This window comes from Gouania willdenowi, chromosome 9 (genome assembly GCF_900634775.1).
Source record: "Gouania willdenowi chromosome 9, fGouWil2.1, whole genome shotgun sequence".
Classification (NCBI taxonomy): Eukaryota; Metazoa; Chordata; class Actinopteri; order Blenniiformes; family Gobiesocidae; genus Gouania; species Gouania willdenowi.
Window position 1 is genome coordinate 2,152,255 of NC_041052.1, and position 265,443 is coordinate 2,417,697.

A 265,443-nucleotide genomic window follows, 5' to 3' on the forward strand; every position below is an offset into this window, starting at 1 on the left:
TGGGTTTTGGAGTAAATTTTTGTATTTTTGTGTTTTTTTCTGTATTGTTCCATAATTTTCTATGATTTTGGAGAATGTTTGTGTATTTTTGTTGTACTTTTGTGTATTTTCTATCATTTTATTTGTTTTTGGAGTCATTTTTGTCTACTTCTGTTGACCTCTTGGGGTTTTGGAGTCAATTTGTGAACTTTTGTTAATTTTTTGTATATTTTGGAATCATTTTCCACATTTACTTTGTCGGCTACACAAACATAGACTGAGGACTACACCAGTTCTTCATGTGTGCAATAGTTTGTGAATTAAATGGTGAAAGGAGAGCACTGCAATGATTCAGGTCTATCAATGATGTAACTCTGCCCTCCAGGAAGTGAAACCACGGATACGACTGTCAGTGCAATAGTAGAAGTATTGATCTTTGTGGTCCTGGAGGGCTACAGTGCTGCGTCTCACAGATGTGTACATGCTCATCAGATGGAGGTAACTTTATGCAGCTCGCTCCTAACCAATGAATGGGCCATTCATATTAAAATACACACATTCTGCTTAGCAAGCAGCTAGCTTTAGCTCTTTCTGTATTTAATCCTGTTCACACTGCAGATGTTCTCATTACCTGCTATTTATTACAACATCTGGATTGGCCTCACTCAGATAGTCAGGTGGATGTGGCCTTTTCTGCCATTTTGATTGTTTATGGAGTTATTTTTGTCTACTTTTGTTGTCCTTTAAGAGTTTTGGAGTCATTTTGTGGATATATGTTTTTCTTTTTTGGATTTTTCTGTCATTTTGTTTGCTTTTTCTGTTATTTTGCTCGTTTTTGTTGTCCTATTGAGTTTTTAGAGTAATTTTTGTGTAATTTTGTTGTACTTTTGTGCGTTTTCTGTCATTTTCTTTGTTTTTGGACTCATTTTTGTCTACTTTTAATGTCCTTTAGGGGTTTTGGAGTCAATTTGTGTAGTTTTGTTGTTCTTTCGTGTATATTTCTCTCATTTAGTGAAACTGTGGATACGACTGTCACTGCAATAGTAGTCCTGGGTGCTACAGTGCACAGATGTGTCCGTGCTCTGAGCCATGTGAATCAGACGTAGGTCTGTCGTAACCATTGTATTATATATATGTTCCATAATAAAATACACACATTCTGACTTAGCTAGCAGCTAGCTTGAGCTCTTTCCGTATTTAATCCTGTTCACACCGCAGACGTCCTCATTACCTGCTATTTATTACAACATCTGGATCGGCCTCACTCAGAAACAAATACTCGGGTTGATGTTGAAAGTGAATACCCTGTCAGTCTCCTCACATTGGAATTCAGTTAGCAAACAGTGGTAATGGATGGCCAGAGAAAGGATGCCACCCACAGCACCATCTGGCTAATGCCCCGTCCTCTGCTTATGAATTACACTAAATTGAGCCCAGGAGAGAGAAGCCACATGTTCATTATAAAAGCTGCAGGGGTGTTAGAGATCCCCTGAGTCGCACCAAACGAGCCGCATGTCACAGGACGATGTGACACACCACGCTGGGCCGTGAAGGGGAAACAAAAAAGAAAAGAAAAGACAACCTCTGGGTTTAATAGGATGCATTCATTAGGAAACCTTCAGTGGGCGTGGCCTCAACCACAATCAGACGTCATGTTAGAGTTGAAACCCTCCCGCTCTATCTGTGCAGCTCAGGGGTTCTCAACCTTGGGGTCTTGAGACACTGCAAGGGGGTCGCCAGATGCCTTAAAAAACTAATTAAAATTTTTTTTAACAATTTGAGCCCATTTTTAAAACATTTTCATCACCTTTTCTTGTCATATTTTTGTTCCTTTTAATGTATTTTTGCTACATTACTCCCATTTTTGACACTTCTACATCACATTTCAATGCCTTTTCTGCACATTTTTTCCACTTATAAACCCTTTCCACCACTTTTCCACCTAATGTCACAAATGTTGACCAATTATTGTCACTTTTAACCTCTTTTCACCGTATTTCATATTTACTTTTGTTCATTTAACCACATTCATGATTTGTCATTCCCATTATTTGCCAGTTTAAACTAATTGTTCCAATATTGACAATTTTAACCATTTTTACCACTTTTTCTCTCCATTTTTGCCCTCTCTAATTTGCAATTTTTAGGCAAGGAAAGGCAAGGCAAATGTATTTGTATAGCGCATTTCATATACATGGCAACTCAATGTGCTTTACATGATCAAAAGGTGCAACAGGAAACATTCAACAGCTTAAAAATCGCTAAAAACGTTAAAGTCAGCAGTGAAAACATTTAAAATCAACAACAAACACATTCACCAATTTCTGTGGTTTTCAAAATCTAATTTCGCCACCTTTTTCAAAGTCGTTCCCTGCAGCACGAAAAATATGAGGAAATTGTGGAATATTTTTAAATTACATAAAGTTTTTAAAAAATGTAATTTTACAACCTTCGTGAGACTGGGCTTAACAGGAAGTCTTTCTTTCAACACAAAGCCCTCAATAATTTTATTTTTGTTAAATAGTCTTTGACCTTCATGCATATTCCCAGCTGATATTTTCCTCAAACTGGACTAAATGGCTTTACTGGGTTTATTTGTATTTCTGAGGCCAAATGTTGCCACTGTCAGCATTAAACGTTGTGGATACACATGCACAAATGACTTTTTCTTTTATTCATCCGTGTTTTGAAAAACAACCTTGATAAGAAACAATGTAACCATTTAGAAAAAAAAAACAACATTTGGCGTGTTAAGCTTTGTCCACGAGAGCAGCCCAGCAACATCTGTCAGTTGCCGCTAGAACTCCCCTGGTAGCAGAAAAGAGCCGAGCTGGTGGCTAACGGAACTGAGGCTTGAGAACCCAGTGGGACCCATTGGAGGGATACGGGGAAATGAAAAGGATCTGCTGTGTTTTTCTTATTCCTCCACTGTAGTAATGGTAGCATGTGCTGTACGTGCATGGCCATGCGGGCAGATGGGGGAGGTGGAGGTGGAAATAAAACATGCATGAGTCGCCTGAAGCTCAAGAAAATAATTACTGTCATTTAGCAGACAAGTGTGGCCCAGTCTGCCCACAGTGTATCACCAGTGTATCAGTGCTCTACCTGCACACGGAGCAACTGGGACTCTCTGGGGTGAGGGCAGCATGCAGAGGGGCAGAACATCCCTTTGTTTGATAGAAAACACCATAGTGCAGCAGATTAGTAAAAAAATAATTAACTTTGGAATAAAAGCATGACATTTGGCACAGACACTCTCTAAGGGCCACTATTTTGGCCACTATATGTGCATCACACCCGGGTAGAGTTAGAACTGCACCTGCTAGAGGCGAAACACTTAAGCGCCTCCCAGTGACCGAGGTTACCCCTGGTGCAGGAAAACACCAAACTTCCGTGGCCTCCTGTGGGCGCAATTTGGCCTCTAGCCAAAAAGATATTCGGACCTGGGAGGACCAGACCTTTCCGCTGACACCTCGTTTGACCAGATCCAAGCATTATTTGGTTGGATAATAACCACTGAATAGCAATGGCGGCCATCTTGAAAAATGGTCGCCATATTGAATTTTTGAGTGGCCAATGCGTTTTTATAAAATGGTGACCCTAAGAGAGTATCTGTGCCAAATTCAATGCTTTTATACCAAAGTGATCGATTCTCTTGAAATACAGTATGCTATTAAAGCTAGGGTAGGCGATTTTCTCCAGATACATTTTTTAAGTTTTTGGTTGAAATTGTCTTTATGTCCAGTTTTGGCGATGTCTCTCGCCTTCCTCAGCCTTTTCACTTTCCTTCTGATGTTCTTTTTTCCTTGTGTGAAATGAGCAACATCTACTCATACATTTAATGTCTGTAAAAAAGAACTAAAAAACGTCTACAGTAGTAAGAAGACATGATGAAGCTGGTTTACAAGCGTTAAACCTAAGACCCTCTGCCCTTTAGGAGAATGGGTTCTCAACCTTGTAGTCTTGAGACACTGGGAGGTGGTCGCCAGTAACCTGGCAAGAGCCAGATTGATGTTTAGCTCCTCCCTCTAACTCGAGTTCACCACATTGATCTGTGTCTGTGTTTGGTGAATCCTTTGGGAATCAGGGAGGGACATGAACAGAATGCTTGAAGCTGATTGGGCGAAGCGCCTGTCCACCATGATTCGTTTTAGCCAATCACACGATAACAAATGATGATGTCGTAATTGGCATGCGCCGCAGAGACGCTGCTACAACAACAACAAGGCTCCGCTTTGCTGTCTTTACCGTCCAAAAATGTACTCGCTGTTGCTCGTTCTTGAAATGCTGGATTCTCGTAAAACTGAGTTAATCGCAGCTTCCACACGTTCATCCTCCTACGTCGACATCTTTCTATTTTGATTCGGTGTTGTGCTAATAGCGATAGCTTAGCTAGTTATTCTCCCCGCAACTGCGCATGTGCCAGTTTTGCTTTGGCGCTTCTGCCTTTGTCACACCCAGATATCCCGCCCTAAACCACAACACTGTCTCATGATTGGTTTGAACCGTTTCGGTTTGGTTTCAAAAGGCAAAGGCGGGAACAGCACAAGATGGATTCTGGTGTTCACAAACACCAGAATCCATCTTGCAGGCAAGGTTTGATTTGCCAGATACCTTCAAGAAACTCAGAATATTTTTTTTTAACAATTTGAGCCCATTTTTTCTTTTTTTTTTTTTTACACCAGTTTTCGGAAACTACACCAAACGTGCTATATTTTAATCTATTTTCATCACTTTTTTCATCAATCTATTTTCATCAAATATTCACACTTTGAACCCATTTCACCACTTTTTCCACCATTTTTAGTCACTTTTAACACAATTTATTTCTGATTAAAACAAGGATTTACTGTACATATTTAAGATGACTATAAGTATATACTATGGCAGTGATGGCACACATGTTGAAGACAAACAAACCCTGAGAATAGAAGTTCTTTTTGGGTGGGAGTCCTTCAACAGTCCGTGACTAACTTCAGCCACGAGAGCGTGTCAGCGCACTGCAAAGTTAGGTCACAACAGTTTTTATCCTCTTTCTTCAAACAAAAGAGGCGTACAATGACATTTTTAACTTTTCCTGATTATTTAGAGACACCAAAAGCAGCATAAGTTATTATTTTGACTGAAAAATCTACTAAATGATCTAAAAACCAGGCTGAATGTTTCACTCCAATAGAAAACAGTGGGATGTTTACAGGCAGTGGGGCCGTGTGACATCATCAATCACGTGATTTCAAGATGGAGGAACACAGGCTCTAGAACTGTAGACTGTAAAAGGCCATTAAATGAATATGGTGAATAATAATGTGTGTAGTTAGACATAGATCTACTAAAAAGGACATTTTAACTTGTAAAAACAGTGCAGGGTCCCTTTAAACATTGTCGCTACCTTACATTTACATATCATTTCTACCTGAAAGTGCAAACTAGGGCATATAAATGTTGAAATTACTTGATTTCTCGACTAAAATCTGTGGCCCACTTAAGCTCTGATTATTCTGTATTATATTTAGTTTGATGGCCCTGCAGTAAAAGTTTAAACAGTTACATCAGAAACACAGAAATCTGTGAATTCCTCCACAGAGAAGAGACAATGATTTGACCTCTGTGTTGACCTCTGTGTCGAGTTTAAATCACATCATCTTTACGTTTTCCACTGGTGCTGCTCTCCTTCCTCCTCTACACATCTGTCCGTCTCCTTCCTTCCTTCCTTTTTCTGTCCCTCCTTCTCTTCTCGTTCCTTTTTTGTGCCTGGAGTCAAACCACAGCACAGATTTATAGGCAGTGGAAGGATGCCAGTGGAGGTCAAATGCGTGAGCGGCTTCCCGTCTGCCGCCCCCATCATTCTTTATGGCCGATCTAGTGGCGGAGCCTTCATTACCCTGAATTATACGTTGCCATTATTACTTTTCCCCCCAGTCTATGCAGGACGGCCGTGGCCTTATCATCCCATCATCTCACCCAGGAGGGAAGTCATGTGGGGAACTGTGCATATATAAAAGTCCACGTGCCTCCACTGCAGCTCTTTGAACTTTACATCACCAGTGTGTGATGGATGGAGTGTCTGGGAGTGTTGGTTTGTTTGTGAAAAGCTATATTGGGTTGTGGAGAGCGTACGGTTGGTGTGGCTGTGGGATTCCACAGTGTGTGTACACACTGATCCTCATGAATGAAAAGATGGAGTCATTCTCTCCTTCTGCCACATCGTTAATCCTTTTGGTGTATCTTGTCACTCTGGGATCTTTATTTGGTCTCAATTGCTTCCATCTTCATTAAAACTATGTTTTTTTCTTTCTTTTTGAAAGTTTTCCTACATTTATCCCATGATGACAGCCTGCACAGGTCAACTTGTAGCTTTTTGTGTGTTTTTTACTGCACTTCTTTAGAACTTTCACTCTAAAGTTCAACATTTTTAAAATTCACAACAAATCAACCAAATGTGTTACAGATTTACACCTTTCACCAAAATGTCACTCCAACACTTTGTTACATTTAAACCTATTGTAAATTATGAAGTCCATCACTGTTTTTGTAAAATACTGTAAAATGTATTTAACTTAACTCCTCCCACAATTGATTCCAAACTTGTTCCAGCTCATCTTCAGACTGTCCGACACAAACCATTCACACAACTTTATGATTCAATAAAAACTGATCCTACAGAGTCAACATTTTTGACTGTGATGTAAATATACACTTGCAAATTCTTCCTAAATATATTTTCAGTCTATTTTTAACAAAGACAACATTTTGGTGTCATTGTTGATGATGTTTGGAAAATATCAGAATTTTATCTCAAAGCTGAATTAATTTTTTTAACAGCATTTTGAATTTCCTTCTCATGCTAACAATTGGAGTCAATGCAAAAATGGCATTTTAAAACATCAGTTTTCCACATATGGAGCCAATAAATCTTTTTTTTTTTTTGATTTGCAGTGCTCTCTTGATGGATTATTGGATTTTTTTTTATTGAATTAATTTTTTAATAACTGAATTTCTGATTTATTTCTTATATTTCTAATTTCTGGCTTTTTTTGTTTTTTTAACCATTTTTTTGTGATTAATTTCACTGTTTGAGAATTCAAAAGGTAAAGTATAGCTGCTGCGCTGCAATAGTTGGGGCCAGGCAATTTCAGGCAAAACAAGACAGCAGTTAGCGTTTAAAGGCAGATTTCAAGATGGTTTATCTTTGATCGTGTTGTTATTGTTTTTTTGTTTCGTTTTGGGGTTTTTTTATAATTATTGTACCAAATATCAAAATCTTTAATTATTGAGTGCCAAAAACGTGTAATAAAAACAGTTTTGATTTTTTTTTTTTTTTTTAAAGAAATCCAAAAATAATACAAAATGCATTAAGAAAGCATGCAGAAATGTATTTTTAACACTGATTTATTGGCTCCAAAAGTGAAAAAGTGAGGTTTTAAAATTTAATTTTTGCGTAGACTTTAATTGTTAGCATGAGAGGAAAATTTCAGTTTTGGAGATACATTTCTGATATTATCCAAACATCATCGACAATGACTCCAATTTTTTTTCCCCTTTTTTATAAATAGACATTACAGAAAGGAATTTAGCAAGAATTTACAAGTATATGTTGACGTCAGCGTTTACAGTCAAACATTTTGATACACTGTAGAATACATTTTTGATACATTTTTGGTGTCAATTGGGTGGGAGGTGCTCACACTAACCAATAGCAGTTAACAGGGGGTCTTAACAAGGCTATTAGGACTCCCCTGGACCCGATCGATCACCTCATTGATCCCCTCCTGCCTTCGCTAGTCCAGACAAATAGGAGGGTTTACTCATGCAGCCCAACAGGGACCACTCAGAGGAGAGGGTTTAAAACAGGGGTTCTCAACCCATTTTGGGTCGTGAGATAGTGGGAGGGGGTCACCAGATGCCTTCAAGAAACTAAGAATATTTTCAGAACCAATTGAGACCATTTGCTTATTTTTTTTCTGAAACTACATCAAACTTGCCATATTTTAACCTATTCTCATCACTTTTTCTTGCCATATTTTTGCTCCTTTTAATGCATTTTTGCTACATTACTCCCAATTCTGACACTTCTACATCAAATTTCAATGCTTTTTCTGCCCATTTCTTCCACTTTCAAGACATTATATGTATATATTGTATTACATTCAGCACTTATAAACCCTTTTCACCACTATTCCACCTAATGTAACATATTAAGACCCATTATTGTCACTTTTCACCCTATTTCATGCTGATTTTTTCCAATTTAACCACCATTTATAACAATTTTTGGTCACTTTGAACCCATTTTATTTAATATTAAAACAAGGACTTCCACCTTTAAGATGACTATCATAATTATTCCCCCTTATAGATGGTCCTGTCACCACATGACTGTTCTTCAATGTTCATGTCTGTGTTCAACCACCTCCCCGCTCTCTGGGACCTTTATTTTGGGGGTCGTGGGCCTAAAAAGGTTGAGAACCACTGCTTTAAAGTGTTCCCTCCTCACATACTGTACCTACAGCCTTCCTACATTTGAAAAAGCTCTGCTGAATCTCTTCCGGCCTCTCCAGTAGGATGGGAATATTAAAACCACAGGCCTTTAAGCCTTTAGCCCAAATATGGCCACATGCAGCCCTCGGTCTAATTTTATAAGACCCCCATTCCTAAGTAAATGTACAAAATGACAAAAAAAATACACAAAACAAAAGCATTAAAAATACAAAGAATTACAACATTGCATGAAAATACAGTAAAAGATGAGAAACATAAATTACTCCAAAAACACACAAAACTAACACAAAAATCAACAAAAAATGACAGTAATACATACAAGTACAAATTACAGAAAATTACAACAAAAGTGCCAAAAAAAAACAATGAAAAACAAAAATTACTTCGCAAACTCACTGTACCGTACTAACAAACAAGCAAAACAACAACAGAAATACACAAAAATGTCTCCAAAAAAAATGCTAAATGACAACATAAATACACATTATGACTCCAAAAAAAACATACATTTTACAGGAAAAATACACAAAAAGACTACAGAAATGCACAAAATGCAACCATGACAAGCAAGACAACAACAAACATACACTGAATGACAAACACACATTACTGTAAAAACTCTGTTCTTTCCTGTGTTAACGCTCAGATTGGTCACTATTATAAATGATGACGTGAATGTACATTATGTGGCCCTTAGATCAAAGATAGCACATTATTGTGGCCCCTGCTGTGATGGAAGTTGCCCACCTCTGCTTTAGTCCTCCATCCACAGGCACTGGAACCTGAGAGAAAGCAAACATCGCCCCCAGTGGAGCTCAGATATTACTACAACAACATCCTGCTTATCTCACACACTAACTGCTCTTATAGCACAGCCTTATCAATATTATGTTCATTAGCTTCCTAAAAGTTAGTGAGTGACGCAGCCCTGCTGAGCCAGCATTCTGACCCTGATTGATGGGGGGGGGTCTGATTAATAACTGGCCCTTCGCTCATCTCACTGCTAATGGCTCCTTGTCTCAGCCCACCTATTATTATCACTCAGTAATGAGATGTAAAAGAAGCTCTCTGTGTGTGTGTGTGTGTGTGTGTGTGTGTGTGTGTGTGTGTGTGTGTGTGTGTGTGTGTGTGTGTGTGTGTGTGTGTGTGTGTGTGTGTGTGTGTGTGTGTGTGTGTGTGTGTGTGTGTGTGTGTATGATGATGATGAACACTGGCTGCAGAGAACTGAACCACCATCAGCGTCTAAATACTAGGTTAAATAGAGCTGAGTTTGTATTTATCTCTAACTTATGCTCCCAAAATAAATTCCTAAAATGTTCATGTTCTTTAATACTCTATATCAGACATCAGGAACTGGCGGCCCCCGGGGGCCACAAGTAAAAGTAAATTGACCCCAAAAAGACACAAACCAACAACAATAATACACAGATTGAGAGAAAAATGACTGAAACAACAACAAAGACACTCATTAAACAACAACGGAAATGGTTCAAATAAAGGAAAACTAACAAAAATACACAGATTGACAGAAAAAATTATAAAACGACAACAAAAATACACAAAAAAACAACCAAAAATACACAACTCCCTTTGTTCCATCCTGTGCTAAAGTTCAAATTGCTCATTAATCGAAATGCTCACATTAATATTGATCATGTGACCCTCAGTAAAGATATAATCACAGTTTTGTGGCCCTGCTGTGATAAAAGTTGCCCACCTCTGCTTCAGATGCACAAGACAAGTGATGGATGTACGGTACATTCCAGAAATATTATCTTGGTCAGAATAGCAAAAGAAAATAAGGTTTTATTCATTTTTTATCCAATCAAAGCTTTTCTAAGCTCAACAAACAAAGCTACAATAGTAGAAAAAGTCACTGCATTTGTAGGTAAATATCGTGCAGTTTTTGTGACTCTTGTGCTTTTATTTTTCAAACTATATGCAGTTGTACATTACAGAGACCTTTGTCTTTATGTTGAAAGAAATATCATTTCCACAGTCTTTTAATCAAGTCACACTAAAAGTGTTTTCTTTTCCTCAAAGCTATTATTCATTTTTCAATGTTTTCAAATGCTCATAGAGTTTTTCATGTGAAGTACATTAATACATTGTGGGTAATGGAGTCCAAATAATAATGACATGTTTGCTCTTAGGGTCAGTTTCAGGTCTTCAATGACCTGTTATAGGTGTGTTTTAAATAAAGCAGGTTCTCCTGTGTTGAATGCAGACTGTAATCTATGTGCTACTGTATGGAGCTGCAGTAAAGCACTAATAATACTGTAGATAATGTGCTGCTAATCTACTAATGATGGGGCCTCTAATGATGAGACGCTGATGGTGGTTCAGTTCTCTGCAGCCAGTGTTCACACACACACACACACACACACACACACACACAGGTCTGTGTAAAGTCAACATCACACACACTCACGTTCACTAATTTAATACAAATAAAAGAAGTCACGGGGGGAAAGCAGAGGAATACTTTCTCCCTCACACTGACTCTGTTGTAATGACACTGAAACTCCCAAAGGCATGAATTTATTCCCTGATGATGATATTAACACCTTCATCTGCTGAATTTAGTTCGGCCTCCAAAACAAAAATTGCAATTCATGAACTTGACACAAAAAGAGAAAATACACAGATTGATGACATTTTTTTTTAAAACAACAACAAAAATGAACAAAAAAAGAACAAAAAAAATGGGGGGAAATTAAACATAAATACACAAAAAACAACTAAACTACACAAAACAACAACAGAAACAGACCAAATGAGAGAAAAATTCACATAATGACAGAAAAAAATAATAAAATGACTCCAAAAAAACCACAAAAACAGACCAAATGAGAGAAAACTACACAAAACAACAGCAAATACAGACAGGTTGACAGAAAAATGTAATAAACGGCATTGAAAACGCAAAAAAACCAACAACAAAAACACACCAAATTAGGGAAACTCACACAAAACAACAAAAACTGACCAAATGAGACAAATGCACAAAACAACAAAAATACACAGATTGACAGAAACATGTATATAACGACAACGAAAACACCCCAAATGAGGGAAAACCACACATATTGACAGAAAAATGTAAATGACCACAAAAAGGCACAAAAACCAACTAAAACACACCAAATGAGGGAAAACCACACAAAACAGCAACAAAAACTGACCAAATGAGAGAAATATACACAAAACAACAGCAAATCTAGACATCGTATTAAACAGCAACAAAAACGCACAAAAAACAAACAAAATGAGGAGAAACTACACAAAACAACAGCAAAAATGGACCAAATAAGAGACAAATACACAAAACAGCAAAAAAAAATGCACAAACCCTTTGTTGAAAGTTGTATGAAGCCCAACATTACACACAAAGTGTCAGCAAAAGTACACAACGCAAAAACAAAAAGATGAAAAACAATTCAAAAAAATCATTCATAAAACACAGAAAATGACAAAATACACTAAAAAACCTATTTAAACACAAAATGACTACATAAATAACAAGACACATGGATTTATACCTCACACTGGCTCTGTTGTAATGACTCTAGAACTCCCAGAAGTATAAATTTATTCCCTGATGATGATAATTACACACAGCCTTGGTCTGTTAAAGCTACATCCTCTGTTTGTTACTGTATGAAAGGGTTAACGTGTCCCTGCTATCAGTCTGTGTGCTTTACAATAACAGCACTAAAGATTTACTGTCAGAAAAGGATCATTTTCATTTTTGAGACGGACTAAAGTTCTCGTTCTGTTGAAAGAAGCACAATCTCAGCTCCAGTGACATCATAGATCAGCCAATGGCGAGCGTTTCTACCTTCAGAGATGTTCTGGGACAAGTGTGTGATCACCTGTGGTCATGACGTGACATAACGGCACAAACATACTGTAACTCCAGCAGAGCAACGTTACACTGATAATACAGTAGATAAGATTCATAAAGTCACCACTGAGAGCCACGAGATGATCTCATTTCATTCATAATGTCTGTGCAGAATAACCAACGGGTCATTCATTAAATGGAAAAACAAGTCACATGGTGGAGAGATTTTAATGAGTGACACGATGAAGGACATTATCATTCAGCTTCATGTGTTCATTTAAAAACATTTCCTGTTTGAAACTTTACAGAAAAGCTTTGGTTTTGATTTGATTTGAAGCTGTTGGAGACGATATTTTTTAATCAGATAACGTAGATATCATAAATCAGGGGGTTTCAAACACATTTTAGTTCATTGGCCAAATATAAAATACTTTAATCTTATGTGGGCCGCACATTTATTTATTCATCTGAATAATATCCACTGTTATCCAGGAACGTTTATTATTATTATAATAGTCATCTTAAAGATGGAAATCCTTGTTTCAATCACAAATAAAATGGGTTCAAAGTGACCAAAAAAGATGGTGAAATGGGATTTTAAAAAACCACAGAAATTGGTTAAAAGACGCAAATAAGAGTGGACAAAAACGCTCAAAAAAAGTGGTAAAAAGGGTTCAAAGCGTCAGTATTGGCGTAAAAGTGGTAGAAAAACATAAGAACAATTAGTTTAAACTGGCAAATTATGGGCACGACAAATTGTGAATGTGGTTAAACTGACAAAAATAAGCATGAATGAAATACGATGAAAAGAGGTGAAAAGTGACAATAATGGGTCAACATACTGTATGTGACATTAGGTGGAAAAAAAATGTGCAGAAAAGACATTGAAATGTGACGTAGAAGTGTCAGGAATGGGAGTAATGTAGCAAAAATGCATGAAAAGGAGCAAAAATATGAAGTGATGAAAATTGGTTCAAATATAGAAAGTTTGGTATAGTTGCAGAAAAAAGGTAAAAATAAGCAAAAATGAGCTAAAATTTTTCCATTAATATTCTTCTTGCGACCCCCTCCAGTGACCCCAAGGTTGAAAACTCCTGGTCTACAGGACTCCACATCCCACAATGCAATGCACCAAACTTTACCAACGATGCCAAGAAGAGAGTGTTTACAGTGGAGATCAAAACAAACATTTAAGCACAAAATTTCAACCTTTTACATAGTTTTTTTTTTTGAACAAATGATCCTTTATTTATTGATCTGAGGTCATACATCTTTATATCATAAAAAATGATCATCTCCAGCAGCTTTTGCACAACCTCTGACATGTGAATGCATGTTCTGGGAATGTGTTCAAGGTTAAATGAAGCCCCAGACGAACAAACATTTATGATAATAATGAACTTTCTTAAAGAATATATTGTTGTGATGGGTGTGGCTATTTCTACTTCTTATGTAATAAGCTGTCATTGCTGTTTGAAAGCAACAAGGCTTAAGTACAAACTAGATGGAATAGGACATGGAAACATAAGATCCACAATATTTCCTTGTATATTTGATGTGTGCGCCTTAGGCTGATCTTTTATTTAGCAATGCAGGACAATAAGGACAATGCGTGGATCACACATCTGTAAATTATTCCTACATTGCTTGTTACATTGTGTAAATCTAATATTCTTAATTTATGAAAAAAAAAATTGCATTTCTGGAGCAAATTAATGAGATTCTTTTTATTTAACTTTTTTCTTTTTTTTTTTTTACCGTGTGCACAAAAGTTCAGTTAAAGCTAATAAAACATCTTTATGAGGAAACACTTCCCTCGTAATATTTGACCTGTGCTGAGTTAAAGCTGGAAATGTTTTGACCACAAAAAAAAAATGTTGTGTAACACGTTTTATAAGCACAGACTGTCTCACACGGCAGATTCACTGCCAAAGGAGTAGTGATGTGAAACTAACACGCATTCAAGCAATCACACAACACAAAGGTGTGTGTGTGTGTGTGTGTGTGTGTGTGTGTGTGTGTTAAGTAACATGTAATATAAGCTGAGAACACCAGAACAGATAAACAGATGTGAAGGTGTGATATGAGCATATTTTTCAATAATTCAATCATTAGTAGTCACTGATGTTTCACAAAAACAAAGAGTTTAACAAATATTAAACTAAGACGTGCTTCAGTTTATGGAGTTAATCTGTGGAATGGATTAGAAATGGAAAAGAATGATTGTCAAACATACGCTAGGATTGAACAAAAGATGATTGAAAAGTACAAAACTAGGCCGTGAACCAATAATGTATATACAATATTCTATTGTTTAAATAAATATTAAGGAAGTTTGTTTTGGTTTTTTACCTTTTGTTGATTGTTGTGGATCAAACTAAATCAAAACGCTGTATTCCAAGCTACGTCAAACTCTGCATTTTCCGACCTCCTACTTGTCAGAGTTCCTACTTGATAAAGTTGAGACAGAATCAGCAATTTTTGCGATAGTTCAACGTGTTTTAGCTGAACTCATGTGTCCCACTCTATCACACAGAGATTAAAATTGCTAAGGTTTTTTTTAAGAGTTTCGAGTTTCCTTGAATGCAGCATTGCGTGTTTCTCAGCTCCTGTTTACACGACAACGTTTTGCTTCCGTTTTCATATTTGTTTCCAAAAAGTTCCACATTTACACCAACGTTTTCAGAACTATCTCTGTTCACATGCGACTGTGGGAAACATGAACAACTATTTAGTTTGTACGTTCCAGGCCAATAGATGGAGATATAATTTAGCAATAAACCAAAATAAGGGCAGAGACACAAGTAAGAATAGAGCGACAAAGTTAGACTGGACCCGACCCGTAGCTGTCAGAATACAACCTGAACCCAAATAAAGCTGATGTCTCTTTAATCCTGAACTCATTGCTCTCAACACTATTTAAATCTGTGCATGCTGCACACATGCAGAATAATCTGAGGTGAGTTTCTTTATTTATTAGTCACTCGTTTTGCATTCCACTGTAAACATGACAAGCAGCTTCATGCGATGCTACAGAGACTACGTCGAGGTTTACTGTTGCACACACAGCTCAGCTACCTGCTTCTACATACAGTATATGACACACAGCTACAAAATGAGTCAAGAACGAGTCATTTATGCATTTTATAACATCATTTATTCATGTACCAGAGAACAGCCTCCATTCACCTCCTCAGCAAACATTTGTGAGTCTTTCTCGTGCTAATCCAAACACATCACCTGAGCGTTTATTCACCGTGCAGCGTCTGAGTCCAATGTTAAAAAGATAGAAATTAAGCTTGACAGCAGACACTGCAGCCCACACTGTTTACACGGACACGAAGAGGGAAGCATATTCAAAAACTTCCACTCTGATGCACCAAAACGTGCATAAATGCACTGCCAAAACATTTGTATTTTCACTTGAAAACGTTCTTGTGTAAACAGGGCCTTAGTCAGCTTCTTTCTGATTGGCTACATTCCATTCCACGTCACAAATCACGGGGTCATAAATCGGGAGTCGTCGTCTTTCCTCACACACACAAGGAGTTTAGCTCATAAATATATCACAAATTTAATATTCACAGTTGTCAACATCTCCACTTTTCAGAGCAGATTATCAGGACAAATTTACAACATTTTTGAGGATAATCTGATAAAACAGAAGAAAATCTGGAGTTTGGCGTGTTTGGTTGGAAAGGAGGAAAATCAGGACATAAACAGACTCATTGTCTTTCTGTGTAAAGTCCAATCTACTCCCACAGATTGTAGAGTCCACAAGTGATAGTTTTTAATAAAGGGGCGGGGCCAGTTGTGACGCAAGGAGCCTCCAAAACGTCACAAACCTCCATTCTCAGCAAATAGGAAAATAAGATTGTAATAGCCTGGTTTCCACCCAAAGAGGGCAGCGACACTGACATAGTTACCATACAATACAACACATTTAAAAAGAGTTTCTGGGGTTTAGTTACTGTTTGAGGGAAAATGAAAATGCTAACGAAGCTGCTCTGCTAATTTATTTCAAACTAAATAATGAACATGTGATTGAATGCTGTCAGTCTGACCTGAATCTAACCTTTTCACTCCATTTCACACATGCTTTTCCATCCAAAGCTTCCCTTTTTCACTAATATTTGAACATTAACCATAAACCTTTAACCTTTCTTATTTATGCTTTCCTGTTGTGATCTTGTGATTTTCGTCAGCGGCAGTTTTTGCTCATCCCTCTGACCCCACATTAATAACCCACCGGGTTAATGAACAACCCTAGAGGAAGAGCCTACCTGACACACCTCCTCATGTGTTCAAAAGCAAAAAGATCGCACGGGGACAGACAGAATAGTTTCCCTTCAGCCTGAAAGTAGCTTTAGTTGATAGTGTGACTTCCATTGAGGAAGAGGAGAAGAACAAGAAGAAGGGTGACCAACACGTGGTTTTTGTGCGATGATGGTTGTGAGCAGCCAGTTGTGCTCCCTGACCCGTTTGGTTCTGCCCGTTCTGGGCTTCGTGGTGATCTGCCTGGGGGCGTATCTGGTGACCCTGCAGAACGACTTCACTTTTCTCGTTATTCCCGTTTATGTTTTTGTCATCGGCGGCTTCCTGTCCATGTTAATCGGTGTTTTCTGGAACCTCTGCCACAATATGAAGAGCAAGATGTACCAGAGAGGAAGACAGGAGCACAACCTGCAGGTTTTCACTGTTGAAAGGTAAAAATTACAAACACACAATTAATACATAAAATGACAACAAAACATGCAAAACTGCAGGAAAAAGTTACACAAAATGACGCTAAATAGAAAAACACAAAAATACAGAAAGATATAAAAATGGACAAAACAAAACAGTAAAAAAAAAACAAGAGCATAAATACACAAAATGATTCCAGAAGCCAAGTAAAATTCCAGAAAAAATAAAAAAATTAAATGCACAAAACAGCAGGAAAACAGATCCACAAAATGACCCTAAAAACACTTAAATGTACAGAAAAATGTGAAAATTCACAAGAAAACTGTTCAAAAAATGCATAAAACAAACAACAGAAATACACACAATGGCTCCAAAAAACACATAAAAATATATGACATTACAAAATTATTCAATGCACCAAACAGCAGGAAAATAGATTCACTAAATGACCCTAAAAACACATAAAATTCCAAAAAAAAAACATAAAAAATTTACCAAAAAAAAAAACAACACACAAAAAAAAAAACAAAAAAAAAACAACAACAACAGTAGAAAAACAATTGACTCAAGAAACATAAAATCACTGGAAAATATATAAAATGTAAACAAATTTAAAAAAAAATTAAATGTAGAAAAATAGATTTAAAAAAAAAACTGACAACAAAACACATAAAGCAACAAAAAAAATTGCTAAAAACCAACAGCAGAAACACATGAAATGACTCCAGAAGACACACATAATTACAGAAAATAATATATAAATAACAAAAACTAAAATCACAAAATTAGTTCAAAATGTGTTTGCATGACACGTTTACTCAGAGCAAAGGAGGAAAATTCCTCCTCATGTTCTTGTCTTGTTTTATTGTTCTCGCTACAGACCGAGCAGCTTTCCTCCATCCTACGAGGAGTCTCAGGAACGCTGGCTCAGCAGTCCTGATGATCCTGCTGAGGTAGTGGTGTCAGTGGATGGGGTGGACGTCATGGTAACTGTGGCTCCTCCCCTCTACAGCCAGGACAGCTCAGAGGCTCCAGACTGCAGGTGGAGCTGGGAAAGACCTCCACGCTACAGCCAGGTCCAACGTCCACAACATCTGGATGTAGAGGTCACATCTGGACTCTGAGGAGGACAACCCTGACCTAGGGTCAGAAAGATGAGGACATGTTGTTCCTCCTGTCAGGTCAAACTGAGGTCATAAAATGCACTTTGAGTTGAAACAAAAAAGGACAATTACCCAGAATTCTCTGAGGAGACAGAAGTTGGACTGTTACAAGGGACAATGAAGCATGAAATATGGTGAAAAGAGGTTAAAAGTGACAATAATGGGTCAACATATGACATTAGGTGGAAAAGTGGTGGAAAGGGTTTAAAAGTGCCAAAAATGTGTTAAAAGTAGAAGAAAAAAAAGTGCAGAAAAGGCATTGAAATTTGATGGTGAAGTGTAGGGAGTAATGTAGAAAAAAGGCATTAAAAGAAACAAAATATGGCAAGAAAGTGATCAAAATAGGTTAAAATATTTGTTTGGTGTAGTTACAGAAAAAGGATTAAAATGAGGGGAAAATTGTTCAACAAAAATTCTCTGTTTCTTCAAGGCATTTGGCGACCCCCTCCTAGTGTCTCGTGACCCCAAATGGGATCCTGACCCCAAGGTTGAGAACCCCTGGTGTAGTGTAAATTTCTCTCTTGTTTCCACACAGGTGACAAACACACAGGACATTGTGGCTGTTCAATCTATTGCGTATGCATAAGATAGATGTATTTGCTGTATTTGTTTTACAAAATTATATTACAAACATTGAACCTAAAAGTGTTTTTTTTTCCCTCATTTTGTAATTATTTCTTGTTCCATAATATAAATTGTCTTGTATAAGAAGATTTAAAAGTATTTCTAGTTTTATTTCCAGCATAATATTCATACAAACCCAGCCTGATGATGAACATTTTATGTTATATCATGCAGTGAAAATTCTTATCATGGACCCAAATCATGTTAAATGTAATATTTAGCTTGTTTATGTTCTGGTGTTTTATTGTGATTTAAATGTCCATATCATGCTATTGTTCAACCATCATCTCCATTTGTTCTAAGAACCCTAAAAACATAGTATTTGATGGTTTATTTTACCAAACTCGCCTGTTTTCCAGAGTTTTAGCCTCTGAAAAGTCACTTTCTGATCAACTTTGCACGAACAGGCTGATTTGCGGCCTACTTATGCATATTCATGAGTGGGCGTGTCTATAGACGGGTCAATGACTTCCTCCTCCCCGCACGGCGACTAGGGCCAGAGGATGGCCCGCCCTCCTCCCACCCACTCCGTAGCTGAGCTCATGCTGCTTTATAAACATGACACAGAGCGTGGGGGCGGGGCATTCACAGGTACATACATAGACTGTAGAAAATACATACATAGCACTGCGCGAAGGACGCTGAAATGCTCACCTTTGTGGGCGTGTCTGTTTACATGTCAATGCAGGGAGCTTCCTGGAGGCGTAGCTTCTCCAGCTCAGTGTTGCGTCAAATTTATCATCAAAGTTGGAACGCATCATCAAATAGTAGCGAGGTGTTTGTGCTCCCCCTGCAGTAAGAAAGGAGCAAATCACCTTCTAACTAACGATTGATGGAATCAATGAAAAAAGCATGTTGGGCATGTGTATGAAGCCATAATAGACCTTTATCATGTTTAAAGTACAGAGAAGTCCATTTACCTTTAGACATCAACCAACATCCACCAACATTAAACCAACATCATGGGAACAAAACAAGTTTAGGAAAATAATCAACATCCAAAGCAGAGCAAAACACATCAGTGAAGATAAAGAGATGAAAAGTTCTTCAATGGTTGATTCAGTCGTTCCAAGTGAATCAAAATAAGAACGTGTTGAACGTGCAGAAGAAAGAGAGAACAGTAGTTTAAGTTTAAGGAATGATCATGTTATTGGCTGTAAAATGTCTGATAAATCTCAATTTATCTGCACCGTATCCCTCTTTAAAAAAAAAAAAACTACTTACCTTAAGTACTTGCTCCTGTTTATTTTGTTTTTATCCTGCTATACGAACCAATGCAACAAAGGTCTGTTTATATCTATACTGTAAAGTTTAAATGACAATAAAGGAAGTCTGTCTCATTCATACAACACACTATGTACCCATGTTTGTCTTTTCTAATGATATTGTTTTTTTGTTCTATTTGTATATTTTCTTGTTATTCTCTGCATTTTTGTTAGTTTTTTTTTTTTTTTGAGTCATGAGTACAATTATGTTGTCCTTTAATGTCGTTGTCATTTTGTGATTATTATTGTAGTAATTTTGTAGTTGTTGGTGTCTTGTATAATTTTAAGTAATTTTGATGTTGTTTTTGGTGTCATTAATAATTAGTTTCTTTTGTTGTGTGTCTTTGGTTAGGCTAATATGAAAAACACCCACATTTTTGAAGTGAGGCGAGTAGCGAGTATAGTAGCGAGTCTGAAAATGGATGATGACAACAAAAAACAGAGGTAAGGTGATAGTAAGGCATGAAAACGGGCGAAAAAATGTAAAACGCCCTACAACGGCGGTAAGGTTATAGGAAGGGATAAAAAAACGAAAAAATTTAAATTGCCTCAAAACAGAAGTAAGGCATAAAAATTAGGGAAAATTTTTCAAACGCCCCAAAAAGGAGGTAGGGCATAACATAATTTTGAAAAAATTAAATTCGCTTATATTAAGGCATAAAAATGGGCAAAAAAAATTGCAAACACCTCGAAATGGAGGAAAGGCTATAGAAAGGCATGAAAATGGTGAAAATATTTCAAACTCCAAAAAACGGAGGTAAGGCTATTTTTAGCCATGAAAATTGGTGGAAATATTTCAAACAACCCAAAATGGAGGGAAGGTCATAGTAAGGCAGAAAAATGTTGAAAACATTTAAAATACCACAGAACAAAAGTAAGGCAGGAAATAAAAAAAAATAGAAATTTAAGTGAAGTCCATCATTAGACCCTACACTACTGTAAATATAATGCACATACTTAAAACGGGCTAAAAATGCAGTAAGGCACAAAAAATGGCAAAAATCAAAAATTCACCCAACTTTGCAGGTAAGGCTATAGGAAGGCAAAAAATCAAAAAATTTTGAAAAAAAAATACATTACTTAAGACCATCAACAGACCCTAAAAACTACTGTAAATATAATGCACATACTTAGAGCGGGCAAAAAATGCGTTAAGGCACAAAAAATGGCATTTCAACAACAGAAGTAAAGTTATAGTAAGGCATAAAATAAAATAAAACATTTTTAGTTAGGACCATCAATAGACCCTAAAAACTACTGCAAATATAATGCACAAACTTAAAGAGGGCTAAAAAAGCAGTAAGGCACAAAAAATGACAGAAATCAAAAATCACCCGAAATCAAAAGTAAGGCTATAGCATGACATAATTTTTCAAAAATTGAAAAAAAAAAAAAATTGAGTTAGGACCATCATTACATTTAAAAAACTACTGCAAATATAATGCACATACTTAAACAGTGCTAAAAAAGCAGTAAGGCACAAAAAATGACAGAAATAAAAAATCACCCGAAATCAAAAGTAACACTATAGCAAGAAATATTTTTTCAAAAATTTCAAAAAAAAATAAATTGAGTTAGGACCATCATTAGACCCTAAAAACTACTGCAAATATAATGCTCATACTTAAACAGCACTAAAAAAGCAGTAAGGCACAAAAAATGACAGAAATCAAAAATCACCCGAAATCAAAAATAAGGCTATAGCAAGGCATTTTTTCTCAAAAAAATTTCCAAAAAAAAAAATTGAGTTAGGACCATCATTACATCCTAAAAACTACAGCAAATATAATGCACATACTTAAACAGGGGGGAAAAAGCAGTAAGGCACAAAAAATGACAGAAATCAAAAATCACCCGAAATCAAAAATAAATAAATATGCATGGCATATTTTTTCAAAAATTTCAAAAAAAAAAAAAAAAAATTGAGTTACGACTGTCATTACATCTTAAAAACTACTGCAAATATAATGCACATACTTAAACATGGCTAAAAAAGCAGTGAGGCACAAAAAATGACAGAAATCAAAAATCACTCGAAATCAGAAGTAAGGCTATAGCAAGGTATTTTTTTTCAAAAAAATTCCAAAAAAAAAAAATTTGAGTTAGGGCCATCAATAGACCCTAAAAACTACTGCAAACACAATGCACATACTTAAACAGATGGGAAAAAGAAGTAAGGCACAAAAAATGACAGATATCAAAAATCACCCGAAATCAAAAGTAAGGCTATAGCATGGCATTTTTTTTCAAAAAAATTTCCGAAAAAAAAAATTGAGTTCGGACCATCATTAGACCCTAAAAACTACTGCAAATATAATGCACATACTTAAACAGCGCTAAAAAAGCAGTAAGGCACAAAAAATGACAGAAATAAAAAATCACTCGAAATCAAAAATAAGGCTATAGCATGGCATTTTTTTTCAAAATATTTCCAAAAAAAAAAAATTTGAGTTAGGACCATCAATAGACCCTAAAAACTACTGCAAATATAATGCACATACTTAAACAGCGCTAAAAAAGCAGTAAGGCACAAAAAATGACAGAAATCAAAAATCACCTGAAATCAAAAGTAAGGCTATAGCATGAAATTTTTTTTCTAAAAAAATTTCCGAAAAAAAAAATTGAGTTCGGACCATCATTAAACCCTAAAAACTACTGCAAATATAATGCACATAGCTAGACAGGGCTAAAAAAGCAGTAAGGCAAAAAAAATGACAGAAATCAAAAATCACCCGAAATCAAAAATAAGGCTATAGCATGGCATTTTTTTTCAAAAATTTCAAAAAAAAAAAAATTGAGTTAGGACTGTCATTACATCTTAAAAACTACTGCAAATATAATGCACATACTTAAACATGGCTAAAAAAGCAGTGAGGCACAAAAAATGACAGAAATCAAAAATCACCCGAAATCAAAAGCAAGGCTATAGCATGGCATTTTTTTTCCAAAAAATTTCCGAAAAAAAAAATTGAGTTCGGACCATCATTAGACCCTAAAAACTACTGCAAATATAATGCACATAGCTAGACAGGGCTAAAAAAGCAGTAAGGCAAAAAAAAATGACAGAAATCAAAAATCACCCGAAATCAAAAATAAGGCTATAGCATGGCATTTTTTTTCAAAAATTTCAAAAAAAAAAAATTGAGTTAGGACTGTCATTACATCTTAAAAACTACTGCAAATATAATGCACATACTTAAACATGGCTAAAAAAGCAGTGAGGCACAAAAAATGACAGAAATCAAAAATCACCCGAAATCAAAAGCAAGGCTATAGCATGGCATTTTTTTTCCAAAAAATTTCCGAAAAAAAAAATTGAGTTCGGACCATCATTAGACCCTAAAAACTACTGCAAATATAATGCACATAGCTAGACAGGGCTAAAAAAGCAGTAAGGCAAAAAAAAATGACAGAAATCAAAAATCACCCGAAATCAAAAATAAGGCTATAGCATGGCATATTTTTTCAAAAATTTCAAAAAAAAAAAAAAAAAATTGAGTTAGGACTGTCATTACATCTTAAAAACTACTGCAAATATAATGCACATACTTAAACATGGCTAAAAAAGCAGTGAGGCACAAAAAATGACAGAAATCAAAAATCACTCGAAATCAAAAATAAGGCTATAGCATGGCATTTTTTTTCAAAAAAATTTCCGAAAAAAAAAATTGAGTTCGGACCATCATTAGACCCTAAAAACTACTGCAAATATAATGCACATACTTAAACAGCGCTAAAAAAGCAGTAAGGCACAAAAAATGACAGAAATAAAAAATCACTCGAAATCAAAAATAAGGCTAGAGCATGGCATTTTTTTTCAAAACATTTCCAAAAAAAAAAAATTTGAGTTAGGACCATCAATAGACCCTAAAAACTACTGCAAATATAATGCACATACTTAAACAGCGCTAAAAAAGCAGTAAGGCACAAAAAATGACAGAAATCAAAAATCACCCGAAATCAAAAGTAAGGCTATAGCATGGCATTTTTTTTCAAAAAAATTAACGAAAAAAAAAATTGAGTTTGGACCATCATTAAACCCTAAAAACTACTGCAAATATAATGCACATACTTAAACAGCGCTAAAAAAGCAGTAAGGCACAAAAAATGACAGAAATCAAAAATCACCCAAAATCAAAAGCAAGGCTATAGCAAGGCATTTTTTTTCAAAAAACATTCCAAAAAAAAAATTGAGTTCGGACCATCATTAGACCCTAAAAACTACTGCAAATATAATGCACACAGCTAGACAGGGCTAAAAAAGCAGTAAGGCAAAAAAAATGACAGAAATCAAAAATCACCAGAAATCAAAAATAAGGCTATAGCATGGCATATTTTTTAAAAAATTTCAAAAAAAAAAAAAAAAAATTGAGTTAGGACTGTCATTACATTTTAAAAACTACTGCAAATATAATGCACATACTTAAACATGGCTAAAAAAGCAGTGAGGCACAAAAAATGACAGAAATCAAAAATCACTCGAAATCAAAAATAAGGCTATAGCAAGGTATTTTTTTACAAAAAATTTCCAAAAAAAAAATAATTTGAGTTAGGGCCATCAATAGACCCTAAAAACTACTGCAAACACAATGCACATACTTAAACATGGCTAAAAAAGCAGTAAGGCACAAAAAATGACAGAAATCAAAAATCACTCGAAATCAAAAATAAGGCTATAGCAAGGTATTTTTTCTCAAAAAAATTTCCAAAAAAAAAAATTGAGTTAGGACCATCATTACATCCTAAAAACTCCTGCAAATATAATGCACACACTTAAACAGGGGGGAAAAAGCAGTAAGGCACAAAAAATGACAGAAATCAAAAATCACCCGAAATCAAAAGTAAGGCTATAGCATGACATAATTTTTCAAAAATTGAAAAAAAAAAAAAATTGAGTTAGGACCATCATTACATTTAAAAAACTACTGCAAATATAATGCACATAGTTAAACAGTGCTAAAAAAGCAGTAAGGCACAAAAAATGACAGAAATAAAAAATCACCCGAAATCAAAAGTAACACTATAGCAAGAAATATTTTTTCAAAAATTGAAAAAAAAAAAAATTGAGTTAGGACCATCATTACATTTAAAAAAACTACTGCAAATATAATGCACATACTTAAACATGGCTAAAAAAGCAGTAAGGCACAAAAAATGACAGAAATCAAAAATCACTCGAAATCAAAAATAAGGCTATAGCAAGGCATTTTTTCTCAAAAAAATTTCCAAAAAAAAAAATTGAGTTAGGACCATCATTACATCCTAAAAACTACTGCAAATATAATGCACATACTTAAACATGGGGGAAAAAGCAGTAAGGCACAAAAAATGACAGAAATCAAAAATCACCTGAAATCAAAAGTAAGGCTATAGCATGAAATTTTTTTTCAAAAAAATTTCCGGAAAAAAAAATTGAGTTCGGACCATCATTAAACCCTAAAAACTACTGCAAATATAATGCACATACTTAAACATGGCTAAAAAAGCAGTGAGGCACAAAAAATGACAGAAATCAAAAATCACCCGAAATCAAAAGCAAGGCTATAGCATGGCATTTTTTTTCCAAAAAATTTCCGAAAAAAAAAATTGAGTTCGGACCATCAATAGACCCTAAAAACTACTGCAAATATAATGCACATACTTAAACAGGGGGGGAAAAGCAGTAAGGCTCAAAAAATGACAGAAATCAAAAATCACCTGAAATCAAAAATAAGGCTATCGCATGGCATATTTTTTCAAAAATTTCAAAAAAAAAAAAAAAAAATTGAGTTAGGACTGTCATTACATCTTAAAAACTACTGCAAATATAATGCACATACTTAAACATGGCTAAAAAAGCAGTGAGGCACAAAAAATGACAGAAATCAAAAATCACCCGAAATCAAAAGTAAGGCTATAGCAAGGCATTTTTTCTCAAAAATTTCAAAAAAAAAAAAATTGAGTTAGGACCATCATTAGACCCTAAAAACTACTGCAAATATAATGCACATACTTAAACAGCGCTAAAAAAGCAGTAAGGCACAAAAAATGACAGAAATCAAAAATCACCCGAAATCAAAAGCAAGGCTATAGCATGGCATTTTTTTTCCAAAAAATTTCCGAAAAAAAAAATTGAGTTCGGACCATCAATAGACCCTAAAAACTACTGCAAATATAATGCACATACTTAAACAGGGGGGGAAAAGCAGTAAGGCTCAAAAAATGACAGAAATCAAAAATCACCTGAAATCAAAAATAAGGCTATCGCATGGCATATTTTTTCAAAAATTTAAAAAAAAAAAAAAAAAAATTGAGTTAGGACTGTCATTACATCTTAAAAACTACTGCAAATATAATGCACATACTTAAACATGGCTAAAAAAGCAGTGAGGCACAAAAAATGACAGAAATCAAAAATCACCCGAAATCAAAAGTAAGGCTATATCATGGCATTTTTTTTCAAAAAAATTTCCGAAAAAAAAAATTGAGTTTGGACCATCATTAAACCCTTAAAAATACTGCAAATATAATGCACATACTTAAACAGCGCTAAAAAAAAAGCAGTAAGGCACAAAAAATGACAGAAGTCAAAAATCACCCGAAATCAAAAGCAAGGCTATATATAGCAAGGCATTTTTTTTCAAAAAAAATTTCAAAAAAAAAATTGAGTTCGGACCATCATTAGACCCTAAAAACTACTGCAAATATAATGCACATACTTAAACAGGGCTAAAAAAGCAGTAAGGCTCAAAAAATGACAGAAATCAAAAATCACCCCAAATCAAAAGCAAGGCTATAGCAAGGCATTTTTTTTCAAAAAAATTTCCGGAAAAAAAAATTGAGTTCGGACCATCATTAGACCCTAAAAACTACTGCAAATATAATGCACATACTTAAACAGCGCTAAAAAAGCAGTAAGACACAAAAAATGACAGAAATAAAAAATCACTCGAAATCAAAAATAAGGCTATAGCATGGCATTTTTTTTCAAAATATTTCCAAAAAAAAAAAATTTGAGTTAGGACCATTAATAGACCCTAAAAACTACTGCAAATATAATGCACATACTTAAACAGCGCTAAAAAAGTAGTAAGGCACAAAAAATGACAGAAATCAAAAATCACCTGAAATCAAAAGTAAGGCTAATGCATGAAATTTTTTTTCAAAAAAATTTCCTGAAAAAAAAATTGAGTTCGGACCATCATTAAAACCTAAAAACTACTGCAAATATAATGCACATAGTTAGACAGGGCTAAAAAAGCAGTAAGGCAAAAAAATGACAGAAATCAAAAATCACCCGAAATCAAAAATAAGGCTATAGCATGGCATTTTTTTTCAAAAATTTAAAAAAAAAAAAAAAAAAATTGAGTTAGGACTGTCATTACATCTTAAAAACTACTGCAAATATAATGCACATACTTAAACATGGCTAAAAAAGCAGTGAGGCACAAAAAATGACAGAAATCAAAAATCACCCGAAATCAAAAGCAAGGCTATAGCAAGGTATTTTTTTACAAAAAATTTCCGAAAAAAAAAAATTGAGTTCGGACCATCATTAGACCCTAAAAACTACTGCAAATATAATGCACATACTTAAACAGGGGGGGAAAAGCAGTAAGGCTCAAAAAATGACAGAAATCAAAAATCACCTGAAATCAAAAGTAAGGCTATAGCATGGCATTTTTTTTCAAAAAAATTTCCGAAAAAAAAAATTGAGTTCGGACCATCATTAGACCCTAAAAACTACTGCAAATATAATGCACATACTTAAACAGGGCTAAAAAAGCAGTAAGGCACAAAAAATGACAGAAATCAAAAATCACTCGAAATCAAAAATAAGGCTATAGCATGGCATTTTTTTTCAAAATATTTCCAAAAAAAAAAAATTTGAGTTAGGACCATCAATAAACCCTAAAAACTACTGCAAATATAATGCACATACTTAAACAGCGCTAAAAAAGCAGTAAGGCACAAAAAATGACAGAAATCAAAAATCACCTGAAATCAAAAGTAAGGCTATAGCATGAAATTTTTTTTCAAAAAAATTTCCGAAAAAAAAAATTGAGTTCGGACCATCATTAAACCCTAAAAACTACTGCAAATATAATGCACATAGCTAGACAGGGCTAAAAAAGCAGTAAGGCAAAAAAAATGACAGAAATCAAAAATCACCCGAAATCAAAAATAAGGCTATAGCATGGCATATTTTTTCAAAAATTTCTAAAAAAAAAAAAAAAAAAAAAAAAAAATTGAGTTAGGACTGTCATTACATCTTAAAAACTACTGCAAATATAATGCACATACTTAAACATGGCTAAAAAAGCAGTGAGGCACAAAAAATGACAGAAATCAAAAATCACCCGAAATCAAAAGTAAGGCTATAGCATGGCATTTTTTTTCAAAAAAATTTCCGAAAAAAAAAATTGAGTTTGGACCATCATTAAACCCTAAAAACTACTGCAAATATAATGCACATACTTAAACAGCGCTAAAAAAAAAAGCAGTAAGGCACAAAAAATGACAGAAGTCAAAAATCACCCGAAATCAAAAGCAAGGCTATATATAGCAAGGCATTTTTTTTCAAAAAAAATTTCAAAAAAAAAATTGAGTTCGGACCATCATTAGACCCTAAAAACTACTGCAAATATAATGCACATACTTAAACAGGGGGGGAAAAGCAGTAAGGCTCAAAAAATGACAGAAATCAAAAATCACCCGAAATCAAAAGCAAGGCTATAGCAAGGCATTTTTTTTCAAAAAAAATTGAGTTAGGACCATCAATAAACCCTAAAAACTACTGCAAATATAATGCACATACTTAAACAGTGCTAAAAAAGCAGTAAGGCACAAAAAATGACAGAAATCAAAAATCACCCGAAATCAAAAGTAAGGCTATACTATAGCATGGCATTTTTTTTTCAAAAAAATTTCCGAAAAAAAAAATTGAGTTCGGACCATCATTAGACCCTAAAAACGACTGCAAATATAATGCACATACTTAAACAGCGCTAAAAAAGCAGTAAGGCACAAAAAATGACAGAAATCAAAAATCACCCGAAATCAAAAGTAAGGCTATACTATAGCATGGCATTTTTTTTCCAAAAAATTTCCGAAAAAAAAAATTGAGTTCGGACCATCATTAGACCCTAAAAACTACTGCAAATATAATGCACATACTTAAACAGGGCTAAAAAAGCAGTAAGGCACAAAAAATGACAGAAATCAAAAATCACTCGAAATCAAAAATAAGGCTATAGCATGGCATTTTTTTTCAAAATATTTCCAAAAAAAAAAAATTTGAGTTAGGACCATCAATAAACCCTAAAAACTACTGCAAATATAATGCACATACTTAAACAGCGCTAAAAAAGCAGTAAGGCACAAAAAATGACAGAAATCAAAAATCACCTGAAATCAAAAGTAAGGCTATAGCATGAAATTTTTTTTCAAAAAAATTTCCGAAAAAAAAAATTGAGTTCGGACCATCATTAAACCCTAAAAACTACTGCAAATATAATGCACATAGCTAGACAGGGCTAAAAAAGCAGTAAGGCAAAAAAAATGACAGAAATCAAAAATCACCCGAAATCAAAAATAAGGCTATAGCATGGCATATTTTTTCAAAAATTTCAAAAAAAAAAAAAAAAAATTGAGTTAGGACTGTCATTACATCTTAAAAACTACTGCAAATATAATGCACATACTTAAACAGCGCTAAAAAAGCAGTAAGGCACAAAAAATGACAGAAATCAAAAATCACCTGAAATCAAAAGTAAGGCTATAGCATGGCATTTTTTTTCCAAAAAATTTCCGAAAAAAAAAATTGAGTTCGGACCATCATTAGACCCTAAAAACTACTGCAAATATAATGCACATACTTAAACAGGGCTAAAAAAGCAGTAAGGCACAAAAAATGACAGAAATCAAAAATCACTTGAAATCAAAAATAAGGCTATAGCATGGCATTTTTTTTCAAAATATTTCCAAAAAAAAAAAAATTGAGTTCGGACCATCATTAGACCTTAAAAACTACTGCAAATATAATGCACATACTTAAACAGGGCTAAAAAAGCAGTAAGGCACAAAAAATGACAGAAATCAAAAATCACCCGAAATCAAAAATAAGGCTATAGCATGGCATATTTTTTCAAAAATTTCAAAAAAAAAAAAAAAAAAATTGAGTTAGGACTGTCATTACATCTTAAAAACTACTGCAAATATAATGCACATACTTAAACATGGCTAAAAAAGCAGTGAGGCACAAAAAATGACAGAAATCAAAAATCACCCGAAATCAAAAGTAAGGCTATAGCATGGCATTTTTTTTCAAAAAAATTTCCGAAAAAAAAAATTGAGTTTGGAACATCATTAGACCCTAAAAACTACTGCAAATATAATGCACATACTTAAACAGCGCTAAAAAAAAAGCAGTAAGGCACAAAAAATGACAGAAGTCAAAAATCACCCGAAATCAAAAGCAAGGCTATATAAAGCAAGGCATTTTATTTGCAAAAAAAATTTCAAAAAAAAAATTGAGATCGGACCATCATTAGACCCTAAAAACTACTGCAAATATAATGCACATACTTAAACAGGGGGGGAAAAGCAGTAAGGCTCAAAAAATGACAGAAATCAAAAATCACCCGAAATCAAAAGCAAGGCTATAGCAAGGCATTTTTTTTCAAAAAAAATTGGGTTCGGACCATCATTAGACCCTAAAAACTACTGCAAATATAATGCACATACTTAAACAGTGCTAAAAAAGCAGTAAGGCACAAAAAATGACAGAAATCAAAAATCACCCGAAATCAAAAGTAAGGCTATAGCATGGCATTTTTTTTTCAAAAAAATTTCCGAAAAAAAAAATTGAGTTCGGACCATCATTAGACCCTAAAAACTACTGCAAATATAATGCACATACTTAAACAGCGCTAAAAAAGCAGTAAGGCACAAAAAATGACAGAAATCAAAAATCACCTGAAATCAAAAGTAAGGCTATAGCATGGCATTTTTTTTCCAAAAAATTTCCGAAAAAAAAAATTGAGTTCGGACCATCATTAGACCCTAAAAACTACTGCAAATATAATGCACATACTTAAACAGGGGGGAAAAAGCAGTAAGGCACAAAAAATGACAGAAATCAGAAATCACCCGAAATCAAAAGCAAGGCTATAGCAAGGCATTTTTTCTCAAAAATTTCAAAAAAAAAAAAATTGAGTTAGGACCATCATTAGACCCTAAAAACTACTGCAAATATAATGCACATACTTAAACAGCGCTAAAAAAGCAGTAAGGCACAAAAAATGACAGAAATCAAAAATCACCTGAAATCAAAAGTAAGGCTATAGCATGGCATTTTTTTTCCAAAAAATTTCCGAAAAAAAAAATTGAGTTCGGACCATCATTAGACCCTAAAAACTACTGCAAATATAATGCACATACTTAAACAGGGGGGAAAAAGCAGTAAGGCACAAAAAATGACAGAAATCAAAAATCACCCGAAATCAAAAGCAAGGCTATAGCAAGGCATTTTTTTTCAAAAAAAATTCCAAAAAAAAAATTGAGTTCGGACCATCATTAGACCCTAAAAACTACTGCAAATATAATGCACATAGCTAGACAGGGCTAAAAAAGCAGTAAGGCAAAAAAAATGACAGAAATCAAAAATCACCAGAAATCAAAAATAAGGCTATAACATGGCATATTTTTTCAAAAATTTCAAAAAAAAAAAAAAAAAAAATTGAGTTAGGACTGTCATTACATCGTAAAAACTACTGCAAATATAATGCACATACTTAAACATGGCTAAAAAAGCAGTGAGGCACAAAAAATGACAGAAATCAAAAATCACTCGAAATCAAAAATAAGGCTATAGCAAGGTATTTTTTTACAAAAAATTTCCAAAAAAAAACAAATTTGAGTTAGGGCCATCAATAGACCCTAAAAACTACTGCAAACACAATGCACATACTTAAACAGTGCTAAAAAAGCAGTAAGGCACAAAAAATGACAGAAATCAAAAATCACTCGAAATCAAAAATAAGGCTATAGCAAGGCATTTTTTCTCAAAAATTTCAAAAAAAAAAAAATTGAGTTAGGACCATCATTACATCCTAAAAACTACTGCAAATATAATCCATCCATCCATTTTCATACCCGCTTATTCCCGTTTATCAGGGTCGCGGGGGTCTGCCGGTGCCAATGTCCGGCTCTCATAGGGCGCTGGGCGGGGGTACACCCTGGACAGGGCGCCAGTCCATCACAGGGCAACACAGACAGACAGACAACCACTCATTCACTCCTATGGGCAATTTAGAGACTCCAATCAACCTTACAGTCATGTTTTTGGATTGTGGGAGGAAGCCAGAGTACCCGGAGGAAACCCACGCAGCACGGGGAGAACATGCAAACTCCACACAGAAAGGACCCAAGTGTCCACCCCAGGGCTTGAACCCAGGACTTTCTTGCTGTGAGGCGGACGTGCTAACCACTAAACCACCACTCACAAAAATGAAAAATAACCCAAACTAAAAAGTATGGCTATCACAAGGCATATTTAAAAAAAAAAAAAAAAAATGAGTTATGACCATCATTAGACCCTAAAAATTACTGCAAATATAATGCAGGACTAAGAAAGCAGTAAGGCACAAAAAAGGCAAAAATTGAAAATTCACCAAACTTCGGAGCTAAGGCTATAGTAAGGCAAAAAATCAAACATTTTTTAAATAAAAAATTTAGTGAAGACAATCATTAGACCCTAAAAACTACTTTAAATATAATGCACATACTTAAAATGGGCTAAGATTGCGGTAAGGAAAAAAAAATTCTTGAATTAAAAAAAATTGAGTTAACACCATCAATAGACCCTAAATACTACTGTAAATGTAATTTCATACTTAAATGGGCTAACAAAGCAGTAAGGCACAAAAAATGGCAAGAAAAACAATAATTCACCAACTTTCGGACGTAAAGCTATAGTAAAGCAAAAAATAAATAAAAAAATAACAATAAATTGAGTTAGAACCATCATTAGACCCTAAAAACCACTGTAAATATAATACACATACTTAAAACGGGCTAAGAATTTGGTAAGGCACAAGAAATGTACCCAACTTCGGAGGTAAGGTTATAGTATGACAAAAAATTCAAAAAATTTTGAAAAAAAAAAAAAAAAATAGTTAGGACCATCATTAGACCCTAAAAACTAATGTAAATATAATGCACATACCTAAAACGGGCTAAGAATGCAATAAGGCACAAAAAATGGCAAAAATCGAAAATTCACCCAATTTCGGAGGTATGGTTATAGTAAGGCATAAAATAAAAAAATTTTGAAAAAAAAAAAAAAATAGTTAGGACCATCATTAGACCCTAAAAACTAATGTAAATACAATGCACATACCTAAAAAATGGCTAAAAATGCTGAAAGGCACAAAAAATGGCAAAAATTCACCCAACTTTGGAGGTAAGGTTATAGTAAGGCATACAATCCAAAATAAAAAATAAAAAAAATTGAGTTAAGACCAATAATAGATCCTAAAAACTACTTTAAATATAATAAACATATTTAAACAGGCTCAGAATGCGGTAAGGCACAAAAAAACATAAAAATATAAAATTCACTAAACTTCAGAGGTAAGACTTTAGTAAGGCATAAAATGAAAAAAAAAATTTAGAAAAATAAAAATTTGAGTTAAGACCATTAATAGTTCCTAGAAACTACTGTAAATGTAATAAACATACCTAAAATGGGCTAAGAATGCGGTAAGGCACAAAAAATGGCAAAAATCAAAAATTCACCCAACTTCGGAGGTAAGGCTAGTTAGCCATGAAAATTGGTGAAAACTTTTCTAACACTTCAAAACTCCATTCTGAGGCGTTTGAAATTTTTTCACCCTTTTTTATACCTTACAATAGCCTTACCTTCGTTTTGGGGCGTTTCATATTTTTTCGTCCGTTTTTATGCCTTCCTATAGCCTTACCATTTTTTGAGGCGTTTGACAATTTTTCGCCTTCTTTTATGCCTTACTACAGCCTTAACTCCATTTTTGGGCGTTTGATAGTTTTTCTTCTGTTTTTATGACTTACAATTGCTTTGTTTTGAGGTGTTTCAATTGTTCTTTTTAACCATTTTTATGCCTTACTATAGCCTTACCTCCCCTTTGAGGCGTTTGATATTTTTTTGTCTGTTTTTATGCCTTGCAATTGCCTTAACTTCGTTATGAGGTGTTTGAAATTTTTACGTCCGTTTTTATGCCTTACTATCGCATTACCTTAGTTTCGGGGCATTTGACATTTTTCTGCCTTACTATAGCCTTACCTTTGTTTTGGGGTGTTTTACATTTTTTTGCCCCTTTTTATTCCTTACTATAGCCTTACTTCCATTTTGAGGAGTTTAAAAAAAAATTGCCCCTTTTTATGCCTTACAGCCTTACCTCCATTTGAGGCGTTTCAATTGTTTTTAAACCATTTTTATGCTTTATTATAGCCTTAACTCCATTTTGGGGCGTTTGATATTTTTTTCACGCGTTTTTATTCCTTGCAATTGTCTAAACTTTGTTTTGAGGCGTTTTAAAAAACATTTGCCCGTTTTTATGCCTTACTATACCATACTATATAATTTTTTTCAAACTATTTTTTTTTGCCGTTTTGTGCATTTTTCTACTGACTCACTGCATTGAGTGTTTTTAAAGTTACTGCTGATCTTCATCCAATCACAGTCCGCGTTATAAAAGAAGCCAATAACCTGTAATAAGGCCGTCTGGCTCGCTGAGTGAACACATCCTGACAGATATCCACTGGCATATCCTCAACACCCAATGACAGCAATCAGCGCCTTTATGAGTTCCTGTTCTGTGTCTCGTATAAACATCGCCCTCCTTCGTTTCTTATCTCTACACAACAGCTTCACAAGCACGTGCTGCCCTCTATAAACAAAGGCCTTGTTCTTTTTTTTCTCCTCAAGGATGTTCGTTCAATCACCAAATGATGAATTAGCTTTGGCCTGACGTGCTGCTCTTCATTATGAGGAGTCTGTCTAATTAAAAGCACCCAGAGGCCTGAGGGCAGCTTGTCTTACTCACTCATGGAGTATTTTTGGTTGTTCCCATTAGACAACGTGTCGGATTCAATTAAATTATATTAAAAAAAAACTGCAGCAGCCACAACAACACACAAATATTTATTTTTTCTTTCCAGGCATTTGAAAATATGACCAAAAGCAACAAAACTGGCAAATAGAAACTGCTTCAAAAACACATAATGAATGCATCCTCTTCAGTGTAATTTAAAGCTGTGTGTGAGTGTGTTCATAAACTCTATACTCGCAGTGATACAACAAACAGTTTCAGACAATAAAATATGTAACGATTACAGAAAAGCTTCTGTGTAACACACACCAGAGTAGGAAGAAACAACTTTGTTTTAATCAGAAATAAAATAGGTTCAAAGTGACCAAAAATGAGGCAAAATGTGCTGAAATTGGATTTTTAAAAAACACAGAAAGTATTGAAAAGTTGCAAATTAGAGTGGACAAAAAGTGGTAAAGAGGGTTCAAAGTATCAATATTGGAACATAGTTTAAACTGGTAAATAATGGGCATGACACATCATAAACGTGGTTGAATTGGCAAAAATCAGCATGAAATATGGTGAAAAGAGGTTAAAAAGTGACAATAATGGGTCAACATAAAACAAGAGAAGGAAGTAGGAAGAAACATCAACTCTGCACGGTTAGCATGATGCTAATATGTAATATTTCAGTTTACTTTTTCTTTTTTTAATCAAATTTCTGCTTTAAGGACAGTGTAGGCCTCATAGATCAATAAATGAAAGACCATTTGCTCAAAAAAAAAAAAAAGGTTACATTTTCTGCTTGAAAGTTTGTGTTGATGTCCACTGTGCATTGCATTGTGGGATGTGGAGTCCTGTAGACTGATTACTTGTGTTTGCACCAAACACTCTGCAACTTTTCTTTATTTCTCAACACATTTCTGGTGTTTTCACTGAAAGTTGTGGCAAAACAATGGTTTATTTATCCGGACAAAATTGTGTTTTGTAAATTATGTGTTTTGTATAGAAATATGAATGCAAATTTACTCAAACAACTAAACAAAACTTAACTAAATGTGTGATGGAGTGAGGTGATATCACTGGGAATACTGGGAACAAACTAGAACAAAAATACAGTCAAACCAATCTCTGACCTCCTTGTTTTGTCATGAAACAAGAAATCACAATAAAAAAAAACACTTCTACGTGTCTATCTACAGGACTCCACATCCCACAATGCAATGCACCAAAGTTTTCCAACAATGTCAATAAGAGACTGTTTTCAGTGGAGTTAAAAACAAACTTTTGAGCGGCAGTTTGATCTTTTTTTAATGGAAAATCTTTGATTCATACGTCTTTATCTGATGAAAAATTCTAATTTATTTGGATTTTGCAGACAGAATTTGCTAAATTTGTTGTATTGAGGTGTGTTTTTTTCTTTTCTTTTCTAGCCAACCATCATAATTAATATTTCAAAGTTTCCTGCTTATTAAATTAAAGTTGCTTTGAGTCTGATTCCTTAAGAAATAAAACAGTGAGGTTCCTGAACCTGGATAATCTACATTATGGTGAGAGAGCTTCTGGTGTTTTCATTGATCGTGAGTCCATAAACCAGACGAGTTGAATGAATTGGGCCCTACATAGTGAATCATTTCATGTTTAACAACAGACATAATATAGTCTTTATTCACCTTTAAAAAAATAAAACCACTTTTATGCAGAAAAGAAGGCATTTTAAAGCAGTTTCTGTGAGTGTAGTGTGCATGTTCTCCTGCTCATGTGATGACGTTTGGACCGCGGCGTCCCGTTCGCTCGTGGATGTTGGAGATCTTCAGGGCGATGGCGATGAGAGGACCGAGAACCACCTGCACCAGGAACAGAGAAGAAAAGCTCCATCACTTGAATCTGCTGAGAATCATCACAACTCGCTGCAGAAACCACTTAAAAAAAAAAAACTTTCACATTAAAAGCAAAATACAATTAGATTCTATTGAAATGAAAATGATTGTATCAGAGCTGAGGGTCACATGATAAACATCCATGTCTGCATTTAATATAATGACTAAACTGAACATTAATACAGAAAAAAAAACTAAGGGTTTGTGTTTTTTGAGTTATTTTGTGTTTTTTTCAGTTCTTTTGTCAATTGTTTTGCTATTTTCTTTTTTTTTTTTTCATTTTGGGTATTTTCCTTTCATTTCTGTATTTTTGTTGTCATTTTGTGTTTTTCTGTAATATTGTGTGATTTTTAAAGTCATTTTGTGTTTTGTTTTTTGCTGTTGTTTTGTCCAGTTTTCTGCTATTTTTTTATTTTCATTTTCATTTATTTTTTTTGTCATTTTGTGTATTTTCCTTTCATTATGTTGCGGTTCCATTCATTTGTGTTGCTGTTTTTGTTTACCATGAGTAATTTTTAGTATACTTGTTGTAGTCCTGTTATCATTTTGTGTATATTTATTTAACAATTTCATGTGTTATTTGCAGTCATTTTGTGTAATTTTGTTGTCATTTTTTTTTTGTATTTTCCTTTCATTTCTGTATATTTTTGTTGCTGTTTTTGTGGATTTGTGTTGTATTGTTGTCATGTATCTTTTTCTGTGATATTGTGTGATTTTTAAAGTCATTTTGTGTTTTGTTTTTTTGCTGCTGTTTTGTCCAGTTTTCAATTTTTTATTTTGTGTATTCTTATTCATTCTGTTGCTGTTCCATTCAATGTTCTTGCTGTTTTTTGTTCACCATGAGTAATTGTATGTATTTTGTTGTATTCCTGTTCTCATTTTCTATATCTTTGTTAATAGTTTGGTGTGTTTTTTGCAGTCATTTTGCCTATTTTTTCTGCATGTTTGTTCTGTACATTTGTTGTAATTTTGTATCATTTTTCTCTGTGTATTGATGTTAATACTTCAGAAAACGCTCAAAGATCCACAGAGAGCCGCTCGTCTTTTCATTTTTCCACATTTACTGTAGTCAATATTCATTCGTTTCCTTTAGTTGTTGAATAACTCCTGATCAGGTTTGACTTCTCCCTATATTTCCCTCTGACCTCCATCTACTCAGTGTGCGTGTTCGAGCACTCTGTGTAGCTGTTGATAAAGTTAAAATAGGTTATCTAATCTGGAATCTGTTTAACTACCTGTTTATCTTCATTTGTTTTCAAGCTGTTCTGCACAGAATGGGTCAATGTCTGCTATAGAGAGTGCGTCACAGCTCCAGTAACATGGTTACAAATAATACGTGTAATGATGGTGTGAAACTGGGAATGGAACTCGCTACTGATTTAAACTTTTTCAGCTCAGTTTGACCAAGAATAACTGTTGTTGTTTGTGATAAAAGTGACCCGTCTCTGATTTACGTCAAGAACAGTGAACACTGGTAATGAAGAGGATAATACCCACAGCGTAGCAACATGTGCTAGCACACAGGAGGCCCAAACATCTCAAAGTCCAAACACAAACACAAAAACAAACAATCTGTGCATTTTTATTGTTGTTTTGTGCATTTTCGTTTGGTTTTTGAAGTCGTTCTGTATGTTCTAATAATCATTTTCTCCTCATTTCTGCGTTCTAGTTGTCGCTTTGTGTGTTTTTTAACGTTATTCCATATGTTCTGCTCAAATTTTTGTCATTTAGTTATTGTTTTGTGTGTTTTTAATGTGATTTTGTTGTTGCATGTTTGTTTTTCCTCTAATTTGTGTATTTTTGTTGTCACTTTGTAAGTTTTACTGGTTTTTTTTGTGTATTTCTGGTCTCATTTTGTCTTATTTTGTGGTTGGATGTTTATTTTTCTCTTATTTTGTGTGTTTTTGATATTGTCTTATGCATTTTGTGTTGTTTTTTTGTTTTGTGCATTTTCGTTTGGTTTTTGAAGTCGTTCTGTATGTTCTAATAATCATTTTCTCCTCATTTCTGCGTTCTAGTTGTCGCTTTGTGTGTTTTTTAATGTTATTCCATATGTTCTGCTCAAATTTTTGTCATTTAGTTATTGTTTTGTGTGTTTTTAATGTGATTTTGTTGTTGCATGTTTGTTTTTCCTCTAATTTGTGTATTTTTGTTGTCACTTTGTAAGTTTTACTGGTTTTTTTGTGTATTTCTGGTCTCATTTTGTCTTATTTTGTGGTTGGATGTTTATTTTTCTCTAATTTTGTGCATTTTTAATGTTATTTTGTGTATTTTGTTGAGTTAGTTGGATTTTTTGTATTCTTCTTTCCATTTTGTGTGTTTTGGGAATAATCTTGTGCATTTACTTTGGGGGCCACACAAAATTAGAGCGAGGGCCCCCAGGATGTCAGTTTCCCATGCCTGGTTTAGACCCAATGATGTTCAGATAAAAGTTTTCTCTCTGGACATTATGATTAACCCTCCAACTCAGCCATTAAATACACAATGTTTACCATGTTCACAGGTGCTAAAATAGAATATAATGGAGATTATTGTACTGGTTTCAATAATAGCAGTATTTTAATAATTCTGACCTGAGTCTCTCTGCTGTGTCTCTCTGGGTCTCTCTCAAAGCTCTCAGCGTAGATACGGATGGTTGCTCCGTTTCCTCCTCCACAGCCGCTCATTCTAAACACCAGGCGGGATGAGTCTGTGAAAACAATCCTCAGACCCTGGAGCAGACACACACACACACACACACACACACACACACACACACACACACACACACACACACAGACACACGCACACACACACACACACACACACACACACACACACACACACACACACACACACACACACACACACACACACAGACACACGCACACACACACACACACACACACACACACACACACACACACACACAGACACACGCACACACACACACACACACACACACACACACACACACACACACACACACACAGACACACACACACACAGACACACACACACGCAGACACACACACACGCAGACACACGCACACACACGCACACACACGCACACACACGCACACAGACACAAACACACACGCACACACACACACACACACACAGACACACACACACGCAGACACACGCACACACACACGCACACACACGCACACAGACACACACACACACACACACACACGCAGACACACGCAGACACACGCACACACACGCACACACACACGCAGACACACACGCGCACACACGCACACACACGCACGCACGCACACGCACACACGCACGCACACACGCACAATTATATTAATTATAGCAGGTAATAGAAGATTGTCTTTTCAATTATAATCTATAAAAGTATTAGACTATGAAAAAAAAACAATTTATTGTTAAATATTTTCACCCAAATGAACATAAACAAGTGAAAGTGTTTCTAGAATAACCAATCGGTAATAGAATTTGCAGTAATGTCAAACCAACACTAGAGGTCACTATCATTCCGTGTTATTTTATGAGTGCACTGATTTTAATCCATTCTTCTAGAATATTCTGCCTTTACACAAAATCATGACAATGTTGAACAATTAAATATAAGAGTCTGCAACTCTTTCAAAGCACAACATGCAAATATTTCAAAGTTTGACAAATTTAATTGGTTAAAATATTTTTTTTTAGTTTAAAAAAATTATTTTAAACAAATGATAATCAGATGTTTATTAATCATGGGACTCAGACCTAAAGTAAGCGTTCAGAGAGATTTGTCTTATTTTAAATATTAATTCATAAACAATGTCTGTTAGTCTGACTTGTCTGTTGTTGTTGAGTTTGTAACAGTCTTGTTGTAATGTCTGTCATGTTTGGTAAATATATACATATATATGCATATATATATATATATATATATATATATATATATATATATATATATATATACATACATATATATATATATATATATATATGTATTACTGTGTTGTATTGAATCACTTTGTGTTATGTTTGAAATTTTATTCTCTTCAGGATGGAATGACACGTATAACAACTGCTCAGGGACTACGGATGAAAAGTAGCTCTTGGACTAATTCTGGCGTAGTTACAGAAATGTACATTAATATGCACTGTCCCCTATAATAAATAAATGTATAAATTAATTCAAATTGAAATCAAAATTAATACATTTTGAAGCAAAAAAAAAAAGCTCCAGGCTTGCATGCAAAATTATACTAATAATTATTATTACTATTATTATTAAATATAAAACTTTGTTTTGAAGAAATCCTACTTTATTTTTCCAATTAAATGCATTGATGAAACTTACACCACTGCTCTAAAGCAGGGGGGTCAAACTCATTTTAGTTCAGGGGCCAAATATGGATCAAATTATCACAAGTGGGCCACAGAATTTAGGCAAGAAAACAAACAATTTCAACTTTATTTGGTCCTTGTTTGCACTTCCACATATAAATGATATGTAACGTTTGTAAGGCATTGAAAATATCCAAGAAATAAGGGGAAGATTTCCAATTTGAGGATTAATTTCTTTAATCCAGACTCACTAAAATAAATATATGCTCTGTATCATGTGTCGTCTTCTTTAAACTGTGACTAAGCTTTGTCGTTAACACAGCAGCTAAAATAAAACAAGAGGCTCTAGAGTGTTAAAAATAAAATAAAAACTTCCAGAATCATCTCTAAGAACAGAGGAGCGTTCACACACACACACACAGAGTTCAGCAGCCCTGAGGTTAGCTCACAGGTTAGCTGTGTGTTACTTAGCTTATTATCAGTGACTTTTTCTCTTGTTAAATCAATTGTTTCATCATTTTCTAAAATAAGGCAGTGATTTTAAAGGTGGCGCCAATTTAAAGCAGTTTGACCTTCAAAATCTAAATTTAGCAGGAGTGCAACAGTTGGGACGTCCTATTAGTGACTGAGCTACTGAGTTACACCAGAAAACACACACAATATACCAGAGGTGCATAACTGGTATTATAACTTTAATGATCTGATCCATGGGCCACAATATTATTAACATTCATGTCAGGATTTAGAAAAATGACCAATTTGAGGATTAACGTGGGAAAGAACAAAGGGTTTGTGTGTATTTTTGCACGTTTTTTGTTGTCATTTTGTGTGTTTTATTCTAATTAATTGCAGTTTTGTTTTTATTTTTTAATGTTTTTGTTTACATTTTGTGTTTTTTAGTCTCACTGTTGTCGTCTTGTGCATTTACGTTGTCCTGTTACGCGTCTTTCAAGTCATTTTTTATGTTCTACTCAAATGTTTTGTATTTTTGTTTTGTGTGTTTTTGGTCTCATTGTATGTTTTTGTGTGTTTGTAATTAAATTTGTTTTACTCAATATTTTTGGTCATTTTGTTATTGTTTTGTGTGTTTTTGTTGAGATTTGATATGTTTTACTTTGATTTTTTTCTAGTTTTGTTTGTTTTTGGTCTCATTAGATTAGATTAGATTAGATTACATTACATTACATTATCCCACATTGGGGGTATTCACACGTTACAGGAGCCAAAGACACAAACAGCAAACAAACAAGAAAGTTAAACACAAATACAGAACATACAATAAAAATAAAATAAATAATCAAATGTTTTACACTGATTTTGAATGTGTTTGGTCTCATTTTGTGTGTGCATTTTTTTTTTTCGCTTTGTGTATTTTTGTTGCAATTTTGTGTGTTTTACTCAGATTTTTTTTAATTCTTCTTTTCATTTTGTGTGTTTTTGGAGTCATTTTGTGCATTGATTTTGGGGGACGCACAAAATTAGAGCGAGGGCCACATTTGGCCCCTGGGCCGCCAGTTTTCTATGCCTGGTTTAAAAGCAATCGTGTTCAGATAAAAGTTTTATCTCTGGACATTCAGATTAACAACTCAGCCATTAAATACACAATTTTACACAACTGGCATGCCACATTTGTGTAAATCCCTCCGCCCCCCCCCCCCCACCCCACTTCTCCTCCTCCTGTAACACTTGCAGCAGAGACAACAGCTGACATAATTCTGCTTGGGGAGGAATGTGTGCTGTAATAACACACACTGGGCCAACTGGGATGCTGGGGGTTTACCAGTATTTTAAGGATGACTGACAGAGTGGCTGTAGAGCTGCTGTTTTCGTGGTAACGCTACAGCATATTAACACTGGGATACGAGTAGACGTCCTCCGCCTGAGTGATGTTAGGAGGCAACAAAGTGGCGCGAGTGGCGTCCATCCATAAAGTCAGCAAAATCATGGTCTATTGTTCTATGAATCTGTGATAACCACATTTATTTATTCATCTGAATAATATCCACTGTTATCCAGGAAGTGTGTTCTTATTATAGTCATCTTGAAGATGTAAATTATGGTTTTAATAAAAAATAAAATGGGTTAAAAGTGACAAAAAGGTGGTGAAATGGGATTTAAAAACCACAGTAATTGGTTAAAAGTTGCCGAGTGACCAAAAACGAACAGAAAAAGTGGTAAAAAGGGTTCAAAGTGTCAATATTGAAGCAATAAGTTTAAACTGGCAAATAATGGGCATGACAAATGGTGAATGTAGTTAAATTGTCCAAAAATAAGCATCAAATTTGGTGAAAAGAGGTTAAAAGTGTCAATATTGGGTCACTTAGTGGGAAAAGTGGTGGAAAAGGTTTATAAGTGCTGAAAATGTCTTGAAAGTAGAAAAAATGATCAGAAAAAGCAGAAATGGTGGTAATGTAGCAAAAATTCATTAAAAGGAGCAAACATATGGCAAAAAAAGTGATGAAAAAAGGTTAGGATATGGCAAGTTTGGTGTAGTTGCAGAAAAAGGGTAAAAATAAGCAAAAATGGGTTAAAATTGTTCAAAAAATATTCTTTGTTTCTCGTAGGCATCTGGTGACCCCAAAGATTGAGAACCCCTGCCATAGAGGGCAGTCACTGACATTTTACAACAAAAAACGACAAATTTACATAGTTTGACTCAAATGTTGAGAGTTGTTTTCATTAAGAAAAAAAAGTAGTTTTTGGCTTTAGTTACACTTTGAATCACATGTGTCAAACTAAAGGCCCAGGGGCCAAATCTGGCCCTTTAGAGCAGCGATTCTCAACTGGTGGGTCGGGATCCATATGTGGGTCGTGGACCTGTACTATGTGGGTCACGGACCTGTACTATGTGGGTCACGGACAGCTGGTCAAAAAAAAAAAAAACTTAATATCTCTCATGTTGGACTTGTCTTTTATTTTGACAGGCATGCTGTGAAATGCATCTTGCACAGGAAAATATATGGATTATAGGCTATATGTGTGTTTTCAACAGCTATATTTGAAAAACTTAATTTGTTTGGTAGAGTTCTAAAAAAAAAAAGTGGGTTGCGATTTATTTGACCGTGGCAAAATGTGGGTCCCAGAATGAAACCAGTTAAGAACCTCTGCTTTAGAGCATCTAATTCAGCCCACAGGAAAAAGAAAAAATGACAGAAAAACATGTATCATTGTGTAAATTAGAAAATAATTTGGTTGTAGATATCTCAGCCCCTCCAGATACACACAGATACAAATGTACAAATTCCCATGCTTATTTCACGAGTCATTTTTAAATCTCAGGTTGTTGAAAAAACTAAATTTTTAAAAAAAATCTGGCAAATTTCCTCAAATTACTACACAAAATTTCTACAAATTGAATAAACATTGTTAAAAATGAAGGAAATGTGAGTGATTTTAGGTTTAACATCACTTATTGCCTGGATGTTGTCGGTGTCATGTACTTTATATGTAATTTACATCTGGGAGTACAAACTAGGGCACATTAATGTTGAAATAAAATGTTTTCCCTGCCCATAATCTGTGGCCCACTTGAGATCAAACTGCTCCATTATTGGCCCCTGAACTAAAATGAGTTTAACACCCCTGCTTTAAATTGTGTGAGTAAATGTTTAGGGTTTAGAAGGAGGGTGTAAAACCAAAACATGTTCTGTTAACACTATAATGCCCTCCCTTTCACTCACCTGGTTTCTAGCTACGGTTCCGTCCACAGGGTCGACGTACTCAAAGTTGTCGGCTCTCTCCACGCCGTACGTGTGGTCGCCCACAGCAAACTTCTGACTGGTGAAAGCTTTGTCTGAGATCACTGCCTCCAGGTCTCTCATCAGGTAGAAAGCAGCGCGAGGGTCCAGGCCTTCATAGTCGAACCTGTCGAACACAAAAACAACACAATCATTAGAATGTAATTCATCAGAATGTGAAAACACAGCAGTGTGTCACACACAGACAGTAAAACCAGGTGGTGAGTGTAATGTAAGTGCAATAAAATAATATAAAAACCAAGGAGGACTGGTTATTTGAATTGAAAAATTAATTTGAAAAAAAAAACCTCAGTCAGATTTTATTTTTCTTTCATCTCTGAATATGTGACGTTTCCATATCTTAAGATGTAGCTACCAGATTTATTTTTTTTTAACTTGTTCTCCAACTTTAAACTACTTGTATTTTTACTTTTTCTAACAGTTCTTAGACATATTTATTACCAAACAAATTAATATGGCGTATTCTTAGTTTAAATGTCTAAACACAAAGTTAAAGGCTTACATTGGAGTTTTTACTACAATGATAAACTCTATTACAGCAAAACAAAACCGTCAATTTACTAAAAAAATAAAGTTAACTAAAAGACAAAATCGTCTTTTTACGTTCTTCTCTTATTTATGCCTATTATTATGTCTCTTTTTTTACGTCTGATGTTTCATCGTTGTAAAGTGTCTTAAATAAATAAATAAAAAATATTATAATCATTATTAACAATGTCTATGAATTTATTATTATTATTATTATTATTATTATCATTATTATTATTATTATTATTATTATTATTAATTAACACATTATTATTAAAAAATATTATTACTAAATCCAGTTTTCGGTAAAGACTAAAATTTAATCTAAAGTTCTTGTTTTTATTATGTCTCTGATGTTTCATTTCTGCAAAGCCTCTTAAATAAATAAATAAATAAATAAATAAAATATGTTATTATAAGTATAATTATAATATTTATTTATTTTTTATTGATAATAAAAATAATACAATTATTGTTATTGTTATTTTTATTATTTAGTGTATTATTATTTAACAAATTATTATTCAAATGTGACTCACTAAATCCAGTTTTTGGTAAAAACTAAAATTGAATTTAAAATTATTATTTTTTATGTCTGATGTTTCATCTCTGTAAAGCATCTTAAATAAATAAATAAAATCTATAATTGTAATAATAATTAAAATATTCATTATAATTATAATTGTTAATACAGTAATTTGCATGGATATATTATTATTATTATTTAATTCATTATTATTAAAATGTGACTAACTAAATTAAAGGTTAAATTCTTGTTAAAATCAACACTGTAGCTTGTTTTTTTTTTTTAATGATTGTTCATTTTTCTTCTCATCCTGCTTCACTCTGTTTATTTTCTGCTGCTTATCACATCAGCTGTGGATCAATGATGATTCCTCAGTGTCGTTCTGAGTGATGGATTCTCTCCTTTTTTTAACGCCGTGTAATGGCAGCGAGGTCAGTGTGGGAACGTGAAACAGTGCAGCGACCCTCGATGTGAACTATCTGTGCCTCTCACAGGGGACGGACCAGTTAAAATAGGAACATGTGATGAGCTGTGAGATGGATGAGCAGAGGAAAGCTGGAGGAGAGACACTCACTGATTCCACACTTTGTTTGTTTGTTTACTGCAGGAGGATTTTTAGGGAAACAAATTATGACAAATAAACAAAAAGCATGGCCTAAAACCTTTGAAATGTACTTTGTAGTAGATCTATGTTTAACAAAATGCATTATTAAGCATCATATTAATTCTATTACCTTTTAAAAATGTTACTACTTTACACTTTTAGAGCCTGTGTTCCTCCATCTTGAAATCACATAATTGATGATGTCACACGGCCCCACTGCCTGTAAACACCCCATTGTTTTCTATTGGAGTGAAACATTTAGCCTGATTTTTTAGATCATTTAGCAGCTTTTTAGATCATTTAGTAGCTTTTTAGATCATTTAGTAGCTTTTTCAGTCAAAATGACAACTTGTGCTGCTATCGGCTGCTCTAAAAAACCAGGAAAAGTTAAAGATGTTGATGTAAACCTCTTTTGTTTACCGAAAGATGATAAAAACAGTTGTGACCACAGGGGGAAACAGTTCCAACTCTGAGGTTTGGTAGTAGACAATGAAGCAGAGAAAAAGAGCTCTCCTAAGGGACCTTTACTCTCCCTTAAACAGTGTGCTGACACGCTCTGGTGGCTGAAGTTAGAGCGTAAGACACAGACTGTTACAGATGCACAAACCCTGATAATAGAAGTCCTTTTAGGTGGGTGTCCTTCAACTGTCTGTGATTTACTCATTAACTTCAGCCACCAGAGCGTGTCAGCACACTGTTTAAGGTAGAGTAAAGGTCCCTTAGGAAAGCACCACTTCTCTGCTTGCGGTCACACATTTTTTGCAGATCACAACTGTTTTTATCCTCTTTTGGTAAACAAAAGAGGTTTGCATCGATAGCTTTAACATTGACTAATTTTTTAGAGCAACTAAAAGCAGCACAAGTTGTTATTTTGACTAAAAAAGCTGCTAAATGATCTAAAAACCAGGCTGAATGTGTGTGACATCATCAATCACATGATTGTAAGATGGAGGAACACAGGCTCTAAAACTGTAAATTAGTCCCATTTTTAATAAGCTATTAAATGAATATGGTGCAAAATAATGTGTTTTGTTAGACATAGATCTACTAATAAGTACATTTAGAAGGTTTTTGGCCAATTTTGTGAACACAGTGGAGGGGCTTTTTAAAAGAAATACCAAAGGTTGTAACTTAAAATGCAAAGTTCATTAAAATGATATTGAATAAATCATATAATAAGGAACAGTGTTGCTCCCATTGCTCCTCTATCACCTGCAGTAGTAGTTGCGTCCAAACTTGGCCCAGTGTTCTCTGACGATCTGCTCCACGCCTTGTTTACGTGACGCCATGATGGACAGCCACATCAGCACCGCCCACAACCCGTCTTTTTCACGAATGTGGTCTGAACCTACATGGGTTTAAAAAAAAAAGGTTATTAAATTCACAACAAACCAATAACATGAGCTACAGATTTATAACTTTCACCGAAATGAAGCTCCAACACTGAAGCAACTTTTGTACATTAAAATCTACTGCAAATGATGAAGTCCATCACTGTTTTTTTTTTTTTAAACTGTGAAACTTATTAAACCTATTGGGTCATTCCATGTCAAATCACCCAAGAATTTTTCTTCTTCTTTCAGAATATGTATTTTCCACAGAATCTAACAGAAAAAAAGTTGTATCAAATCATAAACTTTAAAAGTTAATTCCAAAAAATGATATTCTTTATTTTTTTTTTTTAATTTTCAGGTAGCTGATGATGCCAGAAAGCTTCCCTGTGAGTTTTGTGATGGGCACTTTTACACTTGTTTAAAAAGAGTGATGTATCATATACTTGCAAACTCTTGCTAAATATATTTTAAATATTAATTTTTAAGACAACATTTTGGAGTTATTGTTGGACATGTTTGAAAATCAGAATTTGATCTGAAAATCTGATTTATTTTTTAAACACCATTTTAAATTTCTTTCTCATGCTAACATTTGGAGTCAATGTAAAAATGTCATTTTTGAACATCAGTTTTTCACTTATGGAGCCAATAAGTTATTGTTAAAAACAAATTACCAACATTATCTCCATGTTGTCTCTATTTAATTTGTGTATTTTTATGATTTTTGTCTAAATACCTCAGCTGCAGTCTTGCACACAGGTGACTGTATTAGTGAATCAATGAAGCTACAGATGACATTTCCATGTGCTAATGCTAATATTAGCACAGTGACATAGAGGATTCTCTCCTGTGTTAGAAAATGTGAATTCAAACCTCTCAATGATATAAAAACAACTTTTCTTCATCCTCCTACTTTCTGCTTGTTGCTCAGAATTGCCTAACTTTGCCGAAAATTGCTTCTCAGCGGCTCTGACATTCTGCACAGTTTCATTTCTGTTGTGCTTTCCTGTGAGTGTGAGGCATTCTGCTTTATCTAAACAATGGAGCAGAGCACTCACCGCGAGATAAGACAGCTGCACACTAGTATCTGCTTATGTTGGGAGAGTCTGAGCAACGTTGGGATGTTAAGACACGACTAAGCTGTCAGCGTTACACATTACAAGAATCATCGTTTTCACTTTTTGTTGCAAAAATTGCATGTGAGAATATGCAAACTTGGAGTGTTTAGTTTTCCTCACCGAGCAACGACGTGTAACAGTTGTCGACTTCCTGAGCCACGAAAAGACGTTTTAAACGTCACATACTGTACTTATAATGACAACATAATTAAAGAGATTTTAGTAAAAAGCTACAGATAGAAGCGACATTACACACACAGGTGGATTTCTGATAACGCTTAACAACGACCGAATATTTGTAAATAATGAAAACTTACATTAAAACTGCATTAAAAAAACAAAGATTGAGAGAAAAATCTTTTTTAAAATGACAGATCTTTAGAAGATGACAAGAAAAGCACACAAAATACACAAAATGACATAAAATACACAGAAGGACTCATAACACACAACAAAACAAACAAACAGAATGATAGGAAAAATCACAAATTGAGAAAAAAAAATTACAAAATGACAGAGAAATTACAAAATAAACAATTATACACAAAAATTACTCAAAATAACCACAGAAATACACAAAAAGACTCAAAATGTCAAAAGAAAACAAGCTAACCCGAACTCCTCGCTTCAAAAACAGAGAAAACCAGATCAAAAATACATGAAATGACATTAAAAACACATGAAATGACAAAAAATAACACAAAACAACAACAAAAGGACACAAAATGTCTCCAAAAACACAAAAAAAACACAAATTGAGAGGAAAAAAATATATATAATGATAGAGAAATTTACTAAACACAACAAAGTTATTATATATCTATATATATACTGTATATATATATATATATATATACTCATGTATCTATTTGTTAAATTCTATGAATATCTGATATGCTGTTGACACTGATATATTCATTTATAAAACCAGGTATAGTTATCATTATATTAGCGTACATTGATGTGTAAATGTGTTAATATATCATCATAATGACAATCATATAGAGTTGTACATAGAAAATTAAGTGTGTGTATGCATGTGTGTATACATATATAATAGAGATTAGGAGGTAGGATTAAATAAGTTTTTATACTTCTTCCTACTCCTTTTCGAGCATGTTAATGATAATGATTGATATATATATTTATTTATTATAGATTTATTTATTATGGATTATTACTTTTTTTTTGTTTTGTTGTGTTGATTTCACTGTCTCAAAAAACAAATAAAGAAAGTAAAAAAACAAATGTGCACAAAAATGACAACAAAAATACATAAAGGACGTCAACAAAAACAAAAAAGCACGTTGTGCCTGTAAAACAAAACTGGATCAGTATGTACAGTACACCTATGTTTTTTTTAAAGATTTAAAATCGTGAAACAGTGAAAAAAGTTTGACTCCTGATGAATAAAATCCTTTAGTTGAATAGATTTTATGGGACCAGGAATAAGAAATACGAGCAATGCCAAAGTGTGTGTGTGTGTGTGTGTGTGTGTGTGTGTGCGTGTGTGTGTGTGTGTGTGTGTGTGTGTGTGTGTGTGTGTGTGTGTGTGTGTGTGAAGCAGAAGTGATGATTTACTCTGCATGAATCTCTCTCTCTCTCAGATATTTTTCCTTACATGGAAAGAGGAGCGGTGCTCGACCAAAGCTCTGCGTCTCCTCTACACTCTCACTCCTTGTTTATACTTTTCATATCTGTTGGAATATCTTTTTTTTTTTTTTTTTTTAACGCCTAAAATTCTTCTGTTTTCCTTAAATGTGAACGTTATTCCCCCAACACTGGACTGGAACAACATAATATTTAATACAGATATCCTTAAAAGCCCTGTGTTGTTTAGGCTTTCCTACCATCTAACTATGTGTGCGTGTGTGTGTGTGTGTGTGTGTGTGTGTGTGTGTGTGTGTGTGTGTGTGTGTGTGCACGTTTCAGTGATTCTCTCTCCCCCCCCCTCTCCCGTTTCCTTTTATAGCAGAAGAATGGTGATTATTTACACATGCAGCTATGGTCCCAGTCTTCTCTTCTGTTACAACTGGGAGTGAAGCCACAGGCAGAGACGCTCAACCTTTAAACTGACTCAGAGAAAACACATTGTTTACTGCTCTGATGTGGTCAAAATGATTGTTTTAGTGAGATTCATTATTCTTCATTTCTAAGATTCACAAGAAAACATCAGAAATCATACCTGTACATCTCTGAATTAGTTTAAAACAGAGATGAGCAACTTTTGTCACAGCACTGCCACAAAAATGTGATCCGAGAGTCACAATATAATCAACCTTCATGTGTAATGATTATTATGGTCATTAATGCAAGAAACAACAAAGAGTTTGTGTGTTTTTAGAATCACTTTGTGTATTTTTCTGTTGTTTTGTTTGTTTTTGTGTCATTTTGTCTGTTTAGGAGTCATTCTGTGTTTTTGGTTTTTTTTTGTGTGTGTGTTTTTGGAGTCATTTTGTGCATTTCTGTTGTTGTTTTGGATGCAATTTCTCATTTTGTGTGTGTTTGTGTTTTTTTTTTATGTGTTTTTCAAGTGTATGTGTTGTTTTTAATTGAGTTTGTGTATTTTTGTTGCTGTTTTGCATCATTTATTGTCATTTCTGTTCTCATTTTGTGAATTCTTGTTGTTGTTTTGAATTTTTTTCTCTGATGTTCTTTTGTTTTTTGGTCACTTTGTATATTTTTGGAGTGATTTTTAGCATTTACTTTGTCAGCTGCACAAAATTAGTCTGAGGCCCCCACGCTGCCAGTTGTCAACACTGGTTTAGATAATATGAAATATTAAAAAAAAAAAAAGAAACAAAAGAAGAGTTTGAACTACAATGGAGAGGACGGAAGTATATATATCTGGACGATAAAGTAAAAGAGAAGCTTTTTAAGGGAAAGTAAAGATTCTATCTGTAGTGTTTCAGAACTCTTTTTTCCTTCTCAGCTACTTCAGCAGCAGCTGGTTCAGACAGTCCTGCACTGATGACCTCATTTACAAGAACCTCAGCAACTGTTGCTACAGAGTACACACACACACACACACACACACACACACACACACACACACACACACACACAAGCTTTAATCCCCCTTCAATTCAGAACAAAAATGAAATCCTCTTTAAAAATATTTTAAAAAACAGCTTGTAAACACCTAATTCCAAATGAAATCTGCCATTCCGAATTAAATCCAAATTAAGTGGCTGGTTTATTCTGATTTTAATTCCAAATTGTAAACATTTAATTACGCTTTAAATTATTTCCGGTTGTTCTGCTCATGCTTATCCTGTCGATGATGCGCTGGTGATGACATAATACAGGATGGACGCCCGAAGCACGCTTTGGATTGGAACTGGAGCTATTGAAGCCTTAACATTAACAGACATATTACACACACACATAGACATATTACACACACACAAGGACCTCAGCAAACCAAACAGGCTTCATCAGTCGACATGTCAAGTTGCTGGTTCAAAACTACAATCAAAATAAAAGTGAATATAGTTCTTATTACCGTATGTGGTCTTTTTTTTTATGTTGGAACCAAAACAAAAAGGTTTGTTGTGTGTGTTTTTTTTCCCCTGATAGACGTAAATACATCACGTTTGCCCCCTGTCCAATCAGAACCCTTTCCAACCCCCAGACCTAAAACAGAATTGAATAAAGGCAAATGAACGTGTTTTCCATGTAAACCTCAATTCAGAATCACTATTTCCATGTAAACACGAAACAGAATACTATGAACTAATAAACATAATGTAACCGTGGCCAATATGAAATAACTTCCAAGTTGAAAAGTTGAGTCTAGCAGCACGAGAAAAAAAAAAAAACATAGGTATCGTGTTGTCGCGCACAAAAATAGCAACAAACAGAAACACTCATTCTGTTTATCATACCTGTCCCAAAGCTCTCTTCTCCACACAGTGAACAGCGTCCAGAATCCATCAGGTTTCCAAAGTATCTCCATCCTGTAGGAGTCTCATACAGAGCTAGCTTCATGGCTTTAGCAACTCTGCACACACACAAAAGAAACACAATGAATAAAAACTCATTATCTCTGGCTAATATCTAGAATTATACATAAACTCAGACTTTCTCAATGAAGTAAAGCAAATACTTCAATGAAGCAGCAGCTCATTTATAACTTAGAAAGGCAAAAAAAAGGCTGCTAACCTTTTAGCTTAGTTTAGCATTTGAAGATGAGCCGTGTGTGTGTGTGTGTGTGTGTGTGTGTGTGTGTGTGTGTGTGTGTGTGTGTGTGTGTGCGTGTGTGTGTGTCTGTCATGAGGCCAAAGAGAACCAGATAAACTGCTCAGTGATAAATACAAGGACTGGCTGTAAAACCAGTAAAAATGTGTTTTTTTAAATGATCCCAAAACTTTAATTTATTCCTCATTTTAATGACTTTTCTGTGTTTGGAAAATTTAAAAAATTGAAATCTAAAAAGATTAAAAGCTGTTGTCTTACATCAGGGGTTCTCAACCTTGGGGTCGTGAGACACTGAGGGGATCACCAGATGCCTTCAAGAAACTAAGAATAATTTTACCCCATTTTTCTGCAACTACACCAAACTTGCCATGCTTTAACCTATTTTGATCACTTTTTCTTGCCATAGTTTTGCTCCTTTTAAAGCATTTTTGCTACATTACTCATATTTCCGCCACTTATCCACTTATTTGTTCCACTTTTTCAGCACTTATAAACCCTTTCCACCACTTTTCTACCTAATATAACATATGTTGACACATTATTGTCACGTTTAACTTCTTTTCACCATATTTCATGCTTATTTGTCTGTTTTTGCCTACTCTAATTTGTAACTTTTAACCAATTTCTGTAGTTTTTTAAAATCCCATTTCACCACTTTTCCCACTATTTTTGGTCACTTTTAACCCATTTATTTCTTACATACAGGGGTTGTCCTTGCATCTCTAAAGCATTTCCCCTCAGTTTGTTTACAAAAATATAATCTCTAAATATGTAGATTTCAAATAATGAAATGAGAAAAAATTCCAATTCCATGAGTCGACCGTCGACACGCACACAGGAAACAGGAAACAGGAAACATGGAACATGAAACTGATGGTGCAGAAATGTTTCAACAGTGGAAAACCATTTCTTTGCACGATCAAAGGAACTTTATGACATCAGATTTCCTCCGTTTTTCATAAACTATGTAGAAACCTATTTAAAGTCTAATATTAACTCAGTGTGTAATGTGTAATTTGGCCTCCCTCTGCGTCTTGATTCCAATCAAAATATCGTGTCCTAGTAAAGAATGTGAGGCTGGAGTTTATTTCACTCCTATTTAGTCACTAAAATTTGAAGCTTGGCTAAAAAATAAGGTGGAAAAGTCTGAAAAGCTGGTGTGACGTGATCGTTTAGGGATGAGATTCTCACAAAGTATCAACCATTAACATACAGAAGAGCACAAGTTTTAGCATTGGCAAGACTAAATATTTCTATTTCCATCTAGAGCAGATATGGGCAACTGGGGGTTCGGGGGACATTTGGGGCCCTCAAGCTAACTTTGTGTGGCCCCTAAGGTAAACACAAAAAAAGACTCCAAAACACACAAAATTAAATAAAATATCCAAAACCAAAGCTAAATAACATCAAACACACAAAATTACTCAAGAAACATGCATTATGACAATAAAAATAAAAAAATGATGAGGAAAAATTGTATAAAACAACAATGGAAATACAGTGCAATGACGACAAAAGCAAAATGTTAACAAAAATGCACTAAATACCACAAAATGAAAAAATATAAACAAAATATATAAACAAAATGACAACATAACTACACAAAATGAATACAAAATGCACAAAATAATACAAAATGACAAAAGAAATCTATTATGACAACATAAATGCAAAAAATGTTTTAAAAAACACATGGCAACAATAAAAATGCACAAAATGACAAAAAAAAAACTGTAGTAAAAATGACAGCACATATACACTAACTGACACCAAAAACTCAATGACAATAAAAATGCACAAAATTGCGCAAAACACACAAAACGACTACAAAAATGTACAAAATGACAGAAAAATCTATAAAACAAATAGTAAAAATGATTGCAAAAACACAAAAAAAAAAAAAAAAATATGAAAATTACACAACAACAGGCACGCACACAATGAGAGAAAAAATTACAAAATTATAACAAAAACACACACAAATAGTTTGTAGTTTGCTGTGTTAATGCTCAGATTGGTCATTATTGTAAATGAATGTTGATCATGTGACCCTCAGATCAAATCATCTCTGCTCTATGTAATGTTCCGGTCGAGGCCCGTGTGTCCATTGAATGCTTTTTTCTATGAGATTATTCTATTTTTGCTCCTCTTTCAGTTTGGATATGTTTTATAGATACAAATGTGTCTAATAATGAAGAACTAGGTTGATTTATCTTGTTTTTAATAAACAATAGTTCTTCTTCTGTGGTGCTCTAATGGTCCATGATGAGGTGTGTCTCTCGGACAGAGTTCTGTTGAAGAATGGGTCAACGTTCAGCTCTGATTGGATCGTCTCATCTCACTCATTGCTCTGTGTTTAGCTCCAGTCATACATCACACAACACCTTTATGAGTGAAATCAGTGTGTAACGTGTGTTTGTGTGTGTGTGTGGTACCTATCCAGTGCCGTGCTGGTGGCCATGCTCCTAGCGAAGCCTTTAACCCCGTGCTGTCTGAAGTAAGGGATGGAGGAGAGGTTGGCGGCCATGATGGCCACTGAGTCGGCAGGGTTCACAAAAAAGCCGTTCTGTCCCAGGATCATGTAGCGGTCCTTGAACGTCACACAACATACCATGAGTCGACAGATTTTACATTTAAGCCAAGAGTTGCAAGATGAATTCCTCTGGATTTTACTTTATTGAACTTTTACACTGAAAAATAATCAATGTTGATTTTTAATGACAATTATGTACACGCAAATGTCTAAAATGTATGTTTTAGGACAATATTTCACACTATTTATCACAAAAAAAGAGGCGATTGAATGTCAAACAAATATCCAAATCCGCCCATAATCACCTTCAAAATATATGTGTTAAGGTTTAAGTGGTTATCGTGTTATCCTGTGACTGAACATGAATGCAGAGCTTCATCTGAAATGTGTTTTTAATGTGTTGATTCACATTAGTTTGTATTTTCTCTCTTATTTTGTGTTTTTATTGTTGTTTTATGAGTTTCCAGAGATATTTTGTATATTTTTCTCACATTTTGAGTGTTTTTATTGTTGTTTTGTGAGTTTATTTTGTTGTTTGTGTTTGTATGGCATAACTTTTTGTTCAATTTTTACATCATTCTAATTAAAAAAGTAACATTCCAAATGTAATCTTTCACTATCTCTCCTCTTTCAATCAAACTATAGCATCTTTCTTATAAATTAACTTGTAGATCAAAGTGATTCACAGGAATTTGCTAATGTAATTGACAAAAGTTAAAAATGATTTGAAAAAAAAGGTTTCGAGACTAATACAGTAATGGAGTAATTTAATAAAAAAAATAATTAAAAAGATGACGAACTAAGAAAAAGTCAGAGATAAAAACAAAGCAGAGACAGGAACAATTTTTAAAATAGAAAACATTCAAATTAGCATAAAAACATGTTTTTTAAACTGCTAATTACTCAAATGTTCAGTGTAAATCATAACTCACTCCATCAGCATCGAGTGCAGCTCCAAAACCAAAGTCTCCTCCTTTCATGGCGTCCACCAGCGAGGCGGCGTAAATCAGGTTGGGCTCTGGGGGTCGGCCCCCGAAATCCTCCAGAGGAACGCAGTTAACGGCAGAGTTAGCGGGGGCTCCAAGTTCATCACATAAGATCCTACGCACGTACGGCCCCATCACTGACACACACACATAGTAAATAATTATTAAAATATATTTCATATCAGCTTTTCCCACTATCTGTCAGTTCGCTTGAGCAGGGATTCTCAACCTTGGAAGCAGGGCCCCATTTGGGGTCGCAAGACACATGGGAGGGAGTCGTCAGATGCCTTTAATAAATTTAGAATATTTTCTGAACAATTTGAGCCCATTTTTGCTTATTTTTACCCTTTTTCTGCAACTACACCAAACTGCCCATTTTTTCTTGCCATATTTTTGCTCCTTTTAATGTATTTTTGCTACATTTCTCCCATTTCTGACACTTTATCACATTTCAATGCCTTTTCTGCACATTTTTCCCCACTTTCAACACATTTTCAGCACTTATAAACCCTTTCCACCACTTTTCCACCTAATGTTATATATATTGACTCATTAATGTCACTTTTAACCTCTTTTCACCATATTTCATGATTATTTTTTGCCATTTTAACCACATTCACAACTTGTCATGCCCATTATTTGCCAGTAAAAATCTTGTCTTATCGCAGATATTTTTATACTGCATTTTATTTTAACTAGATTTATATTTGAGAAAGTGAAAGTACAGAATAAAGTACTTTGAGATTCTTTGTGAGTGAGTAATGTTTTCATTTGAAAATAATAATTATTATTAATGTTGTTTAAGCTCTTTGAACTTTGTGCCTCTTATCTATTTTTGTGATATTGAAGGGGTTTTTTTTTTTAATTTTTATTTAATTTTGAAAAATAAATACATAAAAATGAATAAAATAAATATTTAATTAAAAAAATGAAAAAAAGAATTTAAAAATAAAATGTGATTCTAAAGAATTATTTTAATCAGTATTTCATTTTATTTTATATTTATTACTATTTACTAGACATTTCAGGCAAACCCATTTTATTTCCAGCGATTCCACATGGGGTCACATCCCCAAAGTTGAAATATCCTGTTTTATGGAGTTGTTCATTTCAGGTTCAGTAATTGTAATTAATTGTAATAACATTTTATAAATTGAGAACATAATTGAAAATAAAAAATAATTGTAATTTTAGTTGTAATTGGAAAAAAATGTTGGTCATTATAACCATAATTTAGCTGTAATTGACATGTAATTGAACATGTAATTGACCCCAACCCTGGAAGCTACACACGCTGATGACATCCTCACCTCCACTCATAGCGTCCACGTGTATCTTTAGCTGCTCTGAACCAGCGAGGAGGTTTTTAATGGACGTGAAGTCAAAGATGTTCCTGAGCAGCTGCAGATAAACTTCCACTGAATCTATGATTTCCACTGAAACATGAGGAGAAATGAAATGAAGAGGTTAATCAATACCATCATCAGCGACTGACAGAAGAGGCGGTCGTACCTCTGAATGGTTTGAACTTGTTCTCCAGATCAAACTCCTGTCGTCCCAGTCTGGATAGATCTATTCTGAGGTCAGGACAGATAGCGTACTCCTCCAGAGTTCTGCTCACCTGGTGGATTCTCTCCATCACTGTGTCTGGAGACGGACCTGAAGACATAAAGACAGGAAGTGACCTCACACCACTTTAAAACACTCTACTTTTATCTCTCACCTCCATTGGACACGTTGAATTTAATCCCAAAGTCTCCTCCAGGGCCTCCAGGGCTGTGACTGGCAGTGAGGATGATCCCACCGATGGCTTTGATCTTCCTGATGATGCAGGAAACACCAGGAGTGGACAGGAGGCCATTGTGACCGATGACCAGACGACCGATCTGAGAAACAAAATAAACTTCGACCTTTTTGGAGCCAAAATCTCAAGGTCAGGGTCAAGGTCGCGTCATGCGTCAAAAACAAAAATGTTCATATCGCTATGAATATTAATCGTAGAGATACTCCACTTGAGAAATACTTATCTCAAGTGGAATATTTTATTTCATTGGACCAAAGCTGTAAAAAGATCAGTAGGTTCATGACCTCACAAAAAATAATAAGAATAAATTTCCCCTGTAACTTGGCCACAAATTGACATACAGTGCTCAGGCTGGTACCATTGAACAACATTTCCTTTCAAGGTCATTATTAAGGTTAAGGTCAGTCTTCTGTTTTTCCTGCATTATTACTTTCAATTTAATTAGTAAAAAGAACACATTTGTCAACAAATCTAAATACAGGAAGTCATTCTTGCCAATTCTTTTTTAAATTGCCAAATACATATTCACCTTGTGAATACAGGTCTTGCATAGTTTAGTTTTTGTGTTTTTGTTGTTTTATCTGTCACTTTGTGTGTTATTCTCTCCATTTTGTGTAATTCTGTTGTTGTTTGTGTGCATTTTAAGTATCATTTAGTATAATATTTTCTAAATTAGAATGTTTTAATTGATTCAGGTATTAATTTGTATATTTTTCTCTCATTTTGTGTGGTTTTGTGTGCATTTGTTGTCATTTTGTGTGTTTCTGGTACTAGTTTGTACATTTCTCTGTTATTTGGTGTGTTTTTATTGTCGTTTTGTTGGTTTTTGTGTGTCCTTGGTATGTTATTTAATATATTTGTTGCACATTTTGTGTGCTTTTGTTGTCATTCGTGTGTTTCTGGTACTGGTTTGTATATTTTTCTTGCATTTTCATTTGTTTTTATTGTCGTTTTGCGTGTCTATTTTGTTGATTGTGAATTTTTGGTGTCATTTATTAAATATTTCTTTAGTTTTGTGTGTTTTTTATACTAATTTGTATATTTTTGTCTTACTTTGTGATTTTGTTGTGGTTTTTCTGTGTTTTTATTGTCATTTAGCTTGTTTCTGGTACTAGTTTGCATATTTTCCTCTTATTTTGTTGTTATTTTGTTTGTTTTTGAGTGTTCTTTGTATATCATTTAGGATACTTTTCTCAAATCGTGTGTAGTTTTGTTGTAGTTGTTTTAAATATCATTATTTTGAATTTACTTTAAGGGCCCACAAACTGGTAAGCTAAAACAAAATACACGTTTGTGACTGTGGGTGAAAACCCCTGCGGACACAGGATAGAACATGCAAACCACACACATTTTATTGCCAGGTGTTCTGTCGTGGAATCAAACCCAGTGTACAATGTTACCCCAAAACGAATCATTTCAATGAACCCAAACAAACCAAAAAATAAAGCAAACACTGTTCACTCGTAGGAAAGTCATGAACTTCCTGTTTTGGAACCCAAACGTTCTCCCCTAATATAAGAGGGTGTCCTGTAGTGTCCAACTGTCTAAATGACTGCGCTGCACTCCCTATTTATACTTATAGAGTGGTGGTAATCCATAGAGAGGCCCATAATCCTCCTGCATATCAGCTCCTCTAAATACAGAGTCCTCACTGCATAGGAATCTGTGTCTTCCACACGTAGAGGATCCAACGTGTGAAAAGACAAAGACAGTGAGAGAAACCTCCCTAATGTTTGTACAACGGGGTCTACGGTTGGACCATGAGACGATGGGAGGAGGAGGAGGAGGAGGAGGAGGAGGAGCTCAGGATGAAACGTAGGCAGAGAAATGTGAGCAGGATGGATGGAGGCTCTGATAAGGATGACATCAGGAGAAATGAGCCGATCTCAAAAACAAATCCAATTCCCCTGAACGTTTTCTTTGGATGTCGACCAAAGCAGCTCTGTCCAAACGTTCCTTTATCCGTCTAATGAATGTGCTCAGTTTTTAATTCCTTATTTGGATAAATCAACAATAAACACTGAGTTTTCCCAAATGCAAACATGACTTCTGAAGTAAACTTTAAGAGATTTCAGCCTCTCATTTACAGAAGAGGTTTAAGGCCACTGGAAAAAAAACAAAAAAAACAAGGTCCAATTTTTTTTTAATTATTATTATTATTATTATTATTATTATTATTATTATTATTATTAATTTTCTGAGAAAAAAGTCAGAATTCTGAGTTTACAGTAAAAAATTCTAACACTAAAGTCAGAATTTTGGGTTAGGGTTAGTTTATCTTGCAATTATGAAACACTTTTTTTTCATACTGTATGTTTTCAAAAATCTAAGTTTTATATTTTACAACTTGCTTCATTGTAATATTTGTTATGAATCTAGCCGCTACATGCTTCAGGGCAGAGGTAGGCAATGTTTGTTTGATCAGAGGGTCACATGATCAACATTCACGTGAGCATTAGAATAATGAGAGATCTGAGCATTAATACAGGAAAGAACAAAGAGTAATTATAGTAATTTTGAGTGTTTTTCTGTCATTCTGTGTATGTTTGTTGTCGTCTAGCTCTTTATGAGGTATTTTGTGCATTTCTGTAGTTTGATTTTTCCTGTAAAATATTTTGTATTGTTGTTTTGCTTGTTTGTTAGTACTGTGGGTTTGCGGAGTCATTTTTTGTCTTTTTCTTCTCTTTTTTTGTAATTTAGTATATTTTTCTGAGTAATTTTGTGCATTACTGTTGTTTTTTGTTCATTTTTGGAGTAGTTGTGCGTGTTTTTGGAGTATTTTGTGTGTTTTTATCTTGTCTTTTGCTGTATTTTCCTGCAATGTTGTAATTCTTTGTATTTTTAATGTATCCTTGTTCTTGTTTGGTGTATTTTTCTGTCATTTTGTACAAATACGTTGGGCACCGCATAAAATTAGACCAAGGCGGTCTAATTTTGCGGCCCCCGGGTCGCCAGTTGCCTATGTCTGCTTTAGTGGGTCTCATTGGCATGGGCGGGGCCAAATGGGTGGCCCAGGGTGGCACGTGCCACCCCTAAAATTTGATTGGCCACCCCAAGTCTTGTCACTATACTGGCTGAATTACACAACATAATAAGCACAATATATTCTACAAGTTCACATCTCACCTCACTGTAAAACAATCTATTTTCCCCACCCTTTCTATTTCCTACCTTGACTCTCTCCTCCCTGCTCCCTTTCCCCTCCCGCTCCCCCTCCACTTAGGTGTAACACTGCTCTCCCTTTTTATATCCTCCCTCTAATAAAATATTTCTTACCCTTCCTTAGGGAGGGCTGGTGATGGTCACACAATAAATCAATTTATTTTATTGCAATAACAAAACGTGCATTGCTGTCTCGAAATGATTGCACTTCTTGTAGTGTTGACCTTTGACAGCATGTGTAGGATCAGCTCTCAGGCCTGGGTCGGTCGGGCTCGAATGCAAAGCGGGGCTGGGCTACAGTCTATAGGCTGGAGTATGGGCTGGAGGAGCAGCCGCCATCACCACACTCTTTTCTCCGCCGCCGGAGACCGGTGCTCCCCCCCACCTCCCTGGCCTTGCTGCCTCGCCGGGGGCCAACAACAGCGGCAAGGCCAGGGAGTAGGGGGGAGCGCCGAGCCTCCGGCTGCGGGGATAGGAGGACGACAAGAGCTACTCCTCCAGAGGAGCAGCCGTACTGGAGGAACAGTGCAGCTGCTAGCGCCCCAAGTGGCCAAACGTTACATAGTCATGCATTCATCACTCTAATCACATATAGATTTAAATCTTTATACTGGGTAGGACCTTTCAGAGCTGGCATTTGATCCACATACAGATATGATCAACTATTTCATAGCATTAACTACATATCACATGCATTTTTTTTCTTTAGATGTTTAACATTTAGGATAAACAGTATTATTAGTGGTAGTTTTATTATTTGAAATTTAGTATGCCACCATAAACTGAGTCTGTGCCCCTGCAGTGGCCCCCTAACTAAGATTTCCTAGACCCACCCCTGCTCATTGGGTGCTACATTTTGTAATTATCTCATTTTATTTGTATATATTTGGATTGTAGCAGCACTTTTTAAATAAAAGGCTAATGATGAGTCATTTTTACCAAAGGGAAAATTAACTTTAAAAGACAAAAAGGAGGATGTAAAGTTTACTAATTATTATTATCAGTAAAGTATTTAATGTGACATGTCAGTGTAGTCTCACCCCATTGGCTGCTGCCATCTGCACTATGACTTCTATGGCGGTTCTGCTGAAGTAGCGACCGTCGCTGCCCACCACCATGGTGCAGCCCTGTCGGTCCCTCAGGTCCATGGAGGACAGCAGGCTCTGGATGTAGTTCTGGAGGTAGTTCTTCCTCCCCTCGAACACAGAGGTCTTCCTCCTCAGACCGTTGGTCCCGGGCCGCTGGTCCTCGAACGGGGCCGTTTGGACCGTCAGCACCGGGATAGGACTGGTCTCCATCCTCCTGGTCCCAGTGCCAGTTAGGGTCAGATTAGATGGGTCTGTAGGTGGGTCTGTAGGAGAACCACTGACTCATCTCTGCATCCAAAACTCAGGACAACTCCCACTACACAATGAACACACACACACACACACACACACAAAAATAGACCCCTGACTGACTCACAGGGGGATTGTGTCTGCAACAGGACACTAGGAGTTGAAAATAGACCAGGTTTTGATCTTCAAACTGCAGCCCGCGGACCATAAAATAAATACAAATCACATCAAAGTTTAACTTCATAAAGGTTTCTGAACTGGGGTTGTGGAAGATTTTTGTTAGTGTGTGACTATTTACACTGAGCTTTGTGTTATTTATTTATATATTTATGTTGTTGTTATTCAGAGGACTGCATCACTCTGCTTTATTAGATAAACACTACCACCTGCAGGATAAAAAGAGGAACTACATGCGCATGTGCAAGGCTGTCAAATATTAATAAAATGATCAAATATGTTAAATTGCATCAGAAACGTTTAGCAACAAAAAAAAAATGCAATTAAAATTGCATTAGAAAAGAATAGTTTGTATCGAAATGTTTTCTAAACAACGATTTTGGTCATATTAATTATTGGCAACTATCTTTGATAAGGGATACATGATAAATAAAGATAGTATGAAATAAAGAATTAAATGCAGGATAATATCAATAAATGAATAAATAAAGCTGAAAGAAAATAAGGCAAAGGAGAAATTGATGTTGCATTTGCAACGCTGTCAAATAATTCAAAAAATAAAGTTAATGATAAAATATTTTCAATTGTAACAGAATTATTCTAACAAAAAACCAAAAAAAAATAACTGAGAAAATAATAGTTTCTATCGAAATATTTGATAAACAACAACTTTTGTAACATTAACGACTGGCAAATAATTTTGAGAATAATATAAAATAAATAAAGGATGATGTTTTTATATTTTGGACACATTTAATCATTAAAATATTGTGTGGAAATACGTAACTATTCACACCGACTTAATTCATTTATTCAGCGGACTGCATCGCTGATTTATTGGTTATACACTGCCACCTGTAGATTAAAAGAGGAACTGAAGGCGCATGTGCAACGCTGTCAAATATAAATTAATGAATTAAACTAAATGATTAAAAAAAATGTTCATTTGCATTATAAATTAAAAACACACCAGAAATAATAGTTTCTATCGAAGTATTTGACAAACACATTTTTAACACAAATTATTTGCTTTTTTTTAATTTTTTTTTTTTTTTTTTTTTTTTTTTTGACATTTTGGACACATTTAATCATTAAAATATTGATAATATATTTGATGGCAGCAAGACTCTGTGTAGGCAGACCCCAAGGTCTGCAATTTAAATGGGGTCACCTGAAATGTCTATTAATTGATAAAGAAAAAAATATATATTGATGAATGTTTAACGGAATTTTTTAATTATTCTTTTTCAAATTAAAACAACTCAACCTTTAAACAACTATTCTATTCTTTCACTTTCTGACACAACTTGTTTCTAATCCTGGCTATTTTGCAATTTTAACACAGGATAATAAACATTATCAAAAACTAATTCAAGAAAAAAAGAAAAAGTTTTTGGTATCAAAATTGGGTCACGATCCAAAGGTTGGGAACCATTGGTATAAGAAGTTACATTTCTGATCAATGTTGACTGAACTAAACAATTGTTGTTCTTTGTAATTTAGACACTGAGTCTCTCCATTATCACAGTTCAATCCTTTATTTTGACATATATATAAAAAAACACATTAATCAACAAGATTATTCCCGAAGTGACAGTTTTAAATATATTAACAATTAACTTTGTACATTTTTACAGGGTTTTGAATGTCAACGCTCATAAATATCACGAACATTTCTATTGAATAGAACAGAGTCAAATGTATTCTAAGGTTTCAGCATTGCTGATAGGAGAGTCTGAGCCGCTGATTTATTAATGGAGCAGAGTTTAAACCTGGAGGACAGAACGTGTTTGTGGGCTGAAGGAGACCCGGGGCCAAACAGGCACTGGGGCCCGGAACCAGGGGCCCGTATCCGAAGTGTGGGTTCCTCACACGGGTTGGTCTGCTCATGATGCTGTCGATGCTGAACGAGCACTTCTCCTGTGCCTGGGGGCCAGGTTTGATGGGCTCAGCGCGCTCTGTTACGCACAGCTGTGCCATGAGCTCCGCGCTCCCGCTGCGCGCTCCGGTAATACTCAGAGGTCGGAACGAGGCTACGGGCACAAGCACGCCGTCCTGGAGCTGCATGTACGGCACGTGACTCTGCACGCTGTACGGTTGGGCGCACCTCATGTTGGAAAACAACACCAGTCCATCTTTTCCATACTCGGAGTGGCTTCGTTTGAATCGTTTCCTCCTGCGCAGGAAGCTTCCGTTATCAAACATGTCCTCCGAGGCCGGGTCCAGGGACCAGTAGTTCCCTTTGCCCGGGTTCCCAGGCTCCCTCGGGATCTTGATGAAGCAGTCATTGAGGGAAAGGTTGTGTCTGATGGAGTTCTGCCACGCGGGGAACTTGTCTCTGTAGTAGGAGAACTTCTTGATGATGAAGTCACAGATGCCGCTGAGGGTCAGCTTCTTCTGGGGGCTCTGCAGGATTGCCATGGTGATGAGGGCGATGTAAGAGTACGGAGGCTTGATGGTGGAGGTGGAGCTGGAGCTGCTCGGGGCTTTCCTCTTAGACGCGCGTTCACTGTTCTCACTTTCTCCAGAAGAGTCCGCCTCAGAGGAGTCACAATCCGCTCCGGATTCAGTGGAGCATCCGTCCTGGAACAACCTCTGATGGACCATCCCGAGCTCATCCTGGACCAACTCACGCTGAGAAGCTTCACACTCACCGGGGAGGATCATTTTTACACGGAAAAACAGGACAGAACACTCATAAACCAATAGATGGGCTGTGCGTAAAAAGCGCGATCATGCGTAAAAGCGCAGCCAGGAAGTCAGGAAAACGTGATACAGCCAGGGCAGGAGTGAGTGAGGAGCTTTTATACCTGCTGTGAGCTTTCTGCTCCGGACGGAGGGCAGTCCCAGTAACCCCCGTGGACCTATCAGTGTCGCCCTCACAGCGGGGAACCTCAGCACGGGGAAGGGAAACGGGCGGGTGGAGCTGGAGTGCACGGGCCTCTTTACGCACTGTAACTGTAGCTGAGGGTTAAACATGCATTTTAATCTCATTAAATAGAAAATAAGTAAATCACGTGACTTCCTTAAAGAAAACGTTTGAATAGTGACATTTTTGTTGTTTTTTGATTGTCGTTTTGTTAATTTTGGTATAATTTAGTACATGTTTCTCTCGTTTGTGTAGTTTTGTTTTTGTGTTATTTCTCCATCATTTTGTATACTTGGTGTTGTATATTTTCCTTTCATTTTATGCTTTTATTGTCGTTTTGTGTGTTCATTTTGTTGTTTTATGTTTTTGGTGTCATTTCGTATATTTTCCTCTTATTTTGTATTGTTTCGTTGCCATTTTGTGTTTCTGGTACTAGTTTATGTAGTTGTTTTTGTGGTTGTTGTACTTTAGTATATTTTTCTCTCATCGGGGGCCAACAGTGGCCTTAACGAGGCCATAAGCATCAGAATCAAAGAAGGAAATGAGCTGCGTAAAGTGCGCGCGCTTTGTGGACGTGCACAGCGTGTTTTTACGACCCGTGCTAAACAATGTGAATTGCAAATGAGCAATGGTGGGAAAACTCCACCTGATTCCTCACCTGACCGGGACTACTGTGTGTGTTTGGGGGGGGGGCTTCCACATGACAAAAGGTAAAATAAAAATAATAAAATAAATAAAAACAATAATAGGTATAATACAAATAAGGCACGTGACGTCCTGCATTAGTTAAAATAATATTAAAGGGTGATGTTTAAATTAAAAACTCTTCCCCTGTTTCTCGCGCTCTTTTGTTTTGTGTTTCCTAACAACAACAAAAGGTAATTGTCCTGAGGCCTTACTCTGAATATCACAGTGAATTTAACACTTTAACACAAAAGCACTTTGTCATGGAACAGCTCGGAGCGTTGAGCAGAAAAAAAATAATAAAATCAAAGTTTATAAATGATTAAACACATTTTAAACAAATGTTACAGAAGCAGATTTTATTTTTAAATAAAGTATAGGTTTTCTTTCAACTTTAAACTGAAATAGTGGAAATGTTTGAGGAGGAGTCACTCATTCAGGGAAGTTGAGCGTTCCCAGTGTAGCTTTTGACTTCTTTATAAAACAATTTAACTGTTCACTTCTCTGATGATGAATCCTCACACAGGAACTGAATCCATCTGAGACCATTGGAGGATCAGTCCTTCATAAACGTGTTGAGCTTTTATTGTGAAGGAGATGTTAAGTCTGAGCGTTCGTCATCACGGAGGAAATAAATTTTTCCATTAAAATGTCCTTGTCCAGGTTTCTTCCTATAAATTAGAGGAAAGAAAACTTAGATAATAATATATAACCTAATAATAATGACAATAATGACCCAAACAATATTGATGTAAAATTTGTTTTTATAAAACTACGACAAAAAAAACAAAATTACTCAAAAAAAATACAAAAGTAGACAAAAGGAAAATAAAATTACACAAAACGACAACAACAACAAAACCCCACAAAAATGACAAATTGATAACAAAATATACTAAATTACTCAAAGATGACTACAAAAATTCAAACAAATATGTAAAACAACAATAAAAATACACAGAAATGAATAAAAAAATCACAGAGGCAACACATTTACACAAAATTACTCTAAAACTGCATAAAAGTACAGGAAAATATACAAAACGACAACAAAAACCCCACAGGAATGACAACAAAAATACACAAAATGACTCATACCACAGAGAATTAGGCAAATATTCTTCAAGATGATAACAAAAATACACACAAATACATAAAACAACAACAATAACACATTGAAATTATTTCAAAAACAAAAAAGCAACAAAAATACACAAAATGACTCCAAAAACATAGAAGACGACAAAACTTTACAAAAATACTGAAAAATACACAAAATGACATATAAAATAAGTTTGAATCAAAATAATGCAGATGTGCATCCTCACCGATGAAGACGAGTCTGTTGAGTCGTGGGTTTCCATCCCACATCTGTGGCGTCTCGTTCAGCTCGTACAGCTCATGGACGCCCTGCAGCATCACCTGGTTAGCTTTACCTGCTAAAGCTACGATGCCCTGCAGAAAAACACAAGTCACCGCTAACACGTTAGCCTACGTTAGCTCACCTGTGACTGCTAACAGTGACACGTGTCTACACCTTTAAACGGATGACGGTCATGGGTCGGCCTTCTTTATTACACATGAGTTTTTCCCACAGTAGATCCTGAAACAGAAATATGTGGTGGATGAGCTGGAAATGAAGCAAAAAGAAGCTGGAGAACATCTGGATTACCTGGATGAAGACGTTCAAGGCATCTTCTGACACATCTCCAGTCACATTGAACGTCACAGTTAAAATACTCTGTTGATCACACATTAAACATTATGATTAAATATATTTAAATCAATATAGAAAAACCTTCATTACGTCAGAATTTCAATCATTAGCACATTGTTTTTATTTTGTCTTTAGAGCAGATGTTGGAAACTAGCTGCGGACCCCAAAAATAAACACACAGCATTAGAAACACAAAAAAGAAAACTGCAAAAAATACACAAAATGTCTCCAAAAAACAGAAGATAACTCCAAAAATACACAAAACAATAACAACAAAAAACACAGAAATGACACCAAAAACACAAATGACAACAAAAACACACAAAATTACTCCTGCCACACAAAGAACAAAAGTACAGGGGGGGAAGGACAAGAAACATACAGAAACTACTCCGAGATGACTACAAAAATACAGATAAATATGTGAAATAAAAACAAAAATAAATAGAAATTACTCCAAAAAAAACTAAACTGCTAAAAAATACAAGAAAATATACTAAACAACAACCAAAATATACAAAATGACTTAAAAGGGAAAACAAAATATACCAAATTACTACAAGATGACTACTGAGAGACAGAAATGTGTGTAAAATGACAAGAAAAACACACAGAAATGACTGTAAAAATATAGAAAACTACAAAACTGCACAAAAATACACAAAATCACTCATAGCACCAAAATATATGGGAAAGTTTTTTTTTTTACAAAAGCTAATCAACCAAATTAAAGTGATTACATACATTAACAGTGTGTCACTGCAACTTTTAACACGTGACCAATTTAGCATACATTTATATTCTGTTTTATTAAGACTAAATAAGCTGTAAACCACAAACTGGATGCTGGCTGATTACTGAGTCACTAGAAGTGTGAACAGTGACGACATCGACTGCTTCCCTCTTCATCTACACACAAATCCATGACAAAAGCACTAATCCTGATTAGAAAAGTGGATAAAATCTTTCATTTGTTTTATTTATGACACACACACACACACACAGTTGCCTGTCTTCTGTGGAGGGGGTGGTTGTGTTTGAGTGTGAGGGTCACACACTTCCTTGTCATTTGGTATAACAACAGAAAAACACTACATTCATTTACATGAAAAGAGCAACAAAGATGTGGGCAGTGTGTTTGTGGGGGTGTTAGAATGAGAGAAGGGGGGTGGGGGGGTCCTGAGCTGCATGTGGGAAGCTGAACCCGAGAGAAAACAGAAAACAATGCCATTATTTACCCACAAATAAAATCCCACCTCTCCTCATCCTGTGGTAAAAGTTTAAACTTTACGGGAATAATGAGGAAAAAACTGAAAAGTTCAGCAGGACTCAGACTCATCACTGCAAACAGTTCAGTGGAAGTTAAACTATTATATATTATAATAATATTTACCACATTTAAATGTTTTTTTCTCCGTCAATGCAGCGTAACAATCCCCCCACAGTGGATTCTCAACCTTGGGGTCAGGACCCTATTTTCTAAACAATTTGAGCCCATGTTTGCTTATTTTTACCACTACACTTCACTTTCTGCCACTACACTAAACTTTCTATATTTTAACCTATTTTCATCACTTTTTCTTGCCATATTTTTGCTCCTTTTAATGCATTTTTGTTACATTACTCCCATTTCTGACACTTCTACATCACATTTCAATGCCTTTTCTGCACATTTCTTCCACTTTCAAGACATGTTCAGCACTTATAAACCCTTTCCACTACTTTTATCACCTAATGAATGTCACATATGTTGACACATTATTGTCACTTTTAATCTCTTTTCACCATATTTCATGCCTTTTTTTTTTGCTAATTTAACCACATTCACCATATCATGTCCACTATTTGCCAGTTTAAACTAATTGTTCCAATATTGACACTTTGAACCCTTTTTACTACTTTTCCTATCTGTTTTTGTCCACTAATTTGTAACTTTGAACCAATTTCTGTGTTTTTTCAAATCAAATTTCATCACCTTTTCCATCATTTTTGGTCACTTTTAACCCATTATATTTCTGATTAAAACCAGGATTTCCAACTTTAAGATGACTATAATAATAATAATAATAATAATAATAATAATAATAATAATAATAATAATAGTAATATTACTAAACGTTCCTGGATAACAGTGGATATTATTCAGATGAATAAATAAATGTGGTTATCACAGATTCATAGAACAATGGACCATCATTTTACTGACTTTATGGATGGACCCCAAAAATCTCTCCCTTTTATTCCCCCTTATAGATGGTCCTGTCTCTGGAACCTTTATTTTGGGGGTCGTGGGGCTGAAAAGGTTGAGAACCACTGCTCTAAACAAAGCTTACATCCACCTGCTAATGGAGGTCAAATCTCTTCCCATCGTCGTCCTTTATGGCTCCTGGATTCAGGACAAACAGCTCTAACACCGTTACAAACAGTTAACACTGCTCCTCCGTCTAGTCGACACCCGTCAGCCCGAGTCGGGAAGGTTACGCGCCTGTTTGTAACGTAGCAGGAAAACATCAAACACCGCCACTGGATCTCGACACTAAAAGCAGAAGCTGTAGGAGGGAGTTTTCACCATCGTGTCACAGCCCCGGGGGGTCAACAGGGGCTCAGTTTGATTGAAAAACTGTAGGAAACGATGGCCACAGTAACATGATGTTTTTTTAGATCGGAATCAATTATTCTGAATTTAAAAAATTGTAATGAAAGTCTTCTGTTTTGTGTTTACATGGAAATAGTCATTCCAAATTGAGGTTTAAATAGAAAAACACATTTATTCGCCTTTATTTAATTGCGCTTTAGGTCAAAATCGAGGAATTATTCCATTCGGAATTAAATCACAATAAACCAGCCACTTACTTTGGATTTAAATTTATTTCGGAATGGCCGTTTTTATTCAGAATTTGAAAATCATAGAAAAATCATTTTTAATCTTTTGTAAAGAGGATTTTATTTGTATTCTGAGTTAAAAGGGGAATTAGCTCTCATGTAAACTGATGTAGCAGAATAAGACTCTGATAAACAATAACGAGTGACATTATGTTTACGGTGTAGAGAACACAAACGATACCTTGTCAAGGTGTGGCCTCGCTGGTTGGTCAAGTTGGAGTTTCTCAGCAAGACTTTAAAAAAGAAAAAAGAGAGAGAGAGAGAAACACATGAAATGATTGATTAGTTTTAATCTCTTTACAAATATCTGCACAAAACTATTTCAACACAACTTTTCTTTGGGATGGAACTCAGATTTTACGTTTCAAAATTTCCCAAGTTCTGTTCCAAGGTTTATCATTTGCATGTATGTTTTTGTTTCATGATCTTTGCCTGTTTGAATGACTTTATTGGCTATTAAACTTTATGAAATTGTACAAAATTATCAGTGGAATTAAACATCAGTCCATTTGTTACGTTTTCTTTTTTTAATAATAACAATTTTTTTGTATTTCAACATTCAAACCAACAAACAATAACAAGTACAAGTATGGATCAAATTAAAATAAGTTTTAAATAAAATTATAGTTCACAGTTTGTCATTTGTGTAGTTTTTATGTGCATAAGTCCATGCTACAGTAATGTCAGCGTTCCATTTGTTACATTTTCTAGACGTTCAGTCACTGTTTTTCTGGTGATAAATTGTGTGTAAATGTGTCATAATGGGGTCTGATTGATTTTGATTTTAAATATTTTAAATAAAGAGGAGAGAGAGAGAAATAAAAGAAATGGGTCAGATTTTTTGTTTTTGTTTCAGAATGTCTGTCTTCACATACATAAATAATATTAAATTGTACATTTATAATCTGTATAATTAATTTATGATGGTGGGAAACGACACTAATTTTAAGAAATATTTTGTATTTTCCAATCAAATTTCTTGTTAAATTCCTGTCCTTAAAATGCAATAAAAAACATGGATTTTAATTGTTTTCAGAGGAAAAAAAGTGGATTTTTCTCTTAGTAAATAACCCCGTATGTCGTCTCTGTTCCTAATGACACGACTTTAAATGGACTTGTAAAGACTTTAGAAAAAGGCAATTAAATCTCACAGGACACCCACCACCAACAGCCCCCACCCTTCCCTCCCCACCAAACAAACTCCGGCCCTTTCTACTTCTACCCTGACCTCACACGGGGGTAAATGTTGTGTCCAGCTGCTTGAGCCGCATGCACTGTTAGTACCACACAGGCAGCTCGGCCACTGGGGGGGGGGACTTCAAACAGCCAGCGTAGGACCAGGAGGAGGACGAGGAGTGAAGGGACAAGGCGGTGGACACACACACAGCCCTAATCCTCTGCAGCTGGGCCACGGACACCGACTGAGGGCGTTTAAGCTCCAACAGTTCATTCACATGAAGGAGTGAAAACAGACAGAAAGAATCCAATGCTAGAGACAATATGACGGCCATGCTGTGGTGTAACACAGGGATCACTCAATAATAGAGTCTGCTAATTAAACAGCAGCAACAACGCTATCAAAGAGCAACGGATACAACAAAAGCTCCATGAAAGGGTTAAAAGAAACTTTTAACTAGCACTTAATAAAGCCGGTAATCTAAAGCAGTGGTTCCCAAACGGTGTGCCATGAGGCAAGTCTAGGTATGCCGTTGGAATTTTGTGCCAACCATACATTATTATTTAAGGCCAGATAAAATCCACGTAAACGGAATCGCAGACGGAATCACGGAATCAACCAATGAAAACAGAATCCACTGCTGAACGCAGAATGAAACGCTGTCACCGTGTGGCAAGGAACGTTTTTTTATGGGGAAATGTTTTCGGCGACCACTCATAAGGTGCACCGCCCGCCCCCCTCCCGTCCTGGCTGCATTAAACACCGCCTAAACCACACGAAACACCGTCTAAACTGCTAAAAAACTACGCAAATCATCACTGACTCCTAAATCAGAGCCGACCAGTGCCCGCTTAACTTTGCTGTGTCTGTGAAACTCCGTCCGTTTCTCGTCAAGCGCTGCGGCGCTCCGTGAAAACATGAGTCAGCTTTAATCAGTTTCACCTGCTCAGAGCTTTTAAACAACAGAAGATCTGTGGATAAAGCTGTTCTGTTGTTGTGGACGAGACCAAATAATTATGCACATTTACAGATATTGTACATGATATGAGTGATAACATGTTAAAAAGGCTATTTTGCACAATAGTTGTGCCTTCAGATTTTTACTTTACCTTTGTAAAGTAAAACATTTCTGATCGATGGGCAATATTATCGGCCATTAATGGTCACGTTTAAATGAGAGCTTTAATTCCCTTTTAATTCAGAATAAAAGTGAAATCCTCTTTAAAATGACCTACTCAGCACTTAATTCCAAATTAAACTTAATTTCAAATTAGGTGGCTGGATTATTTCGATTTGAATTCTGGATGAAATAATTCCACGATCTTGTAAACACTTAATTGCGCTTTAAATTAATTCCAGTCGTTCTGCGCATGCTCGTCCTGTCGAGATGACGCGTTAGTGGCAAAATAATCCAAGATGGCCGCCCGGACTCGAGCTGAGGCTATTTATTTAATAAAGCCTTAGAAGAGTTTTAGTTTAATAATTTAACTCAGGATAATTCATTTCGAATGAAAAAAAACATCATGTAACCATGGCCAATATCAATGAAATGTAATATCAACTTCGGTGTCAATTTTTCCACAGATATGGAAAAACAAATATGTGCTGATGTTTGAGACAAAATAATTAAAACAAATATGGCACTTCTTACATTAAATAAGTTAAATAAATATTCATATTTTGCACATATGATGTTGATTTTAAAGACGCTGCTACGGAAGTGTTTTAATGGTAGTAAATGTTAATGTTTCCTATCACTATTTTGCACAGATTACATATTTATAATCCTGTTATTTAGACTGCATCATTATTCATACAAATTCTGTTTTATTGCACTTATAACTTCATCATAACTCCTGTTAAGCTATTTGCTTATTTTGGTACAATTGTCTATTGCACAATGTCCCTGTTAAATAAACAGTAAAATTAAATGTAATTAATACATCCAGTCAGGCATCACAAAAAAAAACAACCTTAACTAGATGTTTCCATGGAGATACATATTAAAATAATAAAATTAGTTTAGAAGGAAAGGGACTGTGTATGTATCGGTTAATATTGGAAATTATAGTGTTTGACAATATCAAACATCTCGACTAAAATGTTCCTGACAGTTCATATCATGGGTGTAGTGAGTGGTAAAGTGTATTTTCAACAAAGATTATAATTCAAGATGTTTACTAAAAATGGGAAAAAAATCGATTTACAAAATATTGAAATTTGTGCCAATATTAAATAAAGATATTTTGCTTCAGAATCAATTTGTTTAAATGTATTTATTTGTTTATTTATACCATATCTGCATACGTGCTCATAGGTTAATACTATATATTATGTAATGTACATAAATGTCAGAGCAGCATTTTTTTCCACCTATTTATGACATTTATTTGTTGTATTTCTGCAAAGAAAAGGTAAAACTCACTTCACTCCGTTCTTACTGTCGAAGGAATGCAGGTCCAGCACTTCAGCGAGATCCACCCTTTGAAAACAAGACCACAACGTGTCACTTTTTGCCCACTTTAAACCGAAACAAACAAACGACAGGGAGAAAATTGAGCATAAACGTAAACAAACATGAGAGAAAGTGCCACGTAATGACTGAGAGCAGAAGTTTAACTAATGTTGTTTCCATTAAACCTTCACAGTCATAAGTCTTTCATCTGCTAACCCCAGTCTGAACTCTGCGGGGGGGGGGGCACAGCACAAGCCAAACACACTGCTCGTGTTAGCCACATGCTAGCTGCCTAAATAACAGCAGACGGACATTCACACGTGCGGTAAAATGGCGGAGGTCAAAGGGTAAAGACTTGGAGGTAACTGAGCTCCACTGAAGCTCTGATGTTTACTCAGGGCGCAGCAGTTTGGCTTTGCTAACGTGCGCTTCACCCTTGATGTGCTTCATCTTTGATACAAAGATCTGAGGCGTTACGTGCACACAGCAGGAAACGTGCCACAGAGAAGCGCCATAACCTCACAGGACGATTTTTTGTTTGGGGAATATTACCTTGATCTTTGCGTCTCCACAATCTTCACGAGACCGTTGATTGACCTGAAGAGGAAAAAAACAAAGTTTGCTGAAAACACAAATCAAATAACAGAAAAATACGCAAAAACACAGAAAATGACTCAAAGAATAAACAAAACAAGAGAGAAAAAAAAGAAAATTACATTTAAAACAAACTAAATTACTAAAAAACAAAAAATGACTCCAAAAACAGACAAAATGAGAACACACAAAAGGAAACACACAAAATGTCAAGAAAAACAGACTTTATGACAACAAAATCACAAAAAAATTACTCCAAAAATAAACAAAATGAGAAAAAAAAAACACAAAATGACTCCATAAACAGACAAAATAGAAAAAACAACACAAAACGAGGAAAGAAAAGACACAAAACAAACAAAAAACCAACACAAAGTGGCAACAAAAACCTACTAAATAACTCCAAAAATAGACAAAATGAGAAAAAACACAAAATGACTCCAAAAACAAAAAAAAATGAGGCCAAAAACAGAAAGCGGGAAAAAGGAAACACACAAAATGACAAAAGTAGACAAAATGAGAAAAAAACACAAAAAAGGACAATTAAAACCAACAAAATGACAGAAAAATACTCAAAACGACAAAACAAAAACAATAGCAATATTTCATATTTCATTTCAACAGACAAAATGAGACAATACAAAAATAAAAAATAAAAAACCCAAAATTAAAACGTACTACATGTCACAAAAATACACAAAATAGCAACAAATCACATAAAATTACTCTAAAAAATAAAAAAAATTGAGAAAAAACACAAAACTAAATAAAAACACACAAAATGACTAAAGAAAAAACTAAAACTGAGACAAAATGAGTAAAAAAAAGCACTTAACGACAAAAAATACACAAAAAAAACCTCCAAAAACGGACAAAATGAGAAAAACAACACAAAACAAGAAAAGAAAACATACAAAGCGACAACAAAAACATACGAAATAACTCCAAAAATGTCAAAATGTGAAATAAAGCACACAAGAGGACAACAAAACAAGAATATTTATATATAATAATTGTGTTGCGACTGGTCATTATTCTTTAATAATAAACATGGCCCATGTCTTTATACTGTGGAGTTCTGACCTGACCGTGTCTCTGACGTGGCTGAGCTCCTCAACGCTCACCAGGTCCGTCTTGTTGATGATGGTCAGGTCAGCCACAGCGATCTGTCTGAGGAGACATTTAAACTCAACCCTGAAACATGTGTGTTTAATAAAAAAAAAAGCCACTTCAAACACTGCTGCTGCTGCTGTTTCCTGCATTAACCCCCAGCAAAGAAAACACAATCTCTCATTTCCAAATCAATGGACTGGTCTTAATGGGAGGCAGTGGGAGATCAGGCCATTCTTCTCCAGCAGCACCGGGTTGCACCTTAGTTCAGTTTGAAGGTGAAACAAAAGGTCGTACGACTGTCCTTTGGTCATAAACGTATTTGTTCAACAACGTCACCAAACGGCTGCAGCAGGAGAACAAACTGAGGTCAACAACACGTGCACGTTTTACAACGACTTTGTTTTTAGGTCTTTACGTGACAGGAACACGTGTTGGTAGTTTGGAGTCTCTAAATGTGTATATTTTTAATTATCCTCCATGTTATCCATCCTGAGTTAACTAAATAAACTGTTGTGTCCCGTAATCTGTTTTAGTACAAATCTTGCAATTATGAAACCAAAAATGCACTGTCAGGCTAGCCAATGGTGACAAGACAAAATCCCAACCCCGTATTATGAAAAATGAATCAAACCCAGACTCTAAAACTAAAACTACATCTCCTGTTCAGGATTAGACTGGAGCTAATCCCAGATTTTCCGGGAAAATGGATGAAAAATATGAAATTCACTTCCTGAAACGAAAATGGCAAAATTGCTGTTTTTGAAATTATTTCTATCATTTTTATTTTTTTAAACATGATTAAGCGGTAATTACAGAATATAGCCTCACGTGTAAGTTTTGGGAAAATATTACAAATTCACACACAGTTACACATGTCCATTCTCGCGCAAAATCTGAAATATTTTGCCGCGATGCGACAGAGTTCATCTTCTGAAACGGAAATATCTATATGACACAAACTAAAACCATAAATATGAAAATTAAAAACACACATTTATAACAAACATTTTATTACAATGAAGAGGGTTAGGGCTAGCCATTTAATACATAAATAATAAATTGATTCATTAACAAATAATAAATAAATAAATAAATACTGGGATTTTTTCCCCACTTTTCCTTTAATAACAGTGGGATTTAATAATTAATACCTTAATAAACAAATAAGTACATTATAAATAATTAATAAATGAATAAAGAGTGGGAATTTCCCTCCCCCCCAATTTTCCTCTAATAAAGGATGAGATTTCAATCATTAATAAACAAACACATATAAAAATACATTCTGGGACATTGTTCCAACTTTAATTATATTAATTAATAAACAAATTCATACTGTATATAAATAAACAAAATTATAAATAAATAAATACTGGGATTTCCCCCCACTTTTCCTCTAATAAAGGGTGGGATTTTGTCATGGATTCACATCAAATATAACCTCCCCTACCTTTGAAATTCAATCTATTTATGTATAAAAATGTAACTCAATGGTTTAGAATACCTGGCTGCTTCATTGACGAGGCCGTCTGCTTTTTCCTCAGCGAGTTGCTGTGAAAAAACAAAAGAATAATTTAAACACATCATCCCCAACGTAGCTTTAAAAGACCTTTAAAACATCCCAGATGTTCCCATTCCATGTTAAAACTAAAAAGATGCTCATAGGATGTTTCAGGAGTGGCATTCATGAGACGTGACACTTCAGGAGATTATATTTTTTATCAAATTAAATCAAATCTAACTAAACTCTATGACATGAATCATAACCACTGACATCTTTCTGCTTTTATTCCCCATTCTGTCAAAGTGAAAGGATTTTTTCAGCGTGTGTGGCAGATAATTTCGCCACGACTGAGATTTGACGTTAGTCTGAAGAGAGGCGGGGCCACATAAGTGGCACTCCCATTACTACGGCCACTTGTTATCAATCACTCCATCAGAGTGAGTGAGAATGTGTCACATCACCGAGTGCAGCACCTTCAGATTACAGCCTATTATCAAGGTGTCACTACAGAAAAACCCTCACTTTGGCTTCTACAAAATAACAAAACTAAAACTATTCACAAGAAAAATAGAATTGTTCATGTGAAAGACATCTTACTGTTTAACTAGGCAAGACCTGGAAAATAGGTACTTGCCAATTTGAAAAAATTGGCAAGAATAACAACCTGTATCTGGATTTGTTGACAAGTTTGTTCTTTTACTGATGAAATTGAAAGTGATAATGCAGGAAAAACATAAGCCTGACCTTGACCTTCAATATGACCTTGAGCAAAGGTCAAGGTCACACATTAAAAGGAAATGTTGTTCAATGGTACCAGTCCGAGCACTGTATCTCAATTTGGGGCCAAGGTATAGGGGAAAAAGTTATTTTTTTTCTAGTGACATCATGAACTTTGAACCCTACAGATCATTTTACTGGTTGTACAGCTTTGGTCCAAGAAAATAAAATACTCCACTTGAGATGAGCTTTCAATAAATGTAAGCATCAAACTTGTACAATAAATATTTGCAGAGATATGGAAAATTTTGTTTTTTGACATTTGACGCGACCTTGATCTTAACATTTTGGCCTTGACATTGACCCTATGAGATGACATACGTGTCATTAGTGCTGCATTAATAGTCTTGGAGAACAAAGGATTTGGCAATTTTCAATTGCCAAATACAATTATATAATAAAATACAATGTTTAGTGATCTGGAAATTAATATTGTTAATATATTTCATCAAAATGTGAATGTTTATGGGTAAATATTTAAGCATCCCATATCATCCTTGAGTTAATAAAATCATTTTTATTATTTTAAAATAAATAATCTATTAATTTATATTATTTACAAGCCGATTTTCTTCCACATAAACATATTAGCATTGCTAAAGTACAAGAACTTAAAGAACTCCTACCTGTAGTCCATATTTGGCATCAATCACAGTGACAATACCTAGGTAGGAAACATTGAAGAGGATTATAGGCCCCGCCACAATAAGAGCATTTTCAGCCACGGCACACAATGAAAGACATACAAACAACATTGATTTCAAGCACAAACAAACTACTAGAGAGGATACATGAGCTGTGAACATTCAGCATGTTTAAATGTTTTTTACTGACAACAGAAAATTTAATTAAATGAATTTATTATTCATGAGAACCATAAAACCACATTTCTAACAAGTTTGATATTTGAATAACACTAATAAATATTGTATAAATGTTTTTAAATTAAAATAAATTAAACAACAGAACCACAAGACAGCTTTTCCATATAAAGCTGTCTTCTAGAGTATGTTTGAATACAAAACCTTCTGATGTAGGGGAAAAAAGTTTGATTAAAGTCACCCAGACTAGAAAAAGACATAACAGATGGTGCATTTACTAATGTCTTACCGTCCAAATAAATATCACTGCCGAGCTCAGCATCAACCCAGAACATGGAGGCCACAGCGCCTGAAAACAGAGTTTTAAAAGATGTTGTGTAGCTTTTTTTTTAAATTTCTGAATAGATAAAAAGCAAAAGCACTGGTAAGCGAGAATACAAAGTTTTTTTTTTTTTATTTGCAAAGAGCACAAAAAACCCCAAACTGTCATGATTTTTCTGTATTCATTGAAGTGTTTTTGTGTATTATTATATATATTGCTGAGCTTTATTGATCAAATAAAACCAATATCAGTTGCTTTCAATTGTTTATGTCCTGCAGGAACATTTGCTTTGGTTCCATTTTCCTGTGAACACGTTGAGCACAAACCCTCTGTTGCACACACGCAGCCAGAATTCCATTTCATAGTACGCACAGATCCCACACTGTCATATACTAACAAACTCAAACACGGAATTCACAGGTCTCTTAAACAAGTATATCTTCACATAGCACTTCCTGTTATATAAATCCCTTAACTGCCAAAACCAGCAGGATGCTTTTATTGTGAAACATATAGACATGCTGCTACATCCTGTGGCTGAATTAGCATAGCTGAATAGCAGCCCGGATAGCAGCACTGAACTAACACTAACTGCTTTGAATTCCTGCTCAATCATAAACCGTCTTAACACTACATTATAAGTGTATAAAGGAACATGCTTTATCAAAACATGACGCATCTCAAACTAACATGCTGAGTCAGGTGTGCCGAGGGTCGTAAACTAGCATACATGTATCATTAACGAACGGATGATACCGCGAGCACGCAGGCTCTGACATTCATTCATACTAGTACAGTGCCCGTTGGAAGTACAGTATGTATTCATATAGTGGGAGGAGCTTAAGTAGAGTTGTCAATTATGGCCAAATGAGTATGTGTTTGAAGGTTGGATGTACAAAGAGGTGTTCATACTCTGTAGTGTTATAAAGGGGTTTATTTGCGGGTGCGAAAGAAAATAGTGTGTGTGATTTCTCTGGTTTAATTCTATGGGACATGTGCATGATACATTAGTAAATAAAGTTTGCATCAATGTGATAAAAGACATAAATCCGTAGAAATAAAACTATTTATTTAGCATTTAATATTTCTTAGTGCAGGAGTGACGCACACGCACACGCACACGCACACACACACAAACACACAAACAAGAGACGCTGTCCAAGCCGGTAGACTCGGGAAGAAGTTGGCGCTCAGCCACTTTGCTCGAATCGATCGACATTTTTGCCGTTCTGAACCAAGCTGCAGCTATGTAGCATGTATGAGCTATGTCTGTCCCTGAACACTAGAGATGTTTGAGGCTCAAACAGGCACACAGACAGACAGACAGACAGACATTCCTTGCTTTTATAGATAGATTAACTAACCAAACTACATCAACATAAGTAAATATTAACAATATGACAAACTATGCAAGCGAATATGAATACTCACATCTTCATTTACGCACAGATATCTTCTGATTCAGTCATCACTGCACAACTGAGACCCACTGATCAGCTCATCGACCACTTTCTGCATCACACCCATTCAGAATATCAGAATGATCACATACGCAGGCTCATCTCTCGCATTATCAGACATACAGTAGATAACAGAGACCTCCATAAACAACACTACTTCATTAACTCTAACTTTGGGCCCTTTTCTACAACCTCTGTCACCAGGTTCAACACCCTCACCCTGGACAGCTGCCAGAGCATGAATCAGCCGTGTCCACAGCAGATCAAAAAAAATAAATAAAATAAAATATCAACAAGAAACGATTCTAATCAATTCCATAATTCAAAGTACATTTTTACTCAATGAAAAAATAGAGATCAGTTAGGGTTTACAGCAGAGGATGGTAACAGCCCCCTCCCCTCCCCAAAAACTATTTAAAAAAACAACCCTTTCATTTTTTTTTTCCTTACACCTTCAAAAAAATTGAACGCACAGTGCGTACAGGATTACGGCTGGTACGCACACACACACGGTCTTCACATATTCATGCCGTCCAGCAGGAATAAGAAAGCAATATAAATATTTGAAAGCTGTGTAATGAAAACAGGTTTTTTTGACACCACTCGTCGGACCCTCTCCCTAAACGGAAGGAGCTGACCCCACCCCCCGCCCCATTCCACCCGAGGGAAATCATTGTGATTGGCACCACTGCCTCAACCAATGACAGAGCTGTCCATGCCTATAACGGACCAATGACGTGGAAGAGCAGAGAGGAGTTAGAGTGAGTGGTTTCTGTTTGTGAATCAGAGTGTGTCCCATGTGATGACAGCTGTCACTTAGTGACACACACACACACACACACACACACACACACACACACACACACACACACACACACACACACACACACACACACACACACACACACACACACACACACACACACACGCACACACACGCACACGCACGCACACGCACACACACGCACACACACGCACACACACACACACGACTCACATAGTTTCCACTGATTCTAAATGTTCCCGTCACAGCAGCATGAGAGCAGCTTTCCTATGTTTCAAAACTTTAGTTTTTGATTTAAACATTCAGGTTAAAGACAAACCTGGAGAAAAATCTCAAATATGTACAGTACATTAAAAACTGAATTAAATTAACAAATGAGACACTGGGAGGGGGTCGCCACATGCTTTCAAGAATGAAAAAAACTTTTTTTTAAACAATTTGAGCCAATTTTTGCTTATTTTTACCCTTTTTCTGCGACTAAACCAAACTTACCATATTTTAACTTATTTTAACTTATTATTTTACTTTTTCTTGCCATATTTTTGCTCCTTTTAATGAATTTATGCTACATTAGTCCCATTTCTGACACTTCTACATCACATTTCAATGTCTTTTCTGCACATTTCTTTCCATTTTCTAGACATGTTCAGCACTTATAAACCCTTTTCACCACTTTTCCACCTAATATCACATATGTTGACCCATTGTTGTCACTTTTAACCTCATTTCATGCTTTTTTTGGCCAATTTAATCACATTCACAATTTTCATGCCCATTATTTGTCAATTTAAACTAATTGTTACGACTAATTGCTCCAATACTGCCTCACTGAACACTTTTTACCACTTTTTTCTGTCAATTTTTGCTTATTTTCCCCTTTTTCTGCAACTACACCAAACTTGCCATATTTTAATACATTTTCATCACCTTTTGCTGCCATATTTTTGCTCCTTTTAATGCATTTTTGCTACATTACTCCCATTTCTGCTACTTCTTTATCAAATTTCAATGACTTTTCTGCACATTTTTTTCACTTTCAAGACATGTTCAACACTTATAAACCATTTCCACCACTTTTTCCATCTAATGTCACATATGTTGACCCATTATTGTCACTTTTAACCTCTTTTAACCATATTTCATGCTTATTTTTTGCCAGTTTTAAACTAAAATGCAGTTCGACACAATATCTAGGTGTCACCTTACATACAACTGGGTTTTAAAAAATTATCAATCGATATAAATGGATTTTTCTTTCAATGGTAAAATATTCATCTTAAAATCGATCATTTAATAAGTGTCTTCTAACACGTATCATGCAGCGCTGTGGCTCAATTCTTAAAGTAAATAGTAATACTTTTAATATTACACTACGTTAAAGTGACTTTCTAATATTTAAAGCATTAGTTCTCTAGAATTTCTAGAAGTTAAACTGGATTTGGGACTGAAATTAATGAATCAAATATTTTATTAATCTGCAAATCTGAGTCGATTCGAAGCTGTAATTGGTATTAAACAGTCATATATATCTATATCTATAATATAGATATAGATATACACATTATCCAGTCAGACATTGGTTCTAAGTCCTTACCTGGGTCAGCGAGGCCGGTCGTTTCCAGGAGAATATAGTCAAACTTTCCTTTCTTCTCCATCAGGTTTTCAATGGCTTTGAGGCCATTATCTCTAAAAACAACCCAGAAAAATAGATTAAATGTGAGCGTTTTATTCTGTTTATAAGCCATATTTTTGTTTTAGCTGGTCTTGTCCAGTTATTAAAAGCCTGATCATTTTAGTCTGAACTCCAGGATCAGTCAGTGCAGACTCTGATATAAAATCAAATAATGAAAAAAGTTTTGTTTCCGTAACAGTGGTTGAGATTTTAATCTTTCCTTCTTGGTTTTGTTCTAAAAAAACACACAAACTTAGCAACATTTCTAGATTTTGTTTTGTCCATTTTATATATTTAAGGTACATTCTTTTCCAATCTTTTATGTTTTTCTTTTTGTTCAGAATGAATTAATGAAAACAACTGGAATCTACAAACTCAATATTAGATCTGTGAAATAAACAATATTTTAATTGCCTTCTTTGTTGATACTGTATTTACGGCACACATCAAAGAAGGGAAACATTAAGTTGCTGCACATACTTGACAGAGCAGCAGAGGCAGCCGTTCCTCAGCTCCAGCCACTCCTCGTACAGTTCCCCAGCCTGACTCACAGCCAGGGATTTCTCCAACGCGCTGCCTGAGTGAAAAGGATGAAGATCTGGTTATGTGGAAAATTTTAAATACATTTCTTTAAGAAAATATATTCAATATTTCATAATGAATAACTTCTGAAATTTGCACAAAAGTGTAAATAACTATAACCTTCTGGTGTTTTTGTGTCCCTCTACTTCCCTCTAGTGTAAAGTTGTGGAATTACAGATGAACACTTATTTTATCTGTTGCATTCCGTGAAGGAAATTATTTGCTCACCTTCTCCAAACTCGTTTAGAATCACTGCGATCCGTTTGTTGTGTTGTTCAGTTAAAATGTAGTTCAGCAGTGTCGTTTTCCCAGCACCTAAAACACAAAAACAAACCTTGTACCTGCGTCTTCTTTATTGTGCTGGTCAAAATTATCCAGTTCAAACAAGAAAACTGTAAAAGCCATTGTTCTCGTCAGGTTTTTATTACATTGTAAATCAAATGTAAATTCTTACTCAACTCCTAATGACTAAGTACAACGGTGTATTAGGGCCACATTAAAATAAAAGAAATCTGGGCACTACGAGATTAAAATCGTAATATTTTGAGAATAAAATTGTAATTTTATGATATTAAAGTCGTAATATTTCGAGAATTAAGTCGTAATATTTCGATATTAAAGTAGTAATTTTTTTAGATTTAAGTCGCAATTTTATGAGATTAAAGTCGTAATATTTTGAGAATAAAGTTGTTTTATTTTCATAAAATTACGACTTTATTCTCTAAATATTGCAACTTTAATCTTGAAATATTACAACTTTAATATCGAAATATTATGACTTTATTCTCAAAATATTACATCTTTAATTTTGAAATTATAGGACTTGAATCTCGAAATATTATAACTTTAATCTCATAAAATTACGACGTCATTCTCGAAATATTACAACTTTAATCTCGTAGTGCCCAGAATTTTATTTCATTTTAATGTGAAGTAAGTAAGAGGGAGATTTCAATCATTTTATTGTGGATTTCAAATGCTGTTAAATGTCTTTAATGTTTTTATAGTTGGTGTTTAAACACCAACAATACGTTTGTGTGTGTGTGTGTGTGTGTGTGTGTGTGTGTGTGTGTGTGTGTGTGTGTGTGTGTGTGTGTGTGTGTAGTGGACATTTCATTACCTAGGTATCCTGTGATTATTGTAACTGGTATTTGTTTCTCATCAGAATCAGGCTGAGGTTCAATGGGAACCAACTCTGGGCAGTCATCGTCTTCCATAACAAAGCAGTTTCACAAGTTTCACAGAATCTGTTGGAAAAAGCAGAAAAAAACAAAAACCCACTTTACGTTTCTTTGGATTATTACATTTTTAATAGGATTACAGAAATGTTAATACATAGGAAAGCATGATGAACACCGACGTTCAGCATTTGAACAGCCAAATAAATACTAGAAAATTTAATGAAATACTCTATTCCCACGTTTTATCTAAATGCCAACAACGAAAACAAAATGCTGAGCAAAACATTTACGATTCAACAAGATACACTTTTACCAATATTGACTTGTTTCTTCTAATAGTTTACTCACCTTATTGAAAGCACCACGGCTGTTTGTTAATAAATTAATGTTTAATAGAGAATAAAATGGTTTAGTTTGTTTAAAGAGCGTATTTCACATGTCAATAATCCACCTCTTTCCGGTTCTGCCGCTTAGTGTCACACCATTAAAACTCCGGCTTCACAACAAAGTGTTCCGCTTTGTTCAACTTCGCCCGTCAACATTAAAAAATACAATATAAACATATAGATTAAATAATACATTAATTATACATAATTTCTATTGAAAATATTGTTAAAATAGAGTTGTTAGTTTATCTTTCAATGCCTGTTTTTAAGGAACTCCAGAAAATGTAGTAACTACCTTCAAACAGAAGGTGGCGATAAACAACAACGACAGACTGCAGAGGACACTAAAGGCTGGCTGCCAACCACCATTAAATCAAACGTAGAAGAAGAGGAGAAATAGCTAGCTAGCTAATGCTATGGTTTGTCAAAAGCTCAGTCTAAAGAGAGGAAACGAATGAGCCTAAATATTTCAATAAGTAAGCTTAATTTCTTATTTTTCTTTCCAATACATTATGGTAATACAACTTTATCTCCGCTGCATTTTAATAGTTATAATAATGAACAAGTATTCTGCTAGCTGCTGTTAGCTTTAAACTAGCTAAATGTAATACTGCAACATACAGTTTGATCTTATTTGTCGATCATATAATTTATTTATTTATTCAGTTTATTTCCGACATGGTTACATTCACTTTTTTTTTTTGTACATGCCGAAAAAGGAGACGAGAGAAGCAGTTTGCTTATCTGGGTCCCGTCCCTTGTTTTACCATCGCAAATTTACATGGGTTTACATGTCAAATAATGTTTAATTTGAAAAGTATTAAGGAAATCACTTTAATGATACCAATAGACTTTAATTTTTTTTTTTAGTAAAATGTACTTTGTACAGATTTATGGGAGATGAATAACAGAGGTGGCAAAAATACTAGTCTTCAGTACTCATGTAAAAGTAAAGATACTTGAATAAAAAAACTACTCCGGTAAAAGTATTGAAGTTGCTCCATTACTTGAGTAAAAGGAAAAAAGTACATACTATTAAATGTACTTAGGTGAAAAAGTAAAACAAATGTATTTTCAATAATAAAGCAGCAAATTCTATATAATTTATTTTTTGGAAACAAGTTAAATCTGTTACCTTTGAACACCTGGAGAATTTAATAAAAAAAAAAAGTGTAAATGCTCAATAAAACTAAGAGTTTAACTTTTTTTTAAATTTGTAGAAAACTGGTACAGTACATGGAAACAAGTTAAATTTGTTACCCTTTAAGTTGTAAAAGTAAGACTAAGAAAAACCAAAACATAGTTCTCAGTTTAATTAGGCTGAATCTTAACTATGCATTCAAAATTGTGCATAATTCTAATTTATTTGTTCTTTAATAGTATTTTTCATAACCAAATATGACCAATGCAGTTTAATAACAAGCTGGTTTTGTCTGATAATTCCACCTTTTTGTCCTCAATGTTGAACATTTTGTACAAAGCTTGAAGTGGTTTGTAGAAGGTTTTATAAAGAGGTTGAAGGTCTAATTAAAAAGTACAAATACAAGTAATAAAAATGCCTCAGTGCCTTGACCTGCTGAGTTATTAGAAACTACTTCAGATGATGTTTTTATTTGTCTTTTACAGGTTGGAGACGATGGTGGTGAATCTGTGTCTGCCACACTTTAACACAACTGCTCATTGCAGCAAGGTGCGACACATTGAACACACAACCTCACTTTTTACACATCATTGGAAGGCTGTTCAACAACTGTTAAAGAACATTGGATGATGTAACGACAGAAGCAGAGGACGAGGTGGTGTGTGGGAGAATGAATCAAACTTGTCCTTGCTGTGTCCTTTTTTAAAAAAAAAAAAAAAAAAAAGATACTTTTTAAATCTGATCTTTTTTTATCATGTTCAGTCCTTCAAGCCTGTTCTGTGCTGTAGATATAATGATAAGAAATAGCATTTTTTCTGCTGCATAGAGAACATTTAATGAATCATCGTTCTTTTTTCTTCTAATGCTTACATTGTTTTATCTACTTTTGTAAAGTTATAAATCCCATGAATTCCAAGCAAAAATGCTACATCAATCGGTTTCTATTTTAATCATAATATTTATAATAATACATCAAATTTTTATGGACACTCAAAGATGCTTTACATGTGGAATAAAACAAAAAACAGGGTTTATGGAAAAGCAAGTTTGAACAGGTGGGTTTTGAGTAATGTTTTTTTTTTTTTTTGAAATATGTAAAATTGTATATTTTGTGTTTTTATTGGTTATTACCCGCAGGTATGTGCCGATGGTTATGATGTCACTAACCTCGTTTCATCTGACCCGGCACTTCGGAGGCGGGGCTTTAAGCTGGAGTACTTTCTCCGCCCACCTGTGCAGGTAAAAATGTCAAAATTACATAAAAAAAACAAAGAGAATATATCCAAAATTACGACAAAAATAGATTGAGTGTAAAATGTACTAATGACAAGAATACACAAAATGACAAGTAAAACACAAAAAACATATACAAAAACATAAAATGACAACCAAAATACACAAAATGTAAAACAAAAACACACAAAATGACATAGAAAACATAAAAAATTGGAGAAAAATTTACAAAATGGCATTAAAACACATGAAATTACTCCAAAAACGCACAGAAACCCAATGTTCCTCTGATTGGTCATTATTCTAAATACTGACATGAATGTTGATCACGTGACCCTCTGATGAGACACAATCACATGTTTGTGGCCCTGCTGTGATAAAAGTTGTCCATATTTAAGGCTAGTTGTGATTTTAAATGTTTTATGGAAGCTTTAAAATAAATTACATGAGATAAAATAACTGTATTCACAAAGTCTTTCTCGCTTCATGTTTTCTGTTTGTCTATTTAAGTGTTTGTCACTGAGTCAATGTCGGCTCTTTACTGTATTCATATTTTCTGACGTGAACAACATAGTTTTTAGTAACTTTTTCATCCACCTCTCCTTCCAGGTGACGTTGACCTTTGGTTTCCAGGTGGAGGTGTGCAGGGTGGATGTGGAGCTGTGGCCGTGGGGAATGGATCGAGGACAGGCCTGTAAGAGGCTGGAGATCAGCACCAGCTCTGATCCAGTTCCCTCATCAGAACAGGGGTCACTAGCTCAGAACAGTGAGCCAATAAACGTGCACGTGAAACAAAAGAAGCAGGAGAATGATTCCCGCGGTGGTCGGCAGAGTCTGGTTGATTCTCGTTGGTCGAGAACTGACTCCAGCACCTCAGAGTCAGACTTTAAACTCGTGGCTCGATGTGAGCTGAGGGAAGCGACTAAAATCAGTTTTACACGTTCCAGTTTCCGCCCCCGCGCCCCGTTCCTGTCCCCGCCCCCTCCTGTGGCCCCGGACTCCCGGCAGGGGGAGCTGTGGAGCAGAGGTGAGCTCTCTCTGGGATCAGTGAGTCGCCTCAGCGTGACGATGCCTTTTGGAGGCTCGGCCTCGTCTCTGGGACTAAAGGCTCTGATCGTGTGGGGCCAACCGGCCCCGTCCTGTCCCACGGACCAGGTGGAGAGGGTCAAAAGACTCCATGAAGCCAACGAGAGGCAACAAAGACGACCTGCGTTCTTTTCCCCGTCCGTCAAACAAAGCTCACACACTCCTCACACAGAAGCAAGGTGATGACTTTATTTTTGCACTTTAAACTAGGAGTGTACGCTGACCGATCACCGATTTTTATATATCCTGACCTGCTGATTCTGTTTTAGTTTTTTATAACTGATCATACATCTTCAATGTTCCAAACTTAATTTATTGTGAAACATTGAACAATACCTGTGAAACCGTACAAACTTGTTGTTTTAACTGCACATAAAGTAGTTATCTCAAATATAAATGAAAAGTTTAGAGCACATGTGTTAAGCTCATGGCCCGGGGGCCAAATCCGGCCCTTTGGAGCATCCAATTCAGCCCACAGGAGACAGTAAAAATGACAGAGAAAACATGAACCATTGTGTAAATGAAACTTAACAATAATTGCAGGTGCTCATAGTTTTTCCTGGTGGTTACATCACATGATTGCAGTCATTTTTCATGTTGAACTGTTGAAAAAAAAATCTGAATTCTTACAAAATCTTTAAATTTTCCTCAAATTATTACATAACAATGATTAAATAGAAACTCATTGCTTGGATATTAATCTCAAGTGGGCCACAGATTTTATGCAGGAAAACAAGTAATTTCAACATTATTGTGCCATAGTTTACACTTCAACAACAAAAACACACACAATATCTCTTAAACAGACAAAATGACAAAAAATACACAAAATAATTGTATAAACACACAAAATGACTTCTAAGTCACACATCACTATATTAAAACACACCAAATGGCTTCAAAATCACACAAAACAACAAAAACACACATGACAGAACAATACATTAAGTCATTCCAGAACCACACAGTATCTGCAAAATTACACGCAAACAAAAATGAACACAAATACTGGGGACAGTGGTTGACTTACAGACTTTTGCCGAGGTAAATGAGATAGGCAGAAAAGATCGTTTTCATATGCAAGTATTGGCCGATCCTCGGAAATCGGGGAATTCAGCATTGATCAATCGGTGCATCCGTAGTTTAAACTTTGACTTCCTTTCCTGTCTTTCTTTTCACTCATTTATTATCTATCATCTCTTATTTTGTGCTCACTCATGTTTATTTTCCTTCAGTCCTTCCGTCCCTGAGGAGTTTCTCGACCCGCTAACGCAAGAAGTGATGACGCTGCCAATGCTGCTCCCCAGCGGCGTCTCCGTAGACAACGACACTCTGGAGGAATACCAGAGAAGAGAAGCCACGTGGGGTCGAGCCCCGAACGACCCGTTCACCAGCGTTCCTTTCACCCCTTCCTCCCAGCCCCTCCCTAACCCGCTCCTCAAGAGCCGCATCGACCACTTCCTCCTGGAGACGGGGATGAGGAAGAGAAACGGAACGTTGGGGAGGAAAGAGTCGGAAGGAGATCTGCAGACGTCCAGATTATTATTAGAGTCACAGGACGTTGCTTTTCTACGTCACTGCACAGAAAACAATAGAACTGATCCACGAGTTTCAAGAGATTCTGAATGTTCCTCTAATATTCAAACTATTGACAAGTCGGTGTTGGACAGGAGGAAAAAAAGGAATCTAGGTGATATATCCAAAGAGGAAACGGAAGAGTCGACAGCTCAGAGTCATTTTACAGTTGGAGCCAAAAAACCAAAATATGATGATGTGTTTGGTAAGTAGAACATGAATAGATAAATAGTTCCATCATATTTTCTGACTCTCATTAACCTTGTGTCCCGCCCCTGCCTCCACAGCTAATGGCGGCCCCTCCCATGAGCAGCGTTTGTCCGCTAGTTTGGACGAAGCCCTTTTTTCTGCCCTGCAGGGTCGACCTTCCTTCACCTCTAACCTGACCCAGAACAGAAAGGTCTCTGCTGAGTCTGAGCCACTGAACACCAAGCAGCAGTCCCACACTCCAGAATGGACCAGTGTTTCTGCAGGTAGAAGATTGAACTAACAAACGCACAAACCCAGTCTAACCCAGACATGGGCAACAAGCGGCACACAAAATGACGATTATTATACAGGAAAATATGACAAAATTACATAAAATGACTCAAAAACACAAAATAAAGAAATACATGATATAATTCCTTAGTCACACAAATTGTCTCCAAAATTACACAACAGGACAACAAAAACCCACTCCTAAACAAACAAAATGCCAGAAAAATACACAACTTCATGCTACAAACCCAACGTGACAGCAACAACGCACAAAAGGCCAACAAAAATAAACAATTTGATGACAAAATTACATGAAATGATTCCAAAGCACACTAAACTACAACATGAACACACAGAATGTCTGTTAAATAAACAAAAGACAGAAAAACACACAAAATCATTCTACAAACATAAATTAATGCTACAAACACACAAAATTAGAGAAAAATTCACAAAATGACACTGAAAACACACAAAATCCCTCTAAAAACTCACATTGTTTCCAAAGTCACACAAAGTGACAACAAACACACACTCTTTGTTGTTTCTGTATTAATGCTCAGATTTGTTGTTGTTTCAAATGTTAACATGAATATTGATCACGTGACCCTCAGATCAATCACATTTCTGTGGCTCTGCTGTGATAAAAGTTGCTCATATCTGGTGTAGGCGCTACTGTATGAGATAAATATCAGCTAATAATACAAATGGACCAGGACTTAATTTTAATCTGATCTCTGTCCCATGTCTAGGTGAGAAGACGTGCTCAGCGTGTTCCTGTCCACTGTCTCTCTACTCCTCAGCGTCGTCCGTTTACCGTCTAACCTGTGGCCACCTGCTTTGTCGAACCTGCGTCCAAACGGAATTCAAACAACAAACGTCACCGTCAGTATCGACATCCAAACACATCTTGTGTCCTCGCTGCCAAAGACTGACCCCAGGCTCTCGTGTTGTACGAGTCCATCACTGACCAATCGTTTCCATGTTTTTTATGAATAAAAATGGACAAACAGATCTTAAATCGCTTCCCTTTTGTTAATTCTCATTGTTTCTGTGATATTTCAAAGTTCCATCACTTGTTTAAATGGTTCACATGTTTACAACAAAAGGAAGGACATGCCTGAAGGCAAAGGTCAGGGCTTACAAGCACACACATTGTCCAATAGTCTTTTCCACTCCGTCACCCTGTGTCAGTCTTTTTATTATGAGATACACGACCTTGCGTCTGCTGTCCATGTACGACCTTGGTTGGACGTAACGGAGAGATGATCCATTCCATCCAAGGTCGTTTTAGATAAAGAACACAGAGACGTGTTCTTTCATCAGCTGAGAAAATATGTTGGTTCTTACGTTTCTTCATCCTGTAGACCACATGGTTCAAGCCTCAGGCCTGGGGGCCAAATCCGGCTCTTTGGAGCATCCAATTCAGCCCACGGGAGAAATCTATGTTGATAACACAGCCCCTCTAAACGCACAAAATCAATGAAATTCCACAATAGTTATCGCATGATGGCAGTGAAATAACATGGGGGGGGTCTCAAAAATATTAAAAACATATCCACATTTTTTTTTTAAGATGTTCACATGTTTTTCAGATCCACAAATACCTCCACGATTTTTAGATTTTTAGTGGGAGTCCGATACATGAAGGTAAATTTGGAAAGATACTCCCAGATTCTGACTTCTAGTATCAATAACTCTTTAACGAAACGTCAACGACACAAATTATGCCTCTATACCATCGGTGTGAGGTAGACTATATTCTACAAGATCATTTTAATCAAAAGCAGCAGAAGTAAAACCGCTGCAACAACAAAAACACTGATATTGACTGCTGTGTCACCAAAGTCACTGCAGCCTTCACTTGTCTTCTGCTGATCATACTACGGCTGTTAATTCGACCAAAGAAATGGCTTTTTCATCATTTTAAGTATTTAGTTTTAGTAATAAAATTAAATAACTTTATTAATATACTGTAGAGCAGTGGTTCTCAAACTTTTGGCTCTAGTACCCCCTTTCTCTGATTTCTGAATCCAAGTCACCCCTTTGTTCAACTACAACATTTTACTTAGAAAACTATTTAAAAAACAACTATAGATCATAATGATGGAATGAACGAGTGTTAACACACATTTTAAAGAATCTCATTGTGTAAATAAGTGAAAAGAAACAGTATTTAGTGCAATGATTCCCAACCTTTTTAGGATCGTGACCCCATTTTGATATAAATTTCTGCCCCAAAGACGTTTTTTTGTCTGCATTTTAGTTGAACTATATTCACTAAGTGAAAGTATAGCAATACAGTTATTTAAGATTCTTGTTTTAATTGAAAAAAAAAATAATTACAAAATTTCAAAAATCTATGTAATTTTTTTTTTTTAAATTTCAGGTGACTCCACATGGGGTCCCGACCTCAAGATTGAAAAACACTGATTTAGTAGCTCCTGAATAGATTTATTTCTATAGTTTGTATCATTTCCAGTCATTTTCCTTTAGTTGTTTTGCAAAAATTCCTCAAATCAAATAAAAAATTCGGTCAGAAAAAAAAATGAAGGGAAGACCCTGGAAGTCTGTGTATGAATACATAAAACATGAAGCCTCCAAAAATAAAAGGTCGGGATTCGAGCCTAGTGTGTGCTTGCTGATCAAAAGGCAAAAGCTTATATGGAGTTAATTCAAACCTTCCACCTGCTCCAATATAAAAAACAACAAAAACATCCAGCATTGTTTCTTTGGTCTTACGATCATAAGCTATATCATATGTTGGTTGGTTTCCATGACAACAATAAGACAAACTGAGGTCGTGATCCCACATCCGCTGAGAAAGAGAGGAACAATAATACGACATAGTGATGTATCAACAGACTGAGCTTCAAACTTTCTGTTGCATGTGTAACAAGTAATACACAATACCTAGTAGCAATAAAGCTATTTTAGACATAATATACAGTAAGTACTTGGGAATATGTAAAAACTTCCTAAATATTTCAGGAGCCATGATTTTATTACAACTTATTAAAGGATCACCTTAACGTTCGGTTTCATTTGATCAGATCACGTCACGAATGCTGCCGTAATAATTAAACGTATTAACCCTCTGTCGCCTTCGTTGCTCAGTTTGTACCGATCATAACCAATGATAATTATTCTGTTAACCAGCATCACAACAGCTAATGGGAAATAAACAACCCCCGTCATGTAAGAAGCTGCAGATCAGAATAATTTCATGGAAATGAGTTGATTTCTAATGCTAATCGTGTTTTGTTCATGACTGTGAGATAATTTGGGTGAATCAGATGTTGTCATGACACGTGAACAGTGAAATGGTTTTAATTTATTACTTGTTCTGTTGCATATGATGAGGTGTTTAATGTAGATTACAGGCTGGATTTTGTATTCATTTTTTTATCGCACACTGATGTTCAGAAACATAAAAAGTTGCAAATTATAGTGGCTAAAAACGGACCGCAAAAGTGGTAAAAAAGGGTTCAAAGTTTCAATATTGGCTTAAAAAGGGCTGAAATGGGGGGAGGGGAAGTAATGTAATTTAAAAAGTAGGAACAATTAGTTTAAACTGGCAAATACTGGGCATGACAAATTGTGAATCACAAAAATGAGCATGAAATCTGGTGAAAAGGGTTCATAAGTGCTGAAAATGTCATGAAAGTGGAAAAAATGTGCAGAAAAGGCATTGAAATGTGATAGCGAAGTGTCAGAAATGGGAGTAATGTTGCAAAAATGTATTAAAAGGAGCAAAAATATGGTGTTGCAGAAAAAGGGGGAAAAAAAGAAAAAATGGCCTCAAATTGTTTAAAAAAATAATTCTTAGTTCCTTGAACGCATGGCGACCTCCTTCCAGTTTCTTGCGACCCCTAATAGGGTCCTGGCTCCAAGGTTGAGAACCCATGATTTACACAACTATCTTTTCTGTCATTTTTATTTCTCCTGCAGGATAAAGTGGATGCTCTAAAGTTGGGCTTTTAATCATTTTAGCCAAATAAGAAATAAAGGGCAGTTTGATGTAAAGTGGATTTAAGGAATATCAGGGATGGATATCAGTCCCATAGGAGCTCACACTTACTATTTTTTATTGGACATTTTGTTGAATAATTTGAGGAAAAATTGTGAGTTTCTTTCCACAAATTCAGAATAAAAGTCACTGCCATCATGTGAAATAAGCAAGAGGAAAACTGTGAGTCCTGCAAGTATTGGAAAGTTTGAAGGGACTGAGATATTAGTTGGTCATTTACTCAATGATTCATGTTTTCTTTCTCATGCGGGCCACATTGGATCCTTTAAAGGGCTGAATTTGGGCCCCGGGCCTTGAGTTTGACACATGTGGCACCGGAAAGTGTTTTTTTTAAATAATTATTTGTATTTGATTTATTTACTATATTTTACTTCCCCCCACTATGTTTATTTTTAAAAATCCCCATGAGAAGTCATAATTATGACTTAGTAAAGTCATACTTATGAGAAAGAAAGTCAAAATTATGACCAACACTCATTCACCCACATAAACACTCTTGCGTGCACGCCAAGACTTGCGCACACGCATTCAACACATATAGTGTAGAAAATAGTAGAAGTACATGTAAATAAGTCTTTATTCCAAAATGATTCCATCACATATTTGTATTTTTCTTTGAAAAATGTACATTAAAAATGATTTTCTCATAATTATAACTTTCTATCTCATAATTATGACTTTACTAATTCATAATTATGACTTGCCATAGTGATTTTAAATTGTTTTAGTGGTGTTAACGGGCTTTTATAATATACTGCACAGAAAGTTGCTTCCGTGATGAAGTAGCACTTTATTTTTGACATTTTACTTTTCCTATTTCCTATTTTGACTCTGCATCTCATAATTATGAGATGGTAGGTATGTCCATGTAAGATAATATGACTTAGATTTTTTTTTTATTATTATTATTTTACTTTGACTTTTTATACATGGAATGAACTTCTATAGGTTTCCATAATTTCCCCCCTAAACAGTTGATAAATAAAATAAGTAATGCATGAATGTAACTATAGAAGTAATGTCTTGTCTGTGCTAATAAAGCACAGCCTGCTCTGATGCTCTGTGATGTGCTTATTATGGGATGGAGGATGTGGAGGTTGAAAGGTCTGATGTGATTAGAGAACCTCCTGCTGCTGTCGGTACATTTGTTACATTTGTTGATGACAAAGCCTCGATGCACCGACACATCTCCACCGCCGCTGATGACGTCACAGGTGGGTTATAAAAGGCTCAGAGTCGGTGTGGGTCAGATATACCTGTGTATGTACAGTAGTAGCTGTAGCAGACATGCATCACTCCTCATTGGCTCTCAGCGTCCTGGGGATGCTCGCGCTCTCCTCCGCGTGCTACATCCAGAACTGTCCGCGAGGAGGGAAGCGCGCGCTGTCCGACACCGGAATCAGACAGGTGAGAATTAACCATCATCATCCTCCTCCTTTATCTCTTATTTTCATGTTTAATGAGTCAACATTGTCACTTTTTAGTACGATGTTTGAGATGAGTCCAAAGAATTTGTGTTTTTTTTCAATTGGTCTTTTTTCAAAGATTAATCTAAAGATATTTAAAATCTAGCTGTGATATCGATTTAATTACGTTAATTACATAATTTAATGATTTAAAAAAAAAAAAAAAGCTTTACATTATAACTTTTAATACGATGTTTGAGATTCATTTAAAAACAAAAATAATTTTTCAGAATTTAAATTAGATTTAAAGCTTATTAAAATCTATCTGTGATATCGATCTCATCACGTTTACATAATTAAGTCATAATGATTTTTTTTTTTTTTTTCAAATAAGTCTATATAATAATTTTTTAGCACCATTTACCAGTGGTTCCCAATCAGGGGTACGTGTACCCTCCTTGAGCATCTTGCAGTAGGTATTTAGAACTATTTATAAATCTATTTACGACAAGAATAATTTTATCAGCCTATTTCAGACACTGAATGGAGCCTATGTCTAGCAGCTTTTAATTTCTATACCTACAAAATCTTTATTTAACTTATCAACAAAAGTGAAAAAAATATATTCTCTGATATTCAGTATTTCTCAGTGCAAATGGACATCTTTCATTATTAGTTTTAATATAAAGACAACCATACAGGCTGTTGTTCAAGCTGTAGACACAACATAAAAAAACACAATAAAACAAGGGGTTCGAAATTGGACTAACGAAAGGTTAGCCTACTTTTAATTTGAAAAGACGCTTAGGGGTACAAGACATAGAAAAGGTTGGGAAACAATGCCATCATATACAGTCATCTAATGGCACTTGTCATATTGAATTATAAGAAAATTAAATTATAAATCCCAACATTTCCACATGAGACAGCAAAAATAAAGTATAGACTGTAGAGGGAAAACTCCCTTTGATCAGAAGGAAACCTCCAGCAGAACCAGAATCTGAATGGGATTAGTGGGACAGAAAGGAGAACTGGTTGAGATACTACTGTACTGTACTGTACTGTACTGTACTGTACTGGGAACCAGTTATAAGCACCAACGACTAGAACATGTAAAAGACAAGAGAGCGGAGGAAACACATAAAGCAGATTAAAGCTTTAAAATAAAAGGGAAGTAGAAATAGAAAATATTCTCCAACAATATAGAGTCTATGATCAGCACTTGAGTTATTATTAAAACTTTAACATTATCAGCAACGTTCACCGCATTTCTTCTCCTGGGAATAAATAAAGTACATCTATTAGGGGTGAGCCGTTAGACTAGCTCTCAATACGGTATGATACAGTAGACGATAATGATATGATACAATGTATTTTGGAAAGAATAAAAAAGAGCAAAAATAAGTTGCAGTTAAAAAAAACAAACAATATCATTTTATTTGACTTTAACTCTATAGTTACGTACATACTGAGTATGAACTTTTCAACTCGATAGGATTTTTTTATCTGATCTTGTGAAATTTTGATATCGCAATATATCTTGTCTGGTGATGTATTGTCCTACCTTTATTATATATTTGCAAGGTAATAGACCACCAAAAAAAGACTATAGTTGTGTTGCATTTGTTATTTTAACGTACTACTCATACTCATTTTGATGTTTAAATGAGTATGCAGTGTGTTCACATTAGATAGTATGAAAAGATTGAGTATGTTAGAAATACCCGGGTGTATACTATATGGGAAATTTTTTAAGTGCACAGTGAGCACACTAGTTATAGACTGTGTTGTAAATGTCACACTGTACTACACACTACAAGCTCAATGAGTATATACTGTCTACTATATACTATATGTATGATTAGGATGATGAGCGTTCCCACTGAAGTATACTTCCAAGTTTCCCAAGATGCATTTGGAACCTACAGCGTTAAAAACCTTGTTCACACTGAGGCTAAATATCTCTGTTGATTCTCCACCTTTACTTTGAAAGTTCTGAAAACATTTGAAGTGAGAAAGTGACCAAGTAGAATATCAACATGTGCTCATTTGATCCATAAAACTCATGGATACATATTTCATTCACACATTTCGGAGATTTTTTAGAGACCCTCCATTGTGCTACAGACTAAACTTCCTGTTACCTTCAAAACAAGAGCCCTATTTACAAAAGAGTTTAAAAAAAAAACTAATGGAAGACAAGAAGTGATGCTTTTATTTTGAAAAGAGGATGTTTGATTTTTAGTTTGAAGCCGGTTCCAGGACCATTTTACATTCCGCTCGCAATGCATCATGGGCGAGTTGAGTATGACTAGTGTGCCCACTTAAAAAATGTCCCCATATAGTATACATCCTGGTATTTCTCACATACTCAATCTATTCATACTATGTAATGTGAACGCACTACGTACTCATTTAGATGTCATACTTAGTATGAGTAGTACGTTAGCAAGAGTAGTACGTTAGCATGAGTAGTACGTTAGCATGAGTAATACGTTAGCATGAATAGTACGTTAGTATGAGTAGTACGTTAGTATGAGTAGTACGTTAGCATGAGTAGTACGTTAGTATGAGTAGTACGTTAGTATGAGTAATACGTTAGTATGAGTAGTACGTTAGTATGAGTAGTACGTTAGCATGAGTAGTATGTTAGCATGAGTAGTACGTTAGCATGAGTAATACGTTAGCATGAGTAGTACGTTAGTATGAGTAGTACGTTAGTATGAGTAGTACGTTATTATGAGTAGTACGTTAGTATGAGTAATACGTTAGCATGAGTAGTACGTTAGCATGAGTAGTACGTTAGCATGAGTAATACGTTAGCATGAGTAGTACGTTAGTATGAGTAGTACGTTAGTATGAGTAGTACGTTATTATGAGTAGTACGTTAGTATGAGTAATACGTTAGCATGAGTAGTACGTTAGTATGAGTAGTACGTTAGTATGAGTAATACGTTAGCATGAGTAGTACGTTAGCACGAGTAGTACGTTAGCACGAGTAGTACGTTAATATGAGTAGTACGTTAATATGAGTAGTACGTTAGTATGACATTTACAACACAGACATACTCAACCGTCCCATGATGCATTGTGAGCAGAATGTAAAATGGTCCTGGGACCAGCTTCAAGCTAAAAATCAAACATCTCCCTTTCAAAATAAAAGCATCTATTCTTGTCATCCATTAGTTTTTAAACACTGCTGTAAATAGGGCTCTTGTTTTGAAGATAAAGTGATGTTTCATCAGTAGTTACTGGCGACAATATGGAAATTTTTGAATGAAATGTGTCTACGTCAGTTTTATGGATTCATGTTAATATACTTGGTATTTGATATTTCGATGATGTTGATGTTATTCCTCCCACAGCATTTTAAACTGGTTAAATTGGGGGGGTTTATGTTTCCAGTCAGAGCTTGATTTGTTCTGCTTGTCTCCCAGTGCATGTCTTGTGGTCCCGGTGATCGCGGCCACTGTTTCGGGCCTAGCATCTGCTGTGGGGAGGGTCTGGGCTGCTTGCTGGGCTCCCCAGAATCAGCCAACTGTGTTGAGGAGAACTTCCTGCTGACCCCCTGCCAGGCTGGGGGGAGGGCCTGTGGATCGGAGGGGGGACACTGTGCTGCATCAGGACTGTGCTGCACCTCAGGTATACAGCCTTAAGGGAGGAGACATTACAATAGATCATTGGTCCTCAACCTTTTCAGCCCACGACCCCCCAAAAAAAGGTCCCAGAGAGCGGGGACCCCCACTGTAGCTGAAGGAGGTTGAACACAGACATGAACATTGAAGAACAGTCATGTGGAGACAGGACCATCTATAAGGGGGAATAAAGGGGAGAGATTTTTGGGGTCCATCCATAAAGTCAGTAAAATGATGGTCTATTGTTCTATGAATCTGTGATAACCACATTTATTTATTCATCTGAATAATATCCACTGTTATCCAGGAACGTTTATTATTATTATAGTCATCTTAAAGATGGAAATCCTTGTTTTAATAAAATTGGTTAAAAGTGATCAGAAAAGGGGGTTAATTGGGATTTTTAAAACCACAGAAATTGGTTAAAAGTTGCAAACTAGAGTAACCAAAAACAGACAGAAAAAGTGGTAAAAAAAAGGTTCAAAGGGTCAATATTGGCTTAAAAGTTGGAACAATTAGTTTAAACTGGCAAATAATGGGCATGACAAATTGTCAATTGTGGTTAAAATGGCAAAACTAAGCATGAAATATGATTAAAAGAAGTTAAAAGTGACAATAATGGGTCAACATATGACATTAGGTGCATGGAAAAGTGGTGGAAAGGGTTTATAAGTGCTGAAAATGTGCAGCAAAGGCATTGAAATTTGATGAACAAGTGTCAGAAATAGGAGTAATGTAGCAAAAATGCACTAAAAGGAACAAAAATATGACAAGAAAAAGTGATGAAAATAGGTTAAAATATGGCAAGTTTGGTGTAGGTGCAGAAAAACGGCAAAAATAAGCAAAAATGGGAACAAATAGTTTCTTGCAGGCATCTGGCAGGCATCTGGCAACCCGCTTCCAGTGTCTCGCGGCCCCAAGGTTGGGAACTTTCCTCTAATCTGGTGTGGTTTTTCTCCTCAGAGAGCTGCGTGGTGGACAACGAGTGTGTGGGTGACACCGTGGGCATGACAGGTCAGGACCGCGGCTCCTCCAGGAGCTCCCCCACAGAGCTGCTGATACGTCTGCTGCACGTGGCCACCAGAGGACAGAACCAGTACTAATGGACGTGGGTTTGCAGGTTCTCCGTTAGAGCAGCAGCAGAAGTGAAGACCACCATCTTTAATTTAAGATTCTGAACTCTAAAAAACACTTTCACAATGTGCAAATTTACTGACATTAATATTTTCTCCTATTTAAAACAAAAATATTTGTTAATTGACTATAATCTGAGCCAATCAGAAACCACTGTTCCATGGCGTTGATTACATTTATGGACGTTAGGTTGTAAAATGGTTAAATCTTTCCTCTGTTGATCCAAACTTGCCTTTTGTTGCCATCATTTCAGTATTTTTGTATAGATTTGCTTCAGTGCCTTGACTATTTGTTGGCAGGATGGTACTTTTTGTGTGCCGTAGCTGCATAAAGTTTGGCCATGGTTGACAAAAGGCTGGAGAGCAGTTATGGAAATTCAATTTATTCTAGGCTAACACTTCTGCTGAGGTTTGAGTAGAAACATTAACTGGCCATGTTTAAGCTCTTGTGTGAAAGGAAATCTAGTTGCATATTAAAACAATGCAAAATGTGTTACTTCTTGTCCTAATTTTTGGCTTTGTGTTAATTTTCTCACTCGCTGATTGTGTTTATATAGTTTGCATGTGCAAAAAGCCAAGCTATAAAAGTAAAACAAACACACAACTAATAAATCTGCACATGAGAAACAAACCAAACTGAAGTGAGTTCTAACATTGTTTGAAAAAACGACTGCTGTGTAACAACATGTCTGGATTGTAGAAGTCAAAAAGCAGCAGATTTTAATTATAATAGCCGACTTCTTCATGTGTTGACTGAAGGGAGACGTTGATGCCAAAGCAGGGCGTGGGGAGGGTTTATTTTTCTTTCTTTTGTAGTAGCTTCCAAATCGGATGCAGGTGCTTTCATCACCTCATGGTTTGATAACGACAATCTTTTAGCGATTCAATTCCTGCAGTGCACATCAGAAGCTCATTTTCTTATTTCTTATTTCATTTTTGATCGTTGCATTGCATTCTGTACCGACTTTGTCCTGTACATGGTCAGCAGGGGTCAGCCCTTCAAATAAATACACAAAATGAGGAAAAAAAACACACAAAACAACTGAAAAAAAAGCACAAAACGAAAACAAAAATATTCATAACGAGGAAAAAAACATGAAAACATATACATATACATAAAAATATAACACTAAAACATACACAAAAGTAAAATAAAAAATAAACAAAATACATTAAAAAAAATGTAAAAAAAATGTGCAGTATGAGTAATAGTATCTAAAATATAAAAATGTAATACACAAAACAATAGAAAATCTACATAACAATAACATTAAAACAATTAAAACAGAAATATGCCAAATGACAACAAAAACACACAACTACAGGAATACACACACACACACACACACAAATAGTATAAAATGTAAAAATGTAATACACAAAATAAAAGAAAATATACAAAACGAATATATAAATGCACAAAGATGACTTTACAAATACAAAATTTAATTCAATTCAATTCAACTTTATTTATAAAAGTCACAGCAAAGTCATCTCAAAGCGCTATCAAAATATAAAATTCATAATAAGAAGGAAAAAGCTGTACTGTAGTTCTATGTGAGCACCCCTCAAATTTCGCTGTACCACCAAGTACAGTGACAATAAAAACTATTCTATTCTATTCTAGATCCACATGAACAAGAACAGGATAGAGAGATAGAACATCAGAGTGTTCCATTGCAGCCCATTAGAGCTATGTGTAGATGGTGGATTGTGTTTGAATGTAATGTTGGGGTTCAACTATATAATCATAGTTCTTAATTCCTATTTATAGGTTTAGGGCTTTGTTCCTATAGTGGTTAGATTATTGCTATTATACGGTTTAGCAAATAAGTAGGTTTTTAGTTTACTTTTAAAGGTGTAGCAGCCTCTCATACTGAGACTGGGAGCTGGTTCCAGAAGTGAGGAGCGTGGTAGCTGTAGTGCTGGGTGACAGAGTAATGCCATCTAGAGACACTATTCGCTCTGATAATTTATCTCTCTTTTCATATTCAAGCTCTTTTCCTTTGGTACAGAAAACGAAAAATGGAAAACAAACACCTTTATTCATTTTCTCCATGAAATGAAGCGTTACACATCTGATCTTTAGCTTTGCAACACTTAGGAGTCTCTAAATCCTCCTAAATGTCCATGAGGAGGTTCTGTGCCCAACACCAGCTAAAGCCAAAAGGACACGTTTCTGATGCACAGTTGGAAGCAGCGATCTTGTAATGCCGAACTGCCGTTAGCGTAGCCGTTAGCGTCGGATGAGAGTACACTTCCGGATCACTTACTTTGGCAAATCAATAATAGAGAAAATGAATAAAGGTGTTTGTTTTCTGTTTTTCGTTTTCTGTACCAAAGGAAAAGAGCTTGAATATGAAAAACAAGGCATTTTCTGTTTTTTCATTTTGGTTTTGGAAACAAATATCAAATAATGAGTGTTTTTTTTTGTTTTTTTTTCATGTTTTTGTTACATATTGAAAAACCAATGATACACAGATTGTTTTGGACCAAATAAAATCACTTTGGTTAAGAAGGAGAAAGTTACGGCTGATCCAGGATGTGATGTCTTTACGTTATCACAACAAAAACACCGAGTGGGTGAAATATATACAAAACAACAACAAAAACACACACAAACTAATCGTTCTGTGCTGTATTAAATGCTCAGATACAATTACATTTATATAATAGACTAACCCCTTCAAATAAAAGTAAAAGAACATGTTATTCACATTAACAATTTTCTCAAGTGAAGACAAAAAAAAGTCCCAGTCTATTTCCAGTCATTGCACATTATTGATGAGCCACTGTCTGGTTTGGACAGACTTATGATCTCACCGACACTGCTTTTGATTTGTGACTTTCCAGCATTAACATCATCATAACACCCACATCCAGTAAGTCCAGCTGTCAGCTAAACTGACAGCTAAACCGCCGTCAGCTACACCTGCGTTTTTATAAAACTGTGCTTCCATTTATGCCAACCTGCTCTTTTTAAAATGTGACAGGTGTTTGGAAACTACAACTGTTGCTGCAAAATATTAAAAAAATAATTAGCAATTGTGTTGCCAAATGAAATAATTATGTCAGCACGTCAAGAAAATAAAAAAAATTAAAAAACATCACATGACTCACTCGAGCGCCAAAAAATAACTTGATGATTTCATATATATTTTATACGGTCACAGTTTTATTGCACTTAAAATATTTCCATATTATGTACATTATATTGTACATTATATATAGATATATATAAAAGTTTTGACCCCCGACCCCACAAACTCTGTAGATACATTTAACCCTGCAGACGTTTTCTTTTCTTTTTGACCCCAATAACGTAACCTGGATCTTTTCTTTTAGGACGTTCTGTCATTTGTACTTATCCAGTAACCATCAGCCAAATGGGAACTTTAAACATGTTGGAGCCTGTGTCTGTGGTGCATCAGTCTGTCAAACCAACAGGTTGAACACACAGGAAAAAGCTGAGAGTATCGACTAACTGACATCACTGAGTCTGCAGAAAACAACCAATCCCAAACATCCATGTTTTCCCTGACGATATAAAAGCCGCAGCAGGTTTGGTTTTCCTTAGAGTCAGATGTTCTGCAGACATGGACGTGAAACTTGTGTTTGTGATGGTTGGTGTGTGGGCTTTGTGCTTCACCTCCACTGATGGTAAGGTACATCTTACAATGTTATCATTTGTTTACAATGTCATGAAATTGAATTCAATTGAAGGATTTATTGAACATTATTTTATTTAACATTTATTTATTTTTATATATTGTAGCTGGAATCCCAAAATGCTGCCTGACGGCGAGGACGGACATCCCACTTCCTGTTCTGCTGAGGGTCCAGAGATGGACCATACAACCAAACACTGGAGCCTGTGACATTGCTGCACTGATGTGAGTGTCAGAACATTTACATCCAGAAGATCACTATTTTTTTGTAGAACAAACTGATAAAAAAAATGGAAAATAAATAGATGAAAACTAAAACGAATAAACAAATCTCAGCAGAAATCTCTAGTCAATTTCAATATGATACACATTTGATTCGTTCGACATGGGATATAAAGAAGCCTAGGCTTGTCAAGTCCTCCCCTCATTCTTCACCATTAATAACTGCAAAATGCAATAATACAAATAAATACATCAGTTGAGCTATTTAAGAAAAACAAATCAACATCTGTGAGATTTACATTCTCCATCTTCATTTTTGCACTTTTCAAACATATGTCTTTTGTACATTTTTTTTTAAACTGCATCATATTCATACTTACTTTAATCATTTCTTCAAGATCGTTCTACAATAGCAGCCCACAAATGGAAATACACATACTTCTTAAACTCGTCCGAGCATACTGTTGTTTCAAGTTTAACCTCCCCTGTTTGTCTGTCATATATTTATCTTCACAATATTAATTATCCTGTACTTTTCTCCAAATTATTCTAATTTTAAATCATATATTTATTGTATGTTTTTTTTTTTTTACTTGTTTTAATCTTACTTGTACGATGACCCTGAAAAGCACCTTTAAATTAAATGTGTTTTTATTATATTTAGGATCAGGAGGTCACTTGATATATTTATCTCCACAACATCATACGTTAAGTTTTCATTTATTCCGACAACTGTTCTTCAGGAAATTTACTTTGATCTCCCGACACGTTTCGACTGTCAACTGCCAGTCTTCTTCCGAGGTGTCTGCTGATCGCTTTGATGTGTCCTTGACTTCTGCGTAATAATTCCAGCACATTCATTTTGTCTTCTTTTTGAATAAGATGTTATGGTTTAATTTATTCAGACAACTGTCATGTCATGAAACGTGTCAGGAGATCAAAATAAATATCCTCAAAAACATTTGAAACCTTAACATATTATTCAAAAACAAGACAAAAAGAAGTTGCTGGAATCTTCACAACATTCATTATCCTGTATTTTTGTCCACATTCCTTGCATTTTAAATGTTATGTATGTTTTTTTAACTTGCTTTAACCTTACTTTGTATAAAGACCCTGAAAAGCGCATCTTAGTTAAATGTATTATTATTATATTTACTCTACTTTTAGTGCATTTAGTGTTGCTGTTGCTAATGCTGCAAGCTTTGCTGTACATTCCTCTGTGAATAGACTAAAGTGAAGCCTTTTTGTCGTTCTTTATCCACAGACTGCATGTGAGGAATCTGAAGAAGCCCATTTGTGCTCATCCAAAGATAAAGGCAATGCTGACAAAAATCCAAAGGAAAATGAAAAGGAACGCACAGAGAATGAATCACTGAACTTCGTCGTTTTCCAGCTCAAAGTTTTTATGCACACGAGCTCCTTTTGTTTCAGTGAAGCTGAATATGGAAACAAAATAAATGTATTTACTACAGATTCTAAAACATGGATGTTGGTACATCTATGACTTTGGCTCCTAAAGCTATTCAAATGTTACATGTATTACTTCCTGGGACTCTTGGGGTTGTTTCAATGATTGGTTTATTCATGTTCTATAGTAAACAGACAACAGAAGTACACAAACACATGCAAACATACATTTTCACATGCACATTCACTACTGTAAATGATTGGGATGCAAACTCTGTAGAGAAATCTCCTCTTTCTGGAACATTACGTCACATGCATTGAATTCCATAATTCAGGTTCTTAAAGGGTGTTGCATGCAGTTAAACATGTGGTATTTGTATTTTTTTGTGTACTTTTTGTTGCTTGATCACTTTCTGTATGCAGATATGCTGAGTGTGTTTGATTTTCACTTTTTGTAATAAACTTTTTTAAGCCAAATTTGTTTCTTATTTATTTTTACAGATAGATAGATAGATAGATAGATAGATAGATAGATAGATAGATAGATAGATAGATAGATGGATGGAAAAACAGTATAAATAATAAATAAAAACCAAATTGGGTGATGAAAATAAAACTGATTAATGATTATGAATCAATTCCTAAATCGATAATCAGCAATGATTGAAAACAAAACAAATCTGGAAATCATCTGTTGAGTTAGTATTAGACATTAAATAACTGTGCAAACAGAGTAAATGAAATAAATTACAGAAAAATGTGAGAAATAAATGAAAAATCAGTCATTTTTAGTAGTTTTCTAAACTCCACAGATTATATATTTTTCTTCGAGACGTGCTTATTTCTTTTAGTGACGAGCAGCAATAATCAGCAAAGAGCTTTTAAAAACATCCTCCACTGTTTTTACAAATGTGCATTAAAATCTTTTAAATATCATTATTAGTAGATCTATTTCTAACATAACACATTATTTTTGCACCATATTCATTTAATTGCCTTTTAAAAATGAAACTACTTTACAGTTTTACAGCCTGTGTTCCTCCATCCTGAAATCACATGATTGATTATGTCACACGGCCCCACCGCCTGTAAACATCCCATTGTTTTCTATTGGAGGGAAATATATTATTACTATATTATTAAATATTTACCAAAAGAGAATAAAAACAGTTGTGACCCAAAAAGAATCTGTGATCACAGGGGGTAACAGTTCCAAATTAACGGTTTTGCAGTAAAATAATCACGGACTGTTGAAGGACCCTCACCCAAAAAGGTCTTCTATCCTCAGGGTTTGTGTTACTTTAACAGTCTGTGATTTACTGGCTATCTTCAGCCACCAGAGCATGTCAGCGCACTGCTTAAGGGAGAGTTAAGGTCCCTTTGGAGAGCTCTTCTTCTCTTCTCCATTGTCTACTACCAAACCTCAGAGGTGGAACTGTCACAACTGTTTTTATCATCTTCCGGCATCTTTAACATTTCTTGGTTTTTTAGATCAACCAAAAGCAGCACAAGTTGTCATTTTGACTGGAAAAGCTGCTAAATTTTCTAAAAATCTGCGAAATGATCTAAAAATCAGGCTGAATGTTTCACTCCAATAGAAAACAATGGGATGTTTACAGGCAGTGGGGCCGTGTGACATCATCAATCATGTGATTTCAGGATGGAAGAACACAGGCACAGCTAAGGTAATTAAATGAATATAAATGAGAATGAATAAAGTGTTTTATTGGACATAGATCTACTAATAACGACATTTCAAAGAATTTAGGCCAAACTCGAGGATCAACAAACCAACATGTTCATGCAATTCTCTGATAATCGTGCAGTATTACCTGCAGCAATGATCTTTTACCTTTCTGTAAACCAGTCCTTCTTGTAATATGTTGTTTTTCTTTTTTTTATAAGTGTTTCATTTCCAGCTCCTGACATGAAAAACCAAGTCAAAGAGCTTTTAAGCTTTTAAGACAGCGTTCACCTCTGTTTACACAGAGAGAAAATCCCCCCGGCAATTACTGTATCTCTGTGTGTGTGTGTGTGTGTGTGTGTGTGTGTGTGTGTGTGTGTGTGTGTGTGTGTGTGTGTGTGTGTGTGTGTGTGTGTGTGTGTGTGTGTGTGTGTGTGTGTGTGTGTGTGTGTGTGTGTGTGTGTGTGTGTGTGTGTGTCACCTGAATCACTGCTGCTCTCAGACATCCATAAATTTCTCACAGGAATGAACTCAAGTCAGAGCACGCCTCATCAGAAGTAAACCTGAAACTGTTATCAGCGTTTATCGTAAATGCTCTTTTTGTGATCGATTGAACTCAAACTACATCGTCTCTTCATTCAGGGGGTCGAAGTCACTTTAAGGAGTTTGATCTGAAGTGGGATGCAGATTTCTGGCTGATTTTAAAGCGCTTGTTTGCACTGATTTGTTGCTCCAGAATGTTAACTTTTGTGACCAATTTCTGTGTAAACTCGTGGGATTGTTGTGAGAAATTGCAGGATTTTAGAAATATTTAGAGTTCTTCCACAAATTAATGAAAATCAACTGCAGTCATGAAATAATAGGACAGGAATATTGCAAACAAAGGCATGTATTGTGCAGCGTTTCATTGAATTTGTGTATTTGGACGAACTGAGAGAGTTCGTAATGGGTCAGTTTTTTTCTTTAATTTTCTCATGTGGGCCAAACTAGATGCTTTAAAGGGCCGGATTTGGCCCCCAGACCTTGAGTTTGAAAGGTGATCTGTGTCATAATTATTCATTAAATTAAAGCTTGCATTGCTTCAATATATATATATATATATATATATATATATATATATATATATATATATATATATATATATATATATATATATATAACGTTTTAAATCATAGAAAAAGTGTTTAAATGCAATTACATATTTGACAGCTAAAGAACTTGCATTTGAAGACTTGAAAAGTAGTTTTTTTAAGTGAATTTCTTCATAGAAAATATTTTTTGATTGAAGCAACTTGTTATTTGAATGAAGTGATTTTTTATTGATGTATTTTTTTATTAAATTTTTTTTATTTAAGTTAATTTTTATTGTAATAATTTTTTTGATTGAAGCAACATTTTATTTATTTATTTATTAATGTCAATGAAGTGATTTTTTTATTGACATTTTTTGATTGGAGACATTTTTATTTTATTTTTTGTTGAATCATAAAGTCAATCTAAATATGAGCTTTTTTGTATTTATTTCATTTTATTACTATTATTATTATTTTATTTTATTTTTTCATTATTATTATTATTTTAGGAGCTTTTAAAGTTGCTTGAAGTTTCCTGTGAAACTTACGGTGGCAGAGAAGTGCAATTTAAATGTAAATTATTCTGGTAAATTTCCACGGGAACTTAAACTCTGGAATTTTTTTACAATATTTTTCAAACATAAACTTTCACGGGAATTATTCTTTGGAAATAACCAAAAATACTGTAAAATGTTTGTTTATATTATGTATTCCTTTGCATTATAAAATTCAAGAAACGTCCACTTCCTCAACAGGATGGAAAAACTGTTTCCCAGAGAATATTTTTGGTTTGATGTGTGATTTTAAAGTAGATGTGAACAAAAATTGTGAACAATGTGGAGGTGTAGAGAGAAATTAGTAAAACCTTATTTGTGATTCTCAACAAAAACTAAATGTGAAACACCGCCATCTGCTGGCAATTTAGAGAAGCACGTGCACTTTTTATTACTATTGACTGTAGTTGTTACTTATTTATTTGTTTATTTGTTTTGGGGTTTTTGCCGTATTTTAACCCTGATTAAAAACATTTCTGAACACATCACCCTACAGGTGAGAAACTTACTATAGCAATCATTTTTATCATATTAAGTATGGCTTGAAAATAAAAAATAAAAAGTAAAGATTTTTGTGATAAATTAGTTTTAATTTTGACCAAAAAAAAAAAAGATTCATTCACAAAAAAGATGATAAGTATGATGAGCTTATATTAGCTTTGTGGATTTAGTTTCAGACTGGCTTAAAATGTCTGTCTGGTTGTGTCACTTGGTAAGTTTTTGCACTTTTTAAAAAAAGGAAAAGTACCATTTATTCTTTTTCTAATTCAGGTTGAAACTTTAAAGTGAATGAATATTTTTTATTTTTTTTTAAGTTAAAAAAATTTAATTTATTAATTTGATGAAGATAAATAAATAAATGAATAAATAATATTAAAATGTTCTCTTTCAAAGTAAAAAAATAATAATTTATTTGATTTGAAAGAATACATATAAACATACATTTCATTTGTTTTTCAAAGTCAAATACATTTTGATTTATTAATTTGATAGTATTAGTAATTTAGTCATTTGAAAGTAATGGTTTTTCAAAGACAAATAAATTATAATTTATTAAATTGATAGTAATGATAAATAAATAAATAAATAAATAAATAAATAAATAAATATTTTGGCCTTTTTCCCTTTTTCAAAATATTGTACCGTATTGATCTTGTGAACCAAACATCGAATTGTGAGCTCAGTGTATCGTCCCCACCTCTATTGTTTTATAGATATGGGTGTGTGTTTGTGTTGGCCCAGGAACAGACACATATATTATATTGTTTATTTCTTTTAAAAAAATATGTATCTATAAAGCAAGGAACCACTGTCTGTTTGCGTGTGCGTGTGTGTGTGTGTGTGTGTTCCTCAAATATCTCTGCAAATCAGGCTCAGACAGAGCTGAGATTTTCAACATGGCTGCTGCTTGGTTCAAAGGTGTGCAAAGTTGGATTTGTTTGGTCTGCAATGATACCGTTAATTAATTACTGCATAAAATTGTCTTAAATATATCTTTGCGGAACAGCTCAACGTTGACAGGTAGTCATGGTAACTCGGGCTATAAGTTTAAAGCTGCGTAGAATCAACAGGAGTGACTGCACAAAGGGCTTTTAAAGGATATTTTAGGATATTTAAAAAAAAAAAAAAAAAACACCCTGAAAATATTGACTGGCATGTGTCCTCAGTGAGCAACGTTTGTAACTCAGGTGATAATAATAATAATAATAATAATAATAATAATAATAATAATAATAATAATAATAAATTGTGTGTGTGTTTGTGTGGAATTCAGAATTAAATTTGCATTCGGCATTGAGTGTTTACAGGGTCAGTTTAAAGAGGATTTAACTTGTATTCTGAATTAATGCTCCCATGTAAACCATCCATAAAAAAGCTACTTAAACTCCCACTTTTCTCTAAACACATGCTTCCTACGGACACTGCATTAGTTTATGAAAAGTTACAGAAAGGACAAAACTGAACAGAACCAAAAGAAAAGGAATACACGTTTAAAATAAACTTTCCTCAAATAGAACTGTCACACTTTTATTGTTTGTAATGAATAAAACTCTTTAACAGTTTATAATATTGTTCCAGGCACGTTTAGTGACGTTTTTAGCGCCACACTGAGGAACGCCCCTCTTGCAGCGGAACAACAGTGAGCCCCGCCCCTTTTAACTTGGTTTCCTGACTGGTGGATTAACTGGTGTTTACCAGGAACCAGTGGAACCAGCGGAACCAGTGAAGTTGACTAGATCTATGAGGCCCACAGCACTGTGGACATGTTGCCTGTGGAACCCGCCGCTCCTCCTGGTCCCGACCAAGGTCCGGAACACCCCGGCCTCTCCCGCCTTCTGTCCGCCCTGTTTTACGGCTCGTGCTCGTTCCTGATCACCGTGATCAATAAAACGGTTCTGACCAGCTTCAGGTACGTACTCATCTGCGCACACTGTTAATGACGTCATTTCCGTTACACTTAACGCAGAGTTCTGGTTTCTTTTTCACTTCACAGATTTCCTTCCTATCTGTGTTTGGGAATTGGACAGGTAAGGTAGTCAAACGGCGGTTCGGGGGCCATACGTGGCCCCTCGGGCTAGTATTGTGTGACACACTATTTGACAGAGAAATACACAAAACCCACAGGAAAAACACTTGAACAAAATAACTTAATAATAAAACAAACATACAAAATGACACCAAATAACAAAAAAAAATATACAGGGATTTACTTCTTTAGCACATACAATGACTGGAAATATACACAAAAATAACAGAAAATGACAACAAAAGTATAACTAGTGTTGCAAATGGGTGGAAGATCTAAGCTCAGGAAGTTTTGGAATATTCAAACATTTAAACTTTTCAATTCACTAAAGGACTAAAAATAATATTCACAAAATTTACTTAAAAACCCCCAAAACGAAAACAAAAATTCACAAAGTGATTGCAAAAACATACAAAATTAGAGAAAAATACACAAAGGGACCAGCAAAGATACACAAAAATGATTTCAAAAACCCAAAAAGGCAACAAAAATACACACAAATATTATATAAAAGACCTTACGACAAAAAACACATAAAATGACTACAAATAGTTTGGGAATATTCAAAAATCGAAGCTATTCATGTAAAAATGGTTTCTAAAACCCCAAAAAAAACACGTTTGTGGCCTATATTCAAACCGAGGTCGTATTAATCTTTCTTTTTCCCAGATGGTCACCACTGTTATTGTCCTTTATGTGGCGAAAATGAGCAAAACCGTCCAGTTTCAAGATTTTGACCGCGGCGTTCTGCTCAAAGTAAGTTATCACATCTTTTTTTATCTGTCATTACTGCTGATTTCTTCACATTCTGCTCTTAATTTCATTTTCCCCTCAGATCTTCCCTCTTCCTTTGTTGTACGTTGGAAACCACATAACAGGACTGGCCAGCACCAAGAAGCTCAGGTTAGCTGTGAAATAAATAGAATTCAACACTTTTCAGAGCTAACGTGTAACATCTGCTTTAAAACTTTAATATTCTCCTGCCAGCGTAGAGTCCACATGCAGCCCTCACTCTAATCTAATTATGGGCAGCCTCCAAAGTAAAAGCACAAAATGACAAAAAAAATACATAAAAGGGCAGCAAAAATACACAAATTTCACCCCAAAAACCCAACGTGAAAAAAATTATTTCTCAAAATAATCCCAAAATTACTCAAAATGATATCAAAGACACAAAAATGGTTTAAAAAAACCCAAAACGACAACATAAATGCACAAAATATCTCCAAAAATGCACTAAAAGTCAAAAGAAATTTACAAATTTGACTTCAAAAACCCAAAATAAAAAAACAAAATGCACAAAATGATTTCAAAAACACACAAAATAATATAAAAATACACAAAAGGGCAGCAAAAATACACAAAATTGACTCCAAAAATGACAACAAAAATGCACAGAATCTCTCCAAAAACACACACAATGACATAAAATATACAAAACCACAAAATAAATTCACAAAATGGGCTTGGAAAAACTCAAAACAACAATACAAATACACTAAATGACTGCAAAAACATACAAAATGACAGAAAAGTATACAAAAAAACAAAAAAATTACAAAATTGACTTAAAAAACTCAAAACAATAATAAAAATGCACAAAAAGACTGCAAAAACATACAAAATGACAGAAAAATGCACAAAAGGGCAACAAAAATGCACAAAATCTCTCCAAAAACACACACATTGACAGAAAAATATACAAAAGAACAAAAACATTCACAAAATTGACTTAAAAAAACTCAAAACGACAATAAAAATGCACAGATTGACTTTGAATAAAATGTCAAGAAAACACAAAGCCTTTGTTAATTATAATGAATATTCAAAATACTGACATAAATATGTTAATAATGTGTCACTAATAAAATGTGTGCTCTACATTTCCACAGTTTACCCATGTTTACTGTGCTGCGCAAATTCACCATAGTGATGACGATGGTGTTAGAAATACATATTCTGAGGTAAAAAACACCTGAAATGGATGTAAACTTTGTTCATGCTTTTTAATGTAATTTTAATTTGTTTAGATGAACTGATTTTATTTTTAAACCTGAGATCTTTACTGCAGAAACACCTTTAAATGATTTATTTATTGATTTATTTTCAGGAAAACCTTCCCAAAGCGTGCGGTTTGCAGCGTAGCAGCGATAGTTTTTGGGGCCGTTGTTGCTGCAAGGTTGGTTTTAACTCATTGAGTCATTTTTAACTTGTTTAACTCGGTTTAACAAAGTAAAGGATTGAATGTGAATGTTGTAGTTCTGACCTGGCCTTTGATATGGAAGCGTACACATTCATCCTGTTCAACGACGCCTTCACTGCAGCCTACGGCGTTTACACCAAGAAGAAACTAGGAGATCAGGTAACACAATGTTCTTATTATGAAGAAAAATTAGATCCGAGGGTCACATGATCAACATTCATGTAAGATTTTGTTTATCGGAGTCATTTTTTACATTTTTGTTACCGTTTTGTATGTTTTTCAGTTATTTTTTGTGTATATTTCCGTCGTCTTGTGTGTTTTTGGAATAAATTCTTGTATTTTTCTTGTCCTTTGGTGCAAGTTTTTGTAATTTTGTATATTTGTGTGTTTTTTTATTTTTTAATCCTGTCTTTTTATTGTGTTTTTGTTTTGTGTTTTTTTAAATCACATTTGTGTCTTTTTGTTCTCATTTTGTGTATTTTTTGTCCTTATGTTTTGTGTTTTTGGAGTCATTTTGTATATTTCATTTTTATTTTTGTGTTTTATATTTTATATTTTGTACATTATATTTTTATGTATATGTTTTAATTTTTCTTGTTTTTTAAGTCAGTTTTCGTATTTGTTTTCATTTTGTATATTTCTATTTAATTATTCTATATTTTAGTTTCATATTATATTTCTATGTATATTAGGTTTTGTTGTGTGTTTTTGTAGTTATTTTGCATATTTCTGTTTTATTTTTTGTTTATTAAATGTTACATAATTGTAAATTTTAAAAATATAATGTACAAATATATAAAATATAATACACAAAATGAAAACAAAAATACATGAAATGATTCCCAAAACATACTATAAAAAATGATAAAGATATACATAAAAATATCATATGAAACTATAAAATATAATACACAAAAAAGACAAAACTAAAAATTTAAAAAAAACTGCAAACATATCAATTTAAAAAAAAATAATAATAATATATATATATATATATGTTTTGTAGTTGTGTGTTTTGGGGAATAATTGTGTGTGTTTTTGTTTTCATTATTTGTATTTATATTCTATTTTTGTGAATATTTTATATTTTTCTACATTATGTATGTATATTTATTGATTTTTTTTTTGTAGTTGTGTGTTTTTGGAGTGGTTTTGTGTATTTGTCTTTTATTTTTGTGTATTATATTTTGTACATTATATTTTTATGTAAATATATATATATATATTATGTTTTTATTTTTGAAGTCATTTTGCGTATTTTTGTTTTCATTTTGTGTAATTTGAATTGAAGAATATTTTCCTGTCAATTTTTTTGTGTGCTTTTGAGTCTCATTTTGTATGTTTGTATTTTCTTTTTGTGTATTATATTTTATAGTTTCATATTCAATGTTTATGTATATATATTTTAAATGTTTGCATTTGTGTGTTTTTGAAATCATTTTGCGTATTTGTGTTTTTCGTTTTCTGTGGTATCATACTGTATTTGTGTGTATATTTTTGTAGTGTGTTTTTTGTTTTCATTTAGAGTATTTTTATTTTATTTATGTCTCAATTTTATATTTCAGTACATTATATTTGTCATGTTGTGTGTTTTAGGAGTCATTTAGTGTATTTTTGTTTTCATTTTTGTGTATTACAGAGTTTATGGTTTCATATTATATATATATAATTCACTTATATGCTAAATTACTTCCAAATCGCACATAAAACAACAACAGAAAGCTCAAAATGAGAAAAAAATGACACAAAACGAGCACAAAAAACTAAACTAAACAAAAAATGACACCAATCATCTGTTGATCATGTGGCCTTTGGATCACTTTTTTGTGGCCCTGCTGTCTAAAGCAACTTTAACATGATGTTTTATTTTGTAATTTTTTAACTCAGAGTCTTGGGAAATACGGTGTTTTATTTTACAACGCCATCATCATCGTCATCCCCACGCTGATGCTGAGCGCCTACACTGGAGATCTACACAAGGTGGGGTCCACTGGGATGTTATTTAACACCAGCATCAGTCAAAGCTGTGTGTTAACGTTCAACTGTTTCTCTTTGAACAGGCGTTCATGTTTGAGGACTGGGTGGAAACTACCTTTGTTCTTTGTTTTCTGATGTCCTGCGTCATGGGGTCCGTCGCTGAGTCACTCATTCTGTTCTTTAACACGTCTGCGTTAAACATTGACACCATTATGTTTCCATTACCCAGGTTTGTTCTGATGTATTCCATAGTCCTCTGCAGTTATTACAACTCAGCACTCACCACCACCGTGGTTGGAGCGTTAAAGGTAAGAACACGTTGATAAGAACATTCTTTAGGTTCCATAAACCAAAAACAGGCAATATTAATCACAGCCAGGGCCACAAAACTGTCCCTTTATCAACTTCATGTCAGTTTTTAGAATAAAGATCAATCTGAGCTTTAACACAACAAACAACTGAGTGTTTATGTGCTTTTGTGTATTTTTGTTGTCATTTTGTATATTCTTGCATCATTTTGTGTGTTTTGGGAGTTATTTTGTGCTTTAGAATCATTTTTTTGTATTTTGTATTGATTTTGTTTTCTTTTTGTCTCATTTTGCAGATTTTTGTTACCGTTTTGTTTTTGGAGTCATTTTGTATATTTTTCTCTTTTTGTTGTGTTAGATTAATTTTGTGTGTTTTTGTTGAAATTTTGTATGTTTGCCATGCACTTGGCATTTTTAGGAATAATTTTGTGGTTTTGTGTTTGTGGATTAATTTTCTGTTGTCATTTTGTATATTTTTTGTGTATTTCTTTCTCACATTTAGTGTATTTATGTTGTCATTTTTTATATTAGTCTTTCAACATTTTGTGTGTTTTTGGAGTTATTTTGTGTTTTGGATGAATTTTTAGTATTTATTGAATTTTTTGCATCTTTTCTTTTTGGAGTAATTTTGTATATTTTTGTTGTAATTTTGGATATTTTTCTCTTTTTGTGTATTTTTGTTGTGTTTTTAAGATTTATTTTGTGTTTTTGTTGTAATTTTGTATATTTGTCTTGCACTTGGCATGTTAATGGAATCATTTTGTGTTTTTCGATTAATTTTGTTTTTGGATTCATTTTGTGCATTTGTGTTGCAAGAAATGTTTTTCTTTTGCAGGTTTTTTTTATTGTAGTCATTTTCTACATTTTTGTGGTTTTGTGTATTTTAGTTGTAATTCTTTATTTTGCAGGTTTTTGTTGTTCTTTTGTGTGTTTTTAGTCATTTTGTGCATTTCTGTTGTATTGTTTTCCTATAATTTGGTATATTTTCCTGTTATTTATTTGTAGTCATCTTGTGTACAAATATTGCTGTTTTTTTTGTATATTTCTGTTATTTTGTGTATTTTTTAATTTATTTGGGGCATTTACTTGGCAGTAAAATTAAGTGAAAATGAATGCAACATTCCACCACTTTAGATGTTAAACTATTTTTCAACTCTTGAACTATATTAAAAATCAGACTTGAATTCTCCATTTTATAACTTGTGTATTATTTTCAGAATGTTGTTGTGGCTTATGTCGGCATCTTTATTGGTGGAGATTATCTGTTCTCGTGGACCAACTTCCTGGGCCTCAGCATTTGGTATGAAATGATCTTTGACATTATTGTGCAACTTAGTAAATAAAAACTAAATAAACTGAGCTTTGTTTTACTTTTCTTTCCTCTTGCAGTATGTCTGGAGGAGTCGTGTACTCATACCTAACCTTCATAAACAACAAAAGTACCACAACAGCACATGAGCAGAACTCTAAACTTCAAAGAACACAAGTGATTCAGCTGTAGTCACATGACCAGGTTTCACCACATGGTGGCAGTGTTTGACTCCATATTGGAGCATTACCGTTTCTGTCTATTCAAGTCATTGTTTTCTATTTAGCGGTTTATAAAACAGGTTATTTTAAATTTTACTGCAGATATCGTGCTGAATTTCAGCCACGTTGACTTTAAATGTTATAAACTCATAGGAAATTAAGATTTATCTCAATGTTTGGAGGTAACAGAGAGTGAAAAACACTGAGTCAGGGTCAGAGAATGTTTATTGAAAATTGACAATCATAAGATTTGAAACAAAGCTGTCAGAAAGTGTGTATTAATGGTAGCAGAGCGACTCTAAACACAGAATAATGGAAACTGTGGGAAACTGTTAAAGCTGTTAAAGGAAACTTGTGCTCACTCATGTTTCTAAAAAAAAGATAAAAACGTGTAAAATATATATATATATTAAATGCCATAAATCTTCTCAAACATTGCAGTTTATAAAAATTTAATACGTTGGGAGCAATAAATCATTTTCTACTTTCCTTGATTATCCATGTTTTCCAGTTTCTTTTGTAACGACACAATGACAATCGTCAAAGTGAATGTGACTGGTTAACCAAAAAATATTTAAATATCAAAGACTTTTTTTTTACAGTGTTGAAGAAATATTAGTGTTGCTCAAAGAGACGTGCCAAACAATCGCTTGAATCTCAAACCTGCGAAGGAGTTTAAGCGCTTTATTTTGAAATATGGAATTAAGCTATTTTCCCACAATTTCGTCGATTAAAAAAAGTCATTTTAATGATGAAACATTTCAGAAATGTTGAAAAAGTGTGTAATTATCAAACACACTCCCATTATTGCTCGCCTTCAAAATAAAAGACTGGAACAAAAGATCATTAAAGGGATCCTCCTCTGTTTTTAAAAATGTGGCCTCAAACCTTTCAAATGCACTAGATCTATGTCTAACAAAACACATTCATATGCATGATATTCGTTTTGTTAACTTTTAAAAATAGGACTACTTTATAGTTGAAATCATGCGATTGATGATGTCACAAGGCCCCACTGCCTGTAAACATCCCATTGTTTTCTATTGGAGTGAAACATGCAGCCTGATTTTTAGACCAATTAAAAGCTTTTTAGATCATTTAGCAATTTTTTCACAACTTGTGCTGCTTTTGGTTGCTCTAAAAAAAAAAAAACACAGGAAAAGTTAAAGCTATTGATGTAAACCTTTTGTTCACATAAAGAGAATAAAAACAGTTGCTCATTCGTGTCCTTGGTTGACTACAGCCCTATTAAAAACAGTGGAGGATCCCTATAAAGTGTTGAAATCCATTTTAGAACTTTCTTAAAAATGAACAATTATTGTAAAAACAGCCAAAGGAAGTGAAGTTTTCTGCCACTCGGAAACAACGACCGTGTTTAAAACTGTTTCTCAAACATTTCTTGTGACCTCATCCGATAGCGTTCTCTCCATTTGAGCATCATCCTCTCTTTTTTTACACATCTGTCACACACACTCACGCTCTCAACATTCGTAGAAAATCAAAACAAAAACCAACTCAAAGTGCAAACCAAACAACATTAAAAACAAACAACAGGTTCTCGTCCTTGGCCTTTAAAAGACTAAAGAGAGCGACATTCTTCATATTGTCAAACCTACCGTAATAGCAGCCTAAAACTGGAAGCTCAATAAGGTGCTTTAGCTTTTGCTTTCCTGTTGCTGTGACAACGAGGTGGGGGGAAGGTACAGCACACGCCACAGGAAGGCAGGGGGAGGGGTGAAGGGGAAGGAGGAGGGACTAAGTGTTTATGCAGACAGGTTATTGGCCAGCTCGATGAGGGCCAGGGCGCCATGGAGACGCTCCCGTTGCTCCTGGAGACGCCGTTTAGCCGCCGCCCCTCCCTGGCTGCTGCTGCTCTTCTCCTCCTCCGCGCTCTCCTCCTCGTCTTCGTTTTCTTCGTCAGACTGGAGGAACTCCATGGGGTCCTGCTGCTCCTGGTCCTGTCCTCGAGCTTTTCCCGCCGGCTTTGCCTTGGTGGTGGTGGGGGCACGCTGCTCACGGGTTCGCCAGTACCTGGAGAAACAGGAAGTGATTATAGAACATATGGGGAACACGCAGCTAGTGAGGCTAATTCAGATTCTGTGTTAGCTTACTTAGCTAGCCACTCGGCCACAGCCTTATTATCCACTGACTGGGCCTTCCCAGGGCTCTCCTTAGGCTCCTCCCTCTTCAGACGAGAAAACGGGTGTTTGGGGCAGTGACGGTTGGCGTGTGTGAATCTATTACCACATCCTGAAGAAAAAAAGCACAAATTATTACAGTGAACATTATTAATGCAACTGGATATATGTTTGTAGATAGGAAACAGGCCAACAAGTTCAGAATTAAATTAATTAAAATTCTCCAAAATCATTCATAAAAGCCACGTTAGAGAGTTTCTTTGAGTAAAAATAAATTGATTAGGGATGGGACAATACACTAAATTCACGATACAATATGAGACAAAAAAAATAAACATTTTATTTATTATTATTAAATAATGCATTGAACTTTATTTGACTTTTAACTGTGTGTTAGCTTTTCCAGTTTCAAACTGAATATTAATTATGGTTATTAAAAAAATAATAATAATGGTTCCTCTTGCTCATTGGCCACGGTTATATGATGTTTTTTTTTATTTAGAATTCGTTATTCTGAGTTAAATTAAGTGTTGTGCTTCATGTTTACATAGAAATAGTAAATTGAGGTTAACAGGAATTCATTTAAAGCGGAATTAGTGTTTACAAGAAAGAGGAATAATTTAATTCAGAATGAAAACGGCATTAGGAATTAAGTGTTTACAAGATCAGTTTAAAAATTGAATTAACTTTTATTCTGAATTAAGGAGGAATTAAAGCACCCATGTGTTGATTATGATGCTTTGAATAGGTTTTCAAACAGAACTGAGCCTGAAACGTTGGGTAGTTTAAACTGCCAAACGCTCCTTCATCGAAACTTTAACTTTCTTTTCACCAGAAACGGAAACTGAAAGCGAAATAAAAAGACAGTCTCAGTCTTTCTTCTTTAAACTATGCAAGTTTACGAGTGTTTCCAGTCATCCATCCCTAAAGTTTTAAATAAAGACAACAGTTCTATTGTGTAAGAGCACTTTTTTCCCCTTTTTAACCTGATCGTACTTGCATCAAACATACCTTTCTCGGAGCAAACAAAGGGTTTCTCCCCAGTGTGGAGCCGTTGGTGGGTTTTCAGCTGACCGCTCTGAACAAAGGCCTTCCCACAGTTAGGATAATCACACAGATAGGGCCGTTCTCCTGTAACAGAATAAAGATACATTAAGAAAAGACTCTGATGGTCAATTTATGATGGTTATCAAGGTTTATCCGAGAGCTTTCTTTTTCTCTTTATGGACTATTTGCTCACCATTAGCCGTGCACATTAACGGTTTAAACACACACCTGTATGTGTCCTCTTGTGAGCTTGCAGAGATTTCTCTCTGGGAAACACTCTGTTACAGATGTTGCAGCGAATCCTGCTGGACGAAGTCTCGCCCTCGTTGATCAGCTCCCGCACTGTGTCAGCTCGAGGTCGACCTCTGCGTATCCCATCCTGAAAGCAGGAACACATACATTTAACTGCTTCTGTAAGGATTGCACTGACTTGTAGGAGGAAAAAACTTGGATTTCTTTTGAAGTTTTTTATGCCCTAGTTTGCACTTCCACATACAACTGATATATACAGTGTGTACAATACCCAAGCAATAAATGACAAGTATCAGTGCTGCATCATTTTCAGAATCATATTTGTGGGATTCTTTGTCAAATAAAAAAAGTCAGGATTTTAGAAAAGGTGATTAAAGACTGCACGGGCAACTAGTGACCACATGTGGCCCTTGGCCTCATTTTGTGACTTCAGAAACATACAAACTGACAGAAAAATACACAAGAGGAGAACAAAGCAACGCAACATTGTAAAAAAAAAAAAAAAAATCACTCCAGAATCACAAAACGACAACAAAAATGCACCAAAGAACAACAAAAACACAGAATATCTCTAAGAATAAAAAAATACCCTTTTTTCTTTCCAGTATTAGTGCTAAGAGTAGTAATCATTCTAAATACTGACATAAATGTTGACAATGTGATTAAAGTAGCCCATCTCTGTTGTAAACGGCCAGATTTGGGTCCTAGACCTTAAGTTTGACTTTGAACCTTACTTTGTCTTGAATCAAAAAGTTAAACTCGTGTAATGTATTCAAAACAAACATTTATCTAGACAGGTCAGATAAATTAGGTATTTTTCATCTGAGATTATGATGCATTTTTTTTCTCCAACTTTTAGGTTTTAAGTTTGTGAATAAAATAAATTTTCACATAAAACGTCTATTTCAAAACTCTCGACAGTTTACGAACTTGAAAAATGCAAATCACATGTGACAGTGCAGGAAAACTCGTGCATGTTTTCTTTTCTTTCCATCCGGCTGCATTTTGGCGCGCAAAGATACGTCACAAACACGAGCAGCTGCTGTTGCTCAACCCGGAAGTGAATGCGGATTAAAATCCACCCTGTCACACTGCGCGCGGGCGTTTTTTAAATGACTTTTTCTAACTCAGCCATGTTTAATTGTATTTTCACACATTATCGACACAAACACAGTGACTGAATACTGACTTTATTAGTTAGTTACCCACGTGTATTAACATGAACTCTTTGAACAACGTGTTATTACAGTAAGTCCCACATAAAGACATTGTTACAGGTTTATAAAGACTAGCTCTGACTATGAAGCTTTTTACCTTGATTTCAGCAGGTGTCAAATCTTCCTCCGTGGCCGTGTGTGTCCCAGTCGGAGACGCAGCCCCGTTTCCAGAGCCTGGACTCAGGCTCACATTGTGGGCGTTTTCTCCCCACTTCCACGGGTAAACCATGAAGTCGCTGAACCCGGGGCTGGTGGGCGTCAGGGCGTACATTTTCCTCGGTTTGATCGGTGTGGTCTTGATCACGGACACCAGGACTCTTTTAGGAGAGTTGTCGCAGAAAACCACATGCGGCTGCTTGTTTTCAGTCATCGTGTTGACTTCAAATCCCACAAAAAAACGAGAAAATAAAGGCACAAAAACTCTTTTGCGTGTACAGAATGTTAAGTTTCAGTCTTCATTTGTGTTTGTAGTTTCAAAAAAAGGTAAGAAACTCGATCCGTCTCCGCAAAGTATCCAGAAAAGTCCTAGTTTGCGGAGAAACTGTTGGTTTGAACTGACCTCATCCGCCCACCAGTGCTTCCTCCCGCGCTGCGCCGCAAAATCCCGCCCGATCGTTTCAATGTCCAATGAAATCCTCGAACAGTATCCCACGTGCTACCGAGAGCCAATGGAAAACGTCGACAAACCCGTCTCAGCCAATAAGCAGCGTGGAGTGTTGTCAACGACCGGAAGTATTTTCCTCCAATGAAATTCGAATACACGCGCGCTCTAGTTGATTGACGTCAACAAAAACCAATGAACAAAAGCTGAGCGCGTAGCACAGCCAATGAGAATGGAGGGCGGGGGAATTTCGTGTAACCCAGGAGCAGATGGCAGTTTTCCCGCGCTGATGACTGTATGTTATTGTATGGTTTTTAAAGTCATTTTAAAGGGCAACGAGACCGTGGCGCCAACGTTACGTAATCATTTTACGACAAAGAGAGTGAAAGATGACTGTATATGAATCTAAGATGGTTCTTGGAGAGTTTTATCATTCTGATTCAGAAAACTTTATGTGTCAGTGTTTGTCATTTTAATTTTAAGGCGCTGCATAAAAAGAAAATGAGAAAATTGGAAAAAAAAGACAACAAAGCTTGAAAAGAACTATAATATATATATTACACAAAATAATATACATAATCACGTGAACTTTAACAAGTACGAGTAAATTGGCGCACTGTCCCTAGTAGCTTTATGTATTTTTATGTTGGTTTGTGTGTTTTAGAAGTTTTTTGTTTGTTTGTTATTTTGTGTTGGAGTTTGATGTATTTATGCATTTGTCTGTTAGTTTGTGCATATGGAGGTATATTTGTGTCTTTATTATTCAATATATATAAAAAAAACTTTTCAATAAAAAAGCCCTTTTAATAATAAAAAATCATAAAAATCAAATCAAAGAAAAAAAGTGTTCAAAAGCAAAAATAAATAAATAAATAATTGAGACCCAAATAATTGCATTTGAACACTTTTTTCCTCTTATTGAAAATATTAAATTTTTAATAGAGGTTTAATAAAGGTTGTTTTTATTGACAAGTTATTTTAATTTAAACAACAAAGACACAAATATACCTCCATTTGTGTGCTGGGGTTTCATGTTCCTTATTTTATTTTATTATTTTGGCGCGGTTGATGAGCCCGTGGGCGTGGCTTCGTGTCCCTTCCACACCTGTAACCTGTTAAAGGTGTTAATGAGGGTCTCGTGCTCACTGGCCATTGTGCTGGAAGCTCTACGTTAATGCTGCAGACGTCCCGTTAAACGGTGATTTTTGTTCATATTCCAGTGGTTGAATGTGTGTAGATGAATATTAGTGAACTTTAGTTACATTATGTGTGTGTGTGCAGGAGGAGATGCTGGCAGACACCTACGGCTGTGCGGTGACCAACAGGTTCGGGGAACTTCTCGATGACGAGGCGGATCCATTCGATCTGATCAGTGAAGTGGAAACAGAGAAGGAGAAAGACAAGAAGAAAAAGAAGAAGAAGAAGGAAGATGAGAAGAAAACTCCACAGAAGAAACCTGGTCAGAAGGAGTCTCAGAGGGAGAGGAGGGTCCCCAAGTCTGTGGAAGTTCAGGAGCCTTTACCAGGTCAGCAGAACAGTTCAAAAAGTATTAAATTAATACTATATATGACTTTTCTAGTATACACCAACTCACCTTCTGTTAAAAATAGATAAAACATGTATCCATAATTTGTTTAGTTTATTAGGGTTTAAAAGTATCATGTGGTGCAACTGCTGTTTATAAAAATCACTAAGATTACTAACATCATTATCATTAGGTGATTTATTTTTAACTTGATTTATTATACCCAAATAAAAAGTAATTACAATCAAAATATGACAATACATACAATGTAATACACATGTTTTTGTAAATTTATGAAGATTTTCTTTTATTGTCTTATTGTATGTCTGTTGTGTTTTAGTTGTCATTTATATAGTAATTCATTTTGTGTATTTTTTAATCTTTTCTTGTGTTCATGTTGTAAAAACTGTATAAACCAATGGTTTTGTGTTTTTTTTTTTTTTTTTTGAGACATTCGTGGGTATGCTATGAATCTAGATGACCTCTTATCGCGCTAACGTCCGGGATTTAATCGGTGAGTGCTGGACTACAAACCTCGCTGGAGCTTAATCACTATGGCGATTAATGCTGAACAACTAAACTGCTCACGAGCAGGTTTTTCTCTTGCTTGGATCTTAGCGAGTGCTAAAGCCCCGCCTCCTGACCAACCACATCTTAAACGACCTGCCCATAGATGGATGATCGTGGTTGGTGCAGACCTGACTGCGCCAACCAGTCTAGAACATAATGTAGTTCCAATTATTTTATTTTTAGCCTAAATGCTTTTCCTAAACTGATTCCGATTCCCATCTTTTTACTTGACTACTTTGGATCTAAATCAATTTTTCAGGCCGAAAGTTTGAGCAGAGCCATGTGGAGGGCGGAGCTACGAGAGAAGAATCTCAACGAGGAATGAAGAGATCTGCAGCAGGTCAACAAATGGACAAACAGGAGGCGTGTCCTCAGGATTACTACACTGATAAGTGAGTGTCACATGATGGAGAACAATAAGGTTAAACCTGGAATATGAACACAGTCCAGATTATGTGATGCCTAAAATAAGAGGTTTAGATGAAATTTTTAAAATAACGCCTGTAGTATCAGAGTTTGTATTGAGCGGAGTGTGTGTCAGTGTTGACAGGCCTTTGGACCAATCAGAATTCGACTCTCGAGGCCGGGGGGGCTTTAGAGGAAAGAGACGAGGACGATGGACCCAAAACCCTGGAAACACCAACATGAGAGACGGGAGGGATTTTGATCGTCAGAACAGAACGTAGGAGTGTCCTGCTCATGACGAATGTGGCCTAAAACATTTTAAATTTATTTATTATATCTGAGTAACTAAATTATGTATCATATTTGTTTTAACTTTTAAAAATGGGACTACTTTACAGTTTTAGAGCCTGTGTTCCTCCATCTTGAAATCACATGATTGATGATGTCACACAGCCCCACTGCCTGGAAATATCCCATTGTTTTCTATTGGAGTGAAACATTCAGCCTGAATATATAATAAATATATATAAAAATATGAATATATATATTTAGCAGCTTTTTCAGCCAAAATGACAACTTGTGCTGCTTTTTGTTGCTCTAAAAAAATCAGGAAATGTTTTACATGTTGATGTAACACTCTTTTGTTTACAAAGAGGATTAAAAAAAAAAAAAAAGTTGGGGAGACAGTTCCAACTCTGTAATATGGTAGACAATGAAGCAGAGCAGAAGAGCTCTCCCAAGGGACATTTACTCTCCCTTAAACAGTGTGTAGACACGCTTTGGTGGCTGAAGTTGGAGAGTAATTATGGACAGTTGAAAGCACACAAACCCTGAGGTCCTTTAGGGTGGGAGTCAGTCAATCACATGATTTCATGATGGAGGAACGCATTTTTAAAAGTGAAATATGGTTTAAAATGTGTTATGTTAGTTAAATTAGTTCAATAAGTACATTTCAAAGGATTTTGGCCACATTGGTGATAACAGTGGAGGATCCCTTTAAGGTGTATATATCATTAATTATGTGAATGTTCAGAGGTTTGTCTCCTGAGGAAAAGCGTGGGGGCCGTGGCCCCTGGAACTGGGGATGTGTGGAAGATGCTGCAAAGTAAGTGGAATGTTATCGCTGTTTCTACAGTAATTCTTAGTGAAATTCTGAATGGGAATGAATGTTTCCAAAGGGAGGGGATGGATGTGACGTCTCACAAGAACACAAGCAAATCCATGGAGCCCCAAAATTCTGCGGAGGAGGAAAACCTAAACGAGTGAGTGATAGAAGAACATTTAGTTCCCAAATTTCACCAAAATGTGTCCGTATCATAATTTTCCTCTAATTAGTTGTCAGTGTAGACCAGGGTGTCAAACTCATTTTAGTTCAGGGGCCAAAAACACAGACAAGTTTGACCTCAAGTGGAGGTTTGGAATGAAACAATTTCAATATTTTTGCTACTTTGCATTTGCATGTGTAAATGATATAAAGGTATGTAGTATATAAGGCACCGACAAAATCCAAGCAATAGGTGATGGGTAGCAATAATATGTATTTAATTTGGGGACGTTTTGTCAAAAAATGAGCAAGATTTCAGAAAAGAGAGATTTCTTGCAGCAATTAATGATTTGAAATGACTTCCATAATGTTTTACAAGCATGAGGAAAAACTGCTGAACCCTCAAATATTGTAATTTTATTGAATTAGTGATAAATTCAATGAAACTCCACTGGAGTAATTGTAAAGTTCTATCTTTAAATTAATCTGTTAAACTTTTTTGAGTGTATTTTTGCATGGATGCCAATATTTGTTTGGATATGATACAGTGACGTACAATTTTTTTTTTTTAAGCTATTTTACGCCCCTTTGCAGCTCTACTGAGATCAGCAACTACATTATTTGGTAATTTACACAATAATTCATGTTTTCTCTGCTATTTTTACTTCCCCTGGGGACCAAATTAGATGTTTTAAAGGACCAGATTTGAGTTTAACACATGACACACAATATTAAACTTCCTGAAATTGTCAAACATGCTGAAAACGTAACTGATTTCATATTTCTCCACTGTGTGTCTAATGCATACACTGAAATCACGTGTGATTTGGTGTCTGATAAAAATTTACCACTCATTATGTGGTGGAATATTACATTTAAATGTGATAGTGTCTGTGCAGGAGGTAAACTGTCGTATTACATCAAATTTTTTTTTTCTGACCACCCGTTCACTGTGAAAAATTGCGAGTAAATGTGATTTTACCGAAACATGAATCTATCAGTGTAATTGATATTGTTTATTTTATTTTTCCAAATTAAAAATTTCTACCCATTTTCCACAATCGCAAAAAATAGTTTGTACTAAAATGTCGGAAAAGCTACATTGTAGTAATGTGGTGGACAGAAGTGTGAAGTTTCTTATTCAGGTGTCATTTGTCCTGATCGATAGCCTGAAATATGACGACAACGAAGAGCTTGTGGTCCAGGTTGCCATGGAGATGAGCCTGGACGAATGGAAGGCCATGCAGGAAAACACTCGCTGTAAAGCAGAGTTTAATCTGCGTAAAGCAGAGGATAAAATACCAACTAAGGCTAAAGTCATCCATCAATCCATGTGCCTGGAGGTGAGAAAATAAAGGAGAAATGCTCCAAAGAACTTTTAAAGGTGCTTCTGTTTTCATAAAAAAAAGGTTTGACTTTTACTTGCTGTATGTGTGAATGTGGGCGTATTACATAGTCTGTAGATTAATGACTGTCCATAGTGAGTTACTGCTTGTTAGATTTTACTAAAATATTTTGTTTTCAAAAGTGCTCATCTTAGAAATTAACTTTAATGAAATAATCAAATACTTGAATCCAGGGGTTCTCATCTGGTCTCACCCTGGGACCCACATTTTGCCACGGTCACAAAATCGTGACCCAATTTTTTTTATTTCAGAATTCGACCAACCAAAGTTTAAAATTTTAAAAATAACGTATACAAAGTTTTTCTTAAACATAAATCCATATATTTTTCTGTGCAACTTCTGCCTGTCAAAAGAAGTCTTTCAAAATAAAAGACAAATCTATTAAGAGACATTAAGTATTTATTTTTGATCAACTGTTTCTGACCCACCGAGTACAGGTCCGCGACCCACTTTTGGGTCCCAACCCACCAGTTGAGAATCACTGCTTTACTCCCCCACTTTAGTTTTTGCACAATCTCTCAAATGTGTGTATTTTTGTTTTGTCGTCAGTGCATTTCTTTGTTTTTGGTCTCTTTTTGTCTTGTGCTTTTGGAGTTACTGTATTTTGTTTAATTATTAAAATTGCATTAAGTGTTAAAGTTTTTCTTTTTCTAAGTACTCTAATACTCTTGTATTCTGTGATTTTGTTTTTGGGGGCTACACAAAATAAATGAATGAATAATCGCAATATAGTTGAACCATTTTGGAGTTTTTTAACAAGTGGCTAATTATTTTTATGCATTGGCAAATTGTCATAATTTCAAATGTTAACATTAAACTCAAAGGCTGAGTTGTTTTCCTTAGATAAATACTGTATTATTAAAAACTTGTGTAATTTTATTTTTAGAACCTGAAAATAACCAGTGAGGACCTGGAAGAGGACGGACATTTCCTCCGTAGATCCGTCAACGACATCACGTCCCTCCTGGACATTAACTTTGGGAGTCTCGGGCGTCCGAGTCGTGGACGTGGCAGAGGAGGTGCACGTGGTGGTCAGAGTGGTCGTATGGAGAGACCCAAGTCTATAATAATAGAGACGGTACGTGTCGTAATAATGTGGAATTTACAGTTACTTCTGACATGATGATCAATAACTTGTATCAGAAACTAATTGATCTATTTCTTCTTTTTCAGGTGGGTTACGCACCAAATCCAGACGATCCAGAAGATTTTCCAGCTCTACCAGGAGGAAAATAAAAATATTCTCACCATCCTGCACATGTTTGTTGTTCCACAGCATGGCTCAATAAATACATTTACAAAGGTTTCTCATGGTTGGTGTTTCAAATTAAAATATAGTATATTAATGTTATCTTCAGGACAGGAGTCTGCTTTTTTTTTAAAGTGAATATACGTTTATTAAAAAAATCAAATGTGGTTAACCATACGATTTAAACATAATGCAACTTTCATTTACAACTTATATAGCATAATTGCAACAGTACAAAATATAAAACTTTTTTAGTTTTGAAATATAGGTGATGGCATTTCAGGAAAAATAAAAAACTAAACTAAAAATAAAAATGTAAATATGCACACTAAAGAATTTTGTGTACATTAACGAACATGCAGGTTTATGAAGGAAAGGCAAATACATTTTGTATTTACAACCCTGGATCCAGACGCATACTTTTACTTTGAAGTAATGACTGATTCAGTCTTAAGTCTGTTCATTCGCTTCCTGGTCCTTGTATCGGTTGGATGGTCCAAATTTAGAAGGAAACTGTTGGTTGGATCAGTCTGCACATGGTTCAAGACTTGGTTTATGATGACGGGAAAAACTTAAAACTGGATTTCCACTGGATGCGTAACATCTGTGCTCTGCTGTCTGTCTCCTTGTTTATATCAGACATAAAATGGGTTTAAAGTGACCAGAAAAGGTGGTCAAACGTTTAAAAACCTCAGGGATACGGCCTTAAGGGAGGAGACATTACACTAGATCACTGGTCCTCAACCTTTTCAGCCCACGACCCCCAAAATAAAGGTCCCAGAGAGCGGGGACCCCCACTGTAGCTGAAGGTGGTTGAACACAGACATGAACATTGAAGAACAGTCATGTGGAGACAGGACCATCTATAAGGGGGAATAAAGGAGAGATTTTTGGGGTCCATCCATAAAGTCAGTAAAATGATGGTCCATTGTTCTATGAATCTGTGATAACCACATTTATTTATTCATCTGAATAATATCCACTGTTATCCAGGAACGTTTATTATTATTATAGTCATCTTAAAGATGGAAATCCTTGTTTTAATAAAATTGGTTAAAAGTGACCAGAAAAGGGGGTTAATTGGGATTTTTAAAACCACAGAAATTGGTTAAAAGTTGCAAATTAGAGTACCCAAAAACAGACAGAAAAAGTGGCAAAAAAAGGTTCAAAGGGTCAATATTGGCTTAAAAGTAGGAACAATTAGTTTAAACTGGCAAATAATGGGCATGACAAATTGCCAATTGTGGTTAAAATGGCAAAACTAAGCATGAAATATGATTAAAAGAAGTTCAGTGACAATAATGGGTCAAAATATGACATTAGGTGGAAAGGGTTTATAAGTGCTGAAAATGTCTTGAAAGTGGAAAAAAATTGCAGAAAAGACATTGAAATGTGATGAAGTGTCGGAAATGGGAGAAATGTAGCAAAAATACATTAAAAGGGTCAAAAATATGGCAAGAAAAAGTGATGAAAATCGGTTAAAATATGGTGAGTTTGGTGTAGTTGTAGAAAATGAGCAAAAATGGGCTGAAGCAACTTTCAAGCAACATTTTCAACCATTTTCTTTGAACAAATGATCTTGGATGTATTGATCCATGAGGTCTAAACTACGTCTTTATCTGATTTAAAAAATGTTTAGTAATATAATGTGTATAATGAAAGTGTTTATGGAAATTGACACATTGACTTTAATGGAAACGTATCAGCTCTGTTGTTGCTACGCATCCAGTGGAAATATTGGATAAGTGCCACATGATTAAAGTTCCTACTTTAAAAAAAAAAAGGCGTACGTTACATTTCTTTTAAAAAATACCAAAAATATAGACATGATTATCCAATCCCAAAGGTCCAGGCTTAGCGAAGGAGAGGAGCTCTAGCTTTAGGTAAGATGTGACTGAAACACAGAAAAAAAAACATGTTTTAATACACATTCCACACGTGATTTAAAAACTTTAAAATAGTAATAAAACGTTACCATAATCTGGAAAGTCGAGCTGCTCTCGCTGAGTTGAGAGCTTTACGTCCTCTGAACGTGACACGCCTATAGCGTGGAGGGGAAAAAAAACACGATTAGCTGAACAGGAAGTGGAAGACGATGATTAATTTAAAGTTCCCACAGTGACCAGCTCTGCCCAGAGAAGCTACAACCAGTCATTTTATATCCATGCAAGGAAGGAAAGGAGCAGCAGGAGTGGTAGTGGTGAGACCCAGGAAGGGAAAGATGGAGAAACATTCTGTAGATTAAAAGGATGGACTTCTGAGACGTAGAGGAAGTAACGAGCATCAGGATTTTTAGCTGGATTCACACATTATTCAGATGCAAATACGCAGCAGTTTGATCTCAGTGGGACGCAGATTTTAGCAATTTCAACATTAATGCTCCGAACCTTGGCCGCCGCCCTCTGGAACTCACTCCCTCAACATATCATGAATGCTGACTCATTACAGAACTTTAAAACACTCCTTTTTAAACTTGCTTATCCTTAAACTTTCTTTTACTTTCATTGTCATTTCTTTTTTCTTCTCTTCAAGTGACTGAGTCCCTAAAAAAGCACTATATAAAATTGATGTATTATTATTATCATTAATGTGGCCTGGTTCGAAATCCATGTAAATAATAGAGAATGTAAGACGGAGACGATATCCAAGCAATAAATGACAAATATCAGTCCCTGCAGGATTTACACTTTCAAATTACTTCATTTTCTGACCAATATTTGTGTAACTTTGATGGGAATTTTGTGGAAAAATTTGTGAAAGATTGCAGACTAAAAAAATAAACCTTGAAAAATTTGTATTAAAATTTTATTTTAGAAAATTTAAAATTTTAAAAGTGTTTAGACAATTTAAGATTGTAAAAAAAATATTTTAAAAGATTGAGGAAATTTTAGATTTTACTTTTTTTTTTAGAAAGTTTCCAATTTTATTTTATTTTTTTGAAAGTTTCCAATTTTATTTTTTTGAAAATTTTTGATTTTACAAATGTTTGAAAATAAGATTTTACAAATGTTTGAAAATAAGATTTTACAAATGTTTGAAAATAAGATTTTACAAATGTTTGAAAATAAGATTTTACAAATGTTTGAAAATAAGATTTTACAAATGTTTGAAAATAAGATTTTACAAATGTTTGAAAATAAGATTTTACAAATGTTTGAAAATAAGATTTTACAAATGTTTGAAAATAAGATTTTACAAATGTTTGAAAATAAGATTTTACAAATGTTTGAAAATAAGATTTTACAAATGTTTGAAAATAAGATTTTACAAATGTTTGAAAATAAGATTTTACAAATGTTTGAAAATAAGATTTTACAAATGTTTGAAAATAAGATTTTACAAATGTTTGAAAATAAGATTTTACAAATGTTTGAAAATAAGATTTTACAAATGTTTGAAAATAAGATTTTACAAATGTTTGAAAATAAGATTTTACAAATGTTTGAAAATAAGATTTTACAAATTTTAAATAAATTGTTTAATCTAATATTAAACAATTAAAAAATGTGTTCCCTCAAATTTGTGATTAAAAATAAATAAAATGTTTTTAAGAGTATACAATTCGATAATGCCATAGAACCAAAAAATAAAGCTGCACTTGTTCTCCTTTTTATATTAAACACAATGTGGAGCTGCATCATGTGATGTAAGCATGGGAAATATATATTATATAAATAAATATTGTAGAGTTTAATTGAATTTATGTATTTTGAAGGACTGAGACATCTACCGTAATTAAGGCAATATTTCATGTTCTCACTGTCATCTTTACTTTCTTTTGTGGGCCACAATGGACGCTCTTAAGGGCCGGATTTCGCCCCCGTACCTTGAGTTTGACACTCTAATAACTCTAATGTTAATAAATGTTTAAGTTTAGGTGTGTGTGAATCCAGCTGAAGTTTCCAAACGGCTCCAGGACGGTTTGGGTAACGCTAACCTTTAAGCGAACATGTGCCATGTTAAAGTTGAGCGTGCTGGTGTCATGTGACTGGCAGCCCATTGGCTCTCTGTGGTCAGCCATGACATGTAAGTTGTTTAGAGAACTGACCAGTCTGCTGTGGTACAGGACGCTGTAGATAGAATAATGGATCAATCAATCAATGAGTGGCTATAGCACCTCAGGGCAGGTTCACTTAGAGAATAACAATAATCCAGTAGCGACGCACACCTGCTAACGAGCACATCATCACTTCATCCACACCGTGATGTGCTTATTGTTGGAAAATAATTTGTGTAAAATGAATTCAATGTGATGATGAATTAGCTATTGTTATATCCTTGTTTTCATAATGGTACAGACGATTAAAAGTAGTAAATAAACTGGTGCAGCCCTTAAACACACTAAATGACAGAAAAATACACAAAATTAAGAGATGCATGAAATGATAACAAAAAAATATGCAAAATGAAACATATGAAAATATGCACAAATATAAATCATAAAAATAAAATATATACAAAACAACAAAAATGACTCAGAAATACAGAAAAATAAATAACCAAAAAAAAGATAATACAAAATAAAACAATAAATACACAAAAATGACTATCACAGAAAATTCCAACAGAAATACATAAAATGACTTCAAAAACATGAAACCACAAAAACAGAATGACAAGAAATTTTAAAAAACAAATACAAAAATAAATACACAAACAGCAGATACATGAAATAAAAACAAACATCTACAAATATAGAAACATAAAAATAGAAATACAAGAATATACAACAACAAAAACACACAAATTTTTGTGTTGTTTAATGGATGAACAAAAATAAGAAGCCGATTTCTAAATGGATCCACATACCTTCCTCCCACTCCATTGGTGGGCAGTGACGTTCTTGTCCTCTTGCTGCTCTCTAATTGGTCAGAGAGGGTAAAGGGGCGGACCCCAGTCCTGCACTCTTCATCCCTACAGAGGAGATCAATGCTCTCATCTTCCTCAGCAGATATTTAAATGTGTGTGTGGTGTTAATACTCTACCTCATGGTTTGTGATGAGGACCTGGTGTGTATTTTATTCTCCTCCAGTCTGTAAACACAAAACATGGACATATTAACGTCTACATTTGAATATTCAATACATGAAATCATTCAGGCAGAATAGCAGAATAGTGCATGTGATGAGTAGGAGAGTGAGAAACAGTGAACATGTGATTAGTGCGTGTAGAGCAGCGAGCAGGCAGGGTTAGTGACCATAAAATATCATCATGTAGGACCTCCGATTTTCTGTGAAAGCGCAAAACAGACGGAAAATAAGAATATGATTTCTATTTTTCTCTTTTTATTTAGAATCAGGCCCCGACATGACATGGAAACGCCTCACATGCACGTTTTAGGACAAAATCGCACATTTACACACCATTTTTTACTGTAAAATGGGTGATTCCATGTCTAGAAAGAACAGAAAAACCAACAAATTTATCAAATTCTGTCCATAATCCTGTTCAAAATATCACACTACGTGTTACGGTTTGATTAGGGATCATGTTATCCTGTGAATGCAGAGCTTCATCTTTGTTTTTAATGCGTTGGTTCACATTATTTTAATATGAAAAGGCTCTGGTGCTGAGGGTGTTTTAGCTGAACTGGTGATCAGTTTATCTGGTGACAGAAGCATTAAATCTTTCCTGTTGGCTAAGGCAGAAGTTCTCAACCTTGGGGTCAGGACCCCATTTGGAGTCGCGAAACACTGGGAGGGGGTCACCAAGAAAATTTTTTGATGCATTTTTGCTACATTACTCCCATTTCTGACACTTTACATTAATTTCAATGCATTTTGTTTCCACACATTTCTTCCATTTTTAAGACTTTTTCAGATCTTATAAACCCTTTCTACCACTTTTTTCACCTAATGTTGCATATTTTCATCCATTATTGTCACTTTTAATCTTTTTTCACCACTTATAATTCTTATCTTTGCCAATTTAACCACGCTCACCATTTGTCATTCCCATTATTTGCCAGTTTAAACTAATTGTTCTAATATTGACAATTTGAACCCTTAACATTTTTCATGTCCATTTTTGCCCACTCTATTTTAACCAATTTCTGTGGTTTTTAAAATCCCATTTTACCACCTTTTACAAAATTTTTGGTCACTTTTAACCCATTTTTATTTCTGATGAAAACGTAACGTAATCTGGTGTGGGTTCTGAGTCATCACAAGCATATAAATTGTCTCTATTAACCCCATTCATCATGTTTGGTATGATTTCAGGAAGATTAATAGTAAGTAGAATAATCTAAATAGGAAAGTGTAACGTGAGAAACTGAAAATCGGAGGCTCTAATCATGATGTTCTTGTCTGACTGAGTTACATTTAACAGTTGGGACTGAAGATAACGAAAACACCAGCAAAGCGTAGATATGTGACCATTAAAGAGTAAAACGAAAATGTCTGCGGTGCAAAATCATTACAGTGACCCTGACAGGGCGGGAGCCACTGATGATGATGCTTTTTAAAAGCCAAAGCTCGTTACTTATCAGCTAAAACCTTAATTGGGGTTCAGAATTAAACAGAGATCGGGGGGCTCACCTACAGCGTTTTCAGTTAGAGCTCCAGCAGGGGGGCAGGACAGGGTGTTTTTTGGGGGCCTCATTGAAATCCTAACCCGTCTATACAGAAATGCACGACGGAAGAGGGGAAGCCATACACAATCCACCACAGGGCAAGGCTACACAGGGACCAGAGCAACATGGCTACCAGTAGCAGCCGTCTGCAAGGAGGACAAATCCAACAAGAGAAACAAACAGAAAAACCAGACAAAGGGGCGGGGCATCAACCAAGCCGCTGGTGTTCTGCTTTTCCATTGTGACTGAGTTAGACTGAGGTTTGCATTCACCAGGACCAGGAAATGATGGGTTTTCAATTAAATCAGACTTTTGCAAGAATGATATCTCGATATAAGAAGAATTACAGTTTAAATTTTGTTTTTTGTCATTGTAAAGTTCTTCTTTTAATAGCTTGGATAGAGGCACAATATTTAGAGAAATTAAAATTATTACAAACTATTCTTGCATCTTTAGAAAACCAGATTTCAAATATTGTTTGATTTCTAAAAGCTTTTAAAAAAGTGGAAAAACTGTTTGCGATGGAGACCTGAGTGTGTGATGCATGTTCTGATCCAGTCACATGCAAATGAAAAACAACCAGAGGTCTGAGTCGATAACCCCCTGCCCCGACCCCCCCAAAATGAACCATGTTAGACACAAAGATCAAACACGACACAACGACACGTACATGCGTGCATGAGGGGGTTTGTCTGCAAGGCCATGCACCAAAAAGCAGAAAAAGTGTAAGAAAAGACCTCAATAGCTATTCTTCTCACGGTCTTAAGAGTTAACATGCACTTTTATGTTGAATATTAAGAAATAGTCAACACTGAGGCTGGAAATTAGAAATACAGCATGAATACAACATTGTAAGGAAGCTTTTCTGCCTCTATGAACTCCAGAGAGGAATAAAACACTAGAACACATTGTATTACTTAAAGGGATACTCCACGGTTTTTACAAGTTTGGTCTGAAACCTTTGAAATGTCCTTATTAGTAGATCTATGTCTAACAAAACATTATTATAATGCACCATTAATTAACTTTAAAAAATGGGACTACTTTACAGTTTTAGAGCCTGTGTTTGGAAAATATCTGTAACCGCAGGGGGCAACAGTTCCAACTCTGAGGTTTGGTAGTAGACAATGAAGCAGAGAAGAAAAGCTCTCCTAAGGGACCTTTACTCTCCCTTAAACAGTGCGCTGACACACTCAGGTGGCTGAAGTTAGCAAGAAAATCACGGACTGTTGAATGACTCCCACCCAAAAGGATTTCAATCTTCAAGGTTTGTGTGTCTTCAACAGTCCGTAATTAATCGCTAACTTTAGCCACCAGAGCGTGTCAGCGCACTGTTTCAGCCATGACATCATCAATCATGTGATTTCAAGATGGAGGAACACAGGCTCTAAAACTGTGAAGTAGTCCCATTTTTAAAAGGTAATTAAATAAATATAGTGCATAATAATGTGATTTGTTACTCATAAATCTACAGTACATTTCAAAGATTTTTTATCGAACTTGTAAAAACAGTTTAGGATCGCTTTAAAGCTGCTCTAGATGATCATTTTTTATTAAAGGCATAGTGTGACCCCATAGATCAATAAATCCAAGAATAATTTGCTCAAAAAAAAAAAAAAGAAGTAAAAGGATGAAAATGCTGATCAAAAGTTTGTTTTGCTCTTCCACGTTGTTTGTTACATTGCATTGTGGGATGTGGAGTCCTGTAGACGGATGCATAGAAGTGTTTTTACTTCATTTTTACTGTTAATTTCTTGTGTTTGCTATATAAAATCCAATGCATTATTATTAGTATTATGGGGCACCGATTGTAAAGTTACACATGCTAAAATAAACAGCAACTTTTTGCAACATGTAGCAACAAACCATGTAAAAAAAAAAAAGTATGTGAATTATTTTATGTTACTTTTGACCAGAGTATTTTATTTGTATTTGTGAAAATTGTGATATTTTTTCCTCTCATGAAAATATGTCAACGTTAAATATTAAATCAAAATCAGAATGTTTAATAATAAATCTAATTGTTAAATCTAAATGTTAGATTTAAATATGATTATTAAATTTAAATATGATTATTAAATTTAAATATGATTATTAAATTTAAATATGATTATTAAATTTAAATATGATTATTAAATTTAAATATTAATTCTAAATGTTATATTTAAATCTAAATGTTAAATCTAACTGTTATTTTTAAATATAAATGTTAAACATTAAATATAAATGTTAAACATTAAATATAAATGTTAAACATTAAATGCTAAATGTTAAATGTTGCTCTTCCACGTTGTTGGAAGTTTGGTGCATTGCATTGTGGGATGCATAGATGTGTTTTTACTGTGATTTCTTGTGTTTCCTAGTTTGTTCTCAGTATTCCAACTCTTTGTTTCAGATCTTTCCATTTAAGCCCCAAAATATACATCAACTATTGTTTTGCTACAACATTCAGTCCATGGAAACACCCGGAATAAAACTTTTCCCACTTTGTCAATAAACCGAGTGGTTTCAGAAGAGATTAAAACAAACTTTCAAGAGGAAATTTCAACCGTTTACATCTGTTTTATTTTCTGGAGCAAATGATCTTTAATTTAATGATTTATAAGACCTACACTGTCTTTATCCAGCTGCTTTAAGAAGCTAATTTGGAGCTGCAATGTTTGAACGGGCTGCTTTTGAAACCTATGAGGGAGAACCGAGCTAAGATGTTTCTAATAAACATTTTATTTAAGTCAGCATTGCATTGCAAGCAAAGCTCTGACACTGAATTCAACTGATTCACATTTATTTTATAAACTATGAATAGTTGAACAATCAGTGCTGTTCTGTTATCAAATGCAAACTACCTCCACCAGGCAGGGCACGAGCGTGTGTAAATAAATATTATTCATCAGTTATATTATATTAATAATATCCCATTATAGTGATCCAGGGAAAGAGCAAAAGGAGAGAGAAAAACAAACACATCAGCCACTGTCTGAGCCATACCACTCACTGCCATGGCAACCGTTACTATGGGTGGAGGATGTCTGCCAGACAGGAAGTGACGTACACTTACCTCCATCATACAAAACCTCACTTCCTCCTCTCTCTCTCTCTGCCTCTCTCTATCTTTTGAAGGGCAGGCAGCACAATGGCCACACTGCCCCCATGAGGCTGCAGCAGAACATTACCACCTGCCTGACACAGGACGACACAAGCCAAAGCCACATGGGTTCACTGGCAAGGCCCACGTCCACAGTCCACACCTACAGGTACTACCGGTGCTCACACACTGACTGATGAAGACACATTAAAGTTTAACCATTCAGAAATGGTCAAAATTTCTTAAATTATGTACGGCCTCTGTTTAATTCACACTTTAGAAGAGCAATCTTTTCTTTATTTAAAATCAAGCCCCAACATGACATGCATGTTCTGGGACAATATCACACATTTACGTGCTGTTTTTCACTGGAAAACAGGTAATTGAATGTCTACATAGTGTAACAAACGGACAAATATGTCCATAATAATAATCCCGTTCAAAACCTCTCGGTTCGATTAGCGATTGTATTATCCTGTGACTGAAAATGAACACAAAGCTTTCACAAAACAGCATCATCATGTTGGGCCTCCAATTTTCTGTCAACGCGAAAAAGGGACAAACAAAAAACAGAATTGACGTTCTGGAACGGAGAGCAAATGTTTTTATGTCTCTCTTTATTTAAAATCAGGCCCCAACCTGACACAGAAATGCCTCATATGCATGTTTTTGGACAAAATCACACATTTATACAATATTTACAACTGTAAAATGGATGATTGAATGTCTAGAAACTGTGAAAAACGAACAAATTTGTCAATTTCCAGGCCATAATCTCTTTCAAAGACTCATGCTACATGTTAAGGTTCGATTAGCGATCATGTTATCCTGTGACTGAAAATGAACGCAGAGCTTCATCTGAAGTGTGTTTTTAATGCGTTGGTTGAGATTATTGTGACTGAATTCAAATGTGAAAAGGCTCTGGTGCAAAGACAGGGTTAGCTGATGGTGTATTAGCTGAACTGGTGATCAGATTATCTGGTGACACATCGCCAGCAGAAACATCTTGAATCTCACGCTGTGCGGAATATTGTGCTAAACATGAGGCTGATTCTACGGTTAGCTCTGAGTAACGGTTTTATAAACAATATTTTAGGATCATATCACACATTTTTGTGGGATTGTTCTGGTTAAACTGGTGGCTGAGGGTTAGCTGTGTGGCTAACGTTGTTTTTGCATAATTTTAGCATAACCACCATGTTTTAGTAAATCATTTCAATCATAAAATGTAAAATGAATTACAGTAGTTTACTTTTTTAGCCAGGGAAGTCATTTAAACAGGGAAAGATGATGAAACAAAATTGAAACATTCACTTTCAGAATTTGGGAACTTTTGAAACAGAAAATGGGAGGCCCTCCTGTGCTTTTTTAAAATCTTCTACATTATAAAGATAATTAGTTTCCCACAGAGTAAACGTGTCCTTTCTGCTCCGTGCTCTGATAATCACCTGCTATCTTTTAACCTTGGCCTCTGTTTGCTCTCAGTTAATGCTGCGGTTGCAACGCTCTGTTTGCTTTAACCCATAAAAAGCGCTCTAACTCGGTGCAGAGCTGCGACTGGTGCACAACAGCTGACATTTTTCAGTTGCAACATCTCACGACCCTTGAGTTTTTAAACTTTTGCATTTTTGCAACTAAAATGGTGAAAACACCAAAAATGTGTGCTTTAAAAAACACAAGTTGATGTAAATGTTGTGAAAGATTAGGAAAGAGAAAATATATATATATATATATATATGAGTTGCAGACTTACGATAAAGAACCAGTGGATGATCTGGCCTGCCTCTTGCTCTTAAGTGCTCGTAATTTGTCTCCCTGTGTAAGTCCATTTCGTTCTTCTTCATCGTTGTACTAGAAATAAGAAAATTAGTTTTTTTTTTAAAACAGGGAACAGAAATGATTTCACTACAAACAAATCAATCGTATTTTATTGTATCGCTCCAACCTACCAGTGTCACGTCCTCTTTTTTGGACGTCCTGTTTTTGTTGCTCCCGTTGATGGTGATGTCGTCCACTCCCGATAGGATCCTGGTTACGGCCATCTTCCCGTTTCCTCTCTCGTTTAGCTTCTTCCCTCTGAAAACGTCTCCCTCTGCCCACAGATTATTCTGCTTCCTGATGTTCAGGGTTTTAAAAAAAGCACAGAAGAAACTGTTTAGCTCTCTTTGCAAAAAATCCTCTGCATTCAGACATTAAATAATCTAAAAAGCATTTCCACAGTGGATTTCTTTATGACACTAAATCAGACATGAGCAAGTGATTAACCAGGGGGCCACATACAGCCCTCTGTCTGATTTTAGTCTGACAAAAGGACTACAAAACACAAAAATACACAAAAGGACAACTAAAATAGAGAAAATTACAGATAAATACATAAAAGGACAACACAAAATTAAAAAAAAATACACAAAAGGAAAACAAATATCCACAAAGAGACAACAAAATAAGAGAATAATACAGGAAAACACTTAAAAGAACAACACACAATATCCATAAGAAAACAACAGAGGATATTACTTAAAAATATGCAAAAGAACAACAAGAATACACATGCGGAACAAAAAAACTAAAAAATTACTACAAATACATTTAAGATTACAGAAATATACAAAAAAAAAAGATGACAGAATTATAGAAAAATACTTAAAAGAAAATTGAGATAAATAAACAAGAGGATAACAACAATACACAAGAAAACCACAAAAACAGACAAAAGGACAAAAAATATCCATAAAAAGACAACAAACAGAGAATATTACAGAAAATACACAAAAGAACAACAAAAATAATACACATAAAGAAAACAAATAAGATTACAGAAATATGCACAAAAAAAAAATATATATATATAGATATAAATAAATACACAAAAGGACAAGAATAATAAAGAAGAGGAAAACAAGTACACAAAGTGATTCCAGAAAATATATACAAAGAAAAACACAAAAATGACAACAAATGACCCTCGGATCCAATAAACATTTTGAACAATGCAAAAGTAAAACTTTAAGGAACACTAACTCTTCTACAAAGTTCTGTTGAGGCCCAATGATGGACCCGGGCCTACAGATCCGTATCCAGGCGATGGCCTCAGCAGCCGTCAGTCGGTAGTGTTTCATCATGTAGCAGCCAATCAGAGTGCCCGTCCGTCCCAGGCCGGCTGGAGGAAGAGGAAGAGCAGTGAGTGTTCCCACCAACCCGTAGCTCGTAGCTAAATCGTTACCTTTGCAGTGCACGGCGATGGCTCCCTCAGCGCTCTCACAGATGCTGATGAACTTCCTGAGGATGGCGTCGCTGGGCGTGCTCCCGTCCACAAAGAACAGGTCGTAGTGATCAAAGCCGGCCTCTGTGAAGCGCCGGGCGTCGTACATCTTCTTATTGAGCCTGATGATGGTGGTGATGTTGTGTTTCCTGAAGTACGCCGTGTAAGCCTCAGGGGCGTGCAGAGGGTAGCCTGATGAAGGGGAGAAATAAACGGGAGTTAAAGCTGCGTCAGTCACACACACACTGACCTCAGAATAACAACGACCAGCGTTACCGTTCTCTATTTTGCTCTTAGGGTGAGGACCACTGAAGGCCAGGAACTTCCCAGGTATGATCCAGTTCAGGTCCCCGTTCTCCGCTCGCTCGTAGTGCTCGTACTCCTCCACGTCAAAGTTAGAGAAGTCCAGCCAGCCGTACTGCAGAGCCTGGAGGACATTTAAATAAACAGTTTACATACAGGACGTGTTCAGCTTTAGACAAAGGAAAAGAAACGTTACAGACTTTGTCCACAGCCTGAAGACAGTCCAGGATGTTCAGGTTGAACATGCACGTTCCAAACGAGGCGTCTCTGTAAAAAAACAACAACAAAGCAAATATTTACAAGGTTATTTTCATGTCTTATTTAAATTGATGTCAGCATTTAGAATAATGACCAATCTAACACAAAAGTATAAAGGGTTTGTGTCTTTTTGTTGTCATTGTTTTTCTGTAATTCTCTGTGTTTTGTGTGTATTTGGAGTCATTTTGTACATTTTTGATGTTTTATATATTTTCCAGCATTTTTTGCTTATGTTTGTTGTCTGTTGTTATTTTGAATATTTTCCTGTCATTCAATGTTTCTGTTGTGGCTTTGTGTGTATTTGTAGTCATTTTGTATTTTTTTTTTTTAATGTTGATTTGTATATTTTTCAATCATTTTGGTTTATTTTTCCTCTAATTTTCTCTGTATTTTGAGTCATTCTGTGTATCTTGTGTTTTTGGAGTCGTTTTGTGTATTTAAGAAAAATAAATCTGTAACTGTGTTTTTGTTGTGGCTTTGTGTCTATTTGGAGTCAATTTGTGTATTTTAGTTTATTTCCTCCTTATTTTCTGTGTTTTTAATGTTATTTTGCATATTCGTGTTAACTTTTCTGTCATTTCTGTTTATAGATGCTGTTGTTTTGTCTGTATGTCATTTTGGGTGTTATAAGTTATGAGTCCCTTTATTTATTGTAAGCCTTCTAATTATATTCATATTGACTATTAACTAAAAGGGTTTAAATTTTATTTTTCATTTCCAGAACAGTTTGTGACTTCTTCTCTTATAGACATTGATTTAAGGCGTTACCTGAAAGGAATATACGATGAATTTCTTGACACCAGCAAACTGTAGGCTACCTCTGGCAACATATTTAGATGCATTACCTTTAAAAAAAAAAAAAAAAAAAAAACATGGAAAATGCATCACTTATGTAATTGTTCCAATCTAGAAAAATGAATGAAACAATAAAATGTTTTACTTACCGCATATGATCCTATTAGATAGGCAGCGTTAGCTTGTTTTTTCTGATCTCCACATGTATAAAATATGATTTTCTTCCTTGAGATTGTGATGGACTGAAACAAAAAGAAGAAAAGAACGATTAAAGCTTGACTTTATTAGATTATTATGTAAGAATGCACAAAGAAAGGTACAATAAAAGGACAGCAAAATGTACCTAACAGAAAAGAGAAGACACAATATGACAACCAAACACACTAAGAAAATACTCAAAAATTACAGAAAAAATGTACAAAATGACAGAAGACATAAAATGAAAACAGAAATACAAAAAATGACATCCAAAACACATAAATGCACAAAATGATTCAAAGAAAAACTCTAAGTGACAAAAAACACATAAATTACAACAAAAATACACAAAATGACAAACAAATACATGCACAAAAATAGGGAAACAGAAAAAGAATACACAAAATGATGAAACACTGAAATACGCAAAATTGCTTCTAAAACACACATAAATGCACAAAATGGTTTGAACCCCCCCACAAAGTGACAACAAAACAACACAAATACCAAAATTACCAAACACAAAAATTGCTTCAAAGATGCACAAAATGACAACTAAATACACACAAATTATACAAAAATGACAGATTTTTTTTTTTTTTTTTACAAAATAATGGAACACAGAAATACACAAAACGACTTAAAAAAAATCCCCCACAAAATGGAAACAAAACGACATACTGTAAATACAAAAAATTACAGAAAACTAACCACAAAATACAGAAAAATAACCACAATATACGAAAAAATGAGCACAAACACACACAGACTCTTTGAATGAGTGATGAAAGAACATGTGATGTTATAACCTGAACTCGCTGACCTCTCAGATAAAGTACAAAGTTACTGTCACAACTCCACAAACACTAACTTTCAGCAATACTAATCAAACACTCAGTTGGCTGGAGTGTATCTTCCTACTATGAATAAACAAACCTAGACATTATTGACCACTTCTTCATTACAGTGCAGTGTCAGAATACAGTTTCTCTTTACCTTGAGCTTCTTTGTCAGTTTGCAACTGAAGCGATAAAACATGGCCAGGTTGAGGGGTCCAAAGTCTGCATAAAAGCTGAAATTAAAAAGAAATCATAAATGACGAGCGATTGTGTCAGAGTTTCTATTTGTTTAACCTGTTTTACGTCTGAAAAGGACTTACATAATAAAAGTGAATGTGTGTCAGACAGAGTATTTAATTAAAGCAAAGGGAGGAGGACATTTAGTACAGATTAAAGGTCACAGTTATATCATTCAGGAACAAAGTTTACAGCCCGATGAATCAATCTTGTGCTTAATTATAAGTTTCATAGTAACAGAGTTAAAAATACAGCATGTAAACTGATCCTAATATAGCTACAAAACTAAAAACAGAACAAAAAGTCATTTATAACATTATTTGGATCAAATTATTCACATTTTTTAAATTCAAAATTTAGGATTTTCTATTTTAATGCTGTTTGTTAAATACAAAACAATAATCCTTAAAAAGATTTAGGATTCAGAGGTTAAAGAAATAATAACTTGACTTGTTTAAATTTGGTCCCAAGTGTAAAAATGTGTTATTAATGCTAATACAAGCACTCACAATTTATTACGTACTTTATATCGACAGGATGATTTACTGTTAGAATGAACCTAGAAAATCTATTATTCATACAAATACTAGGTGGAGATAAGCTGTTTTTAATTATTCTTTCTTCATAGTTTACCAAAGTTAAATAATTTCAAACATAAGGCGCACCTGATTATAAGGCACAGTGTCGATTTTTGAGAAAATTAAAGGATTTTAAGTGCGCTTTATAGTCCGAAAAATACGGGTATAAAAAATGTTGAAAAATGACTAAATAAGTTGAAAAACAGGCATTTTTTTTAAATCAAAGAAAGTTTAAAAAGCTACAAAATGTTGAGATGAGTCGAAATAGCTGGAAAAATCTAGTTGAACAGACATTGAAAAATGTTTAAATAGATCAAAACAATCTAAATCAACCTGTAAAAAGTGAATGAGGTTGAGAAAAAGAGGGAAAGAAGTTGGTAAGAGCTGGAAAAAGGTTTTAAAAAAGTTGAAATGAATCTAGTCCACACAGTAGAACCACCAGTATAAAACTATTAAAAACAACACAGCCACTAAAATACAAAGTATAAACATAATAACCAGTGAAAACCCCAGTACCAACAGTAAAACAAGTGAATAATGGACTTAGGTTATTGCTTCCTCCAATCAGGGGGCGGGGACAGGTGGCTCATTAAAACGAAAGGTTGCGATATTAAATCGTCATAAGATCTATAATCGATGGTACGAGTGGTAACGCATGGAGTGAATATTTATACTATCTAGTGTGAACGCGCTACATACTAATTTTGAAGTCATATTTAAAATGAGTAGTACGTTAGTATGACATTTACAACACAGCTCATGTCCAAATGTGTCAGTCGCTTCCAGAAAATGTAGCCATGCTATTATTGTGTAAAAAAAAAACATGTTCATACCTGAAATCAGGGCTGTGCCAAATATTCTCAAAACTTGTTATGCAAAGTTAATGCACAAATTATTTATTTAAAAAATGTCATGATGACATGCTTTGGTTTTAATTTTAGACTGGCATGAATTGTCAGTCTCTGTGTTTGTGTTCTATTTTCAGAGTGACACTTATAGCACTATAAAGCTTCTGGAGATGATCTAAAGATAGAGTGTAGCCCTCATAGATCAATAAAATCTAAGATCACTTACTCAAAAAGAAATGAAAAAGGCTGAAATTTCTGCTTTAAAGTTTGTTTTAATCTCCACTGTAAACACTTACTTATGGAAAGGTTTCCTGCATTGCATTGTGGGATGTGGAGTCCTGTAGACAGATGTGATTTATTGTGTTTCTTCTCCAGACGAGGAGGACAGTGATTGGTTGACTGTGTTTTTGTTCTCGTTTAAGAGACATTTAATAAAGTAAGCCCATAAATCAGACATAGGCAACTGGCGGCCCGGGGGCCACATGCGGCTCTCGGTCTAATTTTGTGCGGCCCCCAAAGTAAATGTACAAAATGACAGAAAATTACACAAAACAAGAGCAAGGATACATTAAAAAATACAGAGACATTGCAGGAAAATACAGTAGAAGACAAGATAAAAACACAGAAAAAACTCAAAAAATGAACAAAAAACTACAGTAATACAAAAAATTACAACAAAAGTCCACAAAAAGACAAGAAAAACACAAATAATGACTCCGCAAACCCACATACTAACAAACAAGCAAAACGACCACAGAAATATTAAAGAAAACTTGCAAAATGACAGAAACAAATACACAATATGACTCCAAAAACCACATATTTTACAGGAAAAATACGCAAAAGGACAACAGAAATGAAAAAAAAAACAACAAACATACACAGAATGACAGAAAAACTATTTGTTCTTACCTGTATTAATGCTTAGATCACTCATTATTTTAAATGCTGACATGAGTGTTGATCATGTGACCCTCCAATCAAACAAACACCTTTTTTTCGGCCCTGCTGTAATAAAAGTTGCCTACCTCTGCTATAGATAAACATCCGCCATTTTTTGCTGCAACTTTCAGTGAAAACACCAGAATAATGTTGGGAAGTCACTTTGGACAAACACAATAAATCACAGTGTGAATGAAATAAAAACACTTCTATGCATCCATTTACAGGACTCCACATCCCACAATGCAATGCAGGAAACTTTTCCAACAATATCAATAACAGAGTTTACAATGGTGATAAAAACTAACTTTTAAGCTGCAATTTAAACTTTTTTTTATATATAAGCAAATTATAGTAGATTTATTGATCTATGGCAGAGGTGTCAAACTAATTTTAGTTCTGGGACCAAATACAGACCAGATAGATCAGATCACAAGTGGGCGGGAAAACAAACACTTTCAACATTAATGTGCCTAAGTTTGCACTTCCAGTCATACATTAGACATTAAGTATGGCAGGCATTACGGATACGTTTAACGTACCCATAGCCACTGCCTTTTTTATTTAATTTGGGGGAGATTTTTGGTGAATAATTTGAGAAAAATTGCATGGATTTTGGAAGAATTTAGAGTTCTTTCAACAACAATTTACAACTGAATTATTAAGTAATTTACACAAGAATTCATGTTTTCTTTTCTGTCATTTTTACTTTTATGCTCTGATGGGCTAGATTTGGCCCCTGGGCCTTGAGTTTGACACGTGATCTATAAGGTCTATATTTTATTATGTCTTTATCTGATAAAACATTAAAGGGCTAGGATTAAATTAGTTTACACTTCTTCCTACTCCTTTTGCACATGTAAATTGAGAGATTTAAGTGTTTGTGGATCAAATCAATGGTCTATTTCTGCTGTTGTAATTATGATTATTTTTTAAACTATTTTTCTGTTATCATTTTACATGTTTGAAATAAAGACATCAATCAAAACACGTCCAGCAGCTTTAACGTCACCGGTTTTTGTCTTTCCTTTTCCAAACCATCAAATTGTATCGTTTCATGAACTCTTTGTGTCAAGATACTATCGTCCCACCCTAATAAACATGTGTTTTATTGCAGCCAGGAGGGCAAAGAGCACTGAAACAGATCCTGGTTTAAATACCAACTGTATTTAACATTTAAACTCACTTTTCATACGCCAGCTCCTCATCAATGCAGAAACAGTGTCTCTCAGGGTTACTTTTGATCTTCTGCTGAAGTATGGCAAAGTACAGTTGATCTGAGGAAGAGGAGGAAGGAGGGGGAAGGCCACACACAGACAGAAAGAGGCGGTTACTTTTTCATTTTGTTGTTTTTCCCACACATTACTACCTTTATAAAATACTTTACTTCAAACCCAGCTGTAACTGTTTGTTTAGCATACAATTCCAACCCCTTTTGTGTAGACTTACCGTTGATAAACTCGATACATCGTGTGGAAACATCGTCCGCGGTCATCTTGCACACACTTTTAAACATGATGTCATGCAGAGGTCAGTTTTAGCAACGGGCTGGTGCATGCGAAATGAGAGTGAATGGCGTAAAAAAAAGTGCTCACAACAAGTAAAATCGATCGATTGATTTGTATTTGGATTAGTTTACACGGCTGACTGCGTTAAAAGTGGAGGAAGTCACACTAGTGGAGGTAGAGTCTCAATACAAGTGCGCACTCTGCGTAAAAAGAATGTATTTGGCTCCTCCCAGCCCCGCCCCGCCACACGCTATTGGTTACGAGAGAACTGGTGTAGCATCTGATTGGAGAAATACCGCGTCAGTCAGGATGTGCTCCGCCCTGTTCAGTTTTAAAGTTCTACAAATAGGACATGTGATTGGCCCGGGGGGCAACGGTCCGTTAGCCAATCAGAAGCCTGGGGAGCCGTCCGTCCCGCCCACTGACATGATTTAGGATGAACTGGAATCAGGAAACGATGTTAGTCAAGCTACGAAGAGGCGGAATTTTAGCTTTTATGGCTCTCCTTGATCCGCAGCCACAGTCACATAATATCAATAATGCCCTGATGCAACGTTACAGTTACACCATGAATGTTATTATTTGCGTATATGAGCGTTAATAGCATGTTGTTGTTTTTTTTATACCTGTAATCTGGATGTAAACATCGGACCGTGGCTCCGCCTCCGAGCGCCTCTTCTTCCTCGCTTCGTTCCGTCTCCGCTCGCTTTTGCGCTTCATTTCCTCCTTGTTAACGTTAGTGTTAGCATTAGCAGGGCATGTCGCAGAGTCAGGGCTCTGTTAACGGAGCTAGAGACAGATAGAGAGCAGTATCGGACTCCTCCAGCCTCTCTCTCTATGTGCTGCTGGCTGCAGTGACGTCACTGAACAGGGGCAGGTTTCTTCTGAATCCCCTCCAAAGTGACGTATCAGGGTGGGATGTCAAATAGACACATTATTAACAATCTTTATTAACAGTGTATAAATAACCCAGGACATTAATTGTAATAATTAGACTATAATAATAAGACACAAGTGTCAAATTGAAGCCCCAGGGGCCCAAATCAGGCCTTTCATCCTAGTGGTTCTCATCCTTTTCAGCCCCGCGACCCCCAAAATAAAGGTCCCAGGGAGCGGGGACCCCCACTGTAGCTGAAGGTGGTTGAACACAGACATGAACATTGAACAACAGTCATGTGGAGACAGGACCATCTATAAGGGGGAATAAAGGGGAGAGATTTTTGGGGTCCATCCATAAAGTCAGTAAAATGATGGTCCATTGTTCTATGAATCTGTGATAACCACATTTATTTATTCATCTGAATAATATCCACTGTTATCCAGGAACGTTTATTATTATTATAGTCATCTTAAAGATGGAAATGATTGTTTTAATCAGAAATAAAATGAATAAATAAGTGACTAAAAATAATAGAAAAGGGGGTGAAATTGGATTTTAAAAAACCACATTATTTGGTTAAATACTGCAATTTAGAGTGGGCAAAAACAGACAGAAAAAGTGGTAAAAATGTTTCAAAGTGTCAATATTGGCTTATAAGTGGCAGAAAAAAGTAGGAACAATTAGAAAAACTGGAAAATAATGGGCATGAAAAGTCATGAATGTGATTAAATTGGCAAAAATAATCATGAAATGTGGTGAAAAGAGGTTAAAAGTGACAATAATGGGTCAACATATGTGACATTAGGTGGAAAAGTGGTGGAAAGGATTTATAAGTGCAGAAAATATCTGGGAAGTGGAAAAATATGCAGAAAAGGCATTGACATTTAATGGAGAAGTGTCAGAAATGTAGCAAAAATGCATTAAAAGGAGCAAAACTATGGCAAGAAAAAGTGATGAAAATAGGTTAAAGTATGGCAAGTTGGGTGTAGTTGCAGAAAAATGGTAAAATAAGCAAAACTGAGCTCAAATTGTTTAAAAAATATTCGTAGTTTTCTCAAGGAATCTGGTGACTCTCTCCCAGTGTCTCCCACTGACCCTAAGCGTGAGAAACTTTTTGGATCCAGGAACCACTTAATTGTTTTTTACACTTTTTAATACCCATTGAGACAGCCCCTGCTTTAAAGCATCCAATGTTGCCCACAGCAGAAAGTAAAAATGACAGAAAACAATAATTATTGTGTAATAACTAAATAATTCAGTTGTAGATATCTCAGCCCCTCCAAATTCAATGAAACTCCACAATATTTACAAGGGATTAATATTTACCTGTACCTTTACTGCATTACATGACTGTAGTCATAAGTTGCCAAAAGAACTCACCCCAAAACACACAAAATGACTCCAAAAACACATACAATTACAATAAAAACCCACAAGATGAGAAAAAATAACACAACACATAAAAACTCCAAAAACTCAAAGTCAAAACAAAAATTTACAAGACGATAAAAAAAACATACAAAAATAATTACAGAAAAAAAATAAAAATAAAGCTAAAAAAATACACAACACAGAAAATTATGCCAAAATATACAAAAGGTCAAAAGTAAAAACTCCAAAAACACATCAAATCACAACAAAAACCCACAAGATCAGAAAAAATACATACCAAATTAATTTTTTAAAAAGCTAAATAAAAACAAAATAACACAACACACAAAATTATGCCAAAATATACAAAAGGGCAACAGAAATGACTCCAAAAACACACAAAATCACAACAAAAACCCACAAGACGAGAAAAAATAAATATACATAATTATATATATATATATATATATATATATATATATATATATATATATATATATATATATATATATAAGCTCTAAAGCCAAAATGCACAACACCCAAAAACACAAACTTTTTTATTAATTCCTGTGTTAATTCTTAGATTGGTAATTATTCTATTTATGCTAACATGAAAGTTGATCATGTGACCCTCAGATCAGATACAAATAGTAAAAGTCTTTGTCTGTGTACAGAGAGCACATGTACAATCAGGGAGAACATGTAAACTCTGCTCGGAAAGACAAGGGTTGATCAGAAGCAACAGCAGAAAAATAAAATGTGCATTATAACTTTTGGTCTCCAACCTTTCCAAAGCAGGAACGGCCCCTAACGTTTCATAACTGTCAGTTTGAGCTAAAAATCTACACGTGAATTATTTTTGGTTTATCACTGAAATCTACACTTTGTTGAACTCCAGCGAGCTGAAGGAGTCCATTTATGGGCATGTGGTCCAGACGGTTTGTATCCAGGTGGTAAAAATGAACTTCAGGTCCTAAAGAAACAGAAAAAGAACACATTACAAAAAGTGTAAAAATATAGAATGAAAGAAATGTCAACATTACCAGGTCCTATGATGATGGCCCCCCCCCTGCTGGTGTAAGTCACCCTGGAAGTCAAAGACAGGGCTGCTCATGGCCCTCCACACGCTCTTTAATTGGCCCCAAAACACACCAGACTTCACATGAGGACTTGATCGTGCTGAGTACACACACACACACACACACACACACACGTGCACATATCAAGTTACATAAAAAAAAACAAAAAAAAACATTGAACTTTGTAGAAATAGTTTTACCAGTGTCTGTATATCTCTCCTCTCTCTTCATACCAAGCTTTTGATAAATTTTCCGTTCTGGATCCACGTATATTTCATATGGAAAACCAGTCAATGCACAGAATGTCTGAAAGAAATGTTTGTATTTATTTATTCTTTGTTTCTGATACGATTGTCGACTTTTAATAGTGAAAATTACATAATTAAATAAAGCAGTTAAAAAGAATAAAAATAAACATAAAGATACAAATGGAAAAATTAAGGTCTAAAGAAAATAAATCATATTTATTTATGATATAAAGACCCTGTGAGTGCGTTAAAGCAACAGTTACCTCTATATGTTGATGAGCTGACTGACCAATAACAACCAGTTTAATGTCAGCGTCCTGCAAGAAAAATACATTAATGTAGGATTTAAGAGCTTTTATTTCATTTTGATTGGAACGTCCTACAACAGACAGACGGAGGAGTGATGGGACAGACAGACAGACAGACAGACAGACAGACACACAGACACACAGACAGACAGACAGACAGTTAATTACAATTAGTAAGCAAAGTTTGTTTGTTTGTTGTTGCAGTTCTTACATTTTCATTCCTTATTCCACAGTACATATGGTTTGGTCAAAATGTGTACATCATAAATGTGTGTAATCATTACCACTGTTCATTGGTTTATCAATAACTTGATTTATAGGCTACTAACGCTGACTAAAAACAGGATTTTTAAACTCAAGTAAAATAAAATAAAACACCAATATGATTTTCAACAATTCAAAGATCTTTATTTGTCATTATGTGCGGTACATGATTAAATAATGTACCCAAGTTCTGTATTAAAGCACCAATAATATACATATAATATATACAAAATAATACAAATGTGCATTACAAAGATGAAACCAGAAACATATGCCTTGATTTTAAACGCCAAAAACAAAGTCATCATGTCAGTATTTACATTCATGCCATTCAACATGTCAGTTTCCCTCCAGGTGCTTTAATAAATCTCAGTGTGTCAACATGTATTTAGCACAATATAGCTTTGCTTAATACACCAACCCAGACTTGGGCAACATCCCCCCCCCCAAAGTAAATGCACAAAACAACTCTAAAAACGTACAAAATAACAGAAGAAATGCATAAGGACAATAATATGCAACAAAATGACTCCAAAACACAAGACCACAACAAAATACACAGAATGACAGAAAAAATATTCAAAGCCAGAACCAAAAATAGCCACAATGACTCCAAATACACACCAAAGATTACTCCAAAACACAAGACAACAAAAAATGCACAAAGATAAAAGACAAAATATACAAAGATAACAGAATATACATTTTACATGTACAAATATATAAAACGAGTATAAAGTAGCCAACAAAAACCTTATCCTTTCATCTAAACCAGTGATTGCCCTTTACTGTTGTGTGTTTAATGTCAATAGCTTTATGAGGACACATACAGTTTCTGAATAAGTATATGAAATTACTCATTAAAATAAAAACATAACTGTTTTAAAGTATGTTCAAGTACCCCTAGGGCAGAGGTAGGAAACTTTTATTACAGCAGGGCCACAAAAATATGTTTGTTTGATCGAAGGGTCACATGATCAACATTCATGTCAGCATTAGAATAACGAGCGATCTGACCCATTATACAGAAAGAACAAGAGTTTTTTCATAATTTTGTGTTTGTCATTCTGTGTATGTTTGTTGTTGTCTTATTCGTTGTGAGGCATTTTGTGCATTTCTGTTGTCCTTTGTGCATTTTTCCTGTAAAACTTATGTTTTTTGGGAGTCATATTGTGTATTTATGCTGCCCATTTTGCATTTTTTGAGTGATTTTTGTGTGTATTTCTGTTGTCGTTTTGCTTGTTTGTGAGTACAGTGGATTTGCAGAGTCATTTTTTCGTGTTTTTGTGTACTTTTGTTCTCATTTTCTGTAATTTTGTATATTTTTCTGAGTAATTTTTTGTAATAATGTCATCGTTTTGTTCATTTTGTAGTAGTTTTTGTGTTTTTGGAGTATTTTTTAGTATATTTTCCTGCAGTGTTGTGATTGTTTGTATTTTTTTTTTTAAACGTATTCTCACTCTTGATTTGTGTATTTTTCTGTCATTTTGTACCCCGGGCCCACCAGTTACCTATGTCTGTCCTATAGGGTACGTGTACCCCTGATTGGGAACCACTGATCTAAACCATTACCTGTACATTCTAACAGGTTGATGTGTGTTAAACCTACCTCCAGTACTTCTCTGGGACCTTACTCAGATCATCCACATACTCCTTACAGCTGTAGCACAGGAAGTTTCTGCACACCATACAGTACATACAGTATTAACATCACATGTATCATCTTGTTTTTAAACACAGTCATTCCTTTCCTCTGCTTTCATTCAACAAACGACAGATCAGGATCAGAGCAGTGATGAACAGATGATCATCAGCTCCATCCCACTGAACCTGAACATTTCATCATCACAAACTAAATCACAGATTCATTAGAGAAATTAAAGCAGTTTTTTTTTTCCTACCCGAACGAAAACTATGACCGATTTCCTGTCTTCATACAAGACTTTAAACGGAGCAGAGACGCCGTGTCGGTCATATATTAAACACTCTTCTACTTCTTTAGGTGAACATCGACATGAATCCCGGTTTGCGGTTGTTTTGTAGATTATTTGTCGCGTTATTATGGTTTGAAAGTGTTTTCAGCCATTTTTCACACTGACGCGTCTGAACTCGAAGCGCTATTTAAGGTCAAAAGAGATGGAAACTCACGCCCATGCGCAGAAGGAGACACACGCACGCACAGAAGGAACAGAGAGGCATTTGTTGAAGGTTCATGTAAAAAAAAAAAAAAAAAATGCAATTATTTAGGTCTCAAATATTTATTTATTTTTTCCTATTTGAACACTTTTTTCTTTGAAAACAATTATTTTTCATTTATATTGAAAGTGAAGTGATTTCTTTTACGATGGATAATTTTATTGTATTTTATTTTTTGATTGAATAATAAAGACAAAATCCATTTTTTAAATTTTTTTTTATTGAACAAGTACAGATACCAACAAAAGGCACCTTTCACATCAATACAGATAATTATAGATAAAGTTGAAAGACAAAACAAACAAAAAGTAGGCTAAAACAATGTACTTACAAACAAACAACAGGTTGGTCTATTGAAAAAGTTTTTTTCATAAATTAAACAAGTTTAGAGGGCGAGGCATTTCTGCCATGAAGAAGAGGTAAAGAACTAGCAAAATTGGTAATGTTTGGCTTAGAATAAATAAAGTAATTTAAACGTGTATAAATATGGAGGTAGATTTGTGTATTTAATAAAAAGTTTAATCTAAAAAAGTTGACTTCAATTAAAAAAAGTTTACTTAAAAAAAACTACATCTTAATAAAAAAAAAAGAGTTTACTTAATCAGAGAAAAAAAAAAAAAGTGGTCAAATGCAAAAAAAATCAAAAAAAAAAACAAAAAACTGAGACCCAAATAATTGCATTTGAACACAAACATTTATTTTTGATTGAGGAAATCTTTTTTTGTATTTGGGCCATATTATGGGTAGTGCATTTGTGTCTTTATTATTCAATAAAAAAAAAAAAATCAATAAAAAGACAATTTTGTAACACTTTACTTGATGTTTTATTCATAAGGCTGACATCATGCTGTCATTATGAATAAGGCTGTCATTAAGTGTCGTTTGCTAAATTATGACACCTTTGGAGCTATGTTGGTGTTTTTTGGGTTAGGTTGGGTTCAGACTAATGACATGTCATTTCATAATAATGACAGCATAATGTCAGCCTTATGTATAAAACTTCCAGTTGTTTACTGTATACAAGGGAACCGTGACAACATTTATTACTAAATATAAACGTGTGGGGTGAAAGTAATTAGTAACTTTTACTTTGAGTATCAGTACTTGAGCTATGAGTATTTTATGTACAAAATTACTTGTACTTGAGTAAAATTTCAATCAAGTAGCAGTTGTTGTGTTTATTATTCAATCAAAAAATATGACTTCATTAAAAATAAATATTTTTTGTCAAAGAAAATAAGTGTTCAAATGTAATTTTTTAGGTCTCAATTTTTTTATTGCATTTGAACACTTATTTTCTTTGATTGAAAATATTGATTTTTGATTGAAGGAAGCTTTTTCATTAAAAATGTTTTATTTTTGAATTGGAGTAAGTAAACTACTTTTCATTGAATTTTTATTCTCATTGAAGTAAAACAATTTTTTTTAATTTAAAATGTGTTTTTTTCGATTGAAAATATGTTTTTTGATTGAAATTTTCTTCTTATTGAAATGTTTTCTTTTTTGATTGAATAATAAAGACACAAATGTACTACCCTGTACTACCTTCAATAAAAAATCTATATTTTGAATCAAAGAAATAAAGTGTTCAAATGCACTTATTTGGGTCTTAAATATTTATTTTGCATTTGAACACTTTTGTCTTTGAGCAAAATTATGGTAGTACCTTTGTGTTTTTATTGTTCAATGAAAAATGACTTTTTTAATGTAAATGTTTTTTTTTTAATGAATTAAAACATTTTGGGATTAAAATATATGTTTTTAAATTAAATAATAAGGACTAAAATCTACCTCCATAGTTATATCAGTACTCTTTACACCTCTGAAGGGAACTTTCTCAGGGCAGCGCTTCCTCCAGCTCCACCTTTGAATCGCGCTTACCGGATTCCGTAGCCCCGCCCCTTCGTCCGGAAGTGTTGTCCTCCAGAGCAGCTTCAGCTTCAGAGGCAGAGCTGCCCCAGTCACAGAGAAACACCGAGGCTCTTTGTAGCGCTTTTAAATGCTTCTGAGTCCGTGTCTGTGTGAATTCTCAGGCCTCTGTGGAGGAGCTTTATTATGCTCAGACCGTCCGGACTGTGGGAGCACCGTGTGAAGTGGTGAGTGAGTGATGTTTAATGTTGTAGCTACAGCTACATTAGCATCTGCCTGATGCTTGGAGCTAGCCTGCTTTAATTAAAGCTACTACCTGCTTTATTAATGACCACCTGTTTACAGTGTTTAGTTGTGACATGTTTGGGTTTGTCACCCACACTCGAACACAATATGACTCCAACATTAAAATATTAAGCAGCTAACAACTTATTATCAGATCTGTTACTGAAGAAATAAAATACACACTGTTTTCAGTGATAATAGACATGTATTTGTTAAATAAAGCAGGGGTTTTCAACCTTAGGGTCAGGAGACACTGGGAGGGGGGTCTCCAGTTGCTTATTTTTACTCTTTTTCCGCAAATACACCAAACTTGCCATATTTCAACCTATTGTCATCACTTTTTCTTGCCATGTTTTTGCTCCTTTTAATGCATTTTTGCTACATTACTCCCATTTCTGTCACTTCTCCATTAAATTTCAATGCCTCTCCTGCACATTTTTTTCACTTTCAAGACTCTCTAGGCACTTATAATCCCTTTCCATCTAATGTCACATATGTTGTTGAACCATTTTGTCACTTTTATCCTCTTTTCACCATATTTCATGCTCCCCCCTTCTATTTTTACTTTTTTTTTTTTTTTTTAACCAATTTAACCACATTCACAAATTGTGATGTCGATTATTTTCCAGTTTAACTAATTGTACAACTTTGAAATGACTATATACTATGTGGTAAATAATAATAAACTTCCTTAATAAGCTTATTACTACACCAAACTTGTCATATTTCAATCTATTTTCATCCCTTTTTCTTGTCATAGTTTTTGCTCTTTTTAATGCATTTTTTTTTTTTACATTACTCTCATTTTTTTCCCACTTCTCCATCACATTTCAATGCTTTCTCTGCTAATTTTCTACTTTTAATACTTTTTTTTGGCACTGTTAAACCATTTCACCTAATGTTGCATATGTTGTTGATCCATTATTGTCACTTTTAACCTCTTTTCGGCCATATTTCATGCATATTTTTTTTTTGCAAATTTATTCACATTCACAATTTGTCATACCCATCTGTCTGTTTTTGTCTACTCTAATTTGCAACTTTTAACCAATTTGTGTTTTTAAAAAACCTATTTCACCACCTTTTCCACCATGTTTGGACACTTTTAACGCATTCATTTAGCTCCACCTTAGCTAATATTAGAGAAAGTCTATGGAAAGTTTAAAAAAAAAAAAGAAAAAAAATCTTTGATGCCGGGGAAATAAATACATAGTTTACTTTTCTAACCTTTTTTTTTTTTTTACTTTTCGAGCTAAAGGTTAAAGTTTTCATTGCAAGCTCAAACAGATAGCTTGATTATGTTACACAATATAAATTATTTATGATGCTTGGTTGAGTGACTATGATATGATTTTCCTATTCTTCTCAGTGAGCGAGTCCTTTTGGTATGGAAGCTTATTGCATTCACTGAAGAAAAAAAAGTTTAGGTATTTCTGAATTGATGAGATAAAAATAATCAAATAAAAAAAAAAATGGCCCTGTTTTTCTGTTTTTATAGCAAATATTTTTTGGAACAATATTCAAAAAATATTTGCTATATAAACAGAAAAACAGGAACAAATCTTTGTATTTACTTATTTTTATCTCATCAACTCAGAAAAATTTATGGTAAAAATCTGAATCAGAAAAGTTTTATTTGCCAAGTAGAGTTTTTAAACAGTACGAGGAATGTGACTTGGTGGATGTTGTGGAAAAAACAAACCAGGTAATTGCCATTTTATATGAATTATTTGCTGATTTGTTCAATGCCCACAGCTTGAATATAATGCACTGAAATATACAGTGTCTCCAGAGACAATTTCACTGACTCCCTTGGTCCTCACTAATGAAATGTGCTTGTGGTTGTTTGCAGAGTTTCCTTGAATCATCTATATGGGCCATCTTCTCTCAAAAAATGGTAATCGCCTGAAAAACAGGAGCCACAAGCTGCAGCACAAGAAGAAGAAGAAGAGGAACTGCTTCCTGCAGGGTCCGTGCATGCTCTGCTTCATCGTTCACAGCAACAGCACCGGCCTCGACACCGACAGCGACCATTTTGGAGGGGCGCCGCCAACGGGTGCAGACACAACAGCATCACAGGCCTCAACGTTCCTGGCATCGGGGCAGCCGCTGCTTCCAAGCTCGCTGAGCGCTACGCCTCCTCGCTGTCGTCTCCAGAGGACCGCTCCCGGTTCCTGCTGTCGCCCAGGGAGCTCTCTGTGTGGGACGGACCAGGCAGGAGCCTGTTATCAGCCGTCCCAACCAAGCTCATCACACCCCCGGCCCTGTTCAGAAGCACTGGTGTGTCTGTGACGGTGCCCGTACTAGTGCCTGTACCTGGCTGCACCAGCGAGTACACGGAGATGGTGAGCACCATGTGATCATGTGATGGACAGTTAAAGGGTTATTTTGTTACATAAATGAAATAAAGTGTAAGTTTAAAATAACTCAGTCAAAAATCCCCTACAAACTGTCTGTGTTCAGGGGTTTCAAGGGTTCAAATTGTCAATATTGAACATTTAGTTTAATCTGGCAAATAATGGGCACGGCAAATCGTGAATTGATAAAGTGGTTAAATTGGCAAAATAAGCATGAAATCTGGTGAAAGCGGTTTTAAAAGTGACAATAATGGGTCAACATATGTGACATTAGGTGGAAAGTGGTGGAAAGGGTTTATAAGTGCTGATAATGTTTAGAAAGTGGAAAAAATGTGCAGAAAAGGCATTAAAATTTGATGGAGAAGTGTCAGAAATGGGAGTAATGTAGCAAAAATGCATTAAAAGAAGCAAAAATTTGGCAAGAAAAAGTGATGAAAATAGGTTAAAGGTTTGGTTGTAGTTGTAGAAAAGGGTAGAAATAAGCAAAAATGGCTGAAATTGTTTCAAAAAATATTCTTAGTTTCTTGATGGCATCTGGCGACCCTCAAATGGGATCTTGACCCCCAAGGTTGAGAACCCCTGCTTTAGAGCATCTGTGGAGTCGAAATTCAGAAACAATGAGAATCGTTGTTTATTTGTTAAATAATCAGTAGTAAATTCTCAGTTTCTCTAATTTGATGAAACTCCACAATATTTGCAGGGGCGCTCGCAGTTTTCCAGTTCTTCTATCACATTGATTTCAGTCATTTTTTAATTGCAAATTGTGAAAAAAAATCCCCAAAATGTCCTTTAAATCACTCAAACATTTGTCAGAAAATAAACATGGACGTGCCAACTGGGCACAATTATGTCTGAACTGCCATTTGTCTCATCATCGGTTTTAACTGCGTGTGTTGTGTGTGGTGTGTGTGTGTGTTTTGCAGGTGTGTAAGAGGAAGTGCTCAGAGGTGCAGAGGTGCACACCTTGTAAGCAGCCACGCTGTGCCTTTGCTGCTCCTGAGGAAGGGGGCGGGGCCGGAGTCTGGATCTAAACCCTGATCCCGACCACTGCCCCCTTCACCTCTGTCCACTTCATCCTCCACGTCCTCACCTCTCATCTTCATCATCCTCCTCCTCCTCACCTGCTGACGGCCTGCTGTGGTTTGGTCTTCAAGCAGACTTTACCCCAAAGTTCTGACTCGTCCCGTGCTGCCTGCACTACGACGAGTGTCAGGATAAAAGCTCAGACGCTGCTGATCACCTGAGTATCAACACCTGCCTTCCCTTCCACCCTCCTTCTTAAGGTCAGAATTAGTCTAAAAGGATTATGCTTATTTCCCCCCTTTCCCCACTTTTTTTCTATCTCTATTTTCTTCTTTTTTTTCTTTTTTCTCCTTTTTCTCTCTTTTCATTTTATCTTCTCTTCTTACCATTTCCCCCTTTTTTCTTCTATCCCTTTTTCTCTTTTTTCTCCCTTCTTTTTTCTCTTTCTTTTCTTTACTTTTATTATTTTCCTTTTTTTTTCTTTCTTCTTTTTTTCCTTTTTCTTTTCCTTTTTTGACTTCTTTCAATTTTTTAATTTTTCTTCTTTTTTTCTCTTTTTTTCATTATCCTCTTCCCCTCTCTTTTTGTCTTCTTTCCTTTTTTCCTTTCTTTTTTCATTTATTTGTCTTTTTTCCTTCTTTTTGTCTTTTTTTTTTAACGTTCTTTTTTTCCCTATCTTTTTTTCCCCTTTTCCTTTTTTTTCCTGTTTTTCTTTTCTTCTTTTTTCGTCTTTTTGGTCTTTTCTGATTCTGCTATCTTAAGTTGGGATATTGAGTGACGGATGTATAAATAATTAAAGGCACATGAATCATATATTTAAAGTTCAGTGTCAGATGTTTTTTTTAAAAGCATCACATGTTTCCTTGTTGCAGGGTACTGTCTAATCTGACAGTAAAGGAGCGCTTGGTCTTTGTGCCTCTCTGGTTTGTAAAATACTGGAGGGATCTCTGCTTAGACTTCCAGTTTTGGAAGCAAATCGACCTCAGTGGCCTACAGCAAGTAAGAGACTCAGGACCTCAAATGTCTTTCACATATTTATTGATATTGGAACTGTTTTATCTAAACCTGCAGGAGATGGTATGTTTTAAAAAAATAATAATCAGAAAAAGGTGTAGGCCTCTTGAATCAATAATCAAAGCTTAAAAAAAGTTAGAAAGTTTGTTTTGATTTCCCACTGGTTACACCATCTTTGTGACATTGTTTGGTGCATAGCATGTGGGATGTGGAGTCCGTAGACGAATGCATAGAATTGTTTTTACTTCATTCTAACTGTGATTTCTTGTGTTCAAAAAACTCCAAAAGTCAACCAAAGTTATGCCACATTATCAACATTCATGTCAGCATTTAGAACAAGGGCCAATCTGCGCATTAATGCAGGAAAAGAACAAAGGGTTTTTTTCTGTTTTAGGTGTTGTTTGTGTCATTCTTGTCATTTAGTGTGTTGTTGGTGTCATTTTGTGCTATTTTAGGGAGGTTTTGTGTGTATTTTTGTTGTTCTCTTGTGTATTTTTGTTGTTCTCTTGTGTATTTTTGTTGTCAAATTATTCTCGTTGGAGTTATTATTTTTCTTCTGCAACTCCTTTGTCCTAGAACTCCTCCTAGGCTATTAATGCAGCGCTAATGACATGTATAGTCATCTCATAGGGTCAATGTCAAGGATGTGCAGTTGACCTTTGGAGCCAAAATATCAAGGTCAAGATCGCATCAAGTGTCAAAAGCCAAAATTTTTCATATCTCTACGAATATTTATCGTACAAGTCGATGCTTACATTTATGAAAAGTTCATCTCAAGTGGAGTACTTTATTTAATAGGACCAAAGCGGTACGACCCTACCAGTAAAAATATGGTAGGGGTCAAAGTTCACGACGTCACTAAAAAATAAATACCATTTTCCCTATAACTTGACCCACTGGTACCATTGAACAACATTTCCTTTCAATGTGTGACCTTGACCATCATTCAAAGGTCAGTTGTCTGTTTTTCCTGCATTATTACTTTCAATTTAATTCGTAAAAAGAACAAACTTGTCAACAAATCGAGATACAGGTTGTCATTTTGCCATTTTTTTCAAATTGCCAAATACGTATTCGCCTTGTGAATACAGGTCTTGCCTAGTTTTGTTTTTTGCATTTGTTTTGTTTATTTTCCTACAATTTTGTGTTTTTTTGTTATTTGTGTTATGAGTCAGGTTGCGTAGGTTATTTGTGTTTTTTGTACTTATTTTTGTGAATTTTTTTTTTGTAATTTTGAAGTCATTTTGGCTCATATTTATTGTCCCTTTTGTGTTTTTGTTGTTGTTTTGTGTGTGTTTTGGAGTATCTTTATGTATTTTTTCCACTCTTGTCTCGAGCATTTTTCTACAATTAAAAAGTATTTATATTTTTTTTAAGTAATTTTGCGCGTTTATCTTGGGGTCCTTACAAAATTAGACCCAGGCTGCATGTGGCCCTCGGGCCACCAATTGCCAATGTCTGATCTACAGGACTCCACATCCCATAATGCAATGCAGCAAGCCTTTTTGTCAATGATAATAAGTGTTTACAGTGGAGATCAAAACTAACTTTTAAGCAGCAATTTCAACTTTATACATCTTTGATATATTGATTTCTGAGGCCTACACTACGTCTTTATCTGATTAATAATGATCCTCTCCAGCAGCTTTTTCGTTCTCTGGTTTAAAACTATGAACAGAAAATACACACATCACCTGTTTTACCAAAGTTTATGTTCATGGACTCATTTAGTCTCATCTTGTTTCTCAGGTAAACGATGATCTGCTTGTAAAAATCGCGTCTCGGAGGCAGAATGTGACGGAGATAAACATCTCTGACTGCAGAGGGGTCCATGACCACGGCGTGTCCTCGCTGGCCGTCGCACTGTCCCGGTCCTGCAGAAGTACACGGCCTACCGCTGCAAACAGCTGGGGGACATCTCACTGTCAGCGCTGGCCACACACTGCCCCCAGCTGGTGAAGGTTCACGTGGGCAACCAGGACAAACTGACGGACGGGGCACTGAAAAAGGTCAGGGTGGGATCTGAAGGCGTTCTCTTTGTTTATTTTACCTTTTCTTCTTCATTTATTGAGTGAATTTGTGGTTTATTTACTCAAATTCTATTTTCTCCACCCAGCTGGGAGAGCACTTGCAGTGAGCTGAAGGACATCCACCTGGGTCAGTGCTACGGTGTTTCTGATGACGGTATGATGGCGTTGGCTAAGGGATGCCCCAAACTACAAAGACTCTACCTACAGGAGAACAAAATGGTCAGTTTGGGTTTTTTAATTTCTTCGTTTGCGTTCGAATTGATGCTCCTTCAGAAATGTCTGTTTTATCATCTGGATTCTCTCTGAGTAAAATAACTTTAAGAGTATTATTGATGAATTTACTAGTGCGCTTTTCTATCAGCTGATCACTGGTTAATTGCTTGGAGATTCATTTTTTTTTAGACGATACCAGAGTCATGTTTGACTGGTTTTGGTCTCTTTGAATGGTTTTTTCTTGTTTGTTCACTATTCACTTTGGCTGGGATGAGATATTTGGAGATCTGAGGTATCTGAAAAATATGAAACCTCATCTCGTGACTCCGATTTGCCTCAATTTCCCAACTTTTGTTTCTTTCGTCTTCTGTTTAGATGACTCAACTGGCCAATAAACATGTCAAAATCGTACCATACATTCTAAATAGTGTTAACAGAGTCAACTACTGTTAATCATTTTATATTTATATGCTTCGGATGGCTTACGAAAGCTGGAAGGGTTACGCTGAAATCATTTGATATTTCATCGTTAGAAATCCAACATGTTTGTCTGCTACATTCAGCCACCCGTTTTACTGGAAAAATACCATGAAAATAATTTTGTGTTTCCAAAACATGTAAATGAAGGTTTAGTTTAGTTCAGATATATACTGTAGATATTTTAATTTTATTTTGCACAAAATCTGGCACAGCAGTGTAATTATGTAGTGTGAGATTAGGAATAACATTATGAGTGAATTTTGACACACTTGTCCATTTGCTACACTTCTTTCTAGACATTCAGCCACTCATTTTCCAGGTAAAAATAGCGAGGAAATGTGTGATATTGTCCGAAAAAAACGTGCACGTGAGGTATTAAAGTGTCATGCTGGGGCCTGATTTTAATTTCGGAATGTGAATTCTGTGTTTTCAGTGGGAAATTGGAAGATTGGAGTCCCTACTTGTCTTTTATAATTATCTTCTAAGGGAATTTTGAGGTGCTCTGTGACAATGGCCGTGTTGTAAATGTCATACTAACGTACTACTTATAGTAGCATACTACTCACACTAACGTACTACTCACGCTAACGTCCTACTCACACTAACGTACTACTCGCACTAACGTACTACTCACGCTAATGTACTACGCACACTAACGTACTACTACTGACGTACTACTCACGCTAACGTACTACTACTAACGTACTACTCACGCTAACGTACTACTACTACTATGTACTACTCACGCTAACGTACTACTCACACTAACGTACTACTACTGACGTACTACTCACGCTAACGTACTACTACTAACGTACTACTCACGCTAACGTACTACTCACGCTAACGTACTACTCACGCTAACGTACTACTCACGCTAACGTACTACTCACACTAACATACTACTCACGCTAACGTACTACTCACGCTAACGTACTACTCACGCTAACGTACTACTACTAACATACTACTCACACTAACGTACTACTCACACTAGCGTACTACTCATACTAAGTTTGATTGTTAAAATGAGTATGCAGTGCGTTCACATTAGAGAGTATGAAAAGGTTGAGTACACAAGAAATACCAGGTTGTATACTATATAGGGATGTTTTTTTAAGTATGCACGTTGGGCACACTAGTTATACTCAACTGTCCCATGATGCATTGCAAGCGGAATGTAAAATGGTCCTGGGACAAACATTCCCTTTTCAAAATAAAAGCATCTCTTTTTGTCTTCCATTATTTTTTTTAACCCTTTTGTAAATAGGGCTCTTATTTTTAAGTTAACAGGAAGTTTTGTCAGTAGCACGATGGCGGGCAATATGAAATCTCTGAAATGTCTTTTCCTTGACTTTTATGGATCAAATGAGCACACTTGGTCACTTTCTCACTTAAAATGTTTTCAGAACATTCAAAGGTGGATAATTTATGTGTTGTGTTTATCTGAAGGACAATAGTTTTCATATTTTCAAATCTTACATCATGGAGTGCATTTTAAAGCCCTGGATGCTTCATGACTTCATGAGGGTTAGAGACGTGTTTTCTAGATGTCATGAATGTGGCTTCTCTGTCTCTGTAGTTTAATAGTAGTAGTAATAATACACTGGCAGGTGTTGATATAAATGTTCTTGAAGAGAACAGGGTTTGTTGGGTAAAAGCAGGATGGTTGATTGAGTTTTGATTGGCTCCTCAGTCCCATTGAAAGTACTTCTTAATTATTTAAGGAATTAGTTGATTTTGGGCTATTTCAAGCTTTTAACTTAGTTTTAAACATCATTAAATTACAAAGATTTTTTGCAGGACTTTAACTGGGTTTTGACGTTCCTGATCTTAATTAAATCAAATACTTTTGGAATGATTTAGAGTAAAGACAACACTTAAAAAAAAAAAAAACACTATCTGATCAGGATTAATTAAAACACATTCCTAGACTATGTGGGAAACATTTTCCAGAAGAGATGAAGCTCTTAAAGCTGCAAATTCACATCACACAATGTGTTTTAAAAGTTCTCGTGTGTGTCAAGGCAGACATGCCACCAGCAGATGTCGCTGTCCTTTCACAATAAGAGGCTTCCTGCTCTGTTTGTCATGCGACAGGCTGCTGTATTTTCTTGCCTTTTATTCCATGTTTGCATTAAATATAACGAGTGTTACGACTGAGTCAAGCAGCATCAAACCTTTTCCTCATTCGTGTAATGGGATTACATTTTTCCCTCTAACATCTTCCCGTACCTAATGACTAACCACGACCTTGATGAATTAGTCCACTTAAAGTTGTTCAAAATACCTCAGTTTGTTAAAATGCCATCAATCAAGCTAATAGTATATGGAATTATCATTTAGCTTTAGGGAAGAGAATAATACTAGCGCTGATGGCAGTTCAGTAACAGCAGTATCAATCGCACACGCTCATTATTCAGCCATGGGAGCTTTGCACTTATTTTATCTTCCTGTCATTAGGGCTCAGAGTAATGGGCTCAGCTTGTATGGGAATTGTTATGTCTAGGTGCTCTGCATGTGCAGCCGAAAATTATCACCAGCATTGCCAGAAGTTACAATGACCCAGAATGCCCTTCTTCTTTCTGACAGGCAGAAATACTTCCTTAGAGTCTCTGTTTCAGCTTCAACTGCTTTTTATGCCAAGCTGCTGGACTCAAAACGCCACTCACTTTGTTCTTCTTGTTCTTTTTCTTGTGTACACTAGTTAAAATCACTACTCCTCTGTTATGCGTGAATGGATCGGGCTCAAATTTGGTATGTATAATTTATGGATGTGTAGGCATCGACGCTTGGAGCCCGATTTTTGATTTGGGGCCCCATATTAAAAAAAAACAAGTCGCTTTCTCATTTATTTGCAAGTCAAATATTACGACGGTTGATGGTACCGAATCATTGGCACATACAATATATAAATGGGGCCCATTACCCCGTACGTGTCACACGGGCGCCAGAGGGCCCCATTTTTCAAATGACTACTCATCCATTAGTTCTTGTTATATTGGAATGCAGTTTGGTATAAATACTCTATGAATGAGTTTGATGAGATGCTTGGAGCCATTTTTTTTAATGGGCCCACCCCCTATTTTTGGTTATTTCCAAATTTATGGGAACATAGCCATGTGATATATCGTTTCAAAGATAATTCAACGATTATGTCTCGCACAATTTGATGAGAGGCCCACCCCCCCTTTTTAGGCAATTTCCATTAAAGTTGTTTTCTCATTTATTTGTGAGTCAAATATTGCGACAGTTGGTGGTACCGAGTCATTGACACATACCAATATATGAATGAATGTCATTTGTTTTACTCTGTGGAATCGAGTCATTCCTCTGTATTCTCAGGAAAGTGGTACGTGCTATTTGGTGCAGACAATTTCCGTGGGCCCGGCTGTAGTTCATTAGAACTTGTTACTTTACACAGAAACATGGGAAATGCTCAGAGAAAGACAAATGTAGAAGGCAGAAATTGCTGTTAAAAAGTTTGTTCTGATCTCCACTGAAATGAAACAGCCGTTGCAGTGACGTCATGTCATGGAGAATACCTCAATGGGTGCAGGGGCGGCTAGAAAGGTTACCTTATTCAAAGTGAGAAATACCCAAAAAGTTTAAGAACCAGTGCCTTAAAGTTTAACAAAAATGGCAAAGAAACATGAAATCACAGTAAGAGTAAAGGAAAAAACACTTCTCTGTAGAAACATTTCCACTTTGGTGCCATTTTCTCATTCTTTTACGGCAAGGGTGTCAAACTATTTTTAGTTCAGGGGGCCAAATAAGGAGCAGCTCGATCTCAAGAGGGCCACAGATTTTATGCGGGAAAAAGAGTAATTGCAACATTATTGTGCCCTAGTTTACATTTCCTACATATACATAAAGTAATAAATATGCAAGAATCAACAATATCCAAGTAGTAAGTGACAGATATCAGTCCCAAAAGGGTCTTCACTTTAAATTTCCTAGATTTTCTGACCATTTTTCTTTAATTAAGGGAAATGTTGTGTAATCATTTGAGGAAAATAAAGGATTTTGTAATAATTTTGAGTTTTTTCAACAGTTTAACATTAAAAATGACTGAAACCATGTGATATAGCACCGGGAAAACTGTGAGCACCTGCAAATATTGTTGAGTTTCACGAAGGATTTTGACAGAATTTTAGGCCATTAACATGCCATTAAAATTTGGAGGGGATCTTGATCAATATACTGATTTTGGGACCTGTTTCAGAAACCTAAAAGTTTCTATCTCACATCATTGGCCATTGAAAAGACTTGGTTCTCATTATCCCACTGAGTTTATACAGATTGGATCAGAACTTGGCATTTCATTGCGATTAAAAAAATAAAATAAAAACGGGTTTGTTCCTACATTGTGACCTACTGTATGATTATTAATGAGGATATAAATTATTTCCAAGCCTTTTAAAGTTTGAATGATCAATGGTATAATCATTGCTGCAGATAAACTTACAATATTTAGCAAAGAGCAGCTTTGGAGCTTAGAAGAGGTTTGACTCTGAGTGCTTGTTTTTCTTTGGTACCAATAAAAAAAAAAAAGTCTTTAAATGACTGCCAAATGTTTGATTAATGAGTTATATTTGTAAAATCCAGCCCCTAAGAGTCTCCTCTCCTTAAATGTTCCCCTGTCGTTTCCTAATCCATCTCAGATGGAGACGATCCTTCATCACTGACTGTGATCTGTTCGACTCTCTCCTCCTCCTCCACGTCTGAAATTGAATAATGGATGTGTTGCGCCATGTTTTTGTGTGGTCTCCCTCTCACCCTCTCCATGTTCTTTCCATCTCTCTTTCATGTCATGTCATGGTTTCTGTTCCACGCTGCAGGGTTTGTGTTTCACTCATTCATGGCCGTATTAGGCTCCGTGGCTGGGAATGCTTTGCAGCTTCTCTGAATAACTCGTGGATCATTCCATGTCAATTTCTACAATGGCCCACGCACTTCGGTCTCAAAAATGAAATTAAAAAAAACAGAGGCAAGCTATAATGGCCTCATAAAGGGTTTTCAGTGAAATAATCCAAAGTTTGGGGTCCAAAATAAAATGACAGTTGCATATATAATTTTTTTTTTTATATCTCAAGAAAGAGGAATCTTTATACTAAAAAATAAAACAAAGATGAGTTTTTTTCAGAGATTTTTGTGCTATTTGTTTCAATTAATTTATTTCTTTAGTTTTTCAAAGTAATTTTTTCCTGTTTTCCGGAGTAATTTTTTCCTGTTTTTTGGAGTAATTTTTTTCTTTGTGCTAATTTTTTTCCCTGAGTTATCGAGATTACTTAGAAATACTTAAACTCGCTACCAGTATTTCAGCGGTCTCCTGATTGTATCTTGAGTGGCCACGTAGCAAATGCCTCATTTTATAATCCATGGAACACCATGCCATATACTGTCCAACTGATCCTGGAGAACGTGCCTATGTCCCGCTGATTTGAATTTGCTTAATTTCTGAACAAATCAAAGTCCTCATATGCCTGCGTATAGTCCATAGACTAATTATAATGCCATCAATATTATGGCTCAAAGATAGAATTATCTCCCAGTGTCTTAAACCAAGTTGAAAGTACATTTTTATCAAAATTCAAAATGCTGACCGTTTTTCCTCTCAGTTAAGAAAAACATGCATCTGTTGTTCAAATGCCCTCTAAGCTCGGAAAAAAATAGTCCAAAAAACAGGAAAAAATTACTCAGAAAAACAGAAGAAAAAAGTTCTGAAAAACTGAAAAAAAAGCCCAAAAAAACAAACAAAAAATAAATTTTCCAAAAAGCCTGATTTCTTTTTCTTTCTTTTTTTTTCAAGTGAATGCAATACGCTATCGTAATAGACCAATGAAAATAAAACAAAGTAAGTATTTTTTCAGATTTCAGGAGATTTTAGCCCAAGAACCAATGCATATATATAATTACCAGTAATCATTAGTGATGTGAACATGCATATGAAAAGAGTTTCATATGTGCTGTAGTTCCTTAGATATTGGAAGCTGAAAATAGAAGAAAAATAAGCCCACAAAATCAAACATATACCCCCCTCATTAAATTGTCTATATCTCAAAAAGTATTCATCCGATTACACTAAAAAATGACTGTGTGACTATTGAATAGTTGAGAAACAGTGGTAAAAATTTCTAAATATATGTGAGACAGAAGTGCAGGGATGTCCTGAAAATGACATGGAATGACCCCTGTGTAACTTAAGGAAGATATTTTACTATTATTGTTTTTAAAAAATCTATAGATGTTGTAATTTTCATCAGTTTTTATGGAGGTTTTACTAAAGATTTTGCTGTTTTTTTTTTTTTTTTTTTTGCCATAAATCAATCCCATCGGGTATTTGTTTTTAATCTGGCCGCTAATTATCTTTAATTCAATGCTTGTGCCTCTAATTATTTGTGTTTTAACGTTGACACGTTGACATTCATGCTCCCAGAGGTTGTTTGCTCCAGGCGATGGATAACTCCGCTTCTCTGCCCTGCTTCTTCTTCTTCTTCTTCTTCCTTCTTAAATCTAGGTCACATTCCTAGTTGGCATTCCTTCAGTTTTATTATTTCCAGAGCTGGACTCATTGCACTAGTTTTGTTTTTTTTGGCTTGTTTCAACGTTGTGGTGTGGTTTTTTTGCTTTTCTGAAATAATTCATATTCCTGTCTGCCATCATCCGACCACCTCGAAGGGCAGATTCTCAGAGAATAGTAAAGTTCCCGTTCCTCCTCATCTCAATTCATTTTGGCTGCAGGCACGGAGCGAGCTGTGGAATTTCCAACTACTGAGTTTTGTCAGTTTCGTTCAAACTGTGTTTGGAAGATGAATATGAGCTCTAAGCCTCTCCCTCTTTTCATTTCACTAACTGTGCTCATTATTTTCAATTAAAAAACTGGTGTGATCTGCAAAGATTTCTGCTGGGAAAACACTTTTTTTTTTGACTCTCGGGTCTAGTGAGGAGTTGTTATCAGCTCTCCTGTCCTAAAAATCAAACACAAGCGCTCTTCATTTCGCTGCAGTTGAATGGGAACGTTCTTCACTCACATGTTCAGACATAGTTTAGGGATTTAATTAATTTAAAAATGTAGATAGTAAATGACCAAACACAGATTACTGCATGCCCTCAGTCGAGGTGTTATAATTACCACTGTTGCCTGTACATCCAGAGCGTCTCTCTTTAACTTCTACTTATTTCGTTCTTTACGTTTAAAATAAATCCTCTCTGCTAAAAACCAACAAACAATCAAAAGTTTAGGGTTTCTAGTCCCACACATGCATGGAAGTCAATTTTTGTGATGTTCCAGGTTCTGAAAAAGTATAAAAAATTGAATTTACGATAATGTTTGGAAACATATTTGTTTCCACAACTGTTCTATTTTCTAAAACATAAAATAATCATTCAATCAACTGTCTTTATAGAGCATCTCTCTTACAAATTCAGTACAAAGTGCTTCACAAAATTTTGCTAAAGTGACTGAAAAAAGGTAAAAAGATAAAAAGAACACATGTAATTAATAAAAAATAATTTAAGATGACAAAATATGATACAATCAAAGATAAAAACAAAACAGAAAACAGAGGAATTTATAAAATATAAAAGAATAAAATTAGACTAAAAAACAAAAGTTTTTTTAAAAGTTAAAAAATAATAAAATAATAAAAATTAATATATTGAAATTGATTATTATGAATATCTAGATAAAGAAAATATCAATCTGATTTTTAAAGCATTTCCTAGCGCAGCTAAATGCTAAATTTGGGCAAATTAACAATTTGAAAGCCCCGCCCTCTGCTCTTATCCTCTTCCAACCTACAGTATTTAAGCCCCGCCCTCTGCTCTTATCCTCCTCCAACCTACAGTATTTTAAGCTTATATGAGCTACATTAACCTCGCTATTGTCTTCTGGAAATTATTTGACATACTGGCATACAAAATCAGAAATAATGAAAACAAACTATTAACTTAATAATTTATTCACATCATAAATGTTATTGTCTTAAATCTCACACATTATTGGAATTATTTTTTTTACAAATACGTCTGGAATAAGTTAAGAATTTTATATTTCAAATGTTTAGGATAAAAATCAGAAGTCAAATCTACTGCTAATGGCAGTGGATTTCATTTATTTCAGAGAGAGAGAAAACAGATATGATCATACTGTTGTACATACATATTATTTTTGCTTTTTAAAATGTATAAAAATAATTTTCATTCATTGAAAAAAAAACCCACTTTAGCTTCATATAATAGAAATAATAGCTTGATGGTTTTTAGATCGAGACTCAAATCATTCACAGAGAACATTCATCTTCTTAATTTTAATTACAATGTACTATATTTCCTTTACTCTGATTTCACTGCTTTTTAATAAATAGCTAAAACTCATAAAAAATAACTGTATTTAAGGGCAGCATCGACACATCATGTTAAATGAACAAACAAAAGTTGCAACACAAATAGGAAAAGTATCCAAATGGAGACTTTCCTTCTGGTTCTTTTCAACCCGTAACACAATAAACAGATTAAAAACAGAAAAACTATCAAATAAATGACTGTCATTTTTGTGAAATATGATTGAATTCCATAATTTCTTAAAAATGAATAAATCTCCTTTGAAATAAATGTCCAATTAAAAAAAATCTACCTTTATAGGAAGCTTTCTCCCTCATTATCACATCTGACTGATGAAGTTCTACTTCACTGCTCTTTTGAAGCGCTTCTGTACTGATCAATGTAACCAGGAAGTGTGTGTACGTGTGTGTGTTTGGGCCCCTCGCCGTTTGTCCTCATCCTAAAGAGTAATCGGATGCATTCATGACTTTAACTTGGACAGCTGGCTGCACTCAGTCTGCGTCGATACGCTCGTTCAGCCCCAGAAGAAGAAGAAGAAGACAAAAATAAACTTAAAAAGAGGAGAGAAGAAAGAGAGAAGTAGTAGTTTTAGGGTAAAGCTAGTGAAGTGCACCTTCAAAGGGATTCTTCACCTTGTGTAGGATGTTCTTTTCTATTCCAGTTACTCCAGGAAGGATTCTCAGCATCAACGTTATTTTACTAAAGCCCATCAATAACACAGGCTAAATTATATTTAGAAAAAGAGAAGAAATGTGTCGGTGCAGCACAGTATTAACCTTGGAGAAGGAAAACAAACGGGCCACGCACTTTAAAACTGGAGAGGCTTGTTCTGAACGTGATAGTGGGAGAAATGGTCCAGTAATGAGAGACTTCTGCTGCTAATACCAATCTTTCTTTTTGCAGATTTGAAATGAACAGCAGTTTCTTTTGCGCACTGTTCAACAACCTTTAGAGGAGAGTTTTGCAACCAGCTCTGCTTGCATCAAAATGTTGTTCTTTGAGGACTGTGATGATAGAAATAATTTATAATTGAAATTTTCTTCTGCGGCCCCCAACATAAACGCGCAAATCAACAGCAGGAATTCACAATTGACTCCCAAATCACACAAAACGACTACAAAAACGTACAAAATGAACGATATACAAAATAATACAACAAAAAAGAAAAAAAACCTGTACAAAATGACAACTAAAAAAGCGTAAAATATACAAAATTATTCCAAAACACAAAACGAAATACAGAGAAAAAAACCTTTGTTTCTGTGTTAATGCTCAGATAAGTCATTATTCTAAATGCTGACATGAATGTTGATCATGTGAAAGGATTAACAGCAGTTTCTTTTACAGACAGTTTAGCCAACACAATTTCTTTGCAATCAGCTCTGTTTACAGATGCAAATTTCCTTTATTGTTGGCTTTGTTGATGGTTTTAAAATTTAAGATATGGTTTAAGTTACTCCCAAAAACATAGAAAATTACATAAAAATACAGACAATTACCCTAAGAACATCAAAAAATTACAGAAAGGCACACAAAAGGATAACAAAAATACACAACAACCACAAAAATATCAAAACATTTGCAAAAATACACAAAATATACAGGAAATACACAGAACATGACAAAATTATAAAAAGAAGCAGCAAAATCACACAAAATAACAATATACAAATGAATAATACCTGAAATACACAGAAAAAAAGCCTAAAAAAAAACTTAATTACTTCTAAAATATACTTAATTACTTCTAAAATATACTTAATTACTTCTAAAATATACAAAATTACAGAGAAACACGCGAAAGGGTAACAAATACACACAAAACTAAAAAAAAACTAGAAAAATACACAAAAAACTACAAATACAAGATAAGAGGCACAGTCACCAGCAGGGTGGTGCTGTGTAATCAACCAAACACCCACATTACTCTCTAAAGCTTGTTCTACTATGTATACTGTAATCCATCATTTCAAAATACTTTTAAAAAGCTGACAAAAAAACACAAAATATTTCCAAAAAACAGAGAAAAGATACCAGAAAATACACAAAACGTTTACCAAAAAGTGAAAGAAACAAAAAACTATTAAAAATGACATGTAAAATACACAAAATGATTCCAAAAACACATAAAACAACAGCATTACTGAAAATAACCCTTTGTTTCCTGTGTTGATGCTCTGATTGGTTATTATTCTAAATGCTGACATGAATGTTAATCATGTGACCCTCGGATCACATTTTTGCGGCTCCCGCTGTGATAAAAGTCTGGATTTCAACCAACAAACCCCAAGCTGCACTTTGAATCAACTGTGTTATTCATGTCAGCATTTAGAATAATGACCAGTGTGAGCATTAACACAGCAAACAACAAAGGGTTGTGTGTGTTTTTTGGGTTCACTTTGTCATTTTGCTTATTTTTAAAAGCGTATAAGTCCTTTATTATATACAACTTCATTCTACCATTAAAAACAGCAATTTTTGCTCATGGTGCAGGTTGAAAACATCACATTCAAACACGTTTCATGATATTTAAGATTATTTATCTAAGATTATGATATAAGCACTATACAGCCCTATGTCAATTTTGTGTTGCCCTTAAAGTATACACATGGAACGAGTCCAAAAAACATACAAAACAACAAAAATGTATGGAAAGAGACAAAAATACACAACAGAATTACAGAAAAATACATAAAAAAAACTCGTAATACACAAAAAAACATCAAAAAACACACAATGCACAAATTAAATACAGAAAATGCTGCCAAAACACAAAATATTAGACAAAATATACCAAACAACAACAAATACACAAAAAAAATGGCCAGAAACAATGACAAAAAAAATAATACAATCCCTTTTTTTCTTTTGAGTATTAATCAAATAAAACTTTATTTATATTGCACATTTCATGCACGAGGCAACACAATGTGATTCACATTAAAAAAACAACTCATCTCAAAATACAATATACAAATTCAGAATAAAAGCTCAACATGTACATAAAGATTATCTACATAAACTAGATCACACAACATGCACACAAACAAACACACACACATCTCAGGTCGGTTGTTATTCTAAAAGCTGACATGAACGTTGATAATGTGGCCCTCGGATTAGACAATCACATTTTTGTGGCCCCACTGTGATCCTCTGATTTAAGAGGGTGTAAGATGATATTTTTTTATTTTTACATGAGATAAACCATGTGTTGCATGTTGCTTGCACATCTGCTTTTAGGCTGCACATCTTTTTCCCATGATGTGTTCTATACAGAATCCATTCCTGTTGTGTGTCTGTGTGTGTATGTGTGTGTGTGTGTGTGTTGTGTATTGCTGTAAGGGAAACAGCTGCTGTGTGTGTGTGGATGTGTTGGGTTTTCACCTGCAGAGGGCGTAACAGGACCATAAACCACATCCAGTGAACAGTGACTGGGCATTTCCACACACTGCACAGCTGAAGCTTTGCTCAATGTATTACATACATATACATTATACTAGTGCAGTGCAGTAGGAAGTATGTATTGCTATAGATAAGTGGGAGGTTTCATATTTAGCACCGTAATCTAGGCTAGCATACATCTGCAGCTTGCAGAGAGAGAGAGGTGTGTGTGTGTGTGTGGCTAGTCGACTAAATGAACTGTGTAGAGCATAATATTTAATATTTTAATATAGGCTACACACACACCACACACACACACCATATATATATATATATATATATATATATATATATACATATATATATATATATATATATATATATACACACACACACACAGTGAAAGCCTATTATTAGTCAGTATTTACAGGGTGTTTTATAGGATATTAGACCCACTTTAGTTGTTTTTGATGACTACCTGTCAACATTGAGCTGTTTGATAATTAATAATTGATGAACGGTATCATTGCACTCCAAACAAACCTGACGTTGCACAACCTTGAACCAAGCAGCAGCCATGCTGAAAGTCTCAGCTCTGTCTGTCCTCTGAAGCGCTCTGAAGATATTTGAGCCAAACACACGCAGACACAGACACACACAGATTCCTTGCTTTTATAGATAGATAAGTAGGAACAGCCAAAGTATGTTTGCAGTTTTTTGAATGTCACATTGTTGATCTTACATTTTTCCGAGTGTTTTTCCTCTTCTGTAGCTCAACACTTTGAAAGACTTTTCAGTGAAACCCCCTAACGCTCTGGTACTGTAGGTGTGTGTAGATGTTATAACGGCTCTGAACTTTGTGACATTATCAAGAAACGTTGGCCTGAAGCAGCTAGCAGCAGCAGCAGAGTGCTGAGGAAAGCACAGAAGAATGTTAATGGAATGGTGAATGTGACTTCCATTTCTATTCATTTCCTCATCATACGACTCTAGAGAGTGAAGAGTCTCTGAGTAAAGGCAGGAGTAGAGGATTTTTAATTTCTTTATTTGGCACTGAGTGGCTGTGTGGAACTTCCTCTGATTGTCCGTTTTACAGCCCACACTTTGATGTAATTTAAAGAAGCTTTATAGAGGTTAGAGGGAGTGTTATAGTACTGGAACCTGGGATGGGTCTTGGACCATCAAGACCAGTAGAAACCAGCTTTGCTCTTCTATTTTTCACCTGAGTTAATGTAATCATAATTAGAAACTCTGAACTGTTCCTGATTCATTCATCTAGAGTTTGACTTCAAATATTTAGCCTCATCTTTCCCTGTTTCTTATTGTCAGGACACTTGTTTCTTGACTTTCCTGATAAACGTTTGTATAATTTAGAGCAAGAGTAGGCAACTTTTTATCACAGCTCGGCCCACAAAAATGAGTTTGTTTGATTTGAGGGTCACATGATCAACGTTCATGTCAGCATTAGAATAATGAGCGATCTGAGCATTAACACAGGAAGAACAATGAGTTTTTAAGTAATTCTGTGTGTTTTTCTGTGTATGTTTGTTGTTTTCCTTGTCATTTTGAGGCCTTTGTGTATTTCTGTAGCCCTGTTGTGTATTTTTCCTGTAAAATATGTTTTTTTTGAGTCATATTATGTATTTGTGCTGTCATTTTGCGTTTTTTTTGGAGTCATTTTTGTGTATATCTGTGGTTGTTTTGCTTGTTTGTTAGTGGGTTTGCAGAGTCATTTTTGTGTTTTTCTAGTCTTTCGGTATACTTTTGTTGTCATTTTCTTCAATTTTGTTTATTAGTGTTGTTGTTTTGTTCATTTTTGCAGTATTTTCTGTGTCTTTTCCTGTATTTTCCTGCAATGTTTAAACTCTTTGTGTTTTTAATGTATTCTTTGCTCTTGTTTTGTGTATTTTATGTCATTTTGTTCATTTACTTTGGGGGCCACATAAAATTAGACCGATGGCCGAATTTGGCCTATTTCGGAATAAGAGGAATTTTTTTGGGATTGTTTGTTTGTGATAAATTTGAGAGTTCTTTCCACAATTTGTTCATGATAGTGATGGATATTCATTAATGTATTTTGAAGGAAAAACACCCAGAAAGATTATCTAAATTCGTTCATTATCAATATTGTTTGTTTTTTTTATTATGTTTTTCTGATTAAATATTTTTTATGTTACTAGTGAAAAACAAATAGATGATTATAGGATGCAGAGTAGGGCTGCACAATTATGGCCAAAATGATAATCACAATTATTTGATCCATATCGTAATCACGATCACAATTATTTATCATGTTAGGAAAAAAAAAATGAAATGAAAAACTTTTAAACAAACTATGTGTACAGTATACAGTGCAAAATGAAGCTTTAAATAATAATGATTCTAAAGAAATAATTAAAAAAAGAGTTAACCCAAGAATTTAAAATGTACTAATGAAATAAATACATTATTACAAAGTGCAGAACCCTATTTTAAATGTAAATATTGCAGACGATCAGATTAGTTTAGTCGTGGCAAACCAAAATTGTGATCACGCTTAAATTTAATTAATTGTACAGCCCAACAACACAGAGACAAGCTAAAATTTCCTCATTTAAAGGATTTCAATATTCACGAGTGGTGAAATAACCCAACGTTTGGGTCCAAAAAATTTTTTTAAAAAGATTGTTTTATATCCCAAGAAAGAGTAACCTTTATACTAGAAATTATAGAAATTGTAGTTATAGGCCAATAAATATAGTAAAAAAAGTATTTTTTTCTTGAATTCCAGAGCGTGTCACCCATGAACCAATACATACATGTGACTAATCATTAGTGATGTGAACAATCTATGTTCATAGCTCTAAACTGATCACATTACAGGGAGCTGAGACATATGCTAAGTAGTTTACTGAAGGAGCTGACATGTCCACCAGATAGGATGTATAGCAGATCTGTTTATATATTCTGAGAGAGTAGGTGGAGCTTATTATTATACCATATTTACCTTTCTATGTGATGGAGTTCCTGATGTATTGGAAGATGGAAATAGAAGAAAAACAAGGACACATACCCCTTCACTAAATTCTCATATCTCAAAAAGTCTTGATCCAATCACACTAAAAATGTACAGTGTGCTTACTGAATAATCACGGAACAATTTGAGTTTTTTTTTTAGTTTTTAGACCAAAGTACGTGGGCCATTTGTCCAAATGATCCCTTTTGTTAGATTGTCCTAAACCAAAATGTCAAATTAAATGAAGATTATTGCAGAAAACTGCCAGTACCTCTTTGTAGATCGGTCCATTGACTTGACATTCATGTTTCCTGATTTTTTTTCTTCCAATAAATGAGACATTTTGTGTCCTTTTTCGATGCAATATAGAGCATTATTATGGAGCAATCACTGGCTGTAGAAAACATCTTTGTTTCGTGATTTTTTTTCAAAAAGTCATTTTCGCCCCCATGTAAAAATAAATGGATTGAAAAGATGGAAAATCTTGGACTGTAAAAAATAATCCATTCTGTTCCAATTTGATTCACTTTTTCCTCATCGAATGATGGGAAAAAAACCCATGAAGTAATGCAACAAGAGGCTGAGCCCACAGTTTTGATTTATGGATGAAATTTGCTTATAGACAAATGTATATGGTTAAATATGTGTGTGTCTGCATACATTCACTATATATGTATGCACTAGGGGTGAGTATTGACAAGGATGTTGCAATACGATACTTATCACGATACGTGGGCCACGATACAACATCACGATATATCACGAGATTCTACCCAGTTAATCTCAAAATTAAACGTAGAGATGAAAAATCAAGTTGCTATATATGTTTATCAGAAGATATTGATCATTCAGAGGATAAAATGAGTCAAAACTATTTACTTCAAAACATCCTATTTATTATTAGTGTTTTTGCACATTTTCTCTGAAAAAAAGAAAATGCAGTGTTAAACACTGCCATCATAAATAAAGTGCAACAAGTTTCTTTTCACTGAAACTACTGTGTAGAAGTCTCAAAGTACCATGACAACATAATGACGGAATTGCAACAACTGTAAGTGAGAACATTAAGGATGAATCACCCTGAGTTACTGATAATGCACAAAAATAATAAAAAATAATGTATCAGTTTAAGCACTGAACACATTGAAATCATTGTAACCACCATTGAAATATTGCACAAATACACAAAAATATTGATTAAATAAAAAAAAATAAAAAAAACAATTTAAAATTAAAATCGGCACCCAAAAAATCACGATATATTGTGAAATCGATTTTTTTTTCACACCCTAGTATGCACACATTTATTTTAATTATATATATATGTATATAATTAAAAGGCTTTTGTTATCTATATGTGATAATTTTACTAAATCTTTTTCAATTTTATTCAAAATTTTCATAGTATTACAGTATTACATACATGCATAGATTTGACATCTGTATTTGTTGCTGTACGTCTTGGTCGTAAAACAGTCACAACAAGATTCAACAAGTCATTTTAAATACAACAAGACCTCAATACTCCAGAACGGGGATTTATGAAACCAAAAATAGAATAAAATAAAAAATTATACAGAGTTCAACACTTTTCTAGGGAGGAATTCTGATAGTTTTGAGGTGTTAAATTTTACTACATTATTTGTATATACACAAATATGTCTATTATACTACTCTACATCAAAGCAATAAGCCCTTTAATCTATAAATGATTGACTCACTCTATAATGTAATTAGATTATTAAACTATTAGGGGACGAATATGTGCCTGACCCAAATGTAATAATAAACAAAAAGTTTTCACGTTTTTGTCTCAACATCTTGTTACATTATTCACAAGTTGTAACATTTTGGGTTTTCTTACATTTTTTTTACAATAACAATTTGGGTTTTATGGCTTTTGGACTTTTTATTTGTGTAGTCGTCTGTTCCACTTGTTCACATCGTGATGGTTCACCAAACGTCGGGAACATTCCATCCATCCGTCCTAAACGATTTGGCACGCGTTTCTGTTTTTCCAGAGGCCATTTAAGGGCTGTGACCTGAGCAGATCTTTGTAGGCCAGTTGATGCAACTTCAGACATCAGCAGCAGCAGAAGCTTCTGCAGCTTCTGCAGTTTCTGACACGGGGCCAGGAACGTCTCCATGATTCATGGCCCTTCCCGACACCTCGCTCATGCCTTTACTCTTCTTAATCTCTTTGCACATTCCCTCTCTCTCTCTCTCTTTCTCTCTCTCTCTCTGTGTGTGATGATGAGTTTTCCTTTTGTTTGAGAAGGGCACAAATGATGTCATCATTGAAGTCAGGGATGGGGGCGTGGCCTCTTCCACCGCTGAACCAGTTTGTGTGGATTGGATTGATTTCCCCTTTGAGGTTCACTTCTGTCCTATTTTATGGAAAGAAACCAGACTCGTAGTGAGAGAAAGTTGCTCAGCGTCTCGTCCGATCACTCCTCACAAACAAGCCATATCTGCCTTCCAGATTTCTCCTGCCCCCCGCCACCCCCACCCCACCCCCACGCCCTACCCCCCTGCTGTCTTTTTGATTGAGAGACCAAAGCAGCTCCAAACACTGACTTCATTAGTGATGATTGATAAGAGGCAAAACAGGGTGCGTCTCTTTGTGTGTGTGTGTGTGTGTGTGTGACCCATATCCCTTCCAAACATTTCCCCCATCTACTGTCAGACATCACCCTTCTGTCTCCCCCCCTCCCGTGATGAATTCAGGGCCAGTGATGGAGGCAGCAGGTCAATACTGTGGGTAATGAATGTGTTTAATAAGCACCGTGGGTCGATGGACTTAATGAAGGTGTGACGGAGAACGGGCCTGGGGATTGCTGCTCTAACAAGGCTCTAACGACGACTCCACGTCTGGGGTTAACGAGGTCATCTCCATTCTCTCACCTGTACAATTTCTGGGCGTCTCTCGCCCCTTTGTCCAGTCTTATTTAATACAACGCCTTTGTTTCCTCTCTTGGATGTTCCTGTTTCTTTCCTTCTCCTGTTGATTTTCTTCAGAACTCTGGAAGAAATGCTCTTGTGCAGTGGTTCTCAAACTTGTTTGGCTCAAGTACCCCCGTTCTCCTATTTCTGAATCAAAATACCTCCTTTGTTCAGCTACATTTTGCTCAGAATACTGTGAAAAACAACTTTAGAGCACAATGATGGAATGAAAGTACAATATATAACACATTTTAAAGAATCGAACTTTGTAAATAAGTGGAAAGAAGCTGTATTTAGTGCCTCCTGAAATAGACTTATTTCTACACTTTTTATCATTTCTGGTCATCTCCAACCTGGTGAGGGACCAAGATCATTTTTTTAATCATTATTCTGATTATCACTTTGAACCAAAAATATACATTTTAAAATACTCTTATTTTGAATTCCTTTATTTTGTCAATTTTCCACTCTCTTTCTCTCTCAAGTACCCCCTGTAGTGCCATTGCGTACCCCCATTTAAGAAACACTGCTCTAGAGTGATACAAGCCTTTTATTCCCTCTGAGAAGATGAAGCTTTTTTTTTCCTTTTTAGCTTTTTATTCAAACAATCACAGATTAGATAGAAGTTATTGGGTCATTCCATTTCAATAAATGGCCCAAACACTTCAGTCTCTCTTTTACCAGTGGTTCCTTAATTATTCAATAGTCACACTGTACATTTTTAGTTAATTGGATGAATACTTTTTGAGATATGGCCAGTTTAGTGAGGGAGGGGGGTTATGTGTTGATTTTCGCTCATCCTTATTTTTCTTAATTTTCAGCTTCCAATATCTCAGGAATTACATCACATAGAAAGGTAAATGTGGTAAATGTGGTATAGTAATAAGCTCCACATACTTAGAATATAGAAATTTTTTTGTTTCGTTTTGTTTTCATTGAACTTTAGTTTTGTTTTCATTGAACTTTCCGAAATCATACCAAACACGCTAAAAAGGACTAATCGAGCCAACTACTGTCATTAATACTATATTTATATACTTCAGATGACATCCAGAAGCCGTGAAAGTTGCACTGAAATGATGCCAGATGACCTCACGTCCATTTGCTACACCCTCGGCCACCCATTCTAAGGGAAAAATCCCATGAAAGTGTGTGATTTTGGTCCCAAAGTAAGTTCTTTAAATTATTGCCAACCAGCATCAAGTTTGCACAAAACTCCTGTGCATGTTTCTTCACATTTTACACAATAATTGAAAATGTTCATTTATCTCTGAGGGTGTTTTTCTTCGAGTGCTTTAATATGGAGAGGCAGATGTTCTTTCAATTTAATAAGTATTTATCAGAATGTTGAGTTATGACAAACAGGTGGTTGATTCTTCGTCACTTCATCACATTTTGTTGCGCTTGTGCATTTTTTTTGGATTTCATAAGTTTCTGTCTTCTTCCCCTCCTGGTAATCCATCTTTCTTCACACTTAATTAGTTGACGACAGCCACAAACCTCGATTCTTCTACTGAAAAAACACAATCCATTGGATACCTATATAAACAATACAACTATGAACTCAGCTAAGATCATAAATACGCTGTCTGCTTTGTCTTGTTTTTGCTGCCTGTTAAAGTATTCACCCTCCTGTTGAGAATTTTATTGTCATTAGTTTCTAATTAATATGTTCAATATTGTTTACTTTCCTCCAGTCCCCCCCCCCCCCCCCCCCCAAGCCATCATTACTTCCTGTTTCTTCACTCCCTGTACCAATGTTTCACCCTTAGTAAAATGTGACTTCCTGAACCTCACATTTCCTCACCCAGCGTGGCCAGAGTGCAACACCGTTATGAGATATAGCATCAAGACAAGTAATCGATTAATGGAGCACTTAGCTGGGCTAATTAACAGCTTTGCATGGCAGGGGTAAAGATTTTAGCAGCATGAAAGGAGGCTTGGAGGCCCGTGATAACCTTTGAGGCATTAATAATTTTACAGCTGGTCGGTATCAGAGGTCACGGGCCTACGGTTGAACAGAAACGCTGCACATTGCTCCGTGTTGTCAGCTTAGGAACGGAAATTCTTTATTATGGCTCATTGACACCATCCCTGTAGTTTGAAATCTGATTATCTAAAGGTTAACTATGGAAAGCTTGATCGTTATTTTTATAGCTGCTGATCTTACTTAACATTATGTTTTTATTTTTTCTGGGTTAGGGAAAAAAAAAAAGACAACAAAAGTACAATATATGACAATAAAATTACACAAAATGACAAAAGAAGTACAATATGACAATAAAAATACACAAAAAGACAAAAAAAACACACAAAATGAGAAAAAGAGACACAACACTACGACTATGACAAAAAAGTGAAAAAACACACAAAGTGGCACGAAAAACCTCCAAAAATACACAAATTGACTCAACAACAAACAACAATTACAGTTAACGGAACCTTGGAAATATTTTTATTTATTTATCAGATAACATGTTGCAGGCTGCATAGATCAATACATCACAGATCATTTGCCCCATTGAAAGTTTGTTTTGATCTCTACTGTAAACACTTTCTTATTAACATTGTCAGAAAAGTTTGGCGCATTGCATTGTGGGATAGAAGTGTTTTTACTTCATTCTTAATGTGCATTCACACCGACAGCAACTTCAGTGACTCTGGCGACTAGATGACACTCAAAATCAAGGAAAAAGACGCAACGTAAAACAACGCGACTAACGCGATTCCTGCGACTCCGTTGCATAATCTGAGTCGCTGGTAGTCGCTCAATAACTCGAGAAAGTACTTTTTTGTCTCATTTTGATTTAATACTATGTTAAGATTTAATTTATTCAGACGACAGTTTTTTCAGGAAATTTACTTTGATCTCCTGAAACATCAAAGCGATCCGCAGATGCCTCTGAAGAAGACTGGCAGTTTTAAGCAACTATAGTCATTGAAGTCAGCACCACACGCACCTTTACTGTGATTTCTTGTGTTTGCTCAAAAAAAACTCTGCCAAAGTGTTTTCTCAAATCATTTCTGGTGTTTTCACTGAAAGTTACAGCAAAGCAAGTGGACTTTTGGACTGAACGATCCGTTTCCGGCTGAAATTGAATGTTTCGCAGAGTGAGGTGATATCACGGGAAATACCGAGAACAAACTAGAACAAAAATGGAATTAAACCAATCACTGTCCTGCTTGTCTGGAGAAGAAACACAAGAATGATATAAAAACACATCCCATAATGCAATGCAGCAAACTTCAGTGTTTGGAGTGGAGATCTAAACAGCAATTTCAACCTTTCACATATATTTTTAGAGCAATTGCTCAATGATTTATTGATTTATAAGGGCAGACACTGTCTTCATCTGATAAAAAAGTATTATTTCCAGCAGCTTTAAAGTAATTACGCTTATTATTTCTTGCCTCCTGCTCTTTCTTCCCTCCCTCTAAATCTCTATTTACTTCCCTTTCTCTGCACCTATTCCTGCTACCTCCAGCCAAATTTGGGTTGGTTAAATTAGCTCTCAATTAAAAATGAATTTGATGTAAATGAACACACTCTGGAGGGCTCAGATGAAAGGAAAGGCCATTGCCGACGGGCCTCCGCCCACCCCACTCCCTGCCTGCCTGTCTGTCTGTCTGTCTGTCTGTCTCGCTGTACACCACTGCTTTGTGTGTTTTTGGGGGCACGCAAAGTAAATTATGTGCGTATTGTTGAGTGAAGGCAGCCGATTTGCATTTAGATAAATCCCTGTGGATGTGTGGTTGTCATTGAGATGCAGGGGGCTGAATACATTGGCCCCCTACTCAGGCGGGCAGGCACTACTACTACTAGCAGGGCTCGGTGTGTGTGTGTGGTGTGTGTGTGTGTTTGTGCTGTGAGTGTGTGTGGCTCTACCTGGAGCAATTGCCCCACTTTTTCAGACAGCGGGGAGAGGCTGGAAATATTACCCAGCACTGCAAACCGAGGTTTGCCCACACACACAAAATTAATTCGAACCTGACCTTTCTATATGTGCACAGCACTGACATAATGACTAATAAGGAGGGAGTGCACACTCATTTAACTGGACAAACTGCTGAAGGTGTGGCTCTTCACTTTCAAACTTTAGTTTTTATTGCTGTGAACACATGGCAAACTCATGGCCAGGGGGTTTAAAACCGGCCCCAAGGAGCATCCAGTTCGGCCCGCAGGAGGAAGCAAAAATTGCAGAGAAAACACAAATCACTGTGTAAATGAAACTAAACACTCCTGGTGCTTTTATCACATGATTGCAGTCATTCTTAGTGTTAAACTGCTGAAAAACTCAAAATAATTACAAAAGCCTTCAAGTTTCCATTGTTTAAATAGAAACTGGTCACAAAATCTAGGAACTTTAAAGTATAGATCCTGTTAGGACTGATATTTAATAGATATAGATAGTGTGATAGCAATAAATGAGAGATATTATCTATCACTTATTGCTTGGATATTGTTGGTATTTTATGTGGCACAATAATGTTGAAATTACTTGTTTTCCTGCATAAAATTTGAGACCCACTTATGATCACACTGTTCCCTATTTGGCCCCTGAACTAAAATGAGTTTGACACCCCTGGCTTAGAATAAAATGATAATAAACTATGAAATTCTATGTTGAAATATTAGCATTATTTATTTTAGAAGTTAGCACGTTGGAGAGTCAAGTTGCAAATAAATAATTTTGTGCTTCCCTTGTTGTTGATTTTGTTGTTTTTTTGTTGCATGTTGTGGTCGGCTGCTCTCAGCCTCACTGATGGATTGGCAGGTGGGGGGTGTAGGGTGGGGGGGGTGCAGTGCGGTGCTGATTGACAGTCAGGGCTGAGTGTGGGCAGATGGGCCTAAGTGGCTGTAAATATGAAGCCTGTGTGACAGGTGAAGGTCACAGTGGTGGGAGGTAGAGGAGCAGACGTACGCCTTAATGTGCAGGTAGGAGCTTCACACCAAGACGTAGCACGTGTGATCTCTGGAACGTTACGTAGGAGTTATCTAGTCGTTTCAGTCACGTCCTGTCCTAAGAAATGCATCAAATAGTAAATTATAAGTGTAGGTATAGCATAACGAATGATTCCTCTGTGTACACAGGAACATTTTTGGCTTTTTTGACAGGAATAATTACCAGCTTCTGTCTATTGCTGTAATAAAATAGAGCAGAAATTGCTCCAATTGAATATATCATCACATGCATGTTTTGGAAAAATATCAAACAATTATACGTAATTTGTCTTCGTAAACAAGTGGACAGAGAGACAAAATATTCATTTTTGCACAGAATCTGAAACTTCACCTTCTGAAATGGAAATATCTATATGACATGGACTAAACCCTCAACCACATTTTTTTGGGACAATATCACACATTTCCACTTTTTTTCCCACTGTAAAACCGGTCTAATGTATAGCAAACTTGTGCTGATTTCAAAGCATTCCTGCTGTCACAAATCACAAAATGACTTTAAAAACACATACATTGACCAAAGAAATACACAAACCAACAGACAGATACACAAAATGACTTCAGAAAACATGCAAAATTACAGAAAAGCACACAAAAGGACAACAGAAATACCCAATTTACTCTTAAACCTAGAAATATACACAAAAATATTATAAAAATATCCAAAATCGACACAAAAAATAGACACCATGGCACCAAAAATACACCAAAACACACAAAATTAGAGAAAATGACTTTAAAAACACACAAAATGACCAAATAAATACACAAAATGACTCCAGGAAACTTGCAAAATCACAGAAAAATACACAAAATTTACTCAAAAAACTAGAAATATACACAAAAATATTGTAAAGATATAAAAAATGACTCTGAAAGACTATAAAAACACAGCATAAATGAGGAAAATTCACAAAATGACTTCATAATTGATAGACATGGACGTTGATAATGTGGTCCTCGGAATCGGTCCCATTTTTGTGGCCTCCACTGTGATAAAAGTTGCCATCCCTGCTCCGCTGCTTGGACTGTAGGCGTGCGTGCGTGTCTGTGTGTGTGTGTGTCTCTTTGTGTGCGTGTCTGTGTGTGTGTATGTGTGTGTGTGTGTGTCTGTGTGTAATTGACTGGCTCTCTGCTTAAGCTGGGGTGAGTTACAGCGACCTGTTCCACTGAGTAGGATGAGCAGATGATTGAAGGATACAGAGACGACTACTGTGCACCACTCTGCACTAGAACAAAAAGATGTAACGCGATAACACTGGAAAGGAAATGCAGAGAAAATGAGAAACCAACGAAGGATGAGAATAAATTAAAGTCATATTTACATCCAATATGCTCAAATTTAATTCTTCACGCCCTGTTGTCGTCTGGCCCTCATATTTCTTTCAGATTTAATTCTAAAGTAAGTAATAAGAGTGTGTTTTTTTAATTTGTCTTTATTTACTTTAGCGCCGAAGACAAAGCTTCCTTTTTATCCGAGCAGATTTAAACATTTTAATCATGGAAGCTCCCTGTTTTTCTTGTTTGTTCTTGGCCTGAGTTGAACCGTGTTGATAAAAATGGTAATCTTAGACTGATCTCCTCTGTTTCTCAGAGTCTGGGCAGATAAAGGCTAATAGTATCCAGAAAAGTCTTCCATCCATCTCTTTCTTTTTGGGGCCCACCTCCGCTGATCTTTCTTTTCTTCCTCTGTAAATGCATCTCTGCCAGGATGGAATGAGCCATTGTGGCATTGCCTTGTCTGCTGGAAACGTGCCATAGAAGCGTAGGAGTACGACGAGTGGATAAACCCAACACTCGCACAGGCCCGAGCTTTTCTCACAGCACATGATGTGATTCAGGAGACTTTACAGTCGACTGTAGACGGTCTTCTTCTTGGACTCGAGGGAAATTTCAGTTCGACACTCGTTCAGGGAAACCTTCCCTTTCCTCCTCCCACGCACCGTTGGATGCTTTAGTCACAATCTTGGCCTTTCTTCATCACTTCCAGCGTCCTGTTAGGGAGTCTGGCAGCGTGTGTGGAGGAAAAGTAAGGATTGCTAAGTGAGGTGAATCACCGCAAGAGGTGGGAAATGAAAAAGGAGAGGGTTGGGAATTATAGGTCTTCTAAATGGGAGTGCTGGTATTTAGGTGATATTTATTTTGGAAGTTGACATTTGAATGATGTGGGAGTGTTAGGATAGATTCTCTCAAGGATAACGCATTTATTGAAATCAGCCAGTATTAATTCTAATTGACCATTGGCTTCTTGGTGGGATATGGCCTTATGCAACCTACGGATAGATTTTCAAATCAAAAAGGTAAACACAGATGAATCAGGACACAAAAAACAGGACCCAGTAACCAGTAAAACCAATTTAAAGCTTAAAATTACTTTTAACTTGTATTCACGTTGTATGACACGTCGAAGTGTAAATTTAAGTCAATTTTGATGTGTTGCATATATATATATTTTCACATTTAATTACATTTTAATTAAGTCGAAACTGAAAAACTTGCAAAATCACAGAAAAAGGCACAAAAAGACAATAGAAATACCCAATTTACTAGAAATATACACATGTTGGAAAAATATCCAAAATCAACACTAAAAATGCACAAAATGACACTAAAAATACACCAAAACAAAAAATGACTAAAAACACACAAAATGACCAAATAAATACACAAAATAAGAGAAAATTTCACAAAATGACTTCAAAAACACACAATATTACCAAAAAAACACACAAAACAACAGGAAAATACACAAAAACACACAAAATCACAGACAAATGCACAAAAGATTGATAGAAATACCCAATTTACTCTAAAAACTAGAAATATACTACAAATATATTTTCACATGTAGTAATTCTAATCATATTTTAATTAGTATTTAATTGATTTACAAATATCTTAATTGAAATATTGACATCATTAATTCCTTTTTCAACTTGTAAGAATAACAGTCAAAATTATTTGATTCTTCCATTTCAAATATCAACAATTACATGATCTGTAGCACAAATTTGCGTATTCCTTTCAGATATGTTGCCTGATTAACAAACGGATGCACGTGTCAAAATTGAATTAAAAATTTCTGTAATTGAATTTGAATGGAAGTCAATGGTACATTTTGACTAGTTATAATTAAGTTAGTGAGAATTGAATTGTTGACAATTAACATGATAGATATCATTAAGTAGAATGATTTGCAACTAGTCAAAATTACATTGTGGATATGTCGACTTTGGATCATAAGTAGCTTAAAAGCAGTTGTTGACGTCTCCAAATACAATTACTTCTGCTGATTTATGGCGCTAACTTTCAGTGTATTATTTTCTTTATACATTTATTTTTCTTCTGGGTTCTTGTCTGGTTTCACGAGCTAGATGTAAGGACATTTCTTTCACTATGCACATTTAAATTGTTGTGAATGATGATAAAAATGTGTTTTATTCTGATTAAATGTTAAAAGGACTTGCCGTACAATATGTTGTTCTATTATTTAGTGTTATTTCTACTTTGTCTGCTGATGACGTATAAGTGCACTGGGGGTAAGTGGTCTGCTGACTTGTGGTTCTTCTGATCTTTATGGGGTTCTGTAGGATTAGGTTGTGCATGTGTAAATGTTTGGTTGTGTGTACAGACCTTGCTACTGCTCTAGTGCATCTTTTCTCCCTCCCTTCATTGTCTTTTCCCTGTAATAAAGCCAAGTATTTATTCCCCCCTCTTCAGCTCAGGGGTCTCTTAAAGGGACAAGGGGACCAAGCTGATATTAGACTGTTTGTGTGAGTGTGTGTGTGTGTTTGTACACGCGACACTCAGGGTGTGTGTGTGTGTGTTTGTATGTGTGTGTGTGGGCGCTGCTGGTCTTTTTTACTCTCCCGCCGTTGCGATGTCTGCTTGTCTCATCGGCCGTCCCAAACGTACAGTTGCGTCTTCTTACGTGCTAACACACCAAGATTGAAAGTTGCTGATTCCGAGCCGCGGGGACTCGTAGACGAGAGGCCTCTGGCGGGGGCTGATTGAGCTGTGCTGAGCCGAGGTAGAAAAGTTACAGTAGCGTGCTATTACCTGCCAGGGGCCCGAGGAGTTTATTAGCATTGCAGATAGATTCTGGCAGAACGCGGTGCAGCCGAGCAAATCTTTTTATGACTGTGGTCCACATGGGATTTAAAAAGGCTAAAAAGGTCTGTCTCGTGCACGTCAACGAGGCTCGAGTTTTGACTGGTTTGTGAAGATATGAAAGCACTTCTGACTGAGGGTCTTTGATCACAAATACTTTCAACTGAACGTTTTGACTGATGGAAAGTCATATTTAAACCCAACTTACATCTGTTTCAAATGTTTTTATTAAAACATTTTCAGGCAGTATATAAACATACACTGTAAGTATACAATGAAGTTTGTTGTCTAAGTAAAACAGACAACAAAAAATACCACTAACTAAAATGAACAACATCCAAACCTTGAAGACAGATTGTAAACAGGGGCGCACAGATTGCAATTTTCTGGCCAATCAGTAAAAAATAAAATTAAAGCCTGACCTGCCGATTTTTTTAATATAACAAAGCATACATCTTGAATGTTCCAATTTTATTTAACTGTAAAACATTGAACAATACCCATGAAACAATGCATGAAGTAGTTATCTCAAATATGAATGTAACTACGTAATGCAACGTAATGTAATTCCAATCATGTAGACATCTTCTACGTCCTCGATGGAAAGAATCAGCAGACACGCGACCCGCCACTTTTACCAAGAGTCGAGCGTGTATCTAGCCGCAAACGTACTGCTCGGACAGGCAGGCTCACCTCTGCCTGTTCTTTTTGTCGGAAAAAATGTGTTCGATTGCATTGACAGACCAACTGATCAATTCCATGATTTCGGTTTTGGATGAGCACACATGCACACATGACCTGGTGGGTGGGGCCTGTCAGTCATCTCACAGCAGAAGAGGACAGTGGCTGACTCTATGACCGACTTTAAGACTTTTGCAGAGTTTGAAAAGATCTGTTTCATATGCAAGGATCGGCCGATAGCCAATCACCCAAAATAAGGAAAATTTTACATCCTTAAATGTAAACAAAAGTAGATGCATGAATACTACATACACTGGGGAGGAAGAGGACCACACACCCATCCATCCAATCCATCCATCCAACCGTCCAACTGACCAAACTCTCTTATGGATTATAATGCTGAGTTAGAGATATTAAGGTTAACAGGCTCTCTGAGAAAGGTATTGTAAAAGAGGAGACCATACCTCTTCAAAATAAGAAACATGAACTAAGTGTGTGTCTTATTCGTTCTAAATGTACAGTATTCTTAAGTTCACCAAGCGACATATGCGGAGGTTCTTTTTTTTTCCAATGTATAAGAAGCAACTTCTTGGCTATGATAATGATAGTGATAATGCTGCAAGAAAGAAAACATTGCTGAGAATTGTTCTCTGATATTCCTAGAATAATCATTTCTAAGTCAGGAACTAGTTGAAATTTAAGGATTTCAGATCCAACTTACATCTGTTGACTTGTTTGACAGATAATCTGTTCTCCCCCCAAAGCTCCTGAATAGAGTAATTAGTATAAAAGTAATCAAGGTCACATTGGAGTGTTTTCAAATGGCAGGGCTGTTTAAGTGAGCCCTGAGAGAACAGTGATTTGTTGTTTTCTTGGGTTAAAGCAGTGGAGCAGGGATTGGCGCAGAGCGTTCTGCGGGTGAATTAGCTCTTCACGGCTATGGGACCGGGCCTGACAGTTGGCACAGTGAGGATGATTTATGACTGCCCAGGATAGGCAGAGATGGATGAGGAGGAATAACTTTGATCTAACTTTTCCTCCCTGGTCCTTGGTGAGATTTGGCTGGAGCTTCTCTTTTACTTCTGGATGAAAGCGGACAGTGTATACCAGCCTGTTTTTCTGAGATATATGGCTCCACATTACACAAAGTTCAACTAGTTTACATGCAAATATAGGCGGACTTTTCCTTGTATAGTGTTGGACCAATGCTTTCACACATTATGTGACATTAAGGACTGGAAAACTGGCTTTCCAAGTTAGAGAGCACTTCTTTGTTTTTGGGGGCGTTCACACTGACAAATCCTAGAGCGGTTAAAACGCTTTAGTTTAGAACATTGTCAAACTAATGGTCCCGGTGGCCAAATCCAGCCTTTTGGCAGAGAAAAACAGAGAAATGACAGAGAAAACATAAATCATTGCGTAAATGAAAATTTTTTCAGGGGTTCACAGTTTTTTCCAATGCTTATATTGCATGAATACAGTCATTTTTACGTTAAACAGTTGAAAAAAACTCAAAATTCCTAAAATTATTATATAATTTTTCTCTTAATTAATTAGAAATGGGTTGCAAAATCTAGGAAATTTAAAGTTAGGATTCTGCTGGGACTGATATCTATCACTTACTGCTCTAGAATTTGTTTGCTATGATAGTCCTCCTCGTTTGGTCGGTGTGAACACGCAAATGAAGTCTAGAGCAGATAAAACAGGATAATTCTAGACAATTGTTTCTGTCGGTGTCGGAGTGTTTCCAATTGGTCTATAGCCATTAGGAGCGCCGTGAACACAGTATCGACGATGACGACACACCGGTTTAGTCCCGGACTGGGTCTGAATGGGCGGAGCTGATAATTTGATCACCTTTGTTTGGCTCAGTTTGCGTTCAGAGAACAACTTCTCATCCACTCCAAACAACCTCTGGTGAAGTTTCATGAGCAAACCAGTTACTGTAACTAGTTACTGTAACCAATTCCATAAGCTAACCAGTTACTGTAACTAGTTACTGGAGTAGAGACTTCTCTTGGCACTTTTGTTTTTTACCAACATTCAACAATGGAGCAGCAACAAACTGTTGTACTTTCAATGGTTTTAAAGCCCTGGTTCGTGCCGTCACAGTTACTCCTGACCACCCATAATACCGTACGCTCTACGTCGGTAGCGCTTGTGTTCACAACGCACCGAATCACTCAAGACTTGGATTGGAAATGCTCCGAGACTGGCAGAAAATCGCTCCAGAATTTCACCGTTTGATCCACTCTAGACTTGGTTTGCATGTTCACACTGACCAAACGAGGAGGCCTATCGAAGCAAAATGACCCTGGAGCGTTTTAAAAGCTCTAGGGCCCGTCGGTGGAAACGCACCCTCAGTGCTTTTGCCCCAACACATAAAATCTGAATCTTCTCTTTTCCAGATATCGTCAGTTATCTGGATTATTGATCCTGATCATGGTATCATGATGATTCACAATTTATATCCCCATTAATAACCATACAGTAGGTCACAATGTATTAGTCCATTTTTTTAAATGTGATGAAACGCACAATTTGGATTCGATCTGGATGAAACTCGTTTAGGTAATCGAGTAACCAACTCGACATAACTGAATCAAATTACATAAAGATCGGCCAATCAAGAACTGAGATATGACATTGATTTTTCAAACTGATCCATAATCAGTGTATTGATCCGGGTCCATGGCCTAAAGTCTGTCTTTGGTTAAAAGATTTTATTTTGACATAATCCTGCTAACAGACAAACAAATAAATAAATGAAAGGTGGAGGTAATTAAGAGGAAGCACCTATAAAAATGAAATAAAAAAAAGTCCTGGATTTAAAATGTTATAAGCAAAATAGTTTCAACAAAAATTCAGTTTAACTGCAGTTTGTGGTGTGATTTTTGCTGTTATGTATGTCATTTATCAATAAATGTTAAATAATGCCACTGATACACTGAAGTTTGTCTTATTAAAACCATAAAAAACATAAATAAATCATAATATAAAAGCAATATTTTTTATTCCCCACTGAACCTTTTTTTCTTGCAGACAAATACACGAGTCATCATAACTATTGTGTGCTAAAACATGACTGCCCTTGGTGTTACATTTACATTACATTATATACGTAAGTAAGGTCATGTTCCTGTAATTAGAGTAACAAGGTTGCATTGCCTTCCTTTCCCTCAGAGAGGACAATCCATTATCAGTAAATGATTAAAATCTTTCTACACATTTTGCATAATTTACCGGCCTATGAATGAGCTTGTTTTTACCGCCTTTATTTAGCATAATTAAGGCGATGTTCAGTAACTACATGGAGCGAACTCTTTACAAGAGTCATTTCAAAGGTGTTTAGATTATTTTCTAAATTTCATACACACACAACTGAGCGATAACTATGTAAATCCACTTTCTACATTTTATAGCTTTATTCATATTCTGTTTGTGATTTTTATGTATCCTTCTTACTCACTGGTTTATTATGAGGAATTCTTCAGAAACCTTACATTAATTCTGAAAATAAAGGTTGGATTTCTTGTATTTGTGTTCCTTTTGATGGCCTGTGCGCATGAAGTGTAATCCCCTCATCTCCTTCTATTTCTTGCCAAACAATTTCATAATAAAAGAGATGAACACCCTCTAAACCAACACACAACAGGTGCGGTAATTGGACACACGCGTAGACGCCGACATACATCGTCTTGGGCTGTGGCCGCTTTCGAGGCTTAGATGTTCTGTAGCTGAGACTCCTGCGGCTTTCCGTCTCAGCGTGTGTCCATCCCAGCTCATCTTCTGTCTTTGTACAGGTCACACCGTAATCCCATGAAGGGCTTCTGGTTCCAGGCGGCCCCAGGAAAGGGTTTAGCCAGCTAGTCTCACAGGGACCAATCATGACTAGTTTTCAGTTGCTGGTTTTTTCCTTTGTCATTGTTCAAACATTGGTGAAAAGAGTTTCCCCACAGACATGTTTGATCATGTCCATTAAGACATGAATAAAATAGACATTCATAAACATTCACACACATGGTTCCTAAAGAGTCCAAAGCACACGTGACGATAATGTTCTCTACAAAGAGAGACACACAACTGTTAGGTCAACGAAAGACCTCATTTCTCACATTATTCATATTAATTCACTTCCATTTCTGTGGGTTTTTTTTTATGAGGACCTGCCCTCCCGATCTTTATCTGTCATTGCGAGAGAAGTGCTTTATGCTACGAGACTAAGATTGATGAGAAATGTCTTTGCAATCTGCAAACCAAAGGTGTCTTTGTATTTTCTTATCCTTTCCATGAATTTAAACTTAAAGCTCCAGGAGATGAAACATTTTTAATAGATAAGTCATCTTCCACAAGATTGTGATTTTGTGTCTTCGCCCTTCAAAACTCTGTCAAAGTGACTTCCCGACACATTTCTGATGTTTTCACTGAAAGTTATGGCGAAACAATGGAGGATGCTATTTTGGGAGTTTACACGGAAAGATCCGAATCTTGTCGAAATGGAATGTGTGGTAAAGTGAGGTGTTGTCACAGGGAATACTGGGAACAAACCAGAACATAAATGGAGTCAAACAATCACTGTCCTCATTGTGTGGAGAAGAAACACAAGAAATCAGAGTAAAGCCTCAAACAACACCCACAAAGCAGAGTCCGCCAGGCCAATAAAAGGCAAAGCTCAGAGGACTTCTCTGCGTAGTTGGTGTCACACAAAACGCTGCTCGGCATTGTATCAACCTGCATTAAATGTAACACCAACCTGTATTTCACCACCTTATGAAACAGAGCAGGAGAGACTGGCAGACGAGCTAAGATGGTAGCAACATCTTTAAAAACACATCCCAGGAGTACAAGGACGACAGAGAACCGCTAAGAATCATGGGACGTGTAGGATTTTAATGGAAACTACTACGCAGTGGTGCGCCTAAGTATGTAAGCTCTGAGGAGACATTGTCCATAAGAGTGTGAATAAGTGTTTACAGTGGAGATGAAAACAAACTCTTGGGGCGACAATTTCTTCTACATTTGTTTGTGAGTCAACGATCTTGGACTTATTGATCTATTAGGCCTACATCATGTTTTTATCTGATCAAAAAATGCAAATATCTCAAACAGCTTTAAAAGGACCCTCCACTGTTTCATTGTCTACTACAAAACCACAGAGCAACCAAAAGCAGCACAAGTTGTCATTTTCACTGAAAAAGCTGCTAAATGATCTATAAATCAGGCTGAATGTTTCACTCCAATAGAAAACAATGGGATGTTTACAGGCAGTGGGGCCGTGTGACATCATCAATCACCTGATTCCAAGATGGAGGAACACAGGCTCTAAAACTGTAAAATAGTCCCATTTTTAAAAGGCAATAAAACTGCATAGGCATAGATCTTCTAATAAGTATATTTCAAAGGTTTTAGGCCATATTTGCATAAAAACAGTGCAGGATCCCTTTAAATAGATTTAAAAATAATAATAATAAATAGGAAAGCAGATACACATTTAATGGTTTTAATGGTAATTAAAGCAGAATAATCCACCATCATTTAAACATTAATGTAGATACTTTTTATGAGTTGGAAAATAGAATAAGACAGTCCTTTAGTTTGGTTTAGATCTTTACAATATCAGAGCTTTGATGGTAAATTCTACACATTTTGACCTTTTCTATGTAAAATCTACAGCAGACCTTCACAAGGCAAGTGACATAATTTGAGCTTTTTAATTGAAAAGAGAACTATTTTTGCTTTTTACTTTTAGACCATTTTACAAGATGTATCAAATGGAATCTGCTTATGCCTTCACCTCACTACTTTTCAAAATAAACTACCTGTTTATACAACATAGTTCTTAGGTTGCCTTTACCATGTAATTCCTCTTAATACTTCTCCGTTTCACTTTCCGTCTCCTTCCCCCTTTCCTCAGACTATATAACGTGGACACACTTCATGGTTTAGTGGAGTGTCTGAGCCTCTCCCTGTGTTCCCTGAGAGGCCAGACTTTTAAAACCCAAGCTTTCACTTCCTCTCTCATCAACCCGTCTCCTCTCTGCTTTAGAGACTCAACCCTTCCCCACCCCCTCCCCCCACAGAGGCCTCACCTTCACTGTCCATCCACCTATGTTTTCTGATGGATAAAAGCTGAGTGAGGATTAATTTAAGAGCACACCAGACGAGCCGTTTGTTGTGTTTTTGCCTTCTTTGCCTTCTTTCCTTTTTCCTCCTGTGGTTTCTTTCGCTTTGTTTCCATTATCTTTGCTCAGAGAAGAGGGTTTTGGGTCAAGATGTGTCGTAAACTCTCAGGGCCGTAACACTAATAATCCTCTCTGTGTTTGGTGCTTTGGAAAATGTAGACGCTGCTTTTCTCCCTTATACTTTTTCTTTATATCGCTGGGTCATGATTATTCTGTTAACTTACAGGAAGATAAAATGCAGCAATTCATTATTTTGCAAAAAAAATATTTAATGTTTGCTCCAAACTATCTTTACTCTTAGGTTTAAATATGTTTACAGCTTAAAGTACCCAAGGTTTTTTTTACTGTCGATGGTTGCAAATTTCTGCTGAATTTGAAGGGGAATTTAATCTTGGGAATTTAAAAAAATAAAAACTTTTCATGAAAGTTATTTATTGTAATTAACCTGTAAATTTAGAGTTTATTTTAAATAAAATATATTTTCCCAGCTATATTTGACATCCCTGTATTTTATACATTTTCTGTTATTTTCTTGTTAATTCCTATTAATAGTTTCCAAATTTGAAAATTTTTGGAAATTTCTTTTTCTTGCTAATATTTATATGTTAATATGATACAGTTAATTTAAATTATTTCTCATTTCTGGTAAACATGAATAAATACCTTGCATGAAAAGTTTATCCATTTGAATTTTCCCAAATTCTCACGATCAAGTTCCCATGGAAATTTTCTAAAGATTTTCCTATCTTTTGTCTTAATTTTATTTTTATTTAGTATATTATATAATATATTTTCTCCAAAATGTATTTACCCTTAGTTTAAAGTTGTTTACAGCTTAAAGTACCCAAACTATTTTTGCTTTGAAGATTTACACCTATTAAGGGTTGCAAAAGAGCGGCAAAATTTGTGATGAATTTCAACGACAAAGGCTCCTGAATTTTGGGAATATTCAAAAATATAAACTTTTCATCAAAATCATTAATTGGAATTATCCTGTAAATTGAGATTTAAAAAAACAAAAACAACCAATGCTGATATTTTAGATGATGCAAAAATTGATTTTCCCAGCTATATTTGACATCTATGAATTTAGTAAATTCCCTGTTTTTTTCCCATTAATTTCCATGAAAAGTTTCACACTTTGAAAATTACTGGAATTTTGCAACCGTAGTTGAAATTTTGTTTCAAAATTGTATTATTTTTGCATGGACGCTAATATTTATTTGTATTTAATATAGTTAATTAAAATTATTCCCGATATCTGAAAAATTCAAATAAATAATTCTCATGAAAAGTTTTTATTTTTGAATATTCACAATTTCTTAAACTCAAGAACCCATGGAAATTTCCCAAAGACTTTTTTGTCTTTTGTCTTAACTTTTTCCATCTTTGTTCTTGGTTTCCTTTCTGTCTTTGAGCGTGATCCACTTGGATCCCATGGCGTTCCTGTGTTCTGCTCCATAACCCTCTGACCAGTTTATTCTCTGGTGTTCAGGTCACGGTTACTGGTCCATGTCGGCCTTTTCAGTAGCTGTGTTTGGGGGCCGTTATCTCCTTTAGGCAGCTCTCTGTGCTTGTAGAGACAAATACAAGGGAATTGAGTGGATTAGTTGGGTTTTTTGTGGTGTTCGTGTTGAAGAATTATGAAAACATGTAATTTTGTTTTTAAAATGCATGGGCGTAGGCAGAAGAGAAAGTAATGGATTACAAGTAAGTATTCAAGTTACTGTAATTGAGTTGCTTTTTTTGGCTACTTGTACTTGAGTGTATTTCTAAATCAGTAATTTTACTTGTACTTAAGTACGTTTTAAAATAAGTTAATTAATTAATAATTAATTAATTACATTTCTACACCCAACTGTCACTGAGTAATTTATTATTTTATGTTTTAAAATGATCAACGGACATTGCAGATCTAAAAAACAAAAGTAACTAGTAACTTTTACTTTGAGTACTATTTAAATAAGCTATTTTTTCCTTGTACTTGAGTATTTTACGTATGACTTACTTGTACTTGAGTACAATTGCAATCAAGTAACAGTACTTCTACTTGAGCAGGATAATCTGTGTACTGCTTGTTTTTTGGTTATTCTGTTTTAAAACCAAATCAAAATATCAAATTAAAGGTGTGGTTATTGTGTTTCACGGCCCTAAAACCAAAACAGAAATACAGAAACATCAAAAACCAGAGAAGCAACGTGTTTGTGTTTTAAAATTTTATCTTATTTTGTTTGTGTGATCAATGGATATTTACGGGGAAACTATAGATGAGACCTTCACGTTTTATTTTCACCACACAGAGGGACACACGGGGGGGCAGACTTTTACTCCTTGACAAAAAAAGGAGCAACGCATAAGTCACGCTACTGATGAACTGATGAATTGAAACGTTGTTATAAACATAAAATACATGTTTAAAAAAACAAATGTTATGAAAAGCCTGCACATTATATGTGGTCAAAGGAACCAGAGGTAGTGTAATGAATCTACTAGTACTCCTTGTTTTTTGTGATCAACTTCAGTGTGTGTTGACAGTTGCCGTTATTGGCTAGCGGTATTATAGCATGCAAAAAAATTTCTGTAATTGTTTTTGCAGAAGTGTCAAATCGTAGAAGTTCCAACATCTGTTGCTCCTCATGCCAGCCTCACAGTCCATAGTCACCTGTTTATTTGGGTACTATTAGGGCCATGACACCACACAACAAAACCGAGGTGCCCTTGAGCAAGGCACCGAACCCCAACATTGCTCCCTTCATTGTAAAGTGACTGAGTACCCAGAAAAGCGCTATATAAAAATATTTATATATAATAATACTAATAAAACATGAGCAGTTTTTTACTGAAACATCCACAGACTGCTTGAAAACAGGAGCAGAAAACTGCTGAAATAAACCCTAAACAGTCCTATTATGTGAGGAGACCTGGACCAGGACCTGGGGAGGGAAGCCAGGTGCAGCGGACTTTGTCCTGGTCTTGTTCACTGTGAGAGAATGGGACGTACTGAAGCTCTTGCTCTAATTTCCCCGTAAATATCTCACAAACGTAACACTATTTTATCATTATTGTTTTAATTTTAAAACACAAAAACTCTGCCTATTTGATTTTTGATCTTTCTGTATTTCTGTTTTGGTTTTCAGTCAGTAAAACTAAATAACCACAAGGTTTATTTGTTATTTTGATTTGGTTTTAAAACGGAGTAACCAGAGAACGAAAGGGTACACAGATTTAGGATTTATCAGTACTCTTTACACCTCTAGGCACAGGTTTATTTTACTTTCTCTTTCCCGTTGTTTTAGAGGAAGTGAATCCACTGGTGTATCTTCTGATTTTCATTTGTCAGTGAAAAAGCATGTGCAGAGGGAAGGGAATGACCTTTGACCCCTGACAGCATTGTTCGCCACGAAGGTCAATGTTTGGCGTTGGCAACAGATCTAAAATGTCTCTGATCAGACAGGACAGGAACTGGGGGTCAGTGAGGGCATCTCCCACTTTTCTTGGCCTTTTGCTCCATCCATTGTCCACCACCACCCCACTCAGTAACCCCCGCCCGCCACAGCCATTGGGAATTACTGTTGAACCAAAGTAGGAGTCTGTCGTGTCTGCTCTGTCACTTCATGCTGACACGCTGTAAGGCGGAGTGACACTGAGCCCAGCCATTGTGTCTGGTGCAGGAAGTCCAACCTTGGTGACCCCCCTCCCAGGCCAGTGGGACAGAAAGACCAGAGCTGTCTGTTGTTTGTGTGTGTAAGAGAAAAGAAAAGCTGAATAAATGTTGGGGTTGGAGGGGGGGGTCTCCCGAGGTAGGACTTCCATTTCAGAAAAGGTTCCGATCAGCAAAGCTGAGCTGTTTATTCAATAGGAGGAAAAAGAAAAAGTTTTTGATGAAATGGCTCAAAAACATGCTGGCTCAGGAAGAGCACTGAACACTGGATGTTTTGGCTGCTGAAGTCAGAGTTAGAGGCTCAAAGTCAACTGGACTCTGCTGAATGCATTAATCACCATCTGGACTTTAGTTTTTGAATGGGATGAAAAACATAGGAAATGTGTGTATGTGTGTGAATTTTGGTTTATAGCCATTACCAGCTAATATTTACAAAAAAATCTGGGTACCACGAGATTAAAGTCACAATATTTTGAGACTAAAGTTGTAATTTTATGAGAATAAAGTTGTAATATTTCTAGATTAGTTATAATATTTCTAGATTAAAGTTGTGATATTTCAAGATTAAAGTCGTATTTTTACAAGAATAAAGACAATTTTATTTGATTAAAGTCATAATTTTATTAGATTAAAATTGTAATATTTTGAGATTAAAGTTGTAATTTTATGAGAATAAAGTTGTAATTTTATGAGAATAAAGTTGTAATATTTCAAGGTGAAAGTCATAGTATTTTGAGAATAAAGTCATAATATTCCAAGATTAGAGTCGTAATAATTCTAGATTAAAGGTGTAATATTTCAAGATTAAAGTTGTATTTTTTCTAGAATAAAGTCATAATTTTATTAGATTAAAGTTGTAATATTATTAGATTAAAGTCGTAATATTTTGAGATTAAAGTCGTAATATTTCTAGATTAAAGTCGTAATATTTCTAGATTAAAAATGTAATATTTTGAGATTAAAGATGTAATGTTTCTAGAATAAAGTCAATTTTATTAGATTAAAGTCATAATATTTCTAGATTAAAGTCGTAATATTTCTAGATTAAATTTGTCATATTTCAAAATTAAAGTCATAATATTTCGAGATTAAAGTCTTAATATTTCGCGAATAAAGTTGTTATTTTATAAGAATAAAGACGTATCTCAAAATTGTAATTATGAGATTAAAGACATAACATTTCAAGATTAAAGTCGTAACATTTCAAGATTAAAGTCATAATATTTTTAGATTAAATTCGTAATATTTTGAGAATACATTTGTAATTATGGAAGAATAAAGTTGTATTTTAATAAAGTCGTAATTTTATGAGATTAAAGTACTAATGAAATTGACTTTCATCTAATAGAATTGTGACTTTATTCTCATCAAATTGCGACTTTAGTTGCGAAAAATATTACGACTTTATTCTCGAAAAATTTCACGACTTTAATCTAATAAGATTACGACTGTTATCATAAAATTACGATTTCAATTTCGAAATATAACTACTTTAATCTAATGAAATTACAACTTTATTATCATAAAATTACAACTTTAATCTTGAAATATCACTACTTCAATAAATGTACGACTTTATTCTCATAAAATTGAAACTTTATTCTTGAAATATTATGACTTTAATCTCGTAGTGCTCAGATTTCTTTTTATTTTAATGTGGCCCTAATTTGACATGTTTAGTTAAAATAAGTTGTTGAAATCAAGTCTGGCTCTGCTGTTTTCTGTGTGTTTGTTGAACCCGTTTAACTGTAATTGTTTTAGACAAAGTAGGAAAGTGCAATTGGAAAGTTTGGATGCAGATCAAGTCCAATGGCAGAAGTTGGAAACAAAAACTAGTTGTTTTTGTGTGTGGGAAAATGGTTCTGGCTTTGAGTTCAATTGTCTGTGTACATTTGAATAGAATCGTTGATAATCCTTCTACCCTAGACGTGTATTATTATTACTGTGTATTAAATGACAATATACAACTGAAACTGCCAAGAGAGGCTAATGCTTTTATGAACAAAATGACCACATCTTGTCCTGGGGCGAAAACATTTGGTATTGGATATCCAGCGCTGCCATGAGACTGGTTGGGGGGGTTTGATACTTTGTGAACCCCCTGCTGTGAACCTTCGGGCTACATTTACTGGACTGTGACAACCCTCAGACTCAGGCTGCCCTTAAAAAAATACAATCATCAGACGGCACATGTATTCTCGTCTGGCCCATTGTTGCACGCTAACCTAGCTTACGCGCCTTTGTAACCTTTGTCCAAAGCTCACCGTCACACACGGGCTTTGTAGTGGAAGCTGTTTTGTGGTAAAAAGCCTGAACTTCAGGGGAGGGGACAATAACTCTGACACTCGAGCAGGCGGTATGCTGGAGCTAAAGGGAAACGTTGAGGGAAAGGCTTTTAAGAAATGTGAGAAAATGTAAATGCTTTGGATAAAGAATAAGAAGGGCCTTGAAGAGACATGCCAAAGTCCCTCATTCAACAGAGAAAAGTGAAACGGGGAGAAGTGCTCAGTCCCTGACTCTTAAAGAGCAAGTTTCCTCTGAGAAAGTCTTGGCGTGCCTCAGCACCATTCATTTCACAAATGTACAAGCCTAGTTAGCGCCATGTACTCTTAGCGCTGTAGCTAGCCATTTGTCTTGCTTCGGCACAAGGTAAGATAAATGTAACGTCTCCTCTCTACTAGTTTTATTAGTCCCTCAGACAAAGTAGAGACATTGGAGTTTCTGTTACCTGTGTGTTAGCAGTGTAGTGCTTAGAAGTGATGGCTATGTTGTTGAAGGTTGCTACTTTAGTTTCTAAATTATGTAGAGCTGTATAATATTTGGCTAGGTTTGTTCAACGTCTCCACTATCTGTTTAACAGATGCTCAGAGCTAAAGTGCTACACTACAAATCTGCTATTTGTTAACGAATTATTTAGTCTTCATTCTACAACTGAACGTGATGTTCAGCATTGGTTTTATTGACGAGGAAAGAGAACCGGGGTTATGTCAATAACCTATAGTTTTATTGACTAAAAATGTTCGTCAACGTCATTTTTTCTCGATAACGAGACTAACAAAAAAATACATTTTTGTTTATTGATAAAAATGTAACTATATTGTTCAAGTGGGGCGAAATCCAATCAGAACTCTTTTTAGGTCGGGCTACCGGACTCAAAACGCCCTCACTTTGTTCTTCTTGTTGTGTACACTAGTTAAGATCGCTACTCCTCTATTATTCGTGAACAGATTGGGCTGAATTTTGGTAAGTATAATTTGTGGATGTATACGCATTGACGCTCGAGCTCGATTTTTGATTTGGGGCCGCCCAAAAAAACAAAAAAAACAAAAGTCGATTTCTCATTTATTTGCGAGTCAAATATTACGTCGGTTGGTTGTACCGAATCATTGGCACATACCAATATATAAATGGGGCCCATTACCCCTTGCGTAACGTGTCACAGGGGCGCTCCTCTGTTAGTTCTCGTTAGATCCGAATGCAGTTTGGTATGAATATTCTATGAATGCCCTTTTTTGATATGGGGCCCATGGGCCCACCCCCCATTTCCGGTAATTTCCAAATTTATGGGAACATCGTCGTGTGATATATCGTTTCAAAGGTAGTTCAACATAGATTACAATATGCCTTACACAATTCTATTAGGGGCCCTTTTTTCAGCAATTTTCATTAAGTCGTTTTCTCATTTATTTGTGAGTCATATACTGCGACAGTTGGTGGTATTGAATCATTGACACATACCAATATATGAATGGGGCCCATTACTCCGTATGTGCCACAGGGGCGCCAGGGGCCCCAATTTTCAAATAACTAGTCCTCCGTTAATGCCCATTTTACTTGGTGGAACCAAGTCATTTGACTGAATTCTCTGCAACGTGGTAAGAGCTATTCGGCACGGAGACGTTCCGCAAGCCCGTGCTGTAGTTCAGCTGAACTTGTTTTGAAAGTATCCAATCAAAACTATCAGAATTTTTGTTGCGTGAAAGGCGGGACAAGCCACTAAGTGATCCAATAGGAAGTAAGTGTGTTTGTGGATGTAACACTGGATTTTTACTAGATGTGTAATTACTCCGTAACGCAGTGTTTTTCAACCTTGGGGTCAGAAACAAAATGGGGTCACCTGAAATGTCTAGTTTTTAAAAAAAAAAGTTATTATTTTTCAAATACACATCACACACAGTAAATATCAAATAACTGTACCCTAAACTTTCTCAAATACAAATTGAATTGAAATAAAATCCAGTATAAAAATATCTGAGGTGGCACACTTATGCACTAATCCTGGCTACTCTGTATTTGTAACACACTTTTATAAACATGATGAAAAACCCATTCTATTAAAAAAAATAAGAAAATGTCTCTGGGGTCGACGGACATTTGTGATCCAACAATGGGGTCACTAGTCAAAAAAGGTTGGGAACCACTGCTGTAATGTCTTCGTGCTTGTTTTCCATCAATCCCCCGCCTCCATCTGTGATGCGTTACTGTTGCGGCGAAGTCTCATGAGATCTCACTAATTCATGCGTAATCATGCGATATAATGAGATTTATTGAATCCAAAGAGAAGCATAAACCCATATAAACAGTTAATTGTGTCCTTGGAGAGGAGTAGAAAAAATCCACTCTGTCCTGTAGATCTTCAGCTTTAGTGGAGATTTTTGTGATTCAACCATGGATAAGGTCAATGTTTATATGTGAAATACCAGTCCAGGGTGTAGCCCCGCCCCCTAGAACCTGAAGAAAGCTGCTGCTGATAGACACCAGCAGACCCCCGCCACCATGAGAAGGAGCAAGAGGGTCAGAAAATGGATGGAAATACCATCTGCCTTGAACACAGAGTATTTTATTTTGAAAATAAACCGGATGGTTTAATTCTGTGTTCTGGACTGACGGAGTCGTTATGCACCAGGAACAGACAGCATATGCAGGTGGTGGACATTTATACATTGACTTTTATAATTTAGTCTGCTATATCTGTAACAAATATGTAGTCGATTAAAATCTTAATGTTATTTAGTTTGTGAAAACTACACTATAACTGAAATAGTCCGGATGAGTACATTTGCACTAAAACTAAGTTAATGGTTTTAGTTGAAAAAAACTATGACAAAACCTAAACAAAAATGTAGTTTTATTATAGTGTTACAGAATAGAATGTAAAAATTGTAGTTTTTACCTGGAATTGGGATGTTGTTGATTGCGTGACGAGTACAGCACTTTTCAGGGTTATCAATTTTCCATTTCTTGGAATACTTGCCGTGTTGTTGCACTGATAATAGCCTTCCGTTGCAGCTAGCTGGAGTGGTAATTTGTTTGTCAAATTGCTTGTTTTCTGCAAAGAAGCCGCTGGAAAACAACAATGAAATGAACAGATGAATCAGGGAACGAGTGCAGTCGCACTAATAAGCATTTTGATTACATTTGCTGTGAATTTGTAAGCACAATGCAATGAGATAGGTGGATTTTTCTTTAAGTCCTACTTCCCCGACACCATCCCTTCCCTTCCAGCCATTTCTCGTGTGCAGAAAGCCGCTCTCATCCACCCTCCAAACTGCCAGTGTTATTACTGAACGCTTGTATTTTGCCATCAGAGGAAGTCATTTACTGCCATTCAGTCTGAAAACAATTTACACGGACTAGAAAATTGCATGAACCAGGTAATCCATCAAGGTAAATATGGAGTCCTAATTTGTAGTGGTTTCCAAGTTACTGCTTTGGATGGTTTGCTTGTGTTGTGGAGACGTCGGTTACAATCGTGCCCTGTTTGTTTTTGTTTTGAAAGACAACAATAAATATATTGAGAAATAACAGAAAATATCCAAAACAAGAACAACAAATTACACAAAATGAAAACAGAAGACCACAAATATATGAAAGAATAATAGAAAAACATACAAAACAAGAACAAAAAATATATAAAATGACAAAACGACAAAAATACAAACCACACAAACGCATAAAAGTGAGGGAAAAATATACAAAATTACTACAAGCACACACACAAGACGATTACAAAAATAACAAAACAAGAACAATAATATGCCAGATGACAAAAAAACAACAAAACACAAAATAACCCCAAACACACATGAAACCACAACAAAAATACACACAACAAAAGCAAATGTGAGAAAAATACACAAAAGGACTGCAAACATACACAAGACAACTGCAAAAATAACCATTAATAACAGAAAAAAATATCTAATACACTAACAAAAATACACAAAATGACTTCTTACACATACACACGAATTGACAACAAAAATACACACAACAAAAACACTTAAAATTAGAGAAAAAATACACAAAATGTTTGTTAAGACACATAAGACATCTACAAGAGTAACGAGAAAAAAATTGAATACATATCTACAAACTAGAATATACAACAACAATAAAAACACACAAAATGAGAGAACTATGGACTTTATATTTTGTTAAGCACACTGAGATGACTTTGTTGTAATTTGCACTATATAAATAAAGTTGAGAAGATTGAGTGAGAGAAAAATACACAAAAATTACTCCAAAAATCAAAACACACAAAAACGCACACAAACCCTAGCTTTTAAACCTCAAAAATTGTGCCGTTACATTGTGAAATATTGTCATTAATTCCATATTTTTTTGCTGTATTTGTACATGCTGAAATCACGCAAGATTTTGTTTGAGATTTAACATAGATTAGCCATATTTGCTCGACATTTGCTACACATTTGACTACCCATTTTGCTGTAGAAAATTGCATTCAAATGTGTGATATTGTCCCAGTATATGTACTGTAGGTGAGGGTTTTTAGTAAATTCATCGTGGACTGTCATACTTTGAGTAAATTAATACATGACACCTGATGTTGTGTTCTGTTGATAATAGTTTAAAGTTTAAATAAAGCAAAGTAAATAGAAATAGAAATAATCCAATAACATTTTAGATATCAGTACTGGCTTTTAAACCTCCCAAAATCATGTCGTTAAATCATTAAATATTGTCATTAGTTCCATATTTTTTTGCTGCATTTGCGGCGAATGCACATGTGAATTCATGCAAGATTTTGAGTGAGATTTGATATATATCCATTTGCTAGATGCTACACATTCGACCACCCGTTGTACTGTAGAATATTGCCACAAATTTTGTAGGTGAGGGTTTCTATTGCCTTTTCAGGTGGTGACGTTTGTCAAAGCGCGCCATTTTTACATCATATTTTGTACAGGAACGGACATTTCTAGCTCTCTGATCACCTGTTTATGGTCAAACAATGCGTGTATGAGGGTAGAATATTTTCCCTATCATATTGCAATTTCGCCTGTTTTTTTTTTAAAATGAATAAATAAAAATCATTATTGCCAATCTGTTTTTCGTCTGTTTTCCGCCATAATGGAATAGATGCGTCTTAAATCATATAATGGGAACATTTCTGTAACTGTGCTTCTAATTGAGTAAATGCACCGTGGACTGTGTACTCTAAGCATGGAGTGCGTTGTGTTGCGTTGTGTAGGAGTGCAGGCGCTGTAATGCCCTGCGTTCGAGGGCTGAGCACTCAGTCAGAATGGACAACGGGCCAGACCAATTAGGCAGAAAAGCAAGACTAATGACTGTGGTTAACTTGGCCTCTGAAGAATGGAGGCGTCCCTGTTGGACCGCCTTGTTAGGTGATGGAGGAGTAGGGAGTGTATACATGCTTTCTAGTGTAAGTGTGTGTGTGTGGGGGGGTGACTTTGTTAATATAAACTGGGGCTCTAAATGATGACGAGAGAACACTGGCAGTAGGGCGAGTTCACCCATAACTTTACCTGACGACTTTCTCCTGAGATTACAACACTACACTCCTCCTCCTCCTCCTCCTCCTCCTCCTCCTCCTCCTCCTCCTCCTCTTATCGCTGTGCAGTCGTCGCACTGAGGGAATAATGAATTTGTGTAATTTGTAACTTTTCAGCAACCAAATTAAGCAGAGAGCCAGGCAACCTGAGGCGATATTGAAATGACTCAGTCACAGTTCACTAGTTCTTCTAATAGATGAAGTAAGAAGAGAAGCTTGGGAGGGAGGGACCATTAAAAAAAAAGAAGCAGAGAGAGAGGGAGAACTTTGGGAGGACGAGTGTCAAAGGGACAAATTAGACAGAGCTCCAACAGTTGTATGTAACAAGCTCCCTGCTGTATTAGACAGACAGTGCTGAGGAAGCATTTCAGCAACACTGGCACGCTGTGACCTCAAAGCACATCTACAGAAATGGATACGTTATTCAAACCACCACCAGGAGGCGATGGGTTCAGCTCTAAAAGCCCAAAATCCTGTTGCATTTCAGGATGTGTTTTTTCACTCGCTGGAGATTCAGAGGATTCTCTGGCAACGTTTCACCAACACATGTTAATGTTTTCTACGTTTCGTAAGTGCTCCAAGTCTCAAACTTACATCGCTGTCACATCCATTTATGGTTCAATGAAACACAGACTCTTCTCCAGAGCTTCTCCATGAGAGCCAAACATGTCTGAGTGCAGCTTTAAGGACTCACACAGAACATCGTCCTCACAGTTATTCTCTTTAAACCCAAGCTTGGCCTTTGGCTCTGAGGTGAGAACTCTGACGTTTCGACTAGTGTGTTTAAACTCTGTAATGTTCTGTGTTCAGTCATAGCTCACCTGGTCTTAGTGTCATACAAATTTAATTAAAGACATGGGATGGATAATAAAGGGCGCTAAATATCTTTGGAGGCACTATTTCCTTTCCTGCTCCAGCTCACGTGGCTGAGACCGTCCTATACAAATGAGTTATGTGTTATGTTCAAGAACTGTAGGAGAACTGAGTTTATGAAAGCGCAAAATTACAATTGAAGTCGTTGCATTGGAGGTAATTCCAGATAACTACAAAAAAACTATTTTTTGGGGGGGGAATATGCTGAATTTATTTAATTAACAAAGTAAATATAAAAGTGCAGTTACTTTAATGCAGTGGTTGTTTTTGGTGTTCCCTACTTTGAATTTCTAGCCCCACCTGCACCTATTTCTGCTACATTTTTAGGCTTCTCATTATTACTTTATTTGTGTGTAGGCATTTTGTTTAGTGTTAATGATCTTTATTGTCAGTGAAGAAAAGTATTTAAAGGGATGCGCCATCTTGAAGTCACGTGATTGATGACGTCTCAAGCCCCATCTGCCTGCAAACATTCCATTGTTTTCTATTGGAGTCAAGCATTCACACAGGCTCGTAAACTGTGAGATTGTCCCATTTGTAAAAGGCAATTAAATAATATGCTGCATAATAATGTGTTTTGTTGGACATAGATATTCTAATAAGTACATTTCAAACTTGTAAAAACAGTGGTGGATCCCTTAAAGAAGATTTGTATGAAAATTTGAAAAATTTAAAAAGTAAATTTCCTCCTGTTAGTTCCTAAAAACACCCAAACGTCACTTTGGAAGAGTTTTTGGTGCAAACAAAAAATTCTATGCATCCGTCTACAGGACTCCACATCCCACAATGCAATGCACCAAACATTTCCAACAATGACTATAAGTGTGTTTACAGTGAATACTGTCACCAAATTACGCTCTCCTGCATGTGTCCACCTCAACAATTAATACCTCCACCTCACATTGAGTGAAATTAGTTATTTGCCAGTTTTCCCCCCAATGAAATTTGTATAAGTGAATATTCATTAAGGGCGTTCACTTAACCTTTTATTGGCACCATATGGGCAGAGTAAGGCGTTTCCTCACGTGCGACAACTTTCGAGTTGATTGTGCTTTATAAACGAAAATAGGCGTGGCTTGAGCTTGCACCCAAGTTTATAAGCCTGACACTTTTTTTTTGCATTTGTACTTCCTATTTTTTAGTGTACGCCAGCTGAAGTGATCTTACTTAGGCACAGTTTAATAAATGAGGCCCATGGTCTGCGTTTATTGTAATTTCCACAAAGGAGGTACTCGAAAAAGCAGCAACAGGTACCACAGAGGAGGTACTTTTTCCCAGTTGAAACGCGCTATAAGGGTACTCTCACACTGGTTTAGTCGTGGACTGGGTCTGAGTGGGTGGGGGTAATTTTATCACCTTGGTTTGTCTAGGTTTGCGTTCAGAGAACAACTTCTGGTCCACTCCAAACAGGGTGTAGTTCCATGAGCTAACCAGTTAAGGGGCTGTTACTGGTGTAGAGACATCTAGGCAGAGAAACAGAGATGTGAAGATGAGGATCTCATCTATGGGTCAAAACCAACGCTGTAGAGTGTTCACAAACTTCTTTCTCCGTTTGTTCTTTACCAACATTCAACAACAGAGCAGCAACAAGTTGTCCTGCTTTTGGTGGTTTTAAAGCCCTGGTTTGGGCCGTCACCGGTTTTTCCTGATCACCCACAATGCCATGTGCTCTGCGTCATCTCTGATACTTCCTGTTCTTATTCCGCGTATTGTGTTCATCGCACTCCTAATTTTAATTGGACTTCAATTGGAAACGCTCCGAGACAGAAATAGTCACTCTAGAGTTTTAGAATTCTCCTGTTTAATTCCCCTCAAAGCTAAAAATCAAACATCCCCTTTTCATAACAAAGCATCTCTTCTTGTCTTCCATTAGTTTTTTTAATTTCTTTTGTAACTAGGGCTTTTGTTTTGAAGTTAACCAGAAGATTTGTCAGTAGCACAATGGAGGGTCTCCAAAAATCTCCAAAATGTCAGCATGAAATGTGTGTACCTGAGTGTTATGGATCCAATGAGCACTTGTTGATAACTTTCTCACTGCAAATGTTTTCAGAACTTTCAAAGTAAAGGTAGAGAATCAACAGAGATATTTAGCCTCAGTGTGTTTCAGATTTTTAACGCCGTAGGTTCCAAATCAAATGCTCATCATCCTAATCATACTTATAGTATATAGTAAACAGTATATACTCATTGAGTTTGTAGTGCGTAGTACATTAGTGTGACATTTCGAACACAGCTATTATAAAAAGTTTGCTTAGCTAATGATTCTACGCTTGTTTCTGGTGTAAATGTTAAAGTATCCACTGGCTCACTGATAGTGTCTCTTTTTAAATTGAAAAGTTTGTTATCCTTTGTTTAGCGTTTCCCTTTTTTAGGCTAAACGCTCTGACTGTAAATAAACAGTGACAGCTGAAAAGCTGTGTTGTTGTCCGTTCTGTGTACTTGTGCTTTTTGCTCGTCTTAAACTGTGGATTTCCTTTAGATAAACATTAGCCCACTTCCTTTCTGTCAGGAGACATTAAACTGACACTTGATCAGCCACAGACTCCATGTAAGCCAGTGGCACTTTTCCAGTGAGTGGCAGCTCATTAGCATGTTGGTGCCAAAAACTGTAGCGGAGCACTGACAAGGTGGAAAAATGTTGGTGTGGCGCAGAATAGTAATAAACACACAGTCATTATTTTAGCATATCATTCTGTGGGCGATGATTACACATGTGAAATAAAAGCAGCAGAAGGTTGAAAAGCTGTGAGTATCGAGCATGAAAGGGACTGGTGGAATATTACAAATTTGAGCTTGACTAAACTTTCATAAAAGCAATTATTTATAATTGATCTTATATTAATTTTACCAACCAACTGAGAGAGATTGTCTTTTTCTTTATTTTATTTTATTTTTTTTTGACTTAATTCATTTATGAGTCGTTTTCCGCTGTAGTGTCTTTGGTTTGTTGTGTAAAGTCCCACCTTGTCTTTATATAAGGAAAACAACAATTACCACACGAGAGGATCATTATTGTGAACAGAATATTGGTGTTTTATTGTTTTCTTTACTCAGAGAAGCAGAACTATTTCCTCAATAATTTAACACTACTTTTCCCCCCCTCAGTGTGTGCGATTTCTCATTAATGTGTCATTTTGTGAAACTATTGTGACTCGCTTATAAATAGAGCCATTAAAAACAGTATTGGGATGTCATTATTATCTAATATATACAGCAATGAGTTTGGTTTTTGCATTATTTAGACTAAAGATTTTGCTCTAAAATGCAGTTGTTCTTCATTAAGTTGAGAAGGAGAGGAAGTAAAGCCTTTTTGTTGCAAAGCTTTTTTTTTTTGTTTGAAAACAGGGCTGAAGGTTTTACTAGAAAAGTCTATTATGTTTATTTTTGTGCAGGTTTGGACAGCTTTCAGGCTAAATCCATTACCTATTGGTGTGCAGCTAAACTCAAAACCCATTTCTCCCAATCTGCCCATTCTCTGTAATTTCCATTTCTAATTTTGCCCACTTTGCTCTTTTGTCTTTTTTCTTCTTCTTTGTATAATTCTGTTTTTAATGTATTACACTGTTTTTTAATAGTTTTTATTGTAAATGGTCCTTGGGTGGCCTGAAAGGTGGTTTAAATACAAAGATTATTTATATTATTAATATTACAGCAGTATTTCTCAAACAGGACATTTTTAATTTCATGCCGATCTTCTTAAATGCCTCTTTATTCACAATGAAGATCATTAACACTAAACAAAACGCCCACACACAAAGAAACTAATAATGTACAGAAGATTAGGGCCACTGAAAAAAACAAGGTTCAATATTGTTATTGTCATTAATGTTTTGAGTTAAAAGTCAGAATTCTGACATTCAGAGTTCTCAAGAAAAGTCAGAATTCTGAGTTTAATGTCTGAATTCTAAGATTAAAGTCAGAATTTTGAGAAGAAAAATCTGAATTCTGAGTTTAAAATCTGAATTCTGAGAAAAAGTTAGAATTCTGAGATTAAAGTGATTAAAGTCAGAATTCTGAGAAAAAATTAAGTATTTGAATTCTGAGAAAAAATAGCAATTCTGAGATTAAAGTCAGAATTTTAAGGGAAAAAAAAGTCTGAATTCTGAGTTTAAAGTCTGAATTCTGAGAAAAACTTAGAATTCTGAGATTAAAGTGATTAAAGTCAGAATTCTGAGAAAAAATTAAGAATTTGAATTCTGAGAAAAAGTAGCAATTCTGAGATTAAAGTCAGAATTTTAAGGAAAAAAAAAAGTCTGAATTCTGAGTTTAAAGTCAGAGTTCCAAGAGAAAAGTCAGAATTCAGCTTAGAATTCTGCGAAGATTAAAGTTGTTTTATTTATCTTATTTATTCAATGTATTGATTGTGTAATAATGGAATGTGAGGGCTCTGTGTAATTATCTTATTTTTTAGTTTGTGTGTGTTTTTTTATGGTTCTCTTATGAGGGGAGGGCATTTCAATTACGCCATAAATGTTTTCCAAGACAATAAAATATTGTATTAGTTAATTAATTTTTCTATTTTTAAAATGTATTTATTACTTTTCTTTTAATGAGATCTGCTTGCATTGTAGTTTTTTTTGTCTTCCATTTCTCCATTTTGCTCGAGCAGTTACTTTGGCTTCTGTTTCCAACCTAAAAAAGGTCAGAGTCCTTTCCTCCGTGCAGCACATAGTGCATGTTATTAAAGTATTAGTAATAAGACACCGTCATGTTCACGTCTGAATACGTACAGTCGTTATCCATCACTGTGCTCCTCCGTTAGATTATTTTCCATGTACTTACACAGTGTGAGTGTGTGTGCGTTGAGGCAGGAGGAGGAGATTGGCTGTGATGTCCCGTTGCTTATAGCGAGTGTTTAGGTTTTTTTCGACTTCAGCTCGGGCAGATCTTGATTTGCTTGTCGCCAATTCAATGAATCAAACGTGGCGCTGGCAGATGTGGAGGTAGTGCAGTGGGACCTGTCAGCTGCCTGCTGTTTACATTTAGTCAAAACAGGTGGAGACCTCATTTCTCCCGGGAGTCACAAATTGGATCGGCCGACTTGTTGCGCTGACCCCATGCTGATGTTTTCACTCGCTTTCACAGGAAGACAGAGAAATAGAGTCGAGGGAAGAATAGAGAGAAGAAAAAAGGACTTGAATAGGATTTAAATTTGCCTTATTTATTAATGCAGGTTATGCAAAGCATCCGTTTGAGTTTGGCTTAAACTGCTTACCAAAGCATCACCGTGTAGTGTAGGTGGAGGGATATGCAGGATCTTTTTCCCAACAAATGTAATTTTCTGGCCGATCGCCGATCTTTAAAAAGCCTGACCTGACCTGCTGATTCCAATTTTTAAATAACGGACATCATACACCTTGAATGTTCCAATTTTATTTATTGTGAAACATTGAACAATAACCGTGAAACAATGCAAACGTGTTGTTTTAACTGCACGAGGTAGTTATCTCAAATATAAATTAAAAATTTCGAGCAGGGGTGTGTCAAACTCTTTTTAGTTCAGGGGCCAAATACGGAGCAGTTTGATCTCTAGTGCACCACAGATTTGATTCATACATAAATATGTAAGAAACTGACAATATCCAAGCAATAAGGGACAGATAGCATTAATAATGACTGCCAACATGATGTGATATAAGTACCAAAAAAACTTTGGGCCCCTGCAAATATTTTTTATTTCATTTAGACAATGATTCATGTCATTTTTTTCTTTCTCCTGAGGGCCAAATTGGATGCTCTAAAGAGCCGGATTTGCTCGCCGGGCCTTGAGTTTGACACATGGTTGAGAGCATTGCTGTCCAAAATACTAAATTAAATCAGTTCCTTTAGTCTTTAATTTTTAAACATTTTCAAAACAAATTAAACTTGTGCATCAGGTTCCACTGCAGACCTTTTTGGAGCTCTTTGCCAAAAAATAAAGTGCACAGCAGCATTCTAGTTTTACTAATATAGAAAATCACAGGGTTTGAGGTAGATGATGAAAGTTGCTCTCACACTTATGAGCTCTAACAGCGGCCCACTGAATGGCTCTTTGCTCCCGCATGCTTTAGCTTTAGCTTTAGTATTAGCTTGATTGCTAGCTTCAAATGCCGCATACTCAGCGGTGTGGTGGTTTATTAAATGGCGAATGAGGTAGTGTTTTCTTTGCAGTCCCACCACAACATATTTCCACAATAGCAAGTTGTGATCCTTTGCTCTCTTTTTTAATGTAAAAACTGCCAAACTGTCGAAATACTCGGTCGACCGTGCTCTGGGTGACTGTTGCACACATCAGCTGGTGGGCGGGGCCTCCCAGTCATCTCACAGCAGAAGGGGACAGTGGCCAACCTTCAGACCTTTGCGGAGGTCGAAAAGATTGGTTTCATATCAGGAAAATCGGCACCGATCGGGGCATCCTTACCAGTTGGGTTACTGGCCATCTCCAATATATGGTTTCCTTCTTCCTTTTCAATAAAACTTTTCAACTTCCTTTTCTTCTTCCATTTCCTCCCCCTCTCTTCTTCTCTTCCTCGTCCTCTCATATGTTTACCCTCCAACCTCAACCTAAGTGGCTCTTTAATTCAAACGTAAGCACATTAACTTTTCCAAACGAGATAAAGCGCCTCTTGCCAACAAATGAATAAATGGTGGAATAAATAACATTCCTTCTTTGCCCGGCTCCCTAACGTGGGCGTACGTGCACGCGCGTACAGAGGGATCGATAAACGGCAGCATTGAGGCATCTCTTGAGGTCTGTGTCAGGCTCTCTGTGATGCTTGATTTATTTGTTTTTTATAAGAGGCGGTAAATCAGTGCTTCCCCTCAGGCCAGCTTGGCTCTACACAGCCAGGCAAACTACTTAGTGTCACTCCTCCGCCCTGCTGCTTCATACATCTGCCCAGCCTCTTTATACTTTTGTTGTGTATTTACCACCAAAACAATGCTTTCACTGGCTTCTCCCTCTCTCACTTTCAACAGCCGGTGCACATTTGAAAGGCTGCCGGTAAGTGAGGTGCAGCAAAAAACAATTGTGGCGTTAATATTTCAAAGGAATGGAGTCGAGAGTCTTTTTCATAATTGCTGCCCAAACATCTAAGACAAAGGTTGGAGGACGGTGCCTACGAGGACGGTTCACCTTCCCACAGGGCTCTCCAAGGGGTTGCGTCTCTCTCTCTCTGTCTGTCTGTCGCTAGCGAATCTAGCCCCAAGACAGGAAACCAGGCTGTCCTCAACAACCATTGATACCAGTACCAAAACACTTCTCTTCTTTGCTTTATTAATAGTTTATGTGACTGGGAGCATCAAATTAGAGGACAAACACGTTTGTTTTGCCAGTTCAGGTCATACTTTTACAAGGATTTTCTTTCCATTATAGCAAAACTTTATGAAAAACTGTTGGAGGATAAATTAGATATCAGTGAGTGACACAGGCCATGGTTACAATTATTTGGAATTAAAGTATTCTGCTTGGTGTTTACATGGAAATAGTGATTCAGAATTGAGGTTTACATTGTTGCAGGGCTTCATCTCCTGAATGAACCTTGTTCTGTTGGCCGATGTACTTATATGTGTAATGTCTTCGTAAATTTTTCGTCCATCCATTCTTTTTTATTATATTTATATGTTCTAAGGCTCTTATTCAACAAATAGTTTGGGCTCGAGTACAACGCTTGCTTCAGGCGGCCATCTTGGATTATTTTGTCACCAGCGTGTCATTGCGACAGGACGAGCACGCGCCGAACTACTGGGACTAATTTAAAGCAGAATTAATGTATACAAGATCGAGGAATTATTCCATTCGGATTTAAAGTCCGAATAAACCAACCACCTACTTCAGATTTAAGTTGAATTTGGAATGGCCATTTATTATTTCTAATTAGTTGACAAGGTTATTTTTAAACTTTTTAAAGTGGATTTCATTTTTGATCTGAATTAAATAGGGAATTTAGGCTTCCATATAAACATAGCCAATGTTAAGCTTTACTAGTACTCACATTTGGTTTACTACTGTACAAGTACGCTCCACTAGTGAAGCAAAAAGTGCCACTAATACTACAATTACATCTCATTTGTTCTACTAGTAGCACGTGTTTATTAGTGGAATATATATTTATATATATATATATATATATATATATATATATAGTACTTCTAGTACACTCAAAATATCTCACTTGTAAACTAGTATTACTAATACTAAAAACAGTCTACTTGTAGTACTACTAGTGACATTTTGAGTGTACTAGTTTTACTAGTAATGGTTTTCAACACACTAGTGAACAAGTAGAACTTACTTGTAAAGCAAAGTAGACATCAAATATTTTACTAGAAAAAACTCAAGAGCTCTATTAGTACTAATAATAACAAAATAAAATGCCAAAAACAAGAAGTAGGAGGGAGTATAAGCAAATCCAGTCTCCTGAATGGTTGAAGTATTTTCCAATGCCAATGGCAAGCCTGGATAACCATTTTTCAGTTCACTAGTAATTACTAGTATTAGTATACAGCCAAACTTTACTACTGGTTTACTAGTACGTGTACACTAGTAAACCAAATTAAGTATGTCTTCCTTTTTAATACTAGTATAGAATGACTAATATTTCACATTAATGCTCAAACCATTTCCCATAAGTCTTTATTTAATATGTTCCCCATGTTATTTCTGATCACATTGAAATAAAGGTCGTTCAAAATGTCAGTGTAACCTTGTTTGGTTGCTGCCACACTAATAATAGTTAGGAAGCCAATTATCTCTGGGCTGAGTGTTATTTGGTTAAATCTCATGCCTACTGCGTGTAGTAGCTCAGTAGCAGCTGCTCGTCTCATACGGGGGCCTACATCGCTTTTACCAGTGACTTCTCTAGAAATCAAATAAAAATTTACAAGCAAGAAGTAAAAGCAAAGGTTTAGTGACGACCTAAAACAATGGCAAATCTCTTTTCATGTCCAGCAGTCTCGTAGTCTAGTCGTCTTCTCTTCCTTTGATCCTGGTCTCTGGTAAACTCTGAAGTTCACAAGTCGTGTTCTTTGAACATGACGTGATACGACTTTAAGGCTTTTTTCAGGGCTTGGAAGACATGAAACGGCTCACTGATGAAGGGAAGGTGAAGCCAAATTGCGTTGCACCTAAAAATAATTAGAAGAATTTCTAGTTTGATACACAGTTTACCAGCATAATGAAGCGTCAGATTATTATTATTATTATTATGGAAACACTAAAGTGTACAGATAATAGTTAATAATTGTGCTGGAAAATGTCTAACTACATGTAGATGTGCAAAGACTTCATGACGACGGAGATTAAGGAAGATTACGATGGTTGTGATAGATGTAAACAGTTATGAAATGTAGTTTTTATGCAGCTTTATGCAACAAGTCCTTTGTTTTCTTTGGTACAACCTGAGCCATTCAGTCTGTGAGTAAACATTTGTTTTTGCCTTTTTGTGTTCTATAAGATTAATTTATAGGCTGTGCATTACTTTTTATACAGGATGCCACACTTTATCTTTCAAACCAATAACAACATAAGATGGAACTTCATCTTATTGTGTAAGGCCACTTTCTCACAGAATAAACACTACAAACTAAACTGAAGGTTTCCTCTCGTCAAGACTTCGAAATTTTGTTTAAAATTTTTAGCCATCTCCATTTCCACGTTAGTTTATCATTGTATTTCCATATGTCAATGACTTTACAGACTATTAAACTTCCTTAAATCCTACCAAAAAATGCCAAATAGAGTTAGTCGAGTCAATTTCTTTAGCTCTTATGGCTATAAAGCAAGTAGAAATATTGTCATAAAGAAGTTTCTCTGTCCGTTCCATGCCACATCTGGCCATCGATGTAATTTTGTGTGGCCCCCATCAACAAATTCCCCATAAACTGTAAGTTCCAAAGGAACATAATAAACATAATAACTCCAAAACACACAAAATGACAGCAAAATTTACAAAATGTCAAAAGTACACAAAATAACTAGAAAAAACACAGAAACAGATTTAAAAATACACAATTTAACTTAATTTATATAGCGCTAATTACAACAAAAGTCATGTCAAAGCATTATTAAAAAAGAAACAATTCCACATGAACAAGCATCAGTGACAGTGGGAAGAAAAAACTTCCTCTTAACAGGAAGCTAGATTATGAGTAAAATTTGACGTTTTCGTCCATTTTTTTTTTTTTCACACTTTCTAGACATTCAGTCACCTGTTTACGGGTGGGAAAGTAGCGTATATATGTGGGATATTCTCCCAAAGAAATGCACGTGAGATATATTATCATGTTGGGGTCTGATTTTAAATGTGATTTCTTTTAATAAACGGTTCAGTTCGCTTTTTCCATTTCAGAACGTAAATTCTCCATTTTTCATACGTTTTCTGCGATTATGGAGACTCCGAGTCCCTACCGTGGTATCTGGTAACAAGACTAGGATGTGGTTCTATTAAAAGGGTGGTTTTAAGCTGGAATAAAAATCGTTCCTTGAGTTGTTTTTGTTAAACCCTTGTCTTTCTTGTGTGTACCTTTGATTTATGGTAATTATGGTCCCATTTTCACTGTATTCTGATGTTGTTTTATGTGAAACAGCATTCAGACGTTTGTGCTACAGGCGTTAAAAGTGTAATCAGACTACAGCAGCCAGCCTTCACTCCCTACAGGAATTAATTAACCTCAGCCATCCATTATCGTGGTGCTGTTCACTACATTTCCTTCTGCTTTTAGTGCTGTAACACTTAGCAGCTGAAGGAGAATCCATACTTCCTACTAACTGTATGGCTGAGACTGACTGATAGGAGACATCACACTGGTATAAGATGGTATCATCAAATCCTGACTTGTTTACCAGTAATAATTGTATGGCTATTATGAGATCACTAGTCAGGGTTAATATCTTTGTTAGAGAGACATTTTCTGTCTTTTTTATTTTATACAATTCATTTTACGAGTGCTATAAGAATTGTGTATTTGTTTTTGCTTTGAAAATAAAACCTTAAAATTTAGTTGAATGTTTTTTTTTTTTTGAACATGTAATGGAGAAATTACAAATGCATTCATTACAGAATTTTTGTCCATAAATAAATCAAACTTTTGCTAAGCCTTCTAATAACATACTGTATTTACACCGCCAGAAACAGAGAATATATTGCATTTATTTGTAGCAAAAATAAATAAATAAATAAATAAATAGTATAATAATTAATAATACATAAAAAACAATACATACATAATAAATACAATACATGAAATAATAAATAAATAGATTATGGATAATACATAAATAAAAATAGATCATAAATAATAATAAGAATAATATTTAATAATACATAATAAATAAATACAAGATAATAAATGGATAATAATGAAAAATAAATCAAAATAATATTAAAAATTCAGATTTTAAATTAATAAATAAATAGCACCATATCAACATAAGTAAATGTTTATTTCTAAAGTCAGTTTTGTGCTCAGGCTTTGACTGTTTTTGCCATGATGTGATTGGACCGTTAGGATTTAAGAACTGTACTTTATTATGAACTTGGCAGCGCTGTGAAGAAGCAGAGTAGAGAAAATGTAAATAAAGTTAACTTTTATTAGTTTTTAGTTTGTTATTTTCCTTTCCTTTCAATCTCCTCCCTCTCTCTCTCTCTCTCTCTCTCTCTCTCTCTCTCTGCCTCTATTTATTTCTTGTCTTTCATCATTGCTTTTTTGCTCCACAGTGTTATTTACAAAGACGACGCGTTTCCCTCCTGGGGGACCGACTCAGTGGTCCGTGAGGCCCAGTCAAAGGGCCCTAGAAGTCGAGACCCAGATGTTGAGCCCATTCCCTTCTGCATTATTTAGTCATGCATTCCTTAAAGGTGTTGGAAATACACCTGCATCTGGAGCTTTTACTTTCACCTGTCATATACTCTGCAAACCTTGTGTGTGTGTGTGTGTGTGTGTGTGTGTGTGTGTGTGTGTGTGTGTGTGTGTGTGTGTGTGTGTGTGTGTGTGTGTCTGTGTCTGTGTCTGTGTCTGTGTGTGTGTGTGTGTGTGTGTGTGTGTGTGTGTGCGTGTGTGTGCGTGTGTGTGTGTGTGTGTGTGGAAACGCAGCTGGTTCAGACTCAACACAGTAATGTTCTTTAGCACTCAGAAAAAAAAGCCTGTGGAAATGCGCCGGCTTTGTTCTCCTCCAGTGTGAGATGGATCCAAAAAGAAATGAGACTAATTGGTGAGCCAGCCGCGCCACCTGAGTGCCATAATGGACACATTTATGTGAGAAAACCTTCAAGCATCACAGAGAGTGAATGCATTAACAGCTTGTTATTTTGCTTGGAACCAAAAAAAAAAACTAAACAAAAAAAAGACGCCTTTTCATCAGGAAGGCCTGATTGAAATTATGCTCTGTTGATTAGTTTTTGCGGTACTTTCAGAATCCTATTGATTAAATCTCAAATTTAATTCCTACAAATGAACTGCAGTGTCAATAGTGTTTTTGTCTTTTTTTTTTCTTTGATATTTCCTAAATAAGTGTCTGAAAAGCTTTTTATAAACTGTATTCAGGTTTTAACTGCAGTTAATCCCGCATGGTAGAACAAAGCACAATTGTATTATTTTTAAGTGTAATATATGTGGCTCAGTGGTAGATTGGATCATCCAATAACTAGAATAGAATAGCTTTATTTGTCATTGCACATGTTACAGAGCAACAACATTTCATTTCAGTTTCATCCTGCCCAAGAAAATCACATACACCACATATAACATGGGAGGACAGGAGCGGGAGAACTGTGGTGAGGAGAGGTGAGGGCAAAAGGCAGGTTTTAAACTGAGTTCTCTATTGGGGAGGGCAGTCTAAAACTAGGAAAAAACCTCCTCAGCATACATGCACCAAATAAACAAAACACAGTCACAAAAGAGCTCAAGAACATAGCACGTGTGCAGCGGGGGGGGGCGGCTACCTGGGGGCCTTGGACACTGTGTTGGTGACCCCTGTCATATTTGGTACCAAAATGTCACCAATGATGAGCATCTTTAACAGAACAATTTGAGTCACTTCTAAATCTGTTTTGGCCGTCAGATGACAAAAAGTGACAAAATGAATGTTGCGCAAGATCATCCATAACTTTGTCATTATAAACGGCAGAGTATTAATGAAGGTCTTAAAATCATACCAGGCCATTCCAAATTTTACTTAATTTTTTTGTTTTTTTTTTGGAAAATCAGGGGGTAATGTTATTTAAAGGACACTATATATACAGTATATATAGTTTCTTCTTACCAAAAGTATTATTGTATGAGCTTGGGTATGATTTTAAGACTTTAAATCAGGGAAGGGCAACTTTTGTCACAGCGGGGGCCACAAACATGATTGTATTTGATCTGAGGGTCACATGATCAATATGTCAGCATTCGAATAACGACCAATCAGAGGATTAACACACGGGAATAAAAGGGTTTTGTCTTCATTTTTATTTTTTAGTCTTTGTGGTTTTGACGTTTTGTCAGTTTTTAGGAATTTTAATAAAAATAATAATAATGCATCAATTTTATACAGCGCTTTATCATAGACACTCAAAGTCGCTTTACAGAATTACGGCATTATTCTTTCACTCCACACTCAGTGGTGGTAAGCTACTGTTGTAGCTACAGCTGCCCTGGGGCAGACTGATGGAGGCAAGGCTGCGAAAGTGCGTAGGCCCCTCCCACCACCACCAACACACAATCACACGCTACATTCATACCAGGCAATGTGGGTGAAGTGCCTTGCCCAAGGACACAATGACAGATGCCACTGAGGTGACTGCCACCCCACTGTGGCACCTGGAATTCTCAGTGGTCTCCATCCACCTGCTAACCAGACCCAGACATGCTTAGCTTCTTTTTGTGTTCTTGGTGTTATTTTGTGCATTTTACTGTCATTATCTGCATTTTTGTTGCCAATTTATGCATTTTTGGGCTCACTTTCTGTATTTTTTTGTTGTTTTCAGTGTTCTCCTAATTTTGTGTAATTTTGTGAACAGTTTGTGTGTGTTTGTAGCTATTTTTTAATGTGATGTGGTTTTGTGTTTTTGGAGTCATCTAGTGTGCCTTTGTTATTTTTTTTGTGTTCTTGGTGTAATTTTGTATATTTTTCTGTCAGTTTCTGCATTTTTGTTGTCGATTTGTGTGTTTTTGGGGTCACTTTCTGTATATGTGTTGTTGCTTTCTGTATTTTCCATTTGTCATTTTGTGTAATCTGTGAACTCTGGAGCTATTCTGTAACGTGTTGTTGTTTTGTGTGTTTTTGTTGCCATCTTTTGTTTAAAGTCATTTTGCATATTTTTGGACTTCATTTTTTGTGTGCATTTGTGTTGGGCTTCATATTCCTTCCAACTTCTTGAATTACAATTTTCGGGGCCGCTAGTTGCTCATGTCTGCTTTAAATAATAGTCTGACGTGTATATTGACGATATTATGGACAATCTTGGACAAAATTACTCCCATAGTCAAAATATTTTTGACTGTTATTTTGTCACTTTTTTTGATCTGAAGGTCAAAATAGCTTTAGTAACGACTCAAATGGTTTTGTTGAAGATGTTTCATCGTTGTTAAATTTTAGTACCAAATGTGACATAAACTAATGTTTTGAAGTGAATTTATTTGACAAATATGTGTTTTTGATAAATCGCAAAAATCTTCCACAGGGTATATCACTAAAATGTGCTGAAAAACACCAAATCCAGAGACCACTAGAACTATTTATTTGATAAAGCTGTTATTAAGTCAGTGATACTCATCATGTGGCTCTTTGTCTTCATTTTTATTATTATTCCCCAGAAAACTTTAAAAAGGGAACTTTTTAACTCTTTTTAGCTTTTTCTTTGGCAATTTTACAACTTCCTTTGTTTCATTTTGGCTCTTTTCCAAAAATGTTTACACTTTTTTTTGTTTTTTTTCAGATTTGAGCTTCCTTTTGCCAATAAATTAAAATTTTTCCATATTTTTGTCCATTTTTGCAAGTTCTTTTTGACACTTTTTGCCTTTTTTTTAATTCTTTAACCATTTTTTCTCTTTTCTTCCAAATAAGCTACCCTTTTGCCCCATAAATACAACTTGTTTCCTTTTCTCCCTACATTTTTTATTTTACATCTTTGCCCTTTTTCACTATTGTTTGCCACATTTCGCTCATTTAAGCTACCTTTAGCCATTACATACCACCTGTTTCCTCTTTATTTGTCCATTTTTGGCCACTCTTGACTGCTTTTGGCCTATTTTAGTCACTTTTCACTCTTTTTTTTTTAGCCACTTTTTGACCATTTTTGGCCACCAATATGTTTTCAACAATGAATCCCTCTGTAAAAAGTGAGAAGGCTGAATTTTTATTTCCATGAAAGTGCGTGTGTCGCATCCCCCGTGGGTGAGATGGGCCATTGTGTTTTGTTCTACCATGTGGATGGAGAGGTATCTACCCATATAAGGCTCTTTTAAGATATTTTTATTAACATTCTAGCAGACGACAACAACAGAATCAAACTTTTTAATGTAAATTGCATGCTGTTCGGCATGCTAAACGTGACGGCTGCGCTGAATCCTTTTAATACCTCACGTTTTCCCACTTCTTTCCAAATGATTATGGAGCAAACACAGAGAAATAAATAGCCACATTGAATAATTCTTTGAAGTTTTCATGAAGCTTGCTTTATCCATTTAGCTGCCAACTGTCGAGTGATGGCAGATCGCTTTGGCTCCAACTTTTCTCCCAGAAGGGACAAAGCTTATTGATGAAGCCACTATTTATTTCTAATGTGGTCTTTATGCTGCGTTTGAAAGTTTGGTCTCCGTCGCTTTTTTAAAGGGTTTGCATCAAAATCACATTTGTTTGTGGATTTTATGGCTCAGGGCTCTTATGGCTAAAGTGCAGAAATATTGTCTTAAAGATCATCCCGACCATTCCTATTAAGTCGATCGGGTTGACATTTTGGCAAGTTTAGAGAGTTGTTGGAAATGTTCTTTGTCTGCAGTAGATGAGGTCATTAAGTCCAAAACTTTAGGGCAGATTATATGCTTTGGAGTTAATGCATCTTCTTTGTTTTAATGCTCAGAAGTTTCTGTGTCCGTTCCATAATGGATCAGTGTTCACGGTCCATATTTGGCTCTCGGGTCTAATTTTGTGTGGTCCCCAAAAACAAATCCCCCAAAAATTGTAAGTCCAGAAGGAATTTGAAGCCCAACGCTTTACATGCCATAACTCTAAAACACGACAGTCAAATATACAAAATGTCAATTATAGTACAGAAATTAACAAGAAAATACACAAAATGACAAAAAGCATACTAAATAACCACCTAAACACACAAAAACAACATAAAGAATTTACATCATGACTCCAGACACAAACAAAACAACAAAAATACCATCAAACCACCATTTAAACACAAAAAACAACACATCTACAACATGACTCCAATGATGCACAAAATGACAAAAATAATTACACGAAATGACAGCAAACATACGAAACAACAAAACACATACAACATGACTCCAGAGACACTCAAAATGACAGAAAAATTAATAAAACAACAAAAATACACAAAATGACAAGAGCACACAAAATAATAACAATAATAACAAAAACTCACATATTGACCAGAAAAATACACAATCTGACAACAAACGATCCCAAAATGACAGATTAATACTCAAAATGACAACAACAAAAAAATCACACAAAAAAACTGAAACTCAAAAATTTGTTCTTTTTATTGGTCGTTGATAGCGTGGCCCTCGGATCAGACGGGTGGCCCCCGCTGTGATAAAAGTTGTTTTAAAACTAATAAAGACCTCGTGTCGTCAGAGAGCTGTCACATTTCTGTGATTGATGAAGACATTTGATATGCTCAAACAAAAAGTTTTCAGTTTCAGTTCACTGGAACGTGAGACGTCTTATAGCCAGTGTACTCAACACTTTAGAATTAAAACAGTTACATATTCATACATTTCTGATTTTTCAACTCCAGGGGGGAGGAGTTGGTGAAAATGTAAGAATTTAAATAAAGTAGCTGAGCATCAAAGGCGAGCCACAACACATGCATAAATATAAAGTTTTTTTTTATTTTGGCACGTCTGTGAACACGCCTGCAAGGGGAAAGAAATACATGTAATAAAAAACAAAAAAGAAAAGCTCAATTAATTTCATCTGTCACTGATTATATTATTTATGAGGCATCAAAAAGACTTACCGTCATGGAAAGGAAGTGGAAGTCTAACGAATAAAAGTAAGTTTTACCAAAAAACATCAAAGTTGGACTTCAAAAATTCTGAATAGATCAAATAAAGACTTTCTGCAGTAATTCCTGGCAGTTTTTCTGTTTTGATATGTGTGTGAATGTAATTTACAGCAGGGGTTCTCAACATTAGGGGTCAGGACCCCATTTGGGGTTGTGAGACACTGGGAAGGGTTTGCCAGATGCCTTAAAGAAACTAGGAATATTTTTTGAGGCAATTTTTGCTTATTTTTACTCTTTTTCATCAAACTTGCCATATTTTAACCCATTTTCATCACTTTTTCTTACCATATTTTTGCTCCTTTTAATGCATTTATGCTACATTACTCCCATTTCTGACACTTCTCCATCACATTTCAATGCATTCTGCACATTTTTTCCACTTTTAAGACATTTTTGGCTCTTTAAAACTCTTTCCACCACTTTTCAATGTAATGCCACATATGCTGACTTATTGTCACTTTTAATGTCTTTTCACCATATTTCATGCTTATTTTTTCCAATTTAACCACATGCAGTATTTGTCATGCCCGTTATTTGCCAGTTTAAACTAATTGTTCCAATATTGACACTTTGAACCCCTTTTAACCACTTTTTTGGTCCATTTTTGCCCACTCTAATCTGCAATTTCTATGGTTTTTAGAATGACTTTTCACCACCTTTTCCACCATTTTTGGTCATTTTTAACCAGTTTCTGGAACCTTTATTTTGGGGTTAATGGGCTGAAAAGGTTGAGAACCACTGATTGATTACAGTATGTATTTGCTTAGATGCAGAGCCTTTCCCCTGAAGAAAGTTATTTCTTCAACACCTCCGTTCTTCCTGTCATCGGTTGCATGAAAACAAGTCCTATAAATGAAAAATCCAAACCATTGTTTTTTCATTGCTGGCCAGTTATCCTTATTTGTAAGCAGGCAGTGAAATGTCAAGCAGACTCACTTGACACTGAATAAATTGAGTGCCACTGTTATAATGATGGGGAAAATCCAGTCTTGAAACCTGGAAAATACCAAACAGAATAGAAAATGAGAGGAACATTGTGCCAAAAGTCTTCGTGCCAACTTTGGTTTTGTAAAATTGTCAGAAAATGTTTGGTTCCAGCTCTGCCGCCCTCGAGTACTGTGAGGAATAATCGGTTTGGAGTAGTAGACGGCTTAGGCCTGGATTGTTGGGATGGAATTGTGCTCAGTGCATATTGTATTACACATTATCATTTCCATCCATGCAGAAGAGAGGATTCTTAAGGAAAACAGGATGTGCAAATGTTGTTCAGCATTTACATCACTTGCTTCTTCTTCTTTTTTTTCTTTAAAGAGGTTGAAAGTTTAGTATCTCAACACAAGGAAAAAATATTGAGTGTGTGATCTCATAATAATGAGGAATATCATCTTTCCTTTTTTTATAACTGGCCTTTTTTAAATTGCTCACTTTTCAAAGGTTAAACAAACTCCAATGACAACAAAAACAGCTTGTATACCTACGCGTATGTATGGATGCTCTTTTTTGTTTCTTTCATTTTAAAATATTAATTAAAAATACCCTAAATTCTATCTCTGAGTTTACTCATTCCTCTGCCAGTTTTCCTATTCCTGTTCCATCTTCTTTCCCTGTTTAAATGACTTTTCAGGCTATTAAATGTCCTGAAATCGTGCCAATCATGCTAAAATGGGTTAATCAAGTCAACCACTGTTATTAATTTAACATTTATATGCTTCAGATGACTTTTAAGAAGCCAGGAGGGTGACGCTGAAATCAATTTGAATATTTGACATGTCTGTTTGCTACACTTGAGAGAAACTCAGACTCCCGTTTACCAGGAAAAATACCATGGGAACGTGATGTGGTATTGGTCCATAATATGTATGTTAGGGTTTAGCCCTTGATATTTCACTTTTATTTTCAGCAAAATGCTGCGACTCACGAATCACCCTCAAGTTTTGCACGGAATAAAGCACCGACTTGTGATTACATAGTGACATTTTGAATTAAATAATTAGCAAAATTTGAAATATTCATTCATTTGCTACACTTGGTAGACATTCATTCACCTGTTTTTCAGGGAAAATAAATTGTAAATACATGATTTTGTCCCAATCCCTGATTTTAAATAATGATTCAACAACAAAAACAATGTGAGTTGACTATTTTGTTAAACCTCTACTAATAGCATGTAAATATGTGATTTTGTCCCAAAAACAGTTCAGATTCCCTTTTCTCTTTCAAGTTTTGAATTCTGGAAAATCAAAAGCCATACATGTTTGTTTGTAAAAGTTAACATGGTTTAAAAAAAAAAAAGAGGAAATCGTAATAACGCTTGTTACTCTGCCTTACTGAAGATCAATGCTTTAACTTCACAACAAAAGGGTCTCTGGTTCAATTTCTGGGACACTGATGTCATTATTTTTTTTGTCTTAATGTCCATTTCCGCTTTGAGTTTTTTTTTTTATTATTTTTGCTCATTTTTTCATTTTCACTGACTTAGTCATGGGCTTTTCTGTTTAATATTTTCCTTTAGACAAGCTGTGATTAATGGGGACTATTTGCACAATTGCATCATAAAAAAAATTACAATAATTATCCAAACAAACAAGTCTTTATTGGCCATAACAACATTTTTGTAACACTAAATATTCCCAAAGAAAAGAGATAAGAACACGTTTGTTAAATTAAAGCTGTGAGCTTAATCTGTGAATTAAAGAGCTTCCTTAAACCCCATTTTTACCCAAACTCAGAATCAGGCATTTTTCTGTCCATTGTGCAGTGTGCAAAGACATTGGAGGTTATTCTATTGCGCTCCGGTGTCATTTGCTTGTCGTATATCAAGTGTAAGCAGAGTGGATGGTTATGCATAATGGCACTGTCCTCTGACACTGCACTTCTTAAATCAGCCTCTGCAGATTTATGAGTCTGTTTGTGGCTCCGCCATTAGACGTCTGTGAGGCTTTAACTGAACTCTTTTTTTCTTCACACGGTGTGAATCAGTAGTGTCTCACCCACTATGATCTTCATTAGTCTACGCCCTCCTCCCTTAAAGGGATCCTCCACTGTTTTTACAATTGTGGCCTAAAATCTTCAAAATGTATACAATTAGTAAATGAAACACATCATTTTGCACCATATTTGTTTTATTAACTTTTAAAAATGGGACTACTTTACAGTTTTAGAGCCTGTGTTCCTCCATTTTGAAATCATGTGATTGATGATGTCACACGGCCCCACTGCCTGTAAACATCCCATTGTTTTCTATTTGAGTAAAACATTCAGCCTGATTTTTAAATCATTTAACAGCTTTTTCAGTCAAAATCACAACTTGTGCTGCTTTTAGTTGCTCTAAATAAACAGGACAAGTTAAAGATGTTGATGTAACCCTCTTTTGTTTACAGAAAGAGGATTAAAAACAGTTGTGACCCAAAAAAAATCTGTGACCGCAGCGGGCGACAGTTCCAACTTGATGTTTTGTAGTAGACAATGAAGCAGAGAAGAAAAGCTCACCTAAGGGACCTTTACTCTGTTATAGATATCACTCTTCACACTATAAACCACAAACTAAATTAGTATAAACTGTCTAAGTATGATTAGTATGATGAGCGTTCTCACTGAAGTAGACTTCCAAGTTTCCCAAGATGCATTTGGAACCTACAGCGTTAAAAACCTTGTTCACACTGAGGCTAAATATCTCTGTTCCACCTTTACTTTGAAAGTTTCAAACATTTGAAATGAGAAAGTGACCAAGTAGAATATAAAAATGTGCTTATTTCATCCAGAAAACTCACGTAGACACATTTAATTCACACATTTTGGAGATTCCATTATTGTCTGCCACTGTGCTACTGATGAAACTTCCGATTAACTTCAAAATAAGAGCCCGTGTATAAAAACCAATGGAAGACAAGAAGAGTTGCTTTTATTTTGAAAAGGGGATATTTGATATTTTAGCTTGAAGCTGGTCCCAGGATCATTTTACATTCTGCTCGCAATGCCTCATGGGACGGTTGAGTATTACTAGTGTGCCCACCGGGCACGCTAGTAATACCCAATCATACTATCTAATGTGAATGCACTACGTACTCATTTTAACATCAGACTTGGTATGAGTAGTACGTTAGTATTCAATTTTGAAATAAGCCCTTTACTCCCCCTAGGAACAGTGTGCTGACACGCTCTGGTGGCTGAAGTTAAGAGAGTAATCACGGACAGTTGAAGACACAAAAACCCCTAGGATAGAAGTCCTTTTGGGTGGAAGTCCTTCAACTGTCCGTGATTACTTGCTTACTTCAGCCACCAGAGCGTGTCAGCGCACTGTTTAAGGGAGATAAAGGTCCCTTTGGAGAGCTCTTCTTCTCTGCTTCATTGTCTACTACAAAACTGCAGAGTTTGACTGAAAAAACTGCTATATTATCTAAAAAGTTACTAAATGATCTTAAAATCAGGCTGAATGCTTCACTCCAATAGAAAACAATGGGATGTTTACAAGCAATGGGGCCCTGTGACATCATCAGTCACGTGATTTCAAGATGGAGGAACAGAGGCTCTAAAACTGTAAAGCAGTCCATTTTTTTAAAAGGAAATTAAATGAATATGGTGCAAAATAATGTCTTTTGTTAGGCATAGATTTACTAAATAAAGACATTTCATAGATTTTAGGCCACATTTGTAAAAACAGTGTAGGATCCTTCAAGGACTCATTTCATTCATTTAGTCAGTGTTGGGTCGTTGTGTGTAACCTTCTGCTTTAAAAGTTTTTGATTTGTTTTAGTAGAGAATGTTTAATCAGGCAGTTTGAAGTGAATGTTAATAGAAAGAATGTAGTTTAGTCATAATTAGCTTTGTATATCAACCTTTCTGATGTCAAATGAGCTTCTTTTGAATTCTTTGAAAAGGGCTTTAGCTTCATTTAGCAGGTCGCTAAAGTCAGTCACATCCCAGCTGTATTATTTCTCATAAGACAAATTGTCAAGGTTAGAAGGCTAGAAAAGAGTTAATGTGTCCGTTAATGGCATAGCAAAATTAAATCCAACATGTGAGATTTGAAATTCCAAAGCCCTCCTGATGTCATTCTGAAAGCTGGCACCACTTGCTTTCCTCTTTGCTTTGCTGTGCTTTGCTGTGCGAGCTCTCCTCTGGCAACCACAGAGGTACGGTAATTGATTTGGGGAATGGAGTTTTGCATTGGGAATAAAAGGAATAGGACGTCGTCTGCTCTCATGCTTTTAATCTCCGCTCCATTTCTCTCCCTTTTTTATGTCTATAATTTGAATTAAAAAAAAGAGAATCCATGAAGTCACGGCACTCTCTTAGAGACGTCTTCTTGTTTGGGAACTTTTTTCCTCCAGGTTTTATTTTCAGTGTTATTATAACACAAGGACGTACTTTAGGGATGGGAACAACAGTTAAAAGCTTGTGTTTCTCGCTTCATAAAAAATCCCTTGACATCACACCACCATTTTTTTTTTTCATTTAAAAATTAAATTTAATAAAAAGAAAATTATAAAAAAAACGCTTTTATTTCTTTTCTTTTTTTTTTTATCTTTTTACCTCTCGCTGTTATAATTTATTTTGTCACCTTTTCAGTTTAGAGCCACCATCAAGAACTCAATCTTTCAGTTTGTTTATACAATGATGAGAAACTGTGCATATGCATATATAAAAGTTATTTTTGCAAAAGCAGATAACAGCAAAAAAAAAAATTCACCTTTAGTTAACTTTTATTTTTCAAATAACTCCCGCTATCATTTACATTTTTTATTTTTATTTTTTAACATCCCAACTCATGTTTTAACGATGGATTCGACAATATATTGACAAGGATAAACAACAGTGAATTGATTTATTGTAAAACAACAAACCAAAGTGCTAAAAACATCAAATATGAATATACTGTAAATATATTAACTATATTATTAAATGTACCATGATATTAATTTTATTAAATACAATGCCATACATCAATCAATCAATCTTTTATTTGTATAGCGCCAAATCATAACCAATGGTATCTCAAGACACTTTACAGTAGAGCAGTCTTAAGGACGGACTCCTCATTTTATGGATACACACATATGCATATATACGTATATACACATACATATGTATCCCACACCCAACATGAATTCATCATCGTAACAAATTCTCAACTTTACTAAATTAGTATTCTGTAAAATAACTGTAATCAATCAAACTTTATTCGTATAGAACATTTTTTACAAATTCAATCGTAGACCAGTGCTTCACAGAATTTTCATAATGTGATTGACCAAAGTTAAAAATTATATATATAGTGAAGTCACGTGATCTAAAAGCGAGTAACTAAACCCCAAAAACCACCAAATAGATTAAGTATGACGTAATGCTGTTGATTGATTTGTTTCCAACTTTTGACATTTTAGTCAAAGTATTTTAATTTGTGGTTATTTGTTGTAAAAATGTCATTGACTGCCCTCTATGGGTTGAAACCCAGCTACTACAAATTGATATCTACTATTGGCTGAGAATGGTAGTTTGTGACTACTTTTAGCCCCGCCCCTTCTATAAAAACTGGCCTCTACAATCTGTGGGAGTAAGTTAGACTGAGATAATTGTAAATAAAAAGCTATAGTGAGTATTGAGTAGCGAGGTAGCATAGCAGAGATTGTTTTTTGCAGATTTGATAGTATAGACTGGGCGTGTCTGAACTGCTCCAGAAGCCACGTGCACAATCAAGACATTTTTTTTGTTTAATTTCCAGCAAAACCTCAGGCTTTATTTACTCTGACTGTTTTTGCCACAAAACATTATCTTTAAACAAGTTTTTTTTTTTACTAGCAGTTTACGTATTTCACCAAAGAGTCAATATTAAACCTTAATTATTTTTTTTCTTTATTAGCATTTATCAGTGTTTGCAAATGAACTCTTCAAAAGAAATAAATAAATATATCTATAATATTTCTAATTTTTAACGCATTTTATAAAGCTGTGTTTTAGCTACTTACCTCCAAATAAAAGTACGTTTTCCACTTTGACATCTTCATCCAAACACTCACCTGCAGCTACACAAAAGCCAACATGCTCCATCACGTCCAATAGACGCATCATTTTAGGCCAATTTATATATAAAAAAATCCCTAAAAACAACATTCCACCTAAAGAGGGTGCAGACTGCAGAATAGGCAATGTGGCGTGGCTAAATTAGAATTTGCCAAATCTCCAAAAAGCTCCCAAATGGTCTCCATTAAAGTTTTAAGGCTTCTGGCAAAGTGAAGCTAACGGTGTTTGGAGGTCATTTTTAAAAGCCCTGTGGAAATGGCCCTTAGAGTGTGCACGTGTTTGTGTTTGTATTTCCATAAGTGTGGTTTCACCTGTGTGAGTGTGTGTGTGTGTGTGTGTGTGTGTGTGCGTGTGTGTGAGTAAGAGTGCAAGCTTTATTAGGCTTCAGTGGTGTTTGGACAGCCGGAAGAGTAGCACTAATAGGACAGAATGATGCAGAAATGGACAGAAAGCCCCCTCGGAGATCTTGAAGCTCATTTTCTCTCTACCCCCTGTTACCCTTTCACTCTTTTTCAATCACTCACTCATCACCCCCCCCCCCTCTCTCTTCTTTTACTCTTCTCTCCTTCTCTTCATCAGCCTCGCTCTGCTTTCTCAGCCCTAACTGTCACACTATCGTGGTGTTGCTCCACAGATTCTTCACATCTCTTTATTCCTGCTATTCTGTTTCTTCCCAAAAGCACTTTGAGTCAGCAGGGGAAGCTTTTAGCCTCTGATTACTACACACTGTCATTTTTCCTTGTTTTGCCTGTCGCTCTATTTGTTTTCAAAGTCTTTCATTTCAACTCTGAATGTGCTATTCTTGTGCACTGTTGATTATTCTTTGTAGTTTTTCCAACATTGTCTTTTGTCACTTTTTACTGTTTGTTTCCATCTTTTTCTGCTCCTGTTTTTTTTTTTTGGAGAGTTGAATCCAAACTGGTTTTGTTCAAAGTTTATGACACAGAAAAAATGTGACAATTCTCCACTTGTACGAGCCTTTAAATCAAACATAGGCAACTGGCGGCCCTGGGGCCACATGTGGCCCTCGGTCTAATTTTGTCCAGCCCCCAAAACAAATCCCCCCAAAATGGTATTTCAAGAGGTTGGAAGGAATATAAAGCCCCACATAATACACAACATAACCCCCAAAACACAAAATGACAACATAGACGGACACAACAACCACTTAAAGGTAGGGTAGGTAATTTTCTCCAGATACACTTTTTAAATTATTGGTTGAAATTTTCTGTGTATCCTGACAGAAATTAAGATCTTATGTGCTCTGAAAAAGGAACAAAGAAAATTCATCATCTGTAGCAGCTGTAAACCTGTAAAAACTTTTTTTTTTTAACCAATCACGTCTCCCTGCTCATTCTCGACCCCTCACATGCACGAGCCCACACTCAAAGCGTCTCACCGGTGACAAGTTAAAACTGAGTTTTTAGTCACATTTTTTAACATATATAATGATAAAGTTTAGTGTTTTCTTACTGCTGAATGAGACATGAGATGACATAGTTTCTACGCAATACAAGCAATGAGCTGAGGTCCGCTTCTGGAGCACCAGCACTCGTGCATGTGAGTGAGGGGTTTAGAGGAAGCACATAGGGGAGGGGACGGGTAAAAGTGCAGCACTCGAAGGATGCTACGTTCAAAATCATGCTAGTTTTTGAAAATGAGCTACCCTGCCTTTAAACAAACAAAATGATTATGAAAATACAAAAAGCAGAACAAAAATACTGAAAGTGACCTCAAAACAACACAAGTCGACAACATAAATGCAAAAAGTGACAGAAAAATACACAAAATTATAACAAAAACACACAAAATGACTAAAAACCACAAAGACAAAAAAAAGAAAACCCTTTCCCTCCCTCTGTGTTAATGTTCAGATCAATCATTATTCTAAATGCTGACATAAATATTGATAATGTGGCCCTTGGATCAGATACAGTCACATTTTTGTGGCCCCCGCTGTGATAGTCCATCCATGCTTTAAATGATAAGAAAATACTTCCTATTGATGATTCCTATTGGGACCGGGTCTGCAATTTAGCTTTGGCTCGATGGAATTGGTTGCTATTTTTAAAATGTAACAATGCTCTCTGTTCTCTTCCTCCTAAATTACAGTAACTAATAAATAAAATGAGTTTTATCAGAGGTAGTAATTCATAGTTTGACTAAGCATGCTTGACATTGACATCAAGACACTTAAAGGGTGTAGTGGAAATGTATAAAGCATAAATCATATTTAATGTATTACCAATAAACAACATATATACTCAATTATTTAACAAAAATGACATTGAAAGTACTTTTTTTTTTTTGTAAGATTTTATACCTTAAAATCCAATCCAGAGACGTTCAGCACAAAGCCATTGAGCAGGACAGCTGCTGCTGTATAATAAAGGAGTTTGTTCTCTTTGGCTTTGAAAGAGTTTTAGTAAATTTAACTTGAACGGTTTTTTGTTTGTGCCAAATCATTTTCCCCTGAAACACCTGATTGGCGGTGGACTTTGGTGTAGAATACCAGAGCAGAGCAGCTGTGTGTGGTGCTGCTCATGATGCTCAGGGAAACAGTGACAGTGTTTTGAAGTCCACTGTGTCCTTATTATGCTTTGATTTTTCTCCATGTCTTTGTCTCGGCCCTCTCCTGTTTCTTGTTTCTGGTTCACACACCTGCCTCGTCTGATCAGCCACTTTTTTGCGGGTATTTCGTCTTGTCTGGATTGAAGTATTTGTGGTGTTCTCCGCCCTGGGAGCTCGTCTGTCTGTCTCTACGCTGCTGCTAAGCTTGTCCTAAAGGAGGTGTCTGAGACAAATGAGACGCAACCTGTTTCCCTCTCGTCCACTTCAGCTCTCCTCTCAATGATGAAGCAGCTGCTGATGCTTGGAGTTTGTCCAGCAGTCTGCACAGAGAACTTCATTGCCTTTAATTTATCGTATTCCAATGCTTGAGCCTCTGTCTTGTGTCCAAATTTGCATTGTAATCAATCTTACTAAGTATTTTAACTGTTAAAGTGGTTTCATGCTGTAAGACTGTAGTAGTCTCAACTGAAGTAGTATGCAAAAATGTCAATGATGATTAAACTACAGTATAATACATGATAGTAGGACGAATCCTGAAGAATGCAAGTTTTTTTTAATATATTTCATGACAACGTTTTCTGTGAACCTTTGTTCTAAACTTCCATTTCATAATATTTTAGTAAAGAATTTCCAAGGAATATGATATAAAATGTACATTTTCTTTCTCTTAGTCACAGTGTAGGCCTCGTAGATCAATTAATCAAAGATTGTTGGCTCAAAAAAGACATAAAAAGTTGAAATTGCAGGTTGGAAGTTAGTTTTGATCTCCATTGCAGACACTCTCTTATTGACATTGATGGTAATGTTTGGTGCATTGTGGGTTGTGGAGTCCCGTAGACGGATGCATCAAAGTGTTTTTATTTCTTCATTCCTACTGTGAAAAGATGAACGTGATTGGCTTGATCTTTATTCTAGTTAGTTCTCGGTATTCGCTGTGATATCTCGTCACTCCACGAGTTATTCACTTTCGGCCGAATTCAAATCTTTCCGTGTGAAGGTGCGTTCACACCGAACGCGGCTTCAGTGACTCTGGCAACTTGATTACATTCAAAATCAATATAAATGACGCAACCTCAAGTGACTTCCCTTCAGATGACACGACTTGTGCGCTTCCAGCGACTCAATCTCGTGATCTGAGTCGCTGGAAGTTTCACAAAGTTAATATTTTTAAAACTTTTCAAGCGTCTTTGAGTGATTGCAACATCCAATCGGCGATGAGTTTCTCCCTAAGTCACTCCCCTGGTCGTGGTGTCACTGGGGTAGATGAAGCGAGAAAAATGTGTTCAAGCAACTCATCACGGGCGATTTAAGCCACTATATTTGCTGAAGTTGCGTTCGGTGTGAACGCACTTTCAACCCCAACTTTCGTGAAAACACCAGAAACGTGTTGGGAAGTCACTTTGGCAGAGTTTTTGGGGGCAAACACAAGAAATCATAGTAAAAATAAAGTAGAAACACTTTTATGCATTTGTCTACAGGACTCCACATCCCACAATGCAATACACCAAACTTTACCAACAATGTCAAAAAGTTAGTGTTTACAGTGGAGATCAAAACAAACTTTAGAGCAGCAATTTCAACCTTTAACATCTTTTCTTTTTGAGGAAATGATTTTTTATTCATTGATCTATGAGGCCTACACTGTGTATATCTGATTGAAAAACTTTAAGAGCTTTTTAAAAATTTGAATCCTTACAGTATTGCTTATTTTCCAATAACTAAATACCGATGTTATCCTATAGAATAGATCCTCTGGACGTTGCGTCCTCGTGTCCTTCTGGGTCTGACCTGTTCCTCTCCTTCACATCTTTTCCCTTAAATCACTCTTCATCACAGTTTTGGTTTCATTCATTAAATATTAATCCGTTGAAGGAATTAATAATTTATTCTTACAATTCAGAATCAGACATCACACAATCACCATAAAATAATCATTTTTCATCGGCTCAGGGCACATTGATAATTCATATTTTCTACAACACGTCACTTTCGACCCACACCTGACGAAGGAAACGGGGCCGTGCCACTGGCTGTTCTGTTACCATGGTGATCAGAGGGTTATAGCCCCAGAAGAGTCGCTAATAAGAAGGAAACAGGGTGTGAAATTAAAGCTGTAGGACAAATACAGCATCTGTTTTTAAAGGAAAGCAGCGCAGACGGTGGTTTAATGTAAAAGCACAGGAGACACAAACAGCAGGTGTCCTGTACTCTTGTACAGTAGTCGTCTTACAGTGGTGGACTTCCTGAAGGGGGTCATTTCAGACGCTGTTTCCTGATGATCCTCGTCTGCTTTCACACGCCATCCTGTAAAAAAAAAAAAGAAAAAGAAAATTCGAGCAACCAATAGTTACTCGTGTGGAACTGATGTTGCAGTCGAAGATGATCTGTTTTCTGCATTTAGCTCCTGACTGTAGCGCTCTACATAGTGCAGACCAATCCTCCTGTGGCATCAGCTGACGGGAAAATCTATTCCTGGTTTTCTTCAGTTGGACTTCAACTCTCATCTCTGTTGTGGAAAATTAACAAAGAAAAGCCTAAAAGATACAGGGATATTGTTGGTGCGACTGTATAATAGGTTGGTTCGTTGTGTGTTTAAGCTTCATTCGCCCCTGGGGCGTCGGAAAGGAATGTAGTTTAACTCTTTAGTCAATAGTTGCAGGCACAGGTGAATAACAGGCATGAGGATGGATGAAACAATGGGTACAGCTCTGCACAGGTGTGTGTGTGTGTGTGGTTGAAAATGTGTGCACTTTTTGTTAAGAATTATAATCTATTCTTTTTAGTTTCAGTTTTTCTTGTATTTTTGTTTTGTTTTTTACTTTAAATGAGCTTTGATTAAATAAAAAGCTGTTTTCTGTCATGTTGTTAAGTGTAAGACAGCTACACATTAGGTAAAATGAATATTTATAACACAATTTAACAGTTTGAAATAGTTGAAAAGACAAAAAACATGAAATGTTTTAATAGCATACATGTTTGTAACAGTAGGCCTACATTAAGGTTAAAAGTAGAATTATCATAATGTAACTGTAGAATTAAATTGCTTCAGGAGGCACTAAACACTGCTCATTATTAATTATTTACAAAGTTATTTTCTTTGAAACATGTTATTTATTTATTTTTTTTGCATTCATATGATTTATAAGTTGTTTTTTCTCAGTCTTCTGAGTAAAATGTAATTGTAGTTAGAAAAAAGAAGTAATTTTATTAAGAAATAAAAGAAAATGGCATGCATATTGGGGTCACATTAAAATAAAAAGTAATCTGAGCGCCACGAGAATAGAGCTGAAGTTTTATGAGACTAAAGTCGTATCTAATATCTATAACAATGTATAGCACTCAGAATTCCCTGTTGAAGTGAACGCAACTAACTCGGATAACCATATTAGCACATTTAGTCTGGAAATATTGACTTTAATCTTGAAATGTTATTACTTTAATCTCATAGAATTTGGATTTTTATTAAACTATGACTTTATTCTCATAAAATTCCAACTGTATTCTTCAAATGTTATGAATTTAATATAAAAAAATTCCAACTTAATTCCCAAATAATTACAACTTTAATCTCGTAGTGCCCAGATTTTTAAAATGTTTTATTTATTATTATGTCACCCTAATATGTCATCGTACTCCAGTACCCACTTCTTTTTATTTCCTAATCAAAGAACTTCCTTTTTCTGAATACAATTACATTTTGCTCAGAATACTAAGAGAAAATCACCTATAGAGCATATTAATGCAAAATGTTGACAACCACTGCTTTAGGGGACTCATTTTTCATGTTTGTTTCCCCTTCATTTGACTTAGACTTGAATATTGTTTTTTACTTCATGATATTATCATTTAATGTATATCTAACATTTTTAACGGAGTACGCAGATGTAGAACATAAACTTATTTAAAACACAGCTTCACATCTCTTTTATAATGACATTAGAGGACTTTTCTACGATATGTTTTTACATTTTCTCCATAATGTCAAACTATATGACAGTAGAGCTAGTTTCCGTAGCAGTAGTTGTGGTGCTGGGAGTGCCTGGAGCATTGTTGGACTTAAACACGCTGCCTGTGGATGGTAGTGGTTTGTGATGAGTGTAATATGGTGGGACAGGTATGGGAGAGTAAATCAGTGAGCACTGGAGGAGGTTTGACCCCTGCTGTCTGCTCGCTTTCATTTGTTAAACCACGGCCTGCTTGTTTTCCCCTGAGGGCCACGCTGTGCAGGCCCTGAGCTCTTTGGCTCACACAGGAATAGTCTGTAATGATGAGATGATGAGGGCCACGGGAGAATGTTTGCTTTCAACTACCATATACATCACTGTGTGAAAATACATCCAAATCAGCTGAAAAATGGAACTGTCCCCATAGCTTGGCTTCTGTGTTTAGTCGCTCTATAGCAAACTGTTTCTTATTACTTTAATATTGAATTTGAAAAAAGAAAAGACAAAGCCCCACTGGCCCCTCCCCGGGGTGTGGATCCACGAGATACATTTCACCAAATCCAGTCGACTCGAATAACGCGTTAAAAGCAGTAGGAAACATTCTGAAGTGCTTAGAGCAAAAAAATTATCTGCTCAAGTTCCACCAAATGGCTTCAAACCAGTTGGAGAATGGTTTACAGTGCAGATGGATGTTCTTTAAAGAAAGAAAAGAAAGGTTCCACAGACCTGGAGCCCCCAAAATGATGGTCCATTGTTTTATGAATCTGTGATAAGCACATTTACTGTATTTATTCATCTGAATAATATTCACTGTTATCCAGGAAGTTTACTATTATTATAGTCATCTTTAAGATGGAAATCATTGTTTTAATCACAAGTAAAATGGGTTAAAAATGACCAAAAAGGGTGGAAAAGGTGGTGAAATGAGATTTTTTTTTAAAAAACTACAGAAATCGGTTAAAAGTTCCAAATGAGAGTGGGCAAAAATAGACAGAAAAAGTGGTAAAAAAAAAAAAGGTTAAAAGTGTCAAAATTGGAACAATAAATGCAGAAAAGCCATTGAAATGTGATGTAGAAGTGTCAGAAATGGAAGTAATGTAGCAAAAATGCACTAAAAGGAGAAAAATATGGAGAGAAAAAGTGATGAAAATAGGTTAAAGTATGGTAAGTTTGGTGTAAAAGGGTTATAATAATAAAATAGTCATAGTGATAAAATTAATAATAATAATGATGATGGTATTAATATTGCCAGGCTTTCCAATTCAGGAAGATCATTTTTTTCCATCCATATCTAATGCTCCACATCAGTCGTTTCCATTCATTAATCCCAAAACTAAACTTTCATCATCACATAAAACATTACTTTCCATTTCTCCTCTTTAATAATATTTAGTTAGACTCCAAGTTTCTCTTGTTGTTTAATGATGTTTTTAAAAATCCATGCTATTCGCTTTATTCACCTTGGTATTAAATAATGGGGATTATAATTGACATTAACTGGCTGGATTTATATGGTGCGTGAAGCAAAAATAGTTTAAAGTAAGTTTACAACCGTGAGTGAATGTTAGCGTCTGGCCAAATGAAACTACGTATGATGATGAACACCGGTCTGTGCATCTGTCACTAGTGTTTGAAAAGCATGCATAGTAAAGTCAGTATGGTCCAGAGGTGTAAAGAGTACTACTGATATAGTCTACTCAAGTAGAAGTACTTTTACTTCATTGAAATTGTGCTCAAGTACAAGTACAAGTAAGTCCCCCCCACACATGTTTATTGTTGGTAATGAATCTTGGTACAGTTCCCTTACATACAGTAAACATCTCATGTATGAAGTTAAAAAGGAAGAGACCAAATCTTCCACATTTGGAACTTAATACATTTTCCACAAAGGCATCTGGATAAAATAAAAGGTTTGTCAAAATTTAGTATTATTTTTTAATAATAATTTAAAAAAAAATATATATATAAAATAACACCAATAAATTTAATTAAAAACATAATTTTCTCAGGCTGAAATAACTGATAAATCATAATATAAATAATGATAAAATTTTAAAAATAAATATATATATTTAAATATTCTAGTATACAGTTTAAAAATATTGTGTGATTAATTAATTATGCTCTTTATTTAATTAATCTAATGAGTCTCTTTTTTAATCTCACCTAAAAATTGCTGAGAAACGCCCTGAACTTGAGGTATTTTCATTTAAATGACTTTATTGTGGCAGATTGAAACATTAATGTATAACAAAGTGTCTTAATAAAGTCATGTATTGTTTTTAACAGACTTTATTTCTCTGTATGTGAGACTATAAAGAGCTGCTGACACCTTTAGTTTAGACCATCAGGGGAAATATTGATGTATACTTTAGTCAATCTACAAATAATAGAAAATAGAAATGAAATAAAACATCAGATCCATATGTAGTGCTATAAGTTAGCACATCATAAACAGTAAGAACACTTTTATGATCACTACACCAAACGTGTTGCTTTTTCTCTCCTTCACATAATATAAAATAAATATAACAGACCCATCGTTAACGGTGCTGTAAATTAGAACATGAAAAATAACTTTGTTCATCACAAAATTAAGTACTGTAATAACATCACGTAATTACTTCTAGTAGTAGTTGTAGTAGCCCCGCCCACATCCTCTACCACCGATAGTAGTCGACTGTCCACTGCAATTATTTATCCACTGACTTTGTTCATTTGTCACTCATGGATTTAATCATTTAGGCTCTGAACCCTGTCATCACTGGCCACTTGGTCTAGAGTAGCGTCCGTAGGACCGCTGTCCATGCTAGCTGCTACATAGTTAGTATTTAGGTGGAAAAGCTCCGCTGGAGGCTAGCAGAGCTCCGCTGATCCACAAACTCTTTCTTTGCACGCAATCGTTTTCCCTCTGGTGCGTTTTCTTAAAGACTTCTCCTCAGGTTCTATCGTTGTAGCCGGTGCGTCAGTATTTATAGGTATACCGGGAACGCGTGCAATGATGAGAGGGGTTCCGCGCTGATTAATGCGATTAATCAACCATATAAAAAATATTAATACCTAATAAAAAAACCTTCATTCAATGCCGTTTTTGATGTGATTCATTAGGTTTATTAATCTGATTGGTCAGCTATTATGTAATGCATTTGATTGTTGTCTGATCATTTAATTTTATTTTTTGTAGTTTCACAATGTCCGTTGATCGTTTCAAAACAAAAAATAATCATTTACTCAGTAATGTTTAGGTGTAGAAATGTACTGAAATACAAGTACATTTCCTGATTCAGAAATATACTCAAAAAAAGTACAAGTAACCATAGCAGCTGTGGATGTTGAGGAATCAAAGTGTTAACCTCGCTGCATTAATTATAACCTGCTTATAACCTAAGCCTGCTGAGCTCTTACACGCTCCCTGTGGTTAGTGTGTGTGTGTGTAGTATTGATACCACAATCAGTAGGGGAAACCTTATTAATAATACATTTATAGGCAGCGCTGTATGCGTCTCATGTATCTGTCCTGGGATGTTTTACCCTCTGCTTCTTTCTTTACCTTTTCGTCTTCAACACTCACACATTTTCATACCTTCCCTCTCTGCTCCCTCTTTGCTGCTTTTATTTTTATTTTTTATTTTTCTTACTAATAAGAGATGATGACCAGCTTAGATTTCTACATCTCTAAAGTTCTACTCATGCACTGGTTTCACTAAAAAAGTAATTTAATCTCTTATTTAGGAAAACAAAAAAAAAAACAGGTTGATGGTTGAGAATGAGAGATTAATCATCAAAAAGTATAAATTTTACTTGAATTAAATGAATAGTTAGTGTTTTGCTTAATAATATTTTAATTCTGACTTATTGTGAAAAATGCATCTTATTCATAAAATGTGAGAAAGGCTGAATAAATGTTTGTCGTTGTGATTTAGTGAGTTAGTACAGTAAAGAGCTTAAGTTTGACTTAAATTATGCACTTGATAGGTTAGGCATAGGCAACTGGTGGCCTGGGGGCCACATGTGGCCCTCGATCTAATTTAGTGCGGCCCCCAAAAACAAATCCCCCAAAAATTGTATTTCAAGAAGTTGGAAGGAAGATAAAGCCCAACATATTACACAAAATAACTCCCATAACACACAAATCAACTCCAAAATACACAAAAAAACAGACACAGCAACCACTTCAACAAAAACACAAAAAACAACCACACACATTACAGGATAGCTTCAAAGACACACAAACTAACAACAAAATTACACAAAGTGACAGGAAGGTACAGAAAACAACAGCAAAAGTACAGAAAGTGACCCCAAAAATGCACAGAATAAATGCAGAAAAAACTCCAAAAATGATGACAAAAATGTTGCCCAAAACAAACAAAATTACAGAAAAATACACACAAAGATGACAAAAGTATACAAAAAATAACTAGCGCACAAAATGACAGACAAATGTACACACTGCTAGACCCTCATATAATGTAAATGTGTGAATATGGTCCAATTATATGTGGAACTTTTAATCACCCTCAAGTTTTGCACATAATCCCGTGTAATTACGTAGCACCAGATTTTGAACAGAATAATGAGCTAAAATGTGACACATTTGTCTGTTTGCTGCACTTCTAGACATTCAGTTTCCCTTTCCTGCTGAAAAATAGTGTGTAAATGTGGACTGAATGACTGCTACATATGAGGAAGTCTCAACAAAAAGCTAATTAAAAAAATGCAGCATTTAATTTATATGCATTTAAATTTACATTGAAACTAAATGTCCTTGTTTGTTTGAAAGTATAACATTCTATGTAAATGTACAGTATTTGCTTTGCAACTGGGGGGTCACCAGTTGTGCCCCCCCCCAGTAAATAACTTCAAAAACAAACAAAATGACAGAAAGATGCAAAAAACGACTGCAAAAGCATTAAAAAATATACAAAATGACAACAAAAATGCACAAAATGACGCCAAAAATAAACAAAATAACAAAAAATACACACAAAGATGGCAAAAATATGCAAAATGCTTCCCTAAAACCGCAAACAAGAAAAATACATACAAAATAACAGAAAAATGCACAAAAATGACTCAAACGTATAAAAATACACAAAATGACAGGGTTTACCCATTTTTACATCTCTCGGTGAAAATTCCTGAAATGAAACTACACATGCTAATGGAGTCAACTACTGTTATTTATTATATATATATTATATTAATCGCAAAATTGTGACTGTTACGCTAAAATCACAAGAGATTACATGTAATTTGACACTAACCCGTTTTCCGCTGAAAACATTTCATGCATGGGACGTATTTCTCTGTCATATTGGACCCTTAATTCAATTAAAAACATTATTTTTTTAAAGAAAGGCTTCAGAAGTCTGAGTCCCTTAACATTGATTTATTCACCAAAGTGAACAAAGTGATGATCATACGGTAAAGGAGGGAGTTTATGTGTGTCTATAAATGATAGTATGTACAGTAACAGTATAATATCCCACTACCCCTCCGATCCTCCCACCGTGTCACACAGATTGCCTGAGATAGCACATCTCATTGTGTTGACTCGGCACCAGTCGGCCTCATTATATTAGACTTTTATGCATCACTTTAATGCTGCCGTTTAGTGTGCCACTCTCATCCCCTCCCTAGCTCGTATTTTATGATTAGTGAGCTCTGACGCAGAGCAAGAAATACAGTAGGAGTCAGTCTTCAGTCAGTTTCTTAAGCTTAACTCTTATTTTATATTTCTATAGCATAAAATATGTTGCTTAAAATAAGAGGTGAGATAGTTTTTATTAGGTGTGATTTAGGACTTTATTATGAGTGTTCCACAGCTAATCTTAAATACTTCAAATAATGTATTTATTTCATATCTGGCTTTTTTAGTTAAATTTGAAACCCCTAACTCTATCCCTTAAAGCTGCTAGAGATTATATATATATATATTTTATCATTAAATCAAAGATAATTTGCTTGAATAAAAGATGTAGAAGGCTGAAATTACTTTTTGTGGTCCATCCATAAAGTCAGTAAAAATGATGGTCCATTGTTCTACGAATCTGTGATAACCACATTTATTTATTTATTTATTCATATGGATAATATCCACTGTTATCCAGGAAGTTTGTTATATTTTGTGCCATAGTATATAATCGTCTTAAAGATGTAAATCCTTGTTTTGATCAGAAATAAAATGGGTTAAAAGTGACCAAAAATAGGGGGGATAAGTACAGAAAAGGTGGTAAAAAGTGTCAATATAGGAATGATTCGTTTAAACTGGCAAATAATGGGCATGACAAATTTTGAATGTGGTTAAATTAACAAAAATAAGCATGCAATATGGTGAAAAGAGGTTAAAAGTGAAACATATGCGACGTTATGTGGTAAAAGTGGTGGAAAGGATTTATAAGTGCTGAAAATGTCTTGAAAGTGGAAAAAATGTGTAGAAGTCATTGAAATTTGCTGGAAAATTGTCAGAAATGAGAGAATTGTAGCAAAAATACATTAAAAAGAGCAAAAATATGGCAAAAAAAAGTCTAGTTGCAGAAAAAGGGAAAAAAAATAGACAAAAATGGGCTCAAATTGTTCAAAAAATATTTCTAGTTTCTTGAAGTCATCTGACGACCCCGAGGTTGAGAACCCTTGTCATCGACAAATGCACAGAAGTGTTTTTACGAGAGATGCACCAAAATAAACCTTTTGAATGAACGTTGAAAACTGAAAACGAAACATTGACAGAAATGATTATACCAATTTTTAGTAGTAGTATGGCTATAAATATTTACTCATCTCACTAAAAATTAAAGCTCTGCAATTGTATAAATCATTATCAATGCCTTAAAGAATAGATCAACTATAATCATGTATTTAACACTGACAATTCAAACAATAAACAGTATAAAATGAAATGAACTTGTTGGACATTTTTGATGCATCACTATTTTTTATTTAATTCCAACTGTGATTTTTTTTTTCTCCATACGAGGAGGAAAAGGATTGGCTTTACCTGCAAAATAAATATCCTCCAAAAATGTCAAACAACAGAAAGTTACACTTTTTTTTAATGCATTTAGAGTTTTTCATTAAAAGACAGTTTGTGGAGAGTCAGAAACGTTGCTACTTCTTCTCTGCTTTATTCTTTTTGTGTCCATCTTCTTTCATTTCTTCTACTTTCTCTGATCTCACTTGGTATTCCTGAGTCCTTTAGCTTAGCTCACATAAAGCTATAGTTTCCTTTGAACCATACGTGGTTAAAGTGCTACAGGACAGCAGGACTTCTTTGTATGAAGATAACTTTCAACTAATTATATATGGAAAGCTGCTCTTTCCTTCCTTGCTGTGGGTATAAACTGTGTCCGTGTCTCTCTCTGGCAGTAGATGTGTATCGTTGTCACTATTCCCAGCATCAGTTTGAGTGTTGGTGTTTGAGCGAGCTCTGCACAGACTCCCAACGTGTAACCACCTCCTAATTCTTCTGCCTTGGGCACAGTCACCTACCTCAGCATCACCTGCATAACAAAACACCCTGGGTGCTGCTGTGTGTGTCTCTAGAGGATTTCTGATAGCCACTGTATCTAACCACACTCCTGCTACAGGTGTAAAGGGCATAATGCAGGAGGGCTCCTCAACCCTGGGGCCACCTCCAGGTTCATCTGCCCACCATGACACTGATAAGGTGGGATGAATGAGTGAATGACGGCTACAAATCAGGAAGCCTTGACGAGAAGCACATTTAAAAATGCATAATTTATACACGTTTAAATCTACGTTAGATAACATTGCAAATAAAAGCCCTTGTTTGTTTGTTTGTTTGAAAGTATAACATTATTTGTAAATGAATCTTAGCTTTGCTCCCTTTCTTTGATTAACGACAAGTTTTTTTTACCAACCTGGTTATCATGGTGTTAATGTAAGTCTCCAGATCAGAGATATGTACAACGGGCAGCATGTGGCCCCCAGACTACATTTGAATGGCTCCCCAAAGTAAATAACTCCAAAAACATACAAAAATACACAAAAATATACAAAATGACAACATAAATGCACAAAAATTACACTGAAAGCATACAAAACGGCAGAAAAACACACAAAAATGACAATAATTCACAAAATGCATCCCAAAAAACCCAAAAGGACAACAAAAATACACAGAAAATAACTCTAAAACACACAAAATGACAGGCAAATATACTAAATCATTACAAAAATAGAAAAAAACATAAAACATTACAGAGAAATGCACAAAAATTAAAAAAAACAAACACAAAATTAGTGAAATATGCACGTCCTCACAAATGCACAAAATGACTCCAAGTCAAACAAATATGACAAAAATACAGAAAATGACTCCAAAAACATGCAAAATGTTAGAAAACGCACAAAAATGACTCATAATCCCACAAAATTACTCTAAAAACACACACAAACAGACAAAATGGCAGAAAAACGGACAAAATCAAAACAAAAATGACTCCTAAAACACACACTATACTATAAAAAAACACCCCAAAAACCCCACACAACAAAAATGCACAAAATGACTCCAAAAACTCACCAAATGTCAGAAAAATACACAAAACAACAACAAAAACACATCAACACTAAATGCTGTCCTGTATTCATGCTCTGATTGGTCATTATTTTAAATATTGACATGAATGTTGATCATGTGACCCTCAGATCAGAAACAATCCCATATTTGTAGCCACGCTGTGATCTTTTATCTAGATCTATGTGCAGTGATGCACCTTTGTATCCAGTGTTTTGGCATGTGATAGCAATGAGTTTTAAAGGTTTAAAAAAAAAAAAAAAAAAAAAAAAAAAAGGGTCAAATATTGGCAGGAGATTTTATTTTGGGAGTTTTCATTAAATGGAAAATTCCACACACAGAAAAAGAGATGCTTGGGTGGTTGTTGTTTTACAGAATACTGTCATTCTTTATACCGCTCCACGGATACTTTCACACACACACACACACACACACACACACACACACACACACACACCTATAGTGTTGGGGTTTCATCATATTTACTGAATAGATTTTCAGTGCACGTGCCTGGACTCAGCCTACAGGGTGAATTTAAAGCGAATGTGAAGGCCTTAGAAACTGCTGTGAAGCGCTAAAAGGGTGCATCCAAGCTGTTTGTCGCTGACGCTCTGAGCCGTTGCCAGCGTCTCCTCCATACTTAGAGCGCTGTCGATAAGAAGCAGCAGCAGAAGAAGAAGTGGGGCCTCTTCATAGACTGCTGAGCAGAACAATCCAATGTGAGCCATGGCTGTAACAGCAGGCATCGATGGACACATCACTGCACAGGCCTGTCCTCCTGCTTAAGGTCCATGCTGCTCTGCTATTGGACTCTTTAAAAGGCATTTTTCATCATTAGCAGGGGGCATGAATCTAAGTATAGCATTGGAGTTGACTCCCAGTCCATATTGATGGATTTAACTGTGGGAACAATAAAGTGTACCGCACACTAAAGATTCCCCTGGCTTCTGGTTCTGTAACCGTAACGGACGAGCAACAAGTAAACAAGACAAGATGAAGAAGATTTACTGGAATCAAACGAGAGAAAAGCTGGACTAACTTTTTAAAGCTGCTGGAGACCATATATTTTATAGAATAGGCCTCATAGATCAATAAACCAAAGATCATTTGCTTGTAAACAAAAAAAAGAAGTAAAAAGTTTGTTTTGATCTCCACTGTAAACACTTTCTTATTGACATTGCTGGAAAAGTTTGGTGCATTGCATTGTGGGATGTGGAGTCCTGTAAATAGATCCACTGAAGTGTTTGTACTTTCTTATTGTGATTTCTTGTGTTTCGTTGCCGAACAAGGACGACAGTGATTGGTTTGACTATTTTTTTTGTTTAAACTGGAAAATGATGATCATGTCAAATGGTGAATGTGGTTAGATTGGCAAAAAACAAGCATGAAATATGGTGAAAAGAGGTTAAAAGTGACAATAATGGGTCAACATATGCAACATTAAGTGTGAAAAGTGGTGGAAAGGGTTTATGAGAGCCGGAGATGTCTTGAAAATGGAAAAATGTGCAGAAAAGGCATTGAAATTTAATGGATAATTGGCAGAAATGGGAGTAATGGAGCAATGGAGGTTTAAGTAGTTTTGTGTAGTTGCAAAAAAAGGGTAAAAAAAATGGGCTCAAATTGTTAAAAGAAATATTCTGTTTCTTGAAAGCATCTGGCAACCCCCTCCCAGTGTCTTGCGACCCCAAATGGGGTCCTGACCCCAAGGTTGAGAACCTTTGGTCTACAGGACACACCTCAATGCAACGCATCACATTTTCACTAACATAATCTTTACAAAAAAAAAACTTTCGAGTAGCAAATTCAACCTTTGACATATTTTTTTTTAGCTCTATGATTTATTGATCCATGACGCCTACATTTGGTCTTAATATGATTTTAAAAATATATTGTCTCCAGCAGCTGTAAAGAGTAACTAAAGCCCAAAACCATATTTTGCTTAAAACAAATTTATTTGACTAAAATGTCGAGTTTGCCAAAAAAATCACTAAACACTACTTCATACCAAAGTATTTCAATTTGATGAATTTTGTTGTAAAAATGTAAGTTGATTTTGCTATTGGCTGAGAATGTTGGTTTGTGACGTTTTGGTGGCTACTTATGTCACTGTTGGCCCCGCCCCCTTATATTAAAAAAGACTACACTATTATAGTAGGTTGCATAGAGAGAATTGTGAATAGAGAGCTATAGTGAGTATTGAGTAGCTAGTTAGCATAGCATAGATTGTTTTCTTGGAGATGTTATAGTATAGACTGGGCGTGTTCGAACTGATCCAGTAGCCCCGCCCATAATCAAGGCATTTTTTGAATTTCCAGCCAAAACCTCAGGGTTTTATTTCTCTTTAAGTGTTTGTGGGTCATGTTTTAGACCTAAAAGTTTTAATATTGTGGAGACATGAGCCAAAAAAAAGCCTTTTAAAATACTAAAAAGGATGAATGAATGCAGAAGACCCATCATACACTGTGTTACTATTCAATTACATTTTCTGTTGGAGTGGATTTGAATTTTTATTGGGTTTAACTGATGTTTTGTGCTGTGTAATTGCTGACCTCTGACTACGCAGGTGGCTGAACTCTGTTCATTCATGGGTGGGATGTTTTAGGAAGCGCTCTGCTTTCCTTTCTTTATTGCTCACTCTGGCCTCGTGCGTCTCCATAAAAAGCAGGGAGGTGGAAAAGGTTTGTGTTTAAAATGTGCTGAAACGGTTTCTGTGATTTCACATCTCAGCAGTAACGTAGTCGAGCTTTAACAATGGACAGCCATCATTTTTCATTTAAACCATAGGAATGTGTCCGTTTAGCTTTGTTCTCTGTATTTCCCTCTGACGTGCTGCTGATGTACCGCCTGAGAATAAAAGGCTTGAGAAACAACAAAGTGAATGACTTCAGGAGGGTTTTAACATTGTGGAGTAATGGGTTTGACGTTCTATGTATGTATGTAAAGAATGTATGGAAAGCTGTTTTAACATCTAAAATCTAAGTTTGACTATCTGCAAATGAAATTGTAGATATTTTTGATTGAATTTTGCTTTGACAAAAAGAACATTTCAGATATCCGCAATGAAATTATGATAGCTACAATGTAATTTTCACTGGGCAAAAATATGTTCGTAGCTGTGTTTCCATTACAGTTTTTTGCAAATTAAAAGCGATATTTCTAAATGTCGACAAAGTATAATAGAGCTTGGAAGGTATCTCAATTGAAGGAGCCTCGTAACTTTTGTGAAATCTCATCCCGTGAGACTTCTCTGCAGGAAGATGGACGCTCCAAACGTCTGTAGAACACTCTGTATTCCTTTGTTGTTTCACGCCTAATGTGGCACTAATAATTAATAAGTCTAATGTGAAGAAATGTTTGGGTCTCCTCATCTGTCCACACATACCGCACCATGTTTTCTCAGAGAGAAGTGGTCATGTGACCAGGTACGTCACATCCTTTGATGTTTATTTGTGGAAAAAGTGTTTCCATTGAGCTTTTGCGATACATTTTGATATTGAAACGTTTGAAATTCCCCCTCATGAAATCATGAAAGCGTAATTTTTTTTTTTGTGATATTTGAGTGTTTTTTCTTCCTCTCAAAATTCATGCGTTTCCATAACCAGTTTATTTTTATTTTTTTGCGCTGTAGATTTGGCGCATTTCCAAGGTTGATGGAAACGCAGCTACTTTTGCCATTCATGTGTACGGGGTTCTAATGCAGATATATTCTACATTTTGGATGTCCACAAATGTAAAGTACAGATGTCTGCAAATGAATGATAGATATACTGGATATCAAATATATCTTGAAGTACAATTTTGACTAAGTAAAAATTAAATTAGAGATCTTAAATTACAAATTCGACGAGACAAATTTCAATTACAGATATTAAATTTCAAATTTGACTAGGCAAAGTTCAATTACAAATATATACGATGTTAATTCCGAATAGTCAAACTTAGTTTTTAATCGTTAAAACGTCTTGCCATACGAAGTTCTTCTTAGTCTTCCTTGATTTCTCCGGTACAGTGAAGCACTATTCATCTCCAGGGAAACAGGCAGAGAACATAACTTCTATTTCATCTCAACATAAGTGCTTTGTGGGGCGTCTGTAACGCTGTTACACCCGTACCATCACACATGTACGCATCACGACGTGACGAAGCCCAGGGCTAAAGTCACTGAATGAATGACATGTCATTTTCAGTTGAGAGGCGGAGGGGGAAATCGATGTCTTTGGTGATCACGCATGCAGATTTCACCGCTTCCCCACTTCATCGAGGCCGATGACACCGATAGGCCGACACATGATTGCCTTCCAGTTGAGGCCAACGCAGCAGATTTGCTGAAATGGCAGGTTTATTGATCGCAGACAGAAAAATGCATAAAAAGCTGCTTTTGTTCAGCCTGTGGAAGTTCAATGAGCTAAGTAGCATTTCTACTTTTTTTTTTGTAAGATATATGAAAAGAACCAGGGTGAGTTGTTGATGGATTTTTTTCTCTTTCTCTCCCAAGTGTGTCTGAGATGGCCACAGCTGGAGCAAAGTGGATCTATTGATTGTGGGAGTTTCACTTTTCAAACATAGCCGTTTTTATTTATTTTTTTTTAGAGCCGGCTTCGATTTTTGAAAAAAATATACCCTTTTCTTTCAGATAATCTTTTCTGTCACTGGAATGAGAAGAATTTAAAGATAAGTAGTCAGTGTTGAAATGACATCGTGGTTATAGGCTATCCCTTTATACTGAATAACATTACTTATTATGAGTACATGTAGCAATGCTGCTATGTTTAAGTCTTTGGACAGAAATAAAGTTTAGTTTAAATCTTTAGAATTGCTTTGAGTTCATAGAGATGTCTCATACCAACAACTAGGAATACTCAGATTTGTGTACTCAAGGTATAACATACTGATATGATTAATAAATGAACCATTTTTAAAGAAATTTGAATATCCATCTTAAATTTCCCAAATTCTGTTTCAGAATTTAACCATTTCAGCCTCATTTTTACACTTTTCTGTTTTGGTTCCATTTCGTCATCTTTCCTCGTTTAGATTATTTGACTGGCTATTCATAGAAATAGCTAATATGGTTACCATGTTTGGTACAACATCGTATCAAACATACTAAATAGGACTAACAGAATCAACTTGTGTTATTACTACATTATATTTACTTCAGATAATTTACATACACTGGGTGATTACGCTGAAATGACGCAAGATTATGTTGCAAGATCAACTTTAGCCACAATGCTAACCGTCAGCTTCCAGTTTAACAGGAAATATCCCATTGAAATGTGTGGTATGATCCCACATCATTATTTTTGAACCCTTTAATTACAAACAACCTGTGAACATCACAGTTTGCATAAATTGTGTATAGCCGTGGGATTGGGGAAGTAACACTTCTGCTGTGACATGTCACCAGATAAACTGATCACCAATTTAGCTAATACACCATCAGCTAAACCTGTCTTTGCGTCATATTTGAACGCAGTCATAAATATGTGAACCAACACATTAAAAACACACTTCAGATGAAGCTCTGCATTCATTTTCAGTCACAGGATAACATGATCACAAGTTGAACTGTATCATGTCAAGAGATTTTGACATAGTTGTGCGTTTGTTAAAGGTCCCATGTCATGCTATTTTTCACCCATTTCCATTTGTTCTAAGAACCCCAAAAACATAGTATTTGAGGTTTATTTTCCCAAACTCATCTGTTTTCCAGAGTTTTAACCTCTGAAAAGTCACTTTCTGAACAACTCAACTACAGGCTGATTTGTGGCCTACTTATGCATATTCATGAGTGGGCGTGTCTATAGATGGGACACTGACTCTCTCCTCCCACCCACTCCGTAGCCTAGCTCATGTTGCTCTATCAACACGAGCGTGGGGGCGGGGCATTCACCGGTACATACATAGACTGTAGAAAATACATACACAGTACTGCACGAAGGACGCTAAAATACTCACCTTCGTGGGCGTGTCAGTTTACATGTCAATCACGACAGAGAGCTTCCTGGAGGCGTGGCTTCTCCAGCTCAGTGCCACGTCAAATTTGTCATCAAAGCGGGAACGTGTCATCAGATTGTAGCGAGGTGTTTGTGCTCCCCCTGCAGTAAGAAAGGAACAAATCACCCTCTAACTAACGATTGATGAAATCAATGAAAAAACACTTTGGGCATGTGTATGAAGCCATAATAGACCTTTATCATGTTTAAAACACAGAAAAGTTCATTTTTAACGTTCTAGACATTCAATCACCTGTTTTCTGGTAAAATAAAAAGTGATATTGTCACAGAACATGAATGTAAGGCTATTTCTGTGTCATGTTAAGGCTAGAGAGTAAACATTTTGTGATTTTCGTTTTTTTCCGTCGGTTTTGCACAATCATGGCAAATCAAAGGCCCTGAGTAACGAGCAGATCTGCAGCCCTCCAGGACTGAAATCAGCCAACGCAGCAGTGAAGTCAGTTTGTATGCGACACACAGAAACAGGCATGAAGATGGATTGTTAAGAGAACGTCTTGCAGTGTATTCAGTAATTGTTATTAATCCGCGTGTCAGCGGATTCTCACTCGGCTCAGCCGTGTGTTCATAAAGCTCCGTTAATTAGGCTGATTGATTGGACGCTGGGAACTCGTCAGAGCTCTTCTCCCCGTCTGGCCTAATAACATCAGATTGCTCTCTTTTCCACATATTCCCCTACTACACACACACACACACACACACACACCTGGAGCCTGCTCAGCTGTCGTAGCTCTGCTCCATCCTGTTCACTTTTCTCTTTGACATGAATATTCAGGCAGGATTTACAGTCATGAAACAACCATCTAGGTCTAAGTGTGAGACACTACATCATGTAAACACCTGCAGATTGCAGCTCTTCTATTCCCCTCTTCTCTTCTCACCACTCTGTAATCTCTCATTTGTCCGTGTCTCTTAGATACATATCACTATTCCCTAAGCTTAGAAAACAGCCTTACATCAGCTGAGTCAGCTGTTTACCTGTGTCGATGACTGTGTTCCAATGTACTCATACTAAGTCTGACTGTCAAAATGAGTATGTAGTGCGTTCACATAGGGCTGCTCAATTATAGAGAAAAAAATAACAATTACGATTATTTTCGTTATAATTGAAATCAGTATTATTGAAACAGTTATTTTTCCACCAAAAAGTTGTTTTTTATACAATACTTTATACAATAATAATGATTATGTTCACTTTTGCACAAAACACTTCTTGCACGTGATGCGACTTTGCTCTAAATATTCATTTTTTGCTGCGTTTTCTTCTGCCACGCTTCAAGACCGCTAGCAACAACTTTCCTCGTGTTAGCATGCAGGCTAGCTTTAGCTTTGAGGGGGCGTGGCAGAGGAGCATGCATGCGTGTGTGCATTAAACAACACAAAGTTAGTAGTGGACTGGCGCCCTGTTCAGGGTGTACCCCCGCCCAGCGCCCTATGAGCACCGGCAGACCCCCGCGACCCTGTTAAACGGGAATAAGCGGGTATGAAAATGGATGGATGGATGGAAGTTAATAGTGATCATCATTTTTTCTTGTGTGCCAAGCTATGTTCTTTATAGATATCCTAAATGGTGGAAGTTTGTTTTATTTAGCAAATAAAACATATGCATAATCTAAAATATAATATTTTTAAAATGTTTGAAATCTTTTTATTAATTATGTTGTTTTTATAATCATTGAGTGTAATAATCGAAGTTGTAATCAACACACAGCCTTACGTTCACATTAGATAGTATGAAAAGATTGAGTATGTGAGAAATACCAGGATGTTTACTATACGGGGACATTTTTTTTTAAAGTATGCACGGTGGGCATACTAGTCATACTCAACCGTCCCATGATGCATTGGGAGCGGAATGTAAAATGGCTTCAAGCTAAAAATCAAACATCCTCTTTTCAACATAAAAGCATCTCTTATTGTCTTCCATTAATTTTTTTGAACACTTTTACAAATAGGGCTCTTGTTTTGAAGTTCACAGGAAGTTTAGTCAGTAGCACAATGGAGGGTCTCAGAAAATCTCTGAAAATGTGTGAATGAAATGTATCTACGTGAGTTTTAATCATACTAACCATACTTACTGTATATAGTAGACAGTATATACTTTAGAGAATTTAACTTTGTTGTATGTTTGACCAAGGCAGCGTTTATTTGGACAGAGTGGAACTTTGATGAGAATTGTCCCAGTTTCATTTGTTCCTCACAGGTCAGCAGTCAGTGATTTTGTTTGAGTTTTAAAAGAAAAATCTTTACAAAGGGACATTTTTTACAGTCCCAACAGTCGGCTAAGCTACTTTTCTTGAAAATAACTGCTTCATGCTTCATTCTTTATTATTCCCCTTTCCCAGTTTAGTAATAAAAAGTGACATTGATGTAAAACAAACTATTTTTATTATCGATCATATAAAAGTTTGACCTTGTTTTGACTGTTGCTTTAAAGCTGCAGGAGACAATAATTCTGTTTTATCAGATAAAGACGCAGTGTAGGCCTCATGGATCAATAAATCAAACATCATTTGCTTGGAAAAGAAAAGATGTAAAAAGAAGAAATTGCTGCTTGAAAGTTTGTTTTGATCATCACTGTAAACACTCTCTTATTGACATTGTTGGAAAAGTTTGGTGCATTGCATTGTGGGATGTGGATTCCTGTAGAAGGATGCATAGAAGTTTTACTTCATTCTTATCATGCTTTTTTCTTGTTTTGTGTGTTTTTATTGGGTTTTGTGTACATTTTTCAGTCATTTTTGTGTATTCACAAGTCGTTTTGTGTGTTTTTGGAGTCACTTTGTGCGTGTTTTTCTATTGTTTTGTGTATGTTTTGAACTTTTATGGGTTTTCGATGTTATTCTGCATTTTTCAGTTGATTTGTTGTATTTTTTGTGTTTTTCTGTATGTGAGTGTGTATTTTTGTTTGTGTATTGCAGTGTCATTTTGTGTATTTCAACAGTAATTCATGAATCGTTCTGCTTTTTTGTGTTTTTTTGGAACTGTGTTTGTTTTTGTTTATTTAGTGTATTTGTTTTAGTTGTTTTGTGTGTGTTTGCTGTATTATAGCGCCATTTTATGTGTTTTAAGAGTAATGGTGTGCTTTGATTGTTATCTTTGATGTATTTCTCTGTTTTGTGTTTTTTTGCCAATTTTTGTTCATTTTTATTGACATTTAGTCGATAATATTTTAGTTGTTTTTGGGTTTTTTGTTGAGTTTTGTTTGATTTTGTCTGTTTTTTTTTTGTGTGTATTTTTTATTGTTACTTAGTGTTGACATCTAGTGCATTTTTAGTCGTTTTGTGTGTGTTTTTGCGTAGTGTGTTGGGTTTCATATTTCTTCTAACTTTTTAAATCACACTTTCTGGGGAATAATTGTTATGACAAGTCCAACAAATTAAACAGCGAGAAAGAATAAAGCGTCAATCATTACATAATTTTAGCTTTTCTTAACGTCATTGTACACGCCTCCTTTAAACTTTGTGTGCGGCTCCAAAATAACCCACAAAAAAGTGTTAAAAGTAGGACTCAACCAAAGGATAAGTGGTAAATGTAAGAAATCAGACATTCAAGAACCCTCTGTTTTTGTTCTGAAAAGTCTCTCTATACACACACACACACACACACACACACACACACACACACACACACACACACACACACACACACACACACACACACACACACACACACACAGCAATATAAAATACCCTGAAAGAACACAAACTATTACAATTAAACACATTTCATGACTGAAGGATGCTGTAGATTCTTCCAGCACTGAGAATTTGATATATTTGTTTGTGCTCACTTTTACTTTTGTCACTTATTAAAAGCTCAGAGTGGGAGGTTTGTCTCTGATCGACCGTTTCTTCTGGCCTGTGATTTAAAAAATAGCAACAACAACGTCTTAGTGATAGAGTTTTGGATCTACACACTTTGTGTGTCGTTATTAGAGCTCCAAACGTAGATGGATGAGAGCATCCAGACCCCTCAACATAATCTCTCTGTTTGCTGATGAAAGACTCCATGTTTGTGGGAACATTTACAGATACATATATGAATTAAAGAAATCAATGATTGAAAGGAAATGAATGGGCCGTGGATTAATTGTCCTTAGTGTGTGTTTGTGTGTGTGTGTATTTTTGTGTTGCTACATATTGACTGGTTTAAAATGGGATCAGGAAAAAGCAAAACAAACACAATGACTCAACATCTGAGTGTGTTTTTCTGTTTTTTAATGAGAGAGGGCCAGCTATGAGGATGATTGTTGATGTATGTATATATTGATGTAAAATAAACAATTTTATTATCAATCATATAAAAAATTGACCTTGTTGATTATTTGCTTGGAAAAAAAGATGTGAAAGGCAGAAATTGCAGCTTGAAAGTCCTTATTAACATTGTGGGAAAGGTTTGGTGCAATGTATTGTGGGATGTGGAGTCCAGGCGGGTGTATAGAATTGTTTTTACTTCATTGTTATCGTGCTTTTGTTTTTTGTGTATTTGTAAATTTTTCAGTCACGTTTTGTGAGTTTTTTTTAGCTTTTTTCTGTATTCTTTGAGTCATTGTGTGTGTGTGTGTGTGTGTGTGTGTGTGTGTGTGTGTGTGTGTGTGTGTGTGTGTGTGTGTGTGTGTGTGTGTGTGTGTGTGTGTGTGTGTGTGTGTGTGTGTGTGTGTGTGTGTGTGTGTGTGTGTGTGTGTGTGTGTGTGTGTGTGCGCGTGCGTGCGTGCGTGCGTGCGTGCGTGCGTGCGTGCGTGCGTGTGTGTTTCTAGTTGTTTTATGTGTATTTATTGTCAATTTGTGTATGTTTTGAACTTTTTTTTAGTTATTTTATACATTTTTAGTGAGATTTGGTGTATTTTTTTTAGCCATTTTGTGTATTCCTGGAGTTCTTTTGTGTATTTGGTGTATTTATTGTCAATTTGTGAATTTTTTTAAGTTTTTTGTGCGTTTTGGTTGTTGTTCTGCATTTTTCAGTCAAATTGTGTGCTTAGAGTCATTTTGTGTGTGTGCGTGTGTGCGTGCGTGCGTGCGTGGTTTTATTTTTGTTTTTGGTGTATTTTATTGTCGATTTGTGGATGTTTTGAACTCTTTTGTGCATTTTTGTATATTTTTCTTGGTACTTAGTGTTATAGTGCCCTTTCGTGTATTTGAAGAGTAATTCTGTGCTTTTAATTATCTTTGGTGTATTTTTCAATTGTTTTTTTGTTTTTTGGTGGTTTTTTTGTCTATTTTTGTTGACATTTAGTGCATAATTTAGTCGTTTTGTTTGTTTATTGTGTTTGGTTTCGTATTTCTCCCAACTTTTTAAATCACACTTTTGGGGGCTCTTTGGGGAAGAGCTGTTATGAGAAGTGGGACAAATTAAGCAGTGTTTATTTCTGTTGTCGTTCCGTGCAAGCTGAAATGCTCGTGTTAGATGTGAAGTGGTCGCTCTTTTTTTAATGGAAGAACAAACCACATAAAGGAGCTCTTCATGACTCTGAGCGCTGCTCTTATGACTGCTGTGTTTCCACTGTTCTCACACGTGTTTTCTTCAACTCCAGAGCATTAAACTAGATCCCCTCTAAAAGCTTTAAGGTCTGTTTTGGCTGAAGCTTCTTCTTTTTCTTTTTCTTCTTCTTTTCTCCAAATCCTCAACATTACTCTCTTCATTTTTTGGAACTGGAGTCCACGAGAGGAGGAGGAGGAAACAGGGAGAAGTTTTAGACGGGTTTTTTTTTAGTGTTTGCGGGTTGGAGATGGATCCTGGTTACAAGTCCATGTGGTCCTGATACACACACACACACACACACACACACACACACACACATGAGCCGTGCTGGCCTGTTCTGCTCCACTGAGGTTTGACTCTCACTTCTCACCTGCTGTGAGTTACAGTAAATGTACAACCTGCTCAACACACACACACACGTTTGCAACACAAACACTGTGATTCCTCCTCTCGCAGACGGTTCTGATTTAGGAATCATGGCAGTGTGTGGCTCTTTGATTTTGTCTGCTAGTCAAGCTGAAAATGTTTCTTTTGATGGTTTTTTGGCCGAGGCTCCTTTTACCTCCTTCTACCTGTCAGCTACTCCTTACTGCTAGTTCTTCTGGATTTACACACACACACACACACACAAAAGAAAGACAACCGTGAGCTGCTCTCCACTGAAGCTCATCCTGCAGATCATCTTTCATCATTATTTTTCATCAGCGTCTGTAGAACACTGACTGTTGTCTTATATTATTCTGACTTCAACCACTAGTGATGGATTCAAACCCCACGCAACACGTTTCAGATGCATCCACTTCTTTCTTTATCTCTCTCACCAACTAATGTAGATTTTAGACCACAGAGTACATCCCAGTTTTATCCCAGATGTTTGCAGAGTAGGATTTCATTTATGCGTGCCCGACTCAATTCCCAGAAAGTTCTTAGTTTTTAAGAGATAGATTTGTTGTTATAAATAAATTGTCTTGGTTATGTATTTTTTATTCTCTTTTTAATTAACAGCTATGCAAGTGTTATTATTGCAGTGAAATAATACATTTATTTCAATGATAAATATATAATAATAATCATAGTAAATGAATAAATAAATAATCAAAAAAAATATAAATATATATAACAATAATAATAAAATAAAAATAAAAAGAGGACGCAGCATTACATCTTGTTGAGGGGAAAGTAACATAAAAGCAAGGAATGTGTGTGCGTGTGTTTGTGTGTTTGTGGAGCGAATATCTCTCCGACGCAGTGTGTGTTCAACCTGAAACTTTGTCAACTGCTTCCAAATACCCCGAGTGTGTGCATCCGTAATTTTGGTCATTCCAAAACCAATTGAAAATTAATTTGAAATGACCAATCCACACTGTGGAACTCCTGTCAAACATTGTTTTAGAACACTGATGATGTCATCAACAGTGATGTCATCAGAGTTCCAAGAATGTTCAAACTGATGATGTCAACAATACAATTCAATTTAAATACATTTATAAGCACATTTTTAACATTCAATTTCAAAACGAACTGAACAAATTCAGTCTTACATGAATCATGTGATGGTCAAGCATTTTGGATTTCCGTTGTCGTAACTCTATCTCTAAACGGCTCTGAGTAAAACATGTTAAAAAAAATACATTCTGGAAGAAAAAATATGTCATATTATAGACAGTACAACAATATTATAATTGTTATTATTATTATAGTGTTTCTGGTTTGTTTTTTTCACACCATCCACTAAGTCACGTTCCTTATATTGTTTAAAAAAACTTAACTTGGCAAATAAAACTATTCTGATTCTTATATTTGTGATATTAAAATGAGGTGATGATCCGTAAGAGGTTGGGAACCACTGGTGTAATGGTTAGAAAGTTTTGTTTTTTAAAGTCGTGACTCATTGTTAAAGATTAAAAAAGATTAAATCAGGGGTTTTCGCCTTTAATTGGCCATGGAATGTTAGTACATTAATGGAATTCGTCCTCTGCATTTAACCCATCCCTGAGGAGCAGTGGCGCCTGGGGAGCAGTTCGGGGTTAAGGGACTTGCTCAACATCCCACAGTGACGGCCCAGGTGAGGCTTGAACCGGCAACCCTCCGATTACAAGCCCAGCGTCGTTAACCACTAGGCCACCACACCTGTACAGTATGTCAGGAAGTGTTTATTTCCACCTCTAATCTATTGAAACAACTCTACTGTACTTTATTTTGCATACTTTTATTGAGGAATAATGAATGATTTTGATGGTTGTACCTTTTATAAGAGGAACCTTTGATGCTGATTGTCCTTTGATGTTTGTTTTCTCACTGAATCTCAGCACATTCTGATAAACTTTTAACTTCTCTCCGTCATCTTAGTTCATCTTAGTGATTAATGGTGAATGTGAAGAAGCGCTGAGAAAGCTTAGCGTCCCATCTCCCACACGTCTTTACACTGCTGTGTGTGTGTGTGTGTTTGTGTGTGAGATGGAGACGCCATCAATAGTCGTATCGATGACTACGGTGAAAGCTGGTGGAAATGTGCTGCTTTTCTATTGATCTCTGATCCATTATGAGCTGTTATTAAACGGCCCAATGAATGACGGGGAGCGGGTCATCCATCATAAGTCGACGCCCCCGCTGCTCGGCGTGTGCGTTTTTTATTTATTTTTTTATTTTCTGTGATCCTCTTCATCTCTTTTTCTCTCAACACAATAGATGCAAAGAAAAGCTTTTTATTTCAGTTTTTACGATAAACAAAGTCATTCAGAAAACTTTTTACT

At 35.5% G+C, this 265,443-nt stretch overlaps 13 protein-coding genes and 2 long non-coding RNA genes across 23 annotated transcripts in view; 9 read left to right on the plus strand and 6 right to left on the minus strand.

Moving 5' to 3' along the window:
- The first annotated feature begins 16,620 nt into the window (after positions 1 to 16,620).
- Positions 16,621 to 18,419, plus strand: LOC114469930 (transmembrane protein 252-like). The gene is made up of 2 exons (XM_028457835.1): positions 16,621 to 17,031; positions 17,892 to 18,419. The coding sequence occupies exons 1-2, from the start codon at positions 16,769 to 16,771 to the stop codon at positions 18,133 to 18,135; spliced, it is 507 nt and encodes a 168-aa protein (XP_028313636.1). The 5' UTR covers positions 16,621 to 16,768; the 3' UTR covers positions 18,136 to 18,419.
- Positions 18,420 to 35,617: 17,198 nt separating this feature from the next.
- Positions 35,618 to 63,288, minus strand: pgm5 (phosphoglucomutase 5). Its single transcript, XM_028456870.1, has 11 exons — positions 62,880 to 63,288; positions 58,597 to 58,759; positions 58,386 to 58,532; positions 58,184 to 58,309; positions 56,820 to 57,010; positions 55,790 to 55,944; positions 53,042 to 53,157; positions 47,915 to 48,050; positions 44,967 to 45,150; positions 39,564 to 39,701; positions 35,618 to 36,957 (listed from the first exon to the last, which is right to left on the minus strand). The coding sequence occupies exons 1-11, from the start codon at positions 63,135 to 63,137 to the stop codon at positions 36,868 to 36,870; spliced, it is 1,704 nt and encodes a 567-aa protein (XP_028312671.1). The 5' UTR covers positions 63,138 to 63,288; the 3' UTR covers positions 35,618 to 36,867.
- Positions 63,289 to 64,997: 1,709 nt separating this feature from the next.
- On the minus strand, positions 64,998 to 66,050 carry LOC114469376 (forkhead box protein D5-like). The gene has a single exon (XM_028456873.1). The coding sequence runs from the start codon at positions 66,018 to 66,020 to the stop codon at positions 65,067 to 65,069; it is 954 nt and encodes a 317-aa protein (XP_028312674.1). The 5' UTR covers positions 66,021 to 66,050; the 3' UTR covers positions 64,998 to 65,066.
- A 130-nt stretch (positions 66,051 to 66,180) lies between these two features.
- Positions 66,181 to 86,424, minus strand: cbwd (COBW domain containing). 2 transcript variants are annotated; one of them, XR_003674769.1, is made up of 17 exons: positions 86,297 to 86,424; positions 85,888 to 86,014; positions 84,996 to 85,082; positions 84,666 to 84,762; positions 84,108 to 84,199; positions 80,237 to 80,296; positions 79,753 to 79,790; positions 78,350 to 78,396; positions 76,816 to 76,902; positions 75,691 to 75,735; positions 75,109 to 75,165; positions 71,688 to 71,739; positions 68,579 to 68,647; positions 68,444 to 68,509; positions 68,235 to 68,361; positions 67,407 to 67,577; positions 66,181 to 66,317 (listed from the first exon to the last, which is right to left on the minus strand). XR_003674769.1 is itself a non-coding variant. In XM_028456871.1 (16 exons), exons 2-16 carry the CDS (start codon positions 85,982 to 85,984, stop codon positions 67,507 to 67,509), a joined length of 1,092 nt encoding a protein of 363 aa, XP_028312672.1. In that variant the 5' UTR covers positions 85,985 to 86,014; positions 86,297 to 86,424; the 3' UTR covers positions 67,251 to 67,506. The 2 variants fall into 2 exon arrangements, 1 of the variants encoding a protein (XP_028312672.1); XM_028456871.1 differs by lacking the exon at positions 66,181 to 66,317 and having other exon boundaries at positions 67,251 to 67,577.
- Positions 86,425 to 86,673: 249 nt separating this feature from the next.
- ubox5 (U-box domain containing 5) lies at positions 86,674 to 92,820 on the plus strand. Of its 4 annotated transcripts, none has more exons than XM_028457748.1 (7): positions 86,674 to 86,810; positions 87,961 to 88,024; positions 88,613 to 88,714; positions 89,318 to 89,973; positions 91,030 to 91,574; positions 91,657 to 91,842; positions 92,602 to 92,820. In XM_028457748.1, exons 2-7 carry the CDS (start codon positions 87,971 to 87,973, stop codon positions 92,817 to 92,819), a joined length of 1,761 nt encoding a protein of 586 aa, XP_028313549.1. In that variant the 5' UTR covers positions 86,674 to 86,810; positions 87,961 to 87,970; the 3' UTR covers position 92,820. The 4 variants fall into 4 exon arrangements, with proteins under 4 accessions (XP_028313549.1, XP_028313550.1, XP_028313552.1 ...); XM_028457751.1 differs by having other exon boundaries at positions 86,726 to 86,810; positions 87,961 to 88,530; XM_028457752.1 differs by having other exon boundaries at positions 86,726 to 86,810; positions 87,961 to 88,130.
- A 4,327-nt stretch (positions 92,821 to 97,147) lies between these two features.
- avp (arginine vasopressin) lies at positions 97,148 to 102,504 on the plus strand. Its single transcript, XM_028457450.1, has 3 exons — positions 97,148 to 97,286; positions 100,723 to 100,927; positions 101,884 to 102,504. The coding sequence occupies exons 1-3, from the start codon at positions 97,167 to 97,169 to the stop codon at positions 102,021 to 102,023; spliced, it is 465 nt and encodes a 154-aa protein (XP_028313251.1). The 5' UTR covers positions 97,148 to 97,166; the 3' UTR covers positions 102,024 to 102,504.
- A 3,056-nt stretch (positions 102,505 to 105,560) lies between these two features.
- ccl27a (chemokine (C-C motif) ligand 27a) lies at positions 105,561 to 107,830 on the plus strand. The gene is made up of 3 exons (XM_028457962.1): positions 105,561 to 105,713; positions 105,829 to 105,946; positions 107,211 to 107,830. The coding sequence occupies exons 1-3, from the start codon at positions 105,650 to 105,652 to the stop codon at positions 107,320 to 107,322; spliced, it is 294 nt and encodes a 97-aa protein (XP_028313763.1). The 5' UTR covers positions 105,561 to 105,649; the 3' UTR covers positions 107,323 to 107,830.
- A 4,951-nt stretch (positions 107,831 to 112,781) lies between these two features.
- slc35d2 (solute carrier family 35 member D2) lies at positions 112,782 to 119,706 on the plus strand. Of its 2 annotated transcripts, XM_028458152.1 has the most exons (12): positions 112,783 to 113,074; positions 113,159 to 113,192; positions 113,861 to 113,947; positions 114,027 to 114,094; positions 115,084 to 115,155; positions 115,302 to 115,370; positions 115,451 to 115,553; positions 117,282 to 117,374; positions 117,455 to 117,522; positions 117,601 to 117,679; positions 118,897 to 118,979; positions 119,069 to 119,706. In XM_028458152.1, exons 1-12 carry the CDS (start codon positions 112,929 to 112,931, stop codon positions 119,178 to 119,180), a joined length of 1,014 nt encoding a protein of 337 aa, XP_028313953.1. In that variant the 5' UTR covers positions 112,783 to 112,928; the 3' UTR covers positions 119,181 to 119,706. The 2 variants fall into 2 exon arrangements, with proteins under 2 accessions (XP_028313954.1, XP_028313953.1); XM_028458153.1 differs by lacking the exon at positions 117,455 to 117,522 and having other exon boundaries at positions 112,782 to 113,074.
- znf367 (zinc finger protein 367) lies at positions 119,428 to 124,448 on the minus strand. The gene is made up of 5 exons (XM_028458154.1): positions 123,961 to 124,448; positions 122,623 to 122,773; positions 122,359 to 122,478; positions 121,321 to 121,459; positions 119,428 to 121,240 (listed from the first exon to the last, which is right to left on the minus strand). Exons 1-5 carry the CDS (start codon positions 124,231 to 124,233, stop codon positions 120,973 to 120,975), a joined length of 951 nt encoding a protein of 316 aa, XP_028313955.1. The 5' UTR covers positions 124,234 to 124,448; the 3' UTR covers positions 119,428 to 120,972.
- Positions 124,449 to 125,534: 1,086 nt separating this feature from the next.
- On the plus strand, positions 125,535 to 130,882 carry LOC114470161 (intracellular hyaluronan-binding protein 4-like). Its single transcript, XM_028458179.1, has 9 exons — positions 125,535 to 125,662; positions 125,746 to 125,989; positions 126,819 to 126,951; positions 127,101 to 127,241; positions 127,998 to 128,069; positions 128,143 to 128,226; positions 129,397 to 129,571; positions 130,521 to 130,712; positions 130,808 to 130,882. Exons 2-9 carry the CDS (start codon positions 125,752 to 125,754, stop codon positions 130,868 to 130,870), a joined length of 1,098 nt encoding a protein of 365 aa, XP_028313980.1. The 5' UTR covers positions 125,535 to 125,662; positions 125,746 to 125,751; the 3' UTR covers positions 130,871 to 130,882.
- Positions 130,883 to 132,289: 1,407 nt separating this feature from the next.
- Positions 132,290 to 151,179, minus strand: cdc14b (cell division cycle 14B). Of its 4 annotated transcripts, none has more exons than XM_028457660.1 (16): positions 150,937 to 151,179; positions 149,989 to 150,079; positions 146,355 to 146,430; positions 145,310 to 145,402; positions 145,134 to 145,210; positions 144,308 to 144,374; positions 144,081 to 144,231; positions 143,766 to 143,996; positions 143,564 to 143,702; positions 142,492 to 142,657; positions 142,296 to 142,393; positions 135,869 to 135,916; positions 135,693 to 135,797; positions 134,821 to 134,953; positions 132,859 to 132,924; positions 132,290 to 132,777 (listed from the first exon to the last, which is right to left on the minus strand). In XM_028457660.1, exons 1-15 carry the CDS (start codon positions 151,028 to 151,030, stop codon positions 132,901 to 132,903), a joined length of 1,593 nt encoding a protein of 530 aa, XP_028313461.1. In that variant the 5' UTR covers positions 151,031 to 151,179; the 3' UTR covers positions 132,290 to 132,777; positions 132,859 to 132,900. The 4 variants fall into 4 exon arrangements, with proteins under 4 accessions (XP_028313461.1, XP_028313462.1, XP_028313463.1 ...); XM_028457661.1 differs by lacking the exon at positions 150,937 to 151,179 and adding an exon at positions 150,252 to 150,516; XM_028457662.1 differs by lacking the exon at positions 134,821 to 134,953 and having other exon boundaries at positions 150,937 to 151,030.
- A 1,974-nt stretch (positions 151,180 to 153,153) lies between these two features.
- Positions 153,154 to 156,435, minus strand: prxl2c (peroxiredoxin like 2C). The gene is given in 7 exon segments (XM_028456883.1): positions 153,154 to 153,534; positions 153,605 to 153,629; positions 153,631 to 153,740; positions 153,841 to 153,946; positions 154,152 to 154,205; positions 156,070 to 156,089; positions 156,399 to 156,435. Coding segments are annotated over 7 exon segments (483 nt in total). The 3' UTR covers positions 153,154 to 153,403.
- Positions 156,436 to 158,575: 2,140 nt separating this feature from the next.
- Positions 158,576 to 162,438, plus strand: LOC114469715 (uncharacterized). Its single transcript, XR_003674797.1, has 3 exons — positions 158,576 to 158,752; positions 160,663 to 161,155; positions 162,091 to 162,438. It is a non-coding gene; the product is annotated as an uncharacterized LOC114469715 (long non-coding RNA).
- A 624-nt stretch (positions 162,439 to 163,062) lies between these two features.
- Positions 163,063 to 165,457, plus strand: LOC114469716 (uncharacterized). The gene is made up of 3 exons (XR_003674798.1): positions 163,063 to 163,189; positions 164,954 to 165,213; positions 165,321 to 165,457. It is a non-coding gene; the product is annotated as an uncharacterized LOC114469716 (long non-coding RNA).
- Positions 165,458 to 250,253: 84,796 nt separating this feature from the next.
- The window catches only part of fbxl17 (F-box and leucine-rich repeat protein 17), a 225,870-nt gene continuing 210,680 nt past the window's right edge, over positions 250,254 to 265,443 (plus strand). Inside the window, exon 1 of the mRNA XM_028456884.1 lies at positions 250,254 to 250,319. Coding sequence (XP_028312685.1) covers positions 250,254 to 250,319 — 66 coding nt within the window. The remainder of the gene's footprint in view (positions 250,320 to 265,443) is intronic.

Bases quoted from the DNA above. Each gene is read 5' to 3' on its own strand.
- LOC114469930 (XM_028457835.1), top strand. From the start codon at position 16,769: ATGATGGTTGTGAGCAGCCAGTTGTGCTCCCTGACCCGTTTGGTTCTG. The intron at 17,032-17,891 runs GTAAAAATTACA...TTCTCGCTACAG, and splicing joins CAGGTTTTCACTGTTGAAAG to ACCGAGCAGCTTTCCTCCAT.
- pgm5 (XM_028456870.1), bottom strand. From the start codon at position 63,137: ATGGAGACCAGTCCTATCCCGGTGCTGACGGTCCAAACGGCCCCGTTC. The intron at 58,533-58,596 runs GTGAGAGATAAA...TTATGTCTTCAG, and splicing joins ATTCAACGTGTCCAATGGAG to GTCCGTCTCCAGACACAGTG. The intron at 39,702-44,966 runs GTGAGTGAAAGG...TGTCTGCTCCAG, and splicing joins GAACCGTAGCTAGAAACCAG to GGTCTGAGGATTGTTTTCAC.
- LOC114469376 (XM_028456873.1), bottom strand. From the start codon at position 66,020: ATGATCCTCCCCGGTGAGTGTGAAGCTTCTCAGCGTGAGTTGGTCCAG.
- cbwd (XM_028456871.1), bottom strand. From the start codon at position 85,984: ATGGAAGACGATGACTGCCCAGAGTTGGTTCCCATTGAACCTCAGCCT. The intron at 85,083-85,887 runs GTAATGAAATGT...TTTGTGTTTTAG, and splicing joins AATAATCACAGGATACCTAG to GTGCTGGGAAAACGACACTG. The intron at 71,740-75,108 runs GTGAGTTTTACC...TCTTTTTTAAAG, and splicing joins GACAGTAAGAACGGAGTGAA to TCTTGCTGAGAAACTCCAAC.
- ubox5 (XM_028457748.1), top strand. From the start codon at position 87,971: ATGGTGGTGAATCTGTGTCTGCCACACTTTAACACAACTGCTCATTGC. The intron at 88,025-88,612 runs GTGCGACACATT...TATTACCCGCAG, and splicing joins CAACTGCTCATTGCAGCAAG to GTATGTGCCGATGGTTATGA. The intron at 91,843-92,601 runs GTAGAAGATTGA...TCCCATGTCTAG, and splicing joins ATGGACCAGTGTTTCTGCAG to GTGAGAAGACGTGCTCAGCG.
- avp (XM_028457450.1), top strand. From the start codon at position 97,167: ATGCATCACTCCTCATTGGCTCTCAGCGTCCTGGGGATGCTCGCGCTC. The intron at 97,287-100,722 runs GTGAGAATTAAC...CTTGTCTCCCAG, and splicing joins CCGACACCGGAATCAGACAG to TGCATGTCTTGTGGTCCCGG. The intron at 100,928-101,883 runs GTATACAGCCTT...TTTTCTCCTCAG, and splicing joins AGGACTGTGCTGCACCTCAG to AGAGCTGCGTGGTGGACAAC.
- ccl27a (XM_028457962.1), top strand. From the start codon at position 105,650: ATGGACGTGAAACTTGTGTTTGTGATGGTTGGTGTGTGGGCTTTGTGC. The intron at 105,714-105,828 runs GTAAGGTACATC...TATATATTGTAG, and splicing joins GTGCTTCACCTCCACTGATG to CTGGAATCCCAAAATGCTGC. The intron at 105,947-107,210 runs GTGAGTGTCAGA...CTTTATCCACAG, and splicing joins TGTGACATTGCTGCACTGAT to ACTGCATGTGAGGAATCTGA.
- slc35d2 (XM_028458152.1), top strand. From the start codon at position 112,929: ATGTTGCCTGTGGAACCCGCCGCTCCTCCTGGTCCCGACCAAGGTCCG. The intron at 113,075-113,158 runs GTACGTACTCAT...TTCACTTCACAG, and splicing joins ACGGTTCTGACCAGCTTCAG to ATTTCCTTCCTATCTGTGTT. The intron at 113,948-114,026 runs GTAAGTTATCAC...TTTTCCCCTCAG, and splicing joins ACCGCGGCGTTCTGCTCAAA to ATCTTCCCTCTTCCTTTGTT.
- znf367 (XM_028458154.1), bottom strand. From the start codon at position 124,233: ATGACTGAAAACAAGCAGCCGCATGTGGTTTTCTGCGACAACTCTCCT. The intron at 122,479-122,622 runs GTGTGTGTTTAA...ATTCTGTTACAG, and splicing joins TCACAAGAGGACACATACAG to GAGAACGGCCCTATCTGTGT. The intron at 121,241-121,320 runs GTAAGCTAACAC...CTGTTTCTCCAG, and splicing joins GTGGCCGAGTGGCTAGCTAA to GTACTGGCGAACCCGTGAGC.
- LOC114470161 (XM_028458179.1), top strand. From the start codon at position 125,752: ATGCTGGCAGACACCTACGGCTGTGCGGTGACCAACAGGTTCGGGGAA. The intron at 127,242-127,997 runs GTAGGAGTGTCC...GTGAATGTTCAG, and splicing joins TTTGATCGTCAGAACAGAAC to AGGTTTGTCTCCTGAGGAAA. The intron at 129,572-130,520 runs GTGAGAAAATAA...TTTTATTTTTAG, and splicing joins ATCAATCCATGTGCCTGGAG to AACCTGAAAATAACCAGTGA.
- cdc14b (XM_028457660.1), bottom strand. From the start codon at position 151,030: ATGAAGCGCAAAAGCGAGCGGAGACGGAACGAAGCGAGGAAGAAGAGG. The intron at 135,798-135,868 runs GTAGAGTATTAA...TCTCCTCTGTAG, and splicing joins TCCTCATCACAAACCATGAG to GGATGAAGAGTGCAGGACTG. The intron at 132,925-134,820 runs GTTAGCGTTACC...TCCACGCTATAG, and splicing joins TGGCACATGTTCGCTTAAAG to GCGTGTCACGTTCAGAGGAC.